Source organism: Denticeps clupeoides, chromosome 9 (assembly GCF_900700375.1).
Source record: "Denticeps clupeoides chromosome 9, fDenClu1.1, whole genome shotgun sequence".
Classification (NCBI taxonomy): Eukaryota; Metazoa; Chordata; class Actinopteri; order Clupeiformes; family Denticipitidae; genus Denticeps; species Denticeps clupeoides.
In genome coordinates, this window is record NC_041715.1 from 15,766,749 (window position 1) to 16,055,106 (window position 288,358).

A 288,358-nucleotide genomic window follows, 5' to 3' on the forward strand; every position below is an offset into this window, starting at 1 on the left:
TGCCTCTCAGACATATCGGCATGGATGTCTGAGCGACACCTCCAACTCAACCTATCCAAAACCGAGATTCTGATCTTTCCGGGCAACAATTCTCCTCAGCAAAACCTTTCAATTCAAATTGGATCGCTATTGTTAACACCCACGGCATCTGCAAAAAGCCTTGGGGTTTGGATAGATAACAAACTGAGTTTGAACCATCATGTTGCTGCGATCTCCAGATCCTGCAGGTTCACTCTCTACAACATTCGCAAGATTCAGCCTTTTCTCTCACAACAGGTTCCTCGTCTAGGCAATGGTCATCTCCAAACTCGACTACTGTAACTCTCTCCTGGCTGGAGCCTCTGCAGTCACCATAAAACCACTCCAGATGGTCCAAAATATGGCAGCCCGCCTCATCTTCAATCAGCCAAAATACACCCATGTTACACCTCTTCTTACCTCCCTCCACTGGCTCCCGGTAGCTGCTCGCATTGAGTTCAAATCCTTGATGCTCGCCTACAGGGCTGTAAATGGAACTGCGCCCTCCTACATCAACACAATACTACCTAGATACACTCCTGCACGCTCTCTCAGATCGGCAAACGAAAGGAGACTAAAAATTCCTTCTTCACGGGGTCTCCGATTCCAATCATGTCTGTTCTCCGTTGTTGTCCCTGGCTGGTGGAACAACCTGCCCTCCTCCACACGACTAGCCGAGACTATCACCACTTTTAAGAAGAAGGTGAAAACCCTCTTATTCCAAAAATATTACAGACAAATTTAACACATACACATGCATACACATTTAACAAACAAATACAAAATGTATAAATACATTATAATTTTTCTTAGTCTAGCACCCAACAATCTCCGAGCATGCTCTTCAATGACAAGTCTAAGCCTTATCAGGGCTCTTAGTTTGTATACTTGATATTCTATAGAAATCGAACGAGAATTGCTGGTGTCTTCCCATTGTAAGTCGCTTTGGATAAAAGCGTCTGCCAAATAAAGTAAAGTAAAGTAAAGTAAAGTAAAGTAAAGTAAGTATAAAATCCTTGTCACGGCATTCACTGGAGACATCAGTTCGACAGCGCTGGTAACTGTGCCACAGACGGCCCCTGCAGGACCAGTCCACGATGTTCGCTAGCGCCAGGGGCCGGTAAACTGAAGCGAAGAGAGCCGTGGAGGACCAGAACATCGGCCCCCTAGCGGGGTACTCGCTGTGTCCAGTACAGCGATCTGAGCTGCTACAGGGAAGTATTCTTGCTTTGTGGAACCTACTCCACGTTCCCCTGTTCACGGAAATAGGAACCTACGTCTGGAAATGTCATTGGCATAGGCCCCGTGGGGGCACTGACGTCCAGGCCCGTGGGAGACCAGGTATGTGGGACATGTTTAATAGGGGCGGCGACATGTATTGTACTGGGATTCTGGGATAGTTTAACCTGTGCGGCTGAGAAACGGCGTTCTACCACTCATACCACTTCCACATATTAAACAATAATGAGGAATAGTACTTTTTTTATTCTTTCTTTATACATATAGAATTATTGTGCTCAGATATATTGCTGGCTCAACATTATTTTGATCAATACATGGATATTTTTACCGTGTGGTGGAATTTTATGCGATTGGCAGCCTTCTATTTAATTAGGGGTCTAGGAAAGGTCTCTGTCCTGCGCAAATGCATTAGTGACTGGTAATAATCTAAAAACACATTCAAATGTCCATTATTGGGACGTAATTTCTTCAGCTTTGGTGCAAAGGTGAACTGACTAGAATTTGGTGGTCAAAAGGTCAAAGGTCTCTGCGACCTCACATTCTAGTGAACAGAATATATCAGGGATTCCTTGAGGTGATTGAATGTAATATGCCACACTGGGACTCATTGTTGCACTGAGATTTTGGTGGTCAGTGTTCAGAGGTCAAGGTCACATGCGGTCGTAAGAGGGCCGTTACCTGCAACACAACTGCATTTGTTTCCCATGTTTTCTTTACCCACAGGGACACGGAATCCATTGGCAGCAGCATCGTTCTGAGCACAAGGGGAGGAGAAATTATGAGGATCCTGCCTCGCCTCCATGAGGACTTAAATGAGGAGTGGATCTCTGATAAGACAAGGTGAGAAGACATTTTTTTGCCTACGGTGGCCTGAAACGACAGATACTCTCACAGCCCGTGGTGAAGAATGCATCAGGGCAGCTTGTGGCTACTTATTCTTTTTTTTTTTTTCCTATATTACGAAGGTGGGATAAGGACGTTTGTCTTTACTGCAGTGACAGGGATCATCTGGGAAAGAAATTGCTGCTGTTTGGGGTGGGATGGTTGATGCAAAAGCCCCGGTTGCCCTAAAAGACCTGCTAAATCACCTCAACAGTGACAACCTGTGTATGGAAGAGGGTGCAGCTGTGTGAGCTAAGTTATCCAGAGACCCGCGTACTTCCTGAATGCGGAAAGCAACCTATACTAATATTTCGAAAAATCTTCCTCCAGAACCGATTTGCAGTCAAAATAGCCCACATGTCAACAATGGAATTGGATTCTTCTGAAGGAAAGCCTTCTCACTTATTTTATCCAGGATAGCCAATCAGGTAGCTGCTCTGCATCTCGGTTATGAGCCTGGTGTGAGTTCAATCAGATCAAATCCACCAAAAGTTCTGTTCCTTCTGGGGGCAAACAGTGGATGTATAACAAGAAAAGACCTGCCAGAGGACAGCTTCATCATCTACCAAGGTCAGTAGAAATGATACAGTACAATACTTACAGTCATAATCGTTCATTGTCAACTACTGATCCACAAATCCTTGATTATGTTATTTATCTAATTGGTCACATCCATTTTTGCACCCTAAACAGGGCATCATACACAGGAGCAGCATACACAGAGAAATGTGGCACCTACGTCAACATCGAGGGTTAGGCTCTGCAGACCAAGGTGGCAGTCAATACCCCCCCCCCTCCAAAAAAAAAAAAAAACGTTGCTGTTGCCAAGGTGAGGTTCGAGTAGGAAACAGAGACTTCCAAGAATTGTGCTCTCGTTTCCCCAACAAACAGTTGTCTGGTGTGATGCTTCCTCATGATGACTTGATGGGGCGCGTCAGATTAGCTGAGATCTCCCCAAATCTGGTACGATATGATGGTATGGGAGAAGTAAGTAAACTATTTCAAGCAAGCAAATTAACTTTTATATTCTTAATTCACAGAATATTTTTCTGAACATAGTTTTCTATTTAGGGCCCTATTTTGATGTATCTGGCATGTGTAGCAGAAAGGGGGAAGCGGAAACTATGGGCGTGTCCATTTTGCTATTTTGACGGGTAAAAAAGTCAGACATAGCAGCAGTGCTATGGCTGAGATTACTGTTATGATGGCACATTTAACCTGGGAAATGACAATCTGTGAACAACAATGAATCGTATACAGTATCCAGTATAAATTATGGAATTAAATAAAATGATATATAAACCAGGCAGGCATCTTTTAATAATTCATTTTAAATAAAAATATTGAAGAAAAACTCGGACCAAGGAGGGAATCCTATTTTAAAGCATGGTTCGTAAAAACAATAGTAAAATTAAAGCCCTTGCCATTCTATGCTAGTAGTATTTAGATTATGTGATGGAGTTTTATGGCCTCCTTCTCTTTCAGCATATTTCTCAGACTGTAAAAAAAGACCCCGACTCTGCTCACAGACCCCCGCCCCTCGTCCCTCCACTACTTACAGTGAAGGATTTCTATATGACAGGTTGGGTTTTTTTTGTAAAGCCCTGGAGGTCTTTGATCCAAAGCGATTTATTACCCCTGCAGCATCAGATGCCACTGCTGGGTGGCTGATTGACTGAAACAGCTCGAGCCACTAAAAGAACTCTGCTGCGGCGGCGGTGATCCCATCAGCAGGGCCAAGTGTGTAAAGTTTGCATTTCAGTCCGCCTGCTGCATCAACATCCTTTATGGGCACATTGTTCCGTACTGCCGTCAACACCAGAAAACCTGTACTTGAGAAAAAATAAGTGTAACGTATGTTGCATATGATTATGTTACATGATAATGATATTTTGAACTAAGGTAATTCAGTTTTCTGGCTGAACTATTTTACAAGTTACAGTGTCAGTGCAGCACCGTGAATAATGTTGCTTTTCTCTGAACGAGGTTAGTTAGAATTTTTACACCTCACACCAGGACTGTTTATACCCCCCCTTCTTACACCGGATCGGACGGAGTGTCGTGCGTGGTGCGCGGTCAAGGAGGAGCAGAGTAAACCGCCGAAAATGCCGCGGACGCCATGGACGCGCCGGGCCGCCAGACCGCGAACTGTTCACGCAGAACAGCTGTACAAGTCACACTGCTCCCGGCGGAGAGAATCCCAGCCCGGGGTTTCCAACATGGTCGACGTGCTGTTGTCATGTCCCCGCAGTGCCGATAGTGGTGCTGTGAGGAGACTCCGCCGTGCGGCGAGCTAAAAAAAAAAAAAAAAAAAAAAAGGAGCCCCGGCAGCCTTTAAACTGCTAATGTTTCCGCGCTGTGGACAAACGTACGTTTAAATGCGCGGTTCTGCCGAGCCGCACGGTTCTGCCGACGGGGGAACGGACCCATTTCCGAAGCGCGACGAGCCGAGCCGAGGCGCGGCGGAGCGGGTTACATCGGGGATTTTTCCACGGGCGCTTCGGAGCGAGTAGCCTGCCCAGCCTGTACCAGTTGACGGTAAGCGGCGCCGCTACGCTGCAGCCCCGGCCTCGCGTACGGAGGAGGCCGCGCTCCCAGGCGCCCTGCGCGGTGCGCTGCGCAAATCGAGGCCCCGAAACACCAAGGCTCAACGGGCCTTTATTTACGATGTAAACTAATTTACATTCGCATGGCCGCGTTAATGCGCTACTGGAAATGGCCTGTTATAAAGAAATTGTGCTGAGGCGATCTGTGACGCTGGGACGTTTTTGCCCGATGTCATTTTTCTCCAGTTTCAGGGTCGACGGGCTTACTTTTGAAGGGCCTGTTCACACGGGCCTCTTCGCCTTTTGTTTGCGACGCTATTAACACCACACCGCAATAAACATTCAGCACACATTACACCAGAAACGGCAGACATTCCACAAATAAAACGCGACGTTCGGTGTACGGGTGGAAGAAGAAATTTATTCACGAAGGCCAATATTTCCGTTTCCTGGCTACCGCAGCTTTGTGTTTTTAGCATTTTCGCGGCTAACCGGCTAACACGGGCTCTAATTTGACAGATTCGGTACATTATTCCGACTGGACCGCGGAACGATCTCGCAAGACCCCGTCGCTTTTTCAAAAAACGATTACAAAATTATTTATTTGTACAAATTAAACACTCGGCTAACACGCTCCGTTCCTGTATCGCCGACTGGGATATTTTAGTACATTTAGACACCGGTGCGTTTGTGAACTCCACTTCCAAATCACACATTCGTCTCTGTTGATGTCTCATAATGCAGCTATAGCGCATCTTTTTTTTTTTTTTTTATCTACTTAACAACACTGCTGACACTAAATCTAGACAACTGGTCTACAGGGTTTCTCAAAAGTACATTTAACTCGTCTGTCTTACCGATTAAAGATTGGGATTCGGACAAAAATCAGCAATTATTTTGCTATGTAGGGCAGTGTTCAGTTTTATTATACAGGCTGCTTTTTCAGAAGACTGCGGTCCTTCCGTCTATCTTTTCATATGAGTAATTATAATATGATGTGATCACCCTGAACCCACAAAATGCGTGTATTTTTTGAAGCAGATTATCATCATTGTGACCACTTTTCTGAAGTAAACTGGCCAGTTGGACCCACATTTAGATAAAAAAAATCCTGATAATTTGCTGCTTTTTCAAATGGTATCTATTTTCTATTCATCTTAAAAAGCTGCATATTATTATTATTATTTTTTTTTTAACTCTAGATCAGTATATCGGTCAGTATTTTGTTACTCTGAGAAGTTGAACTGCTGATGCAAACTTTATTATTTATTCGTTTTTATGCCAACTGTAACATTCTGTTAAACTGTGACCAGATGAAGGATGTCTGGCCAACTTCAGCTCGTGAATGTTGTTCAAACGTTGATCCGCCCCATAAAAGAGGCTATTTGCACATCCCGGTTGCGGGAACCAAACTACGGCCTGTTGACATGATGTAATAAGAGATGAAACGTTTCCGTTGTGGAAATGATCATATTTTCGGGTTTTGTTCTTTTGTCGTGTTGTTCATGCCGATGTTGGATTTTGAAAGTGACCTAAAAGTGTGGTTTGTGATTGTCACTGTCTTCCTCAGCTGATGTTCTCAAGGACACGAGTCACGTGATGTATGAGGGCAAACACATACACTTCTCGGAGGTGGACAATAAGCCATTGTGCTCGTACAGCCCCAAGCTCTGTAAGCAGCGCAGACTCAATGGCTATGCCTTCTGTATCCGTCACGTTCTAGAGGATAAGACCGCTCCCTTCAAGCAATGTGAATATGTGGCCAAGTACAACAGCCAGCGATGCACCAACCCCATCCCCAAATCTGAGGACCGCAGGTGAGTGGCAGCCACTGCATCATGTTTTTATATTTTTATTTGATATCACTGGCCCAGCGGCCGCGTGAATAACGTGGTCTTCTCGCGCAGATACTGTAACAGCCACCTGCAAGTGCTTGGCTTTATACCCAAGAAGGAGCGCAAGAAAAAGCATGAGGCGCTGGAGGAGCTGCGCTCGCGGCCACACTTGGAGTCGGTGGCTCTCAACATCACCGTGCCCACCCTGGCTCTGAAGGCTTCCAATGGGCTCGACGAGCTCCCGCCCTGTGCGCGCTTGCTACCCCTCCCGGACGGGGAGCTCCTGGACCCCTTCGCCTTCTGTGAAGAGGACACGGACGGGGAAGAGGCCGCGCAGAGGAAGGCGTTTCCCGTCAAGAAGAAGCCACCCAGCCAGCTGGTGTTCAGCCAGAGACAGCCGCTACAGGACACTGAACAGCCACCAGAGCACTTTAGCCCCTCCGCGCAACCCTGTCCTCAGTCCTCCTCGCCCATGCAGTCCAGCCTCCCTTCCCAGCAGCCCCTGCTCCTTCAGCTCCCCCAGCACTCCAGCCTGCCCTCCTACGTCCTTGCAGGACCGCAGCAGGGTTTATTATGCAAACCAGCACCACCTCAGACCGGCCCTCTGCTGCCTTCTGGGCTGGCATGTCACCCAGCCCCCAGTCCGGCGCTGTCCTCCGGTCCCCCGCTCAGCAGGAAAGGCCAGCTCACTGCCACGCCCCTGCCAACTGGCAGTCTGGACGGCGCGCAGCGCCACTCGGTGGCCATGCGCCCAGCTGCCTTCTCACCTCCACCCGCCTGCCTGCAGAGGCTCAAGCACCTGGTGCAGCTGTGCTCCAAGAGACAGCAGGAAGACGGGGACCTGTTCCCTCACCTAGGTGCCATTCTCATCTTACATATATATTACTTTTAGAAGTCGTATTTGATAACTGGTCTTATGTAGTCGTGCAGGTGTTTATTTCTAGTGAATAGATGCTGGATTCTCAGACTACTTATATTTTTTCAGTTGAGCTCTACAGTCTGTTTTCAGAAAAATAATACGGTCTTGAATACATTTTGGTCTTCAGAGTGATTTTATTAGAGAGAACGCGTAAAAAAATAAATGCTTCAGTTTAATTGTGAACCTTTTTATTTGTGTGTGTGCAGGCTTGGACTGGTCAGAAGACAGCGCAGACGACGATTATGAAGAGGATGAAGATGTAGAGAGAATTCCAACATATGGAGGAACATCACAAGAATGCCGCTTCGGCGACCAGTAAGACACTCGTCAGACTCCACCTTTTTTTTTTTTTTTTTTTTTTTTTTTTAATGAAACGGAAGGTTGAGAGGTGTCCCGGTTTCCTCCGCCAGGTCGTGTGAAGGTGGTGTCTCACGGAGGACACGTCTGGCTCAGCTCTGCAGCCTTCTGCAGGAGAAGTACAGGCACCTCTGCAGGCAGGAACGGGCGGCCATGCGTCAGAGGAGACACCGCTACGCCTTCCGCAAAGCCCTGCTGCACGCTGCCAACAAGGACCCGGACTGCGCCGGCCAGCTCATTCAGAAGCTCTGTAAGATCTCCACGGCCTCCTGCAGGTACTGCCAAAAACCGGCCCGACACCCACAACTGTTACCGTTATAATCAGGGGTGAAGTTGAGCTGGAACGTGACGGACCTGCCTTCAGCAGTTCCAGCTGAGAACAACATCTGCTAATGTTATGTTCTCTGAAGCTTCTGGACCATCTGTGCTGGGTGGAGCTAAGCTGCCTTTCATTGCTTTTAGCTTTCATGCAGGTAATATATGATACGTTTTTCCCCCTCTCTTCAAAGGTTGTGGTCGTAGCAGATTATCACCCCTCTCCTAGGAACCTCCTGCATATGGATAATTCTTCCTAGTTTAAAGTTGTATTGTTAGTATGTATTTTTTGGCCGGGGCGTTGGCGAGTAGGATTTCACCCCTGATTATAATGGTGCTGAATAGAGCATTCGAGTTCGTGTCGTTATCATTTGCTCCTGTTTGTCTCCCCAGCGGGAGAATTCTAGCGCCGGCGGCTCCGGAGACGCTGGTCTGCACGGGAAGCACTAAGGGGCAGGGCTGCAGCAACAGAGCGCTGCCCTTCACCCGGCACTGCTTCCAACGTATCCTTCTCACAGAAGCTCGCAATGTCTGTTCGGTGGACTTAGTAACATGCGAACGGGACGCCTTTTCGGCTTTTATCCTTCACACCGCATTGGCAGACGTTCTCATGAACCGCTCCCAGCAGCTCTTCTCCAGCTGCACGGCCAAGTTCGCGGACGGACAGCAGTGCTCCATCCCCGTCTTCGACATCACGCACCAGACGCCTCTCTGCGACGAGCACGCCAAGAAAATGGTGAGTCAGATGCGCGTCCGGAAACCTCTGTCGTCCTCAAGGATGTTTGTGCAGCATTCCTCTCATTCCTGAGCCTGTTACTTAAGTCCCTCCTGGATTTCACAAGCTTTTCTTGGGGGACTTTTGCAGCTTAAAATGCCTGATTATTCTTATGAGAAATTTTTTACAGTTTTTGCTGTGAAACATCACCGAAGTTTAGACATCGTTTCTTCTATTAACTTGAAATTACTTTAGGTATCACTTTTTTTTTTATTGTGCTCCTAAAGTTCCTAGTAATTATTCATCCGGAATATGGACTGTAACGGTACATGCACCAGCGTAGCTGTCGTATTGATTGAGTTGCTGTGTGGCAGGATAACTTCTTGCGTGGCGATGGCAACAGGAGACTGCAACACCATCAGCACCACCAGCAGCTGCAGCAGCGCAAGCCACGGAAAAAGACCAAGTCGCCGGCACTCAGCAAGAAACACAAGAAGAAGAAGAAGAGGAGAGGACCTCGGCGGCCACAGAAGCCCATCCCCCCAGCGCTGCCTCAGGGGAACCTGGGCATGCCTTCCAGCCTGGCACTGCCCACGCACAGCATCAGGTATAGACTGTGTGTGTGTGTGTGTGTGTGTGTGTGTGTGTGTGTGTGTGTGTGTTTGTTTGTTACGATACTGAAATCTCAAACTCTATACCGATACTAAGGATGGTACTCAGTACAATATTTTCAGTACTACAGGGGCAGAAAAAACAAACACAGGAACTTTTAAAATAATTAAAATAAATCAAGGTCATTTTAAATAAAGTTTGAAAACACACACACACACACATACATATATATATATGTGTGTGTGTGTGTGTGTATGTAACACTACAAAAAGAAATAAAAAAATTAACAAATAAATGAATGAATAAGCGAGGAAACTGCCATTCTTATACTTAAATAACTTCAACCGCATTGACAGAGGCTTTGCTAAACCTGACCAGCTGCTTACTTTGATAGCGACAAATAGGCGTGTCCACATCTTTGGTTATCCCCGTTCAGAGAGCACTGCTGCTTTTTAGATCTTCTAGCAAGCTTGGTGCTTGAGAATTAATGTTGGAGTTGCTTTCGCCTGCTGCCATTTTTAAAGTGTGGTTCTCATGAAAAACTTTGGGTCCTCCAGGCAGCTGGGGGAGGGGCTTCCCGCTGCAATGCATGTTGAGAATTTGAGTATCGATACCAGTGCAAATTGATATCCAAATCGATACTAACTTTTAGTAGTGTGTGTGTGTGTGTGTGTGTGTGTGAGAGGTAATGTTATGCCTGTCATTCATCATGTATGTTTTTCTGTAGTTGAATGGTTCCCAATGTGGAGAAATATATAATGAAAGCAATGACTGCTGTTCACTCCAATTGATACCGAGCCCATTTTCCATGGAGATGGTGAGACGTTTTCATGGTGCACGGTGTCACATGAGTAACACAGCCAACCAGTCAGTCAGCAAAATAAAATAAAAAATAATGATGGACCCACTTGGGGCAAGTTTTTCTTTATTCCTATCAAATTTTTAAAACATTTTATTTACATTGTTCAAAAAGTTGCAATTTGGAATAACAATGTTTCCAGTAAATTCCAGTGACATACGTGCATGGGTGGTGAGAATATTCTTATCTCCAAAAACCCTGGCCAAAAAGAATGCCAAGGCTGCTGTGGTTTGTCTCTGGAGGAAACGGCTAATTTCTTTTCTGTATATCAGGAGTCCCTCAACGCCTGAGCTGAGCACAGATGAGCTTCCTGATGACATAACCAATGACATAGCGGACATTCCAAACGACCTTGAGTTGAACCAGGAAGATTTCTCTGACGTGTTGCCAAGGCTCCCGGATGACCTGCAGGACTTTGACCTGTTTGAAGGTGAGAGGTTGTGGGATTACGCTCGTGGTTCTTTCTTGGGTTGGATACTGGAATTCGGCTGATCTGAATATAAGACTTTGCTTTATTCCCAGATGTACTTTTAAGAGGAGGTTTTTAGTCAACAGAGTAACAAGATACAGTGTGTGTGTGTGTGTGTGTGTGTGTGTGTGTGTGTGTCTGTCTTCAGGCAAAAATGGGGAGCTGCTGCCCACCACGGAAGAGGCGGAGGAACTTGTGCGAGCGCTTCAGGCCATGGGCTCCTATCCCGACTCTCTAGTCTGCCTCAGCTCCATGGGGGAGCTGGCACCGGCCGATGCCGTGGACCACCGCTCCCTCGCCGTCTTTGCTGGTCCAGGGGTCCAAACGGGTGGGATGGGAGACCTGCTGAACGGCCGCCTCCCCGCCGAGAACTTCACAAGCCTGGAGCTGGAGGACAACCTGCTGCACTCAGCCGGCCCCCATTTCAGCCCGTCACCGTCCCCGCAACCCCCCGCTGTCCCAGCAGCTGCAGCCCCGGTGCCCAGCCTACCCTCGGCCGGCCAGACCCCCAGTGACGCTCAGCGGACGTTCCCCCGGACACACCCCCAACCCCACGGCTTGCTCAAGCCCGACGCACCCCACTCGCTCCCGCAAGCTGGCCCCTTCAGCAGCGAACACGTTCCCTCCCCCTACAGCGAACACATAGCAATGCCCCACGCAGCCTCCTTCCAGACCGAGCCTGCTCTCCTGCTGGAGGTGCCACTGAGTGGGGTGCCGGGCCCGCCACGGCCCTCCTGGAACAACCTGCCCCTCTCCCTCACGGACCCCACGCAGTTCGGCAACCTCATCGGCCCGGAAGGACACCTTCTGTCCACGTCCCTGTCCACCCCTCCCTCCACCACGCACTCGATCACGCTGCAGCCCACGGTGGCCCTGTCAGCGCTGCCCCAGAGCGGCCTGACGGGGCTGAGCTTGCCCCCTGCACCTTCGTCCTCACCGTCCCCATCCTCCTCACCGCGGGACCTTCTGAGCGCCCTTCCACCCAAACAGCAGCTCCCTCAGTTCAGCGCCGTCTTCGGCCACCAACTGGCCTCCCACAGCGGCATCCCCAAAGACCTGCAGCCCAGCCACAGCTCCACAGCGCCCCCAACTGGCTTCTCCATCACCAGTGCCACTGCTGCCAGTGCCAACAGTGCAGCTCCACTGTTCCCACAGTAACTTGAGAATGGTGCGAGTTTGTCAGTGAGAGAGAGAGAGAGAAAGAGAGAGAGAGAGAGTTTGGTAGTGGAACATTGGATTCTGCCGTTTTCTAAAAGTACCAGTGTTTTAAGAACATGAAACCTGACTTGCCCTAAAAAGGGTCAAAAATTTCCAAAAAAAGTTTCATTCATTTTGGAAACAAGAAAATGCAAATCATACTTCTCATGAATTGGACTCTTGCATTTTCAGAGTTCCCACCGTCCCTGCACATGTCTGTGGATAATAACCACGTTTGGAGAGAAACCGAAGAATCCACTGGTCTGTTGGAAGTGCAGTGTGTGTGTGTGTGTGTGTGTGTGTGTGTGTGTGTGTGTGTGTGTGTGTGTGTGTGTGTGTGTGTGTGTGTGTGTGTGTCACCATAATAATATCATGAACAGTGCTACAGAGTTCAGTGAGAGCCTTGAACATCAGCTCAGTGTGGATGCAGGATGCAGTGTGGACCCCTGTACCCGGTCTCGTTCACACAGCGGTGTTGCTTCTCTCTCCCCCGCACGTCATTTTGATCAGCACTGGGACCTCCCAGGATGAATTTTAGGTGTCTGTGGCCCGCTCTGACCTAAAGAGAATCTCACCATCCGATCATGATAAAGGGGTTCCTGTGCTCTGACAAGCAGCCAAACCACTTTTAAAACATGTTTTTATATTTTAGATATTTAGCCTTTTATCAATTTATAAACTAATTCAGTTGAGTTTCTGCATAGAAACTCAGTAGGGTTCTAGTAGGCACTCAATGCAAGCCTGGTATTAATAATCTAAGCAATAAACACACTGGCGCACTCTCATCACAGTACTTTGGTGTGTGGTTTTTATCTGTTTCCACTGCATACCTCTTTATACCCATTCTGACTACCCGCCCCCCAAAATGTCAAATTCCAATCACGGCTGGACTGTTCCTTGGCCGACAGAGAGGAGAATTAAAAAAATTCAAAATGGTGCTCTCTGGCTTCTGTACAGTCTGACCCCTGAGCTAACATATTTATGAATACATTTTTTGTGGTCCCTTCAGCATACAAAACTTCAGGAATCACCTTGCTTTGATAGAAGCAGTGTTGGGCAAAGTAGTTGAGTGTAGAGACGGCTCCAGCGCGACCTCCCCTCCCTGTGTTTTTAGCCTCTGAACTGTCTGTGTGTGTTGGTGGTGGTTGTGGTCTTTAAAAAGAAATTTGGTGCAATTTTTAGATGGAACGGCCCTCACTGTGACGTAGGGGCCCGTTTTTAATATTTCAGGTCAATGCTGAAGGGTTTCCTGGGTATTAATGTGAGCCCTTAACTACCTGAACCTTTCTTCTTGTGACCTGCTCTGTGTTAGAGAAGGAGGGAGTAAAAAAAAAACTAAAAAAATTAACTCGTACCCCTAAAGTTATTCTTGTGTGATGACGGTTAATCATGGTTCTTTCGGTAGACTTTTAGAAATTGGATTTTCACATTATTGTTAAGTATTAAATATATTTATAGCATAGCACTCTCTATATTGGGCTTTTCTGGTGAATTCAGCAGAGTGACACTGACCTGAGGTTTTTTTTTTTTTTTTTTTTTTAATAATTAGAAGAGAAGAAAAAAAAACAGAGCCAGTGTGTCGTGGAATACCTTTCACAATATTGTGGGTTAATTTTTTTTTTTTTTTTTACACAATGATGTTCTTGCGTCTGTTGTTTAGATTGATCACAGTGACTGATAACATATGGCAGTCCTTTTTTTTCGGGCTTCTTAACTGTGACTTGACTGGATCTCTAGATAGCCATTGCCCAAAGAGACGCATCTAAAGTCATTTTGATGAACATTGGAAGCTGGAGGAGATAAAAAAAAATAATAATCACAGGAATGCAATTTTTTTTTTTTTTTTTTTTAAACTTCAGAGCTGACCGCTGACCTTTAACCCACCCCTTCTAGTATGGCCCTAAAAGACTTCCATCACTTCCAAAGAGGTTACACACGAGCACAAGCACATCAAGATAAAAAAATTTTGTTTGTTTTTAATTATTATGATTAATATATACATTTCTTCTTTTTTGGGGGGTCGTTATCACCTGTAAGTGCACCTGACCCAGGAGTCACACGGACCTGAATGTCTCGAAATTTTAGCGCAAGCAACAGAATACTGCTGTAGTCACTTAGCACGACGTGAAGAGAAATTGCACACGGAAATCCCGACCAATCCTCAAAACGAAATGCTCTTCAGGGCTCTGTAGGCTTCAGATCTGAGAGATGGCTGACAAATTCCTATACTCATTGAATGTACTGTATTACTGTTATTAAAAAAGCATAGGATGATCTAATTTAAAAAAAAAAAAAAAAAAAAAAGTCACCTTTTGTTATTGGTCCTTGTTTAATTTGTCTAAGGTATTTTTTTGTATACAAAGGTTTACATTTTTATGTATATTTTTCTTGTGTACAAATGATGTAATATGTGTATAAACACTGTATGTAATATCTGTATATAGTGTGAAAAAAAAACTGATCTTTGTTTTTGGACGTACAAAATAAAAAAAAATTGCTGTGGAGGTTTGATTTTTATTTCAACACAATTACCCAATGAAATTTGCACCATTATTTTATTTTTAAAATGTACAAGGTGTTCAGTACCTTGATGAAATAAGCAAGGATTATATACAGGACTAGAAACTGAGCAATGTTACAGAAAAAAGTTTTTACATCACATTGAAGTATCCCATCATTAATAACAAACCTCAAGAAAAGCCAATTTTACTTGTCCTATTCTGTAATACTGTACATTTTACAAAAATACGATTTTCTTCGTCTATTGATTACATATAATATCTGTACTGTAAAACACTCATCACCTCAGTGATTTATTGCCTTACAGTTCTCAAGGTTCAGCAGCAAATTCATGACAAACCCAAACGCCTCACAGAGCACTTGCCTTACATCCTCGGGAAATACGAACAAAGTGCAACTCGCTAAGAATCAGATTGGACAGTCCAACATGGTGCAAATAACAAAAGTAATTTGAGGGGGGAAGACATGGCACTTTCTAGTACAGGCCTTGTACACGCAATTACAACTGGGCATGGCCACTGCCCCCCCCAAAAAAATATTTTGAAATAAGGGTATGGTGCCCACATGATGACCTGATCACCCTGGAATAAACCCAGCAACGCCAGGGTGGGTTCACAGGGCGATCAGATCAGAATAAACATATTTATACACAAACGAAGAAATTACTAATTTGGCCTATGAGTGACTGCCTACTTCTGATTAACCATTAAGCATTTTTTTTGTTCATTTTGGTTCTGTATTGGTCTACACCTTCTCTGAAAGATTATTGCTGCATAAAAGTCCTGACAGCTGTAGGTTGTAAATTCTCTAGTGGATAAGCCTGGCACTCAAACACACCACCACAACTCTCCATAGGGATCCGTGCGAAAAGTCGACCGCTGGTGCTGTAGTAGCCCGAACTGAGGTCCACTGAGGTCTTTCAGTGCTGCACCAGCGTCCTCACCACCTTAAAACGCACAAACCCCTGCAGTTGTCAGCCCAACGTGTGTTTTGTAAGCTGGACATATATTTAGTCTTGCATGATGCATTATATCCATTTATGGCTAATTCGCATATTAGAGAAAGGCAATTGTTGATAAGTGCAATTTAAGCTGCTGGTTCGCAAACCAAACCTGTGCTGCGCCACTTCCCAGGAAGACTCGAAGTAACTGCAATATGGAGATGTCGAAGTGTTGAAATAAACGTGCAATCACTTAATAATTCCGATGATTTGTTCATTGAGGCTTACTGTTTGAGCTCCATGCCATTTGTTTGTACATAACGTGAACTAGTTGAACAAGCTGGTGAAAATGATGAAAAGCTGTCAGTTCAAAGAATTTATTTAAAAATAATGTATGGATATATAAAATAAAGTCAAGGTGAATCTCAGCTATGGCCATTTTCACTTTAAATATCTTCTTCAGTGGGATCAGAGTTTGGCCATTTATACACGGTGTTTCCTCAAAATGTGCCTCTGTAATATTGTCAGTATGTAAAAAGGAGCCGATAAACTGTATCTGTCTAGACCAAATAAAAAGCACATTTGCTTCAAGCAGAGTACCTGAGTTTGGAAAATGCTTGATCCATGTTAGTATGGCTATCTGCCACACGAGTGTCATGACAGGGAATAAAAGGAGTTTAAAGTTGACATAACTAAATGGAGACCAACTGGGTGGAAACACTATTGAAATCATTAGGGCTCCCTTAAAAAAATGCAATACAAGTGAAGAAAATCTTCTTACAGCAGGTGGATTGTTCTTTTACAACTCAGCAGCAGGTTACCCACAGTCCAAGCGTCTTGGCGTTCAGCTATGGGAGACTAATTTAATAGCTAAACAGCTATGAGTTTGACTTCAATGAATTTAACAATGAAAAACCTTCCTGGGAAACAGCCGATGACCGAAGCTGTGACCAGATAGTAGATGCATGCGGGCTGCCGGCTGGAGGAAGCCTCACGGACCAGAGGATGAAGCTCTGGGTAGGGAGAACCTGCAGGAAACCATAACCAAAATTCCGGATTACAGGACATTACTACATGATAACTACATTTAATTTATGATTCACATTCAAACAGTACAAAACCAGTGAAATGCTAACAGCGCCACCAATAAAACTAAATATAGAAGTCAATTCACTATGACTGATGTAATGCATGGGGAGGGCCTGGTATGGTTAGGTATGGGTGGTAGTAGCCTAGTGGGTAACACACTCGCCTATGAACCAGAAGACCCAGGTTCAAATCCCACATACCATGGTATCCTTGAGCAAGACACTTAACCCTGAGTGTCTCCTGGGGGGGGGGACTGTCCCTGTAACTATTGATTGTAAGTCGCAATGGATAAGGGTCCCTGATGAAATGCTGTAAATGTAAAGTGTATCGCAAGGTCCCTTCCTTTTCCTTTTCCTTCAGTTTTATTTGCTTGTAATAAACCCACAGTCATCAGATGACAGATGACACCATTACAGATGTGACATCTGCTGTAATCATCTTCTGACCCAGAACGCAACTAAACGTTTAGATTCAGCAACTTAATTCAAGAATTCAGATTGTTGAATAAGACATACCCCAACACCAAAGGTAATAATTCAACAATAATGATAAAAACCATATCTTTTAACAGTTATATAAAAGCAGAAAAATGTGGTTGAGTCATATGTAGGTCACCACGAAAGGTTAAAATTCTCACAATCAAGCAATATTTGTATCTGGAGTAAGGCTGGACAAAACAATTTTTTGTTTGTTTTTAACGATTAATCTAGTGATTATTGACCTAACCTAACGATTCATTTTTCCAAATCGGTTAGATTCATTTAGATTCTTTTTTACATTTGCACATGAATAGACTAAAATAGCAATTTATACATTCTAATTTAGATATCAGAACGAAAATAAATAATTGATTAACATTCCAATACGTTAAACTCAAAATTACACTCAATAAAAAACTGAATTGGTCCTCATTGAAGAAATACGATAACCAATGTAAACTTGGGGGCTTGAATACAGAAAGTGCTTTATTGCTTTTATTAAAATTAACCAAAGAAATTGAAGCCGGCATCCCACCATGGTGTCCTTCCTGAACTAACAGAATTTATCAATCAGGTTCAAAACATAATTCACAAAGCCATGCGATTTCATTAATCAACTGATCTGAATAGATGTAGGTGAGAGTGTAGGTGATTTGGTGGCCAGAATCACAAAAACATAATTTAAGCAAAAAAAAAAAAAAAAAAAAAGTGACAAATTAAATGGGCAAACTTTATGATTTTTTTTTTTTCTTTGCATGCATGGTATTCCATTGGCCATTTGCAAGGTGCGCCTGCTGCTTGCCACAGAGCAACATTTGGACATTCGTCACATCATTGGCATCTTACACCTCGTCCACTCGCGACCACTCCCAGCTAAGGAGTCCTCTTATAACCTGCTCCAAACATAGAATACAAAGTATAAATCACGGAATAACTTCTTTCTACATTGATGTACGCCCACATCTCTGACGAACGATCGAGTTTCTTGCACTGTTGAAACCCAGTCATGTGCATTGCTGCTACTTCCCGCCACTGCCGTCTTGGGTTTGGACCCAATGCATTGGTGTGCATACTTTGCATATTTTTTGCGGCAAAGCAAACAACGATGTTAAAGTGTCACCACAGCCCTAATCTGGAGTAGTGAAAAATGCAGATTATGACAATAATGGAGACAAGGTACAATCCATTTCGATACCTTCTACTGCTTTTCACCGACTACCCTACAGCAAACGTGAGAATATCTGCTCTCTAGGATGAGCCAAGCCATTTGGCTATGATTGCGAGCCTCTGTGATTATCTGCAACTGGGAAGTACATCAGACGTGCCAAATGTTCCCATTAGCGAGCGCAAATGGTGTGTACATTATTTATTTCAGTGCCAGGAACACACCCCACCTCTGCAGTCTCTGCACCAGTTCAGACACCATGCTGTCTGAGATGCCGGGACAGACCTCCTCCGCCAGGTAAATGGCTTCCCTCAGCTCCTCCACCGCCTCGGGTCTGCCGTTACCTGCCTGGCCTCGCTCTTTTAACTGTAACACAATATCAAGAAAGCCAGAGGACCCCACGTTAAAAAAAACATCAGGACCAAAACCAAAAAGTAAACAAACATATTTGGAATTTCTAAAGGACATTTTTAATAAACTTGAATGGTTCTTACCTCTGCAAACAGTGGGTATATAATAGTGGACAAGCTTTCAGATAATAGCCTCGCTGGATTGCCCTGTTAAAAACAAGGAGGGAAAGAAATGAGAACTTGATATCAGGATGCAGTTTTAAGTAACGCCCGGGACAATTAAATCCAGGGCTGCTGAACTGAACCCTCATGGATATTTCACATCTTTCTATACATCTGGAGGGCTCAAGCATAAAGGCCGATGAACTCCTCCTTACGCCTGACGTCACGGCCACTGACTAGAGGATACGATTTCACCAAAGAACTTGGAAAGTCGAACTCCTCTAATTCCCTTCAATAAAACAACATTATAACAATAAATAAATAAATAATATATAACCAGAACAATAAGCCAATACAATTAAAACCTCAATTACGCATAGATTAGAAAAATGTTAAAATGTTAAAAATGCTGCACATGGATCATAGTGAACATTTACTGTGTTCAGGCTCAGATTTTGTTTGTGTGTCATAATTAAATTGAATCAAGAACCAGGTAAAATGTAATAAAACCTACATTATTTATCTCCGGTTCCTCCGGTGGGGGGAGCCCATTGTGAATCTTTTTGGGGTCTTTTTCTCGGATCGTGTTGAATATCCATTCATCGTTCCCCGAGTCGTTCCCCCCAGATGCTTGGCCATCTTGCTCCCTGAGGAGAAATAAACATGTTAAAAACTCTTAAATCAGCAACGCCTTTATCATTAAGTGCTGTGGGAAACTGTACAAAATAAACATGTGTACTGGAAGGGGAGGAAAGGACAGTGAACATGTGCAAGTGCAAGAATGATGAACAAGCGCTGCTAGACAGTAGAGTGTGAAGCGCTAGCAGGCAGGCAAATTTCACACGAAATGAACAAATTTGGTTGCGGGCTGCCACAGGACGGCATCTATTTTTACAGCAGGACAGTCACAGAGCAGCACGCTGTTCTAAGAACCGAGAAGTAAGTTGGGCTGGCGAGTAGGACCTACAAATGATACTACATGTTTTATTGTGTTCTATTTAATTTGAAAGATTTAAAGAAGATAAACTATTCTGAATATAATCTACCCACTGCAGTTTTTTAAACGTTTTTTAACGTGATTGCACTTACGAATCGGACTCTTCAGAGCTGGAGTCGTCTTGCGCTCGCTGAGCTTTCCACCTCTTGTACTTGTCGATCAGCTCTATTAAGTATGACGTTTTTTTGGAGTGTCGTACAATTAGCTTATGCTTCAAAAGCTCTTTGGCAGTTGGTCTCTGTGGAAGTGGAATGGAAAACGTATTACAATCTGGAGGTGATCATTTAAGTACAGCACACACACAATATAATTATGAATTTATTATGTGCATGTTAATGATTCCGACTTACAAAGCTGGGCTCTTTGTTCAGACAGGCTTCTACAAACTCTTTTAGAGGCTTGCTGTAGTTTCCTTCCAGCGTGGGGGGGTTGTTCTTGGGGATTAAGAATAAGACCTTCATGGGATGCAGCTCTGAGTGAGGTGGCTCACCTTTAGCCAGCTCTATGGCTGTTATGCCAAGTGACCAAATATCTGCCTGTAAAATACATAGCAATCTCTTAACAAAGTACAAAATACGAAAAATTTACCAATTTGGTACATTTCCATCATAAATTATCGCTAAATACTTAATAACTTGGTTCAGACAAACTGTGTGGGGGTGTGTTTGGTCATGGATATTTCATCATCATTCAAATTGCATTTTTATCTTAAATTCATTCCGTAAAATCAAATACTGGAATGTCAGATGCTGTACAGAGCTTCAGTCCACCAGCAAAAGAAGAACATTTAGCTCTAATGGACCACAGCGCTGGAGAACATGCGGTGCCCTGCTCCATTCGCGTAATCAATCTCAATAAGAGGGCCACTGCAGATCAAGGGCCTCTCACAACACAGGTCGAAGGGTGATGGGCCTCATTCATTCATTACACACAAACAGCCTGTCCACCGGTGAGGCTCAGGTCACAGGAAACCAGTCTGTCTGTGCGTCCCGGCTTCCGAAAATTCATCACAATTATTTGTAGTGCTGCACGATTAATCTAATCGCAATCGTAATCGCGATGTCAGTCTGTGCGATTACATGAACGCAAAAAGCTGCGATTTAAATGATTAGTACATGGATTGGATCGGCTACATATCCGATCCATTCTCTCAAAGTTTGCGAGCTAACTGAAGTCTCACTTCAGTCGGATGTGACGTGTTTGGTCACATGACTTGATTCGGAGACATATGGTTAGACGCCGCATGACGCGCTGCATCGTACGTCAACGTCGCCGCCATATTGCGACAGGGTCTGCTGTGGCGTGAAGCATACAGGGAGTGCAGAATTATTAGGCAAATGAGTATTTTGTCCACATCATCCTCTTCATGCATGTTGTCTTACTCCAAGCTGTATAGGCTCGAAAGCCTACTACCAATTAAGAATATTAGGTGATGTACATCTCTGTAATGAGAAGGGGTGTGGTCTAATGACATCAACACCCTATATCAGGTGTGCATAATTATTAGGCAACTTCCTCTCCTTTGGCAAAATGGGTCAAAAGAATGACTTGACAGGCTCAGAAAAGTCAAAAATAGGCTCAGAAAAGTCTTAAAATTGCAAAGCTTCTGAAGCGTGATCATCGAACAATCAAGCGTTTCATTCAAAATAGTCAACAGGGTCGCAAGAAGCGTGTGGAAAAACCAAGGCGCAAAATAACTGCCCATGAACTGAGAAAAGTCAAGCGTGCAGCTGCCAAGATGCCACTTGCCACCAGTTTGGCCATATTTCACAGCTGCAACATCACTGGAGTGCCCAAAAGCACAAGGTGTGCAATACTCAGAGACATGGCCAAGGTAAGAAAGGCTGAAAGACGACCACCACTGAAACGTCAAGCTGAAACGTCAAGACTGGGCCAAGAAATATCTCAAGACTGATTTTTCTAAGGTTTTATGGACTGATGAAATGAGAGTGAGTCTTGATGGGCCAGATGGATGGGCCCGTGGCTGGATTGGTAAAGGGCAGAGAGCTCCAGTCCGACAAGGTGGAGGTGGAGTACTGGTTTGGGCTGGTATCATGTAGGGCCTTTTTTGGGTTGAGGATGGAGTCAAGCTCAACTCCCAGTCCTACTGCCAGTTTCTGGAAGACACCTTCTTCAAGCAGTGGTACAGGAAGAAGTCTGCATCCTTCAAGAAAAACATGATTTCATGCAGGACAATGCTCCATCACACGCGTCCAAGTACTCCACAGCGTGGCTGGCAAGAAAGGGTATAAAAGAAGAAAAACTAATGACATGGCCTCCTTGTTCACCTGATCTGAACCCCATTGAGAACCTGTGGTCCATCATCAAATGTGAGATTTACAAGGAGGGAAAACAGTACACCTCTCTGAACAGTGTCTGGGAGGCTGTGGTTGCTGCTGAACGCAATGTTGATGGTGAGCAGATCAAAACACTGACAGAATCCATGGATGGCAGGCTTTTGAGTGGCCTTGCAAAGAAAGGTGGCTATATTGGTCGCTGATTTGTTTTTGTTTTGTTTTTGAATGTCAGAAATGTATATTTGTGAATGTGGAGATTTTTGGTTGGTTTCACTGGTAAAAATAAATAATTGAAATGGGTACATATATTTGTTTTTTGTTAAGTTGCCTAATAATTATGCACAGTAATAGTCACCTGCACACACAGATATCCCCCTAAAATAGCTATAAATAAAAACAAACTCCAAAAAGTATGATATCAATGAGTTTTTTTGGGTTCATTGAGAACATGGTTGTTGTTCAATAATAAAATTATTCCTCAAAAATACAACTTGCCTAATAATTCTGCACTTCCTGAACACATATCTATGGAGAAAAGTGCAAAGAAATGCCTCACTCTTGTGCTGCTTGGGGCTGTACAAACCGCTGTACGCTCCAAACCAGATTCCGGGGGATTACATTTCATAGGTAAGGCTGGACAATTGTTTTGAATATATTTGGCCATTATAAAATCCCGTTTTATAAGTCTTAACCTTAGCTAAGCTAGGCAAAGATAGCGAAGCTATGCATTCCTGTGGTGAAGTCAGCCTCCAAACAACATTTTGGATAAACATAGGCATTAACTATTTAGACTGTTCTTAGCTGTTTAGTTAACGTTTCTCAAACTTTGAAGGTTTCCTAAAGAAATTCACCTCAGTTTACAAATCTTAACCTTAGCTAAGCTAGCAAAGCTATGCATCCCTGAGTTCAAGTCAGCCTCCAAACAACGTTTTGGTTAAACGTAATAACTATAATACAGGATTTTATAATGGCCAAATATAATCAAAACAGTTGTTTAGCCTTAGCAGGGTTTGTCGTTCAACAGTAATGTAAAGAGTTTTTTGTGATTATTTAATTTTGTAGAATATTGTATTTTGAAAGCACTGGGCATTTCAAGTTGTTATAAGTAGTTTGTATGTTTCACTTTGAAATTAAACATTTCACTATTAGTATGCGACTTTTCATTGATGTACAAGCAAGTGTCCTCTATCATATCGCATCGCATATCGCAATATTGATCTCAATTATCGCAATATGTCTTTTCCCCCAAATTGTGCAGCCCTAACTACATACAAAACTGCTACAAATCAATAAAAAAATTCAACGGTAACTATTCCAATAATATTATTCCAAGGTTAAAAATTGCAACCAAAGCATTATTTTTGGAATATAACAGCGTGCATTAATGAGCAGTCACAGGCTAAACATCTGATTGGCAGTTCAGCACCCGCCTTTGAATCGTACGCAGACTGCTTTATAACTTCGGGTGCCATCCAGAACGGCGTGCCTACGAACGTGTTCCTCTTGATCTGGGTGTCCGTCAGCTGGCCGGCCACGCCGAAGTCTGCCAGCTTCACGTCCCCTTGTTCCGACAGTAACACATTTGCGGCTGTGTAACACGAGATATGAGGTAAATGTTAAAAATACAGGAATTAAGATGCCGCAGCATATCTTCTTGTGCACCAGACCTTTGATGTCTCTGTGGATTTTCTTTTCAGAGTGCAGGTATTCCAGCCCCTTCAGGATTTCTCTGAGGATGGTGGCAATCTGGGTTTCGTCCAGAGCCCCAGGCTCCAACTGCGAAAGAGAGGAGAAGCCAATCTACGCAACGTCCAGATGAAGCGCAGGTTAAACAGGTCTGAACTTACCAGGTCCAAAGCTGATCCACCGCCTAAATACTCCATAATGATCCATAACTTTGTGTCCTAAAGCACAGAACAACAGTCAAATCATGTCAGCCTGCTAATCAATACTAAGAATCATCTTTGATATGGGATACGAGGACATTGGCCCAATGATGCTTGGTTTTAAAAAACGCTTTGGGATTATGGGTGTGGGGCTGCAGAAATGGTAATTCTGGGGAAAAAAAAAAAAATCCCACTGCAGACGGTTTCACTTCCCCAAAACATGTCCAGTGGACTGATGAATAATAACGGCAGCAAAAATAATCTTGTGCAATATCTAAAAATAGCCTCATAATTCTGCTTAGAACCACTCATGTGATTCAGAGTAATTGAACAAACAAGTTCTGAGCTGAAAGTCGGACACAACAATAATGGCCCTTCTGTGCTTGATTTCTCCTAAAAATCTAAAATCTCTTCCAACACAGGGGCTGATTATTTATTTACACTTAAGAACCAGTAATTGACAATGGCTTAAGTGCATAATTATAAGAACTAAGAATGAACAAACACAAAAAAAAAAGATAAAGTATTGCTTAAAGGAACATTTTGCACATAAACTGCATTCTTTGTTTACACCGCAGATAGCAGCCCTAACCCAAGGTAGGAATGAAGCTTTTATAGACAACCCACTAACTAAACAGCAGCATGTGGGCCAGAACCACAGAGCACTTCAACACCTTCCACATTCAGCACAAAGGACGCGGTTTTCACGGCGCTATAACATCGAGTCGCGTCAACAGGAAAGGACCACTTGATAAATATCTGTATCTAACATTATTTATGACTTTATAAGCAGATTTTAGACCGTACAGGGTACCATCTCTCGGTTTTCACCCCTTCCGTACAAATCCATCATGCAACCTCCACCGCAGAAGAGCCGTATTCAAGTATTGCGATTGGTGGACTAGTGTATGTGACATTACCAAAGACTCCCAACGTTTTTTACAAAGCACCATGATCAGGTACTCCAGTTGGCCCACCCAGACATAAAGGGACAAGGAATCTAAATAAGCAATGGTGACTAATACTGAAATTTCTATTAATAAAAAGTAGAAGAAACCAAAACTTTTCATGTGCAGTTTGTGATTGGCTGTGAAGCCCTGCTGAACAAATTAAAGGTGCGCTTAAAACCTCTCCCCCACTGGAGGTTGAGGACACCCGTGGTGGATGTTGTACATGACTGGTGTTGGAAGCGGTTTCATTCCGACCCACGGGTACTGCGAGAAGCCACCCAATCGAAATTTCATAATCCAAACTCACAGCAGAGTACATGCAGCCAAAATGCCATGGTGGCAGTCATGCTGAGATAGCTGGAACCATATCTGAGTTTCATTATCACAAAAAAATTCCACAGGGGCCTCATGCGGCGCTCCGCAAAAACACACATAAACTGCCCCCAGGCCGCCACAGGGCCCTCAGAGCAGATGCCGGAGGTTGGAGCAGGACACTCCATCAGCACCTGCTACCCAGCAGGCAGGCAGGCAGGCAGGCAGCCGTGCGAAGCTCCGCCCACTGGCACGGTCCCCGCAGTCTACACTCGAACAGCGAGATGCCCACGTGTGTGCTTACATCAGGGCTTTCCAGGCCGGCGTTGTGAAACTGCAATGCGACGTTAATTGTCAGCAGATCTCAGGAACGCCAAATGTTTTGTTGCTTAATCTGGAAGATCTGATCTGATTCTTGGTCCGGGCATGATGCAACTCGGTGCAGAACAGGAAAGCATGGCCGGCGCAGACGTGCACGCTTCCGTGTTTGTTCGTCAATGTCAAATTAAAGAGCCGCCCCACATGCCTCAGACAGATATGAATCATTCATTGACCCACATACTGCTGCCTCCCAACAGGAAGTATAAATCTGCAATGCAAGCCAAACTAAATTGAAATCTACAACGTGCAAAGCATATATTAATTCAGATATACGAATGAACAAATTAAATTGCAAGTAATAGTGCACCAATAACAAATTTAATAAATAAATAAAATACAAAAAAGATGACCCAAATGCTTCATGCATGTAATATTAATGTAGAGGTAGTCACAGCACCTTTAATGCACCTTTAATGGTGAATGGCTGACAGCAAGCATGTGAGTGCGCAAGAATTCACAGCATCAATCTACTTACTTTCAGGTAGGATCCATAATACTTTGTCACAAAAGGACTGTCACACTGACTCAGCACCGTAATCTCCTGCTGAATGTCTTCGATTTCATCCTCAGCCTCCTCGAGGTCGATGATCTTAATTGCCACCACTTTCTGAGTCCGATTGTCAATGCCTTTGAAAACCTCCCCAAACGAGCCCTTCCCAATCCTCTCCAGCTTGGTGAACAGCTCTTCTGGATTCGCTTTGAAGTTTTGCTAGAGCGAGAGAGAGAGAGAGAGAGAGAGAAAATATATTTAGCCAAACATAAATCTGTGTGAAATGCAGTGAAAACAAATCCGGTCACAGGGCAGACAAGGTCAACTCAAGGTGACGGGAAATTTTGGATTGGGCTGGAGTAGGATCATCTCGACTGACAGAGCCCACGCGCAGTGGACATTATGACATCACATGACCTTCTGCACATTTACCGCCCGGCAATGAACGCGTATCTAATCTTCTACACCATTTTGCACCATGGCCTACAGCCGAGAATAAACCTCGGGGTGGCTGGTAGTCAAGGGGTTAATGAACTCTAATAAACCTTCAGCTCACTCTTACGAGTCCCTGCTACGGTCACCGTGTCCCCTGTGCTGCTCGATACCGACGGTAAGCCAGAGGATAAGAGTTTAAAACCAGGCATTTTAAAAATGAACGCGCGGTTTGTACATCCCGTTTCTGTTCAAAACAGCTACGTTGCGAAAAATCCCACATTCTCGTGGCAAACGGGGAGCTGCGTCATGACTCAGAACGTCCAGACAACAAGCACTGCAGCCAAAACGCCCCAGAGGCACGTACCGTCAGACCTCAGCACGCACGTTCTTATTGCACCAGTTACCAGGACCATGTCAGGTTGCAATGCATTAATCTGGTTTTTCCCCATAATCGCTGGAAAGCGCTTTCATCTCAGCCGCTCTGATGACATTAGGCAGCAGCCACAACGGGTGTCACGTGCAGCGCATATACGAATTAGAAGAAGCAACAAAACGGCCAGCCGGGTGAAAAAGGTGGTGTTGACCCAGGCCTTCTCTGTTTTAACAGGAAAGACAACAAGGGGACCGCGGCCATGGATTCCAAATGCTGGGAAAGCAGGGGCTGTTACCGCAGTCAGCAGGTTTGCCATGGCTGTGAAAAGCCTGCGTTTGATCTGCTCCCGGCTGCGCCAGGCACCAGTTTTGGTTGGTGAAGGTTACGTTCAGATATGTTCTTAATTACGGATTAATATTAAATAACATGAACAATGTGCTGTAATACAATACAATACTTCTGCAGGCCAAAAGGCAGGATTATAAAATCTATAGGCCTTGTCTCCCACGATGCATTGCTCACCTTCGTAAGGTTTGACGGACCTAACTTTTAATGCTGTTAACTAACGTCCAGCGCCGCTGAGGTGCTGCCATATTGAGTTTGTTGGTGGTCTGATCAAAAAACTGATCAAAAGCGTTCAGATTTGCCTGATGCACATCACCCAGAAAAATAAATAAATAAATAGATAGATAGTCTCTTTATCTGTAATCATGTAGATATGGTGGCCGAGAGTTAAAGGAAGCGGCCCTGTAATCAGAAGGTTGCCGGTTCGAATCCCGACTCGCCGAGGTGCCACTGAGCAAGTCCCTGTCCCCACACACTGCTCCCCAGGCGCCTGTCATGGCCCACTGCTCATCAAGGGTGATGGTTAAAAGCAGAGGACATGTTTCGTTGTGTCACCGTGTGCTGTGCTGCAGCGTCTCACAATGAATACAGGACCACGCCTCAATTTTAACACTAAAACCCTTGTTGCAAAGCAAATTCATATCATAGCAAAGCATCTTATCATATTTCAGTATTTTATCTACAAAAATGTAAGACAAAACATTTACAGACATACTGAAAAATTATATTTGGGACAATTCAGGCAAAAATAATACAAAAAAATTGCACAAAATATCGCGATACGCTGCAATTATTTAAGCAATGCTGGATATATATTCAAGGATTCAAGGTAGCAGTCAAACAAATCTACAGTCCCATCATAAGATCTGATATAGAACTTAAAAAAAATATATATATATATAAAAAAAAAGATTCGGCCTTTTAGCACCCGCTTTAATATTCTCCTACACAAAAAGCGATTCCTGACCAGGTGGAAAGCGAGATGTTGGCGCTCGACCTGGACGAGGAGATTCTCTTCTGCATTTACAGAAGCTCCGGGGACCGGAACTCGCGCCCCGCCATCGCGGCGAAGACGACCACCGACCGACCGGGCAATAAAACGTGTTGTTTTTCATCTTTTACCCACCAAGCCTGCTCTCGCCCGCTTATCGTCCAGTCTTATCGTCGGGACGTTTATGGAGCAGAACTATCTCGTGGCACCGATAAATAAAAAACGAACCTTTACAGTAAGAGGAAAGTTGTTGTTGTTTTGTTTTGTTTTTTGTTCCTTAGTCGACGCGAATGATGAGGAAATACAGGGTACCATTAGTCAGACATGGAACTTCCGCAGGCCAGGACGCGGCATCACCTTACCCGCATCCCGGCCAGGCCGGCGTGGCCCGGAGAGTGAGCCATGTCCGGCCCCGTCCGCTCGGCCGTCGGGGATCTCGCGTCGGAGCTGCCGGGAAGTCGGAGTCCGTAGAGCTCGGGGGTTCAGGACCGCCGGTGAAGCTGGCCGCGGGGAGGGCGTCAGCACGAACGTCGGTGGCCGCGGGATGGAGGTTTCGGTGAAGCCATCGCCGCGCCGCCGGCCGATGGTAAAACCAGCACTTTATTACAAAGTGGCAACAAGACACCAGCGCCGCAGCCGACTTTCCTCGAAATAACCGAGTTAAAGGGACATGTCCGCCAACCGCAGCGACCCGCAAAACTTTCGCAGAGTAAAAGTCTGAGAGATTTTCGAAGCGATAGCCGCCCGAAGACGAGCTGTGGCCGGTTTAGGTGCAGTTATCCTCCCCGCATCATCACTTTCCGCTAGACCCTTCCGCCATGTTGAAAACTGTCACTTTGACATCAAGGCGGGACCATTAGGGACGGATGGCCAATCGGAATAGGGATAAGGCTCAAGGACACGCCCCTCGTGTAAAAGTGCGCATGCAAACACGCCTGGACCTTAGTACTGCAATCTAGAACCAGGCGAAGGCATTTAGTAGAAGATCTCCGCGTGAATGTTTCAAATGTAATTTAAACATAGTAACGCCATACAGTGTTGATTGGGGACTTAACCCTACGTGCACATTAATGACTATTTCTGAGTAAGTATATTTAAATGTACGTTCTTTAATAAGGGGGCTTCTGGACTGGGTCAGTGCTTTTGACTGGTCTTATGCATGTTTTATGAAACGAACAGCATGTTCATTAGTGCATCATCAATCCAATCCCTGAATTTTTGTGAATTTAGAATGAACCCCTTAACTGGCCACTGGTCGTCTTCCATGTTGACCGTCATACATCAGGCATTGCAGAGTCTGATACCCACTTGTATAGGAAGGGGCCTAGCTCATCTGTATTCAACGTATAGGGTTGAGCAAGTTGTACAGAACAGAGCTCGGGTAGCTATCTGGAATCAGTGACAGCGTAGGTTACAGTGCATGTACGCAGGTCAGAGACAAATAGCTGGTTTGAAGCTGTAAATAATAAAAAGTGAAATGACAAGTTCCCCCTGTACATTAGATTGTACCCTGTACTCCTTGTACAGTTAGGTCTGCATTTATTTTTATCTGTGGCTTGGAACCCTGTCTATGTTTGAAGGGATTTGTAATTTTAAAAAATGATTAAACATTAATATTTATTTAATAAAAAAAAAACTTGAAATGTCCCTCATTTGACAAACAATGATAAATTTCTGTTTATTCAGTGACTGTCATTTAGCACAATAAATGGTGCTGTGGTGTAACTGAGATGTTGCTTTGTACAGACAAAAAACATGAAAAAAAAAAAAAACGCAATGATAAATTATGCGTGCTACCATTTTGCTGCCTAGATAAACAACGACCTTGACCTCTGCAGTGAATTGGTATTATTTGCTACAAATATCATTTTATTATTTGGCAGTTAATTTAATGAAATGTGGCTATTTTTAAATGATTTTTAAATGTATTGGTAAAACCGTGCGGACCATTTTTCAGCTAAAAACTTTATTTCACTAATATGAACTAGTTTATGATTGAAATGGACACTGTAACTGTTTTTATGTATTGAAATATTGTTTTTTATTTAATGCATAGAAAATCAAGAATATGAAAAAAATCACATCTTGCTAAACACACATAACATAATAATGTACTCTTTATCGTGCCCTTTTATTCAAACAGAAACACTCACTGACACTTCTGTTTAAAAGACATTTCACACTATGTAAATTAAAATATTACAAAACTGGGCCTGGAGAGGTTGTCCTTTAAATCAGTACATAGTACATAATAAATAATACATTATAGAGCTTCCATCAACCCCCATTTTGCATACGCCATATGGGTATGTTTAAGTGTATTATCACAAAGTTAGTTGTCTGCATGCCTCATGTGGGTTACATCTTGGTCCGTCTGGAAAACACATCAACATCTTCAGTCGTATTAACGACTTGATCTTTAGTCATTTCTAATTGTTCTTTTTCCTCAGGCTCCAGTTCCTTCTCCTCCCTGTACTGAGCCTCGATGGCAGCCGGATCCATGTAGGTGTAAAAATAGGCCATGATGGAGAAGATCACACACACTGCCACCAGGAGACATGCAAAGAGCAGATACTCTGCCCACTGAGGTGAAAGAACAAAGGCTGTAGGTTATGAAAGCGTGATCACATGACATGTTCTTGTACAGTCAGAGATGGATGAATGTTAGAGTTGAGAGAATGATAGAAAAAGAAGACAGGGTTACTGTATCAATAGATGGCAAATACCTTCTGTGGGATCTTTGCCAGCTCGGCCACAATCAGAACAATGAAGTTGCCCACGGCAACAGTAAAGAGCCAGCCTGCCTGAAGCACTGCCTTCATGTTGCTTGGTGCCTAAGACGTAGAGAGGAGAAGAAATATGCACAGGCTGCATTAAAAGCTGTAAAAACCTCTGCAGTTCACGATAGGAGTTGTTATTATATAGAAGATTTAATGGAACACTCATGTAGAAAAACGTCTATATATTTTTCTTTAGCTAAAAATGATTTCTGTGATATACTAAGCTGCAATCCTAGATAAGAACTACATAGGACTGTAGATCCTTATTAACTACAGTAAAAATGTGTTAAAATGTTAAGCCTTAACATTATATTAAGTCTTTAAATCATGACATTTCTCAGAATTTATCACTGAGGTCTCAATGTGATAAGACAGTCTCGCCTCTGGACGATTTCCCATTTCCAGCGGTCACTACTGTGACGCATTAAAATCATCAAATGAAGCATCCCTTATGTGGCCCAGGGTGGTAGTAGCCTAGTCAACCAGAAGATGACTAAGTCACAGGTTCAAACCCCACTTACTACCATTGTGTCCCTGAGCAAGTCACCTGACCCTGAATGTCTCCAGGTGGAGTAACTACTGATTGTAAGTCACTCTGGATAAGGTTGTCTGATAAATGCCGTAACTGTAAATATAATTGCCTGGGGAGCAGTGTGTGGGGACGGTACCTTTGTACGGTACAAGGCTATCTCAGTTGGTGGATTTGAACCTGTGGCCTTCCGGTCACAAGTCCACTTCCTTAACCACATCTCTAGATCTGAAGTACTAACAGGAATCTAAAATCACATCTAATTTTATCCAGTAGGTATTCAGTTTTGAGCTACACCAAAAGTTATACATATATTTTTCCAATATTGTCCTATTTTAAACATGTTTTTAATCAATAATTACCTGTGAATAAGAAAACTCCAACCCAGTGACGGAGAAGACGACCTCTCCAGCAGTTATCAGGAAGTATTGAGGGATCTGCAAGGCAATGCTCACGGAGTTTGGCTGGATTTCCTCAATATCTCCAATGTTCCCACACTGGATCAAATAAATACAAATAAGTAAATTTGTTATAAAATCAGCACAGGGGGTGATGGTGTGAGGATGGCAACAGCCTCAGTCAATGCTTCTTACGTCATCCCATATGAGGTTACTGGGAAGCAGGATAGTGTAGGCAGCTCCATATCCCAGGATTTTGGTATATTCACATTTCTGTACCCCGTTGGTGATGTTGAAGGTGTGCCTTGCAATGTAGTAGTACATGTTGTTTTTGCAAGACATAGAGTGAGAAAGTATGTTTTTTTACAGCATTTTGTGGGATGATGCACAGAAACTCACTTTCCTTGTGGTATAAGAGAGTAGTTTGAAAAAAGCAAGGGGCTGATTGTCTCATAGTTTGCTGCTTTGGTTGATACATTCACTGGTGTGCTGAGGGCATTGACAAATCTGGACAGATATGAAATATGAACAGTGAATAAAACAATACCACACATAAAAGCAATGTACAGTACAGGCCAAAGGTTTGGACACCTTCTCATTCAATGTGTTTTCTTTGTTTTCATGACCATTTACATTAGATTCTAACTGAAGGCATCTAAACTATGAATGAACACATGTGGAGTTATGTACTTAATAAAAAGTGGAGACCTGACCTCCACAGTCACCAGACCTGAACCCAATCCAGATGGTTTGGGGTGATCTGGACCGCAGAGTGAAGGTAAAGGGGCCAACAAGTGCTAAACACCTCTGGGAACTCCTTCAAGACTGTTGGAGAACCATTTCAGGTGACGACCTCTTGAAGCTCATTGAGAGAATTCCAAGAGTGTGCAAAGCAGTAACCAGAGCAAAGAAACTAGAATATAAAACATGTTTTCAGATATTTCACCTTTTTTTGTTAAGTACATAACTCCACATGTTCATTCATAGTTTTGATGCCTTCAGTGAGAATCTACCAAATGTAAAAGAAAACACACTGAATGAGAAGGTGTGTCCAAACCTTTGGCCTGTACTGTACATGTAGCACAGTAGGCATAATTACATTTTGGAATTTCAGTTGATATTATGATATTATGGGTTTGCATGATATTATGGGTTTTATTTAGGCTTGCCATTATATTCTAGGTCGGGTGTGAGTAAGTACTCAGCCTGGTAAATGCGCCTCTAGCAGCCCCTAATGCTTTGAATTTGTTTACCTTATTTCATTGCCTCCTTTCTCTGGTTTGGCAGTTTTATCCTCAACCTGTGGAAGGTGAACATGAATAGTTTGTATACAAGTTATGTCAGTTATGAATATTATTTGTATCACCGCTACTCACCAGGTTCAAGAAGTTTCCTGGGGCAATTAGCAGTGTCTGTCTCATTTCTTTTGTTAACGTGAATCTTCGGGCTTCAGATGTTGTGTTTAGTGACACCTCTATGGTGTCAGTCTCAAACATTATATAATCCTCACTGGCCTGTAAACAATGAAAAGAATCAAGGGACAGTGGCAAGAAAATGTCATGGTTTTCATGCATTCATTTGTTACATAATCTAAGCAGATCTTCATCCTTCATGTCTTTATTGAGAACATCCCTAAACAACTCAAACTTCTAGTGGAAAACGTAAGTGAACCCTTGGCATTAATAACAGGATGAACCCCCCATTGGCAGCTATAACCTCAACAAGGAACTTCCTGTGGCTCTGGATCAGACCTGCACATGGTTCAGGAGGAATCCTAGCCCCTTCTTCCTGGCAGAACTCCTTTAGCTCGGTCATATCCTCGTATGCATGACTCTCTTCAAGACATTCAATAGCATCTCTATTGGGCTGACTTCTGGGATTTTCTTTTTCTGAAGCCATTCTGTTCTTCCTTTGACGTATCATCTGAGATTCAGACTCTCTCACATAATTCTACAGAACGCTCAATGATTGCAAGCTGGCCAGGTCCTGATGAAGAAAAGAACCCCCAAAACATGATGACATGATGTACCATATGTAGTGCTGCCTGTTCTACCCAACTTGTCAAATCTTAGTCTCATCTTGCCAAGAGTGTCAGTTTGCCCTTTCACCAACTTCAGGCATGCAGGAATGTTCTTTTCAGTAAGTAGCAGGTTCCCTCGTGGTGTCCCTGCTTGTTCAATGTATTTTAGCAGTTCCAGTCATGCCTTCAAATCTTTGTCTGTCACTCTGGGTTGTTTCTTTACCTCAGTGCTGAGTGTTTGTTGTGCTCCTGGGATCATTGTGACTGAGTGCCCACTTCTTGGTAGAGTAGCCACAGTCCTGAAACGTTTTTCCCCATTTGCAGACTATAGACTGGTAATTTCTTTGAAAGGAATCCTTTTCCAGCTTTGTGTAAACCAGCAATTATTGATCACATTGAGCAATATGAGTTGATTATGGTTGTTCTCAATAAAAATATGAAAGATCATAATTTGTTTGTGTTTTTTTTTATTTTAGGCGCATTGTATTTAGCAATTCCATTGACTTAAATCAGATCACATTTTATGGCAACTTTTTTTTTTTTAATCAAATTTACCTGGCCTGCTCCAAGTACAACCGGCTCATTTGGGGGAATGGTCACAGTCACACCGCTCTCTGCAATGTTCAGCAGGTTCAGTTGGGCCTGGGAGGATGAGGGGAACACCGGCAGGGTTTTCTGACAAGAAAAGGGATTTCAGTTAGTCTCCGTACACGAGACAAAGTCTCTGGCTATGAGCAAACCAAAAGGCTGAACAAACTCACATCAATCTGAAGTTGAACCAGGGCTGCGGCTACAAAGGCCATGGCAGCCAGGAACATTCCCACTGTCATCCGTTTCAAGGGTCTGTTAGAAGATGTGTTTGCTTTAATGAAATTAAATAGCTTGAGACTAAATATTTATAGACAATAGTGATATGAAATACTGATAAAGAGATCAAAGTGTCCAGAACTTACGAGAAATTGAAGCCACATTTTTTAATGAGTGGATAGACAATCCTGTCCATTATTGGAACCAGTGTGAGAATAAGAATGGGATTTACAGTCTGTGAAACAGCATGGTGTCTGGTTAACGGTGCAATTCCAGAAAACAGTATTAACCATTCCCTTTCCTCAAAAGCATTGCATCCTACTCAATGTTCCTCAATTACCTGCATCTGATCAGGCTGCAGGACGATCAATCCCTGGAACAAAAGGAAAGGCACATTACATTAAAGCAGATTTCACACATTAAGAACAATTCATGCATGTAATGGGTCAAATGGTTAAAACTTACAATGTCCCCGTCCATAGTGGTGGCCTGGAGAGTCCACCGAGAACCCTGTACAAATGACATAATATGTTTTAGCTTGCTTACTTCAGGTTCTTTGTAGAAAATGCATAAAGGTGATGGAAATGACCTTTTGGTCAAATAGAGTCCAGAACATCGGAAGGGGGATGTACAAGAACAGCACCTTGAGGACCATTTTGATCTGAACAATCAGAAGTTTCTGGAACAGAAAGACGTAGAGATTTAATAGAGTATGTGCAGGGCATCTGCCATGACTACGTTGCCCGAGATGAAGATGCAGATTCTCACATCATATTTTTCAGAGGCCCAGTCCATCCAGTGCTCTCGTTTTGGATATTTGCTACTCCTGTGCTTGAAACGATTTTTTATGGCAAACTGCAACATGGCAGAAGTTGCAGGTTACGTGAAGCATACAAGCATTCAAACAAAAAAAAAGAACAAGCTTGACCTTTTGAAACTCACCCCTATGCACTTGCACACCTGAAGTATGATATTACCCTGAGGTGCAGCCTTAACATACATGCCGCTTCCTGCGATGAACACAACTGCAGAAGACAACCACAAATCGCAGATGTCAGCACGGCAGACCTCTCTGCGGAAGCAGGTGGCAAAAAGGGGCAGTGGTGGCCTAGTGGTTAAGGAAGCGGCCCCGTAATCAGAAGGTTGCCGGTTCGAATCCCGATCTGCCAAGGTGCCACTGAGGTGCCACTGAGCAAAGCACCGTACACTCCTCCCCGGGCGCCTGTCATGGCTGCCCATTGCTCACTCAGGGTGATGGGTTAAATGCAGAGGACAAATTTCACTGTGTGCACTGTGTGCTGTGCTGCAGTGTATCACGTGTGACGATCACTTCACTTATTTTATTATACTTATTTAAAAGTGCACACTCACCCAAGGAGATGACCATGAGGACAGCGGGCACACCAAAGGCCAGGGGGTAGCACTGCTCCTGGCTGTGGATGCCACACTCCTTAGCTGTGGAGACAATCGTAGCACTGAAGCAACTAGTGCAGGTTCATCGAGCTGTACCACATGACATTAGGATAAAGAAATCAACCATACATCTAAGGATTGGGGTGATGATGGTGGATAAGAGGCTGCCAGCATTGATGCAGAGGTAGAAGACTGAGAAGAAGGTGCTCCTTTGTGTTGTCTAGAAAAAAGAGAGAGAGAGAGACGAGCATTCACACTCTGCTTAATGAAATGTGGGCAACGGTGTATTGAACACATTTGTACCTGGTGCTCCTCAAACTGGTCTCCTCCAAAAGCGGAGACACATGGTTTGATACCACCAGTGCCGAGAGCAATGAGGACAAGACCCAGCATGGACAGAGCCCTGCAAAAAGAGCGTTATATACATCCCACAATGCACTGTATATACTACAGATGTACTGTATGACAAAGAGTGCAAACATACCATAATTCTTTCTTAATTATTAGGCCTTATGTGGCACAGATCTAGTGTTTCAGTATAAAGGGACTCACTGACCGCTTATATTGCATATATTTATACATGTGTCTGCATATAATGGGCTGAAAGTATGTTGTCACAGCATGACCTCTTGCATTGGTAAACCCTTTCTAGCCAACAATGGCACTAACTGTCACTGCACTGATGAGAATGGCTGCACAAATGCAAAGTGGTCACAAATACTTACAAACTGAGTAAGAAGCAACTACTTGCAAACTTGACACCTTGGCAGATATAATGGCATGAAGTACTTAATAAAGTGTTAGTTGTTGCACTATAGTTGCAACAGATTTTTTTTAGTGCACTAATCTTATCAGGACTGCCAGCATGTGCATTTTAAATATTAACTGGTGATCTTCGGCTCCAAATGGGGATTCATTAACACAGAGCTAACAGCAAGATAACTCACACATGGAAGGTCATGTTGTCTGGTGTCCCGTTTCTGTCTGTGTCAGTGATGTCATGAATGGCACTCACAGCCATTACAATCTGTCCAATAGCATAGACAATGGACAAGTATATGATTGTCCTAAAAAGGGAAACACTGTTAAAAGACAACAGTGGTCTACTGTAAAGTCTGGTAGCACAGAAATGAGCAGTCATGCTCACCGGAACTTCCCCAGCCAGGAATCAGCCACAATGGCCCCCAGAATGGGTGTCAGGTAGCATAGTGCCACAAAAGCATGGTAGATGGAGGTGGCCAGGTCTTCATCCCAGAGCAAAAAGTACTTGAAGTACAACACCAGCACAGCTGCAGAGGTACAAGGGAGGTAGAGGGCGGCTGTCAGGGGTCTGCGCCAGTTTGTGTGTTCTAGTTGTAAAACAACTGGCTGTGCTCTGACAGTCCTTCATTTTGCTCACCGCGCATGCCATAGTAGGAGAACCTCTCGCAGAACTCATTCACCACAATGAAGAAAATGCTGACAGGGTAGCCACAGCATTCCACCCTCTAGAGTTACAACATGCATGTTAAATTAGCTTGTGTTTAAATATATTTATTACTCTGTATTTATTATACAGCAGGGCCAAAACAAGAATTGTTTAAGAATAACGATAAATTGAGAAAAAAATATTACAAACAAACCATCTTTTGAAGACATCCTCAGCACATAAAGGAATTTAGATATTACTACAGTGAGGAAATGTTTCAGAAGTGAGGTGAAAAATTCTCTGAATATTTTGGTTATGGATAGCATAAGATATGTATATGTGTAGCAGATGAAAAAAATCACTGTCTACAAAAACTTGCGTAAATTGTCATAATACAACATATTAATACAATATGGTAATTAATGAAAGAAAGAAAGCTGCCTTAGGTTTATCCAAAGTAAACTGGAAGAAATACAGATTTATTTTTATTATTTTTATTATTACATACAGCACACCTACCTTTGATTTGGATTTCTTGCCATCAGCCTTTTCTTTGCTGTCTACTTCTGTAAGATGAATAAGGAGTCAGGGGACACAGTTTTCTCCTCCGAAAAGGAAATGAAAAAAACAGAAACACTTATTCACACACCGCTGCTTTCTCCTTTCTTTCCAGCCATGGCTGTCAGATCCCACGCGGCTGTGGCACAACCTTCTGTTAAAAGACAGATGCTGAGAACGACGAGACAGCAGGATTGACTCGTGCAGACATTATCGCCGCATCATTATAGGACGGAATTCAGTCAGGAAGGCGGACTATGTCCTGTTTTATGATGTTTTGCTCAACGCGCCCGATTCACTAATTACTCCTGGAAAATAGTCACCAATTTTTCATGTTGTTTCTTTACTTATTTACTTATTCACAGCGCATCACTTTTTCCACATTCCACGAAAACTGACAAATCACATCTACATATGTATTCACAGCCTTTCTGAATCTGATGCTTGGAACATCTATCCTTGGTCAATTTGGCCCATTCCTCTTTACAGCACCACTCATGCTCCATCAGGTTGGATGGGAAGCGTCGGTGCAGCCATTTTAAGATCTCTCCAGAGAGAGATCTGGCTGGGCCACTCAAGGACATTTACAGAGTCGTCCTGAAGACACTCCTTTGATATCTTGGCTGTGTGCCTAGGGTTGTTGTCCTGCTGAAAGATGAACCGGCGTCCCAGTTCAAGAGCACTTTCATCCAGGATGTCTCTGTACATTGCAGCAGTCATCTTTCCTTCTATCCCGACTCGTCTCCCAGTTCCTGCAGCTAGAAAACATCCCCACAGCATGATGCTGCCACCACCATGCTTCACTGTAGGGATGGTATTGGCCTGGACATGATCAGTGCTTCGTTTCCTCCAAACGAGATGCCTGTCACTCACACCAAAGAGTTCAATCTTAGTCTCATCAGACCAGAGAATTTTGTTTTTACATGGTCCGAGAGTCCTTCAGGTGCCTTTTGGCAAATATGCCAAATATGTCAGGCCGCTCTGCCAAACAGGCCTGACTGGTGTATGGCTGCATAGATGGCTGTTGTCATTTTAGAATGGGTCTACAGGGGACCCTTGGAGTGATCATAAGGTTCTTGATCACCTCCATTTATCCCCGGTCGCCCAGTTTGGGTGTCTGGACAGTTCTAGTCCTGGTGGTTTTGAACTTCTTCCACTTACAGATGATGGAGGTCACTGTGCTCATTGGGACCGTCAAAGGAGCTGACATTTTTTTTGTAACCTTCCCCAGATTTGTGCTTCAAGACAATCGTGTCTCTGAGGTCTAAAGACAATTTCTTTGTACTCTGACATGAACTGAGGGACCTTTTAATAAAAAAAAAACTCAAGTAAACTTTTTTCATGTTATAATTATGGGGTGTTGTGTGTGTAGAGTTCTGAAGAAAAATCTAAATGTGGAAAGAGTGATGCTCTGTGAATACTTTCCGGATATAATTTAAACAATATGGAAACGAGGCTTTGCACTTTGGGCTGGTTCTTAAAGAAGCAAAAATAAATAATCATGGACCACATGATGCAGAGAAAGAAATTTTAAAGTTTATTTAAAAGAAGAGTATCAACATTTAAATACAGCAGAACAGAGACATTCTGTTAAATAATAATAAAAAAAACCCATTCATTCCCAATATAAAATGATTCTTTAACACTTAAAAGGAACACTAAAATGGTAAAAGCTTCATATTAACTTCCACAGTAGGCTCTGTCATGGGTTCCATACTTCACCACTTTGGCAAAAAAGGACAAACATCATCTATACAGTGTATGAAACAGACACAGCAAGATTTCTTGCAAATATTGCACTCCTTTGATATATATATATATATGTACAAGAATAAACATGTAGGATTATATGTATACCATGGCTTTTAATATTGTCAAATTCTGAGTCTAAGACACTGAAGTGAATATGTCAAATGCTAAGATGTTTTTTTATTACGATCTCTCAGAATGTAGTGCTGGTTTGTAAAAATATAATGTTTCTATGTTTACTTATGTTTCAACACAAGGTTGTGTGCAACACAGGAGAGTCGTTCAACATATATCAAGAATAGACTTCAAACTAAAACATTAAAAGAACTATATTAATACAAAGAAAAATACTTTTAAAATAAATCTACGTAAAACGATTACCAAATTGAGATTGGCCAAATTGAGTTTTGATGAGTACTGGGACGTCTCCACAGGAAACACAACTGAAGAACCCCCATCATGCAGAGGATGAATCCACCAAACACACACTGTCTACAGCCCAGGCCATCCGTTCTGGGACTCGTGAATCAGCATGGTGGACGACATGCTGGCTCCTCTCACATCCAGACTGATACCAGCATGGCGGTGGGTGAGAAGAGAAGGCTGTAGGGAAACACTGGCGCGTTCCAGCCTCAGACCACGGACGAGGAGCTCGGGATGCCCTGGATGGTGGTGCTGTTGGGCGTGCCGCTAATGGCGTTGAAGATATGCAGCGAGTTGGGAAGGACGCTCTTCATCACATCCTCAACAGGAGAGATCTGAAGAGCAGTGAGAAACAGAACCGTAAAAACCAGAAATGTCAGCCACCAGATTACAAAAAACCCATAACAAGATATGTGTGAAATGAATGTGCATTACCAGCCAATCTGCTCACAGCAGCACAAAAAACAGCAAAAAAACAAAAACAAATAAGGAACAATAATTCTATCAAAATAAATGTTTTAATTAGGGGCAGGTTCATTTGAATAATGTAAGATTAGATTTTGGTTGTGATACTGAATTACTTACTTGTTCCCGCATGATGGTGGACAGCTCTCTGGTCAGGTCTTTGTAGTTGGCCTTCATCTCATCATGATACTCCTGCTGGTCCTCTTTAATCAAACGCTCATTGATGCCCAAACCGTGACCACAGGCCTCAACAAATTGCCTGAGAACAAGAAAACACAGATGAGGAAAATGGGCTGACAAAGATCAAATTCTACAATGGCACCCCAAAGATGTCTCACCTGAAGACTTCTTTGAGCTGTTTCACCTTGTTGTCAGGATACTTTTTATTACTGGTGTCATCTAAGAAAGCCCTGGCGTAGGCGAGTGGACCAGCATTCACCTGCCAATTATACGAAAGATGAATTAACAGGGAATGTTACCGTACACTACTGCACAAATGCATAGGGACATTTTTCCATTCAAAATTAATAGAAAATAATCTCAAATGAATAAGCAAGTTAGTAAGTTGATAAAGTTAATGTTTTTTATTATCAAATTAATATAAAACTTTACTTTTGACAAAGCGAAGTGAAGTGAAAGTGAAGTGATTGTCATGGTGATACACTGCAGCACAGCACATGGTGACACAAGGAAATGTGCTTTTAACCATCACCCTTGGTGAGCAGTGGGCAGCCATGACAGGCACCCGGGGAGCAGTGTGTGGGGGCGGGGCTTTACTCAGTGGCACCTCAGTGGCATCTTGGGATTCGAACCACCAATCTTGTGATTACGGGACCACTTCCTGAACTGCTAGGCCACCACTGGCCCAAGAGACTGCTACGCTAATGAGTAGTCACCATGGAGACACCAGGGACTGAACCTGGGACCTCATACATGCAAAGCATGTGCTCTACCACTGAGCTACATCCACAAATGCACACATGCAAAGAACATGCAGTTTGCAGGAATTATGAACATTGTCTTTCTGACAATGTCCCTCTCTACATTTATGCAAATATTCCCTTCGTTAAAAGATGTTTTCAGCTACCATAGACATTTGAATAAATAGATAAGCAGTGTAGATAAGTGCCTGTTAGTGTGTGTGTGTGTGTGTGTTTGCACCTGGACACTGATGCTGCCCTGCAGTTTGAGCTGCAGCCGGATCATGTCCACCTCACTGGAGGAGCAGAGCTGCCTCAGCTCAGCAACTTTTTTACTCATCTCATCAATGGCCACCTCAATAGGGTTCAGGTCTGTGTGGTGCTGGTACATCACTGCAATGCGCTTCTTCACATACGGGAAACAGTGGGTGGCTGAAAAGCATGCGGGGACATTCATAGCCGTGCTTCATCACAGACTTCTCATTTATTATCAAGTAACACAGATAGCAGTTGTACTTTGGGATCCTTTTGTAATAAAACTATATAATTATAACATCATATAACAATAAATTTTGTTCAGTGGGCTTTATGAAGGTCGCTGGATAAATAGCTGACACCTTCAGTACCTAATCGGCTCTTTGCAGGGGAAAGAATCTGAACAGCCATCCATTATCATGACTCTGGAGATGGTTAATCACCCCTAGTTAATGAAACGGTCCTATATGACCAAACACTATGTGTTCAATCTAAATTCTTTAAAAGGGTATGTTGAAGGAACATGAAATGTCCACTTGGTCATACTAGACACCCCCCAATTACAACATGCCTTAGCAGAACAATCAGTGGAGGCTTTGATCAGCAGACTTTGGTCTGCAGAGTCATTGTTGAGGTTTAGCATTCGATCCACCATGAGGATCAGAGTCTCTTACTCGTCAGGATTGTCCGGCGTTTACACTGTTCCTCGACTCCCCCCTGTTTCTTTCCAGACACGGTGAAGGGCATCTCGAACACAAAACGGCGAATGTTGTGGCTCCTCTCGAAGTCGGTCTTCCTGTCCACCAGCTCCTTCTCCTCCAGGAACGGAGTGACGTGGGTGACCTGGATGTATGCGTACTTGGAGTCCAGGTCTTTGGGGTTTATCTGAAATGAATCATTAGGCAGTGTGATTATTTAGTTAAAGATATACTTCTCTGTCTAGGCTCCTAGGTGGTGGAATGAACTAGATGTTAGAAGAGCTGATCTTCAAAGCAAGCTAAAAACCTGCCTTTTTAGGAAATAATTAGATTAAAAAGGCCTCTTACTTACATTTATTTAAAAAAATGTAACAACTAGTGTTGTTAAATATAGTTATTATACTAATGGTAATTACAGATAATTTCAGAGTGAACCAAATGACAATGATAGAAATCTTAAAGCACTTATGCGAAATGCTGTGCCTGTAAGATGTTAATATACAACAATAAAGGCAAACAGAGCAGTTGTACACAGTTCAGTGTACTACAGTGTGTGACGTGCCCTAGGAGCTATTGCTATTGCATGAAAACAAGCTGACGGCAAAAGATTAAATAATAATCCATATTATACATTATACATTATTAAATGCATGGTAATAACCATTAAGGGCATTTATCAGATATAATGTTAAATGCAAACATTTTGTTTTGTGCACTGTGAGCTGTGTATCACAATGACAAAACCAAGTACAGACAGGAAATACCCACCCTTCCTGAGTCCTGAATCATCTTCACATTTTCTGCACTGAACTTGTCTGAGTAAAGCTTGAGAAGCCTCTGGGAGATCTCAGACAAAGGGGTGAATTTGGGCTCCTTGTAGATGTACTCTTTACCATCCTCATCCTCAAAGAACCCCTGCAAAAGAGAGCCTTGTTGAGGGACCATTTAATGACATGACTTCAGTAAAAACCCTTCAGGGTGAACTACAACACTCTCAGCATCTATTCAACTGGCACAGGATGTCAGAAATGCTGCACTGCATCCAAGTACATCCGTATACCCGCCATCTGCCTCAAATTAATAATTAAACATAAATAAGTTCTATCATCTACCATATTATACAATGTCCTCCAACTTAGTTCCATGTTTAACATGTTTTTGTGCATTCTTAATAATATTTTCATGTCCATTCAAACGTCCCTATGCTTCTTTTAGTGCTAACCTTATCTGAGGATGATTTATTTTTATCTTATTGTGCCCACTGCAGAACAACATTTCATTTCTTTTTGAACAAGAGTGAGTCGTGAGACATATTTAGCGTTTCTTCATTACGTTTAGTAAATGCACATACATTTTCACTGCTAGCCAATGGTGGACAAACCGCTAAGAGGACATCACAATCCTACAGTCATTTCTGCTCCATTTACCTCAGTCCCAGTGTCAGTAAACTGGTACTGCTAAAGGGAGGGTTGTAGAACGATAGAAAACAGATCACAGTTATTACATCTCCCCCGTGGCTACAACAGCATCACTGCACATCAACACATTGTTATTGTGCATGGCTAATGAGAAGCAATTTATCAAAACCAATACACACTCACACACAAAACACACAGAGCACATATAGGAGCCTTGTGTGAGAGACGAATGGCTTCCTAAAGCATGACAGCAGCAACACACACAACCTATTAATTCATTTCACTCTAGAATGTGCACAAAACAGCAGGCGAGTCAATGCAGCAGCAACCAGTGTTAGAGTCAATGGTAGAGTTTAGTAGCTTTATGCAGGACGACTAGTAAGTTCATATCAGGGGACACAATTAGTTAACCCGCTTCCAGGTTTAATTTATGCACTGTGTCCCTGCTGCATGATGAATGGACATGTGATGTTCTTGTTGTGTGCCGATTGGTCAATCTGCAATGTTCACACGAATCTTTCAGAGATGGAAACCAGTCAAAACACAACAAGAACATTTCAAACATTCACAGGAGCACGTTAGTTCTTATTAGTAGTCCTTAAAGCAAATGTTAGCGTCCCACTTGACATGGAGTCGGCGGTCGCTATAGCAAGTCATGGATTAGAGAGAATGTAGCACACCACACCCACTCAAGCCTTTTACCAAACTTACCGCTGCCTTTAAAGAGGACAAAAGATGGAAATAATAATTTTTAAAAATTATTAAAATGAAGGAAAGGAAAAAGGCATGCATCATACTGAAGAAATACAGAGCAGCTCTCAAGATTGAAAAGGACTAGCAGTAACTTGTTCAGAGCGCAAAAAAAGAACACACTTTCAAAGACCATTTTCTTCTTGTACTCAAGTCATAAATCTCACGATCAAATCATTATCACTTGACATCTGCCCCATGACAACAAACCTGCTCACCTGGCCAAAGAAAGCCACTCTGAAGTAGGTCCCCAGCAGCCGCTTCCCAGTGTGCATGACCTCGGTCACTTTGCTGTAGGCCCGGTGGAGTGTGTTATACAAGTGAGCCAGTTTCTGAGACAGAAGTACACATGCACAGGTTGATTAATCGGAAAATATTGAAGTATTCGATAGAGGACTGTGGAAATACTTCATCAATGATGCGGCTGTTGGTGTTGTTGCTAAGCAACAAGCAATCAGTTGGTAGGAAGCAGGTGCTTATAACTTTACACATTGACCAGGACAACAAGGTTTATCAGAGACATTAATTATTGTCTCTGATTACCATCGATGTCTCTCAGTCATTTGCGATGCATTTAGTTTACGTTTTACAGTTACATTTTTTTTTTTTTTAGCAGACTCCTTTATCCAGAGCGACTTACAATCTGAAGTCTTGTGGTCTTCTGGTTCATAGGTGAGTGTGTTACCCAGTAACCCCCCCCCCATTCAAAAGCAAAACTGAACAAAAACCAAATATCTTCTCACTTATTCTATACCTTTTTTAAACAAAGGTAAAGATTGCCACCAACGTTTGCAATTGCTGAGGGTGTTAACCACTAGGCTACTACCACCCAATACTATAAAAAGAGCACTAGAAGAGCTGCAGAGTGATTTGGTCTCCTGGATGTGTTGTGAAGTGTTGGTGAGAGGTACCTCAAAGTCACGCCGCTTCTCATAGATTGGAATGATGAGTTTATAGATGTCAGAGATCAGCTCATAGCGCTCGGCCTTCCACAGTCCATCAGCACACTCCTCCAGGAGCTCCATCAGAACATCCTACAGCAGCCCAACATATTCACAAATGTGGGTTAGACACACAAACCCCTTTCGATACTGCAATTGTATTGAGTTGTCAGTAAATTAGCACCTATACAATCGACTATTGCTTATAAAACAAATAATAAAAAAAGTCTAAGAGGAACACGGTCAACAAAAATAAGCATGTTAATTCTATTACTATTGCAGTGTTAATATGAGATAATATCTGTAATCTCATTAAAAGTGTGACTTCAGCACTAAACCAGACTCTACCTCATTGAAATGGACATCTTGCATGCCCACATCTTCCATCATGGACGCCTCCTCATCAATGTTTGGAGTGATTATTTTGAAGGCTGAACAGCCCTGTTTGAACATGCCTACATGAGAAGAGAATTTCATGATTCTACTTTCAGTTCTACCACTAATTAGTAATGGTTACCAGCATGTTCACTTTTAAGAGATCTAATCAGTGATTTGTAGAGATAATCAATATGAAAGGACACACTGTCAACATCTGAACTGCATCCACGAGCACGGCACCAGTGTAGAGCTTTTTCATAAAACATACAAAACTGATAAGAGGTTTAAATATTTATTTCGCCTGCAGGATTTCATTGCTTAATGCTTTATTAAGCATGTGATAATAAACGTAATAATCATTAATTAACATATTTATTTTATTTGAAGAGAGCCTTCAGCACCACCATGTGGTGTCAAGAAGGGAACTCACCTTTTCTTCTGAGGTACTCTGCCACCAGAGCGGCTACATGCACGTAGCACATGGCTGCCTGCAAAACATGCAGATCAGGAAAGGATTAGATTCATTGCCATCACTGTTTGACACATTTTATGTAATATTATGTAATGGTGTTAGATCAGACTGTTACTATACTAATGGAATATTTCAAATTATTACAAGTGCATGAGGCATCAACTAAAAGCAAGTGTAGAAGTGTCTGATCTGAAGGAGCTGATCTGATGATCTGATTGGAAGCTACTTCCACCATCTGGAAGCTGCAGAGGAGAACAGCATAGACATTCTAGGACATTCTATGGAGGAATGCAGTGGTCTGGATGGAGTATTGGCCTTCATAGATTCAGGTAGTTGGGTGCAGAGCTATAGTACGTTTCCATAGTACACAGATACACTAGGCTAACATGGCTAATATGCACTAAAGCCTTGGCCATGTCTGAAGCAGCGCTATGTTCCCACCTCTGACAAGTCCCCATTCTTCACATGGATGCGTGCCATGCTGTCCAGCCAGGTCTTGCGCAGTTCTGGGGTGCTGGCGTAGGACTTGGCCAGGCTGTACTGCAGGTCTACCAGCATCTCAGGGTCCCGCTCATGTTCCTTCATCTGAGCTGTAGCCATTAGCACAGTGCGGATCCTCTTGGTCAGATCCTTCACGTCTGATGGGAAGGCTGTGTTCTAAAGATCATGATCATGACAAGCAGGAATAGTCAGAACAAATGTATCTTCACAAATTCTCAAAGCTTTTTGTACTCACTTTGATGGTCTTGTCACTGTTGGCACAGTTATTGATTATGGAGAGGGACTGCTGGAAGCGTGTCCCTCCAATTCCAATGACATCAGCAATCAGCTGACTTACAGCAATGACCACCTAAACATATTAAAAACAGTCAGAGCTGGCTGTGCTAAAGCACAGTTTTCAACAAATGATAAATGCTCACCTGGAGGTGAGTGCGGACAAAGGACTTGCGTCCTGTGTAGTCGAAGTTGCTTTTCATGAGGAAGTAGAGTAGGTGCGCTGCGTCGCTGCGGATGGAGCTCAGCTTGGAGTTGCAGCACTTCAGGATCTCGTAGCAAAAGGAAGCGCACATGTCTGCACGTCCCTCAAAAAACGTGCATGGAAACTACATGGAGAATGGCAAACAGTTACATATACAATGTGAAGCATGAAACATTTACCCTGCAAGTACTAGTGTTTAGTTATATATATATATCAATATCATTCTCACAGATCATATGAAGCAACTTCATTTATTTAGAAATGTAGCATTCTGTTGTACCATGTTCCATGTTCACTAGTAATGATGATGAATAATTAACTGGAAATGAAAATATATTGACCAAGCATAACATAAAAATTGTAAATCCATTCTTACTTTGTAGATAAAGGTTCTGAGAGATGTGAAGACCTGCTTCAGAGCAGACTCTGACTGATTGATCTGCAGAAAGCAGAGGTGGACCTCAAACACCTTCTTCATTAGGGGGTTGTGTCCATGGTCTAGGCAGAGTTGCGTCTGTAAAGGTAATTTTTTTAAAGAATCAATTAAGCAACTCAAATAACACATAACATTCAACTGAAATGTTCAGGTGACCCTTGTCCATTGGTACATGTGCTACGAAAAAGAAGGCTGCTGTCAGACAACAATAGCTCATGTTTACCTTGAAGCCAGTGATGAAGATGCTCAGCGTGTCCAGTACGGTAAGGCAGACCTCAGTGGCGATATTCGCCTCCAGGAGGGACTGGTTCAGCACGTCGGCATCAGAGTGGCTGTAGGCTGCAGAGAAGATGACACACTGCTGTAGCTTCCTCCCAACACCTCTACCTTCATCTACAGCTCTTACAGTGTAGAGTTTCAAGATAACATGATTCAGGGCATGATGTCACTATTGTTAAAGCCCAACTAAGACAAATGAAGACACTACAGACCAGATGTTTGGTCCATTACAAGAAAACATTAGAAATGCATAAAACAAATGTTAAACAAAGGCTGTTGAAATGCAATGTAACAACATACACCGTGTACTGAATAGATGTGAAAGTTCAGGTATGAGTTTGATTGCAAAAACCACCCCTTGCCTTTTTGACAGCGGCACAAATTCACTGCATGCATTCCAGCAATTTTTGGAAATGCCAATGTGCTAAACACACACATATGTCTTGTTCAACAACCAATAGTCTGAGCTGTTATGGGTAAATAATGTGTTACTACAGGCTAAAGACAAATACAGACAATAAAAATATGAGAGTGAGCCAAAATATCTGAACTATAACTGTAACAAAGTAGGACAAATGAATGAGATGGTAGGGACAGTAGGAAACAGCAGTTAATTGTTGGTATGTGGATAGAGGTGTATGTAGAAAACCGGTAAGATGACATCATGAAAAGATGGCAATAACTGCATGCATATGGACTAAAATTAAAATGAGTGTCTGAAGAGCTCTGTACGACTGACTGTCGCCCTGCCCACCTAACATATCTTACCATGGTCTACAGAAATTCCAAGTATACTTGAAATCTTTCTTACACTGAAAACACAAAAGAAATGTGATGTTACTGAGTTTGGAAGGTGGCAGGACATCCTTATCCAAAGCTTGGGAAGCTTTAAAAACAAAATTATGAGGCTCTGCTCTGAGACCGAAACCAAGCTGACAAGGAAGAGAACCGCAGATATGGTCACATGAGTAGAGAGAGATTTGACCATGTAAGTGATGAAGATTGATGAAGATGAAGATTATGATGGGAATGAATGTGACTGTTATAAATATTCCTTCCCTCTGTGAGGTGGGCACTTACTGTGGTTAAAAGTGTATGAGTTATCCAAGCTGCTCAGCTGCTGTAAGCGGGCATGCATCATTCCCGCCCTGTTACGGGACACAGGCAGAGTCTGAGACTTCCGCTCATGTGCTATGGGTCCCGCCCCATCCTGGTGCCTAATGAGGAAACGGGACACCGTTAAAAGGGTGGCCGAGTAGCGACAGGCCTGGGCCTGAGGGCCTTTCTCTGCTAGACTATACAAATAATGGGTTATTTGGACTTTCCTGGCGAGATAGAGCAAATTGGGAGTTGATTTCCTAAACAGAACAATGTTCGATAACCTTAAACATGCTTTCATCTCAGACCTGTTCATTTATACAACGTTGATGTAACATCTACCATAAATACGAAGCATTACAAACAGACAAATTTGTTATTGTGCATGCAATCATGCAATTACTGTGCATGCAATTATGCTGATGCATGTTAAATCCAGGCATGCATGTGAAAGTGACTGTAGATGCTTCACTATGTAGGAAGCATCAAATGGTCGTGGTGCTGGAAAGATGGAAAGCATTGCACACTGTTAGTAAGATTAAATACATAGCCAGTCTTACCCAAGCCGGAGAGGGCAGGAGCCACATATATATTCTTTTTTTTAACAATATTAAACTTGCCAGCATTTCAGTGAACAGAAGAAGAGAGCAATGATGGGTTAGAGACAGAACAGTCCCCTGAGCCAGCTGAGCTTGCATCTTTCTCAAATGTTGCTAAACTCATTTTTGATCAATTTTATTTCAATCAAACAAAAACACATATTTGCAAATCATCTTAAAAAGTGAAACGAGACAATGTTGAGTTCAATGGACATGCAAATTCAGTACATTTAAGGTCATACATTTTTTTTTCAAATGTGCACAACTAATTTATAGGACATAACGTGACACGTTGAAGACAAATATAAGACAAATGAAAGAGGTGAGAGAACAGGGTAGTCCTTTCCCTCCTTTACACCATCTTTCAAATTTGTAATACTGCAAAGTGAACACCCAACAAACCTAATGTATAACAGATGGCAAAAACAGAGCATATGAGACTAGAACCCTGAAAAAGGCCTGTGCCTTTCATTTGAAGACGATAAGCAGGATCCTGCTGCAACATTTCACTACTAACAGCACACAGCCTTGGAAAAGCTACAAAATGCTTACCTTAACTGAGGCAGCACTCAACACTGAGACGGTTAAGATAATAAGATGAGATAAAAGTCTATCCTCGGCTAACTGAGATTAACAATGCAGTGACTGTATGCAAGCCAGTTTGTGAACTTTTGTCTGAATAATGTCTTCAAATCATGTTAAATTAATTTGATTTACATGAACCATAACATGTGGAGTTAACAAGAAAAGAACTGACTGAAAGGAGACATGAGCACACACACATTACCTGGCAATGTATCTCTTGCCCATATATCTGAACTGATGGAGACACACTCTGAAAGTATATGAAAATGTGATTATATATACATGTATTATCCATTTATAAAACACTGACACATTGCATTGAAATAACCACAATATAGGAATACTTACTCCACAAGAGTGAAGAAATCCATCAGGTCACCAGATGAAGCCTTGTTCCAGTATGTAAACAAAGCATCTGCAGAACAAAAAGCTTCATAAGAAAAATGATGTGGCTGAAACATACATGTAAATGCATAAAGGACCAGAACATGAGCATTCGTACCCTCAGACATGCTCTTCAGCACATGCAGAAAACACATGAGGAGGCTCTTGATCTCGGCCTGGTCCAGTTTGTCACAACGCAACAGGGAGCTCCCCAGGGCTGAGGCTGGCTGGTGCTGTGGAGAAGTGTAAGTATTTTTTTTTCCAGATTTACATACAACTGGAGGAAATTGCTTCACAAAACATCAGCAACAGTATAATATGAGTTATCAATACTACAAACCACACCTTTTTTGGTGTATAGTACTTGGTAGAGTCCCCCAGTGCACAGCACAGGAATTTATCATCATGGCAATGATTGTCTTTACCTGGGCCAAGACTCTCCAAGCCACTACACAAAGCAGGTAGGAGAAACCACTGAGGCAGTGAACTAATGCCACTACAAAAGAAATCGGGTGGCGCGGGCCACAGCATCTTCCTTTGCCAGCAGAGAGAAACGCACACAGGCTGAGCTGTGACTTTGTGGAAAGGATCCTGGGAGATTACCGCCGTCAGACTAGACAGTAAAAGAATCATAACCAAGCCGTGAAAGGTATGAGCAGGAGTTATGACTACTCTTCACTTTGTGCTTTAATATTCGACATTGCGAATCAGTGAAGAAAAATACAGATGCATATTCTGAGAACTTAATCATTAGTGTTATACAATTATATAATTACCTACAACTGTAACAATGTATTCATAAATTCTATTTTTTACTTTTTACCATAAGCGTCATCAAAAATCCAAATGCCTGGCTAATTCGTATCAAATGATTTATTTATTTACTAGATCTCTACAAATTTGATTATGTGAAGTCCAGGTCTATTCCAAATCTGCACAGTAAAATATTAAGGATGGAACATATCTAAATAGCCAAGGAGGCTGTGAAAAAAGAAGAGGTGAAATCTTTGAACTGAATGCCCATGACGTGATATAGCCTGAAATGAAGCCTAGTCATTCACGCAAAGGCAGTCAGGTCATTTTTGTGGCAAAGAAAGGAGCAAAACCAAAACACACACACACACTCCCAGATGGGACACTTAGCGGGAAGAATCCACAGCGGCGGTGAAACTGGATAGCGTGAAACATTATAGGGAGAGGTTGGGGAACGGGCCGAAGGTCACTCTGTACTTGAATCAGGCTGTTCTCGTGCAAGACACTGTCAGTCTGACTGGGCACGGAAAGCAGAGAAAAGTCCATGGTGGCGCGCTTGGGCCGGGTGGCGAGCAAGCCTTCCTCTGGCTCAGCAAAGAGCCGCAGCACGTAGGCAGAGTGGCGTCGTGCAAATTTGTCCCTCTGCCGGTGGAAGCCCGGGGTGGGGGAGAGGATTCAATGACACAGGGACAGGTCAGAAGGATCAGATGAAACTCCCTTACCTGTCCCACACAACTAACTGACACACTAGAACTATAATAATGAAATAAACTTTCATTAGACATGATTTCCTATTAATTTGTGCTACAACATTCATGTTGAGATTGAAAAATTAAGCTTGAAATACCCTGGTAATGAATTGTACCTGACTATACTGAAATAGCTTTACTGCAATTAATTTAATGGCTTTGTTAGAACAGACTGCTGCAGTTTGAGCCCCTGGCATTTAATATGACTGAACTCTACACATTACCTGCAGAATTTAACATAAAAAAAGGTTTGCAAAGTAGTGGTGTATTCTGTATTCACCAGTGTTCAGCACAATATGAGCAGAAAGGTGCACAAAGCATGCAATATGGTCCATGATTAGTCCATGATTCTAACTTTTTCAGCGGGGAGACAGTTTTTTCTTTCACATGAACCTTCTGAGCCTGATATGACAATCAGTCATTAATAAGTAAAGATCAAATGGCAACATAATTAGCTTAGCATTACGCAGCTGTGATCGCTCAACACAAAAGGCTCGAAACCACAAAGAGGAGCGATCTGCCTCTGAGAAACCTTCCTGGCACTCAACAGGCCCTCAATAAGTAATGAGCTTCTTGGTAACCAGATGGCCATGTCTAATTGCTTCCCCGAAATAAACCGTTGTCAATGAGGCAGGAGCAAACCTGAACCTGCACACTGTGTCCCTGAGCACACCGCCGGGCCTCTCGGAAAACAGCGATGACGGCGGGAGTCTACCTTTTCCAGGGAGTTGGCCTTCTCAATGCTCTTCTCAGGAAGGCTGTTGGCCGAGTCTATGCTGATGAGGGACCCGCGAGAGTCGGCGTGGCGGACAGCATTGATGTTGGGAGTAGAAGAGGCGTGAGGGGTGGCTGCAGGACAGAGGCGCACAGGTTCAAACCGCAGTCATTCTAATCCTGCCACTGTCCCAACTACTCAATTGATCCAGAGACTGTATATACTGGTTTAAGATGAAGATAAAAATTATTCAGTGTAATAACCTGTGCCAGAAATGACACCAAACACATCCTTGTGAAGGCTGTTCTCTATGGCACTCGATCTTGGAGGCGTCATTGAAGAGTTGGAGAGCAGACTGTCATCTCTTCCATTCTGAAAAATTCACAGATATTTTACATTCAGACTCCGAACAAATTTGGGGGCAAAAAGATAATTGTCTTGCAGCCACTAGATGGCAGCCTTACATTGTTGTGGTTGACTGGGAAAGGGGAGACCTCCTTCACATTGAGCCTGTGGACGTTCTCCTGCAAAAGACCAAAGAGGGGCAGGTAGAGGGTAGCCAGCCTGGCCTGCTGACTCTGAAACACAGAAAATCAAATGAGAGTGCATAAAAATAAAGAAATAAATAATATTATCAAGCCCGGGAGACAGACGAGCATACCTTGGATGTGTAGCGTTCGTCGAAAGTGTGCTTGATCATGAGGTTCTTCAGCACCTGTATAGAGATCTGGCGGATGTCTTTGAACTCCTGCAGGGCTCCGCCTACCTCCCTCAGTAAAAGCCCGACCAGGAAGTGATTCTTACAGAAATCATCTGTCAAGGAGTAATCCAGCTGCAGGTCTGTGGGTGTGGAGGGACAGATGATGAGAGGGAGGAATTATGTGTTTTATACAACACTCCACAATCTCCCAGCGGATAAACACAGCAACCATAGACCAAGGCCAAATTCCACCAAGATCAAAGTCTGGCCTTCCGAATACGTTCCTTCCATGACAGCTTTACTGAGCTGAGATGCAACATTTGTCATTACTGACAAAAAAGCAAAATCCTACAATTATGTACAACCATATTACATCAGTAATGCTGATTAAGATCATGGAAAGTTATGAGTATGATTATAACAAGCACAAATTATAAAACCTGTCTTCTCATCATGTTATTAAATCATAGAGCTCCTTCAATTGTTAAGGATGATAGGATTTCCTGAGATGGTTCTTATGTCTGCTAGTGAACAGATGGCCCTGGAGTTGGTTTCCAGAGCAACTGTTTGTGTAGTAATAAATCATTTATATTACCAATAAATTCAGATCACTGCTACAGCAGCAGTTTGCTTATGTTCTTCTGGGGGGTTGCCGAGCTATCCAGGGATTAAACCAAGTCATTTATATGATGTTAACACAATAATTTAGTAAAGATCAAAAACGTTGTAATACTTATTCATGTGCAACAGCCACTTTATTAGAATCACCTGTCTTGAACTGACACACTTTTTCACTTTTTTGTCAGGCACAATCATGCCATTTACACAGTTTGTGAACCATCCACCAGCCATTTAATCAATGGTTAGTTTCTGAACATATAATGGTAAAACCACAAACTTACGCAGTCATTAGAAATGCTGACCACCGATGACGGGCAAAAAGATGCTGACTCAAATAAAGTGGCAGATGCTCATGCACCCCTTTCCAATAATGAAATTCAATCAATTTACATTTCAATGGTGAGTATGGAATAATGTTTGTGAGATTAAATGTTATCTTGACATGAATCATCTCTGACAAGTCAGAAAAAACTTCATTCAGCCCACGTGGAGATCATTACTGATTTCTGGTTCTGAGGGAAAGGATAGGCAAGCAGCACTCCTTTCACCTACCTACAGGAGTATCATGTGACTCCATGTGGGAAGAAAGTAATGCTAAACGGCAAAGAGAGAAGAGATCGAACCGAATGCAAGTAGGAAAAAATATAAACAGTTTAATAAGTTTAATGTAAATCACAAAATGTTTAATCACCTTGAAATCTCAGGATCCTCCCTTTCCCAAATGGCATGGGTAAGTTCAAAGGTACATAGTGCTCATGGTTACAAACCACGCGAAGGAACTCAAACTTAAACTCAAATAACGTCTGGAAAAAACAAGACACAGAACATCTTAATGCAACACATTCACCATTTCAAATCCATCTTTTGTTACAACTACAGAATGAAGACGCTACCTTAGAATCGCCAGGCATGAAGCAATTGATGTAGTTGTTAATCTGCTTGAACACGAAGCCTCTGTCCATGAACGTGAAACAGCGCTGTGGACAGAGAGGTACAACAAGTAATGAAAATGTGCGCAGCGCTGCTTGACAAGCAATCTGTACAGTACATTTACATTTCCAGAGAGACTTACAAAAACACTTTAATATGTGTATCGCTTTAACCCCTTTTTTCTTCACTAAGTCCACTAAGCTATTTGAATTGAATAGTTCAATTATATGTTGAGGGACCAACAATCAAATAACCAAATCGATAGGAGAACCAGAACTGTAGTGCAATAAATTGAAAATAATAATAAAAATATCTATAATTTAGAAAAGGAATATACAGTACATCATTTTGGATACATAGCCTAGACAGAATCGTGCATCGAGGCCAACATTCAAGGCCGATAGTACACCTTGATGAAGACAGCCAGGCTGTGATTGGCGTTGCGTGCGGCATCCAGGTTGTCCTTGTACTTCTGCGTTATATGGGGCATCATCATGTTGACCAGGGTCTCCACGGTGTGGTGGAAGGGAGCGGAGAAACGCTGGTTTCTGGACAGCTGGGGAGCAGGGAGAGAGTGTCGGCTACAGTTTACAGCAATGGGCTTCTACTGCAGCCACATCCCTACAGGGTTTAGTCTCTGATAGTCTTGATGAGACTAACCGGTTCAAATCCCGAACCGCAAAGGTGCCACTGAGGTGACAAAGTAAAGTACCACCCTTTCTCCCCGGGTTAAATGCAGAGGACACATTTCGTTGTGTCACAGTGATGCTCTGCATCATGATGACAATCACTTCACTTTGACTTAGAAACTCCTGAGAGATTTGGTAGAATTCTTTTGGATGCAGACACTGACACGAGCCATCAGAGTGTTAGAATCTGCTTGCGTAAAGCCGAAGGATACTGCTGGGTTTCTGCTATGGTCTCTTAATTGCATAGCGGTGTGCCAAATCGGAAAGCAGTGATAAACAGAGGGTTTCAGGATGTCGGGCAGGGGGGGTGCGTTTGGTGAACATCACTGCCCAGCTCGTCTTTAATTCTGCGGGACGTCTGAGGTTATAAAGACCGTAAGCTTAGCTAAGCACATAAATACCTGTGGCTCTCCCATACCACAGAGCCACGACTATAAATGAAACTGCCACACACAAGTCTGGTACCATTAAAGTTGACTTACCTTCACACGGCCACTTTCTATTAAGTACTGGGCCATGGATTTCACTAAGGCTTCGAAGAAATACCAGGAGTACTAGACAAAAATAAGAATAAAAAATCTGATGAGAATGAAAGATGATGAATAGAAATTCGACTAAATCAACAGACCAAGCTCACGGTACCTTGAGCAGTTTGTTACTGGTGAGGAAGTCAGTGGAAGGCTTGAGGATTGCAGTCATGGCTTTAGCCAGCTCTTCATGGATGGTTTTCGCGCTGTTGGCTGTGTATGGCTCAGTCTTAAACACATACTAAACACATAAAGCAAATTTAAAAATAAAAACACGTGTGCATTTTTTAATGTTTATTTGAGGAAATATTATATGATATATGATTGTTGTGATCTACGTTGCTTCTCCGCATTTCTGAATAATGGAATTTAAATTAATAAAACAATAGCAACATAGAATCTCTGATGCATTTTGTACAATGCTACAATAATTGTATGCAATAAGGTACAAACCTTAACATATGACCGTAAATAGTGTTCCAATCCCTCTTCGTGGCACTGGGAAACAATGTGAATCATGACCCTGAAAGATGAAATAATTTTGGATGTTCTCAACAGTACACAGCTCCACCTCCTTTCTATTTAAAAATCACAGAAAAATGTGAAACAATGACACAATGCTTTCTTGTGGGGAAAGTACGAGGCAGACTTGCCTGGTGACGTTGACGGCCACCTCCTCGTGAGTGGTGCTAGTCAGCACTCTGAAGAGCTGGTTCAGAACCGTGGGCAGGAACTTAATCATCACATGACTTTCCATGGCATGCAGGCTCTATAAACGCAGGAATGGAGTTTCACTGAACCGATAGCAGGACATTTCACTTTCACTCAGCTGTTGTCCCAACGCTTCTTTACGGTTACTATGCTCAGTTGTGGTCCTTTTTTATGTGTCCTGCGTCTAATACATCTGTGTTAAGCAGTGGTGGCCTGGCAGGTAAGGCCCGTAATCAGAATCCTGATCCGCCAAGGTGCCGCTGAGCAAAGCACCGTCCCCACACACTGCTCCCCTGGGCACCTGTCATTGCTCACCAAGGGTGCTGTGCTAAAGTGTTTCACAATGACAATCACTTCACTTTCACACAAAGAATTTCCATTCTTAGTAGCCCCCTAGAGCAAGTCATTTTAAGGTTTGAAACCTGCTTTTTTCAGCTTGGTAATTGGTAGCAATTTATGGTAGGTGTGAATACTTTCGTTGGCATGAGAATATACAGCACAGTGGCCTGCACCCACACAACCCAAACAGATGTAGAGATTTGCGTGGCTGTTCATGCCTGAGCCGCGCGATAAACCATATGAAGAGGAAATTAGCAATGCAGCAATAACAGGACACACCTGAACATGAATGAGCAATGATTACAAGGAATGTTCCAGTATCCGAAAACAGTGGCGGGAGACTGGTGCATCTGTGTTGCTCAGTGTAACAACAAAGGGCTGGTCCAGTTTTTTGGGCTCCTGCCAGTAAAAATCTTCCCTGACCTTGAGTGTAATCCCGCACTCATTATGTGTGGAGAAGAATGTTTACGCTAAAACCCCACAGATGCATCTCAACAGGCCTGGCCTGTCCTGCTGGACAGTTTTGTGCAAAGTGCCTTAAAGTCCGAATAAAGCAAGAATACACTGCGGCAGACTAACCGATAAGCGATAATACGCTGTGGGATAATGCGGTGGCGGAGTGGTCTCACCTTCAGGAACTTGACCAGCTCTCCACCTGACCCCTGCGCAGCTGACTCTGTGCTCTGACAGTGGTGGAAGAAGTTGTGCAAATGTTGGTCCTAAAACAAAAGATCATCATGAATAAAAAAGAAAGATGTGGTAGTAACCTAGTGGTTAAGACACTTGTCTATGAACCTGAATACCACAAAGTCACAGGTTCAAACCCAACTTACTACCATTGTGTCCCTGAACAAGACACTTAACCCTGAGTTGCAGCAGGGGGAGCAGGGACTGTCCCTGTCACAATTCTTTGGGCATTTCACAAGGGCGTTTCATAAATAAAACGTGGATGTTCTCTTTGCATTACGATCAACAATATGGTCCTAGTCAAACTAAATCAGATGAACATTTTACTGAATTGGGAATACAGCATTTGCATTCACCTGAGTATAGACTGTGGACACAAGATGTGTGGAGACTTTAAACAAAGGTTTGCCTCCATCCACCCATTTGAGCTCAGGTCCTGAATGTTGCTGTAAGACAGTTGCACAACGCATTTAATTTCCACACATTTCCTATATATGAACATATGTAGTCTGAATTAATAACAGAGAGCAGAGAGACATTTGCAAAACCTACCTTACTGACCCCCTCCTGACAGCTGAGGTAGCCAGGAGGTAAGCTGGCAGCCACCGGGATCTGCTGCTCATTCATGACCACCCTGCCGTCCTTCAGCAACGGGAGCCAGGCGTAGCCAACTGTGTTTGAAATAAAACAAGACTTTCCACTCAGACAAAGCAGAGATTTGGGCGGCAACAGTCAGAAAAAGAAATATGGACATTCTCTGGCTAACCTTGGGCCTCCACCGTGTCTCTCTTCTTGGTGCTGGCTTTGCTGTTGCTGTCACAGCTGATGTGGTAGAACGTGAAGAGTAAGTGGTGCTTCTCATTGAGCTGGGCTGGAAGTTCAATCTTAAACTGTAACAGAAATTGTATTCTGTGTTCATATTCCAGGAATGCCAATTATAACTATAACTGTATTCATAGTTGAGGGTCCTAGTGAACCAGAATTCATCTCTTCATAGATGGTAACATGAAAAAACATTATAAGTCGCTCTGGATAAGGGCGTCTGCCAAATGCCTTAAATGTAAATGTAAATGTAACTCCTGAGTTTGATTAAACTGTGGCCATTAAATTATGGTTGGCATACTAGTATTGTGGAAATTGAGAAAAAATGAATATGCTTTCTGTTCTCTCTCCAATATCAAACTAGGCTGCTAGAAGGTTTGCATTTTCCACTTCTATGATGTCTCATGAACTGATAAAAGGCCTCACCTCATCATAGAACTCAGGGTTCTGCTGGTGGTGTAACACTGTAGTAAAGACATTTTTTGTAAACAACGGTCCTCCTGGACGTCCATAGATGCACTGAGGACATGCAAGAGCAAAAGCACATTTTTTGTTACCCAAAACTGTTTCTAAATGGATCAAAACAGGAGGGAGGCAGACAAAAGATGGATTACCCTGAGAGGAACGGCCTCCTCATCATCCGAGTCCTTGAACTCGATGCAAACAGCGATGTTCCTCGCCTACAGAGAGAGACACAGAGCATTTAGCTGGCCTACTTACCTCTTTTCACTGTTCTTCAGGGAACATTTAGATCTTTTAATGTTAGTATCACCACTTGTTCATTATCAGAATTAGCACATCATCTAAAATTAATTATAAGTGTGATGCAGAAGTGGTGCAGTATGAACTGGATAAAAACGGAAGAAAGGTTGTTGGTTAGGAGAAAAACTTGGGTTGGAAAAAACTTCCACAGCTGGAACCCAAAGTTATTACCTGCTTGCAATGTGCATTAAAATAACTGTACCTTAGCAAAAGCCTTCTGGCTGTCGTACTTCAGCTGTTTAGGGTAGACATACAGATGGTTGTTGTAGATGGTGAATGGCTGAGAGCACTTGGCTATGGACGGCACAAACTCCTCCACTTCAAACAGGACACCTCCCTTCTCGCCGCAGTCAAACTGCTTCACGGGAATATAGGACGAGGTAACGCAATCTACAGAGCACAGGGAGAAACCAAACAAGCTCAGTGTAGCAACCCAGAGCAGTCCTGTGCTCTGAAAAAGACCCTTTCGCTCCCCCATTGCATGTTGAAGCTGGAGATGACGTACTGGTCAAGTCAGGGGCAACGTTGTCAATGGTAACATCTAGGTTTCCTAAGATCACAGGGAGCTTGGCCATCTTTTCTGGCCTGATGAGCAGAGTGGAAAAATAAGCAGAAGTTAATGCCTTTGTTATTTTCTACCTGGGACTAAATGTGAAACAGACCATCAACCCGTAAGCGAGAAAATATTTAGAAAGGTGCAGCAGCGGCTAATAATGCCTGAGAAAAGGGATATAGGGTTTCCCAGAGAAACTTGTCCTTGAGCTGATCTGCATTGTTCTCTGGATAAATCCACTGACATCTCGACAATTCAGACAGTGCATGAAAACTTGCACTAGACAAATGAAAAGGCATAATGAAAAGGACGAGAGATTTATGGCCGGGGGGCTGTTGCTCACTTCCTGAAATCAGCCAGAAGTTTGAACATGTCCTCGCTGGACAGCTTACTGCTGTCCTGCCTGTAGAGTGCAGAGAAGCGGGAAGATTTGTCCAGCGTCCCTGAAGCATCTTTGAAAAGCGGTCTGGGAGGAAATGGAGAATGAGAGGGATTTAAGAACACAATAAAAATACTGCTGAATACAGCAAGAAAACTGAATATGGCGAGGGTAAAAAGCTAGACAAATATGAACATCACAAACTATTGCTATAACGAATCAAAAGACTGGCCAATTCTCAGACTAGGTGACTTGCTAAAACAAGTATTGAATTTTCTACCAATTAAAATTTCCAACTGAAGTAAAAGCAACCTTGTCATGACATCATCATGACAATCATAAATCATTCTAAGGATTTAAATCTGTTTCTTATGAAGTTCTTTATACTTTATACTTAATCGTGCAAATATGTAAAAAGTAGGCCTGCATCCTTTTTATTGTACTCCAATGGTCAATATAGGTTGTTTGATCTGGAATATGCTATTGTCCAGGTGTTTCTGAAGTATGTGGAACACTAGATCTTCTAAGGTATTATGTTAAGAGGAAAACAATAGAAAAAAAAATACAGGGACACCATAAGATGGCACCATTTGCAGATACGTGAAAATATGTGTATACAGAGGTCACATAAATGGGCAAGTGTACAGGAAAAAATCGCTCTGCAGTCTGAGAAACAAAGGCTTTCAGATGCTGTTCCACGCTGTGTTTTTCCCACTGAGCTGAGGGCGCGATATCGGCTCACATTTCCTGTGGAGGCACTCCTGAAATCCCTACCACAGGCATGAGTGCCCCACTGGAAACACAAACAGCCCCATGCCAGAGTCCTGGGAGCATCCAGCTTTGTCCATTTGAAGGCAAATATAGGGTGGGACAAGTACCAGGATTGCAATTATTACTTATTAAAACATCTAGACCATTCATTATATAAAATATTAAATACATTTTTGGTTGTTTTGAGTTATTGAGTTCTTTGAGTAAGAACATATATTGTGTGACCAAGTGAGTCCAAGAATATTTGACAAAAAAAGAACACATTCTTCCTCTTATCTGAAGTAAAGCACTAAATCTTCCTTGTGATTAAAAACCGTGGCAATTGATCAAGGCTTCATTCGGCTCAGTGGTCCTACCTGGCCGCCCATGCGAAAGGCATTCTGTACTGGCCCAGTCTGCTGCAGGCCAATTTGGCATTCTTCAGAACCTTCTGTGCCGCCTGGAGGAGGAAAGAGCGCATGCTCAGAGGCTGACCTCAGCGCAGCGGCGAGGGATGCATTCAGGCATCTGGCCTGTGAAACTCAGTTAGCGCAAGCTTTCGCCAATGTTTCCACAAAGAGCCTTCGAGAAGGCTCCCTAATGCATTTCACATACCCTAGTCCGACTTTATAAATCTCATTACTGCACACGTTGCTCAGAACCAGGGTTCTGAGGCCAAAGCCAACAAACCATGGGTTAAGAATTCATAAGGATAAGATTTTGAGGTTAAAAAGACAGAGACCTGGACATTCTTGATTATGGATTATAACAAATAGCTATAAATTGTTTGCGGAATCAAATGAAAAGTAGTGTCGGTGCTCAAAGACATTTCTGACCTTTGTGGAGTCGGAGTTCTTCATGTAGGGCTCAGCACAGTGGGCTATTCCTCCCTGCAGTACTTTGTCGATCCGAGCCACCAGGAAAATGTCTGGGTGTGGGCAGGTAACTGAAAACACTCCCTAAAAGAAGAACTCCTTTTGAGTACAGTGTATCCAAAAAAGGGCAACAGGAAGTAAAAGTGTATTATTCACCTGTCTAGGATACTGCATGGAAGCCTCTGGCAGACCATTGGCCAACTTCTGGCCAGGCAGTATGCTGTCCCCGCCCCCATTTATGAGTTGGGAGCCAGGATTGGAGACCATCAGTCTGACATATGGGTGGTTCAGGTCCACACTGAAGTCAGCAGAGATCTTCCTACAGTTCTGGATGTCGAAGAGGGACATGGTAACATAAAATGGTTCCACCTGAAAAGACACAAGATAACCAGAAGGTGAAGAAGATAAGCAGCTCAGACGGTGAAAGAGGGCAAATCCTCCTTCATTATCCACTATCCTCAAAGTTAATGTGCAGGAACAGGTGGAAAGGCTAATGTCTGTCTCCACATAGCACAATTCAACTGATATTAACACTGTAATCAAGACAAATTGTAATTTGTTGAAGGACGAGGCTAAAACAACACAGACTATGATTTCAAGTGTGGTCTTTCAGCCCCTGCCTTTAAAAGTCTGATTGGTTCATACACTTGAAAAGTTTGTTTTACTCATTTCTTTTAGAATATAGTATTGTGTTGCAGGACAGAGAACAGCAAAAATTTAATTACAGCAAATGTGATTCTTTGAATTATGTTGATTATAGTCCACCTGCTCCTTCTAACTCTTTTATCATGGGAAAAAAAATATTTAACAATGTTTTTACATACTGCCAGGAAAGGATTTTGGCCCTATGTTGCATGTTCCAGTCTGGTTGGGCGAAGTTTTGTGGATGCCATTTAAGAATCAGATTGAAAAGCTGGAGTGCAGGTTTATCATTTCACTCTGTTACTGGAAGGTGTACTTTAGACCCAAGCATAACATATAAAATAGTGATTTGGAATAAAATATAAACTGCATGATTTCTTGGAATTATCAGATATGATTTAAATAAAGAAAATGTCATCACAGTGTGGTAAAGCCGTAAAAAGCAGCTGTTTCTCAAGCAAGGTAACCCACTGGCTGAACAAATAATCCCCCCCCAAAAAAAAATCTCCCAACAACTTGATCCCAATAGATAGTTTTTTTTTTTAAACACATTTTGCCTCTGCTGCATTGCATTGGCTGTTTCTGTACTGTGCCACTGCCACAAGCACGGCGGCAGAATCAGATGAGTGGAAATGGGCTCTAATGGACACACTGCTATGAACGACAAAAGGATATTGGGATCAGACCCTGTCCCTGCTCAGGCGTCCGTAGCCCAAGCGTCACCGTCTGGGGCTACATTTTTTGTGTGCTTGCAATATTTACCATCCAGACTACGGGTAAAATAACTAGACAAATTGAAATACGAATCAATTACATTTGTTGTTGGTCCCTCTTCATTTTCAGCGACACAGCTCTGCAGGTTGAAGGACAAGTCATTGCACTTCACCAAGATGCGCTTGCCAAACTTCTCCTCGAACTGTTTAACGTCTGGCTCGATTCCTGAGAAGTCAAGTTTCTGGATCGGCAGAAGAGGAAAACACATGCCATCAGTAAACTCGGCGCTTCTGTACAGTATTCAGGAGTGTAGAGCTGATAGGGTATCAGTGAGGAAAAGGAGGGTACCTGGGAATCAGGGTCTAGTGTGAACAGCTTCAGTCTGGTCTCATTCCTCATTCTTGACTCAATATCTCTGGCACTCTGGACAGAAAAAATGTAAATGTATATTATACTTTATATAAAAATGCCTGAGTGTAAACAGTGTATTATTAATGAAAAACAATGCCCATCCCATTTGCCCATTTTAGTCTCACCACTGAAATTTATTGAATTTTTCTTGCTTCAAGGTTTGTCTTGACTGGCCAGCATTGCTACTATAAAAAGCTAATCTGTGAAAATCTCTGAGAAACTATCTGTGCAGTACCCACCACAGTTCAGTCATTTTTGTGGCATTGTTTTGTGTGCTGTGTCTCGCATGAGTATGCACTGCAGCGCGTTCACATAACCAGGACCTACCTGAAAGCTGTCCATACTTCCAGAGGAACTGTCAGCTTTCCCCAGTTCATCATCTGCAAAACAGAAACCACCCAAACCCTCAGACAGAAAGCGTGTGATAAATCACACATAAACACACAACTCCCGTTAATCCTTCATTAATGAAACACCCCGTAACATAACCGGATTCTAACTATTCACCACAACAGGACACTGGGAAAACAGTGAAGATGGGCTGTAGTGTTTTGTATGAAAACCACATAACTCTGCAAAAGTCATGCTTTCTACAGAGGGAAATTGCTCTGCACTATGAGTAGCTCCTGAGATTAAGGTATGCTCTCCACACAGACAATCTCCAGCCCACGTAGGGAAGGAGTAGTCCAAGGAAGTTTGGGTGGTCTGATATACTGCCAGGGCAAGAGGGCAGTGGCTGTGGGATCTGTGGATGATCCGTCTCAATTTAGGGTAGACAGCACGAGACAGGGGAATTTGGCTGCGAAATATCTGATACAAGTGGACCTTTCCTTTGATAAAGGGTTTCATCCACAGTACTTGCGCAATTATTATGTGCAGGGGAGCCCATTTTTAGCTGTTTTGGTTTTCTGCTAATTTCTATTTCGACCATAATTATATTCATAAATATCATGCAATCTACACTCAGGCTGTAGATCTGAAAAAATAGCTGGTTCATTTGTGGCCCCGGAAAATTTTCTGTAGGGCCATTTTTGGGGTTCTTTTTCTCAAATATCTTTTAGAGCCACTAGGACCTAATCACTGCACTGTACTGTACTGAACTACATGAAGGTGAAATATGAACTAAATTTTCCCCATACAGTTGTGCTTGTGACTGTGTCATATGTCAAAACCCACCGTCATGGAGGTCACCGTTCCTCTTTTCCTGCATGGCGATCTCGAAGCTGGAGTGCAGGATCTTGTTGAGGGTGCTGATCCAGTCCTCCATCTCCCCCTCACTGTCGGCAGCCAAAAGGTATGTGCTCTTATCCTGCATCTTCAGCTCAAAAGCAAACCGCCGCACTTTGTTGTTCTGTGGGCAAAAGAAAAAGTCCAACAGATTTTATATATCAGTGATTCTTTTTTATTTTAAGAAAACATGCTTAGCTTTTCAAATGCTTGGTGACTGTGTAAGGGTTTTTCCTGCCGATGAATTCATTTGCATATTTTGCTGAGGCTTTTTTCACCATCTGCAAACAAAAATCTAGCTGTGAATAAAGTGGCTCCAGACACAATGTTCCCGTCCACCATCCAAAGTTAACATCAAGAAAGCGCCAAGTCGCCAAAAGGGAGCCGCTGAAAAAGTTTTATGATGCATTTCATGCCACTCAGAATAAGGGATTCAAGGAAATAATACCAGACTTTTTTTACGTTTGCTTTAACTAGGGATTTTATGAAAATTACATCAGCAGACTAGGACAAAGGAGCAGGAGAAACAAACTTTACACAAATAGAAGCAAAGATGACAAAGGTAGGACCAGTGGATGCCATAGATATTCAAATTTACCTGTGTTGTCAAAAAAACCCCCAAAAAAACAATACTGTACAGAAAATCTGAATGTCTTGAAAACGGTCATATGATATATTCATTGTATATCCCCATCCTGCAAAAATCTGACCCTATGGAGGCTATGGTGACTATGTAAAATCTGTATCACACCACAAAGAAATGTTATTACTGTCAGGTGAACTCTGAACCCTTATTCAAGACCATAGCCATGGTGAAGTGGCTGCTCCCAAAACTGACTACTGTACGGTATAGCCAACCCATGCAACACACCACCACGGTTCCTGAAGCAGGTCCCCGAGCTCAGATTTGCAGTGATTTGTTAATCTCTCTTGTGACCAAATGAGCAGGGTCCCTGTGGAAAGGGGGAGGCTAATTGCGCTGCTGTATAAACCATCCCCCCACCACGAGACTTGGGTTTTTTGGCAAATCACTGCGTCTCTGAGGCATGAGTGGGAGGCCTTTAAAACACCATGCAGCGTAAAATGCATGCGCTCTCAGCATGTGGCTAAATAAAGATCTGTTTTACTTTCATCCTCGAGGGAGCAGTGACTAATATGCTTCGGAGGTAAAGGTCCTTAGGGCAGGAATCAGGACGTGATCACAGATCAGCTACATCTTCCATAGCTGCATCATTTCTGAACGTTTTCAGTTATTGCTCCCAGTGTGTAAATGTATAAAATATGTTGAGCAGTTTAGCTCATGAAGTCATTGTTGCTCAGTTATATACGTTATACTGGTGGGTACTGGAGGAAATGATGCTGCTACTCTCATCATGGAAGGAATCAGTACTGTGAAGTGATGTATGAGCTGGATGTATAATAGCTGAATTACATCCTGTGGAAAAAAAAGACCAGCATTCATATGGAAAGACTTAGATATGATAAGTGGACGCACAGAATGCATTTTTCCACTCTGCAATGTCGGTTGGGTGTGGTGGGATTTCGATTCTTGATAAACGGAGGTGTGTTTCAGCTGAGCCCGACTCATGACGTTCCTCCGCACACTAATAATCTAAAAGTTAAACGAACAGCGGATTCTCTCGATGCCAGTTTGTTGTGGTTTCTAGTTGGATTCATATTATCTGGCTTAGCAAATTACAGACTTCAGCAGAATGGGCACAATTTGAAACACAGAAACAAGTGAAAATGAGTTTTCAGTGTTGGGGTCCTGCAGAACAGTTCAGATGAGATCATGGTACATTTCATAGACAGTTCTGCAAATAATCTTCCAATAATTTCCCCCACAATGACAGAGAAGTGATCAAAATGCAGCAAATCACATCATTCCACAGATGACCTGCCAGCATTTTAATAATTTTCCTTCTTCATTCTCTGAAATATGTCGTGTGAAAAAAATTAAATCTTTTCTAAAATCCTGCTGAGGTTTTTAATACATTTTAAAAAGAGAGTTACAGTATTGACTGCTTACCATGACCGTAAAGGCATTTGTTTCTTTTATTCTTTCATTGTTTGAACATTTAAGGGAGTGGGATTTGGTTATTTTTCCCAGATGGCCTGTCAGGGTGAAAAGGCTGATTATTTTAACTCGCCTGCCCCACCGCTCAAGCACATGTCTGGGGTTGGAGAGGAAGCTCAGGGGAGGGCAGGGACTGTACAGCTGCCCCAGAGTGACCCAGCAGATGGAGCAAATCCAGACCTCCACTCCCACAGCCACAGACCCACTATCTCCAGCAGGAAAAGCGTATCTGCTGGCTCAGGCCGGGACTCTCAGAATGACTTGCAGGAATGATCGTTTAATTTTTTTTCTTCCTGCCTGCAACAATCCATCTATTGATTAAATTTTCATTCTCTAGGAGACATGTTGATGGGAGCAGAAACCATTGATTTAACCTTTGCATCAGCAAAAAAAAAAAAGGCCTGGGTTGAGCATGGGGTGGAATATGAAAGATCCCAGTTCGGACCCGATCATTATCATCATTACTTACTACTCAACACTGGACCAAAGCAGAAAACTATGGCATTAATAAAGAAACTGATAAATATGAAATTACCTGAACTACTCCCATACAGGAGTCCAAGAAAATTGTTCCTTTGGGCTCTTTAGAAATCTTCTCGTCCTTGTAGAAGTTCAAGTTATATGATCCATCACCCAGCTGAGTGAGGTGGAAATACCTTCTTTTGAAAGACTATAAGGGAGAAATACATTTTTGGTGTCACTTTCATTATCTTTCTTCAAGAGTTATTGGAACGTCATCATAAACATCTTTATTGGAAATGTAAATTTCACTCACCCTCATGGTGACACTAATTGCACTATTCATGTTGCCCCTGTACAGCCAGCCATGTTTAGTGATGCCGCCTTTGTGGGAGCCAAGGGAGGCCGTATCCTGGATGAACGGGAGACAAGAAGCTCAGAAATCACAGAGAACCATTAATGTCCAACTGTCCAATTGCCATTGCTTCCCTCTTTGATCCTGGTGACCAAAAAAAGCTTTGAAGTGTAAACCCAGGCCTTCTGAGAGGAGCATAAACATGGAGCAAACAGTTTTACTGCTATGAGAAAGACAGGAACAGAGCATTAGAACATGCAAAGTTATAGAAGTGTAGAAATGGCAATGTAAATATTTTTTTTTGTTGAATTGATTGTCATTGTGATACATTGCAGCACTGCACATGGTGTTCTCTGCTTTTAACCATCACCCTTGGTGAGCAGTGGGCAGCCATGACAGGCACCCTGGGAGCAGTGTGTGGGGACAGTGCGTTGCTCAGTGGCACCAATGGTGGTTTAGAATTCAAACTCACAACCTTCTGCATAAGGGTCCACTTCCTTACCCGCTAGGCCATCTGTCATGCAGCTCAATAGGAACCTTGAGTAAAAATTATTTTAATATTAGCAAAGGTGAAAAAACAGTGCCTGGCTGAGCATGGATCCGGAACATCTCAGTTACTGAAGGCCAAAAGTTGAAAAATCTTTAGAATTTCCTCACTACGTTCCACCGCAAGCGACTTGATATTTACAGCATATGAGAGACCTAGACGAACGTCTGGAAAGGTTCAGTTCCTGATCTTCTAGCAGGGACTGGGTGTCCCCCCATAGTATCGGACAAAATTCTATGTGTATACTTCCTTGCTACGTGATTTAACCAAGCAACCAATCAATCAACAGGCGTCCCCAAACCCCGCCTAGGTTTTGTTGTAATCAAGCGGCTTCAGGTCAAGCCTAATGTCACATGTAGCACACATTTGATCTAAAAATACAGCTCATGAATATATTAGAAGTTGGTTTGGACCAATTCTGTCCAGAACCTAAGAGAAGGCTGTTTTGGTTGTTGGCCGGTTTATATGTTAAGTGTTGGGGGAAGAAGTCTCCTGCTCTGAGCCATCTTGGCTACTCCTTCACATTCTTACTGAAACAGGGTGGGAGAGAAGGTGTTGGGTGATGGAGAAAGATTTGTTAACAGTCGTCTCCGAGCAGCCGTGACCTCCGGGCGACCAGAGAGCGCTCCTGCGTAAAACCAGCTGCTCTGCGAGGGTCTCAGCACTCTTCCCCAGCGACCCTGAATGGAGTAAGTGAATGTGACCATGCTGATGGGGGGGGGGGCATGTCAACAAAGGCACAGCGAACAATAAATAAGGGATTTCTTTTCCGCCCAGGAAACTCCTTGGGGTGCGAGTTTACTGCAGGTGACCCTTTTTCTTTTTCTAAAACGAACGTACTCTTTCCAAGGCCAGTTAAATACATTTACAAGCAGTTACGTAATCTGGAATCACTCATTTAAATGATTTGCCTTGAAATAAGTCCAACAAAGATCAGACCTTTATGAAGTCTGGCAGTTCAAATTATTCTGGGGTCTGGAAAATGAGCAGTGGAGTAAATAAACAGTCCTTCACAACGTCATTAATAGCATTACAAGTGAAAGGTGGGACGCAAATTTAGAATCATTTCATGTTATAAAAATGTAGATCTTGGGGATTTCCTGAGACAGTTTTGTCTAGATGTGAGTATTCCAGGCCAGAAGATCTGTGACCAATCATTAATTCAGTGGTTGGTTAGTTTTTAATGGGTCAGAGTAAACGTGTGCATTTTACGTTTGCTTTGGCAGAGCAGGAAGTGTTAACAGGTCACATCTGTCCTGAGGAGAAGCAATGGCAACCAACAACCACCAAAACTCAGGTCTGAAATTGTACGTGCAGCTGGCTCACATCCTTCAGATCTTCTGTACCAGTCTCACAGCCCAAGCACAATTTTCCCCTTGCTGAAGGTGCGAGAAACACGGCTGGACGGTCTGATTTTAGGCCCAGAGTGAAAGTGAAGTGATTGTCATTGTGCATGCACAGCACAGTACACAGTGACAATGAAATGGGTGATTTTAACCATCACCCTTGGTGAGCAGTGGGCAGCCATGACAGTGTGTGGGGACGGTACTTTGCTCAGTGGCACCTCAGTGGAACCTTGGGAGCTCGGGATTTGAACCGGCAACCTTCTGATTACGGGGCCACCACTGAGGGCCAAAAGGACCAAAGTCTCTCACCTCGTCTTTGTCCACATCTTCATCCACTTCATAGACATGGACGGGCAGCTTCTCAGGTCGAGACACTTTGCTAAATGGACAAAACAGGATTGCAGTTGTAAAATACCTCTCAGTCAATTTAAATTCAAGATTTAGCTTCAGCATAACTTGATCTACATCAGGAGGTAAAAATACTGTCTTATATTATGGGCATTGCAGCTTGAAATCAACTTGTTCTCTCATCAATTCACGCCATATTTACGGATTCTGGTCCTGTTGAATGCAACAAAACTAAAGTATTTCCTTTGAATGACCTCATAACAAGATCCTCCCAGCAGCCAGCATATTTCAGCAGTTACCCAGGCAGCACGATAACATGAACAACAATCAAGGTGTTTTCAGCTAAGAGTGACATACGTGGTTTAAATCCATAGTTATTCCGAGAAAAGCTTGTTCTGACATGTAGACAATAAAAGCCCAGACTTAGTCCCAAAAGAAGAGTCCTAACCGCCGTGTGAACAAAGGACTTACTTTGGGAGCTGACGGAAGTCTCCAGAGTAATCCTCATACTTGTAATTAACGACGTGCCAGTCAGAATTGTAGGTCTTGATGCACTGTGGAACGGTAACAATGGTCGTTATTAGCAACTAGTCAAGACGCAAAAAATGTCAACTCACAAAGGAGGCGGAAGCAAACACCAGGTCCGTCAAGATTTCTTTAATCAGGGCTGGGTGTTGGAGATTCAGACGTTCTAAAGCATCCTCCCTCGCCTCTGAATGCTCTTCCCCTCATCCAATCAGATTAGAGTGTCTATCGGAAGTGGAAGATTGATCAAAGGAGAAAGTGGCTCTCCAAATTAGAACTGGCTGGACTTATGAATGGTCCTGACCACTCTCATCAGGAAACTGAATACGAAATAATATTATTGACATTAAAACACAGTGAAAGGACATTAATGCTGAAAGAAAACTAAGAAAAAAAACAAAAAATCTGTCGAGTCATTAATTCCCCTTTATTAAAAGACAAGAGTAGTTTGCATTTGGGAGTATTGTCTGGCCTGATACTGTAGCTTCTGTATGTGTTGGGTCAGGAGACAAAACCCCAACTTTGAGGATCTTACACAGACATCTGCTTACTGTCAAAAATTCCAGCGATATGAGAAGCAGCGCAGCCTTTACAGAAAGAGGCGTACGTCTTTTTTTACGAGAAATGGGCCGATGTGGGAATCGCCCTGCTCACAGTTGGATGAGTTAGACACTGGAAAACAGAAAGTTTGTAGGTGGCCTGCAGCTGTCTGCATGACCTCACGGTGCACCGGATCATCAGGACACGTCCTGTGGCTTTTGCAGCAGAAAATCTGGCCCTGAACTCCAAACCCATGACTTCCTATAGGATTTCATGAGATAACAGGGGCAACGAGGAGTTCAGATTGAGGCTCAATTATCCTCCTTATGAGAACACATCCCTCCAGAACCACAAATAAACCCCATACAATGATTTCCTAAAGTACAAAGTAGATGCTTCTACTGACATACTTCAATTAACCCCATAAATATTATACTTACTGACCCGGAAGGAAGTGTGGGTCTTTCTCAAGTTACCCATCATCATTCCTTGCACTAGTATAAACACCTGAATCATGGACTGAGTTCAACTTGACTGGGCAAAATTTGTGTGATGTCTACTTCCATGCCGTTTTCCATCTTATCTCCAGGTGCCAGTTCAAAGGTTCTACTGTATCGAGCATTGATTTAGGATTGTGTGCTAACATTATGCCAATTAAGCTCCCTATTATAAGAGAAAACATGTATAAATGGTCAATGGCTGGAATTTCTCACCAACAAAAACAAGGTTGCAGCGCCCCAGGGAATTATCTTACCTCTTGAACGAAGAGACTATGCGCCTCCCTCTCTGCATTTTCAGGCACTGAAGGGTAGATTGTCCTTATTTGGCGTTTCAGTGTTGATATCTGTTCAGTGGGAAGGCAGAAAAGGTTAAGATGACTGCCAGCAGAATACGCAGGAATGTTATGCTTCAGTGAAAAAAAAGTTAGCAGGCTTGTAGGAGCCTGGTGTTCAATGAGCCATCAATCAGACATTTACATTTACAGCATTTATCAGACACCCTTATCCAGAGCGACTTACAATCAGTAGTTACAGGGACAGTCACCCTGGAGCAATTTTATGGTTAAGTGTCTTGCTCAGGGACACAATGGTAGTAAGTGGGATTTGAACCAGGGTCTTCTGGTTCATAGGACAGACCCTGGCCAAGCCTACTGTTACCCCTTTTCCAGTTCACGCTCTGGTGCCGGTTCCCCTATTTAGCACAGGTGCCATGTTTTTCAACAGCAAGCAATAGCTGGGGTGTCTTTTGACATGGTCACATGGTTTCTGTCAACTTTTCTGTCATCAAAGCCTTTCAGTTGAAAAGAACCCATTTCGTCCTGAAATATTCAAAGTAAAGTAAAACTGACCTATTTTTTAACATCGATTAAACCTGATTAAGCAGATTTTTTAAGCATATGACATCATGCACAGGGTCTATTTTAAGTGTACGTGGCAATGGACCAGTAACACAGACAATTCAGTAAAAAAAAAATTTAACCAGTCCCCAGTATAAAGCCACATCTAAGACTAAGGTATTTAGTGCATGTGGTTTGCCCTCTTGGAGCCGAAATGAAGCAGAGGAAAACCCACCTGGTTCACATCCTGTTGAGGAGAAAGCGCTCAACGTTTTAACGTAGAAGCTCTTTGACACAAAGGAAAGAAATGACACAAGGGTGACATCGCGGTTTAAGAGGGTTTTGGAACAATTGCTCGGCTCTGAGGTCAGCTTTTCAAAGCTGCAGTAATTCTCTCCTTTTGCTGTCCTGCCAAACCAACAGACCTGCTCTTGTAATTAGCTTGGCTCCACACATCTTCTGCTCTGATTTATCCTGCCTTTCCAATGAGCTTCTAAAGGGGTTAATGTCAGTATCAACTTTATCAGACAAGTTTAAACTTAGTTCCAAAGAACTGGCAAGTGCAATACTGTGACTCTGACACACAAAAAAAAAAGTCACAGAAAGTACAAAGCATTACCTAGAATGCACCTCACTAAATTTCCAGTCGTGCTGACTGACGTGCCCAGGGACAGAAAAAAGATTTTCTGCATGACTTCTGGATTTCACCACCCTACTGCAATTGCAATTAACGCCCCTGTCCTGTCATCGAGTCGTGGGCTGGGGTTCTCTTTGTCTAGAGTTTTCACATTTTCCCAGCATTCACATGGACTTCCTGCCACAGTCCACAGACATGCAGATTAGGTGAATTTGGCCATGGTGTTTGTGTTTTCACTGGCATGGACAGGTACCAAGCCTGTAAGTTCTAAGGTGGTACTGCTGAAAGAAGGCAGTACAACAAAACAAAAGGTGCACTTGTTCAACAGCATTTTACACATTTAATACATTTACATTTACAGCATTTATCAGACGCCCTTACAATAAGTAGTTACAGGGACACACAGAAGAGCTACTTAATGGTTATGTGTATCTTGAAGTGTGTAATTATTTAAACACTTATTCTATTTATTTATGTAAATCCTGAGGGTGTCTTTGACCTTACACCAGCAAACAAGCCCCACGCTTAGTGTTGTGTATAGTGCCAGTTTGAAAATAGTGCCCATATTGTTACACCTTGCACAACATTAATTCAAAGATTATTTAAGTCTTTCAGCTGCAGCACATTTGGCAGAGGTTTTCACAGCCTTGCTCATCGAAACCCGCCGCCTTAATTTTTTTGTATTGTCTTCCATAAAGCCCGGGTGATCATTGCGTGATCTCAGGCTGCCCTCAGCGGCACTTTGAGGTCTTCCTGTGCAATGCCAAAAGCCAGAGCCTCTCCAGCACTAAACACAATGAGGAGGTTTCTATTTGTGAACTCTGAGGTGTTGCCTTCCTCCCCACAGAGCCAGTTTCCTGCGGGGAGATGGTAATCTCCATAATGTAAGCAGCAGAGACTCCTATGTGTGTAGTCCAAAGGGAGCCAGGAAGTGTGTGAGGGGAAGCCTGAGGGAAATGAGCCGCCATGGGGCAGTTTGGGGTGAAAAGTTCTAGGGAAAATCTATGAATATCACTAGAGTAAAATTGCACTCAACAGCTCTCCTGTTTATGGCACCGTAGCAAGAAAAACACTATTTTCCTCTTTTGAGGTTTTTTTGGACTGTTCGCATGGCAATATTGTGAGATAAGATGCATTGCATTTACTTTCATTAAATACTGAATAGAAAAAACATCAAACACAATCACACACAATATATTCATACACTACTCTGCAAAGGTTTGGGGTCATTTAGAAATTTCTTTGTTTTCACTTTTTCTATCCATTATATAAGACAAAGTTCCAAATAAATGTCCAAGCCATCACTAGGGAGAAGAAAGAGGACAGGACAGGCAGGGAGCGTTTGAAAACGTGTAGAGCTGATGGTCAACCAGAAGCTGCTTGCAGCCAGCGGCATGATCAAATGCGATCAGGAGGGTCTGGATTTACTGTAGGGAACCAGCACTCAGCTATTAGCGTATGTGAGGGGACGCAGCTCCACCTTCAGCTGAAAGAAAGTGCCCTGCCGTGTGTGTGGAGCGATATTTTGATGCTTCTTCTATTTTGCGACTTTGTGGCTTGTGTCTAAGAGTCAAGTGTAAGAGAGCACGGCACCATGGAGAGCCATGAAAGTACCGGAGACACGGTCAAGGCCGCCTCCCTGTCAGCGAGTGAACCAGATGTCTGGCCTTTGACGTCCAACAAGACGCCCTCACCGCTCTCTGAGCTATGCACAACCTGTCCGACCCAACAAAGGTATTTCGGCTACAAATGAATAAAAGACAGATAGACGGAGAGAAATTAGATACTCCACGAAGCGCCCTCAGGCACTTTTGCTCCCAAAACTAGAGAGCAGAGGAAACGGACATGCGATACTTTGCATTGTGTGATCTACACAGCCAGAGAGCAGTAGCCAGTTGGGAGATTTTGTTCCCCTGATTTATCCGAGGGACCAAACTGTACTTGAACAGACCAGTGAGGAGAAATGTGAAAGTCATTACGAGCATCACGGACAAAGGAAACAGTTAACAAATGAAACTCCGGATCATATGAAACAGGGCCGTGAGACTGCAAGCAAGGGTCAAGACATTTAGCTGTTCTCACTTCCCGTGGCTGGAAGACCCAGGCGGGATTTTCATTTCACAGTTTCCATCACAGGACATGCGTGCATGGCACAGACGGAAAAAGTGTGATGGCGCGCAATCTCTGCGGCAGGCATGGAGAGATAACCCACACTGCCTCATACAACATGGCTAATACGTCAGAGTCAGCCAGGCAGCCCTTCCTCTTTACAACAGAGTTAAAAAAAACAACAAAAAAACAGAGACCTTTCCAGGCCACAGAGAGGAAAAGGCCCTTTACTATTTACCCAGTCCTCGTTCTGCCTTCCCGTTGGTCTGTGTCAGTTGGTATCTTGCCCTCAAATCACCAGTTTTGACTTTTTTGCACTTAGTTGGCTCCATTATGGCACATCCACTCGAGTGCTGCTGAATAAAATTTTATGCTTATCTTTCTTACATATTTTCATTTGCTCATTCAATAAAATAACATTTTTTTGGGCCGAATAGGTCCTAAAAGTTTTATTTTACAATGGTGTGACCCAGCAAAAGCGCAATTCTTCTTTTACTAATATTTAGATTTTATCAGTATACAGATCATACTGAAAGTAGCCCTGCTGTACTGGAGACACTGATCCTGTTGCTGTAGCTCAGGGCAGTTAAAGTCCCAATGTGATCACAAAGCACAACAAGACTTCTGTCCCAAAACCATAAAAAGTGCAGCCATGTGAGGGTACCCTTCAGTGCCCTCCACTGCCCTTCAGTGATGGTTCTAAATACAGCTCATCTCTACCTCTTGACCAGCCCTTCTTGTGAGCATGTGGTGTGCTGGCATCTGCAGGAGCAGTGAGATACCTGGAAGTCCTCCAGAGGGAACTGCAGCATGTCCCTGAGCACATCGCTGAGGATCTGGGTCTTCCTCTGCACAAGGATGTTCTCATAATCCAGAGGCTCAATCACCTTGGGCTTTACCTTCAGACAGACAAAAAAAGAAACAAGAATACACAGGTATGAATCAGCGAGACGGATGGAAAGGCATATTTCCAGAACATCACCTCTGATACTGTTAAGAAGGGTATAGTTTAAGACTGTATGGTTTATTTGGTATAAATGACATTTATTTGTGTCTCAGTCGGAGTGAAAACTCTTGGGTACATGCTCTCCATAGGCCCATGTTATTATGAGGGTAGGTTGGGTTTAGCCTGTGCTAAGTGATCCTCTTTCCGGGCTCTCTGGGGCTCAGCTGACAGAGCCCAGCATCTCAATGCACTGCAGATGTGATAACAACTCATGGCCGCACGGCGCAACCCAGAACGAGCCCTCTGGGCAAACTTTACAGCACCCCGCCCAGAGTCAGCCTTCACGGGGGGAAATGGTTTGTTGTCCTGGGGAAGGACTGGGACTTTTAAAGCTGAACGGCCAGTTCGAGGCTGATCCACGCACACATGCTATCTGTTAGTCACGTAATGGACAGCGCATGGAGACTGCCCCCGCCCACAGAAATTAAAACCCGTTCAGGAATAACGGGCGGCGTGTGATGACTTCATCGCGTGTGTGTTGACATCCTACACATCTCTGTAGGTCAGTGGGGAGGCAAGTGCCTGGAAATTATACTGTGACCGGACCAAACATACAGTACATATCATATTCAGATAAGAGGGATATGCACAATTTTCCCAAATCAACAACCAGTGAATATTTCAAAAATCAAATGTTTCGGAATGATTTCTCAATTACTTAAGTCAATGTCAATGCACAATATCAATGCACAAACACACTGGAATTATATTGGGATCAATGTTTAAACACTGACCAGGTTTATTAATTGGAATAAAAATATATAATATGATCATAAATACACCATATTGGATAAAGACACATGCGCTCTCCTAGTTCTGTGATGAACAAAAAAGTGTTTTAATGTAAGTAAACAATTTGTAAGAAAAGAAATATTAAGAAATAAAATCTCAATTCATTCTTTACACAGCTAAAACAAGAAAAAAAACTCTTCAATCTAGCAAGCTGGCAATCCAGTAATTAATATTGTTGGTTGGCCTCCAACTGCACATCACTTAATTATTTATCAATGCACCTTAATTAAGAGCTGCTTTTATGTTATTTAACGCCGATAGGGCAACCACATGAAGCACATTACTCGGCTGTTACTCCTTTGTGCTGCGCTTAACAACAATGAACTCTCTGTAACTAACGGCCTCTTGTGTCTTATTACTTACTATATTATATTACAATAATATAGTTAGGTAGCCCTTTCCATACATCAACACCCCTTCCTGTTCAAAATTTATACACCTACCCTGATAAATCGTATACGTTTCAAACCCTGCGGGGAGCATGGAGGCTATGACAGGTGCTGTTTTGAAGAATGCATTACACCTGTGTGCGCTTCATAGAACCAACTGAGGAGTGTAAATATGGGATGAGCAGAGAGACGTTCGATCGTATTCCATGTAAGGCTTCCACCAACGCTCATGATTTCAGGTGCCCAGATGTGCGCATTGTCTCTGCCAACAAGGGGCAGACAGCAGAACAAATCGCCCTGGAGAAACATTAAATGTATTTACTGTAGGAGTGCACTGCAGGCTCGTGGCTGCACGTAGCCTCCACATCTGGCCTTGATAAAGCAACAATGACCTCAGAGGCAGATTCTTGGAAAAATTAAAATGAGGTGCAAAACAGGCTAATAAGAAAAATAAAATAAAAGAGCTTGGTGCTGACGACAGCAGAGACCAGGTCAGCAAGGCGCTCCTAATCTCCAGCCAGTCATCAGACTGTCATCATTTCCAGGTGAGGGAGCTTCAGCTCGCATGAAGCTCTGTGTCATCCCTCTCGCACTCTCAGACAAAGATGAGGTGTTCTGCTCCAACCAGGAGTCAGGTGAGTCATGAAGATAACAGGCCGCTTGCTGATAACAGGCCAGCGATGGCGGCCTGTGGCAGACAAGATCACAGAGCCAGGTGTCTGGCACCAAGCCCTGCCACAACCCTGTACAAGTACCATAAACACACACACACACACACACACACACACTCCATTTACTCTGAATGTGGATGTGAGAGGATATCCGCACTGTAGCTATCAACATAACTTTCTTTTTTTTTTTAAATGTAATGAATTTCCACCCACCCTGTTACAGAGTCATTATAACATTTACCTCTGCGCTAATTACTGTGTCTTCTGATCCCGACAGTCACTAGACTGGAATGTCTTGAGGCTCCACTCCCCTCTCTATACAAACTCTTCCTTCACCTACTCCCTTCGAACCTCCACATCAGCCCTGATGCTTTCCACATGACAAAAAGCAAACGACCAGACCAGGTCAACCTACGTCCTGCTGCGCACCTTCAAATTTACAGTAAATACTGAAATTGTGCAACCTTCTTGCTCACCAACTCTATTTCCCTTTGCTTATCGTTTATTAAGCTCTCCTCAAACAAACCAGTCGAACGAATCCAGCTTGGACAAAGCAGTGCACTTGTTGTTCACCAGATGGTGTTGCCTTTGTTTGTTGCTTCTCCCATGAGTGGTGCCATTAGGTGATCTGACAGAGGAGCCAAGCACCTTAGCAAGGCAAATTATTATTCACCCAGAGTAAACTCAGGGTTAGTTCCAGCATCAAACTTAAAAACCATCATCAATCATCAAACCCAAATCATGAAATTGCCAAAAGTGCATATATATAAAGTGCAGTATCAAGTGCATATTTAACACTAATAGTTTAGTGTCTTTATAAAACCAGGAAAGGTCATGTTCCGGGTGACAGAAATAATTACACACCAACAAAAAGGGTATTGTTCAAGAAACAGCGGTTGTGCATGTAAATCTTGAGGACGCCTTTGACTTTACAATTGCGAACAAGCCCCACCTTTAGTGTGTAGCGCTGCTTAATGCCAGTTGGTAACAGTGTCCTGTATTTCAGTGCATTCATTTAGACATTTAGACTTTTTAACAGTCGATTTCTTTTGATACTAAAGGCATTTAGTGACGTGCAAAGCCCAGCAGAGTCCGTCATTCGTTTCATGTCACATTGTGCTTCAATTTTCCAATTATTATTTTTTTTCAAGCGTTGTCCTCTGTAATTAACTTCAGTTGCTGGGCTTATCCCATACTTGGCTACTTCTAAAATCCATAGATGCAAAAAATAAATTGCTTGTGACATCTGAGCCCAACGCATTGTGTGGAACACATCAGATCGAATAAAAGCAAGGTCTGGACTTTCAAATAAACCTTCCAACTGAACAGAGAGAATAGCTGAAAACACCTCAAATGGCTCAAAGAACAGCTTGCATCAGTACTTCCTCGAATTACAAAATTGACCTACTAACTTTCGAGGTTTGAAAGCTCAGACTGGACATTTTGATCAGCAAAGGTTCTCAATCCCCCTTTAACTCGAGCGGACAACGACCACAGACAAAGACTGGCATTGACTGGCGATTTTAGCTGTGGTAGAGCCACTTACCACCACCTGTGGGACCGCATCCACCTCTGCCTCCGCTGCTGGCAGACTCCTGTACTGCTGCGGAGACTCAATCACCAGCTCCTTCTTATGAGCTTTGCCTGCTCTTCCCTGCATGGTTAACGTCCGCGGACAGAAAAGCAGCGGTCTGCCAGCATGTCCAGCGCGGAGACGCAGATGTCTGCTACTCCACCACTGCAGATTCCCCGTCTGGAGCAGACTGCTCAGTCACGGCGACCCAGCCCCAAACACACACCCACACACACACACACCAAAGTCAGCCCCTCCGGTACTCGGCTGTGCAGCATGGGGGAGTAAAACACACACACACACACACACACACACACAGACACACTCCTCCTACCCCTGTCATCTGACCCCATGTCGTTTACCTGCAGTCTAATGACAAAGTCCTCTCAAAAGCAGACAATGGAGGGACATTCCGCTGCCTACATAGTCCATGAAACTTCACACAAAACAAACGGGAAAGGTTTCTCCATTTGTGAAACACGAGTGGATTCGAGAGAAGAAAAGAGAAACAATCACTGAAACAGAGCACTGCAGTGATTATTGTGGCAAGAATAATTGCCAGACCAGCAAAGAAAGACTCAATCTGTGGGGAAGTTACAGTAAGTGCAGACTAAGATGACCCTGAATTCTGCTTTGCACCAAGCAATTGTGAGCAGTGATATATAAATGCACTACAATTAGTGGATTTTAGGTGCCAAACGAGAGCAATTTGATCCATTTAATTGGCCTTCCCTTCAATGTAGTTTGGAATAAAAGCATTTGGAAACCGCATGGGGGGAGGTTACCCGGCTCACCTGGCAACGTGATGCCACCACAGGGCAGTGGTGGCCTAGCGGTTAAGGAAGCGGCCCCGTAATCAGAAGGTTGCCGGTTCGAATCCCGATCCGCCAAGGTGCCACTGAGGTGCCACTGAGCAAAGCACCGTCCCCACACACTGCTCCCCGGGCGCCTGTCATGGCTGCCCACTGCTCACTCAGGTGATGGGTTAAATGCAGAGGACAAATTTCACTGTGTGCACTGTGTGCTGTGCTGCTGTGTATCACATGTGACAATCACTTCACTTTAACTTTAACTCGATGGCACCACTAGACGGCAATTTCATCAAGAGGTGACCCCTTATATGACGCTCGGTAAATTTTTACTTTTAATGACTGTCGTTATACACACACACACACACACACACACACACACACACACACACACATTACTGTGCAAAAGTCTTAAGCATTAATACAAACCAGTGAAAACCAAACTACTGTTTATCTGAGCAATAAGCAATTTTATAACAAAAAAAACACATTTTGGACATTGTTAAAATATAGAATTTCCATTTTCTGCAATAAATATAGACTATCTTCCCTGCGCTCTTATCCATTTGTTCCCTGAGCAACAATACAATATTGTTTTCCAGACTTCTGCTTGCAGGACATCATTCATTTGTTTACACAGTTGGAAGAGTCCAAGAGTCAAGTTGTATTAACAGCACAATACAGTATTCACCATGCTCCTGCACTGGCACAGGAATCCTAATAATCATCTGTTCCAAGGATGTCTGGAGTTTGGAATGGGTGGATTACACTTGTCTGCTGTTTGTGTGACTGGGTTTTGTTGACCCATCTGCTAGAGGGACATTCCTCAGAGGCCCATCCCAATTCTGCACTCACCTCAGAGTGGCCAGGGTGTGTGGGGCTGTGGGGGTCCCAGTGGGGGGAGGGTGTGTCTCTTTCTACAGTATACACAAGAGGGTCCTATTTAAAACCGAGGGGGGGGAGTGGGCAGGGTCTACAGCTGTTCCTCTTCTTCAGTCACCTGCCCCTGACCTTATGACAACTGCACACACACACACACACACACACACACTTACACAGACCTCAAACCACCTCAGTGGAGGGAACATGTCAAGACGACGTGCTACGGACAATCCTCACAGGAAGAGTTACAGTCCCCAGTCTTCCTGAAGGCCACAAAGAGGGAGTGACAGCTCTCATGGGGCAGGAGGCCGGGAGTGAAAGAAAAACAGAACATAATTTCATAACTAAATCCAACCATCCACACTCAGAAACTCTATGTATGGTAATTCTTTTGTATTGTTCAAAAGGCTTACCGAAAGTAAGGTTACAAATATATAACAAACCTATTGCCTTCAACGAACTCTTACAAGGAAACCAATCATTTCCTCTTGCTTTCTGTTTCATTCCTACGCATTCCTAAACGTATAAATTATGTGCACAGTGAATTAAATTCTTCACTGCTTTTTATGTTGAGCATACGTCAGTTTTCTACAAATTCGCTTCTTCTGCAACTTCGCTTACTTATTTTTGTCTATCCAAACTCAAAGTTTACAACTTAATTTTATGTAACTATATAAAAATACACAGCATGCATTTGCTTTGATACAAAGTACATTTCATGTCATGTTTACGGACACTTGCATGGGAGCCCTCATTCATGCTGACAAGCCATCGCTCTGGTCTTGTGGTAACATTCAAGCTCATAAATTATCACCGGACTGTTGGCGGAAACCTAAAACCAAAATGACCAACAGTCAAAACACATTCCTCCATATTATCATCAAGCAACATCTGGAGCAACACTCCGATGCCGAGCGGCCGCCTCCTGCCACTGTTTGTATAATGCGATGCCACGCCCACTTCACCAACTGGCGCTAAGTGCTACAAGCACCCGGCCAGAGGCTGATCAAACAAGCTCGAGTGGCCGCGTTAAAGACCAGCAAAGAAAGAGTCCCTGCTGCCTCCCCCGTGCACTCGCTTCCAGCAAGAGATGATAATAAAGCAAAACTTCAAAGACGGATCCCACATGGGCAGCAGCGCAGCTAAAGAAAAGGCCTTGTGTGCCATTAGGGCGTGTTAGCTCTGGGAATCCTGCAGTCCCACGGAGCTTCAGAGAACCACACTGTAATATGGATTAAGTAGTTATGGATATAAAGTGCTTTGTCTGAGCGCTTTGTATGGAATCAGCTATGGATAGCGTTTGGTACTGTGCAAGTAGACTTTCTTCTCTGAGAGCGTTAAGAACTAATCAGGATCAAGCACACAGGTACAAATGCGATCACAACATTTTGCCAGTTTATCAGCATGCATTTTGCTTCCAGCATCACATTACAGATGTGATCACATAGTATCTAGTCCGAGACAAGCATTTTTTTATGAGCTTTATTTTTATTTATTTATTTATTTTTCCCAGAAATCATCAATACATGTGTACCACATAGGTTGAATCCAAGTTACATGCCCAGCATAACAATGAATAGTAACAGCTATGCATTGATTTATAGTGAAAAGTCAAATATTAGCAAATATTTCTTTGTCAAGATAAGATATGGCCCATTTGTGGATCTCTCAAATCACTGTATTTTTATTTCTCGTTTTAAAACTGGCCCACTCAGACTTGTTATTACTAGCCGTTGTCCCTAATTACCACACATTTCCACCCAGGAAAGGCAGGGCCCGTACAGGCGAGAGCCAAGAGATTTCTTCCTTCATAATTCCAGGATGTCCACGTGAAATCCGACTCCAGGAATGCAGATGCCAGTCCAGCCAGTCCAGCGAATTAAATCAGAAACCAGTGCCCAGCCCAGGTTAAGATGGACAGGACACACCCACTTGCCTGCTAAAGCACCCGAGATTACGTAACAAAGGCTTGATGAAATAGTTTGGTCATCCTCCGTTACGGAGGAGGGCTCCTTGGGTAGTTTCTGTCCTCAGTCCGCTAACAGCCCATTGTTTTCTCCTGGAAGCGCGGCGGAACGCCCAGCCTGTGCAACACGCTCTCTATCACCGAGGGCCGTCAGAGTTTCCACTGGTAGAGGGGTAGCGTGCAGGGGAGAAAGAGAGGGAGAAACTGCTGTTAAAAGCACCGGCCGGCTGTGGCACCGGTCCAAGCGAACGCAGCTATTTTCAACCTGAGCGTGGCGTCGACGTGCAAAAGCACCTCATGCCGCCGGCATCAAAATTAACAGTACATTACTACTTCAAACGGGCAAAACCTGTTTAAAAAGGCCATTTAGTCAATTAGGCAGGGATATAGAAAAATACATATTAAAACACGTATAGCCAAAAAAACTTAAAACCTGTCAAATGAACTGATGGCTAAGCACAGTACACAATCAACTGAGGAAAGCTGCCACTTGTGGTATTTAAGACATTTTGTCAGAAGTCACCTATTACATGGATACCCTTTTAAACAAAGGGGCTAACCGACCACTGGACCGCTGGAGTCAGGGGCCGCCTACCAATATATAATGTGAAGTGACTGTCATTGTGATACTCTGCAGCACAGCACACAGTGCACACAGTGAAATGTGTCCACTGCTTTTAACCATCACCCTTGGTGAGCAGTGGGCAGCCATGACAGGCGCCCGGGGAGCAGTGTGTGGGGACGGTGCAGTGGCACCTCAGTGGCACCTTGGCAGATCGGGATTCGAACCGGCAACCTTCTGATTACAGGGCTGTTTCTTTAGCCGCTAGGCCACCGCTGCCCCAGTAAGCATGAAATTCCTGGTGAAAGGAAACGGGTTTGATGATAATCACAGGCGGAGTGAAACAACAGAGCCAGCGCCTTTCCAAACAAAGCGCCCGTAAATGAAGCACTCTACAATGCAATCTGGCCAGTGACCCCTGACCCCTCAGCAGCTATAGCACCCTGAAACACCAAGTATTCCCAACACAACAGCTGGACAGTTAACGTATGAGCTGCATAAGTGATATGGTTCACATTTTATGGCATTTATCACATTACGCCATTTATCTGATGACCTAGAATCAGTCGTTATCAGTAGAGTAGACACCCTGGAGACACTCAGGGTTCAGTGTCTTGCTCAGGGACACGATGGTAGTATTGAAAGGATCTGAACGAGTTTTGCATTGTTTTGGAGTGTAAGTAATGTAATTTTTCTTTTAAATGTGCAATTTTGATAAAAATAAATTAATTCAAAAGATTGAAAAAGAGTCAAACTGTTAACCCTGGGACACATTTTGGAAATATCAGAGAGTAAGAAAATTATAGTTCATTGAAAATTACTAAATAACCATACTTTTTCAAGGTTTTTGTGTGATTTGCCAGATTTCAATTTAATTATATTAAATTCCTTAGCACATATTGCAATGAACTGTTTATTATTTTCAGAGGTCAGTGCTTGAGAAGTAATAAGACACATTTCCTCACTTCATCCTTGTGGCAGTCTGATTGGTGCTTTCTACCCAACTCTTAAGCTATTGGTGTCAGAAGTGGTAGTCAGACAATGCCTTGTAATCAAGTTCTGAATTTATATAAAAAAAACACAGGAAATAAGTTAAATATTACACAACAAATAAATAAGAACAAATAAGAAGTAGTCATTGACAAAGTTAGAAATAATCATGAAGTCAAACCCAGATTTGCTGATGTACCAGATTCTCAGCAGGTCTGAATTTGGCCAGATTTAATGTTCCTTTCATCAATGCTAAGATCATTGTTTTTCTAATAATCAATAAAGCTTTTAAAGTGACAGTCTTGCATCAGATCTCAAGACTTATTGTTGCTGCCATACAGTTTTCACCTGTATGATGTCATTTGGTGTTATTGATGGACATACACAAAGACATTAACCTTTCGAACGGTAGTTTACATGCAAATGAATACATGTAAATGATACAGCAAATGTCTCCTGACTAAGCCATAAGGAACAATGGCGTCTATTTATGGGGAGGAGACCGTCGGACGCGCCGCGAGCTGCGAGCTGAGCTCCACTACAGCCAAGGAAAACACAAAACACTGACTGGTCAAAAATTCCTCAGCGCTGAGCCAGTCCTTTAGGACGCCAATGATTTCAAACACATTTGCATCACACTGAGTCTCCAGATGTAGGTTAAATCTGGCAGACATACAAAAGAGGCTGAACTCAGATAAGGATCATTTAAAGACATGTTTGCATGTTCTGCTGCAAAAGACAGGTGGTATCCGCATCGTAAATAAATCTGTAAGAAAAGGCTCCACACACACCTTTGCAGCTCTGCAGGTCGGCCACAGGCGAGACTCCCTGTGACTGGCGGATGTCTCGGGCTCCGCCTGCGTGGACTGGCCATGTTCCGTAGCCGGGTTCTTGCAGACGTTGCCACAGTTCCTCCCCAGAACGGCGCGGAGACCCTCAAACAGAACCACACTGGTGGTGCAGCCCATGTTTCCATCACCTCCCCGCCCGACTTCAACCTGGACCCCCCATCATCCCTCGCCTGCACTCAACATGCCCACATCAGGCCAACAAGGAGGACCGCAGGCAGCGGGGCGAGGTCGCTGACTGCTCCAGACCATCAGAATGAATGTGTGTGTGTGAGTGAGAGAGAGAGAGAGAGTGTGTGTGCTGATAGGGCGAGTCTCTGCAGGACTAACTGACTCCGATGGATGCTGAGTGCTGCAGCAGCTTCAGCCAATGCTGAGCCTCCACACCGCAGCCTGGCGATCCTCTCACCCCACCCTGTTACGCTTGCTTCGTCCCGACATCGTCCTCAAGCTCTGCCCTACTATCCCTTTCAAAGTACCGGAGCGATGGAAATCTCCGCCATTCTGCACAATACAGAACAACGTGGCGCTAATCTAGGAGGGATTAAAGCTTTTCTGCCCAAGGCGAACTGGATTCACAAAAATGTGCAATTTAACTACGCCATCACATTCACCCAGGCGCAAACACTCAACATAAAATGTCTTTCCTACAGGTCCGTGCTTTCACTTACGGAAATCTCATATTTACACAACATGCTGAGGACGTGCAACAGATTTTGAAGTCTTCTGCACACAGAGACGGTTCCCAAATAAAAGATTAACGCCCGTGGTCGGATCACAAAAAGCCGCCCTCCCTGCCCTGCCAAGAGCGCGCTACATGTTGGAGGCAAAGCCTTCAAACCAGCGTTGATAAAATGCCTAGCTGCACCTCTGAACTGTTTTTTTGTAACAATGTGTATTATAATGTTATTGTTTATCCTAGTTATTGAAAGCAGAAATTAAGAAACATGACAGTTTGTGCATTGATTAGAGAAGTATGGTCAACAAGGCTGTTGAAATATTATTTATTAAGAATAATATTCAGTAATATAACCCCCTGACTAATGCATTCATAGAACTTGGGGAAAACAACTAATAGATATTTATTCATTTATATTCCTTTCACGGCCAATAGAGAACAAATCTTTTTAAAGAAACTGACCAACTGTTCCTGATAATCCATAATCTCAATATTTTCTAATATAAAGGGTTTATTGACCAGTCCTACCTGAACTGTGCTTTTGTTGGAAAATGCCGTCCAAGATGACTCAAAGACATTTAATGTTTTAGTGTCACCTGACCCACTCACCTACATCTTATTCAGAGATGAATCAGAGACGGAGCGTGAAAGAACAGAAGAACCAGAAGGGGAGGGGAGAACGACTGATTTCCTTACTGATCAGTCAGTGGCTCATCTTCAACTCTCTGTGTTGCGCTTGTCTGCAGTAGCCCACCCTTAATTCTCCTGAGGCTCATAAATGGCACGAGACTAGTCCATGATCGCAATTTAGCTTCATTAGTCAACAAAATCAAGGACATAACATCTGAAAAATCCCATTCTAAATGTGTGGTATGGGGATTTATTGTTGTTTTCCCAAACCACAAAAATAGTTTCTTCAGAGTACAACTACATGATGGACAGACAGTCTTTTGTCTCTTTAAAAGCACATTAAGAATGAATAAATCTTCTGAAAAATGATGAGTTGCACAGAAAAGCAAAGTAAACAGAACAGCACCCTGAATATGTTTTTTTTTCCTTACAGGAGAATGAATAAAATTCCGGCTTCTTCCCACAGGGCAAAAATCCCAGCAATTCATGTTGAAGCTTGTACAGGTGACAGATGACACTGAATAAATACATCAAAGATAGGAGCTTGTAAGTGGGTGCCATCATCAACAGGCATTTGGCAGCTTGGAATTTCTGTCCCACTTCATACTTTTGACACATCCACCCTCCTCGATGGTTGTCTTCAGCAGATCTAGACAGCTGGAACAGCAGCTTCTGACAACTGCCTGTAAAATCTAAACAGCTGTTGGGAGAGGGGGGATAAAGACAGCTTTGTGTTTACAGGGTACAGTCAGAGTTTATTATTTGATGTGCATATGAACACATATCTATACATATTGCACATAGACTGAATTACTTGGGGTGAGAATGCGCAATCGGAATTATATATACACTGATCAGTCATTAACATCACCAAACCGCCTCGACCACTGGGGTATGGACTCCGCAGGGCCTCTGAAGGTATGCTCTGGTATCCTGCACTAAGTCCTGTAAATTGTGAGGGGGTGCCTCCATGGATCAGACCAGCACTGATGCTCAACTGGATAGAGATTTGAAGACCAAGTCAACATCGTTCTTGGGCCAATTTTTGCCATGTGGCAGGTCGCACTATTCTGAAAAGGGGCACTGCAACCAGGGAAAACTGTTTCCCTGGAAGGGGTGTACTTGGCCAGCCAACAATGTTTAGGTTGGTTCGTCTACACTGAATGGCAGTGCAATTACCCGCTTTACCTGTCATAGTGGTGTATACACATTACACACAGAGTGAATAATATACATATTGCAAGATGGGGAAATCCCAGATCCATGGCATTTTGTCTTGGGTATAGGTCCCCCACCAGTATCTTTGTCAAGCTGCGACACCCCCAAACAAGACACGTCAAAAGTGTCACGACCACATAGACCAGGCAGATACATCAAAGGACAAATCTGAATGGTCTGTGGCAACTTTTTGGGAGTCAAATGTGGCGGCTGAAGTGTTTCTCTTTCCCCCCTCCACTGGGAGCTGGGGGGTTTCCCCCACCCCCAGATTTCTTGGCCTTTCTCTCCTGGTTTCTCCTGGGCCAGGCTGCTGAAGCCCCGTTCATGGCTTTTATTTCTCTCTCTTCCTCTATCTTCCTAGTGGTTAACACACTCGCCTATGAACCAGAAGACCCAGGTTCAAATCCCACTTACTACCATTGTGTCCCTGAGCAAGACATTTAACCCTGAATTGTTCCAGGGGGACTGTCCCTGTAACTACTGATTGTAAGTTGCTCTGGATAAGGGCGTCTGATAAATGCTGTAAATGTAGTATTCTAATTCTTAATTAGAAACTGTTGATTCTTCCTCTTATTTTGTAATGCCTCTTTCATGTCAGGTAACATCAGATTGAGTGTTTTAATATACAGTGCTTTCTTTACAATATTTCTTTATTTCTTTAAAATATCAGTATTTCTTTACAATATCAGAGGTTTGAGGTGTTGGAAGGCGGGGTCTGCTGAAAGATAAATATGTTAAGATAAGTCTTTATCATCATCATCATCACCAGTAGCTGAAAGCAAGGTCAGTGCTATGTTACTGATATAGGACTTAGTTTCTGGCTCAGTTGACCCAATGCTGCGGCATCAGCAATCCCACTACACAGCAAGAGGGGATTTAAAGTATCCTGGAAAAGTGAACCACATCTGTTACTGAACAGAGCAAGATATTCTGTGATTTCAACATAAGAATACATTTCAATTGATTACACAAAGTATATTTTCTTAACTGGGTCACTCATAGTATCTCAAAAAGTCCTTTCACATCAAAAGAAATGCTGTGGAGAACAGGAGAATTATGACTTTAGGGGTTCGCTGCTGCACATACTCGACTGACATACAGCAGTGTGTGCCGTGGCATTGAAGAGCAAATTATTATCTTAACCCAGACATTCTAAGTTCAGTTTATATTTGTTATATTGAACCCACTATAGTATAGTATAGTGGAATGTAGGATCGTATAGCATAGCATAGCATAGCATACATGTCACACTTGTTCATAGTTCTGACCACTAGTTATGGGGATAAAGTGTTATCAAAATGTTCCGTGCATCACGTAGAGAATCGTCCTTTTTTAACCCCAGAGAAAAACAATAATATCAATTAAAAGACTTCAGGTAGCATGGTAAGACCGTATGACCCTCTAGGTATTTTCAAACATACTCCCCAAAACTACACTCAACGATCCGCCCTAAGCCGGATGAGGTGCGCCTCTATGTTAAAGCGGCACTGTAATGCAACGTAATACAATTGTATCACCACATATCACATTTTTATCCTACATGAATCTTTATATTATATATATAAAATATTATATTATATTAACTTTTTTTTACAGCGTATTACCACTTAATACAATAACAAGGATCTTATAATACTGTTGATTCTTCAGTACTCAAAACATTGACAGTCTATCATTTTCAAGGCTCTGCCCCCCACGACATGCTCCCCTCCCCTGAGTATTAGGGTCTGTGTCAGTGTCTGTGTCTGCATGTCATGTCGCTGGTCGCCCTGGCAATTCCCAGTCCCGTAGTGTGCACTCGACGTTACCTCTTTCACACTTCCGAGTTGTGGGTTCAACAATCCGGCTTTCCATATATTATAACTCACGCATGAGGAGATGGGGTATTTCTCTCACTTCAGATAAGTATTATACAAAACGAAAGCTCCCCAAGACAAACAGGCCTAAACTGTGAGTAAAAGGAATTATTATGACTATACTATATAAAAAACGTGAAAGGTCACCAACATGAAACACATGTCTGGGAACAGAGCTGGAGAGACCTTCTCATCACACCACCATATGGAATATATAACTTCAACAAGAGATGGCTAAAGTCTCTCTCCCCCTCTCTCTCCTTGTCACATCAGATACAGAAACGTGTAATTACAATAAGCTTATAATAGCCGATTGAGCAGCACTGACAGATATGTGAGAATTAAGACCATCCTGGAGCCACTCAAGATTTATTTCTGAGCCTATGGTGCCCTAAATCATCAACACAGGGATCAGAAGTCAGCCCATGGCTGTTGTCCCACCAGAGCCGACGAAACACCCACTGCTCTGTGCCAGCTGGTGACCCAAAGCTGAACATCTGGACAGTGTGAACAGTAACAATGACCTGCAAAAAGGTCTAATTCCATTATCTGGCAGCATGACGTTCAGAGACTAATTAAAAACATCAAAACCAGAACATGTGGCCCTAGAGGGTCATTCTGAGTTTTCCACAAACAAGGTCATAAAGTGCCAGGTCCACCGTGACATCGAGTGGAGGAGAGGGTATCAGGAGGAGGAAGCAGGAGGACCTGGCAGCATATCTGACGAGAGTCCATATTGGTGGTCATGCATTTAAAGGCCCAGCAGGAGGGGGGTCACGTGTGGATCTCTGCACAGCGGCTGCAGCCGAACATCTGAGGTCATCCCTCCTTCCAGTGAATGGGGGCACAGGGTCACAGCTGAGCCCACCCCCACTCCAGGGGATGTGGAGATGAGGACGGGGAAGTGGCTGCTTCCTGGTGTTGTATAAACCAAGCGACAACAATGGACGATTGGCCAGGCTTAAACCCCACGAACCCACATAATCAAGGATCAGCCGTTGATCTGCAGTCACGCACTCCTCACTTGAAGTTACATTAAAGTGGAATTTGGAAGTTGAATCACGTCAATAGAAGATCTGAGAGATTTTGGGATTTATCCTGATTACACTTGTTATTTGTGCTGTGTCCTCATATCGGGAGGCAGAGGAAGATCTTTGCAGGACGGAAAAACGAAACTGCCCATATGCTGCCTCAGATAGGACAGGCGCCCAGTGTCAGATAATTACACACCCTTGAATTCCCATTTACACGTACACTTGTACATATTGAAGGCCCTACACAGCGACGACCCTACGTGGCTTTCAGGAGTTGGTTTGGACTGGTGGACTCTGGAGGAGGCAACCGTGGTTCATAGTGATGTCCATAGCAATACCTATAGGTGGCTTTATTCACTCTAAATGTGAAAGGTGACCGGTGTAGTTCCTAAGGGTTTTAGTCCACTGTAGGAAACACTGTAGAAATGATTGTAATAGAAAAAAAAACTGCAGTGACATTCTGTCCATCCCAATAGTGAGATTGCTGACTGTAAGGATACTAACCATATATCACAGTGCTTCACTGGTGGCCATGCACAACAGGTTTGTACAGACAATGCCCCCCTCAGAACAGTAGCTGGCTTCAAGGTTACTTGGGCTTTTAAAAAAAACGGCATTTCACAAATAAAACGGGCCACATCCGTTCCGCCTGCTCTGGGTATTCTGGGGATGTTTTATTTATCCAAAGGGAAGAAACGGACCCATTATCCTAAGGGGCACTCTTTCCTTTACTTTGAAGTACTGCCACCATGAGTGGCAAAAAATAACTTGAACATACACAATTGTGAGACGAGCACACAAACACAGACACACACACACCCACACACAAAGAAAGATCAAATTTTGCCACTGTCCTTGTTTTCCTGTTGGATCCAGTTCTGCATGGCAATGAGAAACAGGACACAGCGCAGAGCTTGGTGCCAGTGTCAACAGATCCACACGGCATCCTCTCTTCCCTTATCCTGCACTCCCTTTATCTTGTGCTCTACCTCAGTTACGCTCCTTTTCGATATATAATCCTCATCTGAATGAATATGTTTACTGTAATGTTTAATCAGTTTTAGTCTTCTCCTACACTTATTTAGGGAAATTACTGTCAAGGGGGTGTGGATAACCTCCCTGTCAGTTCGATCCTGCTGACACTGCCAGCAGTGAGCTCATGTGTGGGATGTATGTAATGCAAATGCTGCCACCTATAGGCTGGTTATCATACTGCAGGCACAGACTGGCTCAAAAGTAAGATGGATTTATTAAAGGTGTGCTATTAAATGTATACAGAGGGAAGGAGAAACCTAATAAAACTCTTTAAAGCACACAAAACTGCAAAAGATGCCAAGTATAAGAATTCATTGATCGTCAGATATTTAAACAAAACAGTCAGAATTCTGGAATGAACACTGCAGCAGACCTGAAGACACCACATAATCTTTACAATCCCAGCAAGTCACTCTGCTAAACAACATAAATTGACCACAATCCCATCTTTATCTGTCTCAATCCCCAATGTTCAAATAAACATTCCCATCTGTAATTTAACAGCAAACACGCACCTCACTTAAATAAAATGTGCCCTGGGAAACTAATTCATCCAAACAAGGAAAGACTGGTTTACTACTAATCTCTATCTAGAAGGGGGGGAAGGTTAAGTTACAACTTGCATTTCTTTAAAATAACAATGCAGAGGATGAACGGCATGGACTAGATGTGAACCTTTGAAGAAGAGTACTATATGGCATTAAAGCGGGTTGGTAGTAGCCTAGTTGGTAACACACTCGCTGATGAACCAAAAGACTCAGGTTCAAATCCCACTTACTACCATTGTGTCCCTGAGCAAGACACTTAACCCTGAGTTGCTCCAGGGGGGGACTGTCCCTGTAACTACTGATTGTAAGTTGCTCTGGTTAAGGGCGTCTGATAAATGCTGTAAATGTAAAATGTAAATGTAAAGCAATTACCAGAGTGATTAATGTTCAGTAATAACAGGTTGGCTTTGGACGCCCTGGAGTAAGGTGATCGCCTACCGCATTTACTGTTGCTTGGGGACACAATGTTAGCAAGTGTCAGGTTCACACACACTGATTTGTGGGTTAGCTGGTCGATGTTTGGTTTTGTCCACTACAACCCCTAAAGATAATGGCACATTTTGGTAGCAGTGACTGTGCTGACCAGCAGAGGATCATTGGTCCAGCAACACTGAGACCATTGTTCATGGTCCAGAACCCGGGCGTCACAGTGGGTCATGGAGAAAAACAGAGGCGGACGATGTGTTCCCACACGTCCAAAGCCAATGACCACAGAGCGGTCAAATTCTTTTCTGAGCATCACAGGACCAAATACTGAACGGCTGAAGGCCCATTGATAACACCGTGCCGCTTGCAACGTGTGAACGTTTCAGAACGTCATCACACATTCGACCATCTGACAGCATCTGCATCACAAATCAGGCTTTGACAGAGGACGCCTGGTGACCGGAAAACAAAGTGGCTCCAGGACCCCGATGCCTGGACTGTGCCGGAGGAAAGGAGAAGAGCATTATCAATGCTGCCAAAACAAGATCAAATGAAAACATTGGACAGTTCAACCCCTGTCTATGAATGAGCTGTAAAATTACCAATGAACACTTCAGGTTATATGAAGAGCCTGTTTCAGCTCAAAACATATTTAGAGAATTAATCATTTAATAATTATATGCTGTAACTTATTGACATAAAAGTTAAAGTAAAGAATGAACACTACCTCTGAGTATTTCAGTTCAAGCAAACTGGACTCTCAGCCGGACATTCTGCTTCCAGACTTTTGTGACACTTTGAAGTCTGTTTGGCATCATTACACAAAACCATCAGGCTCAATGAGTGGAAAAACACACCACACAGAGCATGGGGTCCTGGAGCATGATGGGCCACAACTTGCTGCCACCCACAAAACCACTAAGATGACGTTCATATATGGTTCATACACAAAAGCTCATATTTAGCAGGGAGCACATCGAATGTAGATCAGGGTGCACTAGATTGGCAGTGAAAATGAATGATAAAAGCATAGCTAAGCCAACTGCATGTTGGGTTTATAGGCCGTACAACATAGATCACGTCTGCTGACGCTGCTGCAAACAAGTTTTAATTATCAGCATAGAAACTGGAGGTGAACAGAGGAGGTAACACTCAGTGTTGCCAGATTGCATGGTTTTACTGCATTTTCTGAAAGTTGTGCGCGGATTAAACTTCGCAACACAGATTGCGGTGTTTTGTAAAATGAATGTTTTACTGCACACGCATTCACAGATTTACCCAAAATACCATTGGTCAGTTCTCCTACTATGCATGTGGGCAGTGGAAGGACACTGGATCACGAGAACGAGGTAACGCAGGTTATCCATCCCATGACATGTTAAAGTCAAAGTGAAGTGATTGTCACATACACAGCAGCACAGCACACGGTGCACACAGTGAAATTTGTCCTCTGCATTTAACCCATCACCCTGAGTGAACACCTCAGTGGCACCTTGGCGGATCGGGATTCGAACCGGCAACCTTCTGATTACGGACCCGCTTCCTTAACCACTAGGCCACCACTGCCCCTGAACATGTACTGAGTGTACATGTTACTGAGTGTCTGAAAGGTGTTTGAACGTGTTTAGATGTTCTACTGACCAGTATTTCATTATTTCAGCTTCATCATAACTAAACAAGAAAAAAAAAATCAAAGTAATCCTCAGTGAGTTTGACTCCAACAAATAAAACCGTATCAGAGAATAATATCTACTTTTATGAGTTTTATTTTATGACTCATAAATGATTCACTCAACACACAGCCACTGAGATGCGAGGGGGTGATCTCTCCAATCATTCACCTCGCTCACACATGACTCCACAGCGTGGAAAAAAAAAAGGAGGCATTTGCACCAAGGGGTGCGAGAGAGAGGAAGGAGAAAAGAATGACAGGAAGCTATCAAGGCCAGGTGGGGCATGCTGGGAGGAAGCAGTGGAGAGTGGCTCACTCACAGCAGGGGGAAACTTAAGCTCCTTTGCTGCCCACTCTTAGGCCGGGGTGGCCGGACCTTTGTGTCCCTGTGAAAGTAGCCCTTGAACAGTAAGGTTCATGTTACACATGACATAATCGAGACAGCCACACAGAAGGTGGGGTCTCGGGTTGCCTTGTCTGTCTCCTGTCAACTTGAGGCACCTTGTGGTACAACAAGGTAGAAAATAGAAACACACGACCTGTCAGATATTTCAGTCCATGGGCTTCAGATCTCAAAGCTTCTGGTTGTTAAAAACTGTGATTTTTTTTCTTCTTAAATTTAAAGAGGTTTGGCAGATTAGCAATCCTATAAGGATCAGACAATCTTCCCAGGCCTTTTCCTTGTAACTGGTGGAAATCCTGCTTAAGAGTGTGTGCTTTACCCCCAATTCAGGGGAAGTGGCTGGTGGATAAATTCACAAATCCCCCCTCCTCCACCTGCGCTGTGAATGGACAGTCTTGTAGAATGACCCTTAACACCGTAAAGCGCCTGCACTACCACTCTCAGCCACTAAGCCACAGGCTTATTTTGGTGAGCACAACAACAGGACAAATGAAGTGCAAATTCAAACGCTTGCAGACAGGTGACGCGACAGAACAATATTTTCACAAAACATTGCAAAACGAACGGTCACTTAGTGCAATTTGTATATTGTGAATTGTGCAACATATCCAAAAACATCTAGATGTACAATTCAGCAACATTCAGCAACCTTTGGACACAGGGGTACACAATGGGTCCATAATTACTATAGGAAAAAAATAGCTTGTTTTAAATTGCGTGGATCCACTGAAATAAAGAGCAAATATTGAGATGAATGCAGTAAATTGGACAGCCCTTGTATTTACTGTGGATTAACAGTGGAGGCAGTGGACCCTCAGTTCTTCTGCAACATGTGACCAGCTGCAGTGTTGCTCTTCACTCTACACTCTGATGCACCGCATCACACCCATCCTGTCTGGAGAACTGCTGGGACTGTCCCTATTTTTATAGAGGACCTGCCATGGGGTTCTTGTCTTTACTATGGCAAAAGGACAAAGTATGACTCAACATTCAGACATTGAGTCCATATGCTGTCCATAACTACTATCACTGCTTTCACCGATCACAGTGGCATTAGGAAGGGGCAGGAAGCAGAAAATCGCGAGACAATCTTATTTTTATTACAAAAGTGAAGATCAAAAGCAAGCCACAGGGTCAGGACAAAGCTACACCTTGTGGAAACACGTGTGGGCAAGATCAAAAGTTCATAACCAGGTCCTGGCCTGGCCAGCTCCCCAGTAAACTGGATGGAAATCATGCGCAATTAAACACACACTACTGTAATAACTGTGTTATAAAAAGTAAACCTTAAATTGCATGTACCTAAAATTAGAATTTTTTCATTATTAAATCTCGTAATTTATTTCTCCCAAATTCCGGGTAAGGAAAATTTGTGTGTTGCTAACTTTGTAAGGACATTTGCTCCTGTTCAGTTTGTTCATGACTTCATCCCACAAACGAGCAATGATCATCTGTGGGTTTCCGTGAAAGGGCGGGTCATTGCTCTTTGCCGGAGCTGGGCAGACACAGGATCTTAGCACTTGGAAACGACAAGGCTCGAATCCAGGAAACCTTTCATTCCCTGGGTACGAGGACATACCAAACCTGCACTTCAATACTCTGCCAATGACACGAGTGGGGGGGACACTGACGCCTCAGCAACATTATAGTTGAAGAGGGACGCTAAAAATATCTCCCGTGCGGACGCTCTAATGAGAGATTAATGAGCGGTTTGAGATGCTGAGCTCTTTATCTCCGCAAAGTACGGCACAAGTACGTCTCCTCACACACTTCCCCAAGCTCACCCGCGAGAGTGTAACCAGCGCTCACCTCCGAGAGCTCAGCAGTGCGCTGCAAGCATGTAAACATGGGGTGCCATATTTACCACTGGGGTCTGGACACACAACTCTCGGGGATTCCGATGGCCGCCCCGGCTAAAATAAACCCATTGTGCAAACAGACATGGCGGGGTACGCGCTCCAGCGGAGCGCCAGGTCTCACGGACGACAAGAGCTAAATATTAACCCAGCAGAAAGGTCTCCTGTAATGCATGCCTCCATAGGCTGGGTTTGTTCTCTGGGTTTTACCCTGGGAGTAAACAAAAACAACCCAAGGGAATACAAGTAATGTTAGAAAACCAACAGCCCTGATAAATCTATAATGTAGCAATAGCCCTAGCTGGCAAGGTTACCTATCTAGGAAATGCAGAACGAATGTTTATAATGTTTATAATGTTAATAATGTTAATAATGAATAAGGTTTGAATAATGTTGGTCAAACGAGGCACCACAAACATCACAGGATTCCAGCAGCTCCAGTAATGACCTAATAAGAACAGGATGTCGTTTCCTACATCAAAGGGCTTTTGGCTGGGTGGGCTTTTGTCCGCAGCACCCCCACCCCCTCACGCCTATGGATCAAGCTGAGGAATGCTGAGTATGTGGCGGGCAAGATGAGAAATGATTATCGCTGAATCTCCGTTAGCAGCTGTTACAGGTCTAATGCACCGGGGGGTTCATGGGCAGGACTGGGGGGGGATTAAAGTGAGTAAACAGGCCCCGACAGGACCAGAGCTCTGCGTCACAGGCTGTGGTACAGCGAGCCTACAGGAAATAAAACAGAAGTACTTCAAAGCTGGAGCCAATTCCAGCACCCTTCGGGATCAAGCCGGGAACATGAGGTCATAATAGGGTGAAAACACACAGACACAGACACACACACACACACACACACACACACACACACACACACACCAGGGTCAAAAAGGTATCAGTCCATGTAGTGCATGGACTCTTGGAGGAAAGAGGAGCACCTACAGGAAACCAACATGAACACAAGGACTACATCCAAACACATCGATGTTCATCTTGAACCCAGGTACAGCATTAGCATGAGACAAAAATTCACGGAGGAGAGAAAGGGCAGAAATGCGACACTGGGTTGTTTGCTAGTGTATACTAGCAATACATTGTTACATTTACATCTACACACCAGAAGGAAACGCAACCTTGAAAGATATCTGTGACTGTGGCGTATTGGTGTTGGTTTAAATGAAGAACGGGGACGTAATTAGTTGTCGCACAGCACTGAAATGTGCCCTCTGCGTTTACCAATCACCCTTGGTGAGCAGTGTGTGGCCATGACAGGCGCCCAGGGAGCAGTGTGTTGGGGACTTTGCTCAGTGGCTCCTCAGTGGCACTTTGGTGGGTAGGGATATCGAAACAGAAACCTTCCAATTACGGGACCACTGCCCACAACCACTGCCCAACCAGTAGCGTGCGCAAGAGATGACAACCATCAGGCGATTTATGTAAGTCTTGAGGACACCTTACCTGACACTAGCGTGCTTTGCTTAGTACCAGCTAGAAAATAGTCCACTAAATTGCAGGTTATGAGAACTATTTGGAAAATAGACCATTATGAGCCATGGGCCCTGGATCCTATTGGTCCTGACTGACAGACCAGGAATCAAATATTTATTTCTTTAAGGAAATTTTTTGAATACCATTCTTTTTTTTTCAAAATAAACCGACAATTGAAATTATAGACAGATCATTTCTTTGTTAGTTTTGTGAGCAAACTTACGAAATCAGCAGGGGATCAAATAGTTATTACATATAGATATAGTGCATTGCTAGCATAAATACGTGCCACACTTTGACTTATAAACAACATTAATATCACGTAGTTTAACATTATGCTACAACAATGTTTCAGAGTACAGCCATCAGAATGATGCAAGGTGTTTGGCTAGATCCAAACAAATGACTCCGCTTAATGTTTTTGCCAAAAACTTCTCCTGTTATCTGACAAAAAAGTTTTCCATCTGGTCTCAGAGTCTCTTGCTTGATTTCTGGGAAACCTTTGCCGAGATTCAATGTTAGTTCTGTTATGCCCAGACCTGTAAAGCCTGTTGCCTAAGTTGGATTTTCAGACCATTTGGCAAGTGGCCATTTGAGACAGAAATTCCCCGTTTTTTGGGAGGGAAACTTACTAAACAGTCATCAACAGAATCTCAGACTCTGGGTGCTGCAGTGTTGGGGGATAAAAACCTGCAGTATGGGGGTGAGGAATTTAAAGCCCTCACACGCCCCTCGGCGCCTTTCCAGCACCACCACTGAGTTACGGCCTGTGAAAAGACTGCAGGCTGAACAAGACGCACACAAGCCATAAAAAAAAAAGTGCTGGACCAGGATTCATCACGGAACTGCAAGAGTGGACCTGCATAAAACATCTTGGGCTTTACATATATTTTGTTAAGAAAACTGCATAAGGTTCAATCTGTTGAAGGCCTAATTTTAGATGGAAACCCTATACAGAAGTGTCGATTTATCTTAAGGAACCCCCCCACGAGGGCAGTTTTTAAGGAGCACTTGAGAAAATTGAAATTACACAGCCCAGCACAGCCTTTTCACACACTTCCATCTCACAATCTATCCATCTATCTATCTATCTCTTAAAGGTACAGTAGGTTATTTAGTTGGATCTTTTAGAAGGAAGAGAATTTCTCACTAACATACGGCTACTGTTTTCCTGTTAATTACAACATGTAAATACGTATTGTTGCGTTATCATCGACATAGAGAGGTGAGCCACTGTATGTGTTGCATTGCCATCTTTCTGAAGTAGCCAAGAACAAGTTGGAGTGGCATCTTCAACCCAGCACTGGCACCTGAAGACATTTGTATGCTCTAATGCATACGGTTGCAATCTGTTAACCTCAAGCCTGCTGTAAGTATGTTTAACATAAAAGAATAATCCATAATAAACCTATGAAAACATGACCAGGAAAAAAAAATGGGCCAAGAGAAAGAAATGCAAACAAAGGTAAGCCAATAAACTCTAAACCTCAATGGTATGTGTAGACAAACGGACAAACCAAGTACCCATAATAGCTTGTTGATATATCAGGTCTGAGGGGAACTACCTACACTTTCCTCTCCTGTCTCCGCCTCCTGATTCAGGCACAGGCCGAGGTGGCGCTTTTGAGGACGTAATCCGATGGATTTAATCTGAGCGCCGGAGCACGTGTGTGGACCGGCGGTTACGTCACCGCAGCTTTCGGGCCTGACCGACTTCGCCCCGTGCCTGATAGGTGCCACGCCACTCCCCGGAACAACTGCTGCGATCCCCCGCCGGTGCGCCCGCCCATGATTCACTTCCTGTTTAATGTCATGCGCATGTCAGAGCCTGCTCCTAATGGAGCCATTAATCAGGCTCCTGTGGGCAGCTTGGGGGTTTAATGAAGATTCAGCAGCCCCAGGCTACCTCCTTTTCCTCTGAGGTGGAGGATGGGAGCTTTATCGCTTAGGAGTGACAGACTAATCAATAAGCTTGGACATCAGGGGTTTAAAACGTATTATTGTAACATGGGGACAAAGCATCATTCCTTTTTTTTTTTTTGAAGTAAGAAGAACGTTTTGGTCATTTTTACATTATTCAAAACCAAGTAAAAATCACAATTGTTAGTTCATTTGATTATATTAACTGAATAAAAAAATATGTGGTCAGAGTTATAATGGAAACACCACACTCTTTGGCCAGATCTAGGAAACCATTCAACAACACAGCGCAGAGAAAACAAAGCGCATTGGATTTCAAACAGTCATTTAAATCGCATGGGGAGATGCGCCGCAGCCGCTGGGCCCGGATCCGCAATGATCCTGTGTGAGGACGGCTGCTCTCTGGTCAAACACGGCAGACAGCCAGCCCCTGGGAAAACAAACCCGACTCTAGCCAATCGCTCAGCAACGGGCCCTGACTCGACCACCGACCTGACCCCGGTCATGCAATGCTGCGCTCGCTGCTGTCGCAAACATTTCTGTTGTACTTCCTTTTAGCTAAGACAGGATATCTGGTAATAAGTGAGGACATTCGCAGGGCGTATTTGTTCACGCAGGCAAAGAAAATTTTGTTTATCCTTGATTATGTGATCGCCTAAAGTACCTCCTTTAGCATGAGCCTGGTTTGCACTAATGATAAAATCACAATCAAAATATGCTTCTTCCCAGACCCGAAATTCACCTCGAACCGCAAACTGTTTCTTTATACTGACCCGTCATGATCCGACTCCGAGGGGGGCACTCCGGCTCCATGGTTCAGTGAAGTGATAAAATGAAGTGATTGTCACTTGTGATACACAGCAGCACAGCACACGGTGCACACAGTGAAAATTGTCCTCTGCATTTAACCCATCACCCTGAGTGAGCAGTGGGCAGCCATGACAGGCGCCCGGGGAGCAGTGTGTGGGGACGGTGCTTTGCTCAGTGGCACCTCAGTGGCACCTTGGCGGATCGGCAACCTTCTGATTGTATACATAATTTTTTTGCTTTTATATCAGTCTTGTTGGTCCCCTAATACTGTATCTGAAGTCTCTTTCTGAAATCCAGCCGTGGTGCAAAATTACAGCCACTTTGAAGCAGTCACATAATGAGATTTTCCCAGGACTCATCATTTCAGTGTCTGTTGTTTTAAATGCTAATGATGACGACATAAGGGGACAAATTCCAGATCTGACCCTCTGAGCTGCTGCTCTCTGAAAAGTGAAGCTGAATGACCAAATGCACTCTTTATCGCCATTTCTAGCCATTGCAGGACCACAGGCAGGCTAAGGGAACTCGTATTAATCTTAAATAATCTCACAAAGTCACATTTTCATGACAGGTGACCTTTAAACCCTCTTTTGTTGAGAGATGTGGATATGCGTCCATCCACGCACAGTGTCCCCTCTGACATAATCAAATAAATGTTCGGAGGCTTGTATATTTTGACCCTTTCTTGCTCCATTTCAGCAGACCAATGTGCCCTAAAAAAAACACACACACACACACACACACACCCACACACACTAGTGCCCCGCACTTGGGAACAGGAAAGCACACAATCAGGCCAGACTCTTCCAACTCTGCCACTTTTGTTATGGTAACCTCCCTTGTGCTCCATAACAGTAGGGCCCTGCCGGCTTCTGCACAGTCCGCAGGCCCAGATCAGACAGGGAGCTCCATGCTGTCTCGCTCTCAGGCTGCTTTTTTGGAATACGGGCGGCAGGACGGGCTCTTCCTGTTTTGGTGCGTTTGTATTTCGGTGCCAGGGCAGGTTTGAAGGGAAAGATCAAAGATCTCCCTCATTAGACAAGTTGTCTATGTTTGGTCTGCAAGGGTTGAGCAAATGTTGTGCCCTTCTATTCCCAGATTGAAATGGATTCATAGCGACAAACCCTGTACATATCATTTTTAATATCATTTGCACAAAATAAACATGTCAACAAATAATATTAACCGCTAGAAGAGCTAGATAAACCAAAAAATCTAGAAGAACCTAACTTGGGACTCATAGCGTTAACATTAGCTGGATTGTTTGGATCCTTGGCTGGGAAAAACGTTCCCCTCACACGTTTAGGCACGGGCGCAGCGGAGGCTCCGCTGACATCCACAGTCTCTACCGATGATCTTGACCACAGTTTAACCACAGCCGCAGTGCCCAGATCGAGACAGACGTTATTCCTCGTCAGCCTCATGGGCGTGTTTCACATAGTAAACTTCATATTTCATCACATCCCTCGGCAGAGAAACGATAAATCGTCATGGCTGGAAAAATTTCTGTCACTCTGCGGTGTTAAAAAAAAAAAAAATAAAAAATCCGAACGTCCCAGTGTTGTTAATTCCGAACATATGCTTTAGCTTCCCTCACATTATAACCAGTTGCCTGCAATACCTACAACAGACATTACAGAGAACGTCCCTGCATCGGAAGGAACTGGCCATGCGTTGTTTGCCGACAGTCGCGGTCGTTCTGTCCAATTAGAGAATGAGAACGGTCATCCTAGAAGATGGGGACAGGAAGGGAGCTAATGAGCAGATCTTTGTTGCTGCAGGATTCTGGCTACTGAGGACAAATTCGGTCGCAGGTCAACGTGGAGTTTTACGGACAGGCATTCAATTTGCTCAGTGGCTGCGGCTGACCCACTGTGATGATATTCTCCGGCATGACGCCCCGCCCCTACCAGTCAGTCGGATCCTCATTCATTATTAACCCCACCAGGGAGCTCATCAGCTGGCTACTCCAATTCCCACAGGCCAACTTCTGACAACGCACGAGACACTGCAGATGATCCTCACGTAGCTCGGAGGCTCGTCTGACTACGGAGGTGCGTCCTGGGCGCTTGGGAAAGGTGTTCCGGCTCGGCTCTGCGCTGGAGAATCAGGGAGCATGAGCGGCAAAGCTGCTTAACGGCCCGATCTGTAATCCCCTGTATTCAACACAGGCACGGTCAACCAACACCAGCGGGACAGGGGAGAAACCCAGCAACCGGCACGCTGGAGACGGCCTAGACCGAGGCTATATATCAGGACACTCTTGGTAATTAACATGGGAGAAAACATCCAAAACACAATGCGACCGTAAATCCACTGGTACCCACCATGACAGTCCACACGACACGAGACCTTTACTGTAAAGGAGTGACTTTTCCAACAAGGCTTCCTCTGCCCTGTCCTGGAACTCAGGCCAACGCGCGCGAAACAAAGCGCCCTGCGACCGTGGAACACAGAACACGCCGACCGAAAACGAAAATGCGAGACCTGTCAACATCAAGTCTCATGACAGCTTAGAAAAAAAGAAAAGTTTATTACCATCAAACCATCTCTCTGGAAAGGACCGGCTTTTAATGACCGTCTGGTCATCTCACCAGGGCACGAGCTGAATTTGGCGTCTCCCCTCGTCCACCAGAGCAGATTCAGCCTCAGGACCAAAGAGGGCCGGGACGCGGCGCCATTAGCAGCAGGGATCGTATTGATTGCTGTTACGCAACTGTCCCTGCGTTTCCACGCATAAAACGTAACAGCCTTGGTGGCCATTAAGTAAATGATATTCGCGCTGAGCCGCCTTTTAATGTAAAAAAGTACGAGGTTCATGATTTTCATTGTGCTGGGAGGCTCGGCCCGGTGCTGCTTCCTACCGGCCGCTCCGGCCAGCAGCGGGCGTGGACGCTGCTTTAAATTCGCGGGAGAAGACGGCAGAGTCTCCGTTTTATAGAAAAATCCATGAAACAGAAAGTAAACAATGCACTTGTGTTTCCACAATGGCCGACGCAAGTGAGCTCTGCCCAGGTCCCCCTCACAATCTGCCCATTATGTTTCTGAATGAGATCCTTCTTGTCCTTGCGGAGATTTACATGCATCATGGGGGAATTCATTACCAGCCGAGTGGTGGTCTCGGTCACACGAACATTCCTGTCCCACTGGCGGACGTTGCACGCTGCTCACTAGACGTTGCGGTTCCACACGAGGAGCCGTAACATCTATAGAAGAACAGAAGAACGAGCACCGGAGAAGGCGTGGTGTTCTAAACCGTAGATCGGACACGGCCGGGGCGCTTCTTCGTGGTGGTGCAGGTGCCCGGCGATGGCTCCAGTCCAGGGCCCTTCACCTTCACAGCCGGCTCCGCTGGTCTCCAGGATCTCGACTCAGGATACCGTTCCCCTGACCGAGCCTTGGCGGTGTCAGGTTCCGTAACCTAGCGACTTCCGCAGAACAGTTGGCTGCGGTCACCTTTCCCCCGGCAACAAGTAGAGACGCGCTTGGTTTGCCAAGGTGAGGTGCCAGTGGGAAGATGGCAACGTATCATGCATCAGTTTTAGAACGTTTTAAACGGATGGGCCCGGGTCCTTCAACACCGACTCATTTCATGACAACAAGCGTTATTCCTTAATTACAATTTAATTAGTGAAAGGTGAAAGTGATTGTCAATGTGAGACACTGCGGCACAGCACACGGTGACACAACAAAATGTGTCCTCTGCATTTAACCATCACCCTTGTTGAGAGGTGGGCAGCCATGACAGGCGCCCGAGGAGCAGCGTGTGGGGACGATGGCACCTTGACAACTCAGTGGCACCTTGGTGGATCAGGATTCGAACCAGCAACCTTCTGATCATGGGATTATTACCCGCTAGGCCACCACCGCCCCATTTTTATAAATTGCCCCCTCCCTCCGTTATTAGAATTATATTCCTCACCAGTGTTGACCCTTCTGCAACAGCCACTATCGCATAATTGTGAATTCTGCTTTATCTATTATCACAAATCACCAAGACGTCTTCACACAAGTATGTAAAAATATGTAAAATTTTAGTAATGTTACTGCAATGTTACCAGCAGCTACATGAAAGCAGTAATAAGTTGTAACGCGTCTCACCACCAGCACCGACGTCCTGACCACCTCGGAAACGCTCTGCCGGAGCTCCGCCGCGGTCCCGGGTTTACTGAGTCCCCGGGTAAATTTCCTGGTTTCCGGGTGCGTCGGGAGGGACATGGTGCCTCAGACACACTCATCAACTCTGCCCAGCAGGAGAGGCCGCCGCCGCCGCCGCTTCTTCTTCTTCTTCTTCCTCCTCCTCCTCTCTCTTTCCGTCCCGTCCCGACTAGCAGCGCGTTCCAGGTCCGCGGAGCGCAAGTTTAAAGTCCCGGCGGCCGAGCTTCCCTCCGTCCATTCCTGCCCGCGCCGAGCAGCGCTGTCACCCCGTCAGTCACCCCGTCAGTCCCGCCGCGCGCCGCACCGGCCCGTCTGATGCGCGCGCCCGTTAACCCCGCCCCCCTCTCGGCCGCGCGCGGCGGACTCCCGTGTCAATTGAGCAGGAAAGTTACGTTCTCAGGTGCGTTACTGCGTCGGACGTGTTGTTGCGCGCTGTTTTAATCCGGGAAGACGTCACGGGAATGAAAACTGGGTTACTGTGCCGTCGAAAATCCGCTCGCAGGACCAGCTGTCTACGTCTTAAAAAACCACGTTAAAGCCCCGGTTATTTATCCGGCCCACATATACAGGAAAGGGGGACTTTCCCCCCTTCTTTTTACTATTAATTGTGTGATGCTGCCACCTACAGGGATTACAGCCCGACAGACAATTTTTTATTATTAACAGGTTAGATCAGGCCCATTCTATAACCAGACCTTCTGATCCCAGGGAGCGACATGGAAAACATGGTTGATAGCTGGAGACCATCCAGATCATCGATATTATTGATGGTCGTGATTTTATTATTATTATCAGGTTAGATCAGGCCCATTCTATAACCAGACCTTCTGATCCCAGGGAGCGACATGGAAAACATTTTTTGATAGCTGGAGACCATCCAGATCATCGATATCATTGATGGTCGGGATTTTTTTTTATTATTATCAGGTTAGATCAGGCCCATACTATAACCAGACCTTCTGATCCCAGGGAGCAACATGGAAAACATTTTTTGATAGCTGGAGACCACCCAGATCATCAATATCATTGATGGTCGGGATTTTTTTTTTATTATTATCAGGTTAGATCAGGCCCATTCTATAACCAGACCTTCTGACCCCAGGGAGCAACATGGAAAACATTTTTTGATAGCTGGAGACCATCCATATCATCAATATTATTGATGGTTGAGATGTTTTTTTTAAATGTAAACTTATTCATCAGTGATGTAATGTACACAAGGTCAGGCTCATAATAGAATAAGGATCAGAGAAAGACACAATACCGTGCAAGAACATCTTACAAAACAAATTAGAAAACGCATGGAAATAATATTTTTTTATTGGGAAATCCAATATTATTCCAACCCCTAAACCCCAATCCATCCAACCATTTTCACCAAAAACAATTCAACGGGACTCATGAGATCATGTTCACGTGAGGTTTTATTGCTTTCATCGCCATAGAGCTTTCTCATCTGTTTGAAAAGAGAATTTCATCTGCCACAATATCTCAACACACAAACCCGATCATTTCTCCCATTTAATTCTCGACAAGGTCAAGACTTAAGACATGAGGCAGTTTCATCTGATTGAGGGCAATACGATTTGCCCAAAATAAACATATAGAGTTTCCTATACATTTTAAAGCTTTTTTTTCTATTTAATAAATGACATTTCAGTCGTTAACGTGAAATAGTGCCTCTGGCGAAAAATTCTCTGATGAAACATATACGCAATCTAAACACTACTACATTAGACTGGCCAGTATAGGGGTAGCTGGTAATTCAAAAGATAAAAGACTTTCATAACTGAGAATTAAAAAGTATTTCCATAAAAATCATCAAAGGTAAGAAAGCTATGTGATATAATTCTCAGTCTTGCAATACATTTTTGACACTTTAAATGGCACTGTGAGAGTTTTATACTATTTAAATGTATTTTTAACAGACATAGTCTTAACTACAAAAAAAAAGAAGACCCTTTTATATGAATTTCAAATATTCCCTATTAAGCTCAACATCATTGTGTCAGATTCTCTCCCAAATCTTCGGAATGAATTTTAAAGACCTCAAATGTTTGGCACTCAAGCTGTTGGATTTCAAAGCAGCAGTCATTATTAGACATGAAAGTAAAAATGACTCAATGGTAAAAGAGTAAAACCAGACGAAACAGAAGTGGCTGAGATCATTAAAAATATTATAAAAATGGGTTCCTATAAAAGAGGCTCGTTGGCCAGTAAAAATGTTCAAAACACAGAGCCTGATGCAGTCTAAAACAGTGGACGTGTCACCAACAAAACCTTAACAAAACAAGCACCAGTGTTCAATTCTGAATGAAATGTAAGAAAATATAACAAGAATAAAAAAAAACTGTTGCAGAATGTTCATAAAGAAACAACAAGTCTCATTCAGTACATCAAATTGTACTGAATGCTATAAAATGTGATCTGCGTCGATGTGGCAGGACTGAGGGATAACTAAGGGGAAGTGGCTGAACTGGGGTTTGATGCAGAAGAGGGCTCTTTGGATCAAAAAGCATGGGGGTCTTTGCGCCTCGGGTTGCGGCAGCTGGAGACTGTGGCACTTCGTATCACCTCCAACCACCTGAGAGTGAAGATTCAAGGCATCAGATCATATCCCGCACTTGTCTCTGTAATAATAAGTACTCAGTAATAATACGTTTTTAATTAGTCTTAAGAAGAAATGTGAGTAATTGCAAAACGTGTGATTGCTTAGGTACACATTTTGAATGGGCTGACAGCTCTATATATTATACTATACCTAAATTTATATCACTGTATTGTCCTGAATATTTATTTAGTAAAAAAAAAAGGCTATCCCTAGATATGCGCAAAATATTATATTTTGCAACAAGTGAGCTCACCACCAGTGTTGCCAGATTAGAGGAAATTACACAGCTGGCACATTTATTTGCATAAATAAAACAAACATTAATTAATACGTCACTTAGGCAAAATTATATTACATTATATTATGTTATTTTAAAATAAGTAACTGACAAAATCTGATACGATTTTACTCTTATTGACTGAAATGAAAAATAACATGAGAAGGATACATACCTCTCAAAACTGTATTCACTCTCGGATCTGAAGTAATAGACGTGGGACTTGAAGTGCAGCTTGAACACATAGTCTTTGTGGATGTTTTCAGACTCTGTGGGTATGGTGGCCGAGTAGCCCAGCAGTGGGAGGCTGGCCAGGGGGTAGTCATCCTGAAGACAGGACATAATTATGACAACGAACAAACAACACAGGAGTGCGAAGGTATATTTAGACAGGAACAGTCAGATTTGAAACACAAGCATTTCATAAATTCTGTGAGGAGGTGTGACATTCAGCTGAGAAAAGTGGGGTGAGCGAGTGTTTGGATGAACATGCCCACGGAATTACAAAATGCTACTAAAGTGCAATGTATAAAATCTACCTGACAGGTTTTGTAGAAGAACAGGCTAAAATTTGTGAAGACCACCCACAGCTTCTGCCATCCGTTACTGTTCTTGAACTTCCTTAGCAGGTTTCCAGACAACTGATTCTAAGGGGAGAATTAACATAAATTAATGCTGATACTAAACGATACATCGTCAGCACTCTTTATGATGTGAAATGAATGACTGAGAAACTCCACATTCTGAACGACAGTGAATATCTTTCGCCATCTAGTGGAGAAAATGAATACAACACTAAAAATGCAATTCTGTGGAGAACAGCTGGCTTTTTCTTGGCAGGGCTGGTGGAAGATCATCTAGAATCCTTGGGAAAATAGAAACATGTCCCCTAGGCTCATATTTTTAAGGGGAAAAAAGAATTTTCAGCTCCATGTTTTTTTTTTTTTTTTTTACATATTCCAGGTGTAAAAGACCATTTAAAAGATTCAAAATCCACTCATTTTGTGTGGTCGCCCACTTCTTGTGGTCACTGGCAGAGTTTAACTTGTGTTAACTTAATTTATTATTACCATTAAGTTCAGTGATCTTCAATTCTGTATAGCAAATCCAAATCCAGACCTTATTTTCTGTTTCCCAGGTATTTCATTTAATTAATGACTGACTGGCCATGTATTTTTTCATTGAGTGTTGTGTATCGAGCACAGTATCACCAACGGCATTTGCCCCCAGTATCACTGCTCATCAGAGATATCCACTATGCCAACATATGCAATGAAGCACCGATGAAGGGCTTGGAGATGGCAAATAAAAACGGCACATTATTCTACATGTTTATAGAAAGCGTGTCCCTAATGACTTAGCTGGTGAGAGTATGAGGGGAAAAATGAGCAGGCAATATTTTGGTGAAACCAGTGACTAGGGTTGGGCCAATATTGTATGTACTGGAGTGAATTACTTCCATATTCAATATATTGATTAGAAATTATATCTAATTAGATAAGAGGTACTTTAGGAAAGCATGATCATGACTGCCTCTTGGGTCAAAATTAAATATCTAACACTGAGTGGCCAAATGAAAAATGTTGCACATTTGTGAAAAAAGATTATTATAGACAAAATGTCAACATATGGACATATTTCAGTGACATTGATTATGTGCCCAACCCTACCAGTGATCTTTAGTGCGATTTAAAGTGTAACTTATCCAATCCTATCTGTCCCTGGCAGCTTTACCTCCAGACCTCTGCAGGTATCACTAAAGGACAGGCTGTGCAGCCTGTACCAGCAGATTAGAGAGAGAGGTACTGGTCCCTGGTCTCTGCTGGGGCCACTCAGAGGGGCCATAGAGTCACTGATCGGACTAGGGTCCTCTATCACAGAGGACAGACAGAGAGACAGGAAGAAAGAAAGCGAAAGAGAGAGAGACACAAAGACAGATAGAGAGAGTGAATGAAGAGGACAGGGAAAAAAGGAGAGGACACAAACACAAACACTGAGAAGTCACAACGCAAGCATGCCGAACCGAACAGAACACAGGGAACTGCCGCCGTGTCTCTGGAAGAGAAGAGATGTGGACGTGGGAGGATGGGAGGAGTTAGGCAGGTGCGTGGGACCAGGATCCTGACGGCTCCCCATGCTTGGACAGCAAACTTCGAATTCAAATTGCGGGACTGAAAGAGTTAAATAACGTTGTGTTCACATGCCCTAATAGTTATGAATCAAAGCACTGATATATAATATTGCTCCTGCATCATTATAACTATCTAAACATATTATGCAAGAAAATCAGATTTCTGGTGACATTATAAGAGATGCAGAACGTTTATTTCACAATGAGGATATTTTTATTTTCAACAAGAGAAGTAAACTACATGAACTTGTGAAACCAAGAGAATTAAACATTATTATGAAATAATAAGGAATAAGAATATCCACAGCACAGACCAAGCAGGATCAACGGGCAAGTCCCGAGGATACTGTTCCCACGGAAACAGAAGATAAGACAAACACACGAGGAGTGAGGGGTACGAGACGTCAGGAGCTTGAGAGGCTGGTACCTCCACTGCTATGCTAAAATCCAGCATGGACACGCTGGTGTTCCTGTGCCAGCACACATGCACCGTGGTGTTACCACGGGGAGGTGCCTGGCGCTCCAGGGACGTTCGCGAGGCACTCAGGTCATCCTCAGACTCCGGCTCCAGGGCGGAGTCCTCAAGGGTTTCTGGGAAATTCAGGAAGTTGTTACTAACAAATATTCACCATTCAGCAAATGGGCACTTCCTGTCGTGTGGCCATCACAAAAATCACAATTCCACGAAAAATTCATTCAAAATTCAGTCACACAGTTTTATGGAGAAGAAGTGAATTGGTACTGGTGTGCATGTGACATGAGGCATATCTTTGTTTTACTAGTAACCCTCTAGGCATCAAAGGTGTCACATCAGGATGACCCCTGGGGGGTCACACAAATGACACATGGAACAATGCAGCAATAATGTAGCAGAATTATGTGTCCTGCCAGCCTTCCACAGGGTGGATTGTTCTTCATTTGATGACGAGAGAGTGGGGTGGGACGTGGGCAGCGAGCGGTCAAGTGTTTTAACTTACTGATATCACTCAGACTGCTGGCCAGCAGCTCAGACGATGGCCCGTTCGTCTTGTCGGCGAGGCTAGCGGCCATCTTTAAATCTTCCATCCACTTTTCCATTTCAGACAAAGAACTGAAACGAGAAAGGAGCCCAGTGAAGCGTGTAGCGTGGTTAAAAACCGGAGAAACAGGATTTGCCAACCGCTGCTATTTATAAAAGAATTGCTCATGCAATATTTAAACCCGGGTTTCAACAAGAAAGACCCTTTAAAGACCAATAAGAGTCCAAACTATTAAAAAGTACATTGCTTACAAAATCAATTAATTTTGTCACTTTCATCAAATCTGAGTGGTTCGCCTGTTTGACTCCAGTGGCTTTACAAGTACAGTGGACTTCATATTTGTAGATTTAATTGGTTTTGCATCATTAAACCATTAGATGCTTGATATTCATGACAGGGACCACTGCACTTACCCATACAGCCTAAAATAAAACTACAGTACATTTATTATCAGCTATCAGTTCCACCTTGGTCTCGTTTGGTGTTTTTATTACTGCATCTGGACCATTGAAAAAAATTATTCACAGAACCAGGACACGCTGTGCCATCAGAGACAGAAACGAAACTCAAGAAACCTTAATGTTTTTCAGATTTTTACATTTTAATGCAGAAACCCACTTTTCAGAATGATAAATCCACTTCTACGTTCCCCAATCGCCCTGGGCTCACCTCGCTGCAACCACCACCGACTGTCGCTGTCCTACCAGGGTGAACGCGTGAGGCACACCCCACTCGTCCGAACTCTCTCTGATCTGAAAACAGAGCCGAGCACAACGTCTGAATTACCGAGGTAGGTATATTTATATACATCTGTGTACATGGCCATGTCTGCTGAATCCTGAACACACATACTGTCATTCCACGCAGCGGCAGCTTCCCGTGCACTTTGAACTGGTTTGTAGACGTCATCCCTCGGCTGGTGTACAGAAGCACGTCATTAAACTGTGGAAGACAGAGGGGCACGAAATGGGTGTGATTTGGCAGAAAAGTATACAATGGTGGCAATTTGCAAGAAGACCAAAAACGAGTTTTACCAGGAAAAACATTCGTTGTTGAAGGCCCTTTCCAGACAGCTTGCTGAGGCAGCCTAACCTAATAAACTCCTGCAGAAAAACAACCATTTTCATCATCGTTTCCACTTGAGGAATGACAATTAAAATGCTGTCTTTAACTCACCCGTCCTGGAACAGCCAGATTGTCGACACCAATCAAGTCCTTCTTGAGCTCTAAAAGCTTCTGAAAGTTCTCCATCTTTATCATGCTGCCCTGCAGCTGTGAAACCACCTCAGACATGTCGGCCAAGGCCGCTGGAGAAAAGTGGGGACCATGGGTTAAAAAGCAGCAGAAATGTTCACGATTAAGATATGTGTGGAAAAAGCTCATCAGGCGGGCAATATAATAGTCTTCAGCAAGGCTAAAGTGGGTTCCTAAAGGCCTTCAGACTACGCCTGTTCTACGGTGTCTGCCTAGTCATCAAACAGCCATTTAATTATGAGATCCAGTGAAAGTCGCTCTGGATAAGGGCGTCTGATAAATGCCATAAATGTAAATGTAAATGAAAGCCTACACATGTGTATTCAAAGCTGTAGTGATGCCTACAGGTAAAATCTGACTAGTCCTCCCCAGCAGCCCCACGTGGAATGAAAGAACCATATTCATGCATGTCAAAAGAAAAGGCTGTTCTGTCTGCACTGCTTCAAGAATATAACCCTTCGTGCGCTCCACATCGCGCCCGGGTGTGAAAGTGGAGCCATTACCCCTGCAGTCTCTGAAGTCTCCGTGTGTGGGAGGATAGTGTTTGCACAGGCGCTCCAGGATCTGCTTGTAGTGCAGGAGTCGGTGCAGCGGCCGCAGCAGGAAGATGTTGAGGGGGATGTAGCACACCTTCTGCAGCTCGAAGTCGCAGCACAGGCCCTCCAGCTTGCGCGAGGCGCGGCAGGCATTCTCCACCTCCAGCAGGACCTCTGAGTGCTTCTGCAGGGCAGCAGTCATTTGCTGCAGGAGGAGCATCGAGATGCGAAACACTAAGTGGCAACCGGCCAGACCAAAAAACAAGTTATAATTCCAGAAATAAAGTTAATGTACCTTTAAACCCTGAATGTTCTTCTGCATAACATCTCCAATGCGCTGGTAGTCGCCTTTTATATGAGCGTTAGACCTCCCCTCCCTGTCAGAAATTAAATAAATAAACATATAAATTCATATGGAAAAAAAAAAAAGTACTTTTCACTGGGCATTATAATAAGGTGTTAATAATTTCATGTTCGTTAATTTGTAAATCAGCATTCTTTAATAAAAGTTTGTGGTCTTGAAATGATTACTACAGAGACCATGTTTGTGATGTTTTTCAATGTTTACTACAAAGAAATTTTATGAATGAGGACAGAAACCGGAAGTTAACAGAGGACACAGTATTGTGCGCTAAGAATTACCAGAATGGGTAGGATTTGTCTTTGATACTTTCAAAATTGAGGATCTCCAAACAATTTAGTATGTCAAGTAGTTATGACATCTAAATCTTTATCAGATTTTGATTGTTTTGTGTGTCTTCCCCTGCAATTTTACCATTCGGTGCTCAAAACATTGTTATCTGGCAAAAATACTCGCAATACTTTGCGCATGTGACATATTGACAGGAGCAGGATTAAATAGTCAAGAATGTGGAAATAGGGTGTGTGAGACTTTGCTCCCTTTTTAAACTCAGTTTATGAAAACATGATTACATGGGTGAGTAATAATTATACACTCACAAAAACTGTAGTTGGGTGGTAGAAGCCTAGTGGGTAACACACTCGCCTATGAACCAGAAGACCCAGGTTAAAATCCCACTTACTACCATTGTGTCCCTGAGCAAGACAATTAACCCTAAGTTGCTCCAGGGGGGGACTGTCCCTGTAACTACTGATTGTAAGTCGCTCTGGATAAGGGCGTCTGATAAATGCCTTAAATGTATATCTAAACTGTAGTTAGTTTCGCTTCTTCAAGATACAGATTCTTTCGTATTGATTCTTTCTTATTTGTATCTGTTTATTGAGGATGTACATCACTTTACAATAGCAAAGAAGTCCCTGTTATAATGCTCAGAAAAATTCTAATTGGCATCTCTGAGGTGACGCACAAGCTCTGCAGTGCTGGGGTGATAGTTTGCAACCAATTTGTGCTATATAAGTTATAAATATATAAAAGATTAAAAGTTTCACAAATATTAGTATACTATGAAACTAATTTGTGGCTTAAACGTTTTAAAAAGTAAATGGTGTGACGTCTAGGTTTGGTAGTAGCCTAGTGGGTAACACACTCGCCTATGAACCAGAAGACCCAGGTTCGAATCCCCCTTACTACCATTGTGTCCCTGAGCAAGACACTTAACCCTAAGTTGCTCCAGGGAGACTGTCCCTGTAACTACTGGTTGTAAGTCGCTCTGGATAAGGGCGTCTGATAAATGCTGTAAATGTAAATGTAAATGTAAACGTCTGGGAGGACATTTACCAGTTACAGTATTATTTTGCTTCAAACTGCCACAAGGTGTCACCACTGAGCAAGTCAATGTTTTGGCAAAGATTCCCAGATTACAGAATGCTTCTCCTGAATAGAGTCCATACACTGGGATGAACCCCACGTGTTTTAATTTGTGTTATCCGTACAACAGAAGCCTGAAGGCTCTAAGAAAAGCATCCTTACTATTCAGTGGTAGTGCTTGTGATGACACACTTAATTTATAAAAATCAAGAGAACACCTGTCAACAGCATCATGCACCCTGGGGCACAGCGACCCATGCTGTGGCTCGGCTGTTGCCATGGAAACCACTTGACCCTGAGGTCAGGTTGTGAGCCCTCTGAGACTGCATGCCAATAACATAACCGTTGTAACAACAGAGCCCAGAGCTGGAATCAATGAAGGCGAAGAAGATTTCATTTATTGGTGGTTGTTTGGGGCTTATCTGGTAGGAACTGCTGAAAGAATTATGGATTTTTGACTGTACAGCTGCGCCAGCAGGAGTGTAGACTCACCACAGGGCCAGCCTCTGCTCCACCTCCCTGAGAAAGCCAGAGTGGAACTTGTAGAGGGGGTCGAAGTTGGACAGAATCACAGTCTTCAGAGAGTCCGGTGTGGCCTCTTCTTTCTCCAGCATACCCTGAAAAGACTGACATAAAAATACATGTGTGAGCACACACAACATAAACATGCAAAAACATGCTAATATACATGCAGCATGAATTATAATAACTACATTAGTATGTAAATGTATGTGCGTTATAAATGTGTAGCTACTAAGATAAAAAACACACAACAATGCCCATACACGCCTGTATACATATGCATGAACTAACCCACACAGGCATTCTCAAACGTACGCATAAAATGCACACACAACCACACATACAGTTATTTATTTACTGATCAGACATTTAATTACAGTGGGGGATTAGAACACCACCTGCTGTGAGTACATGTAAATTGACATGTTGTCTGGCAAGAGTATAGCAATGTGGCTCCAAAATCACATGTTTATCCCATGACTAATGTCAAGTCCTGTAACTACTGGCGAATCAATTTCGAAATCAATACAGTCACCATTCCTCTCCCTGTGTCAGACAACCGTTTCTAATTAAAGGTCAAAAAGAGTGCGGTCTGTTCTGCTGGAGGAACACAAATTGAACTGTACAGGGTGCAAGTGGCGAGCCAACCAGCAACAGCTGTCCCAGTACAGGACAGGTCACATTTAATAGGGAGCAATACTGTACAAATAAGAGGCAGATTGGATCAAGACTTCCACAAATATTTTTGCACTACTGTAAAGGGTATTGGTTCCTGTTTTTGGCATTATTCCATCTAGATAAGTTTATACCATTACATGGTTCTTAAACATTTTCTTGTTTGGAAAGATTCCGTTCAGATGATCATCTAATCATCAGCACATCATGTTGAAGAAGGTGTTGGTGTTGAAATTCAACAAATTATGCATATGAAATGGCTGCCATAGAAACAGAAAGGAACTTTTTTTCTCAGTGATGTATTTTTTTAGAGCTGTCCAGACCTTTGTTCTTAAATTCTGGTACTCAAGCTCCCTCTATTGTTAATATTCATAGTTGACGTATGTTTAAATGCAGTTTAGTCAATATCCTCAATGTAAAGTATACAACAATAGTGTATAGTACAGCGGTGTGCCGCAGTATTAACGGTGGGTTATGGTCAATAATGATGTTCTAATTCCAAATAAATTCAAAAAGTCTTACCACAGTTATGACCTCTAGATCTTTGACATAAGTTCGTTCTGTGGTTAGTAGCTCCTTGGCGATGAAGTAGGCCTTGTCAGTTGGAAAGCGCTAATAATAACGAGAGCAGGATTTTCATTCTTAAGACACCGAATTTTAAATTACAAAACAAAAAGTTAAAAAGATACTTGATTTGACATACCTTCCTCCTGGCCTCATCCTCATCGTCAGTTCGCACAGCACCCATGTCATTGAGCAGGGGGCTGGTGAGGGGCGATGGCTGTCGCCCATTGGGACTCTGACCACACCCATCGCCTTGACTCTGCCCGTTGACCAGGCCATGAGACATAACTGAGTGGCACAGAAGCGGGCTGTTGGATTTTGGTGCTGTGGGAGTGGAAAAACAGAGAAACTTCAGGTTGCATTGTTCCAAAGTCCTGATTCTGAGTCTCATCTTACCTACCAACCATCTATGTACTCTGAAGGGCCAGCGTGGAAAGGGATGTCACTTTACTCTTAGGACTATAATTTCGGACTAACCAAAAAAAAAAAAAAAAAAACTACTCTGCCACTACACACACTAAGGCACAGGGTTTGATACTTGCCCAGAACTGACTGCTGTCTTCTGATTGCACCATGTCCACATGGATAAAACAGACATTAGACCATCCACAACACATTATAATGGGATGGGCGGGACAACAGACAAAGACGAATGCATATATACTGCACCATGTTCACACACAAAAACGGGACATAAATCGACGCTACAACACAAGAAAAATAACACTGGGGAGGGTGGAAGGGGGGTCTCTAACCTCTAAGGATGATTGTGACAGGCATCTTCAAATAAGATAACTGGAGTCCCACTTCACAAAGGTCAACTTTATTGACACTAGTGCACAACCGTATACATGTTAAAAGGGTAGAAAGTGTTCGTTTAGAAGAGAGTAGTTAACAAGTTAAAAAGTCCAGTGCGGCCCAGGAAAGAGCATCGACGCGAGACGGCAGTACATTAAGTGTGTTACTGGAGTGTGTGAGTGAGAGGCTGGAAGAGAAATGTGAACAGAGAAACAGTGGGTTGATAAGGGCCCACAGAGGGGCCACAACAATCGGTATGTCTTCTTTGTCTGTGATGGTTAAACCCTCAATGACAACATGTGGTAACATGGATTCAGGGCTGATAATTGTGTAACATCTAAAGCTTTGTAACAAAGTCTAGAAAACGTGATGAACTGATTATAGTTACATTCGGTAAAACTATGAACATCTATATTAAACCCATACAACACAGTTGAACTTCATTATTAGAATTATTTGACATTTCCCCCCAAAGGAGATATGTTCACTGATTCTACCTTACTGACGGTCAGATGAGAAGTTTAAGACTCAGATTAGGGAGGGCACATAGTGAACAGCCAGGGTAGGAGGAAACAGAAAACACAGCATAACAGTGCCCAAGACAGCGCTAGCCACACTGGGCCCATGCCCTGTCTAGAGGATACTGCCAGTGTTGCTGAGACCACAAGCTTGCCTCACTGGTCAGAATGTTGGGAACTGGCACAGAGGTTTTGTGCATTAAAAGTGCAGAGCTTCAAGTGTAAATCCTATTAAATATAAAATATTATGTAAATTATGCAGGTTAATATAATCACTGATTGGATCTGCTGCAAGTGTTCCCAACACAAAACCAGAAGACAGTGCTTGGTACATGTGTGAGAATTGTCTTTGAAAATGCAATGGTGCTGTTATCTCACAATGCAGAGATGCATCCTATGTGTGTCTTGTACATGTAGTGTATGCATAAAAATTATAAGAAATAGTTGAAGCATTAAAGGCAAATTCCGCACCCTCACGTCCCTTCATAACACTGCATTCAGTTAACAGGACCACTGCATTTATTACTTATTTTCTGCTCAGACACAGAGTGACAGAACAGTCAAGGTAAAGACAGGTCAGGATCAGGAATACATGACAGTGTAGAACCATGGTAAAGGGAAAACGTGCGGCTTCCAAAAGGTGCATGCTGACAAAACAGTGCTTACAAAGGGATTCTTAAAATAAATTAAGCTGTAAAGAATTCAGATTTATTCCATCATAAAACCAGAAGAAATGCAAAAGAACATACAGCATGGCAATGATGAGAATGAAAAGCCCAAGCCACTTTTGTTTGCAAAGAAAAGATATCTGGGAGCAGAAAAGGACAAAGGGAATAAAACAAATTTTAAAAAAAGGGTACACAGAGTGCAAAGCCATTCTGTTAGATGTATTTGTGCTCTTGCAGTGAATGTTTCGTGAGCAGTTAAACCTGTGTGTTGTACATAGTAGACATTGGAGCAGACAGAGCGTGTTGCGGAGTGCCCCATATTGAATGACAATGCAGTGCGTCACGCTAACTAACCTGCACTTGCCTGCACTTGCCTCTCGATAACTGAGCCATTACGAATGCTAAAGGAAAATATCGCCTTGCCAGACTGAGAACAACATGAAAATCGCGTTGATGTGCGTATGAACAATATGGTCCCGGACTAAAGATTACTTAAGACTACTTAAAAAAATGGAGCTGCATATAGATACAACAGAGGACGTAAACAACTGACCACTGATCTGTCGAAAGTACAGAAGGTTACTGTAAACACTGGATATATTGAATATGTTGAATATCAATCAACCAAAAGTAAACCTGGGCTACATTGGACATCCTAACTCAGCCCAACACGACCACAGAAATACTTTTATTGCCAAAAATGGCTCGCTTGAGTAGCAGCTACATCGATGTAAAAATCTATGTAAATAAATACGTACAAACACTGAGCTGAGCTACCATTACATAGGCACCGTCTAAGTCAATTGACAATCTATGTGTCATGCGTCTAAAGTACAACAACCATTACAAAAACTAAAGAGCACAAAAATGTAATTATCGAATCACTAAAAGTTGCTAAAAAAAGAGACCCTCCATCATGTTTTTACAAAGGCAACTTCTGCGGACATCATTGTTAGAAGAATGCAATTCTAGAACTGCTCAGTTTTCATTCCGAAACAGAACATCTGGAGTCCCCCAGCTCTCCCATGATATAAGCAGTGATGCTTCAGAGGTTATGGCACTACTCTCAAAGGCCCTCTTGTAAAAGAAAAAGCCATGGATACATAAGAAATATGGTGAATAAACATGCAATCTCCACAAAGGTATTTCACACATTGAAAAGAAGTGCTCTCCTCAGTTCAACACTCTTGGGCAGATTCCAGGAAAAGATGCCTTCCCACTAACCCACAAAGAGTACACTCTGACTGGGCTGACCATTCCCATGTACAGAGCCAAAGCAGTCCAGTCCTCAGGTCAAAACCGCACATCTGTCCTTCCACCACAGGGGTGACAATTATACATTCCTCCCGATCTAAAAAGCCTCAAACATGTCATGCCAACACTCTGGTGGTCAAGAAAACCCTACAGTCATTTGCTCAGCTGTTGCTACTGGGCAGCCAACTTCACTGGTCTCCTAGCAGCTGAACACCTGCGCCCCGTCCTCATCACTCAAATTAAGGCAACCATCGTCCTCCGTCTCCTCATCTAGCTGAAGACTCCCGAAGGAGAACTTGCTTCTGGGAATGGGCGAAGCATTCATCGCCAAAGGGTTGCCGAAGCCCAACGGTTGGCCGCATGAGCTGACCGACTCCCCTTCTGAGTCACTAGACTCTGTGCCGCTGCTGGTAGAGCCATCAATCATCTGAACAGCTCCTATAAGCCCAGATCGACCACAGCCTCTGTGAACAGGGCTCGCTTTAGCCTGGCCAGGGGGTGTTAGGCCGTTGGCAATCATGCGACGCTCCAGAGCCGCCATTCGTTCGGCACGGGAGAGAACCGGCCTTGGCTCACGAGCCGGGGTGGACATGGCCTGGCTCAGGATTAAGGGGTCGGTGTCGGACCTGTTCCGAGCGTTATGCAGCTTCTGTAAGTGCTGCGCTCGGCTCACGATCGGGGAGTAACTCCCGTAGTGCTGGCCACTCACTCGCGAGTTAAAAATACCCAACTGGGAGCTGTGACCATTGTGCTCAGCGTAGCTGAGGGAGCCGGTTCGGTGGAAGGTGCTCAGGGCCGGGCTGGAGTTCAGGCTCCTGGTCCCTGCCACATGACGGAGGTTTGAGGGGCTGACTAGATCCCCAGCACTAAACATTTCCTCCACCCTGGTGCTGCTGAAGGGCCCTTGGGGGACATGCCTGTCACTGTAAAAGGACACACTGGTCAGCTCATCAGAGTCACGGCTCACATTTGCCAGATTGCGGGAGAAGGGAGGTGACTCCTTGTGTCTGGTCCTCCTTGGACTGTGCTCCCGCTCTGGGCGGAGGGAACAATTGAAGCTACGGATTGGAGGGTCATCCCCGTAAACGTCATGATTCTTAGAGTGAGACCGGGTGACGCGACCTTTGGCTACATCGTACTCGCTATCTATATCACTGCAGTCTATGTAAGGGATGGAGGAGCTGCTACCCTTAGCAGCCCGTGATGCTGGACCTGTGCTCAGGAGCTCGGTCGGCTGCCGGCCAGCAGGGCGTGTCCCCCTCCCCTCCTCTGCCCCGAGGCCTGGTCTCTCTTCCTGACCATTTTGCAGAGCTGTTGGGTTGCCCTGGATCCTCAGGGCAGCAGAGTCTTCGGCCGAGATCAGCGCCAACTCTTTCCAGTTGCGTTTTGATGGGGAGTCGGTCCTTTCCCCAGACATACAACTTGCAATCTGTTGGGTATAGAACACATTATGAAGAGCGTGAACTTTCCAATTTTTAGCTGGGGAGGATTTATTCACTAAACGAATAATGAGGAACAAACTGTGTAACACTGACTTCTTTTGGCAATTCAGAGCATCGTAGTGAAGGCAGTGGAGACAAGTTATTTGTGTGCTGCACCTTACTGTGTTTCCTGGCAGAGACAAAGTGCCATAAATTAATTATGTCTGAAATATGACTAACAAATTATTGATTGAATTATCAAAATATTCTCTCACCTTAAAAAGGGGATCTTTTTAAATTCGGTTTCCTTCACATAATCAATCACTTGCTTCTGTGTCCGACCACTAGAAATGAATAGAGGTATAGAGGTAAGGGGTGGTCTACTGCTGGGACGGGGAACCTGATCCATGAAGGTCTGGCATTGGTTCACGTTTTTGAGACCTTTCAATCAGGACAGGGCTCTGAACCAGCATCCCTGCATGGTGTTTCTCAAAGTCAAGGGTCCTTCCTTGGTGGGTTGGATCCTTCAGAGACTAGGCTTGACTCCTGTCATTTCTGAGATTGGCCTTTAGTACACCCACCTTTTGTGTGAGATTTGTGAATTCTGAGGATATGCACTTGCATCCTTTAAATATTTTGGAAGAAGTGGTCCCTCATTTAAAGGATCCTAGACATTAGAATAGGCCTTTATTGGGATTTGATGACATGGAATCAGTGAAGTTCTTCCTTGTAAGGATCTTCTCTTTCAGAAACAATAGGAGGCGTTCTTTCCCAGAAAAAAAGGGATCAGGTTCCCCAACCCTGAACTAAAGCCATTCACACAAAAGCACCATTTGATTTATAAGCAGAAGTCTACCTGAATCTGAAGGAGGACCCTCTGCTTAAAATGATGGGTTTAGGTTTCGGCTTGGGCTCCTCAAAAAGCCGGAAAAAGGCATGATATTCCACACAGATTTTCCAAAAGACTTTACAGCAATCCCTACTGCCCATCAGGAACTCCAGGGTGTCCTGATACGTACTTTGCTGAAAGAGCAAGACAAGACTCATTTTTACATACCTCCAAATGAAGTGCATCACTTAAAGCATAGAGCAATACTGTCCCCAAAGCTTACACTGAGGTCCGGTCTGAGTTTGATAAGAAATCTTTTTCTCTTGAAGCTCAGCTTACGCACTTTAGACCAGTTGAAGGCATTGATCTTTGTGTGACCCTGCAGAAAACAGAATTTTAGCTTAGGACTACACTAAATAGAAAAAACACAAGGAATAATTTAATTGAGACATAGGGCTAGAAAGACCAAAAGCACGTCCCAAGAGAAAAGATAACTCCAGCCACCTGAAAGACCAGAATGCCAGTGTGCGCCACTGCCAGGCTGAGCTTGGTTCCCTCCCTGTCCTTTGCAGGGTGAAGGCGGATTCCATACATCTCCAGCCTGCGGGCGATCTCAAGCAGCTGGAAGTCTGACTCTGCAGGTGTGTGCCCCCTTAAAAGGTAGAAACTGGTCATGACTATAATGGGAACTGTACAGCATTTTCAATCAATTTAAAACACAAGGTCTTAGGGGTTATTATAATGTTTTTATGATGATATGTTCTATGTATGTTATAAAATCCTAATATGCATATGATAATACAATAGACTGCCTGTAAAGTACAGCTGAATACAACATCATGGTACCCAGGTATTCTTATTACTATATCTGTGGTAACATATGCAAATAACTGTTAAATAGTTTAAAATAGTTTTGCACAATGGCATTAAGATTATTGTAATTACAAATATTTCATATAATGAGACTTTAGATCAATGTTATACCATTTAGTTTCAGCTCTCTGTCTAACAGACAGAAAACCAAGCAACAGAGATTTGATTATGGTTACATGCGCCTTCCTGTTTCCTGCTTGGGGTACTTAATCAGAGATTAAATTCTCAGCATGGCCCGCGCCCAAAATAACAGCAGACTGTGTTATCAGCTGAAAGGAAGCCCAAAGTCAAATGAGCACGAGAGCAAATCCAGCTCGGGATCTTCAACTGTCAGCTACCTGGTGAGCTAAACCACACCGAGCAGACGAAGCTGCTGTTGCTCTGGCACATGTTCAAAGCCGGGCCGCCTCTAAAGGGATCACTGGAAATTTTGGGAGGGAAACAGAACTACAACAGCTGGATACAACACCAACAGCTGGGTGTAATACCATACTGACCCCTATTAAAAGACGTGCATGACTTTATGCTACGGCATATTTTTGGTAAAGGATTTGCATTGATATAAAACACTGTGTTTTCTTGGTTGACTGCTTAAATATGAATTTTGGAGAGAACAACCAAAGATGAACTGATTTTCAAATACGGTTTAAAATGAGAGTAAGCCATAGCAACGACTATACTAGACCATACTTCCTTTTTTCTGGACTTCCTCATTCCCCCTCCTGCCACTAATTGTAGCTCAGCGTCCATCTCCACCCTTACTTCCCTTTGTTTCCTTTACTGAATCTGACATTTGCCAACACTCGCCAAAGCACTACGTCTTATGTAGCAACTTGAAAATATCCTTTTGAAAGTATAATGATGATGAAATGGATTGGTTGACTAATGATGAGAATTGTTTTAACAGGCTTGAATATAAGACCAAATTCATTAAAATTTGGGCCAATCAATAAGACACTGAATACACATAGCAGTAAAATTATTCATATTAAGCAGAAAGTAGAGCTCATGGAAAATGTGTCTGGCCCTAAAACACCTCCTCATAAGTCTGATCCAGGTGGCCTCCAGTCCTTCAGCACATGCACGTGTGTAATCTGTGTCTCACTGTTAACAGCAGCAACAAATACATCCCAGCTGCTCAATTCTGGGCGATCCGCTACCTCTGAACACGGGGATGAACTTAGAGCCTGAGGCCGTGTCTGACTCCCCCTCATCCTCCCGCTCTGACGTTACTCAACGGTAACCATAAGGCCCCCTCAAAGAGATGATGTTTCCACTGCAGGGACCAAGATAAGCGAGGAGGACTCACATGTGCTTGTGGTGGAACTCCATGATCTTATCTATAAGGGCCATTTGGTCAGGAATGTAACTGTGGTTCAGAAGGTGTTGCCGACACTGGGTCTCCTCAAAATCTCCAATTTCAGCTGTGTACAGACATAAAGGAAGAGTTTAAGAGCTAAATGCAACATGATGGCACGAGGATATTTGAAAAGAAATAAAAAACAGCAGCCGTTCAGGCAGAAGTCCATTTGCAAATATGGTGGAGCTCCATTCTACAGCTACAAAGGTTTTTCTACAGCTGCTTCCAAAGGTCCCCTCAAGCATTAAAAGTTCCATGTGAAATAATCCAATCCGCTATCAGAAATGTAGACAATGTTGGGAAACTCTGAACTGATAATGAAGCAATGAGGGGGAGTGCTGTACCGAGAGATACTGGCACTAGAGGCACACAAAGCCGATATCTTGTGGTATAGCATAAACTCCAGTAAATTATTTATATTTATTTTTTGCAACAACAAAGACTTATACAATACACCTTACTTAAAAGAGCGGTTTCAGGCATTGTTAAGGAACAGTACTTACACTGAATGATGTGTGAGACCAGAAGCGCAGCACTAGCATCATTACAGGGCAGACGGCCGGTGGCTAGGTCATATTTTATCTGCAGTGCAAACAGGTACCTGAAAGATAAAGGTCAGAACAACAGTACAGTCTTTGTAATAAATCAAAATCATGCCACTGTGGGTGTAGAACTTTTTCTTTGACACTGACCAGCCAACTCCCCTTTTGACACGGTGTCAGATCAGTGACTTTGACCCATATGGTCCCGATAGGAAGTGTAGCACTATATCAAACTGTAATGAGTGACCAAAAAATGAAACTCACCTGGTTAGCTCCTCGATTAGCTGGGCGTGATCTGGGGGGAAAAACTTCACCACAAACCGCAATACTGTGTGCTTGGGTCCTGCACATAATGGCCATTATTAAAAAAAATTCCTCATTAAAAATACCTTAATGATCAGAAAATAAATTGCAGTATGAAAATAAAAATGTATATCTCGAGCTGTATGATATGGTTTTGCTACATTTACTTCGCTTGGCTTCACTGCCACAGCTGAAACACAACTGATTTTACACTTAGTGACGAGCCATCACTTGTGTCTCTAAATGATACTCGTTCTGCCAGTCAGAATATTTTCGAAACCAAACTTAATTAGCATCAGATTTTAATGAATCGCTGAGTGTGATGCGGGACATAATGACACTGTTTGGGCTTCACCAGGATATAAGGGATTATGATAATACAGCAGGTTTCCATGGGGCTTTCAGACAGCTTGTTTTCAAATCAGTTCAATATAAACAGTAAAAGAGACTCACGTCGAATCTGTTTCCCAATGGGCTTCAAGAGATCCAGCCAAACCTGAAGCACAATTTCATGAGGTCAAACCAATCATGTTAACTCCACTTAACAGCTATGAATGAAGGCTTAATGTGTGATCCCCTATATCGCATTCAAGAATAAAAATGCATTTCATTATGAAAATCCCTAATTGCTATATTGTACAGCAAGCACAGCACATGGTGACACAACAAAATGTGTCCTCTGCATTTAACAGAAGTTGTCTTTATTCATAACACTTAACTGGCATGAATGAGCTCTTATTAGACCTCCACCCTTAGTCAGCAGCGGGCAGCCATGACAGGCGTCCGGGGAGCAGTGCGTGGGGACAGTGCTTTGCTCAGTGGCACCTCAGTGGTTCGGGATTTGAACCGGCAACCTAGCGATTACGGGTTCATTTCCTTACCCGGTAGGCCAACCACTGCCCTTGCGAAGGCTATCTGGACATAGGCAACATACAAGGAAGCACCACTAGACAGAGCTGCCTGATTTTGAGGCTCAAATATGTTCTCTGCTTAGTATTAAAAAGCCTAGAATGATTTATGCCTTTATGGCCCTTCTTCAAAAGCTTCAAGGTCTCAAAAATATGATAAAAAATGTTTTTGATAATCATACAATTACGTGTTTTTGTTCATCATAATTATCTTCTGCGTTCAATCAAGACTGTGAGATCATCACTCACCGACATCTTTCGCCGGTGCTGGAACTCCAGGCCAAAGTAGTCTCCTTCAATGAGGTTCAGGTGGGAACACACCATGTCAAAAAGCACTTTTCCCGATGCCCGTTGCTACAAATACAAACAGAAAGAAATTAGGGCCACAAAATATTGCACAGGTTTTATTTCTCAAAATACATGAAAAAAAGGATGGAATTTTCACAAAAAACAACAATAGAAGATGACACTGAATTATATATATGTATATATCTCTCTCTCTCGCAAAACAACACTTTTAATTAGTCTTGAAAAAGGTGTGGCACCCAGTGAAACACAAAAGGCATCTTTTCGATGGGGGTGGCATATTACGCAGTAAATTACGCAGTGGCATATTACACAGTAAATATGCCACAGATTTTCACAAATTAGTCAGCTGAAAGGTCAAACCTTTAAACTTTAAAAAAGTGGCTACTGATAGGGATGAAATGCTCGAGGATGTCTAAAATTACAGACTGCCACAAGATATAAAAACCATTCAACATCACCCTCATCCAAAAAAAAAATAAAACTCAATGAAAGCATTCAGAACATCTCTGACTGCTGAGTCCACATTCCCTTCCTTCTCAGTCTGGATGTGAGACACGAAGCTGCTGTGAGGAGCTATGGGGATGAGACTCATGCTGAGGGGTGATTCCCACCCCAGACAGTCAAACTGACAGGGCTGCTCTCTTTCAAGCTTACATCTCAGCACCATTTACATCTTATGACGGATGTGGGTGGCTTTTTGAAGATTCCTGAAAAAAAATCTGATCAAAGCTTATCGCTGGTCATAAGTGGATTTTTATACATTCAGAACAAGGTCGCTTTTAAGACTCAAGTGACACAGAAAATCTAAAATCGCGGTAGTTCCATGCATGATTTTTTTCTAGCCCTATGTGTGCGGATAATGACCTCCAATCCCCTCCATCCCTCGGGTCACCACTGCGTAGCAACACTGCACTCTGCCTTGGTGATGGTATGAGGTCAGACTGGCTGGTCAGACCTGAACTACATCTCTTAGTTATTCCAGCCTATGAACTGTGGCAATAGACACGCTCACTAGGTTTACATTTACATTTACAGCATTTATCAGACGCCCTTATCCAGAGCGACTTACAATCAGTAGTTACAGGGACAGTCTCCCTGGAGCAATTTAGGGTTAAGTGTCTTGCTCAGGGACACAATGGTAGTAAGTGGGATTTGAACCTGGGTCTTCTGGTTCATAGGCGAGTGTGTTACCCACTAGGCTACTACCACCCTAAAGACCTGACCCAGAAAATCTCTGCTGCCTATACTTGGCTGGCTAAGCCTACATTTCAGTAAAAGTACACATCAGCAAAATGCTAGTAGCAGCAGGATATGAGAATTCCTGAATTCTGTCCTCAGTAAGGCGATCCTGTGTCCTTTTGGCTCGGCTGCTGGGTTTTTCCCCCCTTCGGCTGCACTCAGCCTGAATAGTTCTTACCATGAGCACAGAGGACCAGCTGTTTCCATTTGGTGGAGGGGGCTGGTGAAAAGGGAAAAGCCCAAGAGAGCAGCACGAAGTGGGCCTGTAGCCAGCACCCAACAGCCAGCTGCCAGGGATGGGCCACAGACCAGCGCTATCACCCCAGCCCCACTCAACCTGTTCAGCAAACCCCCAACATGCCGCAGCAGACAGGAGGAGAAACAAAAATGGCTAGGTGTTGAAGAGTAACATTAATGCTGCAATGTAAAGTGAAAATGACTTTTGTCATCATGGTGCAGCCCAGGCAGAGAACAGGAAGAGCCCGGGAAGAATCCTGGCTGAATGTAAAACTACTTGTGTGCAGTGTGCCCCATGCACTCTGCACAGTCGCATTTTCTGTTACTACACAAAACAGAGGAGAGGAGAGGGGATGAAGTCGGCGTGATTAAGAGCCACAGGGCAACGCGCCGACTGTCCCACCATCTGTGGCCGCGCTCGACACAATGAGAGCACAGGCCACAACCGAATCCTCCTCTATTCAGTGTGATTGGGCACGGCTCACACAGACAGATATACACACAGACAGATAGACACTAACCAGCCAACTAACCACACAATTACTGCCACTACAGCCCATTAGATTTATCAAACACCCACATTTCTTCAGTCCTGGGGAATATATTTTTCTGAAAAATGTTTCTTAACTGCCAGGCCACCATTGCCCCTTAAAATATGAAATTAAAATATTAAAATGGGGTCCTAAACACTAATACTCTTGCCTTATTACATTTGTTTTATTTTCAAGGTTGGCTGTGCTCTATATACGGACGTATCATTATTAAATGTGAAGAATCTGAAAATGTGAATGTCCTTATTAAATGTGAAGTCTGAAAGTCTGAATCAATATTTAATTATACTAGGATGTTCCAGATGTTCCTTCGCTAATGGCTTTTATGATTTGTTGTTACCAATTTGTAGGTTATATTATGACAGATGTTGTATAAGGATGTATCAGATCTGACTTCCTTAAAAGTGATGGTTGGACTGAATATGTCACCATCAAGCTAAAATGAGCCAGATCAGCTCCGTGGAGGGGAAATCCACCCAAAAGTTAAACGTGTGTGTGCCTGAGCCGAGTATTACTCAGACGTCTATGATTCCAGTAGCCAATCATCTGCATGACCTCAGTTCGCACCCACAACATGGCTGATGAGATGGAGTTCAACGTTGTCTGGCAGCATGTCTGGAGACACGTCTACTTGTCACTTTTAAAACTGGTAGTTTCCCATCCTTCCCCCCTCCCAGACGTATGAACTCCTGTCAACAGAATTTTATATCTGGGCCTCACAGGCATGTTCATGACCCAGATCCACTCTGGAGAGTCAGCATGGTCACCTTCCTAACAAAGGCTTGTATTGCTGCTTCTGTTTTTCCTCCCTGTCTTATTATGTCTGGTTCTAAATGAGTAAACCTCTGTCTCACAGGCTTTTACAACCAGTCTGAAACTGTAAGCATAACAGTAGGATTCAGTCAGTCAGTGTTTGCATTAATGACCAATGTCAATGGTTTGTACAAAATCTGATTCAATTCCTGGTTCCAGAAGAGTGGCAAAATCAGTAAAAATGTCTGTGCAATTGTCTACAAATGTCTGTGCAATTCATGCTTTTTAGGCAGGCTATCCAGCTCCTTTTTGGGAAAGACACAGAGGGCTGGAATCCACACAAAGCATTAGGTCTGTCTGGTATACAGCACTGACTGCACCAGAACATTGTTTTCTATTATTCCACAGCATGATGATCCACTCAGATATGTCAAAATGCATCCATACATTATCACAGCATTGCAAAATCCAAAACTGGTGTGTAACCATAACCGGAATATGTGAATATGTGATTCTGGTTCTAGTACACAATAACATTTTAAACTGATTTCTTTCAAATAATTCTTATGATATAATCCTAATAAGAATGTTTTTTTTTATTATATATGAATTTGCATATATAATAAAAAAATATATGGATTCTTTCTTTTCTGTTTCACATGCTTTCTTGTCCTGGCTTTGACTGTGCTGAGATCACTGGCTGGCTGCAGCCGCAGATTCATTCCCATCCTGAAACATCAATGCGTGTGCTGATGGAACACAGCTGCTCGGTTCTCAGTTCTCCTGCCAATACACTCAGATTTTTTATGCCAGCAGCAGGAAAACGGTTTTCCTCCTGAGCACGGGAAATATAAATAAATAAAAAAAACATATTCATATTGCAATTTAAAAAATTGCAAGCCAGTAATGATAGATACCATACCATAGCAATTTCTGATTATATTATAAAGTAAAAATCATATTATGGAAAATGTTATTAGGTTCATTCAGTTGATATTACATTAGACATCAGGATATATAAATAGAACAACCATATATAACCAATTCATAACCGTGCACTGCAATATATTTTTCACATATGCTACTTATGCTACTGGGGGCTAGCGGTTAAGGAAGCGGCACAATAATCAGAAGGTTGCCCGATCCACCAAGGTGCCACTGAGCAAAATACCATGGTGGGGTGATGGTTAAATGTAGAGGAAACATTTTTCTTGCGCACCGTTGTGCACCGTGTGCTATGCTGCAGTGTTTCACAATGACAATTACTTCATTTCACTTAACTTACTTCATCTCTGAATCAGTCTCCATTATAGATCTTTGTAGTGAAAAATCTGTCTTGTAAAAGATTTATGAAGTGTATAGATAGGGGAGAAAAGTCTAGATGGACATTCATTGAAAAAGAGATGTTGACATGGAAACCAGTAGAACTCTGAAGTGCCAAAGGGCTTTCAGGCACCTCTTCCTTCAGATTCAGGCCACATCTCTGTGCCCAGGGTGACTCTTCTGCAGTGCATGCCTGACAATGGGAGAAGACAGGAGGGTGCCCTGAACATAATCCCTTCCTCCATTTCACCAGCACTGCCTTTTGGTTTCCAGCACTATAAACGGCCCTGTTTATTTCCACTGAGATAGGCCGTAAATATCATCTATTGTCACACTGGTGAATCACATGAAATGGCGCAGCTGCATAAAATTACGCACATAATATGATGACTGCCTCAACCACAGACAGTCGCCATCAAAAACCAGCAGAGACTGAACAGCCACACGCACGCAACACTTCTGTTAACGTCATTAACGACACCACGTCTCTAACTCCAGGCAGCCATGAAAAGCAGAGGGAGAGGAGAGGAGAGAGGAAGGTGCTGGTTTCAGATAAGCAGAAGCTCCTCTCAGCCTGCCTCTACATATTGTAGGGGTTTAATATTCAATACAGACTAAAGGTTTGGACACACCTTCTCATTCAATGTGTTCTTTATTTTCATGTCCATTTACATTGGTAGATTCTAAATGAAGGGATCAAAACTATGAATGAACACATGTGGAGTGTTCATTCATTCACTTTCCACAACTGCTTAGTCCAACTCAGGGTCCTGGCTGCAGGAGCCTGTCACAGGACACTGGGCGCAGGGCAACTGCAGGGCACCAGCGAACTGTAAGGCACACACACACACACACACACACACACACACACACACACACACACCTGGTGTGGTTCAATGATAAAATTGAACCTGTCTATTATGTATTTTTATGCTCAATAAAGTGTTATGAAATTTGCATAAAACAATGCACTAAATACAGTATGCACTCAGGAACACTGCATTCTCTTGACAGTGTTAATAACAGTGCCTTGATTGGCTAATTAAGTTGTGATGCAGGCAAAACAGATCCAAGGAATGTTTTATTATTAAAATTATAATTATAATTGCATGTAAACAATAATCATCAGATGCAACCAAGGTGAGATTTTAACTCGAAGTAGATATCGTAGTAGATAGATAGATGCCTTTATTGGTCACTATACAAATACAGTAAGATAACGTTTGGAGCAAACCATCAGATGCATGTTTAAACAAAGATTTTTTTCCCAACGAAAGAAATATGAAATATAAGTAGAATTAAATAAAAGATACAGGTCCAGAATAGCACAACTTTAGCAAAAAAAGCATTAGACCATTTCAGTCTACCCGGACCTACTGAGATAAATGAACAGTAAATGTGATTTGCGGTAATAATAATCGCCACAACATCGCTCTTGCTGAGATGTTATCTGGCACAACCCTGTGAGAGATATTGGCAGATATGGGCAGTACCAATACTAGGGTAGTGCTCCCTTTCATGTGTTAATGTTAAACTGTTTGAATTATTGACATTTGGGGGTGGAAGCCAACGTTGTTGAATGAAACAGGAACGCGGGTTGAATACATACCAGGGCTCCGCTAGGGTCTGAACAAGAGCACGGGTTTGATTTCGGTCTTTGAGAGAGAAACGGTGCGTGTGGTGTTCGTGTGAGAGGGACTGAGCAGCACGACGGGGGAATTGAGAACAGAAGAGAAATCAACCATATGCGGAGTGTTTACACCAACTCCTACAAGCAGCCGGCACATTCTGCTCGGCGTAAACAGGCAGGGAGCGGTGCTGCGGGGAGCGGGTGCAGCAGGAAGTATGGATCTGCAAGGTGGGGAAGGCCAGCTGAGCTCCACGGGTGGGGTAAAAGCCGCGATAAATGTTAAGGGAGACGGGCCAAACACTTCTCCCTGGACAGGCTCAAAACATAATCAACATGGCTCTCCTGTCCAGACAAAGCGAACACACACACGCACACACAACTATGAAAACAGTGGAGATTGCTTAAAAAAAATAAAAATCCTTTCACGCATACTAAATAAACATAGTGACAAATACAGATTATACAGCGAATTTCTAAAACTCAATGTCATTTTGTAAGAACAGATTGAATAGAAAAAATCAGCGACAGGAAACAACCCCGGCTCGATTATGGGTGATTGTACGATCTCGATTGATGATTGCAATAAAATTCTGCTTGATCTCGGACATCAGCTTTGGGAATTTTCGCAATCACTATAAAAATGGCATAAATTGGCATATTGCGTTTGTGTTTGCATTACTTACTCTACTTGTAAATAATACATAGCACGCAACCAACAGTATGCACGTGAGACAGTACCATGTACATTGTGCACTTTAGAAAAGTGTGCAGACAAAGGACTGATAGAGAGAGAGAGAGAGAGAGAGAGAGAGAGAATGTGTGTATGTGTAGATCGCAGCATACGTTGCCTTTTTATATGACCCATGCTAGACAAAGAGCATCCCGACTGCTTTTCAATAAACAAACAAAATTTCAGTGCTAATCGCCCAGTATCCGGAACAAGCAAAACCTGACTAGGAACCTGCTTTCTGCTGCAAAATCCCAATCACCTTTATCAGGGTCTCGAGTCCTCCTTCCAGGCCCATGCCTTGATAGATTTGGGAGAAGCCTTCAACCTTATGGACCAGGGCATGGTATGATAGCCCACAGAACATCCAGGGTCTGGACGGCCGACCACTGGGCACCAATCATCTTGACTTCCGCATCCCCCATCCGGCAAGGATACTCATGAAGAGACATGCATTTGTTTTCCTCATGGACGCTCCCCACAATACGGTAATATTGGGGTGCCCATGGCTTGTGGCCCCCCAACCAATGTTCTACTGGGTCAAATTGCCCTGAACCAGGCCTTTTTCTGCCATTCGTAGAATCAGGTGAGCGCGGACTGAACGCCAACAGCTTTTTACTCTTGTATTTCAAAATGTGAAGTAATGTAGAAAAATGCATCAATAATCAAGGCACTGATAATCATAATCGAATCGAACTGTGAGACCAGTGAGGGTTCACACCTCTAGTACTGACTACCCTTGTCATTGCTCAACACTGCCTTTGATTGCCTTGTGGGGGCGTCTGTATTTACCAAGCTGGATCCTTGAGACAAGATTAATCACTCCATAGTGATTGCCACTACTGAAGACCAACGTCTGCACGGATTTAGTTATATGTTCAGTTTGTGCCGCCCACAACACAGACATTCACTGTCCACAGGGGCCGCTATGTGGGGCTTAACACCAATTGTTCATTCCTCGTACCAAAAGAACCTGGTCTTCCTGCGACACAAAGCCGCCAGTCCGCCATCAACTCAGCTCGCCTGGGTTGTGTGTGTGTTTTGGGAGTCTAGTACTCTCAATGCACCACCCAGCAGAGGGGGCGCGAACGCCCCTGAAAAAGAAGGGAGCACCCAACTGAACCATAAAAACAGCCTAGACCTTATGTAGATGTTCATAGTCATGCTTCCAGTCTGTTTGCTACTGGAAATTTCCATGTCTGATACCACATTCCTGAATTCCGTTGGCCCTGACACTAGACTCTCAGACAACTTCCTGGACCTTGACTGATTGCCTGACAATGCACCCTGCTCTGCCCCATGACTCTGAAGGACTGATTTTCGGTAAATGACTGCTCTCGTCTGGCATTGTTCGCTGCTCTGCTCCACGGCTTTATATGCCTGCTTTCATTATATTGCCTCACTTCTCTACTCGCTCTGCCCCTCGGATCAAGTCCACTGCAGCACTTCAGACTCTCCCGATACACTGCCTCAACCTCCACAGACGTGTGTCCCACTCCCCCCTTCACGGCTTCCTCCCAATAAGCCCGCACTCCAAAGTGTCTGCAACTGCACACTCCCCAACAGTCCCTGACAATGTAAGGCTAAATGAACTTACTGAGAAGTGCATGTACAATGTTTAATAGGGTTTTTATTGTCAGTTTATAAAGAAGAATTGAGGACCGACTGATTCCTAACATTCCAGAGCTCTAACTAAAAGTATCTGCTTTCAGCCGAGGTATTATTGTACATATCAGTATTTGCAGAGAACGTCCGATTGATGCTCCCATTAGGCAACATCTGTGTTCATAAGAAGTCCACAGTACAACAAGAAAAACAGAGACTCAGTAACAGAGATGTTAAGAAATAATCAGGTAAAGTCAGCTAAATGAAATCCCAAATCTAAGTAGACCTCTGTTGCTCTAATGGCAAAAGACAAAGGCATAATGTTCTAAGGCATCCAAGTCTTGTATATCATCAGCTAAGGAACAGACTCTGCATGATGAATGGCCAACAAACAGTCATTAAGGGAAGTAAATGAGAATCCAGGCCTATCACAGCAGGGCACTGAAAAGAACTGGTAAAATGTAAATGGCTCTTATCTCTAAACAGCCAGCATGTGGTGTGTGTGTGTCTTTTAATTAGATTTAGAAAATGAAGCCTCTGCCACCACACATCTTGGGCACTTATGAGATAATAACAATTAATCAAACAACAAATTACATTAATCATCTGCTGATATTTAAAGGTCATTCGGATAATAATAGTTTTTCTATAAAATCAAGAGCAAAGGGAACGGGCTATAGGCTACATATGCACTTCTCAAAATAAGACACAAAAATAAGACATCCTAAATCTGAAAGAAATAAAATATAAATACTTTGTTCTTTACATTGTTGAATGCGCTGATAAAAAATAAAAAATCACACAAAAATTATAAATGGAAATCAAATTTATCAACCCATGGAGGTCTGGATTTGGAGTTGAACTAAAGTGTAAAAACACACTACATGCTGATCCAACTTGTCCAAGTATCCAAATGTCCTTAAAACAAGTCAAAATGAGGCTCAGTAGTGTGTGGCCTCCATGTTCCTGTTTGACCTCCACACAATGCCTGGACATGCTCCTGATGAGGTGGCGGATGGTCTTCTCAGGGATCTCCTCCCAAATCTCAACTAAAGCATCCTGGACAGACTCCAGGTGGATGGTGGATGGAGTGAGGCATGACGTCCCAGATGTGCTCAATAGGATTCAGGTCTGGGGAACAGGCGAGCCAGTCAATGCCTTCTTCTTGCAGGAACTGCTGACACACTCCAGCCACATAAGATCTAGAATTGTCTTGCATTAGGAGGAACCCAGGACTGACCGCACCAGTATATGGTCTCACAAGGGGTCTGAGGATCTAATTTCGGTTGCTAGGGCCCTATGATTTTCGCAAAGCAGAAAACATGGACAGAATCACGGAATCCACTACAAAACGTGGAATTGTGTATAATGCACGTTTCTGGCCGCTGCACCCCACTACACATGTTTCCGGTTGAGGTGGGACTTTCACACACCAACGCAATGTAAATGCACGGTCAGCGATGGCGAAGAGGTTGTCAGTGCCGAATCCAGACCACTTGCCCGATCCGTTCCGCGTGTGTGCGCGCATACACAACATATGCAAATATTACGAAATTCGCCTGTTAGTGCTAAGTTTAGAGCGGAACAATACCAAAGTATTTTTTTAAGAATTGGAAGAACAACTCTATTGTGAGAACATATGTGACGACCACTTACAGTCAATAACTATAAAGAAGCAAACTATCGCGTGCAAGTCAGCCAGCCAATCAGCTGATTCAAAAACGTGATTTTATTATCATGGTTCCAGTTCATTATGCAAGTGGGCACAACTTTTTTGTATTCCAGGTCTCCCCAATGTTTATTTATTTTTAACATTTTTTATACGTGAAACACTTTTATTTTACAGAAGGAAGAACGTGTAAAATTGTGAAATAGTTCTTTGCATGAAATGAACATATTATTTACATGTAGAGAGTATACGTCCATGCACTTTGTTGAACAGTGATTAAATGTGATTTGTCATATTGCAGGTTATTTTTTCCCCACCCACTCCATAATCACATAGTTTTTAGGTTAATAAATATTTTTATAATGATATATGGAACTCAGAAGAATTAAAACAGAAAAAACGGAATTGAAAAAAAAAATGGATAGGGCCCTAGGTCTCTAATGACAGACGGGCTTCCTCTGACGAGCACATGGAAAGCTGTGCGGCTCCACAAAGAAATGCCACCCTACTGCCAAACCAGTCATGATGGAGGATGTTGCAGGCAGTAGAACATTCTCCACGGCGTCTCCAGACTCTGTAACGTCTGTCATGTGCTCAGTGTGAACCTGCTTTCATCTGTGTAGAGCACAGGGCGCCAGTGGCAAATTTGCCAATCCTGGTGTTCTCTGGCAAATTCCAAACATGCTGCACGGAGTTGGGCTGTAAGCACAACCCCCACCTGTGAACGTATGGACCTCATGGAGTCTGTTTCTGACCGTTTGAGCAGACACATGCACATTTGTGGCCTGCTGGAGGTCATTTCGCAGGGCTCAGGCAGTGCTCCTCCTGTTCCTCCTTGCAAAAGGTGGAGGTAGCGGTCCTGTCTCCTGATGTACTGGCCTGTCTCCTGGTAGAGCCTCCATGCTCTGGACACTACACTGTCAGACACAGCAAACCTTCTTGCCACAGCTCGCATTGATGTGCCATCCTGGATGAGCTGCACTACCTGAGCCACTTGTGTGGGTTGTAGACTCCATCTCAGGCTACCACTAGAGTGAAAGAACCGCCAGCATTCAAAAGTGACCAAAACATCTGGTCTGTGGTCACCACCTGCAGAACCACACCTTTATTGGGGACGTCTTGCTAATTGCCTATAATTTCCACCTGTTTATATCACAGAAGTGTGATTGACTTGGTGTTACATTGTGTTGTTTAAGTCTTCCCTTTATTCTTTTGAGCGGTCACTGCTATTGATTTACATTTAGAGCATTTATCAGACAGTCAGGGGGGGGGGGGGCAGTCCCCCCCTGGAGCAACTTAGGCTTAAGTTTCTTGCTCTGGACACAATGGTAGTATGTGGGATTTGGACCTGGGTCTTCTGTTTCATAGGCAAGTGTGTTACCCACTAGAATACTACCACCTATTCACTGCTGTAAACTAAAATCAGATGTACACATTAAAAATACAGAAAATATACTCTTAAAAATTAATGACATGTTACATTATGAACTCTGTATCGTTTGTTTAATGATTTTGTGCTGACAGTGTATAGTCTCATGCCTGCCTCTGCTTGGAACTGAAATTTACAGTCATTTATTCATGCAGTCACACATGCACCTCCGGCACAGTCTGTGTTTGAAGCCTTTGTCTTCACTGGAACTACGGCACTAATGACATTCAGCAATGGCCCCAGGGCCTCCACTTTACATCTCTTCTGGTAGCAAATGCTTTTATCCAAAGTATTTCACTTTCACAGATTACTGGGACTGGAGTCAGACCAAGCCAGCGTGAAGATCATAAGAGGTAGATATTGGTTAACCCATACTAGCAGTATTCAACAATCAACCAAAATAGAGATGTTTAGAAGCCCACAGTTTTACTTACTGTTGATGTGCTGAACCCCTGTAGCACGGTGCGAGTGAGTGGGCAGGCAGAGCAGTGTGGTACGCTGGCTCGCCTCTAATCCCCCTGGGTAATAAACGGTGACAGCCACAGATGTTCCTCGCCCAGTGAGACCAATCAATTCGCCTTCTCCAGATTAGCATAAATGACTCTGCCCTAAATGCTACAAATCCAACCACATTCTCCTCTCCTGAGCAGACAACTGAAAGTGCACAGCGGACAGCGATGGGTGATATCATGAGCAGTCAGCTATTCACTCTAAAATATACCTCAAGAGCGATGGGCATTAATGATTATGCTAATTAGAATATCAAATTATGTGACACCCAATTGTCTTACACCCAATTTTTCATCAATATGTGAACCATATGTGAGAATAACTGATCATTACACCTAACACTTGCTCTACACAATGAAATACATTTTTCACAGAGGATGATGATACATCATCATCTATTATGAATAAATTATACAATATTTTTAGTCACAACATTCTAGCTGATCTTTGAATAATCAATTCTCTTTTTGTTTTCCCTTTATTTTCCCATGAAGATACACTGAGACCAAATTATTATTATTAAAAGATGACAATGAACACCAACTAAACCCTCTTGAAATACTGATATGGGTGTTAAAACTAGATGATTATGATTAATTATGATATCATTGCCAAAATGTCATATAGTATCGCTATATCTCCTTTAGCTAATATTCCCTCAGGCCTGCACATAATACTGCATTATAAATGTTGTGTGCAAAAGACAAACAAACAATCTTAATATATATATATTGCAGATATTCAAATTTAGGACATATGTGGCCTAATTTACTTCCTCGAGGTGAAAAGGTAGTCCAAAGCTCCTGTGCTTAATTTCAAGAAAGCATATTCATTTCAAGCACTTTGTTCAGACTAAACCATAAAATATCAAAAGCAGTCAACAACCTGCCAGAATCTGCCACATGTTTAAAGCCTTAGAAATGTAAGGAGGGACAACATGTCAGCTCCCGTCTCAAACAAGCACAGTCCCGATGCCTGTGGGTCCAAATCACATCTTCTGGACAAATGTCAATTTAAAGTCTGCTAAGAGCTGGCAAGTCACTTCTTCCACATGGTTTACATCAAACATTATAGACTGTGTAGTGTAGACAAATAAGAACAAGCACTGCACACAATACCCACTACTCATAATATCTCTAAAAGTGGGAAACAAATCCTCCCACATAACAGGTTACAGAATTTGCTGCTTTTGCTGTACCCTGTGATTTGTGATTAGGACCCACTGCTCATTTGCAAGCTTTTATCGAAGCCGCAGCGCCTGAGGGAAAAACTTCAGCTTCAGACATGGCATTTTCACCAATTAGCACACAGACCAGCCTCAGGTAAGATGGGGCTGGCGCGTCTCCCACGGCTACAAGTCCTCAGCCCTGCAGGAATGCAGGCCTTTGTGACAACAGAATACAAATTTTGCCCTCAGAAAGAGCTGACCTCTGTAACCATGGCAACCTTTAAAAAGAAAGAGTGGGTGGTTTAATGTAACCCTTAATATCACTGTGGGAACCTATACCATATTGAGCCACAGTAATATTACATAAGGGGGTTAAAATAAAAGCAAAGTATGCAATTGTCTTTCACTATCATCTCTGAATAATAATAATAATTCATTATTGTCTTCGGTGCAACATGCAGAGAGAACATGCAATTTGGTTAAATGTCATTACATATACATTTACAGCATTTACCAGACGCCCTTATCCAGAGCGACTTACAATCAGTAGTTACAGGGACAGTCCCCCCTGGAGCAACATAGGGTTAAGTGTCTTGCTCAGGGACACAATGGTAGTAAGTGGGATTTGAACCTGGGTCTTCTGGTTCATAGGCAAGTGTGTTACCCACTAGGCTACTACCACCCACATGTATATCACTACAGAGAGTTATGGTTATGGTACACTATTATAATAAAATCAAGACAGCTCTTTCTCAAGTTCTCCTCCCATTCAAGTTTCTCCTCAGAGGTGGAAACATGCATGGTGCTTTTCATCCAGAGGTTACCACAGTTAATGTCATGAAAATACACAGTTGTCTGTTGTCTACCCTCAATTAGCCGCTGGAGAAACTCGTTGGAAATTATAACAAGAAACCCAATGAGGCCAGATGAAGAGGAACTGCCAGGGCGTTTGGTTCTTTACTTTACTTTACTTTATTTAGCAGACGCTTTTATCCAAAGCGACTTACAAGAGGAAGACACCAGCAATTCTCGTTTGATTTCTATAGAATATTGAGTTTACAAACTAAGAGCCCTGATAAGGCTCAACTTGTCAGTGAAGAGCATGCTCAGAGATTGTTAAGTGCTAGACGAAGAAAAAATTATAATGTATTTATACATTTTTGTATTGTTTTGTGCAATGTGTACGCATGTGCGTGTGTAAGTGTTAGATTTGTCTGTAATATTTTTTGAACAAGAGGGTTTTCACCAGCTTCTTAAAAGTGGTGATAGTCTCGGCTAGTCGTGTGGAGGAGGGCAGGTTGTTCCACCAGCCAGGGACAACAACGGAGAACAGAGATGATTGGAATCGGAGACCCCGTGAAGAAGGAATTTTTAGTCTCCTTTCGTTTGCAGATCTGAGAGAGCGTGCAGGAGTGTAGCTAGGTAGTATTGTGTTGATGTAGGAGGGCGCAGTTCCATTTACAGCCCTGTAGGCGAGCATCAAGGATCAAGGGAGCCAGTGGAGGGAGGTAAGAAGAGGTGTAACATGGGTGTATTTTGGCTGATTGAAGATGAGACGGGCTGCCATCTTTTGGATCATCTGGAGTGGTTTTATGGTGACTGCAGAGGCTCCAGCCAGGAGAGAGTTACAGTAGTCGAGTTTGGAGATGACCATTGCCTAGACGAGGAGCTGCGTAGCCTGTTGCGAGAGAAAAGGCCGAATCTTGCAAATGTTGTAGAGAGTGAACCTGCAGGATCTGGAGATCATAACAACGTGATGGTTCAAACTCAGTTTGTCATCTATCCAAATTCCAAGGCTTTTTGCAGATGCCGTGGGTGTTAACAGTAGCGAGCCAATTTGAATTGAAAGGTTTTGCTGAGGGGAATTGTTGCCCGGAAAGATCAGAATTTCGGTTTTGGATAGGTTCAGTTGGAGGTGTCGCTCAGACATCCATGCCGATATGTCTGAGAGGCAGGCCGAAATTTTTGTTGCTATAGTAGCATCTTCTGGTGGGAATGACAAATAGAGCTGGGCGTCATCAGCATAAGAGTGATAGGAGAAGCCATGTGATTGGATGATGTAACCAAGTGAGCGTAACATCAGCTAAGATCCTGTGTTACCTAACTTTATTTAAAAACAGGCTTCATTTTATAGTGCAGGATTTTCCCACCAGGAATCTTCAGAAGAACTGAACTCCTCTACCTGATGCCAAATTAAATCTCCTCATTCATCATCCATGGTCTGATGTGATTAGTTCCGTTTTGCTGGTTTAGGTAACCCGTTGCAGCTACCAGACAGAGAGAAAGACAGAAAAAACGTCTTTTGATATCAACAGTTTTTCTGTAATCAAAATAAATTATTGCCAGTTTCACTTTGTTGCAATTATTATTTGTATTCTTTACACTTTTATAGTCCCAGTTTCAGAGTTACTTTAGTTTCATTATAGTCTAAAACTGTTGTATTTTACAGTAGTATGTAGTATATTACTGTACATATTTTTCAGAGGGCACAGACTAGTCATCTATGGTTACATCATGGTTTCTATAGAAAGACGTTGCAGCAAAATAAAATACATTCATATACTTATACATTAATATATTTCATACACTGCAGTGAATATTACGCTATATAGTAGACAGGCTAGGAATCCCTCTCTTCATCTGAGCCTGGAATTGAGTGATTGAGACAGATAGAACAGATGGAGGGTACAACAAGGAACAGGAAATTGACAATGATTTCACAGGTTTTCTTCACGCTGTGCATGGTGCCTGGGAATATGCCACTATTTCAGAGTGTGAATGACAGCTGTGCACTGCTGTGAGTACTTATAGAAACATACACACACACACACACACACACACACACACACACACACACACACACACACACAGAGAGAGACCACTTGAAGTGTAGGTAAGAAAAACTACACAGATTGCGCCATAAATGAACATGCTGGAATCTATGCTAAAATAAGTGCATAAATAAGGGCGCATTCACACAGTCCTTTGGCTTTGGTCCGAATAAGATGGTGAATTTTGAACATTTTCCTTTTGGTTCATATCCCTTCAACGCAGGGAAAAAAATTCAAGCAAACCAAAATGCGTTGCTTCAAATAACGGAGAACTTGACAAAACAGGAGGTGGCGTGCATTAATCAAATGGAAGTATGAAAAAACTGAAAACGACACTGAAATTTACCCATAATTCACTGTTCTCAAACCATGGGATAGCATTTGGTCTTGTTTTGGTTCAGTACACGTTCTCACCAGAAGGGCCGCATCACAGTTCGCGATTTGATTTGAATCGAATCGAGACCATCTCTTTTTGTGGGTCTTGGTGCGATTTTTTTGGTGAGTGCAATTACTCTGTTTACACCAGATGAAACCATACCATGGGGAAATGAAGTTTGAACGGACCTAAAGCCTGTAGATTTGAAAGCGCCCTAATAATGTCTATGGGAATGGATTATATTAATGGATTATATTACTGTTATATGTTTTTTTGCGATCAATATCTATTGCATTTACTGGAATAAACTATGTATCTATATGGCTTTGGAAAAAAGCAAGATTAAATAAAGTAATACATATAAAGTCTACAATTTTGATCTTTTGATGCAACGTTTTCATACAATACCATACTTTATTACCAGTATTGGAAATTAATGAGTGTAATGCTGTAGTAAAATTAAATAAAAATTATTCATTGAAAATTTTGTAATTACAACCTTAATATTGTATACCAAACCTTGCATATAACTTTAATAGCGGTGAATTGTGAATCATGGGACTGGTATTTGTAAGCCAATGAGCGCTCAGTGGCTATAAAAATCCCTGTGAAGTGGACATTGTTAGTTGAATTTGATTGAGTTGCCGGTCCTGACATCAAACCTGTCTGTTTAGATGTTGAAGCTGGACTGTCTGCGCAATATACTCAGCCACTAAAAGCAATAACTAAAGGGTTAAATTGAGCAAACCTACATGTTGGGAGCTTTCTTTTCCCACCCCACGCAGAGCCACATTGCTACGCCCATTACATTCATCTTAGGTTGGCTGAAGGAGTGTGCAACTGCAGACCGGTGTGAAGAGCTGAGGCTCGGTCTCCTTGTGGCCGTGGAGTAGTGCAAGAAGGAAGGATGCAATCGCATGACTTACAAAAGACACGGGTTTTACTTACAACAAAATCACAAAATAAAGGACCAGGGAAACAAAGCCATATAAGACAAAGACATTCAAGGACACAATGTGGTCATTTGTACGCTAAACATCGGGTGAACACAATCAGGAATTTAGACTGACAAAAGTAAGTCAAGCAGGCAGAGTCAGTTCCAGGAAATCAGTCATTGCTAATGTTTCTTTAGTCAACAAAATTTATGACAAAATATCTTTTTGACAAGATGAAGACAAGACTTAAATGCTGATGATTTTACTAGAACTATAATGAAATATATCATGTAATATTAGACTAATAAAAACGAGACTTAATAAGGTTTACAAGATTTTATATTATATACTTCATTTTCCTTGACGAAAACAAAACGATGCATTTAATCGCATTGTTACATTGTAGTTTCGGTTTCGTGTATCTTCCATCTGGTCAAACAGATTATGTCACTTCCGCAAAATGCAATCATGGAATTAATTAGATTTCAGGATGCTTCCGATTAATGAGCATATGGCTGAAAAAAAATATGAAGCAATCTTGGATGTGCTTTCTTTACAATGAAGTGAAAAAGAAACAAAATGTGTGGTAGAAAAAAAAAATTTTTTTGACTAAAAGAAAATAATGTTTTTGTCTTTTCTACTAGGCACTTGTACTATACTGTTAAATAGAATTGCATACAAAAAAAAGATTCAAATACAATTTTTTAAAAAGGTCATCAGTTCTCATTGACTAAAACTATACTAAAATGTTCATGGATTTAGACGACTAAAACTTGACTAGACTAAAATGAGTATGGACTTGACAGACTAATAAATACTAAAATCACAACTACATGCAGACTAGAGTAAAAAAATAATTAAAACAGGCAGAGATAATGCAAATACAGATATTGTGATTCGTGTATTTTCAGTTCAGTTTCACGCGTTATATAATTACACCTCTTCATTTCCGTTAACAAACAGAAAAGTAGGTCTATCGTTAACGCGTTATTTCTATTTTATATTATATGCGCACACACACACACACACACACACACACACACACACACACACACAGCCAACAACAAGCAATGTTCACTGTCAAAACACACCTGGCACGCCTGTGACATTCCGCCTTTAGTTAATCTAAATGCTCATGCACACTATACTCGGAGATGTTTGTGGTTCTGTGATTCGTGCAGAATACGTCCTGCCTTCAGACACCAGGTAAGTAAAAAGAAGTCTGCAAAACAGCTCTCATGGGAATTAATCTCAATACAGCTCCCCTGTTCTAAAACTAGGCTACAGGACAGGGGCTTTCTTTTTCAACTGGTGTCTGGTAATATGATACTAGAGAACACTGGAGAAGCCTTCCAGGCTTTTTCCAAAACGAGACATAAGATCCCCACCCACTGCATTCTATTAGACTTCAATATAAAGAATCGGTTTAAGGTTAAAATGTATGTGTTGTTAGTGCTTCAGTAGCAAAACCAGTATTCATGATAGTAATAAATGACAAGAATGAACTGTCCTTTGCCACCAGGAAGGGTGAACGAACCAAAATTTGCTTTCCAGTGGACGACAGATGAAGTGAGAGAGTAAACTTTTCAAATATATCAATTCCGATGTGGCAATTCATTCCAGATGCGCCAGGCAACAGGTAAGATTCACATAAAATTTCTGAGGTTAACCAAAGGATTTGGTTCACCAGAGGTCAATATGTGTTTTCTTTATTTTCAGTCCCATTTACATTGGTAGATTCTCACTGAAGGCATCAAAACAATGAACGAACACATGTGGAGTTAATAATAAAATAAATATCACCACGCAACGTCATTATGATATTATCGATTATGTTCTGCACTTCATTGATGCTAAAAAGTCCACATCTGAATCATGATGCATCGATTAAGAAATTAATTTCAAAACCACTACTGAAAATGAACGAAAGCTACAGTTTGTGTCTTTATTGTCAAATGTTTCTATTGATATCTAGGTGGATATTTTCACAGTGCTATAAAGACATATCCCATTTCACATACATCGATCCGCTAATTGCTATGGTGAATAAAAGAGCTTATAAATGCTGCATTGAAGGTGCTAGCAGCACTCACAGATACGTCGAAGATCTCCTCGGTGTCGTCCAGCATTCGGACTCGTATGGAGATGTGTCGTCCTGGAGGCATAGCAGGAGGTTTGTGCCCTGGATCAAGAGTGCTGATCCCCAGTGTCTCCGGGGCTCCGAGACGCTGACCAGCTGAAGATCGAAGTTTGGGGTCCACCATGGTCTCCCTAATTCAGGTCAGTGGTCCTGTAGAATAATAATATTAAAAAAAAACATTTGTTACCAAAAGATCGAGCTAAAAACAGTGATGAATCCAACCCCTCAAGACAACACTTAAGTCAAATTCAGCAAACCTCTATGAATTCTACAACACCTTGCAATTTTGTCCAATCAGCAAATTAGACCAATACACATTTACAACCCCAACGTCTCTAGTGAGTTTCAGAGCGAACAGCTAATTGGTCATTCTGATGAGAGCACTCCTGAGAAATAAAATATCATTATGCCTTGTTACAAGTTGCAACACCACATGACAACGTTGCTGCTTGACTAACGCTGCTCAGCAGTGGTGTGGTCAAAGATGGAAGTACTTAATTGCTAAAGCTTAATATAAATTTTAGAGCATATTTGGATAGTCACAAGTCATAAATTAATCTGAAACGTAAACTGCGATATGACTGTAACAATGATGATAAAAATTAGGATATGTTGTGCCAAATTGGCAAAGCCGAAAGCAATAAAACTCCCCCTCTTGGCTTATTGCTTAGTTAGCTTCATGTACAGATTTGCTTATAAAGGAAAAAATCCTTCTTGATAATTAGTGAAAACTGCTTCTTTATGACTCATGTAAGTTCAACTGACACAAAGTGAATTATTAAACCACTGAGAAGGCAACCCTGGCCATGTTGTGGGGAATGCAGCATTTTAAGATCTATACTGGTTCTAGTTCTCTACCAACGGTAGTATTAACATTTGCTAAATGTCAAAATAATGTGTGAGAGAATTTTTTATGTATGCACCTAGTGTTGGTGTGTGTAAATTTTTGGCTTTAACTATAAGAGAGGTTCTCCTTATATTGTTTTTTTTGGTGGGAGTAGTTCTTTTGTGTAAACTGTGGGGGTGTTATGTATTATGTTATCTTTTTTTTAAATAAATAAAGTGAACGTGCAGTTGCTAGTTTATGGGAAGGGGGATTTCACGCCTGCTAGAGGTGATACGTGGGGTGTTTGTTGTTGTTTTTGTTTACTTCTAGGCTCCTCCCCTGGCTTCCTGAGAATAATTATTAACTTTGATGTTGAGTTGGCCGTATTAAAATATTTATTGCAGCGGCGCCTGTCATCGTTTGTGTCCTTGAAGTTTGTGTGCATTCTGCGTTTTCGGGTACAAGCTGTATTTCTCTGTTCTCTGCACATTTGGTTTTCACAGATAGTCAGACAGTGAATCTACACAAAAGCGGATCAGTGGACCCACTGCGTGTTGGGAAAGGCGGAACGTGCGCACACCTACATACCACCCATAGGTCTTGGTTTTGTTATACACCCCAGGAGTAGCGGTGGGCGCCACCAAATGTAAGTTTTATAGGGATAGTAGTAAGCTAGGGTGTTAAGAGTTGGGGTCATGTAGGGATCATGTAGGGGTCATGTAGGGATAGAACTGTTATGCTGCCCTTTAAATGCCACCCTTGATCCAGGCTGCGGTGGTCTGTCCTCGATTTCGTTTATTTTGTATTTACGGGGCAGTAGTGGCCTAGCAGTTAAAGAAGACGCCCCGTAATCAGACGTTTGCTAGTTCGAATCCCGATCCGCCAAGGTGCCACTGAGGTGCCACAGAGCAAAGCACCATCCCCACACCCTGCTCCCCGGCGCCTGTTCACCAAGGGTGATGGTTAAAAGCAGAGGACACATTTTGTTGTGTCACCGTGTGCTGTGCTGCAGTGTTTCGCAATGACAATTACGTCACTTTATTTTAAATAAAATGTCGTTTATCACTGAATAATTTGTCACCTGGTTCACTGCCATTCTCCCACTGCAATACACCACAACACCCTTGTTCTCCCTATGAACCTAGACCAAGGGGCAATAGAAGTGGCCAAAAAAACAAAAAATTCACAAAGCTTACTCACAGAAACTCACAAAAACTTACAAAGAAAAATAAAATCAAAATAATACTCAGGCATACAGTAGAAGGCTAATATGATGTCAGCAGCATAAGAGAGAGATCTGGTACAGGAACAGTAGATCAGCTCCAGTCACAGCCGCTAAGATGACTGAGGTCCACTGGCCTGTAGATTTTCCAAAACTAAAGCTGCTTTTCAGTGGCCTTCAGAGTTCAGCAAGTGTGCTGGTAACACATCCCTGTGAAGTTGACCCTTCCATCCCCTCCCTACCCCAAGGCACCAAGCCATCTTAGAGGGCTGGACAGTTCCACTCTGTTTATCACACATTCCAAAGCAGTCATGTAGTCTTAAGATCCAATCAACGGGGTCATTTGAGTGTGAGGGTTCAGTTTCGGAGAGATCAAAGGAAATTGCAAGAGGACCTCTGCCCACACCTTCTGCGAAATCTGTTTAGACATTCACACCACCCCACTGCAACTTAATTTCCACTAAATAAGTATGAGCATTTATCACACCATAAGGTTATAAAACGACAGACACCAGTTTTTTTTTCCCTCTCAAATGAGTTAATTGTCCTTAACTTACTCACATCAGCAACCTATCATGCTTTGTGAAGAGCATGGAGAGAGTACAGTCATGGCCAAAGGTTTTGAGAATGACACAAATGCTGATTTTCACACTGTTTGCTGCTTCCGTTTTATTATGGCAATTTGCATTTACTCCACACTGTTATTAAAAGTGATCAGCAAAGTCCCCAATTTCCACTGCACTGCAACCCTGCCACAAAAGGACCTGCTGAGATCATTTCAGTGATCCTCTCAGTAACACAAGTGAGAGTGTTGAGGAGCACAAGGCTGGAGACCATTCTGTCATGCTGGTTGAGTCAGAATAGCAGACTGGATGCTTACATTTACGGCATTTGGCTAGACGCCCTTATCCAGAGTGACTTACCACGTGCTTTTATGTTACCATCGATGAAGAGATCAATTCCGGTTCACTAGGACCCCAACTATGAATACAATCTTTTTATTCACTCTGTTGTAGATTCTGTATACAAGTTCGACAATAAGAAAATTACAATTTAATCTAAATATTCTCTAAAGAGGAAGGTCTTGATCTGTCGTTTGAAGGTGCTCAGTGACTGAGCTGTTCTGACCTCGAGGGGAAGTTCATTCCACCACCGAGGGGCCAAGACGGAGAAGAGTCTAGATGAATGTTTTCCTTTTACCTTCAGAGATGGAGGGACCAGGTGAGCAGTACTGGAGGCTCGGAGTACACGAGGTGCAGTGCGAGGTGTAATAAGGGCTGTGAGGTAGGATGGTGCTGCTCCATGTTTGGCTTTGTAGGCCAGCATCAGTATTTTGAACCTGATGCGTGCAGCTACTGGGAGCCAGTGGAGGGAACGTAGTAGAGGGGTGGTGTGGGAGAATTCGTGAAGGTTAAAGATCAGTCATGCTGCATTTTGTATGAGTTGTAGAGGTTAGATGGTACATAGTGGTAGACCAGCTAGAAGGAAGCTAGAAGGGATGCTTTAAAAGGAGGGTGATGCTTGAAATCATCGCTCATCCTCTGTTAACCATGGTTCTCTGCAAGGAAAATTGCATTAAAAAGGCTTTGTGAAGAAGGCTTTGGGACATCCAAGAAAGTCCAACAAGCGTCAGGACCGTCTCCTAAAGAAGATTCAGCTGCGGGATCAGAGTGCTACTAGTGCAGACCTTACTCTGTGAGCTACATCCCAATCCGCAATACTGGACAAAGGCCAAAAGCAACCTGGGACTAGACATGGGACATATCATACAGTTTTAAATTAATACCTGTAAATTATTTTTGCCCCTGAAAGAGTAAAAGTAATTAATGAAATGCTAATTACGTCCCACATCACACCATTACACAGCAATTACACTCATGAGATGCTGTCGGTTTTGTCTCTGAAGTCGCTGTGTTAAAAGCCCCAGGCAAACACCTAACCCTAAACCGTAACACTTCAATACATCGCAACCAGCTGCACTGAAATATTTTACAATGTAATTATGTGTCGGGAACAGTACCAGATGATAAAAGCTGACCAAAATATTTCTACGTTTTCTGAGCGGAGGGTTTAATAACGAACCAACGTATGCAGTTATTCGTCATCGACATGCTAACACGCTGAATGCAGCTGATAGTAGCCTATAGTAGATAGTAGGTAACTCACTCGCCTGTTAACCAGAAGACCCAGGTTCAAACCCCACTTACTACCATCGTGTCCCTGAGCAAGACACATAACCCTGAGTGTCTCCAGGGGGGGACTGTCCCTGTAACTACTGATTGGAAGTCGCTCTGGATAAGGGTAAACGAATCTAAAAGGACGCTTGGGCCAAGAAACGTGAGTATCTGAAGGCAACTTTCTCCTTTCTCCATATTCACCCGGCGTCACCATACGCGCCAGTGTTTACATTCGCAAGGGCGTGGCTCCGAACGCCGCGGAAGGGCATGACGGGAAGCCAGGGGGCGGGGTTTACGGCCGATACAAACGTCCTCTCGGACAACATGCCCGGCGATGCGTGCCGGCTACACGGCGACCCGCGTCCACCCGGGTCGACGTAAAAAATGAAAACATTAAAAAAAAAAACCGTACAATCCAACTAGCATTAATTATCACCACCTACGTCACATGCCGTTAGACATGCAGTCCTCGCGGATTACCGAGATTACCCTGATCGCCGGGGACAGGTCGCTGCCACCCCGGCTGGTATAAAAAGCCACATTCGTCCGAGCGGCTCTGCTATTTAAAGGCGAAACCTGGATCCGAGATGTAGGTTAGCGGAGTAAATCCCCGGCGGTCTCCTGTGTTGCGGATGTGCTCGCTTTTCACAGCTCGCTGGTGCAATAATAACCCGGTCCCGGAGCGTTAACGACGGCGGCGAAAATGCTCATGAAAAGGATGCAAAATCGGGACCACTTGCAACACACACACACACACACACACACACACGCACACGCTGAATGCAAGCCGTGGGGATCGGGATTCGGGATTCGGTTCTGTTAAGATCGCCGTAACCTTCATTACCTGAAAAAATGCAACGGCACCAGGCGACGGGACTGACGATAAAAATTATAATCCGACCGATTACCTTCAGATAGAAAACGACATCGCGAACGTAACTTTTGTAAATAAAATAAAATAAAATGTCGATGTCAAGAAAAAAAAAAAGAAGAGGTGTGCTTTCCTGCTTTCCCCCGCTAATCCACTCCTGTGAGAAAATAAGTTGCGGGGCAGTCGTCCACTGCGGCACCAGTGCCTTACCCTGTCTGAAGATCTGCTAAATCCACGCGTGAGACGTGGCGGGAGGCGCGGGATTCACACGCACAGCGGCTCCCCCGCGGTCGCCATGTCGGGCGGCTGTCTGCGGAGACGGGATTACGGCGAGGCGAGCGGCGGATCCGCGTTCGGCTACTGGCTCGAACAATAAAAGACGCGCAGTGCCTCCAGCCATTCGAACTGGCACTGCATCCGCCGGGAAAAGCGCGGACGCGTAGACAGCGCCCCCTGGCGGCCGAACCTGCGAAGCGTCGGTCGCAGGAGACCAGAGCGAGCGGCCGTGGAGAATCATTTACATTTACAGCATTTATCCAGAGCGACTTACAGTCAGTAGTGACAGGGACAGTCGCCCCCTGGAGCAATTTAGGGTTAAGTGTCTTGCTCAGGGACACGATGGTAGTAAGTGGGATTTGAACCTGGGTCTTTTGGTTCATAGGCGAGTGTGTTACCCACTAGGCTACTACCACCCACATCGTGCAGGCCAGGGTTCACCGTCCCTGGTCCTGGTGGGCACCAGTCGTGCACATTTTACCTTCATTTACCACGCCTGATTCAACTTCTGTACCCATTATCACCCAGTTCTTGAGATGAATCTGGTGCGCTAAATGAAGGTAAAATGTGCAGGACTGGTGCCCTCCAGGACCAGTGAGAAGTGTCAAATTAATCCAGTCCCTGAATAAAAAATAAATGCACATGTAATTGGGTGAAAGAAGTGTTAAATCTCTTTTTTTGTGGAACTCCACATGAAATCCTCCCCATTTCGTTTTAATTGGACATATATTGATTATTACCTATTGAAATCTGTTGCGACTTTTCTTTTGAGAACGCCGTCTTCATGTTGATGATGCAATTTGGCCGTCCGAGCACGCTCCATCTTGAGTTTGCAGGCTGCGTGCTGGGGACCGGCTTAGTCCTTCACTAAATAACTCAATGCAGAGTGAGGCAGTGGAGCACGACCTGTCCGGTTACAGTGGTGCCATGACCTGAATCCACGCTGCTTCAGGACGGTTCTTCATCTCGACGTGAGTCGTGGATCGACCTCAGTTTGGTCATCAGAGGCTGCTACACAGTTTTTGTTAACGGACTCGGGCTTTATATTTTCTGAATGTGATTGTGAAATCGACATATTTCAGTGTATTATCCCATATTTGGAGTTATACTGTTAGTAACTGTCACGGCCGCCGTGCCACCAGCCGACCGGGAAGAAGATTGAACCAAGCACACCAGAACCAAGGGCCACTAAACACGCCATAACACTGCAAACTCTTCGCCGATTCTTATCACATAGCTGTAAGCCATTCCAGTCCTAGATTATTTCATTGCCAACCCTTTTTGACTTTAACCGTGCTTCTTGGATGGCTTTGCCAAATTCGCCCTCATTTTGGACACAATCAGGCTCACCCGTCAATTTTTCGCAACTGGAATGAGCTCTTGCAGCCGGTTACAAGCTTGGCTCAGTTACAGTTGGGCACATTGTCAGTTAAGTGTCCCAAGCAATATGCGTATTGTTAAAAAACGAGTTTGTTGCATACCTGGATCAAGCAAAATGGCAAAGCATTAAGGAGGATTATTTTTCTGTATGGAATTATCCCAATTGTTTAGGATCGTTTGATGGAAAATACAGTTTTACAATCATTCTTCGAGGTATTTCAGTTTTATTTTGATGCCAGAGTGTGACGCAGGACACCATTTCTCTGTTGCGGACATCTAAGTTTACACCCGGTCAAAATTGCCAGGGAGTGAAGTGCTGTGCCGCCGGGTCTTTGTCGCCGATTAAGCTTTCCCACTGAAAGTGAACCTCATGCGCCCATATCCAGGTCAGTGTGCATCATTCTTTCACCATCATTATTTCACTATCAACATTTTGTGTTATCATATTTTTTCGCCCTTTTTTTTAGGGACTCTCACTCCAGACCAGCTAGTGTTCAATTATCGCCATTCAAGAGCTAGGCGTGTAGTTGAAAATGCCTTTGGCCTATGGAGTGTTCCATTGACAGTGCTCAGGATATCACCAAAGCCTGTGTTGCTCATCACAATTTTCTCTGTGTGAGTGACCACTTTGAAGGACCAGGGTACATATCACGCTCTTTGGTAGATGAGGGGGGATGTCGATAGGGAATGGAGACAGGTGGTCCTAGGAGACTCAATCCAATATGCTGTACTCCACTGTGGCAAGCTGCAGTAATTTGGTTTATGTCTGCGGAATTATTTGCATTATGCTAGGTAAAACACTTTTGCAAGTTTAATGTAAGCATTATAGTGTGAAAGAGAATATGAATTTTAAAAAATGATGGAAGAATTGATGGAAAAAAAGCATTGATAGACATGTTTTTCAAACATATACTTTTATTCAAATATCATTGTCTGGATTGGCTCCATATGAGGTTTCCAGCTGGGGCCAATCCGGACAGCTATTAAAAGCCTGTGGCTCCGCCCCTCTGCAGCGGCGACATTTTTGTGAACTTGTGTGAACTTGACCTTGCAACGGCTGTTTGTTTTTGAGTTCCGGCAATCGCCACACGCCTGCGGGCTCGTTTTTGTTCTCCCCGTTATTCCCCCTGTTTTCGGCCACCGTGCCGAGTTTATTTGCATTTATTAATAAAATCATTGTTTCCCTTATGTCACGCCTCTGTGCTTCCTTCCCCCGTCAGCTTGCCGTCGTGACAATCATTTTATATAATGCTTTATTATCAATTAACAAACACAATAAAATGTGCTGAATAATACACACAATAGACTAGATAACAAAACGGTTAAACACCAGTGTGGGTTTATTTTTGGGATTTTTTTTACATAAAACTGCATTAAAACAACTGATCTAGTTGAACGTAGACCTAGATAGGGTTGTCAAAAATACCAAGTGCTAGGTAATAAAGTATTTATATCAGGTCGAGCCCACTAACTCAGACAGATGCCGCAAAGAGAGGGTTGGCGCTCAGTAAGGTTTTATTCCGCGAATAATAACTATGTACAGTGAACAATAATTAACGTAAAGAGGAACTACAGGGCAGCACAAAACATAACAGGAGGATAATGGGAGCAACACCACCAATTGTTTCCCCCTCCTCTCTCTCTCTGCTGGTATGCCGGCTTCTCCTTTGAACATTTGCGCTGATCACGCCGCCAACCACGCAAACCTGAGCACTCTGGAGAAGGTTTTAGTCCAGGATATCCCTATATTTGGCTGCATTCATCTTTCCCTTGATTGCAAAAAGTAGTCCTGTCCCTGTATCTGCAAAACATCTCCATAGCTTGATGCTTCACTGTTGGGACTGTATTTGACAGGTACACATACCGCTTAGCGGTAAATCTAAATCTATCTTAGCGGTAAAAAAAAAATCTATCTTGGTCTCATCAGACCAGAGAATCTTATTTATCACCATCTTGGAGTCCTTCAGGTGTTTTTTTGGCAAACTTTTTATGTGTCTTGCACTGAGTAGAGGCTTCTGTTGGGCAACTCTACCATAAAGCCTGGACTGGTGGAGGGCTGCAGTGATGGTTGACTTACTACAACTTTCTCCTATCTCCCGACTGCATGTCTGGAGCTCAGCCACAGTGATCTTTGGGTTCTTCCTTACCTCTCTCACCAAGGCTCTTCTCCTCGGAAAGCTCAGTTTGGCCGGACGGCCAACTGTAGAAAAAGTTCTGGTTGTCCCAAATGTCTTACATTTAAGGATTATGGGGGCCACTGTACTCTTAAGAACCTCATGTAAATGACTTTGAAACGTTTTTGGGTTATTGTGTAACATGTTTTAAGTCTTGCTATCATAACTTTACTTATGTGCCTTTATTTTGTAAGTTCCTGTGAGACGGATACTTTTATTTTGAAAGGACGGAAAACCGGAAGTTGACTGTATTAGCGCGGAGAGCGAAAGTTAACCGGGAAAGTACATAAAACGACGGAAAACACGGTGATAAAGTGAAATAGCGTTGCAGAAAGTGTATAGTTTTCTTTGTTTAGCTCCTGTCGATAGTGGACACAAGGTTTGTTGGCATTTTCTGTACATTTATTTAAACTCTTTATGTTTAAGAGAGTCAAAGCTATGGCTATACTTAGCTTTATTTAATGACGGTTTATTTTATTTTAGATTGTTAATTTGTATTTATTGTTTTCTTTTAGCTCTTACGTTGGTTTGAGTTGGTTTTGATAACGCAATGTGAATGAGAAAGAAATAAAGAGCATCAGACCATCAGTAAAGCTGTTTTAATTCGACGGGACGCTACAGTAAGAGCTTGTACCTCATCGATTCCATCTCACAAGTTCGATGTTCCGAAGAGGGATCCGATGATGGTCGAAAGCCGTGACACTCACTCATGATATGGAAGCATCAGCAAGCAGTAGTAAAGGTCAGATGATGGACGCCGGTCAGGACAGCGGAGAGGAGGAACTTCGCCGTTCTAGTCGTTTACGGAGCACCACAGAGAAGATGCTTGCATATCAGAGAGAGGAGGCTCACAGAAAGGAGAAAAGGCTCATTCACCTGTACGAACAATGGAAAATCCAGGCACGCAAGGCCAGAGAGCTACTAAAGGTAGATATCCCTGAAAATCAAATTGCAGCTCTCATAGACACACTAGAGAAAGCAAATAATGATGTTACGGACCTCTATATGGAAATCAGAGACTATATTGCACCCTCTGATGAAACACGACGTCACGTTGATGCATGTGAGGCAGTGACAAAGGACATTGTTAAAATTGCTTATGAAAGGATAGCAGGCATAGATGGAGAATTTGACGGTGAAACTGTGAAACAACGTCTCCGTGAGCTGCTTAACAGAGACTATGCTCGCTCCATCTATGGATCTACAGTATCACTTTCCAGCCAACATTCCATAGCCTCCATGGTAGCGGTCAAAATAGCGGATGCTGCTGCAGAGTTAGCTGCAAGGAAAGTAGAGTATGAGATGTTACTGGAGGAGGAAAAACAATGTGAACGAATTCAACAGCTGGAAGAACAACAGAAAAGGGATCTAGCAGCCCAGAAAAATGAGCTGGCAAGACTGAAAGCTGAGAAGGACATAAGAGCTGCGCAAGCTAAATTGAATATCTACAATCAGGAAGGGATTCAGAAGCCTTTGGGTTCAGCCCCTATTCACCAGTCCTTCCACGGTCCAGTAACATCATCACGGTCACAATCTGATGCATCCCACCTAGCTCAAGTAGTTCAAGACAGCATAGCTCTGAATAGGCTTCCAATGCCAGAACCATCCATGTTCACTGGTGACCCCATCCAGTTCATTGAGTGGAAGGCCTCATTCATATCACTCATAGACAGAAAGAACATCTCTTCAGCAGACAAACTGTATTATTTAAAAAGGTATGTGGGAGGTCCAGCCAGGAAAACGCTTGATGGCATCTTTTACAGGAATGATGATAAAGCCTATAACGATGCTTGGGTTCGCCTCAACCACAGGTATGGTCAACCATTCATTGTACAGAGAGCCTTTAGAGAGAGGCTGGCAAATTGGCAAAAGATCCAGTCAAGGGACGCTGAAGGATTGAGAACGTTTGCAGATTTCCTGCATGCATGTCAGGAAGCCATGCCTCATGTTAAGGGTCTTGAGATTTTGAATGACTGTGAAGAAAATCAGAAACTGGTTCTAAAGTTACCTGAATGGGCAGCATCACGGTGGAACCGGCAGGTCACTCAAGTTATGAACGACAAGCAGGAATTTCCGGACTTCAGAGACTTTGTTAATTTCATGCTAAATGAGGCAGAAATCGCCTGCAACCCCATAACCTCATTTCATGCTCTCCATTCATCAGGGCCACACACAGAGAAACACCATCTTAAAGAAAGAAACACTAAATCCAGTGTAGTCCACACACAGACAGTAACAGAGACTGGGAATCAAGGGCAGTTGAGGTCTGGTTTAAAGGCTCCATGCATTCTATGCCAAGACAGTAAACATCGTCTGCACTGCTGTCCCATGTTCAAGGAGAAGTCTCTGGATGGAAGAAGGAAATATGTGAAAGAAAGGAAACTGTGCTATGGATGTCTGAAGCCGGGCCATAGTGCAAGGGACTGCCGGCACAGACACTCATGCGACATCTGCAAGGGAAAACATCCAACGTATCTCCATGATGACAACTATACCAAATTCAAAACACCTACAGTCTCAAACCAGAGCCACGCAGATGAATCAGCTACCACATTGTCTCTCAGTGTGAACACTGAAGAGCCGTTCTCCAACACCTCCATGATTGTACCAGTATGGCTGTCTTCAGTTAGTGATCCAGGTATGGAAAAACTTGTTTATGCCCTGCTCGACACACAAAGTGATACAGTTTTTGTTGACCAAGAAATTAGTCATAGCTTACAAACCAAGACCCATCCTGTGAGACTGAAACTCACCACCATGATTGGAAGAAATGCATTAGTGAACAGCGAAAGGATCTCAGGTCACCGAGTGAGAGGCTATAACTCCACGATCCTCATTGATTTGCCACCTGCTTACACCAAGGATTGCATTCCAATAAATCGAACACACATTCCTACCTGTGAAACGGCAAGACACTGGAATCATCTTAGTAAAATAGCTGATGAAATTCCACCACAGCTAGATTGTGAGGTTGGCCTGTTAATAGGCTATAACTGTTCAAGGGCACTGGCACCACAGCAAGTAATCTTGGGAAAGGATAATGAACCTTATGCAGTGCGCACAGATCTGGGGTGGAGCATTGTGGGTTGTTCACCATCTAACCACGACACGCTAAGCAACATGTGTCACAGAGTTGCAGTCAAGGAGCTTCCTCCAGTGACTCCATCGGATGTTATTAAGGTACTCGAGTCTGACTTCAAGGATACTAGTAAGGATGACAAGACGGTGTCTCAAGATGACATCACGTTTCTGAACATGTTAAAGGAGGGCATTAAGGAAAACATTCACGGCCATTATGAGATGCCACTACCCTTTAAGCAGAGGCCGCATCTCCCTAACAATAAACAACTAGCCATTATCCGGCTCAGTCATCTTAAAAGAAAACTGTTAAAGGATGACAACTACAGGAACCATTATGTGAAGTTCATAAATGAGGTCATTGAGAAAGGTCATGCAGAAGAAGTCTGTGGTGAAGGAAAGGAAGGAGAGAAATGGTATATACCCCATCACGGTGTGTATCACTCCAAAAAACCAGGCAAGCTCCGGGTTGTCTTCGACTGCTCTGCTAGGTACAAGGGAACTAGCCTCAATGATCACCTACTATCTGGTCCGGATCTGACAAACAGTCTAACTGGTGTCCTCATCAGGTTCAGACAACACCGTATTGCACTCATGTGTGATATAGAGAAGATGTTCCATCAGTTCCACGTGTATGAAGCTGACAGAGACTATCTGCGTTTCCTTTGGTGGAAGGAAGGAGACCTGAAGGCAGAGCCTAAGGAATTCCACATGAAAGTTCATCTCTTTGGTGCCACATCATCACCTGGATGTGCCAACTATGGATTAAAACACCTTGCAAAGGAGAATGAGAGCCTGTTTCCCCTTGGCTCACAGTTCATTATGAAAGATTTCTATGTTGATGATTGTGTTGCTAGTGTAGCCAGTGTTCAGGAGGCTGTGCAGCTTGCAAAGGAAGCTCAGAAACTTTGTGCTATTGGTGGTCTGAGACTTCACAAGTTTGTGTGTAATGACAAATCGGTGTTAGAGAGCATTCCACGCTCTGAGCGTGCTGCAGAAGTGAAGACTCTCGACCTTGGCCTTAATCACTCAAGGATGGAAAGAGCCTTAGGAGTCCTTTGGCACATTGAATCGGATACTCTCAGATTTTGTATCTGCCTGAAAGATCAGCCAGCAACACGACGTACCATATTATCTACAGTTGCCTCGCTTTACGACCCACTGGAGTTTGTTGCTCCTTTCCTGCTAACTGGAAAAGGGGTTCTTCAGGAAATGTGCAGGAATGGAACAGGCTGGGATGACCCTCTCATTGCTGAACTGCAGCCAGTATGGGAACGCTGGAAGTGTGACCTTGCAAATCTGGAAAAAATCATTATACCTCGTTGCTATGTGCCAGCTGAATTTGGCCGTGTCTTGAAACAAGAGATCCACCACTTCTCTGATGCAAGTACACGTGGTTACGGACAGTGTTCATATCTGAGACAAGTGAATGAAGAAGGAAGTGTTCATTGTGCTCTCATCACAGGAAGGTCCAGAGTTGCCCCTATAAAGGTCATGTCCATCCCAAGGCTAGAGTTGACAGCTGCTGTTGTTTCAGTTGCAGTAAGCAGCATTTTAAGGGAGGAACTTAGTTTCACGAACATTGATGAATACTTCTGGACTGACTCCAAAGTAGTTTTGGGGTACATCAGCAATGAAGCACGTCGTTTTCACACATTTGTATCCAACAGGATTCAAAGGATACATCTCACAACAACAGCTCAGCAGTGGCGATATGTTCCCACAGATAGGAACCCTGCTGATATTGCATCAAGAGGATCAAGTGTAAGTGAGCTTCTTACTTCAAACTGGTTTACAGGGCCTCAGTTCTTGTGGGAGAAGGAGATACCTCCACCTGAAGAGGTTGTCATAGAGATTACAGTTGGCGACCCTGAAGTCAAACAGGTTCAATCCCTAAATGTACAAACAATCGAGGAAGTAGGTCTCTCAGACCGCTTATCAAGATTTTCCTCTTGGTATAAAGTCACCCAAGTTGTCGCGCGCCTCCTCCGTCGCACGAAGAATGACAAGTCCACAGGACACAGCACTGTACAGGAGCGAGAGGAAGCAAGGTGTATAATTGTTAGAGACTTACAGAGACAACAATATACAGAGGAGATTAAGTTGCTCAGAAAGGGAGCTAAAATTCCATCTAAGAGTAAGCTGTACCATTTGGATGTCTTTCTTGATGAAGATGGAATCCTCAAGGTGGGAGGAAGACTGAAAAATGCATGTCTCCCTACTTCACAGAAACATCCTATGATTATTCCAAGGGATCATCACATCACCAAGATGATTATTTCTCATCATCATGAACAAGTCAGACATCAAGGAAAGGGCCTGACGATCAATCAGATCAGATCGAATGGATATTGGATTCCAGGAATCAATAGGACTGTTGCAACACTTATTCATCAGTGTGTCAAATGCCGGAAGCTCAGAAGATTTACAGAGGAGCAGCGAATGGCAGATCTGCCATCAGAGCGTGTGGATCCATCACCGCCATTCACCTACTGCGGAATGGACTGCTTTGGTCCGTTTTTCACTAAGGAAGGACGTGAGAGCAATTCTGGAGTCGATGGAAAAGAGAATATCTCTCCAATATTGCTACCAGACAACGCTGGCATACTCCAAGAAGGAACTTGAAGGTCAACGACATAGTCATGGAGAAGACCGATGACTTGCCACGGAGTGAGTGGAGGCTGGCTAGAGTTATAGAGACAATGACTTCTAAGGATGGACTTGTAAGAAAGGTAAAGATACGTTTTGGAGACAAGAAGATGGGACAGGAAGATCAGCGTTCCAGCAGGCCTTCTGTTGTTGAACGTCCAGTTCAGAAATTGGTTCTGTTACTAGAGACTGTTTAATCATTCTTTCATTCTAGTTATATCCTTTACACCAAATGGGTTTATGTATGGACGTTCTTTGAATATATAGCTACATGATCATACTGTTTAGTAAATCTTGAAGAAGAGTAAGGTCATTTTTGAGTTTTGAAATCATTCGTGTTTTAGTTTAACTTGTATGTAAAACACTCATAATTTGGTGGGAGTGTAAATGACTTTGAAACGTTTTTGGGTTATTGTGTAACATGTTTTAAGTCTTGCTATCATAACTTTACTTATGTGCCTTTATTTTGTAAGTTCCTGTGAGACGGATACTTTTATTTTGAAAGGACGGAAAACCGGAAGTTGACTGTATTAGCGCGGAGAGCGAAAGTTAACCGGGAAAGTACATAAAACGACGGAAAACACGGTGATAAAGTGAAATAGCGTTACAGAAAGTGTATAGTTTTCTTTGTTTAGCTCCTGTCGATAGTGGACACAAGGTTTGTTGGCATTTTCTGTACATTTATTTAAACTCTTTATGTTTAAGAGAGTCAAAGCTATGGCTATACTTAGCTTTATTTAATGACGGTTTATTTTATTTTAGATTGTTAATTTGTATTTATTGTTTTCTTTTAGCTCTTACGTTGGTTTGAGTTGGTTTTGATAACGCAATGTGAATGAGAAAGAAATAAAGAGCATCAGACCATCAGTAAAGCTGTTTTAATTCGACGGGACGCTACACCTCAAATGCAGCAGATTTTTTTGTAACCATGGCCAGATCTGTGCTTTGTTTACGGTATACGGAAAATAGCAACAGACCTAAAACTGAACCTTGTGGAACAACAAACTCCACTTTAATTTGTGAAGACGAATCACTATTATTGCGCACAAACTGATAGTCAAATATGACCTGAACCAGGAGAGGGCTATTCCCTTAATCCCAAACAACATTCTCTAAACTGTTGAGGAGAATCGCATGATGAATAATGTCAAACACTACACTAAGGTCAAGCAGGACCAGAGGCCAAAAGCAGGTCATTAACCACTTTAGCCAGCGGTGTCTCAGCACTATGATTAGGTCTAAATCCTGATTGATATTCTTCATGAATGTTGTTGCTGTGAGAAAAAAATAACATATTTTCTATATAAACGGGAGGTTTGATATTGGTCTATAATTAAAATCCTGACTGCAAACAAGATCAGGTTTTTTTTATCAGGGATCTGATGACTGATATCTTGAACGAACTTCTGGCTGGTGCTAAGCAGTGAATTAATAATTTTGAGGATAGAATTTATAACATTGGGTGTTACTTGTGGAAAGGTATAGTGAGCAGATCTAATTTACAAGTGAATTGATTTGATTTACATTTACAGCATCTATCAGACGCCCTTATCCAGAGCGACTTACAGTAGGTAGTGACAGGGACAGTCCACCCCCCCTGGAGCAACTCAGGGACAGAATGGTAGTAAGTGGGATTTGAATATTTTATCTATGACTATTTTCCCTCCTCTTTGAACCATCATCTTATCATGGTGGAGAACTTTGATAGCCCTAATGATCCTAGGAGCTGTGTTGTCTGGGGCACTTGATGCCCCTGGTAGGGTCTCCCATGACAAATTGGTCCTAGGTAAAGGGTGAGACAAAGAATGGTTCAGAAGACCTTTCATGGCAGAAAAAAAACAAAGTGCAATTGTACCCGGCTCAGAGGGTTACCAGGGTTCCACCCTGGAGCCAGGCCTGGAGTTGGGGCCCGTGAGCAAGCACCTGGTGGCTGGGCTTTCGCCCATTGGGCCCGGCCAGGCCCAGCCCAGACCGGATACATGGGCTTATCCAACTGTGGACCCACCACCCGCAGGAGAAACATGAAGGGTCCAGTGCAATGTGGATCGGGTGGCTACTGAGGCGCGAGCTTTGGCTGTCCTATCCCCGGACAAGGAAACTGACTACTGGGACATGGAACGTCACCTCTCTGGCGGGGAAGGAGCTGGAGATTGTGAAAAAGGTTGAACAGTACCGGCTAGATATAGTCGGACTCACCTCGACACATAGCATTGACTGTGGAACCCAAGTCCTTGAAAGGGGTTGGACATTCTCCTTTGCTGGAGTTGCTTCAGGTGAGAGGCGGAGGGCTGGGGTTGGTTTTTGTTAGCCCCAAGACTCTCAGCTTGATTGTTGGACTTTACCCCAGGGGACGAGAGGGTAGCCTTTGGGTCGGGGAACAGGTCGTGACTGTTGTTTGCGCTTATGCGCCAAATAACAGTTCTGAGTACCCACCCTTTTGGAGTCCCTGGGACGAGTGCTAGATAGTGTTCCGACCAGGGACTCCATTGTCCTTATGGGGGACTTCAACACTTATGTGGGCAATGACAGCTTGACCTGGAAGGGCGTGATTGGGAGGAACGGCCCACCAGATCTGAACTCGAGTGGTGTTTCGTTATTGGACTTCTGTGCAAGTCGCAGTTTGGCCATAACAAACACCATGTTCGACCATAAGTCGGTGGTACCAGGGCAGCCTAGGTCGCAGGTCAATGATTGACTTTATAGTCGTATCATCTGACCTGCAACCATATGTTTTGGACACTCGGGTGAAGAGAGGAGCGGAGGTTCAGATGGCAGGGGAAAATGCCACGTAGACCTGGCAGACCCAAACGTATAGTGAGGGTCTGCTGGGAAAGACTGGCAGAAGAACCTGTCAAGATGGTCTACAATTCCCACCTCCGGCAGAGCTTTGACCACGTCCCGAGAGCAGAGGGGGACATTGAGTCCAAATGGACCTTGTTCCACTCTGCAATTGTTGAGGTGGCTGGTAACCCCCGTACCCGCTGGTGGGCAACCGAGGTTAGGAGAGCCGTCAGGCTGAAGAAGGAGGCCTACAGGGCATGGCTAGTCCGTGGGTCTCCAGAAGCAGCAGACATGTACCGGGGCCAATCGGGGTGCAGCAGTGGCAGTCAGCGAGGCAAAATCTCGGGCGTGGGAGGAGTTTGGTGAGGCCATGGAGAAAGACAACCGATCGGCTCCAAAGAGGTTCTGGAAAACCATCCAACAACGAGAGGAAGGCAGCAACTCGCTCACACTGTTTACAAATAGGGAGCTGCTGACGTCAACTGGGGCTATAGTTGGGCGGTGGAAGGAATACTTTGAGGAACTCCTCAATCCCACCAACGTGCATTCCAAGGAGGAACCAGAGCTGGGATACCTGTGTATGGACTGTCCAATCTCAGGGGCATAAGTTGCAGAGGTAGTCAAACAGCTACATAGTGGCAGAGCCCCGGGGCTCCGTCCTGGGTATCTCATAACTATGGATGTTGTAGGGCTGGTTGACATGTGGTGGTCCCTGTTTTTTAAGAAAGTGGACCAGACAGTGTGTTCCAACTATAGGGGATCACACTACTCAACCTTCCTGGAAAGGTCTACTCCAAGGTACTGGAGAGGAGGGTCCGGTCGATAGTTGAATCTTAGATTGAGGAGGAGCAATGTGGTTTTTGTCCTGGCTGTGGAACTTTGGACCAATTCTTTACCCTTGCTGGGGTGATGGAGGGGGCATGGGAGTTTGCCCAACCAATCCACATGTGTTCTATGGATTTGGAGAAGGCTTGACCATGTCCCCAAGGGCACCCTATGGGGGAGCTCCAGGTTTATGGGGTGGATGGCCTTTTGTTAAGGGCCATTCATTCCCTGTATCAGAGGTTGGACTCCGCCAGGGCTGCCCTTTGTCACCGAATTTCAAGGCATGAAGGGTGTCGAATTTGGTGGCGGGAGAATCTCGTCTATGCTTTTTGCAGATGATGCGGTCCTCCTTGCTTCATCAGGCTCTGACCTTCAGCTCTTGCTGGGTAGGTTCGGAGCCGAGTGTGAAGCAGCTGGGATGAGGATCAGCACCTCCAAATCTGAGACCATGGTTCTCGACTGGCAAAATGGCTTGCCATCTCCGGGTTGGGAGAGAGGTCCTGCCTCAAGTGGAGGAGTTTAAGTATCCCAGGGTCTTGTTCACGAGTGAGGGAAGAAGGGAGCAGGAGATGTTGATCGTGGTGAAGAGGGAGCTGAGCCAGAAAGCAAGGCTCTCGATTTACCGGTCGATCTACGCCCCAATCCTCACCTATGGTCATGAGCTTTGGCCGGGCGCAGCCTTAGAGATAGGGTGAGGAGCTTGGACATTCGGGAGGGACTCAGAGTAGAACCGCTGCTCCTCCACATCAAGAGGATCCAGTTGAGGTGGTCCGGGCATCTGGTCTCCTCGACACCTCCTTGGGAAGGTGTTTCGGGCATGTCCTGCCGGCAGGAGACCCCCAGGTCGACCTAGGACACGCTGGAGAAATTATATCTCTGGTCTGGGAACGCCTTGGTGTCCTGCCAGAGGAGCTGGTGGAGGTGGCTGGGGAGAGGGCTGTCTGGGATTCCGTACTTGGGATGCTGCCCCCGCGACCCGGATAAGCGGAGGAAGGCGCTTTTTAGGGGAGCATTATGTAATGTAGTTCACAGTGTAAATGACAAGTATTTAGTTGCTTGGTCAAGTTCATTGGGGTCTGAGGGTGAGTTGATCAGCAGTGATAAATCTGGCAGGGTGTTAACAAACCTCTGAGCTTATTTTTTGTTTCTAAGACATATTTTAAAAGCAATAAGGAAATTATCTGAGATTATCTAAGATTGTGGAAGAGTGACTGTATTCTATATTTAAGACGAAGGTCAGTACAAGATTGAGCGTACTGAAGGTCTGAATGTAGTATAGACAGGAAGGCCGTTCTCAGCGAGTCTTCTAGTTAATCACAGTGGATGTCTAAATCACCAAAGTCTAAAATCACAAAGAAACTCAGATTAACTTAGTCTATAAATAATAATTAGTGAAATAATCACAAAAGAATTAAATCAATGTCCAGATGTGTCTGCGATATCGCGGTTATCATTATAAAACACTGTGATGCCACCTCCTCTTTCAGTTTAGCGAAGTTGGTGTACATAGCTGTTTCCAAGAGACCTAGACTTGTTTAATGCTACAAGTTCATTTTGTTTTAATCAAGTTTAGGGCAGGACACGCTTTAGATGTGAGAGATCTATCATTTAATAATGCCATTCTTACATCAGAGATGCTGGTGGTACGTTCAGTAGGAATGACAATAACAGTTAATAATTTGCTGAAACAGACACCCCGCCCAGCCCAGGGAACAGAAACAGCGTCCGTGTATTTATGTGTTACATTATTAATCTTCCTGCTCTTGTTTCATAAGAGCGAGGGACAGACACAATGTACAAGGTGGGTGGAGGCTCTATTTAAATGGATTAAGTTTTTTTTATCCAGTCTGCTGCCTTGTCTTGTCTTTGGCAATTCAGATTACTTTTTTGATTCTAAGACTATGAGACAGATTTTTAGATAACATACTGGCGCCCTCCCATTTGAGGTGGATGCAATCTCGCTCAAAAAGACTGGCTCCAGGAAAATACAACATTTCATTTGCTGGTGCCGCTATCTATGAAGTCGCTAATGACAAGAGACAGTTGTTTGTAGCCATTACAGCACCACCTGCCCCCCCAGAGACAACCAAGGCCCTAATGTCACCCAAGAAATCATTGCTCAACGCTTACGCAACGCCTAACGCCACGACCAACAGGCCTTTAACACCCTCAAGGCATGATTCACCACAGCTTTCATCCTTGTCCAGCCTGACCCGCAATTACCTTTTGTCATAAAGGTGGATGCTTCAGACTTGGGGGTGGGCGCCATCTTGTCCCAGAGGACTACTGCCTTCTTCTCACGGCAACCTCAATGGGACCTTTTCTCACCCATTGATTACAGACTACAGGCCTGGGGAGTCCTGTCATGGCCAACACCATACACCAGGGCCTTAAAAAGGGCTTCACAGTCAAGTATATTGCTGCTACTAAGATTGCACCATTTATTGGATCATCAAAAAAAAGAAAGAGGTTCAAGTGTTGTGAAGAAGGCTTCGGGGTGCCTGTCACGTCCCTGTCTAGGGGTCAGGAAACGCAACAACAAACGAGGGGAATATGTGCAGTGGGAAGACACAGATACCAAACCCAAGTGAAATATTGTGCTTTTATTTACAGTGAGTAGTGAACAACAAACCAAACCAAAAGTGCTATATACAACAACAATTCACAACAAGTCACAGGAGGACAACACACCATGAAAGGAGAGACAAAACAACTACACAACAAAGCCACAACTGACCACACTAATCACTAACGCACAACAACTCTTATCCAACTCTAACACAATCCAAACTCCAACTCCAAAACTCTCCACTCGCTTCCTCCTCCTCCGGCTCCACAACAATGAGCCCTGAATGGTGGCTGGAATGGTCCTTATGTAGTTCTCTGTCCTGTGCGTTGATTGGCTGCCAGTTGACGAGGGAATTGGTGGGTGGAGCTGTAAATCCAAATCTCCTCCCCCAGCAGACAGCCTAAAAGAGAACACGCACAAAACAGAGCACCCCAAGCCATTCTATGGCCTGAAGGACGTAACAGTGCCCAAGAAAGACCATTCATATGTGGAACTGCTTCTCATTCAAGGGAGTTGGCTCACTCACAATTTTGCCTAAGAACACACCCATGAATAAAAAAATGGTACCAAGACATCCTCCAACTGCAACTTCTCTAAACCATCCAAGAACAATTTGGTAAAGAACAATGCCTTTTCCAGCATGATGGAGCACTCAGTGGCTTGGGGAACAAAATTATGGACTCAACCTACAAATTCTGACAAACTCACAAATTCTGACAAACTCCAAGCACCGATTATGATGAAATGGGTAGCCGTCAGTCAGGATTTGGCACAGAAGTTAATTGACAGCATACCAGGGCGAATTTCAGAGGTCTTGAAAAAAAAGGACTAACACTAAAAATATGGACTCTTTGCATAAACTTGATGTAATTGTCAATAAAACCATTTGAAACTTCTAAACTTCAATACACCACAAAAACAACTGCCAAAAAGATCTAAAAACAGTGAAGCTGCAAACTTTGTGTCATTTTGTGTAATTCTCAAAACCTCTTGCCATGACTGTATCCTTGTAAATATTTTGTGCTGTGAGTAGATATTATTGAATAAGAGTAGACCCAGGAAGAGGGGCTACAAGTGGTGTTAACCTGAAGGCTCATTCAACAGCCTCATTCAACTATACTAAAACGTATCTTCATTTTCGTTGACAAGAAGAGATGTTATTTCCTTTTGTTTAATCGTATTATTATCCAGCGGATTCTGTTTCCTGTATATTTCATCCAGAGGCACAGAAGCGCTTTAGTATGAAACAAGTGCATCTCTGCTGGTCCTACAGTCTGTCTCTTAACAACCTAGACAATAACCAATTAGAAAATGGCAGTATTGTATCTGGATAAAATGCAAAACAGCCACCATTAAACAGGCATCCTGGAATTTGTTGCGTTATTCTGCTACTTTAGCGAAATCTTCCGAACCAGTTTCGCACCAACTTTGTTATGCGTTCATGACAGCAATTTTGTAGACCCCTACTAACATAAAGCGAAAGCGCAAAAACAAAAATATGTTTCAGGAGCTTGGAGCAGGAGCGCACCCGTGGAGGATGAGGGAACAGTGTCTGAGGCGCAACAAGTGGGACTAAAGCACTTGGCTGGTTGTGTGGCGACAGCAGAGGAGAGAGAGCGGAGGTGAGGCAGGAAAATGGTCGGGGACGTAACGAGGGTCAGAGTGTCCTGGTTCCTGACAACTGCTAAACAAGGACATACCATGAAACAAACCAGAGGGTCACCACAGCCACCACCACCGTTACAACTACAGCTTCAGGGATCTTCAAATGGACCAGTAACGTCATTGTGGACACATAATCTAGACCATGACACTGACTACATCCTGGACTCCTCCAACCCTACAACTGTAGGACTTATTATTATATCATCCCAAACCCTGCACTGACACCATTTGCAGGCTCACTCTACCCTGGAAGGGAGCCCCTCTCTGTATCACTCCTTCCCAAAGTTTTTCCTTGTGTGCAGAAGGGTCAAGTGTGGGGGGTGTCAACTGTAGGGCCTGTCAAAGCCCATTGAAACATACTGTATGTGATTTTGGGCTATATAAGAAATAAATGTTGTTGTTGTTGTTGTTGAGTTCACTGGGGCAAACAAGAGCAGACAAGGACAATTCAGGAATCATGGTCGAGAGAGCAAATTGATTGTGAAAGTGAAGTGATTGTCATTGTGATGCACAGAGAGCACAGCACACAGTACACACAACGAAATGTGACTTCTGCATTTAACCCCTCACCCTTAGTGAGCAGTGGGCAAGCCATGATATCAGTCAGTAACAAAACAAGAAAAGATCAGGAATGGTAATGTGAGGGTGAATTGAAGATGAGTTTGTAGTGTACTGTTTGTCTGCTGCATCTTTATGCTGGCTGCCGGCGGCGTCGGGGGAAAGTGTGCTCCCCGTGGGGCTGGGGTTGTGACAGCAGCTGTGACATTACATTTTACCTTTACAGCATTTATTAGACGCCCTTATCCAGAGCGACTTACAATCAGTAGTGAATTTACAATCTGTAGCGATTTTGACACAATTTAACTAAAGAACTATATAGTTCTTCATGGGGTTTAGCTAAAAATAATCAGTTCTTTAACATTCAAGATTAACAGATTAACTTTTAAAAAAGCATTTATATAATAAGTTTGAAATTTAAATACTAGACAACAATGACTTCAACAAAATAAAAGAAGGCACCCCAGATCCAGAAGGAGAAAAGTGAGGATCTTTCAAACACCGTATCCAGTGAAATGGAAGCGTTACAGCAAGAGTACGAGACAATTACGACAGAAATGAATGATCTGCTGAGACAAGTACAAAAAGTGCGTGAAGAGAACTGGATTCTCGTTGAACAGGTAGACTAGCAGCGCATGGAGAACGAAGACTATGTTTACCACATGTCAGGAAAGTAAGAAAAGCGAGAAAAAGCCTAAATTACCCTTAATAGTTAGCATCAGAAAAACATTTGGGGCTTACAGGTCGAGACAGATTAGATCCTTAAAAACAGTACATAACAGGAAAATATACTAAAGGAGTAAATCAAGTGCCTGAACGAAAAAATTGAAATCCTAGATAATGAATTGAAATGCCTAAAAAACATTGAATGCTTGTAGGAGAAACAACAAGGTGAAATAGCAGAACTGGAGACGGAACTTTTATCCACACGCTCCCTTAACCGGAAGACCTTGAGTGAATTAAAGGTTGAAGCCACCAAATAATTAAATGATTATCAGCTCAAATCCAAACAGCAGTTCATGGATTTTTAACAGGAAATCGACATTGAGTCCACGCGTTGTCTTAAAGAATACTTTATAGAGGTGTCTGAGGAGAACGAGAAGTTATCTGAGGAATTTCGTCAGCTATTCCAGAGGGTTACAGAGTTAATCGATCAACATGGAAAAAAATAAACTCAAGAACCTAAATGAAAGGTTAATCCAGGAGGTTATAGGAGGAGAACTAAAGACACACTGTTGTCCTAATGTTAATGTCAACATGTAAAATGTATTATTGGTTATTGTGAGTGCCACATTTTTGCTGCAATAATTTGTATCGATGAGAAAGAGAGATGCAAGAGAAACAAAACAAGGTAATTTTGGGTAGGTGCGTTGGCCGCATCTGCAGCCCGAACTGCTGTATGAAACTTCTTTTTATCAGCGCTGGAACCTGCGTTGATGTCGCTGTAAACAGCTGCCTGCCATGGCGTCTTAAGCGGCTGGACCCCCGGCACTGCTTGACCATCCAACTATCTTCTCCTCATCATTAATGACCACACAAGGCCGCCTCAATGCCATGGCGAATCATGGTGGCCGTCGAGTTCCCAATAGGATTGTGAATCTGCAGGAGCGTTCAATATCTGATTGTGACATTATTAATGTCATAATATCTGAACTGGTGCAAATATAAATGGTTCAGAAATCGGTGCCAAAGATTATTGGACAAATCAGCTGCAGATGCATCTCATAGATGGATACTGGACACTCTTGCTGTATCTGGCATCAGTTGTGCATAATTGATGCATCAAAATTAAATTTGGTGTTAAAGTCAGAGAACGTGCCAATGTATTTTGGGGGGGATGGGGCTTGTATGAATAAAACAGTGCTGACAAGTGCTACATTTTTGAATGCGAATTTATCTTGCAAAAAAAATCACAATGCCCACACTCACCGCGACTGGAAGCGCTCTTCTTCATCGTCTTCTTCCTCTGCCATCTCTTTCTGTGCTTCTTGTTTGGACTGCTGCATTCTTTCACGACCACGCGCTGACGGGAGAAAGAAGCGCAGAGGCACTATAATAAACAAGGATTTATTAAAGAATAACAAAAGAAACGGCATGAGGGCCAAAACAAAGGAAACAAACCAAAAGAAATCGGCAGGCGTGTGGCATACGGTCAGGAACATAAACACATTTAGGTAAACTTCTTACTTGTCCTCTTTAATGCAGTAGCCCTGTCTGCATGCGGCATTCCGGTATTATGGAATCTCGATCCATTAAGCCCAATTGGTGCACGCTGGGAATGATCAGGACTCCATAATCACGTGCATGGGCACCTGTTGTGACAGCCCCATGGCCCTGGGGCATCACAGGAAAAAAACATTGGAACGAAGGGAGTCAGAGAAGGACCCCTTTCAGGGTAGAGTGAGGCTGCAATTGGTGTCAGTGCAGGGTTGGTGATGATTTGTCCAAGAACTCTGGAGGTGGCCTGGGCACTTGATTCAGTGCCTCAAAGAGAACAAACAGAAGCAGCGACAGACAGTGGCATTGTACAACTGGTACATAAAAACGTGGTTATCTTGGTACATTTGTGCAATGTGGCCCAGTAAGACCCTAACTAAGGTAAATTGAACACTGTCTATGCTTGACTAGGTGACTGTGTAATAAAGTGCACTTAGTAATTGACACTGTGTTTGGGATTTTAACAGAAGGCCAGAGTGAACATTCGTGTTTCATTTAAACACTGAGACTGAGTCTTGAGTCCCAAACACTGACCGGCTCTATAAGTGAAGGATCTGCTCCCAGCTGTGACCTTCTGTACTTAGGGTACCAGTAATGATCCCACACTCTTCAAACGCAGGGGTGTGGTGGATGGTAAATAACTAAAAGTTTACTCAAGTACTGCGGGGCGAGACCATTAAAAGATTAATAGGTCAAAAGTAAGATGGAACCTTGTGGAACTCCAAACACCACTTAACTATGTGAAGACGAATCACGAATTAATGTCCACAAACTGATACAGATCCGTCAAATATGATCTGAACCATGAGGGCTATTCCCTTAATTCCAACAATATTCTCTAACCCGTCAAGGAGAATGATCAATATTGTCAAACACTGCAAGGTCAAGCAGGAGTTACAACACTGACTATGGTTGTGAGGTCCGTGAAGACCCACATGACTTCCAGGGGTGCGCTGAAGGCGAAGGAAACATGGACAACAACGAGAGCGACGATGACGCAAATTGGGCGGTCGGTACCGGGATGGCTCCGCCCATCGCGCCCATCCACAATCGTGGGGACCCACATCACATCTGGTGGTGTGAGGACAGTGAGGAGGAAGACGGGTAAGCTGGTGGAAGAGGGCGACAGGAAGTCGCCAGCCAGCAACTGCGCTGACGAGACTGCCTTGCAGGGAATATGCTTATCAAACTCCGGTTGCGGACACGCCTTCCCTCTGCCCAGACGTTTCCCAGGTGAACGACAGCGCAGCACCAGCACCCTCGACTGCGGTAGAGGACGTCCACCACCCTCCATGCTACACACCCACCACCATCTCCAGCCACGCTCCCAGCCACGTGTGGGACATACCCATGGTCCCAGAACCCTTCTCTGGAGCAGCAGGTACATGACAGTTTTTTATAACATTCTGTGGTGTGTACTTTGCTGCTCTTCCCTCCCTTTCAGATGCAGACAAGATAACCACCATCCTCACATGTCTGACTGGGTCAGAATGAGGCTGGGGCGCAGACCCTTGTCTGGTGCCTTCTGGGCACATGTAGCCGTTCCGCTGCACATCCCTGCTGGCAGTGAGACCAGTTTCTCTACCTGCACCACACAGGGAGGCGGTCCCGGACCCTCAGGTGACCGTTCACTGCACCCCAGGCTGAAGCCTTCTGGGCACATTCAACCCCTCTCGCTGCACGTCCCTGGTGCAAGTGTGGGGGCTTTGCCAGACCATCCGGCTAGTCCCTTCTTTATGTTGGGTTTTACCAGAGGTCATTTGATTGACTTCAGTTGATCCAAAATGTAGCTGTGCAGCTTTTACTGGTACAAAAAAACACAAGCACATTGGATTGGATTGATTTAAAAAAGATATTGTTTGCTTTTAATTGTCTTCATGGCTTCACAGTATCTTTCTGATCTGCTTCAATTGTATGCTCCTCCACGTGCTCTCAGGTCAGCAAAACATTAATTGTTAGTTGAACATTCATTGTTCTCTAAGACAAGGAGGAAACTTTGGGGTGACCATGCTTTTTCAGTCGCTGCTCCAACACTTTTAAAGTTAAGTGATTGTCAACTTTGTCAAGTGATTGTCAACTTTGTCAAGTGATTGTCAACTTTGGAATGCAATGCGTGTCAAGGTCTTATTATATTCTGTTGAACTCCACTAAGAAACTCTTGAGTAAGGTCCAGGGGGGTCCACTTATTCCACTTATAATAATTATGGAAAAAATTTATGGCTTTTATTTGTGAGACTACATTGGTTATGTTCGTACAGAAAATGTCAAAGAATTAAATATATGTCCGGGTTTATGTGTAATACCAGGGTTATCTTTATAAATTATTTTGACATAGCTGTAATTGACATAGCTGTAATTTATAACGTAGACTTTTGTTACACATATGCATGCATATATACTAATGAAAACACAAACACACACATATGAAACACAAACAGATACAGGTGAAATCATAACAAATGTAAGAAACAAAAGGCTTCTGCATTAAACTTAAACGGGCTTATATCGCTACTTTGCGGTGGCAGCCATAGAATGGATCGAGGTCATGCCACAGCTAGAGCTCAGCAAGAGATCTCACAGACACCACTTGCCGAGTCGGCCCGTTACACTACCAGGCTCAATTATAGCTGGGGATATAAAAGCCATGGCAAAGATAAGTCTCGCAAATGAAAAGTAAATGATATTATATATACTTTTATATACCGCTAACAACAAGGACAGCACATAGGGTGGTAGTAGCCTAGTGGGTAGCACACACGCCTATGAACCAGAAGACCCAGGTTCAAATCCCACTTACTACCATTGTGTCCCTGAGCAAGACACTTAACCCTAAGTTGCTTCAGGGGGTCTGTCCCCTGTAACTACTGATTGTAAGTTGCTCTGGATAAGGGTGTCTGATAAATGCCATAAATGTAAATGTAAATACATATGCAAGATATTCGGTGCTCTATTTTCACTGTTCATGATCACTAAAAACATAACACAAAGCTAGCTACTAAAATATATGTATTATTCATATTGATTAAAGAGTGCTTTTTTGTGTGTCTTTGCTAGCTAGCACAATTGAAATGCATTTGCTTTAGTTTTTTTGCTGAAAATGACAGACATTTCTTCTCATGTTTGTTTTAGGTTTAAAAAAAACTCACAAAGATGTCATCGTACATCCTAGCCCAAATGACAATCTGGTTGTAAAACAGAACAGGGAGCAGATACTTCATGCAAAGGGTCACATTTTGAATGCTTTTGAATTTGACAAAACATGGGATAGTAGATTGGTGAAGGAGAGAATTATGTCAGCGCAAAACAGATTTGGTTATTGTACATGACTCGGTCACTGCACGTTCTTACATTAGACACATCATAAAACCCATCATCATCCCCCAATTCCACCAGCACACCCTCTACTTTATGTTCATGGATGATAATGCTCATGTCATGTCAACATTATGAGGCTAGTGAGGAGCATGAGACGCCACTGTCAAGTTGTCATTGTGGCAAATGGTGGAAATACCCACTACTGACATTGTCAATTTTTGTTATTTTGGGCTATTCCTGTTTGTCCTAAATTTTTGGGGTAATAAAATAGTAAACTAATGAAAATAGTGTTTCTTCTTATACATTATTAGTAATATCAAAGGGAACTTTTACTTATTTCATTAAAATTCAAAGCAAATAGGAAAAACTTTTTTTCCCACGCCCAGCTGACTAGAATGGACGAGTGGACGAGTACATCACGAGTACATCACGAGTACATGGACGAGTACATCACGGCATCCCTGGCTAGCGGCATAATCCGTCCTTCCACCTCTCCAGCTGCTGCCCCGTTCTTTTTTGTGGGTAAGAAGGACGGGGGACTGCGGCCGTGCATTGATTATAGGAAGCTGAACGCGATAACCAAAAAGAACTGGTACCCCCTCCCACTTCTGAACTCCTGGCAGGCCTTTGAACTCCTGGCAGGGGCCACAGTCTTTACCAAGCTGGACCTCCGAAACACATACCACCTCGTTCGGCTTCGGTGGCCTGTAACCACCACCATTCGTCAGCTACAGCAGTTCCTCGGATTCTCCAACTTTATTGTCACTTCATCCCCAACTTCAGCAAGGTGGCACAACCCATGACCTCCCTCCTTAAAGACCAACCAACCCGACTCCACTGGAACCCCCAAGCTCAACAGGCATTCAGCAAACTCAAACAGCTATTCACCACGGCCCCCATCTTATTCCACCCAGACCCCCAACTCCCATTCGCCGTTGAAGTCAAGACGTCTAGTCTAGGCGTGGAGGCGGTACTATCGCAACGCAACCCCCTGGACCACAAATTGCACCCATGTGCCTTCTTCTCCCGAAGACTAAACCCGGCGGAGCGGAACTATGATGTCGGGAACAGGGAACTCCTGGCCATGAAATTGGCCCTGGAGGAGTGGCGCCATTGGCTGGAGGGGGCAGTCCACCCATTTTTGATACTGACAGACCACAAGAATCTGGCGTAACCTCCAAAACGCCCAACGCCTTAACCCACGGCAAGGCCATTATGGTACTCGTGGACCGTTTTTCCAAGATGGCCCGGTTCATTGCCCTTCCAGGACTCCCAACAGCTGCGCGAACCGCCGACGTCGTCCTCCAAGAAGTGGTGCGGCAGTTTGGACCCCCAGTAGACCTCCTCTCTGACCGCGCAGATTCTGGCGTCACTTCTGGGGACAACTGGGGGTATCGGTCAGTCTGTCATCAGGGTACCACCCCCAGTCCAATGGCCAGACCGAGAGGGTCAACCAGGAGGTGGAGACCTACCTTCGCTGCTACTGCTCGGCCCGACCAACCTCCTGGTCCCAACACCTCGCGGGAACTCGCACGGAACCAGCACAGTTCCTCGGCCACAGAGCGCTCCCCCTTCGAGGTGGTCACTGGCCTCCGACCCACATGGTTCCCCCACGCCCATGGTTGAGGGACCGGTGCTGGCGGTCAACAACCGACTCCGCCAGCTCCACACGGTCTGGTCCCAAGTTCAACAGGTCCTCAACCGCAAAGCGGAGCGCATGAAATGACAGGTGGATCGACGCCTTCGGCCGGCCATTGTGTACCATCCCGGAGACAGAGTTTGGGTCTCTACCCGAGGCCTGCCTATGCCATCCAGTCCCCGAAAAGTAGGACCCCACTTCATTGGACCCTTCAGAGTGACTCGGCGCATCAACCCGGTTGCATATCAGGTTCCACATCATCCTCTTCATGCATGTTGTCTCACTCCAAGCTGTATAGGCTCAAAAGCCTACTACCAATTAAGCATATTAGGTGATGAGTAATGAGAAGGGGTGTGGTCTAATGACATCAACACCCTATATCAGGTGTGCATAATTATTAGGCAACTTCCTTTCCTTTGGCAAAATGGGTCAAAAGAAGGACTTGACAGGCTCAGAAAAGTCAAAAATAGCGAGATATCTTGCAGAGGGATGCAGCACTCTTAAAATTGCAAAGCTTCTGAAGCGTGATCATCGAACAATCAAGCGTTTCATTCAAAATAGTCATCAGGGTCGCAAGAAGCGTGTGGAAAAACCAAGGCGCAAAATAACTGCCCATGAACTGAGAAAAGTCAAGTGTGCAGCTGCCAAGATGCCACTTGCCACCAGTATGGCCATATTTCAGAGCTGCAACATCACTGGAGTGCCCAAAAGCACAAGGTGTGCAATACTCAGAGACATGGCCAAGGTAAGAAAGGCTGAAAGACGACCACCACTGAACAAGACACACAAGCTGAAACGTCAAGACTGGGCCAAGAAATATCTCAAGACTGATTTTTCTAAGGTTTTATGGACTGATGAAATGAGAGTGAGTCTTGATGGGCCAGATGGATGGGCCCGTGTCTGCCAATACACCTCTGCCCTTTACCTTTGCCAAAGGAAAGGTAAAGGGCAGAGAGCTCCAGTCCGACTCAGACACCAGCAAGGTGGAGGTGGAGTACTGGTTTGGGCTGGTATCATCAAAGATGAGCTTGTGGGGCATTTTCGGGTTGAGGATGGAGTCAAGCTCAACTCCCAGTCCTACTGCCAGTTTCTGGAAGACACCTTCTTCAAGCAGTGGTACAGGAAGAAGTCTGCATCCTTCAAGAAAAAAATGATTTTCATGCAGGACAATGCTCCATCACACACGTCCAAGTACTCCACAGCTTGGCTGGCAAGAAAGGTGTCACTGCTGGAGTTCGGGAACGCATTTGCAGGCATGCTGGGAGCAAGGGGACAAGTCGTCGCACGGGGAGCAGACATAGGACGCGCTGGGGAGGAGGACCGGAAGCGTTTGGTCGGGGAGAGGGAGGCCGGAGGTAAGTTGGGACGGGAGTGGAATCGTGGACGCGCCGCAGCGTGGCGTGGAGGGAACTAGGGCTTCGTGGGGGGTAGCGGGGAGATCGTCTTCTTACAAGGGTCAGGCAAACTCAGTGTCAGTGGCAGGCGAAGGTCGTGGTGTCGAGTTGGAATCCGTCAGGAGATCTTCGTAATAAAGGGGGCAGGCAAGGCTCGTGGTCAGGGACAGGCAAAGGTCGTGGTCGTGGATTCTAGTCAGCTGGGCGTGGGAAAACAAGGCTAGCGTCTCTGGGGAATAGATTCAACTCAAAGAGCGGGCAGCGTCTCCTCAGGGTTACCTGACTTTTATACTCTACGCTGCCCGCTCTCGTTTCCGCTTCCGAGTCGCCGTCTCTCTGTCTGGTCTGGTGCTCTCTGGTGGGCTGGAGGTGTATTGGTTGTGACAAAAGGGTATAAAAGAAGAAAAACTAATGACATGGCCTCCTTGTTCACCTGATCTGAACCCAATTGAGAACCTGTGGTCCATCATCAAATGTGAGATTGTAGCGTCTGCGTAGGATCACAGATGGTTGATCTTCAAAGAACCTTTTAACCTTTGACATTTACATACCAATTACAAACCTGGACCCTCAGCCTGATCGTCCCGTCTTCCCCCACTGTCACAAACATGATGCTAAATAGACTGGGTCTGCAAACTGCTCATGGGGGTTCCAAGCTTCAAAGCATTCCATAAAGACCTCCTGCCTGGCCCCACCTTTGCAATACACAATCACGCACACACTTAAACGCATTGTCTGTATCTTGTGCTAGGAATATGTGATTATAAGTGGATCCCGTATATGCAAGCGTTGTGTGTACGTTCCCTTGTATGAATTATACTAGTTACAACTTTCTATTTTGCATTAGGTAAACTAAGTGTATAAGTGTATTTCCACTTTCCTACTTCCTAAAGGTCCATTTCTTGGTATCAGAAGGAACATCTCTTTACTACTGAAACAGTGATGCATACCATGTGATCACAAAATACATCATACAATTTCTATAAGGTAGAAATTGTAACTGCAATGAACTACAGTTTCTCTCTGGGCCAGCCATAAAAATTCCGGTCAGTCGTAAACCCAGACAAAGGGAACTTCTCCCGCCAAAATGTCACACTTGTGATTGGCCATTCAGGCCACATGATGGGCGTGCCAGAAAGCATCAAAAACACTTCGCACAGACCACGCATTGCTCAGAACTTCTCTTCTTCCTCCCGAGACACTTTTTCTTCAACACTTTGTTAAGCTCACCTCTTGGGCTGACTCTTTTGGCAAGTTTACCTTCAAGGAGGACTTCCAGCTCAAGATCGAAAGGTTGAGGATCGCGACCCTACCACATCAGGACTCCTTTGCATGAAACAAGGACCGATGCAAGTAACTATTTAGATACACGTTTAAACCCCTTTTTAAGGTGAACTTAAGAATTCTCTGACGATTCTCATTAGGCTGTGCTTAATTGATGTGTAATACTGCCATTCTCTTTTCATCACTTTCCTTTACCCTGTATGTATATGTTTGTCTAATTGTTGTATGTTAGCTATAGCCGTGTTTATTAAATTCTTTAAATTCACAATCGTTTGTTTCTGTGTGCTGCGCACATCTGGAGTCACTGAACGTTTGACCCTTTAAGCTACATGCTAAATTACTGCTAGCACGCAGAGTGGGAAAGCTACCTTTCCTGGCAAAAGGGGGGATAATCGTTCCCAGAATTGATAAATAATTATATTATCTGCTCCGTGGACGGACAGATCAAGTAATTGTAACATTAATTCTGCTACAGTTTATCCCAAAATCTAATCTAAATGTTTATTATTAATTATAACCAGTTATAATTAATTATAGATATTTCCTCTTGAGCTAATTCGTTACATAATGGTGGAGAATGCAGGCACGTTCAAACTTATTTTGTGAGCAAACCCAGTAACAATCTTTTGTTTTTTATACATGCTTAAAGTGAGGCAAGTCGCAACGTGAACTCACTCTCGTGATTGGTTGGTTCAAGACCACCTCTATTACTGTACTTCAACAGCCATTGTCAGTTAAGGTACACAGCCATTAGTTCATAATATTAAAATTGTGCTGTAAAGACGAAGAAATCTCTTTGCTGTACATTTTAATATTATCAGATCGCCTGTTGGAACGAAGAAATCTTCCTTCATTGCGATAAAGGTTGATTTGAGCGACGTTCCTCTTGTCATCTTTTTATAGGCCTTATTCGTAAATGAGAGCCCTAAATGCATCTGTGCAAAAACAGCGAAGAAACTCTGTTTTTAATTGTTAATGTGTAATGGCAGCGAAGAAATCCTGCCCACACATTGTTGCGCAGCTAATTGCATTTGTGTAAAAACAGCGAAGAAACCCTGTTTTTAATTGTTAATGTGTAATAGACAGCGAAGAAATCCTGCCCACACATTGTTGTGCAGCTAGTTGCATTTGTGTAAAAACAGCGAAGAAACCCTGTTTTTAATTGTTAATGTGTAATAGGCAGCGAAGAAATCCTGCCCACACATTGTTGTGCAGCTAGTTGCATATGTGTAAAAACAGCAAAGAAACCCTGTTTTTAATTGTTAGTGTGTAACAGGCAGCGAAGAAATCCTGCCCACACATTGCTGTGCAGCTAACTGCATTTGTGTAAAAACAGCGAAGAAACCCTGTTTTTAATTTTTAGAGTGTAACAGGCAGCGAAGAAATCCTGTCACACACCCCTTTTGGTGCAGCTAAATTGCATTTGTTTTAAAGCAGCGAAGAAATCCTGTTTTTAATTGTTAGTGTGTGAAAGGCAGCGAAGAAATCCTGCCACACCCTGTCTAACACTCCTAAATTCCAACTCCACCCCCTCTGTTCTAACCCTTGGGGCTCACCCACTCCACCTTGTGGCCAGTCTCAGTAGGTGGGTTTTCTTGGTTGGTTGGCCTAAGCCTGCCAGTTTATCTGAAAGGCTTAGTCTGACTTTTTGCCTCTTAACTTGATTCTTGTTATTACTGAGTCAAGCCTCTCTCCTGTTTAGATTTATTTAAATTTAGTCTAAACAGTGTTTGAATTTAAATTTAGAATCGATTTCTATATTCTACACCTGTGTGTGTACTTATAGGTAGTGCTCCCCCTCCATCCTATACCTCTCCTCTGTGTTTGGCGTATTTGTTTGCTTGTCTTCACCTGGTTTCTGTTTGTTTACCAAACCTTTGAGAATCATCAGGGAAGGCTGAGTAATGGATTGACGCCCCAAGCTGCCAAAGTCTTAAGACTGTCACGCGGTCAAATCTAAGTACTATAGGCACAGTCGCTAAAACTGGTAGGACTTGCTTTTGTTTTGTGCTGCCCCCCCCCCCTTTCTCTCCCTCTCTCGCCTAACCAGCAAGCCAACATGTCTCGATCATCCAGCCCTGAGGCCCACTGGGATCGTCTAGAAGTCTGGCTGAATGCACTGACTAGCAATCTTCTTCCTGAACCCACCGGGGACCTGCAGAACCTGAGCCAAGAGCAGCTTGATGACAACCTGAGCATCTTGATGGCCCGCGATCCGACGCAGGACTACAGCCACAAGGAGCTGGCCAAGATCACCGCGTCACTGGCTCACAACCTCCTCGGCCAGGCAAAGCTGAGTGAAGCAACAATCTACCACCAGGAACGGCAGACTGCAGCACTAAAGCTTCAGGATGAGAGAGCACAGAGGAATCTGACGCTCGTTCGAAGACAACTGGAGCAACTAACGCTGGAGACTCAGGACAGGACAGCACACAAAAAGAACCCAGAGCTACAGGAGGAATTGGAGAGACTCCAGAACGCCTTGACTGATCTCCGTGCAGATACAGCACACCGAGAAGAGCAGGAAAAGGATGCCAGAGAAGAGCTGAGGGAAAATCTCAATGAGGCTAAGACACTCCTGATGAGAGCAGAGAATGAACTGAAAGAAAGAGAAGCCAGGGCCAGGGCCTGTGAGGGCCACCTGCAAACTGTCCGGGCCGAGGTCAGTACTCTGTCCCAACAAAGAGACTATCTGAAAGATGAACTTAACACAGTTCGCAGAGAGCTCAAACACTCATATAGACTGCAAGGTGACCCTGAAAGAGAGATGCACCCCACAGAGTTTCGCCTAACCAGCAGCAAAAGGGGAGAGAGCCCAGTGCTCAGGACATCACCTGCCAGCATCCCAAACCCCCCGCCAGCAGCAAGGGGGTGGGAACCCTCTCAAAGACCATATTCCGGGCATGGCATGCCAACCAAAGAACTGGATAAGCTGGCGAGGAACATTCCTATCTTCACTCCCAACCCTGCAGGAGGCCATGATGTCCACTCATATCTCGATGATGTGGACTTCCACTTGCAAACTGTGGCTAACGTTACCACACGCGACAAACTTTATCTGCTCAGAATCACTGCTAGCCGTGAGGTGCGCAGTTTCCTGGACCGACAGCCAGAGAGCATCAAAATGGATTATCAGCAACTGCAGCAAGCGCTAATCAGGGAATTCTCTGACCCAGAGTCAGAGCATGGACTGATCACTGCCATGGATCTTAAACAGGGTAGACAGGAAACCACGCAAGCTTACTACAACAGACTCCGACAGGCCTACTTTGGAGCACGCAACGAGCCAGGAATGGAAGACGACTTCAACTTTAGATCCCTGTTCCTCCGGAACCTGCACCCCACAGTAAGCCACTATCTGGGGGTTCTGGCATGCCCACGGACGATGTCCACCCAACAGCTGAGAGACTTGGCCCACAAGGCCTACGCCAAACAAAGAGCTGTTTCTGAAAAGACAGCGAAAACCCACACCATCTATCCTGTCTCCACTCAGAGTGCAGAACTCACTCTAGAGGGCGCCGAGCAAAGCCACCATGACAACAGATGGTCACGAACCTTTCCAACCAACAGGGGGCAGCGTGGACATGACGGAGCCCGACACAAGCACCAAACTGGTCACCCCGAAAGATCCTGGGACAAATCACCACCACCTCCCAACCCAAGGAGTGAAATCACATGGGAAGCAAAGAGACGACCCAGAAGGAGCCAATTTTCAGCAACACAAGCCTCAAGATCAGATTGGCAGCAGCCGAACCCTTCTCAACACTCTCTGGATCAGTCCAGGTTTAAATCACCAGCAGGGCCAAACTGGGAAGCCACATCTGAAGCAGCAGAGATTATGAGAGTTTTGAAGGAACTCCTCCAGGAAAGGCACCACATGGGGGACAAAAAGGATGAGTCAGATCAGGCATGACTAAGTGTGCAGTCTGACCCTAACACCCAATCAAAGTCCCCTCAACATAATCCTCCCAACCAACTCAATAATAATCCTCTGCTGACCACAGAACGAGAGGCCCCACCACCAGGTGATGACATCACGCGACCACCGCAGATGATTACAGAACCACCAGAGCCAGCCAATTTCCAGCATCACGCCTCAACCCAGGACCTTGATGTACCTGGGAGTGCTGTCTTGGTGGTCTGCCTTCCGGAAGAGTCACGTGAGACCGGTCCTGACTGCTTGCCGATCACCACGCAAGCCCCAATGCCAAGACTGTTGGGGAACCTAATTGAAAGGGGGGTGGCCAAGAAACTGTACCTGACCATCACATTGGAGAATGAGGTGAGGCTAGAGGCCCTGGTGGACACGGGAGCAGACCTGACTCTGATGTCAGCCCAGCTTTTCGACAGACTTCAGATTGCTGCCAAGAGACAGAATCGAACTCTCGAATATAAGAACTGTGTGCTGAACGTACAATCATACAGCCAAAATGATGTACAACTAGAACAACTAGCTCCCATTCACCTAACCATCGGCCCTATGACCTTAGTACACCCTGTGTACATCTCTACATTTGACACATACCCTCTCCTTATTGGAAAAGACCTGCTAGACCGCTTTGAGCCCCTATTGGACTTCAAACAGCTACAAATTTGGGCTCAAGTGCGAGAACCTCTGCCTCCTCAGTCACCAAGATCACGCCAGACAGACTGCCAGGTCACAAAGGCCACAGAAGGTCTCGCCAACAACTGCGGGAACACACCAACCCAAGAGCAAAGTTCAAGGTCATCACTATGCACTTTCCAGCTAGCTAAAGCAGCTGCACTACACTGCGAGTTATGGTCTCCACCTGACCACCCACCCACCCTTAACGTGGCAGCCATAACCTGCAGCAAACAGACTCAGCCCACTTCAATGACCACCTCACAGCCGCTTACGCTGGCTCCTCAAATCACCACTATGGGCATTGCTGACATGCAGGCCTCTGACCCAGCTATACACACTATCCCTCACCACCTCTCTGACCCCTCTAACCACCCTATCACAGCTGCACAAATGGCCAATACGCCAACCCTCAAAGCACTACTCAACGTGAAACCTATGCTGTGTATGACGCACAATATTCTTGGGTACTGCCCTGATGACGTCACTGCGCCAAGGCTTGTGGTGCCACAGTGCCTAAGGGGGGTTATGCTAATATATGCTCACGACACACCAAGTACGAGACACCACGGCACAAGTACCACGTATGAGACACTAGAACAAGTGGCATACTGGCCCAGCATGCAGCAAGATTTGGCAGAGTATGTGAAAGGATTCTTTCCTTGTTACCAATTCCAACCAACAAAATAAAACCACAGAGCCTCACTGCAGCGCAGAGGAGTCACATCTCCTTGGTCAGACCTCCAAAGTGACTGGGTTGGACCCCTGCCTAGGTCAACTAGAGGCTACAAGTACTTCCTCACAGTCGTATTCCAGTTCACAAAGTTCGGGCTGCCACTGAGAGTCAACTCAGACAAGGGCACCAACTTCACAGCTGAGATTATGCAGCAAACCTGGAAACTTCTGGGAATACAAGTACACCTGCTATACCAGCCAGGAGACACCAACTACACCACTCACCAGTAACTTGAGGAACCGCACCGGCATTTGAGAACCGCATTTGCTTTTGCCCAACAACGACTCCAAAAGAGTGCAGACGGCCAGAAAGCATATTACAACTGGAAGGCATCACACCAAGAACTGGACGTGGGTGACAAGGTCTGTTATTACTGCAACATACAACCGCCTCAGACATCCTCTCATCGGCTGTCAAAGAAGTTTCCTCCACACTGGACTGGACCGCATGAGATCATGGACAAACTCTTTCCTGTCGCATACCAGATCAAGCAAAGCCATGGACAGAAAGAACCAGCTTTCAAATGGTTCCATCATAACCAGATCAAGAGACATGTGGCTTCTGGCAGGGAAAGACAAGGGGGGGTGCTGCTGTGGCTGTCCTTGCTATGCCTCCAGCTAACCAGAGGACAACCACAACCTGAGATCACATCCCCAGGTCCAGCATCCGGCATTGCACAAGATTTACAAGGAGGGAAAACAGTACACCTCTCTGAACAGTGTCTGGGAGGCTGTGGTTGCTGCTGCACGCAATGGTGATGGTGAACAGATCAAAACACTGACAGAATCCATGGATGGCAGGCTTTTGAGTGTCCTTGCAAAGAAAGGTGTCTATATTGGTCACTGATTTGTTTTTGTTTTGTTTTTGAATGTCAGAAATGTATATTTGTGAATGTGGAGATTTTTGGTTGGTTTCACTGGTAAAAATAAATAATTGAAATGGGTATATATTTGTTTTTTGTTAAGTTGCCTAATAATTATGCACAGTAATAGTCACCTGCACACACAGATATCCCCCTAAAATAGCTAAAAATAAAAATATTAATGAGTTTTTTGGGTTCATTGAGAACATGGTTGTTGTTCAATAATGAAATTATTCCTCAGAAATACAACTTGCCTAATAATTCTGCACTCCCTGTAGTGTATATAGTTGCATAGTGTAGCATTGATGTCTTCCTATTTTTTTGTAATGTGATTTTAAATGTTACAGTCACTAAAACAGATTTAACTTCTGAAAGGTACTGTTGGTGCATCTAGTGGTTTTGTTCCTTTGTGTTTTTAAAATGAAAAAACTATTTATTTTGTGCTTCTACCTAGTGGCCCATTTCATACCCAGTGCTCCATCAGCAGAACATCCTAAAGCCTGTTGACATAATTAAACATGAGTGTTTTTTTTTTCCACATTAACAAAAAGGATTCAGTGTTCAGTACTACAAATTCACTCAATTATTTTGTAAGCAAATTAAAAACAAACAAACTCAAAATGTTATTGTCACTGTGTGAATTCGGTGACGCACTTGCAGACATGCTTAGAGCAGGGGGACAAGTCGTACAGGAAGAGGACACTAGACGAGCTGGGGAGGAGGACCGGAGACGCATGGTCTGTGAGAGGGAGGCAGGAAGTGAGTGGGAACAGGAGTGGAGCAGTGGACGCACCACAGCGCGCCGGGGAGGGAGCTCTGGCTCCGTGGGGAGCAGTGGGAAAGAAGGTTAGGGGATGAGGCTGGGGTGGACCGGAGAGAGGAGAACAAGAAGACGGCTGGTTCGGGAGAGTGGGCTGGATGGGAGGACGTCTTGGGTGTCAGTAAGGTGGGGTAACATTTAATATGTATTATTTAACTGCCTTAAAAGGAAATTATGAAGGGCTACAAACAAATTAATACCATAATACCCTCTTCAAATTGGTTAAATAGTTGTTCAATAGTTATTGAATAGTTATTATTTAATAGTAGTTTTTCAATAATAGTTGTTATCCTAGAGGTTAAAATCAAAATTCTGTACCCTTTCTTGGAAAAGAACACTTGCTGCCCTGTTGTTGTCCAAACACCTAACACCTACTGTATGCATTCGCCATTTCACTAATTTATGGTTTCCATCCAAATGCCTGTGAATAAAAAAAATTGTGCTTAGCTCAAACACTTGACTATAATAACAACAGACATGGGTTTGATACATACTCCTTGTGTCCCTGAACAAGACACTTATGTATCCCCATAATCACTGAATGTGAAGACGTCACCTAAATGTAAAGGTGAGGCTGTTACCATCACTTTTACAAACCAAACAGCTGCTACACAAGAGGAGCAGCTACACTCCTCCAGCACAGAAGGAGCAACACCTCAGGGCCAGAATCAGCGGTGTACCTTCACCTTAAGGACAAAGGACACTCAGTTTTGTACAAGAATGTTCTAATATTGAAGAGAGACGATAAGAGAGAGGAGTGGGGGAAGCTTAGCATGTGCAAATCAACAAACCCTCACTCAACAGAGGTGGAGGCCTCAGACGCAACTTATCTCCAACCTATTCATGTGTTCACCAGGTTGGCGACATTTAACGACCTGCTTAATGGGGGCAGGAGGAGCTGCCAGGGCGGGGCTGTCACATCTACCCACACCCTCCCCCTGCCCTTGTTTCGCTTAACAAGCCTATTCAAGGGAGGAATGAGGTGAAACCACCCTGTAGGATACTTTGTGGCCACAAGCCAACTTCCCTCAGATTGACAAAGTTCTGTGGATGCAGAATGTAACGTCTCTACATTAAAGAAAGAAATCCAGTTGCCATGACTCAACTTTCAGACAAATTCACCTGGATGACTGACAATCTTCACATACATGCTCTTACCATAAGGGTGTGAAACAAAAACAGTAAAACAAAAAAGGGGAACAACATAAAGCGATTGCCAGAACTCAAAACTACTAAACAGTTGCAGGGTCCATTACAGAGTGGGGGAAAACGGGGGAAGTGGTGGTGCAGAGGTACTTGTGGCCTTCTTTGCGAAGGATGTTCAGGCTAGCATCTCCTCTTGTTCCATCTGCACCACTACCAAGAGTTCATGTAATCTGCCATCCGGGAAATTACTGCCCCTACCGGTACCAGAAAGACCATGGTCACACATAGCTTTAGTCACGGATCTGCTGGTGTTGAAAGTGTACACTACAGTTTTGGTGGTGGTCGATAGGTTCTTGAAGGGCTGTCAGTTCTTGCCATTTCGCTCCATTCCTATCTCCATACAGTTAGCAGAGGCCCTGTTTCATCACATCTTCCGGGTCTACGGAATCCCAGAAGACATCTTATCAGAACAGACCATGCAGGAACTGGGACTGCGTGCTTACTGCCACAGTCGGCAGCATGACTGGGCAGATTGTCTGGTGTGGGCTGAGTACGCCCAAAACTTTTCTCCACAGAGTTAACACCGTTCCAATGTGTGGGATGCCAGCCCCCTTTTTTATCTGTGGGCTTGGAACTCATCGCGGTTGGTCAAGGTGGATGATTGGTATCAGCATGCAAAGGGGGTGTGGCTATTCCTTGGGGCATACTCTGCCTTGCAGACAGCAATTCGCCGGTTTTAAGTCTAAGCTGACTGTCGACACAAAGTGCCTTCCATCAGAGAAGGGGACCAGGTCTGGCTCTCCACGGGGGACCTGCACCTCAAACTCCCCTACTTAAGCTCACCCTTTGGTTTATTGGTGCCTTTCTGGTTGTGTCCCAGGTTAATCCCAAGTCTTTTAAACTGAAACTGCCCCACATTTACGTACGCATGTTTCACTGCTTAGGCCAGTCTGTCCTGGAACCTTTGCACTCAAGACAACACAGATGTAACACCCCCTGAGGCCGTTAAGGTGGACGGTGCACCTGCCAACTAGGTCCATCGGCTCCTCGATTGTTGAAGACGAGGGGTGTTTTACAGTTTCCAAGTTATACAGTATTTGCATCCTAGGGCCCTTCGGCAAGGTTAGAGATCCTCACAAGTGTAACAAGCATCAGGTGTGGCGTGTTGTGTCCAATCCGCTCCCCTACAAAAGCCCTGCATGATCTGGAGTCTACAGAGCTTCCACACGTATCCTGAAGTGTTGCTCATTTTTCATGTGTTGTCATTAGGGGTGTTGAAATTAATCGTATAATTGATGCATCGCGATGCTGACATGGACGATATTGCATCGATGCAGTGCAGAGCATAATCGATTATCATAATGATGTTGCTTGGTGATTTTCTGTTGGTGAATCTCGTTAAAAAGTAGTGCAGGTAGTGACTGTGGCGGCCTGTTCTACAGAATACAGTGCCGTTCCATGTCAGAGTTTTATGCTGCGTGGCATGGCGATCATGACGTATTTTTGCGGGCGACCAATGGAATCCAAGCGGGGGTGTCTTCTTTACGCCACTTCGAAACAGACACACGAAGCGGGAATGGAGGAAAAGCTGATCTTTCTCTGAGTGTTCAGAGATCTACAAGACAACAATATTATCTTACCGGGATTTACAAAAACACGCATATTTTTTGTCCGGTCAGCATTCAGTTGAATTAAAAAAATATATATTCTGTAATGAATACAATTTGGAACTAAGGTGTCAGAATAATTTGGACATTACACGTACCAAATATTACTGCTTTTATGTAATTCAAAATGATATAATCCTGTGTAATGTTCCCTAATCGTTTTCACTTGTATTAATTGTATAAAGCTGCCCTGTTCGTTTCTGTTCGCCGTCAGGTCTTTAAAGTTATGTTCCGTGTTCACCAGTGTCTACGTCTCGGATGTCTCCCCTGTCCTGTGATTCACCATTAAACCCCTGTTCCGTGATGTCAGGTGAAAGCGTCCTTCATTCTTCGTTCCTCGTCACTCCTCGTCCTCCTCTCCGTACACCCGCCGCGTCATGCCCGCATGGACGTGACATTGGTGGAGATGTCGATCTGCATCAGGACCGGGGAAGACGATTAACTCCGCCCACAACATAGTGCCGTGTGCATTTAAAGGAGAACTACCAGTATATCCAACTGTTACAAGGTGAGTGCGGACGTAACAAGTTTTTCTGCTCTGGAGCAAATCATAGCGTCCACACAGGCGAACGAGACCTTAACATCGTGTGACCATGTAGAAAATGTCTGGGATGCATCGCGATGCATCGATATCGAGGCACTGATAATTGTAATTGAATCGAATCGTGAGACCAGTGGAGGTTCACACCTCTAGTCATCATATTGGTTTGTTGTCTCTGATTTTTACCATACAGGATCACTTCATAACCAAGAGGAAGTGTTCTGGGGACTGATCGGTTGCCAATGATCTGGGACGTTTCTGCTCATTCTCCACTACGTTGGACAGGGGAGAGGGTATTGAGCAGACTGCTGCATGCAAATCCCTTCAGAACACTGCAGCTCCCAGGGGAATGCATGGTGTGGTAGATTATTTCCTTTAATTGATTGATTTGCTTTGTTTTTTTCCCTGTAAATATACACTATTCATTTGTTCCTGCATCCCTTCTGTGTCCATCGTTCTTCCCCTCACACCTCAGACGGAACAGATTTTAGTTCATATTTTCTCTTTTTTTTATGTTTTAAGTTGGACTATACAATTCAGACCATACAATTTGCCACTTTTGTGGCCAACTGTGCTTAATTTTTTTTTTTTTGGAGGGGGGGTTGTCTGAACATAGTTTGTACATTATTTTGCCTAAAAGTTGGAAAATAAAACTAGTGCTGGATTTGATTTATGAGTAGTTTGTTTTCACTTCAAGTTATATTAAGTAACTTTAAAATTTATTAAGTAACTTCAAATTTAAATTAAGCACTTTTTTTTTACTTTTACTCAAGTAGATTTTTAGATGGGTACTTTTACTTGAGTAGAATTTAAGTAAAGTAAAATACTTACTAACATATAAAAAAAATCTGTACTTTTCCAACTCTACCTTCAGAAGATCTGATTTAGCACTGTAGCTGAACGCTCTCTGAAGGCTGCTGTCGCAGGCCTGCAGGATGCTGGGTTGTTTGTTCAGGTTTCACTGAGATGCATGACAATAGTGGAGCCCAAACAGGATATCAGCCGCTACAGGGGAGTGACTTTTATTCTTTGAGCAAACTTGTGGTTATATAAAAGGTGTACAAAAAGGCCCTTTGATTGTTTGCTAAAACAAATAGTGACGATATATGGAATATATGGTGGTCTTCAAACCTTACAGCCAATTCCAGTCCGACAAATTATCTTTATTGTTCTGCCTCTGTCTCTCACTGCACCACACAAAGCACCACAACAACACAGACTTTCCTGAAATATTGCTGGGAGGGGTGTTCAGCTGATCACACCGGCAGGATATAATTTTATTTTTTCAGAAAACCCATAAAATGCATTAGGGCTGATATAGTCTCTTTGTTTCTCTCTTGCTCACTCATTCTCCCTGTCAAGCCAGTTATTACCCCCTGCTGAAATATTCAGAATCTTCTCAGTCATTCAAGCAGAGCAGCAGTCTTGCACTCCCTGTTAAAGGAAACCAGGCTTTGTCAACAACATCAGAACAAAAAAATATATATCAGTCAATGACATCACATACGCTTTGAGACACATAAAGGTTGGCAATAATCTAGTTGAAGGAAATTGAACTTCCACATTTGGCCTGCAGAGGGTCCCATTAGAGCACAATATTTCGTGACCACAGCACAGCACAATTACTAAGAAATGTTGAGGGACAGGAAATGTTATTCTTTCAAACATATAGGAGCAACGACTAGTTTAAAGATCCAAAGAATTAATGGACAATCCATCATCATTGTCAAAAAGTGTGGTAGTAGCCTAGTGGGTAACACACTCACATATAAACCAGAAGACCCAGGTTCAAATCCCATCTACTACCATTGTGGGGAAGTACATTTATTACATGAATGTAAATGTAATAAGTGTATGAAAAACACTCATCCATGATGCTCATACCGGTCATTCCCTGCATGCTCCATCCATTGCAACATCTGCAAATTAGACTGTGAAATTGACAACTCATGTGTTGCCATCTGGTTGCCATGACACCTACTCATGAGGCCTCATGATAGACCCACACAGTGTTTTCCATGACTTGCCCCATACCACACAACACTCTTCTGAGAGGGGAAGGCAGGGATGGAGGGAGGGAGACAGGGTGGGTAGGTTCTAAAAGTGCAGCAGAATTCCTCCTGGAAAACAAGAGGGAGCATTTTTATGTTGTGTTCTAGTAAGCGTATGTGTGTGTTTGTGTGTAATCCCTTTCTTAAGGAAAAAATCATATTAAATGTGGAATTCAGGATTATAACTTTCACATCTGGTCATTTCATTATCCATTTCGTCCAACCCAAAAGACAACTGTAAGCTTTGAGCACTGAACCCATTTTTACAGAAAGTTATCAAAGACGTCCTCTTTATGTTTGCTTTTCCATGATCTTACAGAACAAAAATAACAAATTCACAGCTGCAGCACTCTGCACCGTGATCAGTGACAGCCCTGTCCCTTCCTTTCATTGTGGAAATATTTTTAGGGGACAGGGAAACTGTCCCTACCGGCAGTGGTTGCACACACGGCGGTTACCTCAGCGAGTCAGGAGCAGGAAGGGGATGTCGTGACTGACCCCCGCCCCCTCCACACACACTCTCCTTTAACAGAGATGGGTTTTTCAGCTGGAACAAGTACTCCACTGTGTGTCACAAAAGTCCTGCAAACCCATTCTCCTGTCAGTAGCATGCAGGCAAACCATGAGTCAGCTCATCACTAATACATGAATTGGGCATTTAGAGCTCAGTGGTCTGGCTCTTCTGGAGCTCTTTGATGAACCTCCTGCATGCATTCGCTATGTAGTGTCTTCTTTGAAAGTCCTCTGTCCACTCATTTCTTTGCAGTGTATCACACGCTGATTCTTTTTTAAACAGGGTGGGCATTAGCTGTTGACAGGGGCCTCATAGGGGACGCCCAGGACAATTCACAGCGTGACTGTAGGGTCTATTAACAAGTATTTCTCCTGAGGAGCAGTTTCCAATCTTTCAGTCCACGTGTGAATGGGGACGATCCATGAAAAAATCTCAACTGTGAGGAGCTAGAGAAGGCCCATCCACAGGGGATCTTTCAATCCAATACGTCAGAACTGAAACTCTTCGGGAGCGATTTGTTTTAAATTGGAGCAACCCTGAAATAGATGAACTCCAATGACAGGAAAGATTTTAAGCATTGTCTCAGCTCACCAAAGGGAGCTCATCCTACAAACCCCTACAGCCCCTACAAACTGGAATTACCCTACCAACAACACACCTCTGTTCCCTAAAAATACTCATGTACTCTGACGTGTTTATTGGCCTAATTTGGTTATTTCCAGGGACCTGAGGAAAGCCTTGTGACTACAACGTTTGAGTGGGCAGAGGGTCTTGGAGCGGCTCCACCAGGAACACCACAGATTGAACTCAGCATGGAAATGGGCACAAGCGTAGACTGGATTCACCGAGGATCACGCAAATTTCAGAATGAGGACATTTGCTAAGAATAGATTAGCTTGTGGAGACAAGTAAGACTTTTTACAATCTGGATGTTGCTAGCATATTATGAACACACTGGCTAAATTATACCATAATAAAAAAAACATTAGCAGGAATTAATCAACACTGAGAAATGATTTATTTGTCATTTACTTTAGTTTTACCACATTTCTGAGTCCATTCACTTTATCCTGGGCTACCTGAATGCTAATATGCTAATAAACACCCTCAAATGTACAATTTGAGACAACTGTGAACCAATAAAGCTGAACATCTGATGCAATCTTATATCTAAACACAATGGTGTATATATTTGATTCATCATTTAACCCTAACCCTAACCCTAGACTTCTGATAATCTGTCTTTGGTCTGGTGGTGGACGTAGTCCTGAGATGACTGCAACAGAGAATGTGTTTTATGAGGTGAAGTTTTATTATGAGGACGGAAGTTGGCAGTAAACAGTGCGGGAGGGAGCCCAGTGTTGCCAGATTGGGCGGTTTCGTATTTGGTGTTTTGAGAGAAATTGCTTGTCACAAATAGTTGTGGCATTTAAATACTTATCAGATTTTTGTGTGTGATTTGGTGTATTTTTGGACTGAAAGAATCTCATATGATGGTCAAATCCTACAAAATTATGTGGAAGGATGCATAGTGATAGAAATAATTATACAGCAACATTGTTTTTCTACAGTAAGATACAGATAACTTATTTCTTTTATGCAATTTATTTATGGAGTTTATGTAAATCCTGATGATGTAACTGACCTTACACTAACAAACAAGCCCATCTGCTATGTCAAGTATAAAGATTCAAAAATAGGCCTCAATGTGTCAGTTGTTCCAAACTACATGATTTAGTGAATATTAGATTATACAAGGTGACCAATCACAAGACTGCAATATATTCCTTTTGACATTCCTTTAGTGGGCTTTTTGGTGTCTGAACCCTAAATGGACAAGCTTTGCTTGTGCAGTGGTTTATTGCCAAAGAAAATATGCTCCAGGCATATATACAAAAACTACTGAGTTGACAGGAGCACATCACAGGTCTGGCACATTTCTAGTGATTTTGTGACAGCGAAATTCTTTGAATAGTTCCCTGTTGTTTGGCGCCCTGCAGCGTTAGGTCAGATGTTTTATTATTTGCTCCGCTGTCAGCAGTGAGAGTAACAACGCGGTTGAGTCGCATTCAGCACCATCCCCCCCGGCCGTTGGAGGCTGGGATACTAATTGGCAATATCACTATCCGTGACTGGAGTCATCTACAGCTGCACTGGTGCCATTACTCCAGTTTCACAGGCCTCTGAGCATAAATCCGGCCATGTTCTTCTCTCCAATCATACATCTCGGTTTTCCAAGCAGCGAGGCATGCAACGGCCTTAGTCGTATACAGAAGGAATTTCTGCAGCTGCCTTTAGTTTGCTATGCAAAATTAAGCAGCACTGAAAAATTCACAGTGCCAGGCATCGAATCGAACGCTTGAAGAAACAAAGCCGCAGAAAAGTAGGTCAAACTCGTCTACGAAGCAGTGGCACAAGAGAACCCTCATTAACACCTGCAGAGTTGTGTCCAATGCACTTTATTGTATTTAGGTGCCAAATGAAACAGCGTCACCGTTCATTCAGGAAGGAATTGAGAGAGAGAGAAAGTAGACAGTCTAATAAAAAAACTGAAATGAAAATGGTTACAGGGATCCACGCTCTCCGTTTGGTGACGTCGATGCACGTTGCAAACTCGGTACTGTTCCAGATGTGTGAGTGTCCGTGAGTGTTTTGACTTGCATGTTTCCGCTGCCTACGAATTCATATTATCAAGTCCCCCTTTGTTTCTTGTTCACTCACCATGCATTTGACACAAGTGTCGGGTCCGTGTTTCTGGTTTCCATACAAAATATGTACATTACTGTTAATTAGCATTTTTATTACTGTCATCATGACTATTTTTACTATCAATATGAATACTCTGAATACATAAGGATGAGTGAGGGTTCTTAGCACCTCAAAGTATCTTGGATACCCAGTTAAGAGAAAAATGACTCATGGCACCTTATACAAAAAATCCCTTGATTCTGAAATCAGCCTCAAAGAGAAATCTGTTGGAAAATGGGTACTTGTTCCACTAACAGCAGGTGCAGTAGAACATCAAGCATTGTGGTTTGAGAGATTCCAAACGCTTAAAGTGAACATGAAAGAAACCTGTATGCTTTTAATATCTCCAAACAAGAGAAAATAGCAGTGAAGCCAAAATATGGCTATGAAAAAAAACAGACTTCTATTTGTTGCTGTTTTTTTTTTTTTTTTTACCTATTTCTCAGAACAAAATGAAAAGGAAGGAAAATACGAGGTGTTTTCAAGACGCCTCTTTGGTTCCATCAATGATGAATACAAATGTCCTCTAAGCTAGAGGTATGCACAGAGAACCTGGTAGACAAATCAATTACTCATCAGTGAGTAGAAGAATTGGATGGTGGCAGGGGGCAAGCTCTTCTACTGGGCCTGTGCAGTAAATATCTGATGAAATATGTAAGTGACGTAAAGAAGGCTTGAGTGAAATCTGCAGAAAAAAAAAACGGATGTCATGAAAAAAGACAAGAACGTGTGGCTGAATGACATATTGCCAGGTCATATTTATCAATCAAATCAAATAAAATGCATGAAGGCTGTCCACTTATCCTGCCCAGAAGTAGAAAACAGCATGACATAAGGCGATGTCTCCTTCCTGCTGTCTGGCTGGAGTTCTTACAGTGACAAACTGACGTTTCCCCTCAACAGAAACATAACAACCATTTCAATTAATTACTTTATCAGAGGTTTTGTTTTTATGCACCAGAAAGGACAACGTCCACAGCAGTTTGCTGAAGGACTCCTGGAATAACCTAGGCTATTGTATATTGCAAGAAGAGCAACAGGGGTCATCTTTGTCCGGTTGAGCAGCGTAGTCCATCTGCCGTACAATCTCGGCAAACAGTTCGTCCACCATGGTTTTGCTTTTGGCCGAGGTCTCCATGAAAGGACAGCCCCACTCTTCGGCCAGCGACTGACCCTCACTGGACGAAACCTCCCGCTCGCTCTCCAGGTCCACTTTGTTTCCAACTAATATCACTGGCACCTTCTCATACCTGAAAAAGAAGAGAGCAGTCATGATTACAGATCAACCTGAAATATGACAGGCGGTCAATAAATGATATGCTTGTAATGTGATGTCACTACATTTATTATTATTCATTGGCATGCAATTTTATTGGTTTGTTCCATTCAATTTACATTTCATTTAATGTTAATGTAATAATAGCCTTGAGACAACACATAATGGTGATATAAAATCTATATACTAACACCAAATGTATCGCCCAGCCTTAGTTGCTATAGAGAAAAAATGAAAAAATAATAAAAAGGCAACAGATTGTTCAAGTCTTCTCAAATAAAAGGCGCTTTAAAGAGCTGTCATCATGGGCCGGAGATCAGCGTATAACTTCAAAAGGTTGCGTCAACAGGAAGTAGGCAACGGAGAACAGAATCCCCAAGGGGGGAGCAGGGAGGACGTAATCCTGTGTGCTTTCAGCTTGTTGCCATGTTCGTGGAGCGTTGCTGTTAAGGGGGAAATGCTGCTATGTGCATGAATGCTGGAAAATAACGTGTTGCATTCTGCCCTTATCATTCCTTCTTTGGAACTAGTTATATAATGCAGCACGTGAGATAGCACCACAGGTTGTGAACGTCAGCTCTTCATTTGAATATGTGACTGATGGTAGATTTGAAGAATACTTGCTGTTAGCACCTATGGGTCTGGTAGAACTGATGTTTTGATATAATGATTAATATAGAACTGATGTCCAAATAAGTAAAAATCAAGATGCGAATTTTACACGCCAATGATGTATAGCATTTCTCCTGCATTACAGTAGTGTTATTATTCACTCATTTAATGAGGCCTATGTGGTTTCTAATCATAGAAATGTCTGTGAGGATTCATAGATAAGTCAGACTTCAAGGAGTCACCTTGACATAATTACCTACTGACTGGGTTGAAATGGGTTTATAGGGCACTATGCTATTTGTAATGCTTTACTCATGTTATGATGTGTAAGTGATGATTTAATCACCAACTCGAATAAATAATAAATGTAACTTTAATGTAAATAATCATTTGTGATCACAAGGGTTTGTAAAACTGTTTGGTTGTCTGCATAATTGATTTGGAAAAAAATTCACACCGAACGACCTTCCGGACATAACCCTCCCCATTACCCGACCTTGGGACCAGCACGAGGAAGTATACTGGATTGCGCATCCCAAGTGGCTGGATGGAGAAATGGAGATATGATCTAGAGAGGAGAGGAATGAAGGTCAGTAGGGCAGTGTGTGAATGAGAGGGAGCACAGAGGGACGGTCAGTTTTCAATGAGTAGAGGTGGTGAAGGAGCAGATACGTGGCTTCAGCAGTTCAGAGCAATCGGAGGTGTGAAAGAGAGGTGAAGAGGAGTGTGCAGGCAGGGTGGAGTGGGTGGAGAACTGCATTAGAGGAACAGTTAGGGTTGAAGGCTTCTGAGACAAAGTCTGAGAGGCGAGATTGTGTTGGTTTGGACACTAAGGATGCTGAGGATGGAGCTACCAGGCGGGAGGAAAAGTGGAAGGTATAGTAGGATGTGGTAAGAGGGGACATGCAGGTGGTTGGTGTGCAAGAGAAAGATGACATAAATTCCAGTTTTGCATCTGCCGGTTAACAGAATTCGCTGTGAAACTACAGCAATTTTCAACAGGCATTGCAGTGGGCAGCCCCTCTCCCGGCTACCTGGAGGACCCAATGTTTACAAGAGAGACAACAAGCTTGGTAAGAAAATGTTGGGTACCGGTCTATAAAACCATATGATTCCATATGATTCGCTGCTTGCACATTTGTTTAGGTAAAAATAGAGTGTAATAAAGTATTACATAATTTGTATGTAAATTTTCCATAAAATGTTAATTTTCATCAAATGTTTATTTGCAGTTCACAGCCATCGTCGTCAGGTGATTTGTTTTAATTCTCGCGAGAGATGCGGAAACGCTGAGGAGGTGAAACAGAGAAATTTTTTTAGTTCGTTATCAAGTTATCAAATTTATTTATTCATTAATTTCATTGTGTATTATATGGTGTTCTGGCATTTGACATATTTTTAAAATATTGTCTATTTATTTAAATAAATGTATTATTGAAAATATCAAGCACCATCCTTAGTATCAAGGTTGAAATTTCAAGCCTAGAAGGACCTTGTTGGATCTAAAAAATACATGGTTATGGGTTTTTGTGGATGACTGGACTGTACTGGACAGATCTGGATAATGTATATATTGCCTTTTGTCTACTTTAGAATGAAGCATTCTCATACTGGTCAGAGAACAAAACAGGAGCAAACTAATCCTTCTTTTCACATTACTGGCAGAATCACTCAAGCACCTCTTGACATAAAATATAATTTCAATGGTTGGCCCTTTCAGTATTGTTGAAGAGGAAAGCAGAGGTAAATGTCTGATTGACCTAACAGACACTGTGTGGGAGTAACAGAATGTGCTGATAGTGGATGAAAAAAAAAAGTGATTCTTGCTTCAAGGACCTTCTATAAATGTGCCTGAGCTCCTTCAGTTCTCAAAGGACCTTTTTTTTTTATTCTGTTCTCAGTATCCACAAATCTTTGTAGCTGATGCACAAAAAAAGCTGATGCTCAAACATCTAGCTTCAATACAGTGACAGGCTTTAAAACCTCAGGACACTAACTTCAAGAACAGTGACACTTGCGAGTGAAAGGTAACAGACATTCTCAGGATTTGCACAAATAAATAAAACAAGTACTGATTGTAGATATATATATGTCAAAGAAGAAAAACTACTCTTTAGGTTGGATATAATCTTTAATGATGATGTTACAAACAGTTTATAAAAAAGCCTGATGATCGACAGCTCTCATGCACACTACTTCCTCATTCTCAAGTATTTAAACCTGCACCCGTTAGTCAAAGTCAAAGTGTCATCTCACAAGTACACAGAAAGACGAGATCGCAAAGCTTCGGGGATTCACCGTGTGCAAATTTAAAATAGCTCACAACACAAAAACAAGGACGTTGTGCACTGAGCCGCAGGTCCAGACAAACCAGACGAACGAGACAGACCATACATCACACTCACAGACATGAGCTTCATTTTCCTCTTATCTGTTTATTCTTGTAAATCCTGAGGACATCTTTGACCTTAAACATGGGACAAATCCCCATAGCGTCCTATACAGCACTAAAGCTTAACATACACTGTCAGCATAATTGACAGAATCAGTGGGCATGATTTATAAGATCTATAACTTTTTAGTTTAATAATGAGGAGGCCACAAAGTTAATATCAGTGGGGACAGACTTTCACTGAGCTGTTTTCACTGAGGTTCTTGCTATGTAATGATTATTCTTTGTCCTGTAATCACCATGCAGGTATCAAAGTTACTGTGTAAATGATTAGTGCATGAATAATGAAGTATGCTCATAATGCCCATGGGCAATCCAGCCAGTTGACCTGGGTACATGGCAATGCCCTCGTGACCAGCTCTCCCTCCTCGTGAACTTTGAACCCCTGTGATCACTTCCTTGTCTTGGCTTCACTGATTAGCTGAGCGTGTACACCACGATTTCCTGTTTATATAAAGATGCCTCGTGTTGAACCTGCAAGTTCTGTGCTACATAAGGACAACTACCGTCACTCAGCTAGTGTGCTATTACTAGGGATTATTTATTTATTTGTTTGTTTGATTATGGCTTTAATGGTTCTTCACCGCCATCTTGACATGTCCCACTTAAACAGGAATATATCATGGCAATTCTGGATTGATGGACTGGTTTGCACAACCCTACAACTTGACATAAGGAAGTCAGGGACATCCGTTTCTGACCTGAGGGGGGTGGGTTCCCTTGGTCTGGGCTTCTCTGAAGATTTCTACCTGCTATTGCCACTTTTGCCATCTGCTTGTTCACTATAGGCTTTAAACAACGTGGTTGTGTTTGGCACATTTGGCCAATGTACAAAAAGATTCTTAAAAATAATGAGCTAATATAGAAAAATGTTTGCACACATTTACTGAAACAGCAGCTGAAAAATGTCTGTTTTCAGTAAAGTGAACGATTTTTGCAGGAATTTGTGGCTCCAGTAAAGGCACGCACCCAACTGTTACACTCCCTTTATGCTGCTTTAAAAAAAACCCACCCTAATTACAGTGGTGATGTTGAAGAAGGAGGGCCTGCTCCAGCTCGTGTGGCAGTGCCTAGGCTGAGACCTGCTGGGAGCCCTCCTGGGCCACACTGATGTGCGGTGCTGAAGGCTGTCACTAGAATCCCCCGCCCAACCCATGGGGAGGCAAGGTACCATCAAGCTGTTGTGCCTCCACTGATTACAGACTACCTTCAACCAGACCCATACATTCCTGTAAACCTACGTCAGTGCAGCCCGGGGCGTCTTTAGCGGATTAGCTCCGATGAAATGATTTCTGGAGATTAATGAGCTCGACAGCTCCCCACCCTCTGTGGCCACACTGGCACAGGAGCTCAACAGTCACAGGCCGATGCCAGGTGCTTCAGGAGAGAGCTGCATGAACTAGCAACGCATTATCTGGCACCAAACAGAGGACAGCCTCTAAAAATAGCTGTGATAACAGAGGGGGGAAACCTGCAATCCCAGGAGGTGGATGATGATGGCTGCCACAGACATGCGTGTTCCCGGGGAATTTTACATTGGCCACACATTCTCTACACATACCCTTGATTTAAATGAAAATACATAGCATTTTGTGTATTTACACAACTCTCAAATGGAGACACGTGGATGCACATGTAGCAGCGGATCACCACAGCCACCAATACCATAATAGCTAAAGCTTCAGGGATCTTTAAATGAACTAATAACATCAGCTCCCTGACACTAGACGCACACACACACACACACACACACACACACACATATATATATATATATATATATATATTTCTCTCCCAGTTTTTCTTTTAGTTTTTCCTTGTGCGCAGAAAGATGTCCTTGTGTGTGGGGTGTCAACTGTAGGGCCTGTCAAAGCCCATTGAGACATACTGTATGTGATTTTGGGCTATACACTGCAGCACAGCACACAAAATGTGTCCTCTGCTTTTAACAATAACCCTTGGTGAGCAGTGGCCAGCCATGACAGTCGCCCAGGGAGCAGTGTGTGGGGACGGTGCTTTGCTCAGTGGCACCTCAGTAACCCATTGGTGGATCTGGATTCGAACCGGCAACCTTCTAATTATAGGGCCGCTTTCTTAACCACTAGGCCAAAGCTCAAGCTGTCAAAATTGTTGGTTATCAATAAAGTCAACAAAAGAAACAATATCTCACAGTCCATGAACCTGTTCCTGCATTGCTGGAAAGTGTGTGCAGTCTCCCTTCAAGTCTTCTTGAACAACTTCCCTCTGAAAGGAGCGGACAGCTGTCATCAGGTAACAAATTGAATTGTCCTTGCCCTGTAGCCTCAAGTTCAGTTCATTCAGATGTGAAGTGAATTCAACCAAAAAGGCCACATTGTCCATCTGTTTGTCATTCCGGACCCCCAGATCACCCGTCCAACACCAAGACCAAGTACAGAAAGCACTGAGGAGGGTCAACCCCTGCAAGGCTGACCCTGGACAAACTGGCTGACATTCTCACCTCCAACTTTAACCAGAGCACCGTTCCCACGTGCTTCAAGACCACAGCCATTGTCCCCCTCCCCAAGAAAAGCCCAGGCACCTGCATGAACGACTACAGACCAGTAGCACTCACTCCAACCATTGCAAAGTATTTTGAGAGAGTGGTACCGGCCTACATCAAGAGCAACATCCCAGACACTCTGGATGCCCTGCAGTATGTCCATCGGCCCAACAGGCTCCCATCAGAAGCTATCGCTTCTGACCTTCACTGTTCCCTCTTCCACTTGGAAAACAAAGACTCTTTCATCAGGATACTCTTTGTTGATTAAACACAGTCATCCCCCACAAACTGAATGCCCTCAGCCTGCACCTCACTCTCTGAGATCGGCTCCTGGACTTTTTGACTGGCAGGTCTCAGTCTCTCATCATCGGTAACAGGACTTCAGCCAGCATCACCACAAATACTGGCGTTCCACAGGGTTGTGTCCTCAGCCCCTTCCTCTACACCGTGTTCACCATCGACTGTGGCGCCTCCCACAAAGACAACATCATCCTAAAGTTTGCGAATGACATGGCAATGATCGGTCGCATCACTGGAAGGGACAAACCGGCTTACGGGAGAGACCTGGTATCATGGTGTGATGACACGTCTCCCTCAACACGAATAAGACAAAGGATAGTGGACATGAGGAAGAAGAGGAGGTCTCATCAGCCACTGTATATCCATAACCTGGAAGTGGAGAGGGTGAGCAGGTTTAAATATTTGGGGTCCACGTCAGCTGGTCAAGAAGGCTCAACAGCGGCTGTACTTCCTGAGGATCCTCAGCAGCTTCTACAGCTGCATTGTGGAGACCAACTGCATCACCGCTTGGTATGGCAACACTACTGCTGCAGACTGAAAACACCTGCAGAGAGTGATGATAACTGCGGAGAAGATCATCAGGACTCTACTGCCCACTAAGCTCATTTGCACACTTGGCATTTGTGTGTGGACAGCAAAGAAAGAATTTAATTGTAGAGAAATGTAATTTCTTCTGTAGACATGACAATAAACACTGAATCCTTGAATCCTACTTCCCTCCTGATGACAAAAACTGTGCTAACATCCTTAGCTTGGCCATTAAGGGGTAAGGAAGTGGACCCATAATCAGAAGGCCTGTCATGGCTGCCCACTACTCAGTAAGATGATGAGTTAACCAGTGGTGCAGTGGTGGCCTAGCGATTAAGGAAGTGGCCCCGTAATCAGAAGGTTGCCGGTTCGAATCCCGATCCGTAAAGCACCGTCCCCACACACTGCTCCCCGGGCGCCTGTCATTGCTGCCCACTGCTCACTCAGGGTGATGGGATGAATGCAGAGGACGAATTTCACTGTGTGCACCGTGTGCTGAGCTGCTGTGTATCACATGTGACAATCACTTCACTTTAAAGTTCAAAACAAAGGCCCCCACTTTCACAGTGCGCACAATTTTAACACCCATAAACAAGGACCAATTCATACATCTCGCATATCATCTTAACGTGGAGAATACTGGCTAAAGGTAGGGATGCACCGTTACCACTTTTTTGGAGAACGAGTACGAGTACTTGCATTTCAGTACTCGCCGATACCGAGTACTTAATAGAAACATTATTTAAATTAACAGGTAACAGCTTCAGTCAAATAATTTAACAACAAAACAAGGGACTAGTTTGGAATTAAGAACATTTATTTAAAATGAAAAGCATGTCTGGAGAATTTGCTCAAACACATGCACTATAGCCTGGCTGGTGTGCGAGCCGCGGAATTGTTTTCGGCGTGAAACTCTCGTCTCTCCACTGGGAGTTTAGGCTAATTAGCGACACGGGACTAACGCTGCTGGTCCAAATAACTACAAGGCTTGCAGCAGGCTGTGGAGTCGTATAGTTGGGACATCATATCTGGACTCCAGAACATGGAGGAGACGCAGGAATCCCACATGTTCTACCTCCGAGAGTGGCTGGTCACTCAATGCAATGCACTCGTGTTATTTGCCAGTGCTATTTTCACAGCACGCAAATTGTTTTGTCATCTTCATTCACTTTGAAATAGTTCCACGTGGCTGACATGTCTCGCCTTGACCATCTCCCCGCTCTGAGCTGGGGGCGGGGCCAGGGGGCGGGCACTCGGCGCCTGTGATTAACCCCTTACACGCCTCTCAAACAGACATTTCTCAGACCGTGGTATCGGTCACCGGTATCACCCAAGGGCTTTCTTCCACATCGCACTCTGAGACATGACAACTTGAAACCTTTTCAATTATCAAAGTTCAATAATCTTCATGATTTTAACACTATAAAAGTCAGGTTAATCATTTGAATGACTGATTATTAATAACAATATTAATTGTTTTCCACATAATAAATAGTAGGGGAGAATCTTTTGTCAGTAACAAAATTGATTTGACTGCATTACTATTTTTTATGTACTGACAGATTTTTTTCTCATCCTTTCATTCCCTTTGTGTACAAAAATGTACAAACACAAAATGTGCCATAAAATTCTCACGCATCTATATTTTTTCATGAATCACTTAATAAACTTGGGCCCTTTTCAAAATAATCAAACATTAAACCATTTTCAGGATTTTAATCCTTTATGTGCTAGTTTAATTATTTGAATTACTGATTATTATTTAAAAACAATTAAAAACTAATTATTTTCCATGTAAAAGAAGGGGGATGAGGCATTGGTGGCAATTAGTGTCTTGGAAATGTCAAAGGTCGAAAACTACATTAATTTGATTTCATTAGTTTTTTTGTGTAGTGTCAAATACTCCCTTGGCCATTTGTGGCCAAAAATGTACACACACAAAATCTGCAATAAAATCCTCATACAATATTTTTTCCAGAATATACATGCAAGTTGATTTAATAAATACACAGAGTATGGATCATATAAGAGTAAAAAACACTGGATTTGAAACATTTGGCTATTCATGCCACAAGCTCCAATATGATATATTAATGTACATCTCAGCGGGGTGGGCAGAAATCTGTTTTTATTTCCTGGTTGCAGTTTCCTCATCAACTACAGTGCATACTGCCACATCAGGGAACTCTTAGTGGCCCCATCTTTCCTCTGGTTTGGTTCTGCTGGGCAGGGTGTGTATATATTTCCAATATTTCTCGCGTTGTACCGAGTGAATTGGAACGGAATATTATTATCATGTCATCTTCCTGTCACTACTCATCTGAACCTCTTTCCCACACTGGTCTCTGTCATAGTTTTAAATATGCATTATAGCAAGCTTTAGTCTTAAAAACTAATATATATTTTTTTATCAATTGAGAACACTAAAATAAATAATGAATAAATAAAACAAGCCCACCCGAATTCATCAAAGAGCTTTCACCCCTCCTTCACTTTTTTACAGTGCTGAACAGGACCTGTCAGCGCAAACACATCCAACCACCCACCCATACAAGCGCTTTCAGACACAGACACAGACACACACACACACACACTCATACTGCCTGCAGCAGGGCTGGTTGCCTGCACTGAAGTGCTCTCACGGCAAAAAAAGCAGCTCTCTCAGACACAGCTTATATATTATGTATGATACATCAACTGATATAGGTAAGGGGAGGCTGGAGACAGTATCTCTAGCTAGTCACGCCGTAACACTAGTACAGCCTGCAGCATTTCCAGTTATTCTGTTTATCATATTCAATATTAATAAAAATATAATGTTGCATATACATTTTTTGTTTCACCATTCGTGGAATGTCTTCTTTAAATAAAAGACAATTACGTTTTTCTAAAAATTTAATAAACTTTTGCAGTGCATAATTTGACAATGGAAAATCATCCCCCTTTCGAAAAAATACCCTAAGGAGGCTCACTGCTGTCATGGCTGCCTTGTTGTCCAGTGAAAAAGTATGTCCAGTGGTAAAAGCGACCCCACTGTCTGATGCTGAAAACAGACAACAGCTGATATACGACATGAATCTCCATAACTGGTCCTCCCTCCACAATATCCAGGGTAGCCAGCGAAACACACACACCCTTCTCTGTTCCGCTTCCTGTGGAGGCTTTGATATTCGCAGCATACCTAAATCTCCCTAGACCCAAAAGGCCTCATAAATAAACTCCCTGCTTAGAATAGCCTCAACAGTCCTGCTTATTTCAATGAAAGGCATCTTTCAGAATCGAATACAAGCACAAATTATGCAAAAAGGATGGAATGTGGATGTAGCTTGGGCATTCAATGACAACTAGAAGACACTAATATTCCTCTCTCACATTATTCTAATAGCATGTCTTTGTATGACTGTCGCTTTGGCAAAGAAAGTATCTCTTCAAATATTAAGAAGCTTTGTCAAGCATCGCGTTAAATCATTCAGATTACCACTCTCTGTACTGCTGCAGCCGAACCGCATGACACCCCAGACTTGCCTGGGTAATTATTTGACAGAGCCTCGCCCAGATCTGCTCCACAGATACTCGGCTGATCTACAGTTTTCATTACCAGTGCCGCGGTTCAGGTTAGACATACACTCTCATTTCACACAAAACCTCATAGTTTACCCAGCATAAATTTCTACTTCGGGCGGTTCTGAGGCCTTAGATTTTCTTTTGTCAGGTCCGTGGATTCAAGAGCTCTCAGGACGCGTGTGTGAAGATAGAATAAATGTAAAGTGCATTATCTGGCTCTTTCTATAACACCACCATGGTTGTGTCTTCTCTCCTTCACAATGCATATAATTTTAAAAAAGTGAAGTGATTGTCACTTGTGATACACAGCAACAGCACAGCACACGATGCACACAGTGAAATTTGTCCTCTGCATTTAACCCATCACCCTGAGTGAGCAGTGGGCAGCCATGACAGGCGCCCGGGGAGCAGTGTGTGGGGACAGTGCTTTGCTCATTGGCACTTCAGTGGCACCTTGACGGATCGGGATTCGAACCGGTAACCTTCTGATTACGGGGCCGCCTACTTAACCGCTAGGCCACCACTGCCCCTAATTAGCAAGCAGTTCGTTCCAGTTTGAAAATAGTGACCTCAAAATCTTAAGAATTGTACGTAGATCCATTATATACACTGACATGGATTGACACGGTGGCGACTTTTGGGGGTTTCAGGTATTCACCTGTTGCTGTCTGAATTTAAGCGATTCCCTTTTCCGCCCATGACATGGATCCATGGATCAGAGTTGAAGTGTCACTGCTGTGGTGAGGCTCATTTATGCCCCCAAAATGTACAAAATTAAGGACACCTGTCACCACCCATGGACACAGTAATACTGTATTTATTAACTGACAAAATGGAGTGAGAATTCTTCTCAAACTCACACATACAGAGGACTTGCTAATTAGCAAGCGGAAATCTATTACCATATATATACATATATATATTTTATATATATATATACAGGGAGTGCAGAATTATTAGGCAAATGAGTATTTTGTCCACATCATCCTCTTCATGCATGTTGTCTTACACCAAGCTGTATAGGCTCGAAAGCCTACTACCAATTAAGCATATTAGGTGATGTGCATCTCTGTAATGAGAAGGGGTGTGGTCAAATGACATCAACACCCTATATCTGGTGTGCATAATTAGGCAACTTCCTTTCCTTTGGCAAAATGGGTCAAAAGAAGGACTTGACAGGCTCAGAAAAGTCAAAAATAGTGAGATATCTTGCAGAGGGATGCAGCACTCTTAAACTTGCCAAGCTTCTGAAGCGTGATCATCGAACAATCAAGCGTTTCATTCAAAATAGTCAACAGGGTCGCAAGAAGTGTGTGGAAAAACCAAGGTGCAAAATAACTGCCCATGAACTGAGAAAAGTCAAGCGTGCAGCTGCCAAGATGCCAATTGCCACCAGTTTGGCCATATTTCAGAGCTGCAACATCACTGGAGTGCCCAAAAGCACAAGATGTGCAATACTCAGAGACATGGCCATGGTAAGAAAGGCTGAAAGACGACCACCACTGAACGAGACACACAAGCTGAAACGTCAAGACTGGGCCAAGAAATATCTCAAGACTGATTTTTCTAAGGTTTTATGGACTGATGAAATGAGAGTGAGGATGGGCCCGTGGCTGGATTGGTAAAGGGCAGAGAGCTCCAGTCCGACTCAGACGCCAGCAAGGTGGAGGTGGAGTACTGGTTTGGGCTGGTATCATCAAAGATGAGCTTGTGGGGCCTTTTCGGGTTGAGGATGGAGTCAAGCTCAACTCCCAGTCCTACTGCCAGTTTCTGGAAAACACCTTCAAGCAGTGGTACAGGAAGAAGTCTGCATCCTTCAAGAAAAATATGATTTTCATGCAGGACAATGCTCCATCACACACGTCCAAGTACTCCACAGCGTGGCTGGCAAGAAAGGGTATAAAAGAAGAAAAACTAATGACATGGCCTCCTTGTTCACCTGATCTGAACCCCATTGAGAACCTGTGGTCCATCATCAAATGTGAGATTTACAAGGAGGGAAAACAGTACACCTCTCTGAACAGTGTCTGGGAGGCTGTGGTTGCTGCTGCACGCAATGTTGATGGTGAACAGATCAAAACACTGACAGAATCCATGGATGGCAGGCTTTTGAGTGTCCTTGCAAAGAAAGGTGGCTATATTGGTCGCTGATTTGTTTTTGTTTTGTTTTTAAATGTCAGAAATTTAATTGTGAATGTGGAGATGTTTTATTGGTTTCACTGGTAAAAATAAATAATTGAAATGGGTATATATTTGTTTTTTGTTAAATTGCCTAATAATTATGCACAGTAATAGTCACCTGCACACACAGATATCCCCCTAAAATAGCTAAAAATAAAAACAAACTAAAAACTACTTCCAAAAACATTCAGCTTTGATATTAATGAGTTTTTTTGGGTTCATTAAGAACATGGTTGTTGTTCAATAATAAAATTATTCCTCAAAAATACAACTTGCCTAATAATTCTGCACTCCCTGTGTGTGTGTGTGTGTGTGTGTGTGTGTATATATATATATATATAGAGAGAGAGAGAGAGAGAGAGAGAGTGTTGAGCAGAAATACACCATGAATGTACCAGAACTGGCAAATCCATGGGGTGGGGTGGAAGGGGTGGTAGTAGCCTAGTGGGCAACACCAGGTTCAAATATCACTTACTCCCATGAGTGTCTCCAGGGGGATTGTCCCTGTAACTACTGATTGTAAGTCGCTTTGGATAAGGGCGCCTGATAAATGCCTTGAATGTAAATTTAATTGTGGGTAATGCACAGGAAGATACATACACAAAGAGCGGAAACTCAATTCCAGCTTCCATTACAGAAATTGATGGCAGAAGCAGGTTGAGGTTACATACAGAAAAGAAAAACGTGAAAAACATGGCAGCTTTCAGTGGTGTTTCATGGCTACTCATGTGACAGTATTTTTATGTGTGTCCTGCATCCTGCTGTCGGAGGCAGATAAGCACAGATGAGCGCTGGCAGGCAGAGAGGCAGTGGTGACGTGAATTAATCATCTGCGGCCACCACCTCTGTTAATAACAGCCAGCGATGCCAACATCAGACTCTAACATGCCATGACAGGGCCACCGAAGTGAGCGTGACGTGCTGGTAACCCTGACCTGGGCGTTCGGCCATTCTGGTGGGCGTAAGGCGACCAGAAGCTGAATCCACAGGCCGCAGGGCAGAACACAGGATACCACAGATGTGCAGATGTAGGTGGCATATGAAAGAAATGAGAGTGGAGTTGATATATCAGGCTATATACAGTGATGAAACCTGATCTACATTGAGTGGCACATGGTAACTGCAGCCAAACCGTCTCTGTTAGAATTGCATGTGACTTTCAATAAATAATATAGCACATATAGCAAAATGTGTCTTGAACGTTTTTCACCTCTTTCTGGTAGGTGAAAACAGATGGAGGTAGGAAGGTGGAGGGAGGTTCATGTAAATGAGTTCGTCTCAGGGGGTGGAGTAAATTCTCGGCAGAGCCAGAAACACCAAAATCTTGAAAGCTTGTTATACACATCTTATTTAATTAGAAATAAATTACTACATGCATTTAAAATAAATTAATATTATTTTGGAGCCTGCATTAAGGCACAATTTAATTTAGTTTTGTATCATTTTGTTTCCATTTCATATTAATTAATACACTTTTGTATATAAACCAGGGCTTTACAGAACGGAATTGTGTTTTTTTATGTGCTGCTGTCACCTAAAATATCATTGATATATCATTATGACAATGTACAATGCAACGTGGTCTCACCTACTTATCATAACTGGAACAACACTTTCTAAAGATAAATAAATAGGATACACGTCCCCCATTGGCCGGGAAACAGGGAGGCGTCACCTCGCCGCCGGTACGGAAGCCGGGAGGAGGAGGAGACGGGAGACGTGTCCCGCTGGCCCGCAGACTCCTGGTTAACACTGAGGATTAATTCCGGTTTAATTCAGTTTGAGCTTGGTCTTTACACCACGACAGAAAACGACCAGGAAACGACGGTGTATGCCCAGCTTAGGTCTAGCACTCATAGACAGGATTTCAAAAAGCTCAACTTGTTGGGTCGGGTCAAACTCCGTTGGGTTGGGCCCAACTTTTTAGGCCCGATTACAGCGCTACGTGGGGTCTGTTCGCCATCCTCAGGATTTAAATATATAAACAAATAAAAACAAATTGAAACACTGCAGCACAGCACACGGTGACACAACAAAATGTGTCCTCTGCTTTTAACCATCATCCTTGGCAAGCAGTGGGCAGCCATGACCCGCTGCGTGGATTTGAACCTGCAACCTTACGATTATGGGTCCGCTTCCTTACCCGCTACGCCAACGACTTCCGACCGTTCTTGTTGTGCACTTGAAGTGTAAACATGAAATGTAGCTGTTTTAGTAAATAAAAGTTTAAAATGAGAGAAGCCTGAAGTGTAATAGCTCTCATGCACACTTACCTCCTCATTTCTGTCAAAACCTACGCAAACGTGACCAAACGCCATGACAGCTATTAAATCTATGAAATATATACAATTTACTCTCCAAATCACTGAATTCCAATCACTTCTATGGTGTAAAGGCTGCTTGTACCGGCATTGTGAATTGTGGTGCTGTTATACCTCCACAGAGAGATTCTTTTCTACACTTAAGGGAGGGTAGAGTCAGGGGTGTAGAGACTAAAGCCGTGCTATATATACTTGTAAACTGCGCTCCGGCAGTGGTGATGGTGTGTGGTTGGGCTCTTTACATAGAAAGCCAGCTGTGACAATACAACCAATGATGAATCTGAAGAGCTGTAGCTGAAAAGTATTAATACTGTAAAACCGTCTGCTTCCCCTTGAGATCTTCTCAGACGCCTCCTGAGATATGAAGTGAAAAACCTGGACCGCTGTAAACTGATCCAACACAGAACACAGCGCCTCCCCTGGCTACAGTGCATACTGTTTCTATAGCCGCTTCTGGGAAATCATGGACCGGCATGGTCACAATGGTTTCCATTGGGTAAGTAATCTTTTTTCCCCTGTTAAGAGTCTACAAAGGCAGCGCAAAACACGCAAAGGGCACCTCAGAGGTGACTGGCCAGTTCTACACGTTCTTCTGTTTTTCAGCGTAAAAACTGAACGGCTCCATTAAAGCAGCGATGGCACGCTGCTGGCAGGCTTGTGCCAACGCTATTTGTATAACCTCTTTCAGTTAGTTGCTAATGCGACGGGCCTGAGGGCCCTTCACATGGAAAAGAGGAATTTGTTGGGCGAGTTAACCGCCTCCGTCCCTTCCTTAGTGCCTCCATTTAACGCCTCTCCAAATAACAAGGGCCAGTTAAACTGCAGTGGGCCCAAGTAAAACAGGCACCCGGGAGCGGAAGCATTCCAGAGGCTAAGCAAATCCAGCGTAGGCGTACACAGACGCCTGAGGTGAGCATGTGTGAGGCCGGCATGCAGACGCCCGAGACAGTAAACAACCGGTAAGAGAACCAGAACTTGAAGTTGAATGGTTAAAAAAAAAAAAAGCTGTCACCTCTGATATATCAACTAGAAAAACTGCAGCGTGCTGCAGCGTTAGTGGGCCAGGCGAGGTATTTGGACTTCATTCATATCTATGTGTTAATATTTGTTAATGTTGTTATTGAGCTTAGCAAAGTACACTGTCTCAAAAACTGTATGGCGAATAAAATGGATGCCGAAATGGGGGAGAAAAGCAGATCCACGCACAACTAACACTTTGACCTTCAGGGATAAATAGTCCCATTAAATCATCCCCTGCATCTTAGCCTGGATTAAAATAATGTCCTAATGTTATGCTCCATATTAAGCTTTGTCCACAGCCCTTATTCATGGGATGGTTGAAGTCGTGAAGAAGCCCCTTGCATCTTTGCAGCACGCATGCACCGCAGCGCCTGTAAAAAAAAACGCTCCGCAGCCCGTCCCTGTTTGTGCTGTCCTACTGTGCTCTTTCCAAGCATGTGCTCTTTTAATTAAAAACTTTGCCTAACCGCCGCAGGAACCGGCCTTACGGCGCGCTCTCCCAAATTTAGACACCCCGAGCCCCTACCGCTTTAGCCCTATTCCGAGGTGAGCCGCCAGAAGTTGCTCCTCCTCTCTCTCTCGGGGCCGCAGCACGGCGAGCAGGTCGGCTACCGAACAAGCGAAAGCCCACGCCCTGCAATGGGCGTGGGAGGGGAGAGCAGCCACCCTCCCATGTTGATGGACAGGTTGGCAGCGGGGTCATCCACCGACGGCGACGTGTGGTGCAGAAGTTAAAAAGCACAGCAGATGACAGTCAGAAAGCCCAGCGAGCGTCCCGCAGGTCTTTCAGGCGCGCAGGGAAGGACCAGCCCTCTGGCCAGAGCACCACCAGCACAGTAGGCGCAAAGCAAACAATCAATGAAATTGCAAAGATGGGTAAATGACAACTCCTGCATTTGTTTACCACGTTTTACCATGAAGTGATTGTCATTGTGAGACACTGCAGCACAGCACATGGTGACACAGTGAAATGTGTCCTTTTAACAATTTAACCATCACAGTGAAATGTGTCCTTTTAACCTTTTAACCATCACCCTTGGTGAACAGTGGGCAGCCATGACAGGCGCCCGGGGAGCAGTGTGTGGGGACGGTGCTTGGCTCAGTGGCACCTCAGTGGGACCATGGCGGCTCAGGATTCGAACCTTCTGATTACGAGTCTGCTTCCTTGCCCGCTACTGTACAATATACACCGAACACAAGTGTGCAGTGGGCAGCCATGAAAGAAGCCCGGGGACCAGTGTGTGGGAACGGTGCCTTGATCAAGGGGACCTCTGTGGCACCTTGGTGGTTCGGGATTTGAACCCGCAACCCTTTGATTATGAGTCTGCTTCCTTGCCTGCTGGGCCACCACTGCCACAAATGAAATGTGGCCTGTACAGGGGTCGAACCCGCGACCTTGGCGTAATTAATCGACCCCATCGAGTTCCAGATCAAGCAGTATGAGAAGCGCCAGCTGCGCTAAACAGTTACTACACAGTTACTACACAGTTACTACACAGCTCAGAACGGAGACGCCGAACCTGCATCACCTGCAGCGTGGTCCTAAATCTGGACAACAGCAGGTTTGAGGATTGTCCAGGTTGGGTTAGGTGCTTCATTACCACCTACCTGCCACGGCTTCACGTTAAGCGTTTCCTGCATGGCCACCTCGGGTGCATTACGCAGGAGACATGCACTGAACTGCAGATCAGATGGTCCATGCATGCCTGGTTGGGCGGACAAGGCATTTTTCCATGCGCACAGACACAGAGAGAGATTGGAAAAGGCCTCACCGTCCCCACCTTTTCACTCTGATGATCTGGTCTCGCATGGGCTTGATGTCCTGGAAGCTCTGCTGGTTGACCAGGCTGTAGACCAGGATGAAGCCCTGGCCGTTCTTGATGTACAGGTCCCGCATGGAGGCGAACTGCTCCGTGCCGGCCGTGTCCAGGATCTCCAGCACGGAGGGCGACGAGTCCACCTCGATCTCCTTGCGGTAGAAGTCCTCGATGGTGGGGTCGTACTTCTCAATAAACGTCCCGGTGACGAACTGCACGGTGAGCGCGGACTTCCCGACCCCGCCGCTACCGAGGACCACCACTTTATACTCGCGCATCGCTCAAAGCGCAGCCCCACATTGGACAATGAAGGAAAAAGATTCAAACGATCTAATCTACTGCTACGGTTCTTTTTAAAATTCCCGTTCCGGTGGCCGCGGCCGGAGCACGAAGGCAGTCATCGCGGCGACCGCCGGACCCCCGGTACCGGCGAGATTCTACAAAAAAGATCTCAACTCAGTGAGGCATCACGAGAAAGCGAGAGTTGCCGCGGCGAGACTCTCCGAATGGAATTTTTATTATAAGAATTATAATTAATTTCCTTCCCTCCCCCCTCCCCCCCACTTTGCTTCCTCCGTGTTAACCAGGAGTCTGCGGACCAGCGGGACACGTCTCCCGTCTCCTCAGCCGCACCGCGACGCGCTCCCGGCCGCCATAGTCTCGGGCGGAGACGACCAGCCGCCCTCCTCCTCCCGGCTTCCGTACCGGCGGCGAGGTGACGCCTCCCTGTTTCCCGGCCAATGGGGGACGTGTATCCAAGAAGAGGGAGATGCGCCGGAGGCTGTTGCTGTGGCAACGTCCACATCTGTCCGCCCCCCCACCAAAGAAAAAAAAAAAACACCACTTACTACTTTGTTGGGCTTTTTTCATTCATTCATCCATGCGATGCGTGAATGAAGTGTTTTTACACCCAATTTTACATTTAAAGTTATTGTCACTACAACAATAACTTTAGCTCTGCTAAAAGCTAGCACTACAGCTCTGCATTTAACCCATCACCTTAGTCAGCCACCCATGAACCGGGGACTTTTAAAACTTGAGTCTAACACTCTCCGAACTGAGCTAATTCAGGTCATATTTAACAGGGAGGCATTGCTGAAATTTTCTTTATCTGTGACTAACGCCATCTGGTAAAGCTGCAGTAATATAAATGCATCTTGGTAGGTTATGCTAGTCGGTACAGAATGGAACTGTGCAAAAGTCTCAGAAACCAGTTTAAACCAGATAACCACTGTTGGTCAAAACTGCAAGCAACGTAACAAAAAAAACATCAAATAACGATTTACCCAACGCGTATATTGCAGAATTTAAATAATTTTTGGTATCATCCTGCTGTTCTCTGAGCAGCAATACAATGTTGTTGTCCATCTGTAGAGTTTTGCTTGTAAGAGATCATCCACCCATTAGACAAACCCAACACAAATAACTGACACTTTTGTGTTTAAATTGTGCATTTCCCACTTTCTGAACCAGTTTACAGTTTACATTTGACCCCCTGATCCAGAGCAACTTACAACATGCTTTCATGTTAAAGAGGAAGGTCATGAGCTGCCGTTTGAAAATACTCAGTGACTGAGCTGTTCTGACCTCAAGTGGAAGTTCATTCCACCACCGAGGGGCCAAGACGGAGAAGAGTCTAGATGAATGTCTTCCTTTTACCTTCAGAGATGGAGGGACCAGGCGAGCAGTACTGGAGGCTCGGAGTATACGAGGTGCAGTGCGAGGTGTAATAAGGGCTGTGAGGTAGGATAGTGCTACTCCATGTTTGGCTTTGTAGGCCAGCATCAGTATTTTGAATCTAATGCGTGCAGATACTGGAAGCCAGTGGAGTTGAAAACTAGACGTGCTGCTGCATTCTGTATTAGTTGTAGAGGTCGGATGGCCGGACTCAGGGGTAGATCTGCTAGAAGGGACTTACAGTAATCCAGTCATGAAGAAGTATCCGGGTGGCCTATGTTGACAGATAAGGGCGTGATATTGTCTGATATTGTAGAGAAGGAATCTGAATGAGCGGGAAAGATTGGTGATGTGAGTGGAGAAGGAGAGTTGGTTGTCTATAGTTACTGTTGGGAAGATGACCTTTCATCACTTTGCACAGCGCTGTTTATTGCTACAATGCTACAAAAGCAAGAGAGGTTTCTGGTGAAGACCAAGAGGATCAAGGCTGATTGCAAGGCAGATTGTTCTTCTCTGGTGCTGAATCAGAGTCTAGTGATGGCAGGCCATCCATCTCTCTGTATTGCTCTCTCAGTTGTAGCTGATACCTTAAGAAAGGGGCATGGCCGCTGGAGGTCAACTACAAGTATGAGCTCTACAACTATTGGAACTCAGAAAGCTACCGATTTACACATCAAAACAGTTTAGTACAATAATTAGCATTACTAGCATTGCAAAAAATTCAATACGTACTTGAATGTTTTGAGTACAGAAAAGTAACAATGTTGGGGTAAAAGTGTCAGTGGTTCTGCAGCCTGATGGCTTGTTTTAAAGTTAAAGTGAAGTGATTGTCACATGTAATACACAGCAGCAGCACAGCACACGGTACACACAGTGAAATTTGTCCTCTGCATTTAACCCATCACCCTGAGTGAGCAGTGGGCAGCCATGACAGGCGCCCGGGGAGCAGTGTGTGGGGACGGTGCTTTGCTCAGTGGCACCTCAATGGCACCTTGGCAGATCGGGATTCGAACCGGCAACCTTCTGATTATGGGGCCACTTCCTTAACCGCTAGGCCACCACTGCCCTAATGTGGGTAGCAATAGACATTTAAAAAGATGTGGATTTAATGGGATTGAAACAGGGCTCTGGAAAGAGGAAGGTAGTCTGTAGGCCCACCCAAGAAATTTGTTATCTCCTACAATTTTGTAGCAAATAGTTTTCTTTCTTGAATCTAATGTGCTTGGGGAATTATAGGGAATCGCTAAAAAAAAGGTCTCAATAGTTTTCAAATTATTTGTTTGTATAAATGTGTGCGAAATTGGGGCAGTGGTGGCCTAGTGGGTAAGGAAGTGGACATGTAGTCGGAAGGTTGCCAGTTCGAATCCCTGAGTAAAGCACCGTCCCCTGCTCCCCGGGCGCCAGTCATAGCTGCCCACTGCTCACCAAGGATGATGTTTAAAAGCAGAGGACACATTTCGTTGTGTCACCGGGTGCTGCGATTCACAATCACTTCACTTTTTTTGTTTTTAATAAGAAGACACAGTAACAAATGAGACTTTGCGTTGATAATGCTTTATTTGTTTTTGTTATAATAGACTTTTTACACATTTCTAAAGAAACCTGAAAGAACCCACTTTATATGACATAAAGAATACATTAAAATATGCACACAAAATAAACCACGTCCAATCAGTCACTCTCGTTTTTCCGGTGAAAAAAAAAAGTTTTGCTTGCTGATGGAATGACGTGGCACCATGTCGGAGAGCAGAGGTTCATTCCGCAGCACTTTACAACCAGCAGAAACAACGTAAAGGCCAGAAGTGTACACCGCTGGGGTTTGCCAGGGAGCCCCTCCTTTTTTGGCCCAACGTTACACGTCCATGGTGAAAAGGTAAAGGGTACGTTACATGGGATTATCCCACCAAAGACTGGTTACAATCCTCTGTATTGTAAGGAGCTCTACAAGAATAACAGTACTCTAAAGGTAAGGCAAAGTTCACACTAAGAAACATGTCCGGTCAGTTCTACTACTGCCCAGGAAGTGCTTAGGAAATATGTCACCATCACCAGACGCACATTGTTAAACATTCAGCGTTTTCCACAATTCTGAAACCAAACACTTGACAGCAGAGTCCAGGTAATGTACATGGCAGTACACAATCTATGCGGCAACAAGAATATTGCTGCCAAAACTGGTTAGTGATTATCTATTGACACGCGATTGTAAACGAATCGGATCGACCAGTGGAACAACTTTCAGCACGAGGAACCCCATGTCTCTGCTCGGAATAAACAGTTACAAACTATAATCTACATTTTAAACTGACCGTTAACGGGAAAGGCGTGATTAAATGACATTGAATTCGCCAATTTGGTGCCAAGTGACACCCAGATCTCCTAGTGTAACATGCATACAGACTAGTGTAATACATTGTTCTAAAAAGGTAACAATTACAAAAAGACCTCAATTTTAGCAATTAAGGTCGCCACTGCAATAAAATTAGTATTGTTATGAGATATGGACAAATTGTTAAGTATGTTTCTTAGTTAATTTAATTGATTTTTGCTTTCCCTCAGTAAAATAGCATCTATACAATAAAATGTCTTTATACAAGAAGTGACTTTAATTGTAATGTGTGCCGTACTGTGATGCTGGCATGGCAGCGGGTACCGGAGGGCTGCACTGCTCCCCCAAATACCCCTCATCACAGACGGTTAACCAAGAGCCCACTCTCTCACAGACCCTTGTCCAACAAAATACACCCCTACCCCATAAATTACATTCAGAAGTACAGAAAGTTACAAAGTTGTTTAAATCCAAACATTCAGTCAAAGAAAAAAAAATCTCAATTGAAGGAAACTGATGATTATGAGAGACACAAGTAAAGTGATTTTTATGAGTTGAGTTGAAAAAGGAAATATCACACAGCGTACACACAGACACACACACACACTGGAAGACTGTGTCTAAAGTGATGATGGACATAGGAATGTGTCAGCATACAATGTATGAAATGCATATAATGATTGAAAACAATCAACATAATTAGTAACAGCCTGTACACAACACAAATTACAGTGTTTAATGTCATTTGACAGATTTTTGACAGAGTAATGGAATTAAATACACATATTGTAAAGTCAGAAGCATAAATCAAACCTTCTATTTTCAAACTCAATAAGCAACCATATCATTAAAATAAAGTAAATCTCCTGGTATTTTAATATTTCTGTTAATTTCTTATTCCCAAATACTGAAGAGAGTGTACTAATGCACTGCACATCAAATTCTGTGTAATAATATGAAATAGACTAAATTAAAGAGCATTTGATCCAAACATTTCCTGTTTTGTTTTTTTTGTTTTAAACAAAAATGACACTTTGGATTAACACACATTCCACTTTGAACGTTACCATCTTCTCAAGATGCATGTTGCAGTAAGTACATAACTTTAGGCACTTCTACAGTTAAGAAAATAATAAAAACTTACAACAACCACTCACTTACAAACTAACAACATCTCCGTGATGCACCCGTCCGCTTGCTCCTCCTGAGTCTCTATTTCCTTGTTACGTGAAGTCTGCCTGCAGACGTCCACACCAGTGACTGAAGCCTCGCTCGGCATCCCTGACCTCTGACCACATGGCACAGTATTTGGGGTAGTTTGCTTCAATAAATAAACCTACAGAGGCTATACACGCTGACTAAAACTCACCTGGAAAAAAAATACAGCTAAAAGTAATTAAAATATGCAATGTTTTTTGTTAAAAAAAATTATTTAAACCTTTCAGTCACTATAGGTTACCCACTCATCTGTGACTCCACAGGGGGGCGCTGCGCTCCTAAAGCAAAGGCAAACTGTAAGAGGGTGCAGTGGTGCTGTAGAAATCTTCTGCAACATTCATGTTAAATATGAGGCCATATTTCAGTCTTGCCAGTAGCTTTGATGGACAGGCCACATGTGGCCACAATAGTAGGACACCTCGGCCACCATTTGTACAAGAATCTGTATTGTACTGTTTTCATATACAGAACAGTAGTAAGTACTGGTTGTGACACTTTCCTCAAGAGTGCAAATTAATTCGTTTCCTTGGTACTTAGTATCTTAACAACAACGTAACATGTTAAAACAAAAAAGCCAGTTGTTAAATGTTTCCGTAAAATCTCAACATTCACAAAGTTTTGTGTATTTACATACAATAATCTGATTGTGTGAAATAAAACAATTCTAGCATTAATCCAACGGGTATATTGGTAAATTGAGACATGAGAACTCTTCCTTGTTGCTCTTTAGCATGCAGGTTGCTGTAGGTCTTGTGTGGAGAAAATGTTGTGGTATTTACAGAAGAGCTGTTTGGGGTCTCTTAGCTCTGCATGCTGACACTCCATTCCTTGTTGTTTAGTTATTTCAAGATGATCTGTTAACGGGAGGGGTGGGGGGAGAGGTAGAGACACAGATCACTTGTTACAGTTACCGGTGGTGGGTTCTTTTTTACAATTAATTACCAATAATGATCTTGCTTTACTTAAGCAAGAACAAGATGAGAGGGAAGCTAAACTGCAATATATTTGTACTTAGTGTGAAGTTTAGTTGATCTGCTGAACAGCAAAATCTAAGGTGGATGCTTGTTATAAAACACAATTTACCTGTTAATATTTATAGCTTACAAGATTAGAACCCTTAATGAAAATCGTTGTATTTATCTTCCATGTTGAAATAGTTACATTTCTAGTTACACTCCAGCTGTTCCAAAGCAACACAATTTGAACCACATCTGGTAACTAGTTTGTGAACAAACTTCATGTTGGCTTGGAAATTTGTAAAAGTTATGAGACAATATGAAAACAGGGTGAAGGAAAAAGACATTTTTTGTAAAATTTTGTAAAATTGGGTAAAATTTGAAGATTTTGGGTTTTCTTGCAAGCTAACACTAACGTCAAAAAACTGTCACTGAACGGAGCCAGAATGCTAACGTTAACATAAACAACAGGGGGAGGCCATGATGCATTGGGTGAAATTTGGTATCATTTGGGACATATTAATTAGCATATATTAGCATGTTAATGCTAGTGTGCCAAAAGGTTAAAACTAATGTAAACACCAATCATGGGGTGGGGCCATCCTCTAATTAAGGCTTTTGGGTAGCCTTAATTTTAGTTTTAGTCTAGACTTTGTGTCAAGGTGTCATTTTAGATTTTATTAATCTAGTCAAATTTCATTCGACTAAAGGTCTGAGCATTTTAGTCCTATTTTAGTCTAGAATTTAGTCTAGTTTTAGTCAATGTATTTTAGTCTATTTTTTCAGTAATGCAATTATGTTTAACCAAGTCAATATAGTACAACTACCTGTATAATAGACAAAAAGAAAATTGTCTTTTAGTCAAACCCAATTCACAATTAAAACAATGTTACCTTATTATTATATTATTGTTATCCTGTACTCAAGAATACACTACATCCATTCCAGTTGTGGCACGAATCAGGATTAAGGAAGTGACGCCATCTATGCAACTGGATCGAGACACAGGAAACAGAAATACTGCATAATATTAACCTACAATTAAACTAACAAGGAAATAGTTATCGTCACATGACCAGCATTTATGGTGCATCTCGTCTTGTTTCAGTCACGTTTTAAAGGTTTGTTAACAGCAAAAACGAAAACAACACTTCTAGCATGCTAACTGGGCATGTAAAAAACAGGACAGGGCCACAATGGGTTAACTAAAATATGGTGATGTTTAGGATATGTTAGCATATAATAATTCGCAAAATAATAATTACATTTACTGAAAACTGACACGATCCTCAATAATGTTAGGAAATAGTGCGAAATGAAGGGCGAAACAAAACAGCTTAACAGTAAATTAGATGTGTTTTGCCAGATTCTTGTATGCTGTGTATAAAAGTAACTAGGTAAGAATTAATAGTACCCAAAACTGTAAAAATACAGTGATCCCTTAGCCCTCGCACAGCTTGCTAATATTTTACTGTTATAGTGAGAAAGCTATCAGTGAAAATGGATTCAACAAGCAACGTCAAAAAAGAAACTGCAGTGTATCTTAAATTGACACCAGGGGACTTCAATTCGAATTCCATAAAAAACAATCAAATCTGGAATTCATTGAAGATGCATATAGTGATATCCACTGTGTATTGTGCATGACTTTTCCTACCATATTGTCCTGAATGCACTACTTTTTATTCATTGTGAAAATATGCCTGAAAGTGCAGAAATGAGTCTGAAGTGGTGGTGTCTTACGTTTGGGGTCTATGCAAAAAAAAGGCATTGCAGGTAGAAGGTGTAAAATACAAAAACAAGTGTTTAAATAAGGCTTGAAAAAGAGGTTCTGTCTTATATTCAGGTCAGAATGGTACACATTCATGTTGTTCGCATTTTGTTAAAAATTCATGTGTTCTTACTACCTTAAAAAAAACGACCACAGAATCATCTCACTGCTTTACAATTGTTTTGATGTTCACATCAAGAAGTAACGGCCACAACTCTCACCGTACAGTGTCAGTGAGAACAGTGAGAACAAAACACTGATGTGCGAATACACCAACTTGAGCACTGAAGTAGCAGTGCAGCACATTGTTGGTCTAACATGGCACAGACTCTGAATTGACAGCAAGCATAGGCTTCCGCGTTGCTCAAGCCAGGTTAGGGACGGGAAATTTTGACATTTAGTGCAACAGATTTAAGCACACAGATATAACAGCACACTCTGTTTACTGCATTCATGCACATCTGTTCTACGTGAATGTAAGCTGTTCGTTGCAATTGAATTATTTTACAGCGTCACACTGTTCAGTTATATTATCTAAACTTGTACAGAATGGTCAACAGAGGGCAGTAAGAGCACAGCAGAAGAAAAACTACAAAGCAACACACCCAGCTTCGAAATCTAATTATTCCTGCAAAGCATTAAAACCTATAAAACCAGGAAAATAAATGTGAAAAAATTTTGCCCATATAACAGATGATTTTGAACCCCTGTCAGACTATAGCATCAGCATGGTGCTATTTCACTGATACTATTGTCTTTTTAAATCCTGTTAATCAGCTATAGGTTTAAACTAAAGGAGTATAAATGCTTGATAAAAAGGGAAAGTAAACCAAAAGCACAAAGACATGCAAAAAAACACACACACTGAAAGAAATTAAGCCACATAACAGGCCTACTAAATTGCACATGGTGGAACTCTAAATAAGTGCTTTTGTTTCTCATGGCCACTTCAATAGGGAGCATCAATTATCCTGATGCTGTAATATTGGAGAAAATAATTTTTGTTGTCTGTGTAATGAACACAGTAAGCACATACTTAGAGCTCAGGGATCCATGAAAGAAAGCTTCAAAAGGAGCAAACCTGATTGGCTGGTGCTGTTGCTGCGTAGGGGACACTTGTGGCAGGAGTTGTTGCTGCAGAGACAGTAGCAGGCGTAGCACTGTACATCATGGGTACTTTTTCAGGAAGGGGACCATGGAAGCAATGAACAAGTAGGTGGAGCATTATGGTAACCATGGCAACATGTTTTTTCCCCATTGAACATAGCAGCAAGCCATCATTAGGTTAGACCAGCAGATGGCATGCAACAGAGCAAAGCAAATAAGCAATGGGAGAAAAATCAAAGAGGAAGAAAGCAGATTACAAGTTACAACAATTCAGAAAATGAATTTGAACGTCAGCGTTTTTTGGCTAGATGCACACACACACACACACACACACACACACACACACACAAAACAAACAAACAAATAAATAAATAACCCAGAAGGAGGATATAACAATCTTTTTTTTTACGTGACCAAATTTTGGAAATTCAGCTATTCAGATTTCCTGAATCACAGGGCAGAGCAGAGAGGAATGTCTATATACTTTTTTGGGGGGAGATATGTATAATAATACATTATGAAAAAAGACATGTAATAAGGAAATACGAAACACAATGGGGAAAAAAACAGCAAGACTAATTAAAATAACACGATGCTAATAATTAGACTCAGTTAAAACACTAGTGAACCTCTTGCAGTTGTTTTAAAAAGGCCTGGCAGTGACGTACAGAAGACACTGGAATAGTGTGGCATTTTAAATCAACTGTAAGGGTTCTTGAGGCATAACAGTTCATCAGAAGTGATATCAAAAAAAAAAAAGAAGAAGAAGCAAGGGGACCTACCAATGCTGGTAGCAGGAGTCATGCACAAGACTGACCCTGGATGATTGTGCAGTGGAGAGTGAATAGAGGTTAATATGGGGGGAAAAGAGATTAGCAAGCGCTCATTTCTTTCCGCATGCTGCCTAAATTCCTGAGCTGCTACGCTATCACGTTCAGCCAGGTGTCTGACCTTTTGAACATACACAAGTAGGGGGAGATTTAATGAGTGCCCATGTGCAAAATACAGACAAATAAAAACTGACGGGTCCCTATCAAACATGTGCAGTAAAACACAGATGGGAGTGTAAAACACTGGAGCTGGAGGCTAATCAGCGTGTAGGCGCTGGCGTGGCACGTCGAGAGGAAGTGAGCAGCCAAACCATAAATCACATCCCTCTACAGTAAATTGCTGCTTCTAACTTGACTTTGCACTCATTCCTGCTTCTCTAATTGCTCCAGGAAACACTGTTAGTTTTCCTCGTGGGAGAGGGGCAGGCATAGTTGTTTGTACATGAACCAGCATATTAGTCAATCATTAAAATGCAGAATAATAAGAAGCCACTAACAGGTTTGCCCATCATTAAATATTGATATGATGCTAATGTTCTTGCAGTAATGACTAACTAAAAATCATCACTTTGAAGCAACTGGGGACTGAACATAATTCCTCAGTAAAGACACAAAAAGGGAAATTCTGAGCTTCAAAGGCCTGCGGCATCATCATATTACATGTTTAAATCTCATCGGTTGTTTTTGCATAGGACAAGAATACAGTGTGAATGGTAATACGATACGCTTTAGTACTGTCTCCCGCTAGTGGCCTGTGTAAGACATACCGGTGGGGAAGAAGGCAGCAGGCTGCTGGAGCTGAGCGCTGGCCAGGGCCTGCTGATAGTGCAGAACACTGGGGTTGAACAGAGCGCTGGCACCGTTTGAAGACTTCTCAAGGGCTGGTCTCTTTGGTAAGGGCTGCAAGACACTGTGGGGGAAGGCCTGCCGAAACAGCATACATAACATTAGCACATAGCCACAAGCAAATATTTCACATAACAACCTGACCTCTACAGAATGGGATTTATATAGAATCAATGGGTCTTTACATGCATGTATCAATGGGTCTTTACAATGTTCAATTTAAATAAATAACACTTCACAAAATGGTATAAAACTATTTAATGTAGGATAACACAAAATGTACTGATTGCACATACTGAATGAGTTACTGGTTCACACACATACAAAACCAAAATTATATTATGTGAGCAGGTAGAGAGCAATTAAAGCTACATGCAAAGCAAAAAGTCAAAGTACCAGATCTACAGATGCCCCGAGGGGTCGCTTCATTGCTTTGGCAGTCGACTGAGTCTTTTAATAGCAGGCAGCGAGCACATGATGACAGTGGGCCAATGGGATTCAAGCGTATTAACATACAGGTAACAGCAAGCAGAGGTGCATCATGGGGGACAGCATTGCATTGTGGACAGGTGGGAGGAAAAAACAAAAAACAAAAGAACAAAACAAGCTGAATGCAGAATACCACAACAGGCATGCTTAGAAACAAAACTATTACTTCAATGAGACAACAACCTGGAGTAGCAAGTAAACGCCTGTATCTACTACAAGAGAAATTACAAACGTGGTGCATAGCTAAATGTACAGTAATTAGTTTTTCCTATGACAACATGAATATGTTTAATTTGTTCTAAATAACAGCGGAGAATAAATTAAAATTGAATGATAAACATCTGCATCTTTAATAAGCAAAGTGGAATTATGAGCTCACAAAGGGATTAAGATTTTCAACAACGCCTTATGTACAGATCCATGTGTTGTTTATGATGGGAAATGACTCATCAAATGACTAGAGGAAGAAAGGAAAATATAGTGCAGCCCATCAGCATGCATGCCCCAGGCTTCTCAGCTGAGGTTAAAATCTGCGCTTCTGATATTTCATTTTAATTGAAGTATATTTACTACAGAATAATTACACCACTACGAAAACTGAAAAAAATGAAACTAGTAATAATTATTTTGTCAAAATTGCATGCATGATCTGTGTGCAACTACAAATATGTATATATAAAAGTGTTTTATAGTCCTTGCACTTTAATGTAATGTTGATGATGGCAAACATGATTAGAAACATGAGGTGCAATCAACTGCTGTGATTTCGCTGTGTTAAATATGGGTCCAGACGATATAGAGAACACTGAATATTAAATATACAATGCGTGACAATGGTATGGACATGCATCATTATGCTGGAGAAATGCAAAAAAAAAACCACAGGATCCTAAACAAATGGAAACCCTTTTCATTCAGTCTGATTTTAGAACTTTTATAAATATGAATGGTTTAGGAGAAATCTTGCTAAATGTAGAGGCATCCTAGCAGTAAGACTGGGGAATGTAAGACCCTTTCTGATAATGGTGCAGACCTGCCATCTGATTTAAAGCTATTAATAGATGCATAATGTAACATCCATACTTAATCACATACATTAACTGGGACTGCATATCCTGGAGTCATGAGCCAGACTGTCTGCAGCTGGGCTGGCAAATCTTAATTTCCCTACAGTTTTGAGCACTAGAGGTTTTAAAGCAAAAACCAAAATGAAATTATAGGAAAAGCATTAAAGCAGTGCTACACATGAACCAAACATATGTGCTGCAATGATTAATAAGTAAGGGCGACAGACTGATCTTGATATGAAATCACGAGAATGTTGATAAGGATGAGGTGCTTTGGACATTTTCGAATACATCTAAACAGCAGAACCCAATTTAATTCTATTTTTAGTGAATTAGTTTTACTAAATTTTTTAGTTTCTCTGAATCATCTAACCCTAACCCTAAATGATCAATCAGCTGTTAAATAAAATTGTTTTGCGTAATGTAAAACACATCTAAGAGTAGTAATTCCATTTTTTCCAGGGGTTGTAGGTAAATGAAACGGTGGATTATACAGGTGTAAGGCTGGTGTGTGTGTGGTAGGTCGTACCATGGCTGCAGCCGCTGTCTGTGCTGCTACAGTCGTCTGGCTGACCTGCTGCTGGGAGGATTTGATTTTGGCCTGTAAGTGCGATGGTGGGTGGAAGTACTTGCACTTCTCTCTTGAGCAGCGGCTCTTGATGTAGTCCATGCAGACGGTGACGGTGTTGTCGCTCGTGTCAATCACAGGGCTGTCGCCAGGATGGGCGAAGCGGCAGTCCGTCTCGCCTCTGGCACAGTTCCCACGCTGGAACTCGCGGCACACCTAAGACATAAAGAATATGTACGAATGAGTACAGAACCATATTGCAACAAACCCTTGGTTCTCAATCTGTGGTACCACTGAAGGTACAAAGGCTCCCCCAGTGGTACAGGCCAGGAGTCTCGCGTTTATTGGTAATAATCACTGTGTCTTTAAATGCAGTGTATTTATTATTCATAATATCCTCACTTTCTGTGTACACGCTTTCTGTGTAACTGTACTACAGTGAGGATATTATGAATAACAGAACTACAACTAGGGGTGTACAGCAAGGATTTCACGATACAATACATATCACTATTATAGGTGTGAGTGTTTCGAAGTGGCCCGCTTGGGTTCTATTGGTAGCGCAAAAAGTCGTGACTCCGCAGCGGTCAAAGCTCAACAAATGACCGTGGTGCCGGAACAAGGCCGCCGGGTGCAGCGGCGTGCAGCGTGAAACTCCAACCCGGAGCGGTGCTGTCCTCTGTAGATCAGGCTACAAGAATTTGTATAACGCCGCCAGAAAATCACCAAGCAACATCACTATGATGTAATCAATTATGTTCTGCTCTCCATCGATGCAATATCGTCCATGTGTGCGTCGTGCTGCATCAACTATACGATTAATTTCAACACCCCTAATCACTATGCATGGGTCACTATATGATTATATCGCGATATATAGTGATTCCGTACATATTGCGATATTCTACAGTTCACTGAAAATGTAAAAACTGAGCTGAAACACATCATGCTGTGACCGGTCTGTCATGTTTTTTTTCTTTTTGCATCGAGCAGTCCGCACCTCCAGCTTGTCAGGGCGCAGGGTCTTTTGGGATGGTGAAGAACAGGCGCTCTGCAGGGACACAGCGGGGCTGCTTGGCACAATGACTGGGGTGCTGGGGAGCATCTCCGTGGCAACAAGTCCCATTCCGTGAGTCATGGGAGCAATATAAGGACTGTAGCTCAGTGCTGGGCTCGTCCCCAGACCCTGGCTTACAGGAAATGTAGGCTGTGGAGAAAGATATTGTCATTGTGTATGAAAGCTATATACACTTTTTCCTTGCTTCAGCAATCGGACTCTAACCACAGGGCGATTGTTAAGCAGGCCACTTAAACGGAGTAGAAGAATGCCTGACATTGTAAAAACAACTATTGGGAATCTTGGGTAGGTGCGTCCAATAAAGTGATCAAAAAGTTTATGAAGACATTTTTTTTTATTAAAGTTACACAAGTTTCCTTACTACTTGAGGCAGATTTGTGCCTGGGATCATGAACTGCATCTGCTGTGCCAGCATGGCCGCCGCCGTCTTCTGCTGGATGAGGTTGTTGCGTCCGTTTATCTCCAGCTGGGTCTTTAAGTGTGATGGCGGGTGTAGATACTTGCAGTTCTCTCTGGAGCACCGTCCCTGCAGTGGGGAGGGGAGAACAGCAGAGATCTACAGTGTATCTTTAGCAGCATAACAACGTTCTTGCATCAGCTCTGCAATTTCGATGGGCAGATGATGGTGCTGGAGCAGGTCGCGACAGTCAGTCAGTATCACCAGAATGTACAGATAATATCATTCAGTGTCAACATGAACCACCAAATATCCATCTAGATCTCCGCCCACACTCATGAGTAGCAATCCCATTTCCCACAGTGCTATTCTACTCAGTTCCAGTTAGCAGGTGTCATGTTTCACACACATTTTTATGGTGTTAAAATTTAGATTCGCACACTCTCCAGAACTGTAGTAAGATTGATGACGATCAGACTATGTGCCTGAGCTGGGTGGGGCAAGTTTGCCATCAAGTATGTCATCAATATTTACAGAAACAAGCAGATATAAATGAAGAAGAAAAGACAGCTTGGCAGTTGTCAGTATCTTGGAACAAGTGCTAACTGCTCACCTCAAAAGGTTAAAATGGGAGGGGCCAATAGTGATAACTGGCAGCTCTCATGCACACCTACTTCCTCATTGTGGAAGATTTAAAACCCCTCCTGTCATCACAAACTGCCACGCCAGCTACCAAACCAAACGTGCTAAGAGAATATTAAAGCTTTAATTAAACATTTTGGACTGACAAGCTATTAAAACTGACATTTGCGAACACTCCCCACATTTTGGTTAAGGCTGTTAAATGCATTTTCTCTCCTAATATTTGTTTATATATATATACACATTTTGCTCCCCTCTACCTTCTGTAGATTCTTCTGACACAGAGCACAATGTCTGAGGTCACTAGTGACTCCAAATTTTGAGGAGTTTATGCATTTATATGCATGTGAATTCAAGCATTTTGATTTAGACTGAAGCTCATGCTTTTAAAATGAGTTTTCCTCTTGAATTTTGTTGCATTTGCTTGTGACTGTTCACACGTGAACCTTTGGCTGGTGTCCAGTCTAAGTTTAAGATGATCACTTAAGCCTGTTTATGAGAAACCATGTTTTTATAGCAGAAAGGAAGGATGTGAACAGCAGTGGTGTTAAAACACACTGAATTTACATAAACACACACACACACACACACACACACACATTATGTACAGGCCAAAAGTTTGGACACGCCTTCTTATTCAATGTGTTTTCTTTGTTTTCATGACCATTTACGTTGGTAGACTCTCACTGAAGGCATCAAAACTATGAATGAACACATGTGGAGTTATGTACTTAACAAAAAAGGTGAAATAACTGAAAACATGTTTTATATTCTAGTTTCTTTGCTCTGATTACTGCTTTGCACACTCTTGGCATTCTCTCGATGAGCTTCAAGAGGTCGTCACCTGAAATGCTTTTCCAACAGTCTTGAAGGAGTTCCCAGAGGTGTTTAGCACTTGTTGGGGTCCAGCTCACCCCAAACCATCTGGATTGGGTTCAGGTCCGGTGACTGTGGAGACCAGGTCTCCACTTTTTGTTAAGTACATAACTCCACATGTGTTCATTCATAGTTTAGATGCCTTCAGTGAGAATCTACCAATGTAAATGGGAATGAAAATAAAGAAAACACATTGAATGAGAAGGTGTGTCCAAACTTTAGGCCTGTACGATATACATAAAAATAAAGTGATTTATAACAAACTTTAGGTGTTTCTTTGAAATTGTTCTCTGAGTGATTTTTCCTTATTCAGTTATAAATATCAAAAGAACCACCCTGTGTCAACTAGCACAGAATCAACACTGGCAAAACTTTTAATGTGGGCAACGTAATAAATGATCATGTGGCGAATTGTGTAAATCCTAGTACTAATCCCTGTTACACGCCTTGTCAGTTCTTCCAGCTGTTCCTACATGTTCCTACACACCCTTCCTGCAGACTTCTCACTGTGTTTGTGTACCACTGATGTCCTACTTGGTTTCTTAGAACAGCTTTTTTCATTCATATCTCCTTGACCTGCCTTCATCGTCTGTTTCAAGCCTTTGCACGTCCCCACATAAAAACCTTGCAAGTTCAGTTTAGAATAAATTCTCTCCTCTGAAAACTTTATAAAGGTACATTTTGATATAGTAGCACAGGCATTATGGCATACTGGGCCTGTCTGACGGTACATAATAAACAGGCAGGGTTTAAAATACTCCACTGAGAGAGGCTTAAAGGAACAGCTGAATGGCCAAAAAATGTCTGCATGCTTGCTTAATGCAGGGCCCCTCTCCACCGATATCCCAAAAAGTCCCATTGTGGGGAGAGCGCAGAAGCCAGAGTCCTTTCAGCAATGTTGACTGCCAGTGTCCTCTCGACAGACCTCTCCACACTGACCTCATTCTGGCTCCTGTCCCCGTTTGGCCTTTTTGATGTCGCAAAGTAAAGGCCTATAGAGGTCCAGCGCATACATCTGACATTTAATACACACGTCATGTACAAATAATGGCAAAGAAGGGGTCGATTTAACAAGGCACTATAAATTAAGAAAAAGAAATGTACTCCTATAAAAAGAGAAAGCCCTAGATTTCCTCCTGTTGAGATCTTCGTCGCTGCTCCATCTGTCAATCAGTGGTTCTCCTGGGAAATTAATATTTAGTCAATTCTGCCATACGATTAAGTGGTGACCCACATTTTTCATTAATAATGCCTAACTTCCTAATTGTGCGCTGCACCCTAAAAGAGAAAGAGGTGATATTTTTTTGCTTTTTGCCACACCTCGTCATACAGTGACCTGGCCTTCAAGAAAAAGGTTCCTCTTGTGCCCAGCTAATGGCAGTGTCACAAATAAAGCCATTATATTTCAGAAGAGAAAGGCCTTTCAGATGCAGAAATACCATTTGCATTTTATTTCAGTTCCACTCTCTATTCTGGGCTGACAAGAAAGGGGACGGACCGAAGCAAACCGAGGAGCTGGAAACATCAGCAGCCTTTATCACCAGAGGTTGGAAGTCCTTTTGGGAGTAGAGGGTGTGTGTGTTGGTTTGTTTTGGCAGCACATAATTTATGAGGGCCCTCCATTCATGCCACGCGAGTGAGGGGCTGAATTATTGAGTGATGCAAAAAAAAAAAAAAAAACGTGCACACACATACGCAGACACACACACACACACATACACATGCACAGCTGCTGTAAACACAAGCACCCTATTCACCAGCGCGAACAAAACGTAGCACTGTATTTGTACAAGTGAGTAAGAGGGGGAGGGAAAATCTACGAAAACAAATGCCTTCAGCAATCTGTGAGGTTTGAAGCGGGCTTGTTCGATAGTGTAAGATCAGGTATGTCCTCAGGATTTGCACAAATAAAAAGACAGATAAAAAAAAAAGGAAGGAACAACTTGCTGTACCTTAAAGAGAAAAATACTGGTTTCTTAATGTGTAAGTACATGAACCCCAATACATGAACGTTAAAATGTAAAATGAAACTTGCCTATCATAAGGATGGACAACTCTCATGTACCTTGCTTCCACATTTTAAATGTGGATGATTTAAATGTGCTCCAGTCAGTACGTCACATGTGTAAAATAGCACGAGCAGTGTTGCCAGATACCTGTTTCACACCTATAATCATTAAAAATGCCCCAAAATACACACAAAACTGCTGAAATGATCTAATAAGTATTTAACTGTTGCAAGTACTGAACCTAATTGGATGAAACATTGTGTTCCTAAATACCTGTTCCTGACAAGAAATTAATCCCAAAACATTAAAAAAAAAGCGCACAATCTGGCAACACTGAGCCCACAATCTTGTGTCCTTCCTCCTTGTGTTTCTGTTCTCATTATAAAACTTGCTCACAGAACAAACCAAACACAGTGTCATTAGAGAGCACTTGGTGTTTGCGAGACACTATGACTATGACTCTTATGTACACAGATACATGTTTTATGTAAAGCCACATCCACTTCAGGCTATAATAGAGAGGTAGGCTCAGCTGCACTTCCAGAATACAGCAGCTTTGTAGGCCAGGTATTTAATGCATGAAGGTTTGAGCTGATGGTCCCTGTGTAAAATGTTTTTCTGTGTCTAGGTCCTCTGGCATAGCAGCATTTGGCTAATAAAAATGTCAGCCGGAAAAAGCTGTGAAAATCATGGCATGGAATTTGCCACATTAAAGGGTCAGCACATTCAAGGGTATGCATGGGGGGAGAACACTGCTCACAGGGCTTATGAAAATAAATATATGTTAAAGGTCTCATGACAATTTCACTTTGTGAGATTATTTAAAATTAAATAATCCACTGACATGCTTTCCCCAAGCATGTCAGTGGTCCTGCAGTGGCTAGAAATGGCGATGGGGTAAAGAGTGCTTTGGTCATTCTGTTTCACTGTTCAGAGAGCTGCAGCTCAGATGGTCGGATCTGGAATTTGTCCCATTAAGTTGTCAAAGGTTACCTCCCATCTCATGCTTTTCCCACCCCTCAACTAACCCAGAGTCCACCCAGAGTCATGGCTTCCACACGTGCAAAGCATTGCAGTTGCTCTGTGATTGGATGTAAAAATGAGCACAAATGTATTGGTAGTATAGTTCTGTCATGCGAGACTCTGATATGACTAGTTGGTGGTGAATGTTGTTGATTACGTAATTGATAACGTCATTTCCACATGATGGGGCAGTGGTGGCCTAGCGGTTAAGCCACTGAGGTGTCACTGAGCAAAGCACCGTCCCCACACACTGCTCACCGGGTGCCTGTCATGGCTGCCCACTGCTCACTCAGCGTGATGGGTTAAATGCAGAGGACAAATTTCACTGTGCGCACCGTGTTCTGTGCTGCTGTGTATCACAAGTGACGATCACTTCACTTTCACTTTCACAAATGTCTGCTCACTTCTATAGGCTGCTCTCCTCCTCGTCCCTCCTCTCATTACCATTTAAAGCTACAGACACCGAAACGGTGCATCCTGGGAAATCTCATTGTGGGACTGGATCAAAGTGGCTGTAATTCTGCACCGAAACTGAATTTCAGAAAGAGACTTCAGATACAGAATTAGGGGACTAACAAGACCGATATAAGAGTAAAAAAAAAAAAAGCATGTCATGGACCTTTAATGCTGAATAATAAACCATAAATGCACATTTGACAGCCAGAGTGCTGAAACAAGGAGCTGGTGTAGTTGAACACCGCCTGCTGAAAATTGACTGCACTTGAATAAAAAGGTCGTTTTTCAGCAAGTGTTAAATGTCTAATGCAGATGATTAGTGCGGGAGAGAGATGCCATTTGGTTCGTTTGTGAGCCAGAGAGCTGAGGAGTGTGTTTGAATTGGACTGGAAATTACAGTAACAGTAGTTACACAGTAAGATCAATTGACAAATTAAACGCAGCCACGGGTCCACAAGAGATGCACAAACAATGACAAGGAGTCCACCTCCAGCTGCGAGAAGCTACTTGACAAGGTTCAGCTCTGCACAGGCCATCATACCCAGGTACACATCACCGAGAACAATGGCCCACAGGCAGGTAGGTTTGTTCTGTGGTTGTTAATTCTATGAACAGGCTGGAATAACATGTCACATTAACTCCACCCTGGACTCATCTCTGATCAGCACCTGAACTAACACACACAACATAAATAGTTCAGCCCAAGGAACCTGAAAGTTTTTGGTTTTTGCTAGGACAACAGATATTATTATGATATTTTAATATTTCAATTAGTCTTGAAAAGACAGGCAGGGTGTCATGTTATATTCAGGCCAATGCGTTCATTCACTCTTGATTTCACATGTAATAATATTTAATATCTCATAGAATTAGCAGCGAACACACAGGGATGTAACCCGGTGTTAACCAAAGATTGCATCAAATCCCCACTGGGCCAGTAGAGAATTAAATGAGCGCATTAGGTGCTGCCTGTGGATAGATCTTCTGCTTTCTAAAGGTCAGAGCTCTGTATGAGGGACAGAAGAACAGACCTAGACAAATACAAAGGACCTTGTCCAGGCGTTCCCTTTACATTTCAGAAGCTAATTTTTCTTTCCTTGCTAAAGCAGCCTAAAAGCCACTGATCCTACAGGAAATACTATACAGTGGTCTCAGACACAGAAACACGTAACTTTGTGTCAGGATACGGAGATACTCTGGGTCCGGTGTTAGGACGGAAGTTGACTTTGTGAGATTATTTAACATTAATATGAGTTCCTCTAGCGTGTTTATGGTCCTGCAGTGGCGAGAAATGGCGATAGGTGTAAAGAGTGTTTTGGTCATTCTGCCTTGTCATTTAGAGAGCGGCAGCTCAGCCCTGGATCTGGAATTTGTCCCCTTATGATGGCACTCTTTATACATTTTCGCCATTTCTAGCCACTGTAGGACCATAGACAGGCTAGGGAAATAATATTAATATTAAATAATCTCACTAAGGGAAATTTTCAGAATAGGGATACTGGATTAAAGTGGCTGTAATTCCGCACTACTAAGATTTATATAAAGCAAAATAAAACAAACAAATCCTAATGGGGGACCTTTTAAGATGCCCTCTTTTACTTTTTCATATTGTCCAGTTGTTCATACATATATATAATCATTAGACTGCTCCATCTTTTAATTACAAAATTTGGTCACTAAGTACACAAGATGATATCACCAGACAGAGATGTTACAAACTGACAAAATATCAAAATAATCTCATTACAACTGCATAGAAACAAAAAGTATAAAACACCCATGAAAGAGATTAAAGCCATTTCTGTGTGAACCTCAGAAATTGTTCGTGGTTTTTCAACTGCTGCACTCACTCAGCAAATAAATTAGTCTAATCCTGCGAGAACAGCATGTGGTATGCTGGTCACCCCACCCACACACTGAATGTTAAACACCATGCAATAAACAGGATAGCCAAGGAGGCAAATTAGCAGGGAAGATACATTTTCCATCCACTCTTGCCACATAATAATGGGATAAATGGTAGAAAACTGAAACTGAGATCAGTGTTAACGTTTATTAAATGATAAGCAACAGAATCCGATGTGCTTTGAAAACGCATGTGATAATAAACGTAATAATATTTCCTTGTGTTAAAGCCGAAGGCCAGTAATACATAACCCATGTCATTTACAGCCTAGATTACTAGACTGTCTGCAGACCTCTTCCAAAAAGAACCTTGTAAAAGTTTCCACAACAAGTCACCAGTTGCCAGAACCACCTCCCATCAGATGGGAACAAAACCCACCCCTCAAATGTCAATTTAGTCTTTATTATTTGCAGGCTGTGAGGCTAGAATAAATTGAGCCTGTTCATAAAGGGCAACCCTACCTCAAAAAGAAATCTAATCCATACTCTTCAGCAATAAAAAGCATCGTAATCGACATCTCAGAAGAAAACTTGCCAGGGAACTCAACTCTTCGGCAACCAGACTCAAATGGGGAACAAAGGTGATGACTTGTATGAAGGATGACTGTAGGCCAGTAAATCATAAATCTGTCCAGGTTATGCTGTGTGATGTGTGTGTTTATGAACTGGGAAAAGAACAGCTCAGCTGTTAACTTCTGCTAAACACCACCATCTTAATGAAAGAGCTGTTGTTTGCACCTCCCGAGTGTAAATGCAGATGCTGGGCACAGTGTTTATGATGAAGGTGAGTGGTGAGAGGTGATGTTTGCACATGAACGCTGATTTTAGTAATGGGAGAAACCTTGTTCCATCATTTTTTATAAAAAAAGCACAGCCAACGGCCACCAGAACGCATTCACCGGCCGCACACGAAATGACACTCAAGTTCGGAGCATTAAATGTGTGATATGGCATAAAGTCTATATTGCAACAAATTTAGCCATAGATGGTATATATTGCAGTATATAATTGGATTAGCAAATTTAAATATAACTGTTTATAAACAGCATAAAGCATAAAATGGGTCCATAGCAAAGGCACCTCAGCAAGAAGTTTTTCACAGATACATCATCATCATATAGCATAACCGTATACCAGATAAAACAATATCTGGCCAATTCTACAGAAAGTGGACTTTCTGTCAGACCCATAGTGCCAGTGAAATACCAAGTATTTCTATGATGCGAGTGATTATGTAAAACTTGGTGGTTTACATTACATTAAATATAGTTTACATTAAATATATTGTCAGAAAGTTTATTTAAATAACACAATGCTTGTTTACATTTAATTATGCAGTCCCTCTAGGTTTCTACCATTTTTGCTCCTAAAACTTGTTTTAATAAGGTATCTGAAATGTACCCTAATTGCATTCTTTGCATTTTGAGGCTCAGTACCCTTCAAAGTACAGCTGTACATATTTTACCACAAATAAACTAATATTCTTGACAACAAAAATTATAAATGCAATATATTACTCTTCACTATGAAGGAATATTGGGGGAAAAGACCATTCCAGGAACTTGCCAGGAACAGCAGACTGTGCTGAGAACCCCAGGGAACACATTATGGAGCTTGGAAAGGTGAGTGGAGCCCTGCTCTGACAAGGGTGGGACTGTGATGTAGAAATAATGGCTGAGAGTCAGTCATCTTAAAATTCCCTTTTGATGGTGTTCAGAGTGTGCACGTCCTCTGTCTTATTCCTTATTTCCCCAAGGAAAGGTCCCGTCATGAAAATTTCACTGTGTGATATTATTTAACATTAATACGAGTTCTGGAATCTGGAATTTCTCCCCTTATGTCATCATAATGGGAAAGGTTACCTCCCTTTTTTCATTTCTGCGAATGCCTGCTCACTTCTATAGGCTGCTCTTCTCCACATCCCGCCTCTCATCTCCTCATTAGCATTTAAAGCTACAGACACCGTCCTGGGGAAATCTTGTTGTAAGACTGGATAAAAGTGGCTGGAATTCTGAACCGAGGCTGAATTTGAGACAGAGACTTCAGATACAGAATCAGGGGACAACTAAGGCTGATAGTAAACGAAAGAAAAAAATTCATGCCAGGGGACCTTTAAAACAGAGCACATTTAATAATATGCTGTATAGGATCAATGATTTTTACACGGTACGCTCCTTTATCAGATATTCAACTTCCAATTAAAATCTGTCACACCCTAATTATGTCCCCCTACTACTCTCTATTTAAGATCAAACAAGCAGAATTAGAACCAGGCTAGAAAATGTCAATGGACCTGGAGCAGTCATTTGTCAGGGTAGTAAAGATCCTGAAGCAAGTGATGTCCCAGCGAGAGTCACGATCTGGATTAAAGGACTGCTGAGGTGAGTGTGAGACTGCCAGTAATAATCCCATGGGAAGTCATGTGACGGTATTAACACATTAATACAAGTCAGTGGACAACTGCTAGTGCTGGACAGCACTGTCCATCTTAAAGGTCCACTATCATGACAATTTCCCTGTGTGAGATTATTTAACATTAATATGAGTTCCCCTAGCCTGTCTATGGTCCTGCAGTGGATAGAAATGGTGATAGGTGTAAAGAGTGCTTTGGCCATTCTGCTACACCGTTCAAAGAGTGGCAGCTCAGACGGTCAGATCTCTTAATTTGTCCCCTTATGATGTCAGAAGATCGTGACTCTCGCTGGGACATCACTTGCTTCTTCACTGCTTTGTCTGCCTCGCCCAACCAAATGACAGCTCCAGGTCCACTGACATTTTCTAGCCTAGTTCTAATTCTGCAAATTTGATCTTAAATGGAGAGTATTAGGGTGACATAATTAGGGCGTGACAGATTTGAATTGGAATGTTTCACTATTTGATGAAGGAGTGAATCAATCAAAAATAATTGATCCTATACAGCATATTATTAAATGTGTCCTGTTTTAAAGGTCCCCTGACATTTTTTTTTTCTTTTACTATCAGCCTTAGTTGTCCCCTAATTCTGTATGTGAATGGCCAAAGCACTCTTTACACCTATCACCAAAGGTTACCTCCCCTTTCTCATGCTTTGTCCCACCCCTCCCCATAAAAAGCAACTCCACTGACCGTCATGACTTCCAAATATATATATTTTAACTGTTCTGTCGTGCGAGCCGCTGAAGAATTAGTGGGTTAATTTTTTCTTTAAAAGCGCCAACATGACTTCCTGTTCGCGCCAAACGTTGTTGGTGAATGGTGATGATGACGTAACTTCCGTTCACTTCTATAGGCTGCTCTCATCCCACCTCTCTCCTACAGACACCGAAACGGCGCATCCTGGGGAAATCCCGTTGTGGAACTGGATAAAAGTGGCTGTAATTCTGAACCGAGGCTGAATTTCAGACAGAGACTTCAGGTACAGCATTAGGGGACCAATAAGACTGATATAAAAGCAAAAAATTCACGTCAGGGAACCTTCAGTGTTCTATTGTAAAATTTGTTGAATGCATTTGTTCATTTGTTACATGAATTAATTGTTTTGTTGTGTGAGCTTTTAAAGGACACTGAGGGTTGTCCCCTCTGAAAGAGAGGAATTCTTGGAAAATTTTGAACATAGCACAGCATTCCTTACCTTCAGTGAATCGAAGCAGGCGATAACTCTTCCATTTTCCACCTGGCAGCTCTTTGGTGGGTGTGCAAATTTGCATTCCTCATCACTGCGTGAACAAGTGCCCCTCTGAAACTGCCGACAGACTTCCAGAGTCAGCCATTTTGTGTCACGTATTGAGGATAGGTTGAAAGCCATATCAATATTAGCTGTGCTTTCAGGGAAAAAAAGTATGTATTCGTGTTTCTAACCACGATCAGTGAAAGTGTCTTTAAGAAAATCTGAAAATCTGACGTAGGCTGATGGCTTCTTGGTAGTTTCTATGTGAAACTACTATTTCCTAGTCGATACAGTTCTTCTGATAGCTCTTATAGGAATAAGAAACATGCTCACAGCAAAAATACATTAGTGTCTTTCAGCCGTCAGTGGAACAATCAACGACACAGGAAGTAAGAAGGTGGCTCTGAAAAACACAGTTTGATACTGGGTTGACGTCTACTACGCCAGTCCTTCCCCCTCCTCAGTAAATCCTTTCACTTGAATTCCTTAAATGATGGACTCAGGCAGAACAGATGAACATTTGAGATTTAAGAAACTGCTTCTCTTTAAGGAAAAACAGTATTGGCTGTAGATCCAGTGTCCGCAAAGCAGCTTCAGGTTGATGTCCACATCTCAAAGGCACTTTCTGAACATCTGTAAAAAAAAAAAAAAGCAAGAAAGAAATGTTTAAAATCCATTTTGGCTCATTACAACAGTGGAGGCTCAGGAGTACCAGCTGAGAACATTCGTAATCCTATTAAAAGAAAGTGGTCTTCACTATAATGGGATTTCCGGAGGGAGTCTCTGTCTGAGACTGTAGGATCTTCCGAATGCGGCAAACCCATTAACAGAAGCACCAATCACTGCCCTAATATGCTTCTTCTCTGATAACCAAATGTCATGAATCCTCAGGGACATGACCTATTATCCTACACTGAGAACATGGCTGCAGATTTAATCTACACTCGTACAAGACCTACATGGTGATATGGAACTAATGAAACTGGTTCTCAGCGCAAAATAAGCCACAAGATGGAAAGGAACGTACAAGAAAGACTCTGAAAGCCACAACCCATTGATAGTGGCAGGCAGGAAGAAATAGATGTGGAGCTACAAAGCTTGAGTCCAAACTTCAGAATAAAAGAAAGAAAAAAATATTGAAGTTTAAATAGTGAAAACTAGGCTAAACTTGACCTATAAGAAGGCCTCCTTAATCGATTATTAAGATGATAATTGCGGTCAGGGAATTTTAGAAATGAAAACCTCTAATGGTCAGTCGGTTGTGAGGGTCTGCGATTACTGTCTGTCAGCTCAGACTTTTACGGCCATTTTCCTCTTCTCCGTCTGGAGTTTGAGGATGCTCTGCAGCTCAAACAAACCACAGATGGAAGATTCCTCCTATTTGTAATCTATCTGCCTGACCACTGTTTTTGTAAGCTTTTTCGTTCGTCGGAGGGGGATTAACGTTCATCCAGCCTCACCCCCCCTAATGATGATATACCGTATAGAATCAAGCCATATTTACTTTGGCATAGAGGTAATGTTGCGATTTGCGACGAAATTTGACAACCAAAGACAATCGATGCTCTAACGGACATGCCAGGAGCCTCCAAAATTCATTTCAAGTTCCATTATGCATAATACTTCAGCCTAGTTTCTATTTATGGGTGCAGTCTGGACACATTTCACATTCAGTTTTCCCCCCAACCACAACTAATTCATGGATTTTATTATAAGGTCTCTCAATCTCCAGCATCAACTAGCCGCTTCGTCTTTCCCCTGAGTTTCGTGTTTCATGGTGAGACAGCATTACTTCGTTATTTTCCCAAAAAACTAAGATCATCAACAGAATGTAAAGAAATAAAAAGTCCAATCCGAGTATTTATTGCATTGCCGAAACATACTGTAGTACCACGTAATAGCCCCAAGTTACCACTCAGTTATTAATAGGTAATACAGTAAGAATGAAATGAAAATGAAGTTCCGGTAATACGAAGTGAGTCTGCAGACAGGGGAAGGGGCCGCACTGGTGACATACTGCCCTGTTTCGACTGGAGTATGAGCTCTGCACACCGCACCTTTAATAGAACGGACATATTGAGTTGCTCATTTCCGTGCTAGTAAATAATTCAATGCGCAACGTTTGAAGCAGGCCTTTATATGATATGTTCATCTTCGATGTTCACGCCCTTGCTTCAAATGAAGGGGCTAGAAGGCCTAAGCTATTCTGAGGCCGCAGACTATTTTTCTGCCCCCACCAGAGCATCTCAAATCTGAACGGTCTCACGTGTGAACTGAACAACGGTGACCTTAATTATCTCCAGTGCTATTAAGGCCGCATTTCTACAAACGCGCTACTCTGTCTTTTACGGCCTGTTTTTACACATATTCTTCTCATTCGTTCACTTCAGACCCGTCTTAATGCATCTGAGATCAGGGGTTTGCAGGGGTTTCAAAATGCCACATACACCCATCTGAATGATGTAAAACCGAAATACTCTGTCCTCATCATCTGCATTAGAATCCGATAAAATAATGCTAAGTCCACCGAGACATCAGACAAATGTTAACACCATCAGGTCCCAGTTACCGCTGGGGAGAAAAAGCAGTAAGGCGGAGCTTCATCTTCCTCCACGATGCAGTGAGAACGGTAACGCACCAGCAGCCGAATGCAAATCAGCACATCCTGTTGGCCTGTACCTTGCACGGACACTTTTGGCACAAAAGGCCACGCAGCAAGAAGCCTCTTCTTCAAGAGCAGAGAGGGCGGTCCCTCCGAACTTCGCCAAAAGTCTCCTTCGCCTCCCTCAGATTCCGACCGCATGAGCGTCCGAGCTGTCATTCACCTCCAAGCGCCCCCACACAGGCTGGCCTTTCACCCCCCCCGCCTCACCAACACTGCAAAGGGCTGCCTGCTTAACGCACATATTCCTGGCCACCCCCCCATCCTGGCAGCCCGCACCACTTCCTGCAGGAAGGCCCGCCCCGAGGGTTCTGTCCAATGGAAGAGCAGGCCCTCCGCTGCTGGATGACAGCAGCGTTTAACCACAAGCAACAACCACCTGGGCCACCACGCACACGCGCACACACATACACACACACACACACACACACACTCACACTCACACACACACACACACGTTTTCAGGGATCAGGGCCGACAAAACGTTTACAGTCAAATGGAGGAATTGCGTTTGTAACAAATGGATTCTAATCTCCACAAACCTGCCAATCTCAACCAAATGGAAAAAAAGAGTTGATTTTCCGTGTTTTTTCCACGCAAAACTTAAACGGGAAACAAATCAATCACACTTATTCCCAAAACACGCAGGGCAGGTTAGATAACCACCTGATCGATACAGTGATTAAAAGTCTTAATGCAGGGGGACGTCTGAATTTTCCATTATAAACCACCACGACATGTGTAAACGACTAACTTGATGCAAAGTTGTCAAGTGGCCCCCGAGTGCCGAGGATCATTTTAAATCCCATCAAATCTCAGCACACTGCTCGGCTAAACACTTTTTCAGCTAGCAGGGCTGCTAGCCGACTAGCACCATATGCTAACGTTTCATCAAATCCCTACTCAAATGGTCTCAAATGACGTTTGTCACGTCCCGCTTCGATGATGACTGGAAGCATAAACTTCATCCCACTACCGTGGATGGAAGAGATTTAACAAATTACAGTTTGTTAAACTAGTGCGAAACCCACCTGCTCACCTTCCCGTCACGACCAAGCTGCGCTGACTGGAGTGTCGGTCGCTACCGAACAGCTCTCTGGTGTGGCTCTTCAAAGTGAACGAATAGAATCGGCTCGTTTCAGTGAACGAGTTGTTTATTTAATTAAATTCGCTTTTAACTACTTTATATAAGTAGTTTAGGCTTTCAGCATACCCCCGTGTCAATAGAAAATCGTCCTATATATTATGTAATCTAATATAATATATTATGATGTAATACAACATTCTATTCTCGGCACCCCACACAAAAAAATCTTTTGGAATATTTCATTTCTATTTGTAGTCATAACATTTTCTATTACATGTCATACACGTTGTATTACAGATTATGTCGCTCAGTGGCTGCACTGCACACGATTTGAACTTGCCAAAGAGACTTTTGTGATCTGGATCACAAAAAGATCCGAATCAGTGAAGCCGACGTGTCCAACACTAGCACGTAGGAGGGGGGAGAAAAGAAGGCTATCAGAGGGTTTATGAAATAAATGTCTAATGTTTTGGCAGCTGAATGGATGGATTCAAAAGCAAGAACCAGAAAGAGCAAATGTGTTTTCCCTCTTGAACCGTCGCCAAATTTACGGATGAGACGGTCAACATGCGTCTGACCGCAACGTTGCCAGATCTAGGAAAAACTCCCCCTAAAGATAAAACTCGCAAAAGTGACTTAACTACGTCATAATGTGTTGGCGTTAATTTTTGAGTGTAGAAACGATAGGAGTTTAGGTCCACATAAGCAAGTCTTTGTAATTCTTTCAAAAATTGACAAGAGTTACGTCCATTCCTGCTACAGGCTACATGTTTGTGCTTGATGACTGGTTTTCATTTTGAACATTTGAAACGGGGTTCGATTCCACGACACCCATTCTTGTTTTTAGAACTGCCAAAATTGGCGTGAAGAAGACCACCTTGGCAACCCGATCTGACAGCTTTATGGAAAATCACGATTTGAGCTGAGACTGAACATAAGCAGGTCATTTATATATGCTTGGAAGCAATTGAATTTTGTAAGTGGCACGATAACTGCGTAATTATTTTGGGCATATTTCAGCACTCATCACAGTGAGAGGTTATGTGAATCACCCTCCGAACAGATGGTACGGTCCTGCCAAATAGGTCTGCTTGTTTCCAGGCGAACTGCACTGAATTTCAGGCATTTCTAATTCTTCTGTATTTTCCACATAATTTATATAGGCTTGGTTTCACACGTTTCATGTGTTAAAATGTAATTACCCAAACACACAAAGTAAATATGCATGGTAAGCATATCATGTGGATTGATTAATTTATTTGTACACATTACAGTATTGCAAGGATAATTTGATTCTGTTAAAGGAAACTGAGTGAGACAACATTTTCTCTCTGTGGCATCCACTGAACATGTTGTCCTGTGTTTGGCACTGTAGTCATGTTGGTCACTTACCTTGATGTGAAGAATAATTACCTTTTTCTCCAGCTGAAGCACATATTGATTGTTAATAAAGGCATTCACATCAAGTCAAATAGACCTAATGATTGATTGATTGGTATGGATCTGGATCTGAGTAGATTTATTATATTGTTAAATATGCTTTAGCATTAGATTTAACATTAGACATTTCAATAAACCAGCGTTTCACTAGCATGTTCTAGCGTTTCACCAGCGTTTCACTAGCATTTATTCAGTCACTACTTTGTAGTCTTGACAAAAGCTTTTTTTATGCTACCATTTTAGCTTTGGCACTTGGAATTGTGCTAACTTTATGTGGGGCTATTAGGGTCTAATAAAAGGAGGTGAATGAGAGAGCAGAAAGCACTCACAGGATATAAAAGGTAGGGTGGTAGTAGCCTAGTGGGTAACACACTCGCCTATGAACCAGAAGACCCAGGTTCAAAACCCACTTACTACCATTGTGTCCCTGAGCAAGACACGTAATCCTAAATCGCTCCAGGGGGGGACTGCCCCTGTAACCACTGGTTGTAAGTCGCTCTGGATAAGGGCGTCTGATAATTGCTGTAAATGTAAATGTAAAGGTTTTGAATTAGAGGCCCATACAGACCAAAAGGACCTAAACACATACGTGGCTATAACTTGGCCTAAATCTAAGTACCAGTATGAAACTCAAAATGTCTCGAATTGATCACATTTGTAATTGTAATTGTATTTGCAAAACATTTAAACTTAGCCTTTAAACTGTCCCCAATTCAGTATGAATTGAGTTATTTGATAGTTAACAAAACGGACAACATTGAGATTTTCTGCCATCTACTGGACAAGATGATCAGATAATACATTTCACCAAACCCCATTTTCAGATTGAATCATTATCACAGCTTTGGAAATCATTCATGAGAAACAGCATATGATAATATGAGTTAGAATTGTTTAACTGCAATTTAATATACCATACGGTATAAAAATATTTGCACATTTGGCCGAAAGTTTGCACAACGTGCCTCTAGATGTCCCTCTCCACCCTTCTGAGCCCATCTTCATCACTGGTTGGGCAAAATCTTATTTAGAAAATTGCAAATGTCAACCTGTAGAGGGCGCAGTCAGCTCATGGTTCCCCCCATTCCATCCCATTTCACCAGTCAGTGAATTGTTTTTAATGTCTGATAAGAGTTCACTGCAAAATATGACAATGAAAATATGCGCACTCAACCCACAAACAATATTCTGCACAATATCTATATTTTTGCGCTGAATACAATTCAAAAAATTGTATCCAAATTATCCTCGAATGAATATTATCATTTTAATCTCTTGTCCCAGGTTGATTAATGTGGTAGACCTGTGTTCCTGTCTCTGAATATAGAAGACCCAGGAAAACGTGACCCTGCATGTCCTCCTGGGGTGGGTTTCCATCTGGTCCTCTGGTTTGCGTCCACAGTCAGTGCCAATATGGGATCAGGTGTTCATGTGACCCTGACATACATTAGCTCATTTGTAATGTGTGATAGTACATTTATCAGACGCCTTTATCCATAGCGACTTACAATGGTTCTTCTGGTTCATAGGCGAGTGTGTTACCACTAGGATACTACCACCCTAGTAAAATATCAGTTCAAACATGCTGGAGTTCCAACAACAACAACATTTATTTCTTAAATAGCCCAAAATCACATACAGTATGTCTCAATGGGCTTTGAGAGGCCCTACAGTTGACACCCCCCACACTTGACCCTTCTGCACACAAGGAAAAACTTCACACAAAAAAAGAGGAGAGAGAGAGAAAAAAAAGGAGAGAGAAAAAAAGAATGGAAGAAACCTTGGGAAGGAGTAATACAGAGAGGGACTCCCTTTCAGGGTAGAGTGAGCCTGCAAATGGTGTCAGCGCAGGGTTGGGGATGATATAATAATAAGTCCTACAGTTGTAGGGTTGGAGGAGTCCAGGATGTAGTCAGTGTCATGGTCTAGATTACGTGTCCATAATGATGTTAATGGTCCATTTGAAGATCCCTGAAGCTGTAGTTGTAACGCTTGAGACTCCACCTTCGGGAAGTGTGACAAGGTGGCCCTAAGATCAGCTAGGACTAAGCTGTCTCGAACCATTAGAACAGCAAAGCATGTACACAGGCAGAAAATCCAAAGCTAATTTCAGGACAGCTGTGACACGCGACGCATGTAGCGGGGCATCCAGGCCGTCACAAACTTCAGGACTAAAACCTCTACCTGTGACAGTGACCAGATTCACTGAATGACTTCTACGCAAGATTTGACTGTGAGGAAATCCAACCCTCCTTCCAGTGATCAGGTGCTGGGTCTAACCATGGCGGACGTGAGGAAAACTCTCTCTAACTCATGAAAGGCTGCTGGACCAGACAAAATCCCTGGAAGATGCTCAGAGAATTTGCAGACCAACTTGCAGATGTTCTCACAGACATCTTCAACATCACACTGAGCACCGCTGTTGTTCATACGTGTCTCAAGGCCACCACCATCTTGCCCGTGCCGAAAAAGTCTTCAGTGTCATGTCTCAATGACTACCGTCCTGTTGCACTTACACACATCATGATGAAGTTCTTTGAGAGGCTGGTCATGAAACATATGAAGACCCTGCTGCCCTCCACCCTGGACCCACTGCAAATCGCCTAGTGTCTGAACCGCTACACGGACGATGTCATCCCACAACTCTGCATCTGACCCTCACCCACTTGGACAATAAGGACACATACACATGAATGCTGTTCATAGACTTCAGCTCAGCATTCAACACTATCATTCCTCAAAACCTGGTCGAGAAGCTGAGCCTGCTGGGTTTGAACACCTCCCTCTACAACTGGATTTTAGACTTCCTGACTGAGAGACCTCAGTCTGTCCAGATTGGGAACAGCTTTCCAGAACCTAACCCTACAGCGGATAGTGAGGATGGCTGAGAAGATGGCTGAGTCTTTCTTCTGTCCATAGCACACACGCCGCATCAGGAAAGCCACCAGCATTGTGAAGGACTCTACACACCCCTCACATGCAGTCTTCACTCTCCTACCATCCGGAAAAAGTTACAGACGCATTCAGGCCCTCACTGCCAGACTCTGCAATAGCCATCAGACACATGAACACTTAGGGACTCACCCCTCTGGACTGACACCCTCACACACACATACTACCTCTGTTATATTGTATGATTATCTGTAATATCATCAACTAATACAATGTTCCATTTTGCACAGAAATATTTGCACTATTTTACTCACATTTATTATTCATTTCACCATTTTAGAGCTGTCTGTCTCATTGTTGTCTACATGTTTTTTTTTTGGTAATTGCCCCAATTACCTAGTGTGCACTTGACATGTCTGCTGTCACACTTCCAGTTGCTCTCTCCCACAATGGACGGCTCTGTCACGACTACGGACGTACGGGGGAAGGAAGAATTTAATCAGAATATGCCACTATAACCACATATTTCAATATCAGTCGTACAATGCCACCGTCTGCCACTGCTTCTGCTTGTTCTCTCCGAGACACTGACTAAAGTGGACAGACTACTGGCAGACTTCAGTGAAGAGACCAGCAGATACATCCTGGTTCCTGGCAACTGCTAAACAAGGACTTAGCATTAAACGAACCAGAGGGTTCCCATAGCCACCAACAGGGTAACAACTAAAGCTTCAGGGATTTTCAAATGGAACAGTAGCATCATAATGGACACGTAATGTACACAATGACATTTTGAACTTCTCCACCTCTACAACTTTTTCTCTTATTGGACAAACAATCACAAACCCTGGACTGACACCACTTGCAGGCTCACTCTACCCTGGAAGGGCGTGCCTCTCTGTATCACTCCTTTTCAAGGTTCCTTCCTTTCTTTTTTTTCTCTCTCCTAGAATTTTTTTTGTGTTAAGTTTTTCCTTGTGTGCAGAAGTGTGGGGGGTGTCAACAGTTGGGCCTGTCAAAGCCCATTGAGACATACTGTGTGTGGTTTTGGGCTATATATATAAAAAAAAAAAAGTTGTTGAATAGTTTTGCAGCGAGAGTTGGCAACGTTGAGGGCTGATAGGTCCGAGGGGACATTACAAGAATGGTCGTGAGGCAAGTGGTCTGTTGGTAACATCGAGGTTAGAACGAGAAACAGGCGGGGCAATTCGAAAGTAGTTAAAGCAAGGCAGTCGATACATGGCAGGGTCAACCAGGTACAAAGGCAACGAAGATAAAACTACAATGAGCGGCCCCAGAGCAAGATGGCCGCCAGATGTTTCTAGTCGACACCGACCCCGACCTCGTCTGCTTGTGGGTGATCGTCTCCGTGGATGCTGTGACAACTGTATATACTGTAATTATACTGTATAATTGCTTCAAGCAAAGCATAAATTAGTCTGCATGTCATTCAACATTATATAAGAGCCAGATAGTTAAGTGCAAACGTTTCTGGTATAGAATTTGTAACATTAACAAGAAATAATTATCATAATCACAACACAACTGGTCTGACAATAGTGATGTGAATTTATTTAATTTAATGTGTAATGAAATAGTCAGTGACAGTGGGGGTTAAAAACTGACTACACATGGTGTTGTGGTGATTGTTTTTGTCACTGTAACATGGGAACAGAAATAGAATTAAAGAATAATTTCAGCGATATAAACAGAAAAACATCAAAAATGGTTTTAAAACAATATTTTATTTTCAGTTGTTTGTTTAACCCCAGACCAAACTGTTGGTCACACCACCACCCCCCTCTCTGGGGACAAACGGACTTTCTTCTCTTTCAAGATGGCCTGGCCCTTAAATATGAAAATGAAAGATATTAGACCAACATAAGTCTCAACAGTAGAAAATTATTTAAACCGAATAATGACATTTTAATATTATAACAACATGAAGATTAGAATGTAGTGGGGCTGAGGAAATGTCACTTACACATTGATGAATGTGATAGCATCATTTTTGATGTGCTGAGCTTGATGAAGGTCGCCCAGGATGAGAGTCTCAGCATCGCTGTCCACGGTCCTCACACATGGACTTCAGGCGATCCAGGAAGGGCTGAAAGACAGAAGGAGACAGACAGTTAGATGTAAAGAGATGCATCTGAAAACATCCACAGTACTGTGTGAGTTTGTGTGTGGAGTGAAAGTGTGTGTGTGAGCTACCATGTCTGCTGCAGCAAGCAGCTCGGTGGCCATCTGACGAATGTTGGGAGCCTTTCCTGAGTAGATATAGATCAGGATCTCCTTGAGGACGTCGGGCTTCATTTCCTGAATCTCCACGCGGTTCTAGAGGAAAAGCAGAGCTGAAATCAGTATGGCTCTAGACTGCATGAAAAAAAGGTGGGAACATGGCTCCAGCAGAGAGCAGATAAGACTCCTGTAGCAAATCTCTTGTAGTCACATGATGACAAAAAGGGGTTTTAAAGATGAGCATTAAATTCCTTTGTAATAATTTAACTGCATAATAAAGCACAACAAAGAGAGGTAAACAGTGTCAGATGGATAAAGACTTTTTAAATGGCTGACGTATCCCTAACTCACACACACCTGGGTGTAGTTGTAGCTGCTGGCCATTCTGGAACTCTGAAGATCTGCAGGAACCTCTGATGAAGGAATCGTCTCGCTGGAAACACTGTGGCTGGTGGCTTTCTCACAGGAATCTCTTGCAGGGGTTGTTCTTCTTGTAGGAATCTCAGTCCAAAACAAGGCTGGTCCTGGGATGGTGTCCTGGGATGGACTCTGGTAGGATAATGAGAGAGTAAAAAATGAATTATTTACATTTAGAAACAGTTGTAATCTTGTTGTTTCATGTATTCAAAAGACTAAATACCTACCAAAAATAGTAAGCAAGCACCTAAAATAAGCATAACCTACATAGACAAAAAGAAGAAAAAAAGGTTAAAACATTAACCCTGAACATTTAATATTATACCACATTATATTAAAGTATATTAAGGTGTGAAATAGACTAAAAACGTCTCTGGCGTTTGGCTGGTGGCTCTCCAGCTGAAACCAGTGACTGGTACAAATCTGTGATGAGGTGTGGGTGGTCATCAGTAAGGGTCGTCCAGCCGTCAGTCTTCGTGACTTCTTCTGCATTCCTAAAAATCACACAGAGAGAAAAAAGTGAGCAGCTGCATCCAAATACTTGCCTTTGCAGGCCGTGCAAGGTAAGGATGGAAACCATGGAAACTTCCGCCCTGACATAACCGCTACCCTGAACTGTACTGGAGTTTACATAGTGGCCTGGTCCTGAGATTAGGATGTAGTTGGCTGAGTCAATGTCACTTACACATTGATGAATGTGACAGCGTCGTTTTTGGTGTGCTGAGCTTGATGAAGGTCACCCAGGATGAGGGTCTCAGCAGCGTTGTCCACGGTGAGGCTGCTGCACAGTGTGTCCTCACACATGGACTTGAGGCGATCCAGGAGGTACTAAAAGATAGAAGGAGACAGACAGTTCGAGGTGAAGAGATGAATCTAAAAAAAAAAAAAACATCAGTAATGTGTGAGTGTGGGAGCTACCATGTCTGCTGCAGCAAGCAGCTTGGCGGCCATCTGACGAATGTTGGGAGCCTTTCCCGAGTAGATATAGGTCAGGATCTCCTTGAGGACGTCGGGCTCCATTTCCTTAATCTCCACGCGGTTCTAGAAAGAGAGCAGAGCTGAAATCAGTCTGGTTCTAGACTGCATGAGAAGAAGGTGGGCACACGGCTCCAGCAGAGAGCAGATAGTGGTGGCAGTGGTGGCCTAGCGGGTAAGGGAGCTGAGCCGTAATCAGAAGGTTGTCACTGAGGTGCCACTGAGCAAAGTATCGTCCCCACACACTGCTCCCCAGGCACCTGTCATGGGTGCCCACTGCTCCCTCAGGGGATGGGTTGAATGTAGAGACCACATTTCACGATGTGCACAGGGTGCTGTGCTGTGGTGTGTCATGTGTGAAAACTAATCACTTTTTTTATAAGACTCCTGTAGCAAATCTCATGTAGTCACATGATGACAAAAAGGAAGAAAATTAGGTTTTAAAGACTCACAGTTTGCTGCTCTTTCGTGTCTTGTAGGAACATGGCACGGAAGACAGGACAGCGGACTGCAGAGAGACAGAAGAGTGTAAAGATGAGCATTAAATTCCTTTATTTCTTCTCTACAGTAGCTATTTAAATACCTGGAACCAAATCATCTTACGTCTGTCTGTAAATTCTCAAGTGTGTGCATGTGTGTGTTTATTAGAGGATGTGGTAGAGGAAGTGTTACCTGCTAGGATGGATTTGTGGGCCTTGAACTCCTGCCCAGCTACACACAGGGTGCAGTCAGTGAGCAGGGATTCTTCCCACAGCTCCCCAAGCTCAAACGCCAGGCTGCTATCTGGCTCCTTCACCTGCGCTGTGGAGATCTCTGGATCCTTCTCCATAGTGATCTGTAACATCCCAACATGGTAGTTAGTACAACACAGCTACGCCATCACACAAAAGCTACCAACATGGAAGGACATTAAAGGGACGAACATCACAGAATCCCTCTGCAGTGAGATGGTCAAGTGCGACCAGGCAGCCAGTGATACTTACCTTACAGGTGAGGGTGAGCTTGTCATCCTGTAAAAGTCCAGAGGCATCGTCCAACACGTCATTTCTGCTGAATAACTCAGAGCCGATCTGATCGCCCTCGTACACCCGGGTGTAGTAGTTATTCTCTGCAACACAAAAGCACACAGACAGGACAGCACTGAAGCTCATCAATAAAATCAATACAGATCAAAGCAGAGAGATGCAGGAAAACACGCCTTTATCTCCTCTCACAGGGACATCTGAACTCACCAATGACCTTGGCCTCCTGTCCCTCGGCGTTGAGGAGGACGAGTCTTGCACAGGCCCGCACACCTGCCTCTGGAGCACTGACCAGGACGGCAAAGCATGACACGTAGCCCTCCTGGACAGAATCAACGCCGTTAGGGTACAACTGCAGAGCCCTGAGAACACACAGACCAGAGGAAGGAAGAGTTACAAACACATGAGCTGGAAGGACATCACTCCCTGGCTCAAGCGAGTCTCCAGACCCACCAAACCTACCATTTCAGCCGTCCGCTGGCATCCGAAAAGGTGGAGCTGGTGAGAGAGGCGCCATTCTCATCATCTGCGAAGCTGAAGTTGCTGATCGTCCAGCTGCAGGAGAATTCTTCCACTTGGTGCTGAGAAGAGAGCAAGAAACATATTTCATGAGTCGTCAACGTATTAATTTAGGTAAACAGCGGCCAGATCTTCAGCACCGTAGACTGCTCTTCTTTATTATTCAGTAGCTAAACTTTATTAATGCTCTTACTTTATAATAAAGCCCAACAAAGAGAGATAAACATTGTTAGATGGATAAAGACTTTTTAAAATGGCTGATGTATCCCTCACTCACACACACCTGGGTGTAGTTGTAGCTGCTGGCCATTCTGGAACTCTGAAGATCCTCTGATGAATGAATCTTCTCGCTGGAAGCGCTGTGGGGTCGTTCTTCTAGCAGGAATCTTCGTCCAATGCTGGTCTCTCACGAATGCTCTTTAAACATTAATGATCTGATTAGACAAAAATAAAAAATGTGTAGAAATAAAAGTATTATATGGCTAATGCTAACTCTGTCCTAAATTAACTCAGTGATGTTTTGGTAGCTACTCACCAAAAGTGCTGCTGCTCTGTGCTGTGTCGTAATGAAACTGAGTAAAAATAGGAATTATTGTTTACATATCTTGGCTACCATGGTAACGTGACTCTACACTAACCACGTGTGCAGGGGCACCTTATATTGCATCATTTAAATTAAACGGTTTTTTTTTCAAGCCATGCAGTTCACATTATGAAATCAGCAATAAAATATGAACGGAGTGTAGTTCGTGTGATTTGTTATTAACACGATTTTTTGGGTATTTTTCTTTTCTCTGGTTATGTTGGTAATGGGGAAGGGGCGGGGCTTCCGCAGGTGGGTTAAACCTGTTTACTTCACATATTTCAGAAACAACATGTCTACATCTTATATACTGCAATGGTGAAAAAATTAAACATGTCTCCAGACAACATTTTCATATCTGGTTTTTGGGGTCCATGTGTCCCCATTTTCCACTTGCGATCATTAATTTCAGGACTAAGTGACTCCACGCCACCTGGCTTTTATGGCGTCATTCCTGTCCAAACTTGCAATATCAACGTTGACCGCTAGAGTGCGTAATGTGACGCTTTGATAACAAGAAGACTAATTTTTCGTGTGCTTTTATATTCATTATTTTTGTCACATTTTAGTAATTACAATTTTTTTAAAGCATGATAACTAAAATATCTGTAATGTCAAACCTATCATGCCCTTTATCACTTATTTCAATCTCAACGACACAGACATGGGCCTGGATTTATAATAATTATTATTTTTATTATTGTTGTTATGTGCTCTTGAATTCATGTAGTTTTTATATTTGCTTTTATGTTTTTATGGTCGCTTGGACTTCCATCCATTAAATAACTTATATTAATCAACTAGTCTAATAATATCACTGTTAAAATTTGTTGAGATGTAAATGGAACAGTGAGATGGAGTTTATTTTTTTCACCCATGCCATAAAAATGCTGTTGATGGATGTTTTTATCATGAATGCTTGTGTAACAAGCTTCACAAGCACGTGGATTTTCTGACTCGGTGCTTCCAGCTTTACAAGCATGCACTCAGTCCTGGTGATCGGCGATGGCTGATCAGCTGCACAGATTCACACCAGCATTGGTGTCAAAAAGGGAGGTTTTATTTCTGTGGGAAAACAGCAGGGTACAGTCAATGGCTAACGTTCCTCCTCTCATCCCGTCTCTGCTCCCACAGCACACCGAGGCAACTGCCTAGCAATACAACTCGAGAAAAAAATGAAATAAAATACATCAAATAACTCACCACATGGATTCCAACAGTAATTCAGTCATAAATAGTACAACTATTTACAGGTGAGCATAACAGTGACATTAAATGACAGAGAAAGTGAAAATACAATTATAAAAAAGAAAATGACGATTGTATAGTGGCTACATTACATACATTTCACATTTAACATAATTGTGGGAACACAGCAGGTACAGTCATGTTAATGTGCGTCTCAGCCCTCCTCTCATCCTACAAGACACGGGCTTCTGCTAACACGTGGCAGCGAATTACGTTTTTTTAAAAATTTTTCAGAGCAAAATAACAATAATTACAACCATCTATAACTTTAATACACCTATATACAACGGATAATATTGAAAACACCGCACACAGCACACTGAGGCAACTGCATGTAAACACACGTAAAGCTATAGGATGCGCCATCAATACAACCCTGACCACACAAGCACTACAGAACCAAAGTTTTCATTCCCACCCACAATTACACAGAAAACACAGGAACCCCGTAGCTTAAAATGACAACAGTTTTGTTGGAGTTCACATAACATACATACTGTCAGGATTTGTGCCAAATCAGGACGGCATTTGATAAGGTGCTGTGTTTCTGCCCTCCGGCGGCTCCGACAGTTTTGTGAACTCTCTCATGAACTTGACTTTCCTTTTTTGGACCTGGCAACCACTTGTGTTTTGAGTTCTGCCATTCGGCAACTTTTTTTCAGTCATTGAGCCTGGTTTTGTTTCAGTCATTAATAAATCCTTGTTTCTAGTATGTCCCGCCTCTGCACTTCCTTCCCCTGTCAGCTCGCCGACGTGACACATACAATCTCTTTTCTCATAACATCCCGGCCAAATACTCCCCCCGGAACTTTACAAAACTTATTCAGTAAGGTAAACCTGGTGAACCTGGTCATCCATACAACCATCATCTACTATGTGATATATATGTCTCCCTCTCACAGGGAAAGTGATAGAGTATAACTGGCCAGGCTCTCCACCACCACTCACTAAAGAGGTGCCCCATGCACCACTCACTACTAGGAACACGATAACAGAACACATTAACTCTGTGTCTTACTGGCTCTACAATGAGTGCCAATCACATGGAATGTTGATTATGACGACAAGAGATTCCCAATCCCACTAACTTATCTTTCCATAGGTACACTTTTATGTGTCATGTTATGAATCAATCGATTTACTGGCTTCACCATTCTCCCTACTCTTGTCCTAATCTGGTATATGTGGTGGTTGCTTGGGATGTAACCTTAGCAGACAAAAGGGTTATGGAGGGTACTACCCTAGCTAGCAGGAACACTGGTGCTTTCAGTCTCAATGTCATGGTTGTTATTTGAGGCACCTTCATAACAAGGTGAGTTGTTCACAGATAGGGAAACAGGTTCTGACACTTCCAATCCTGAAGGCACTTGTGGGTCTTCTGCACAACCAACTGTGTTGGTAACTTCAGCCACCCAATTAACGGTACGCACAGCACTGTCTATGACTGAATCTAGAACAGATTGAGTTCCTCCAGAGTTCTCGCAATGTATCTATGATGAAAGAACACTCATCTCCAACTTTGAACAGGAGGAAATTTGCTTGCAAGAGTAAGTTGGGGTGAACAACTTTCTCATGTCCCAAGCTGGTGTTCCTGACATGAAGATATGGCACCTGGGGTCTTTAGATTCCACAATGTAAGTGGCATATTTCCACTTGTCTGCCAGTTTTCTGCATCCGCGTTCTCCCTTATTTGCCAAAAGGACCTGGTCTCCTACCTCAATGTCACAGCATTTGGTTCTTTGATTATACAATTCTGCTTTACGACGCTGACTATCTGTTACATTCCCGTTTGTGTAACCAACAAAGCTTCCTTTAAGTCATCTCTCATCCTCTTGACAAAGCTGTTGTAATCTACATGATGACTGTCCCTTTTAACGTTAGGAAAAATAACGTCATCCGGTAGACGTGGAATGCTTCCAAAAATGAGGTAGATTAAAGGTCTTGATGCCACTTCTGCTTAGCTCTGAGTGATAAAGCTCTGATCAACTATCGTTCTGTTAAAGCGCTCAGCTTGACCGTTTCCCATTGGATGATATGCAGTGGTTCTTGACTTCATTACTCCAACTACCTGCATGAGCTCTTGGATCAGCTTAATATCAAAGTTAGCACCTTGATCCGAGTGTATTCTTTCTGGAAATCCATATATACAGAAGTACCGGTCCCACAGCTGTTGTGCTACTTGCTTAGCTGACTGGTTTCTACACAGGAAGGCATGCACCATTTTGGTTAAGTGATCCGTTACTACCAAAACATCCACGCTTCTTCCATTCGAATCCTCTGCTGACCAGAAGTCCATGCAGACAAGTTCCAACCAGCTTGTAGTTCTGATACTGTATAAGGGCACTCTACCCTCAGGCTCAGGTGTCTTGCTGACCACACATTGTTTACAACACTTGACATGCTCACTAACATCCTGTTCCATTCCAATGTAAAAGAACCGCTGTCTTGGTGACCTTGGTGTCCAGAATAGTCATGAACTCCTTCCAGAACATCCTTAAATCAGCAATGACGGAACAATGAATTGGTGTCTTCTCTTCCCTGTCAGAAAATCTTTACTGACTCTATACAATACGGCATCCAACATTTTCAGTCTCTCCCACTGCTTCAACGCTTTAAGTACCTTGTATGTCTCTTTCGCACGCTCCTTACGTGAAGGTCTTCTGCCACAGGCCATGTAGACAAGAATACAAGAAAGGGTAGCATCCTTGGCTTGCTTCTCCTGCAATTCCCGGAGGGAGAATGAATGCGATTGTAGCAACCGTGCCTTCAGGTTCAGCTCTATAGGCCTTTGACTTCCTGATGATCTCCTTTTCCTCCATCACAGTCAACACCTGTCGGAGTTTCTGGTAATGTGCTGAGGGTACACTATGGTAGGGTACCCGGACAGACAGGTGGATACGATGGACAATGTCCCTGGCCTTCCCACAATCAAGCTTGTCCTTGGAGAACACACTCTCATGCTTCTCAATCAATTGCAGCAATTTGTTTGAGAGTTATGGGTGAGTGGCCTTAACTCAAGACCTTAACTGGCACCCACCTGTCCCCTGTCATGGTAGCTATGACTGCCAATAATTACCTCCTTCTTGTGGGTCTGCGCTTTTGGTGGTTCAAAGACGATGGTACTTCCTTCAGACACTGGGGAGGTCACCGGTAGCTTAGCCCACACCAGATGTTCATGCTCTGGAAGTAACGTGACAGCACGGGCTAGTTTAGCAGTTCCTATGACATCAGGTATTTAATTTCCCTTACAACGATTGAGGCCGGACAACATGTTCATAAAATAGGAGACCTCTGGGCTCCCTGGAGCCTCAGGCTGTGCGACACAGTGCCAGTAAGATGACATCTGCTTCATTTGACTCTGTCGGTACTTAATGACATTCGTGACCAAAATCAGCTCATCCTGCTGTCCGGGTACTACTAATGTGGGCACGTAAACTGTGTGACCATACACTTCCATATTTACATGATGCACATGCTTAGGACAGACTTGGACACCTCCACAGCCTACAAGGACAACATCAGTAGGAACTGTACTTTGGGCTGTGGTTAAACCTGCATCTAGCAGTCTCTGTTCAGCCTCTTCACTCATAGTGCATGCCATGGATTCACTGGCCAGCAGAGCATGCAATGAGACTTTATTTTCCACAACAACATGCACATAAAACAGACTGTCTACTTTGTCCAATTTCAGCAACATCGTGAAGTTGGAAGTAGCCGCAACAATTTGTTCAAACTCATACATGGCATCACTAGTTCTGAGGGTTCCTCTTTCTGTACTCACATGGTCGCCTCCCGAATGTGAGTGATTCAGTTTTCCTGGCTCGATTGACAGACTGGACGGTGCGGTTAGCTGTCCCAGGGCAATCCCTTCATTGATGTCCAGTTTCAAAGCAGACAAGGCATCACTTTCATACAGTCTGTACAAGTGGAATGTGACTCATCACCACACACATTGAAGGTGGTACGCTGCTCCCACAAGAAGGACGAGGGCCTGGCTGGAGCAACAGTGGGGAACTGGCTGGTTCTTTCGAGCACCTTCTCTAGTAGGGCTGCACGATTTGGGGAAAAAGACATATTGCAATTATTGAGATCAATATTGCGGTATGCGATTGCGAAATGATAAAGGGCACTTGCTTGTAAATCAATGAAAAGTCGCATACAAATTACTAATAGTGATATGTTTAATTTCAACAACTTCTTTAGGAAACCTTCAAAGTTTGAAAAAAGTTAACTAAACAGCTAAGAACAGTCTAAATAGTTAATGCCTACGTTTAGCCAAAACGTTGTTTGGAGGCTGACTTGAACACAGGAATGCATAGCTTCGCTAGCTTAGCTAAGGTTAAGACTTATAAAACGGGATTTTATAATGGCCAAATATATTCAAGTCCAGCCTTACCTATGAAATGTAATCCCCCGGGATCTGGTTTGGAGCGTACAGCGGTTTGTACAGCCCCAAGCAGCACAAGAGTGAGGCATTTTTATTCACGTCTCTCCATAGACATGTATATGCTTCACTGCACAGCACGTCGCAATATGCCGGCGACGTTGACATACGTGTACCCATATGTCTATGCGAATCACGAATCTGAGGTCTCCATTGAACCGAATCAAAGTCATGTGACCAAACACGTCACATTTAAATCGCAGCTTTTTGCGTTCATGTAATCGCACAGACTGACATCGCGATTACGATTGCGATTAGATTAATCGTGCAGCACTATTCACTAGCATGTCGAGAACATGCTCCAGTGTACCTGATTCTGTACCTTGTCTTGGCATCACTTGACATGACTGGGACACACTGCGTTACATTAGCATGATCACACCCACCAACGCTGGAGGCCGCGGGGTCCGTGACGGAATGGAATGTGTGAGGCTTGTGCACGCCTGGAAGATGCTTCTTTGCTTGCATCTCTCTCTGATTCTCGTCGATGGCTTCCTGCACCTCGATCATGGGCCATTTACCTATGGTTTTGCACTTTAACACACTACGAAGTGTAATTCTAGTCAATTTGGGTAGTTTCTGATGAACGCTGTTTCAGCATCCATATTCTACATTCTGCTACCTTGTTGGTCCGAGTGTTTGCTGGCTACTTCAGCTGATGTGTTGAGCCTCACCCAGTAGTCAACAGGTGTCTCTTGAGCAGTGGGCAGTGTGGAATACAAGTTGGCCAATGGTAGGCATGACGCTGGAGTTTCGCTGAAGTAGCGTCTCAAGGTGCAGTAAATTGCTTCTGGTTTGACAGCAGCATTATGTAAATTACTTTTAAGAGTTAGCTTGACAATGTTCTTTGCTCTGCCCATTAGGTGTTCCAGAATCTCATCAAATGTTTCAGGCTGTGCACACTGGTTAGCCAACTTCCCTCAACCAAGTGCTTCTCATTGAACCTGTAAAAGACAAAGAGGTACGTCCAGAAATAAAAGTGTTGAAAACTACAACATCAGAGCCACAGCTAGGCTCTGAGTGTTTCGAAAGATACTCAAACTGGACCACACTGTGCAGAGTCATAGCCAGACTCATTCATGTCGTACCTGCAGGAGAGATGATGTGTTTAGATGTTCAACCCCACTCTCGCATCTCACATGGGAGGCTCGTGGGAGCGCCTCATAGGGGTCGCCAGGCGCATTCTAGATGCAATGATGTCACAAACTGAACAAACACATCTCAGTCACAAAGTGTTAAGGACCTTTATGGCCGAGGTGATGGCCATTATTAATGCGAGGCCTCTTGTTCCCATATCCACTGACCCTGACAGTCCTGCAGTACTTACACCAGCAATGCTACTAACACACAAGATGAGTGCTGTTTCTGCTCCGTCTGGGAACTTTTCGTCAGGGAGGTTGTTTGGTAACAGTGGAAACATGTTCAACACCTTGCTGATACCTTTTGGAAAAGGTGGAAAGGGGAATATTTGTCCACCTTACAAAACCGTGCAGAATGGACTGAAACTAGGCCTAATGTCAAAGAAGGAGATGTAGTCCTGCTAAAGGACTCCCAAGTCAACAAGAATGAATGGCCAATGGGATTAGTAGTAAAAACATTCCCCAGCAGCGACAGGAAGGTCCGCAAAGTGGAAGTGCAGACTGTACAAGATGGAACTGTTAAAATGTTTCTCATACCAATTTCCGAGATTATCATTTTGCTTGCAGAGACTGAGTGAATATACTGCAAAATGACCTAATATTTTTGTGTATTGATCCTTGTAGTGATATAATGCAATTATATCAAGCGGGGAGTGTGATGCCTTTTGGTCAAAGGCAGTAATTAGTTCATGATGTGATAAGTTACATAAATAAGTGATTAATAAGTTCATAGTTAAAAATTAGTATAAGTAAATTCATGCTAAAAACCTTTTTGGGTTTGAAATCTGATCCGAGTGGGACATCTGTACCACAAATGATCTTGTCGTATTGTACGCGCAGAAACATGAGCGAGTGGGCGCTCTCACAATGGAGTTGTCTTTGACGTATTTTTTCCGGAAATGTGAACGAGTGCTTCGGCAGATTTAGGAGAGAAAACAACGCATGTAAACGCTAAATGTGCCCTACACGCTTGTGCCTTGGGAAACTTTCGTCATTGTCAGTATTGATGTGTTCATAAGCACTCAGATATGTATTGGAATCACTTTTAGTTGATAAAATATGACGCTAATGTAATGCAATGTGCACGTGTTCAAGCTAGGCTAATAATTATGTGTGGCATTGAAACGTGTATTAGCTAGTAATTCATTTTTCCCTTTTTGTATGTTTCAGTTACAATATAAGAAAAGAGTTTATAAAAGATCTTCAGTAAAATCAAGCAAGCCTTGTGTGGAGATCTCTTTTATTTGTTCGCTGGCTGTCTAGCTTCACATGGTCACGTGTTGTGAGGACAGCACACTGAATGTCACTCAACATAATATAAGAGCCAGCGAGTTAAGTGCAGACGTTTCTAACATAGAATTTCTAACATTAATGAGAAACAATTATCATAATCACAACACAACTGGTCTGACAATAGTGATGTCAATTTATTTAATTTAATGTGTAATGAAATAGTCAGTGACAGTGGGGGTTAAAAACTGACTATACATGGTGTTGTGGTGATTGTTTTTGTCACTGTAACATGGGAACAGAAAGAGAATTAAAGAATAATTTCAGCGATATAAGCCGAAAAACATCAAAAATGGTTTTAAAACAACATTTTATTTTCAGTTGTTTGTTTAACCCCGGACCAAACTGTTGGTCACACCACCACCTCCCTCTCTGGGGACAAACGGACTTTCTTCTCTTTCAAGATGGCCCTAAAATGTGAAAAAGAAAGATATTAGACCAACATTAGTTTCAACAGTAGAATTTTTTTTTAAACTGAATAATGACATTTTAATATTATAACAAAATGAAAATTAGGATGTTGTTGGCTGAGGAAGTGTCACTTACACATTGATGAATGTGACAGCATCGTTTTTGATGTGCTGAACTTGATGAAGGTCACCCAGGATGAGAGTCACAGCAGCGTTGTCCACGGTGAGGCAGCTGCAAAGTGTGTCCTCACACATGGACTTCAGACGATCCAGCAAGTACTGAAAGACAGAAGGAAACAGACAGACGTAAAGAGATGCATCTGAAAACATCCACAGTACTGTGTGAGTTTGTGTGTGGAGTGAAAGTGTGTGTGTGTGAGCTACCATGTCTGCTGCAGCAAGCAGCTTGATGGCCATCTGACGAATGTTGGGAGCCTTTCCCCAGTAGATATAGATCAGGATCTCCTTGAGGACGTCGGGCTTCATTTCCTGAATCTCCACGTGGTTCTAGAGGAAAAGCAGAGCTGAAATCAGAACTGTTCTAGACTGCATGAGAAAAAGGTGGGAACATGGCTCCAGCAGAGAGCAGATAAGACTCCTGTAGCAAATCTCTTGTAGTCACATGATGACAAAAAAGAGTTTTAAAGATGAGCATTAAATTCCTTTTTTAATAATTTAACTGCATAATAAAGCCCAAAAAAGAGAGGTAAACAGTGTCAGATGGATAAAGACTTTTTAAATGGCTGACGTATCCCTCACTCACACACACCTGGGTGTAGTTGTAGCTGCTGGCCATTCTGGAACTCTGAAGATCTGCAGGAACCTCTGATGAAGGAATCTTCTCGCTGGAAACGCTGTGGCTGGTGGCTTTCTCACAGGAATCTCTTGCAGGGGTTGTTCTTCTTGTAGGAATCTCAGTCCAAAACAATGCTGGTCCTGGGATGGTGTCCTGGGATGGACTCTGGTAGGATAATGAGAGAGTAAAAAATGAATTATTTACATTTAGAAACAGTTGTAATCTTGCATGTTTCATGTATTTCAAAAGACTAAATACCTACATAAAAATAGTAAGCATGCACCTAAAATAAGCATAACCTAGATAGAAAAAAATGGAGAAAAAAAGGTTAAAACATTAACCCTGAACATTTAATATTATACCACATTATATTAAAGTATATTAAGGTGTGAAATAGACTAAAAACGTCTCTGGCGTTTGGCTGGTGGCTCTCCAGCTGAAACCAGAGACTGGTACAAATCTGTGATGAGGTGTGGGTGGTCATCAGTAAGGGTCGTCCAGCCGTCAGTCTTCGTGACTTCTTCTGCATTCCTAAAAATCACACAGAGAGAAAAAAGTGAGCAGCTGCATCCAAATACTTGCCTTTGCAGGCCGTGCAAGGTAAGGATGGAAACCATGGAAACTTCCGCCCTGACATAACCGCTACCCTGAACTGTACTGGAGTTTACATAGTGGCCTGGTCCTGAGATTAGGATGTAGTTGGCTGAGGAAGTGTCACTTACACATTGATGAATGTGACAGCGTCGTTTTTGGTGTGCTGAGCTTGATGAAGGTCACCCAGGATGAGGGTCTCAGCAGCGTTGTCCACGGTGAGGCTGCTGCACAGTGTGTCCTCACACATGGACTTGAGGCGATCCAGGAGGTACTAAAAGACAGAAGGAGACAGACAGTTCGAGGTGAAGAGATGAATCTGAAAAAAAACAAAAACATCAGTAATGTGTGAGTGTGGGAGCTACCATGTCTGCTGAGAGCAAGAGAAGAGAGCAAGAAACATATTTCATGAGTCGTCAACGTATTAATTTAGGTAAACAGCGGCCAGATCTTCAGCACCGTAGACTGCTCTTCTGTATTATTCTGTAACTAAACTTTATTAATGCTCTAACTGTATAATAAAGCCCAACAAAGAGAGATAAACAGTGTCAGGTGGATAAAGACTTTTTAAAATGGCTGACGTATCCCTCACTCACACACACCTGGGTGTAGTTGTAGCTGCTGGCCATTCTAGAACTCTGAAGATCCTCTGATGAATGAATCTTCTCGCTGGAAATGCTGTGGGGTCATTCTTCTCATAGGAATCTTTGTCCAAAACAATTCTGGTCTCTCAAAGTGTAAATGCAAACTATAAAAAGACTATAAATGATTAACTTTTTGCAAAAAATGTTTTGTTGTTTACCCCAGGATCTGACCTATTCATAGATACCAAACATTCATGAATTCATGCAAATTCATGCAAAATAAATTATTTCTGCACTGGCTGTTGCAAGATGATATATGTGAAAGATTAGAAGAGACATTGATTTATATTACTTCTTTATTGTTTTAGATTTTTTTTGTGAAAAAAAAAACATGAAACAAAAAAAAAAAAAGTTAACAATTACAACAACAACACTAAGTTCAGGGGAGACAGGATGTGCAAACTGCACTGAAATGTGCCTTACAAACTCCTACTCCACATTTCTAGCAGTTGAATGTGCAGGCTTTGCGTGTTGGGCAGAGCGCACACTGCCTCCTGCATGAGAAAGTGTCTGTGTTGCTGGCTGTTGGTGGGGGGTTGGGCGGATCCATGGTGAGGAGGTCTAACCTTCTGCGGGCTCGTACGATGAGGCTGATGGCTTCTGGAGTCTGTGGGAGGGGCTGTCTGTGGGTCATCTCTGGCATGACCAGCATTTTCCCAAGGTGATCCAGGAACAGCCTTCGTCTGTAGGATTTTCCAGCATTCCATCTAGGGCCAATGGCCGTCCAGACAATGTAGGCGTTGAGGGCACTGATGTCCAACATATTAAAAAACATCGCTAGTGGCCAACGTCTGTTCTTTCTTTTCTGCTTATTGAAATATGTTGTATATAAAAGATATGCTGAATAGTAAACACCTTAGCCTGGATTGTGTACATTAACCTGGTCCATTGTATCCACAGCTCCTTTGCAGCGGTTGTAGTCAAGGATGACCTGGGGCTTCATCTTCCCCCCACTGCTGATCAACGTCTCCCGGTGCTTTGTGCTGAGGAGAAGCTCATTCTTACCCCGCTTTGGTACGTAAGACACCAGGGTGTGTGTTGCCGTAAAAGCGAACACTGATGAGAGAGACTCTCTCCCCCGGACCTTCAGGAGCTCAGGTGGAAGTTCTGGCTTGTTCTTCCTTATGGTGCCGACCATGGCGATCTTCCTTTTGAGCAACTGCTCTGCCAGCCCGTAGGAGGAGAAAAGTGACACCTGTCAGCCCCTCCGTCATCTCCAGCACAACTCTTTGTCCCTGCTGTTTTTCAGGAGGCGCACTGGCTGATCGGCCGGTGTAGAACGAAAGTCTCCAAACATAGGAAGTCATCACATCGCAGGTTGCCCATATTTTGAAGCCATACCTCCCTGGCTTCTTCAGCATGTACTTCCTGAAGCTGAATCGCCCACGATAGGGCACCAGTTGCTCGTCGACGCATATGTCTGCTCCGGGGTTAAAGATCTGTTGGAGCTGTTCAGTCCACTGGTCCCATATTTCCCGGATTGCGGCCAGTTTATCATCCCGACGCCGTGGTCTGGAGAAACGGTCGTCAAAGCGCAGCGATCTGGAAATGGTTTCAAAAGTTTTTCTGGGCATGGTCGCCCGAAAGATGTGGCGGCCTGTCTTGCCGTCCCAGAGGCTGCGCGTTGCTTCTCCCCGGGACCGATAGACGGCGGCCAGGAGGAGGAGTCCAAAGTAGGTCGCCTACTCTCCAGGAAGGTCGCCTACTCTCGCCACTGTAAACCGGGTGGGTCCTGGTCTCAGTCCGGTTCCTGGAGGGTCATATCTGAGGGTCGCGGAAATTGTGGGTGCCCAGAAAATCTCTCCGTTTTTGGACCTCTATAAGATGTCCGCTTTCTCACCTTCTTCGGTATCCGCTGACTCAGTGGAGCTGGTGGAGGATGAGACAGGTCCGGGCACAAACTCCTCATCCATCGTGGACTCGTCTGTCTCTGTGTCAGATTCTGATCTTGCGCTCTCCGGCCCGGTGGGATCGGAATCGGGTTCCATCACCATTGCAACCGCCTCCTCTGCACTGTACAATCTCTCCATCTCGCACTTGAGATGACTGAAATGAGGAGATCTCCTTCTTTATTATCCCGTACGAAGCGCTGTAATCAGCAACCCAAACGTTTGTTTGGATTCTGGAAAAAATGTTTAGTCTGCCTAAAACTGATCAGCCTGTGTGTAGATATGTATTTTATAATAAAAATCTTGCGAAGCTTTGAACGTGTTTGACCCTGCAGCCGCGTAAAACAAAATGTGGGTCGGTTTTGATTAAGATTTTGGGGGTGTTGGTTCTGTGCTGGAAAATGTCTAGTCTGTCGTTTACTTCAAAGTTGTGCATGTGCCCAGGTATATTTCATGCATTTTAGATAAAAAAAAATTTAATATTTGCATATAAAGTAAAAATATGGAAAATGTGCCACTTTTACGCATTCTGTGTTTTTACGCATTTGCGTTTATTATCTAATTTGTGGACATGTCCGTATCTCAAGATATGCAAAACCACTGATATATTCTGCTGACATACTGTCTGTTAGAATATCAACATTAATAATTTGGCTGGAGGGGGGTAGATGGATGGCTAGTGATGGATAGTGTTCGCCATATGGTGGAAAAAAGCAGGTATTTTCTCCACTTGCCATATATGGTTCAGGCCAGCAGCGGCAAGGCAGAAGGGTGAAATGAGTCGAAGAACCTGAAAAAAGCATGTTTTGTTCGTGTTTTTTTATCAGGAAAAAAAGAGTGACTATAATGGGTTTCTATGTGGAGGACAAACGCTTATATTTATGTTTACTTTGTAAAAAAAAAACAACAACAATTTTTTAAAATGAAAACTGAGCCCAAAATGATCACCTGGAGCTTCATCCCCAACAATTTGTATGAAAAATTATCAAATAAATCAATAAAGTAAAAATTTACATATCACGGCTACCATGGTAACGTGTCTCTCACAATAACCACGTGTGTAGGGGCACCTTATATTGCAGCATTTTAATTTGTATAATTTTAAGTGTTAAGGAACGTTTTTTTTTCCAAGCCATGCAGTTCACATCATGAAATCAGCAATAAAATATGAATGGAGTGTAACTCAAAATAGTCAGCACGATGATTGCAATGTGCAGCCATCCATTCAAAAAATCATAATAAAACATTTAGCTTTCCCAGAATCCCTTGCTGTATCTCAGTAGAAACAAATATACTCTGACATGACAGTTTGGCGACAATGAAAGATGATAACTTTATTTAGCTGTTTTTATTTGATGGTTGGATTTTAATGCTGAGTTTTTTTTTTGTTTTTGTTTTTTTTAAGGAGGCGGGTCTGAGGTAGTGACGGGCCCTCAGAGATCACGGGCCCCGGTGCGACCGCACCTGCTGAAACGGCTGTAGTTATGCCACTGGTTCTTCGCCTACCAATTTCCTACCAATCAGGCTTTATTAGCTCCAATGATGGCAGAGCGTGCGTCAGTTAGCAGCACGTGCTGGTAGACCGGCTTGATTTGAAGAAGACTGTTACGACTACGGACTTACGGGGGAAGGAAGTACAGAAGCAGAACATGCTGGGAACGGGTTTTTATTATAAAATAAACAATAAACAAATAAACAACGGCTCGATGGCCACGAACGGGAAATAACGGGGAATCAACATAAACTAGCCCGCAGCCGTGTGGCGATTGCCAGAACTCAAAAAAACACACATTCACATACTTGCACTAAGGTCCACTAAAATGTCGTCCCTCCCGAAGGGGCGGAAATATCCGGCTTTTATGCACCGTCAGGATTGGCCACCGGTGATGAGCCCAGCTGCAGTCAATCCTGACAAAGACGAGACATTCAACATGGACCCAGAGCTGCATCAACTGAGCGTGAACACGAGCCCTGCAGCTCTGAATCACAAAGAAATCCTTGGCTGTATTTAAGAAATGTATTTGAGTACAAAGGAGTAAAGAATGAGTCCTTGCGATTTCTTTGCATCCCATGCCTGCCTCAACATAAAGAATTGTTGGCATTTAAAAACTCCCCTTCAGATTTGAAAAAACATATAGAGGTAAGCTATGCTATGGTATGCTATGCTTTTGGGTATGTTATGACATGTTATGATACTATTATCTCGCGAAATGTATGTTGACATACAGAAATAGTATAAAAATCACACCAGTGTAGCTTCATTATTTTTTTAACACGGTGAGGATAATTAGAGAAAGTGGGGAAGGAGCTGTCAGAGCAGTGACCATTGCACTTAAAGTCCCCATGTAAGTTTGACTTGGAGCAGATGCACAGTTATGATATGGTTGGCTATGGATTGTGTGCCATAATATTGTAGTTCACTAATCTTTTACACCTCGTTTAATTGAACTGCAGTAGTATAGCCTATAATTATTTAGATAATTTAGAACACAATAAGCATATCAGTCATGTCTGTTTCATACCTATGCTGACAGGCCACAAATTCATATTTTAACAACTTTTTGCAGACACAATCTGAAATAATTAAAAATAGTTTGTTGAATGAGGTGTGTAATAACATTATGTATATCTAGGTGTGTGACAAAGTCCTTATCACTTGTTGACATTCTGCATATTCCAATACTGTGTATTACAGGTTCAGCCCTGCAGAACTTGCTTTCCTGACACAATATGCCTCAACCATGAACCCAGTATCCAAGGCAGTCAACATGTTGCAGGCAGAGGTGGATGTCCACATGGGATGGCTGTTAATTAATAAACTTGTCTAATAATATCACTGTTTAAATTTGTTGAGATGTACAGTGGAGGAAATAATTATTTGACCCCTCGCTGATTTTGTAAGTTTGTCCAATGACAAAGAAATGAAAAGTCTCAGAACAGTATCATTTTAATGGTAGGTTTATTTTAACAGTGACAGATAGTACATCAAAAGGAAAAATACTTTAAATAAAAGATAGAGACTGATTTGCATTTCATTGAGTGAAAGTATGTGAACCCCTACCAACCATTAAGAGTTCTGGCTCCCACAGAGTGGTTAGACACGCCTACTCAATTAGTCACCCTCATTAATGACACCTGTATAAAAGACACCTGTCCACAGAATCAATCAATCAGGCAGACTCCAAACTCTCCAACATGGGAAAGACCAAAGAGCTGTCCAAGGATGTCAGAGACAAAATTGTAGACCTGCACAAGGCTGGAATGGGATACAAAACCATTAGCAAGAAGCTGGGAGAGAAGGTGACGACTGTTGCTGCAATTGTTCGAAAATGGAAGGAGCACAAAATGACCATCAATCGACCTCGGTCTGGGGCTCCACGCAAGATCTCGACTCATGAGGTCTCAATGATTCTGAGAAAGGTGAGAAATCATCCTAGATCTACACGGGAGGTGTAAGTTAATGACCTCAAAGTAGCTGGACCACAGTCACCAAGAAAACCATTGGAAACACATTACACCACAATGGATTAAAATCCTGCAGTGCTCGCAAGGTCCCCCTGCTCAAGAAGGCACATGTGCAGGCCCATCTGAAGTTTGCCAATGGACACCTGGATGATTCAGAGAGTGACTGGGAGAAGGTGCTGTGGTCAGATGAGACAAAAATTGAGCTCTTTGGCATTAACTCAACTCGCCGTGTTTGGAGGAAGAAAAATGCTGCCTATGACCCCCAAAACACCGTCCGCACTGTCAAGCATGGAGGTGGAAACATTTTGCTTTGGGGGTGTTTTTCTGCTAAGGGCACAGGAAAAATGGATGGAGCCACGTAAAATCCTGAGTGACAACCTCCTTCCCTCTGCCAGGAAATTGAAAATGGGTCATGGATGGGTGTTCCAGCACAACAATGACCAAAAACATATAGCAAAGGCAACAAAGGAGTGTCTCAAGAAGAAGCACATTAAGGTCATGGAGTGACCTTAATCCAATAGAAAACCTATGGAGGGAGCTGAAGCTCAAAGTTTTACAGAGACAGCCTCGAAACCTTAGTGATTTAGAGATGATCTGCAAAGAGGAGTGGACCAAAATTCCTCCTAAAATGTGTGCAAACTTGGTCATCAACTACAAGAAACATTTGCCCTCTGTGCTTGCAAACAAGGGTTTTGCCACTAAGTATTAAGTCTTTTTTTGTAAGAGGGTTCAAATACTTATTTCACTCAATGAAATGCAAATCAGTCTCTATCTTTTATTTAAAGTTATTTTTCAAATTTTCCTTTTGATGTGCTATCTGTCACTGTTAAAATAAACCTACCATTAAAATAATACTGTTCTAAGACTTTTCATTTCTTTGTCATTGGACAAACTTACAAAATCAGCGAGGGGTCAAATAATTATTTCCTCCACTGTAGATGGAACAGTGAGATGGAGATAATTTTTTTCGCCCATGACATAAAAATGCTGTTGAGGGATGTTTTTATCATGAATGCTTGTGTAACAAGCGTCACAAGCATGTGGATCTTCTGACTCGGTGCTTCCAGCTTTACAAGCATGCACTCGGTCCTGGTGATCGGTGATGGCTGATCAGGTGCACAGATTCACACCAGCAATCACCCATGCACATCAGTTGGTGTCAAAAAGGGAGGTTTTATTTCAGTGGGAACACAGCAGGGAACAGTCAGTGGCTAACGTTCCTCCTCTCATCCCGTCTCTGCTCCCGCAGCACACTGAGGCAACTGCCTAACAATACAGCTTGTGAAATAAAATGAAATAAAATACATAAAAAAACGCACCACATGGATTCCAACAGTAATTCAGTCATTAATAGTACAACTATTTACAGGTGAGCACAACAGTGACATTAAATGACAGGGAAAGTGAAAAAACATTTTAAAAAAGAAAATGACGATCGTATAGTAGCTACATTACATACATTTCACATTTAACATACCTGTGGGAACACAGCAGGCACAGTCAGTGGCAAATGTTCACGCGTGTCTCGGCCCTCCTCTCATCCTACAAGACACAGACTTCTGCTAACTTAACCTCCTGAGTCCTGGAAGAAAAAATGTTTTGGTATTTAGATTTTTTTTAGACAAGTTAAGTGCTGTGAACAAAAGAAACATTTTGCAACACTTTTTTTTTGCAAAAAAAAACTTTATTTAGTTTTTACCATATGTCCTCTGCAGTGGACAGCGGGACTTTTTAAATCACAGTTCATCATAGATTCATATAATGGTGTCATATGGACAATTCATATAATTAAAACATTAAAAACTGCTAAATTCAGGAATCTTATTTAAACATGGAAAAAGCTTGTACAATGTAGCAATTGAACTTTTGTTTACTAATGCAGATCATATAAAATGTGAAATGGCAATTCATGCCTCCAGAAAGCATAACAAGGTAACAGTAAGGCAACTTGGCAAACGATTTTTAAAAACTTGAAATAATTATTTAAAATCATTAGGGGTTCTGAGTTAGGAGTTATATGCCAGAAAAAATGTTTTCCTTTGGTAATGCACAGAAACACATTGCATTTCATGCATTGCACATAGGTTTTGCCATTACAGCCACCTCTCCGGCACCGTGATGCATGGGCTGCCTCCACCATCTTGGGCATATGGAGAGCCCCATTTTTTTTTCAGGCTGTCACTGGGCTCTGGCTCCACACTTCGCCTCCTCTTAGGGATTAGTGCTGACATCACTGACCACCTCATCAAACTCTTGACCTTGTCGCCACTGGGCTTGGGCAATAAGATCTTCAGCCAGGAGCAATCTGAAACCCTGTACTCAATCCAGCTGTTAGTGGCAGCCAGATCAAAGAAATGCAGAATGTTACGGACGGTCCATTTTCTTGTACGGCTAGACATTGTATAGAAGCTGATCATTCGGTCACACAGATCAACTCCGCCCATGTAAGTGTTGTACTCAGTCACAACAGCAGGTCGAGATACATTAAGATGCCGCTTCTCTTTGGAAGACCATCTTATGCAGTTGTCCTGGGGCTCTATTCCATGGACAGTGGAGGACAAGAGGACTGCATTATTGTCCTGCCACTTAATCACTGCAATCTCTGATGGCTTTCTGACAACCATCTCAGATGCACCTCTTATCATTTGACATCTTTGACTTGCACTGTTTTGAGATTCTGTTTTTCGTGATGGTCCCTGTTCCCTGGAGACCACTAGCTTTCAGGGCATCTAGCAGTTTGACAGAAGTGAAAAATCTGTCAAAGTATAGGTGTGTTCCTCGTGGAAGAGTCTGTGCCATCCGAATGACAGCATTCCCTCCGATTCCCAGGTGATGGTCAGTGAACGTGTTCTTGCCCTTATAAACCTCAAAGTCCAGCACCAGACCACTTGGACTGGCAAGCACAAAGGCTTGCACAATCCTTTCAACCTTACTCATCCCCTGGCTTTCTGTTTTGTGAACAATGGTCATAATGAGTAAGTCCTGCTGTCCTCTCCAGAGGACACTGAATACAAGTTGTGTTTTCGAAGGGTTAAATTCACTTCATGTTTGAAATCTTATTAAAGTTAAGACTATCATAATAAAGAAATAATTAGATTTTTGACAGCACAGACATATTTTCTATGAAACAATTAGCACTTACCTCTCCTAGTGCTGTGAAATGTGGCTGATGCAATGCCGGCAAATTTGAAAAGGCAGTACTCAGTGTGCTCAGTGTGCTCAGTAAGGCCCTCACCCTTTCTAGTGACATCATTAGAAAGCCCAGGATCTCTCCTAGGCAGTACAGTAGGACTGAATTAGGTTAGTCAAATGCCATTTAAAATAAAACAACCAAAATCATGTCCTCTACAGAGGACAAAAATGAAGTTTTTTCCTATTTTTTCAGAGCAAAATAACAATAATTACAACCATCTATAACTTTAATACACCTTTATACAACAGATAATATTAGGAACACTGTGCACGCAGCACACGTAAAGTGATAGGATGCGCCATCAATACAACCCTGACCACACAAGCAATACGGAACCAAAATTTTCGTTCCATCCACAATTACACAGAAAACACAGGAACCCTGTAGATTAAAATGACAACAGTAAGTTTTGTTGGGGTTCACATAACATACATCCAATCTTTTTTCCCATAACATCCCGGCCACACTTGAATGAGATAATGGATTCTGAGTGAAATAGGATGGCTGGAGAATAGTTTTGTGGCGAAAGTTGGCAACGTTGAGAGCTGATAGTTTCCGAAGGGAACAGTAGAAGAATGGTCGTGAGGCAAGCGGTCTGTTGGTAACATCGAGGTTCGAACGAGAAACAGGCGGGGCAATTCGATGGAGTAGTTAAAGCAAGGCAGTCGATACGTGGCAGGGTCAACTAGGTACGAAGGTAACAAAGGTATGAAGGTGGCCTAGCGGGGGCAGTGGTGGCCTAGTGGTTAAGGAAGCGGCCCCGTAATCAGAAGGTTGCCGGTTGAATCCCGATCCGCCAAGGTGCCACTGAGGTGCCACTGAGCAAAGCACCGTCCCCACACACTGCTCCCCGGGCACCTGTCATGGCTGCCCACTGCTCACTCAGGGTGATGGGTTAAATGCAGAGGACAAATTTCACTGTGTGCACCGTGTGCTGTGCTGCTGTGTATCACATGTGACAATCACTTCACTTTAAACTTTAAAAAAAAAAAGCAGACCTCGTCTGCTTGTGGGTGATCGTCTCCGTGGATGCTGTGACAACTGTATATACTGTAATTATACTGTAGAATTGCTTCAAGCAAAACATAAATTATACTGCATGTCACTCAACATTATGTCACTCAAAGAGCCAGCGAGTTAAGTGCAGACGTTTCTAACATAGAATTTCTAACATTAACAAGAAACAATTAACACAATTGGTCTGACAATAGTGATGTGAATTTATTTAATTTAATGTGTAATGAAATAGTCAGTGACAGTGGGGGTTAAAAACTGACTATACATGGTGTTGTGGTGATTGTTTTTGTCACTGTAACATGGGAACAGAAATAGAATTAAAGAATAACTTCAGCGATATAAACAGAAAAACATCAAAAATGGTTTTAAAACAATATTTTATTTTTTAGTTGTTTGTTTAACCCCGGACCAATCTGTTGGTCACACCACCACCCCCCTCTCTGGGGACAAACGGACTTTCTTCTCTTTCAAGATGGCCCTAAAATGTGAAAAAGATAGATATTAGACCAACATTAGTTTCAACAGTAGAATTTTTTTTTTAACTGAATAATGACATTTTAATATTATAACAAAATGAAAATTAGGATGTTGTTGGCTGAGGAAGTGTCACTTACACATTGATGAATGTGACAGCATCGTTTTTGATGTGCTGAACTTGATGAAGGTCACCCAGGATGAGGGTCTCAGCAGCGTTGTCCACGGTGAGGCAGCTGCAAAGTGTGTCCTCACACATGGACTTCAGACGATCCAGCAAGTACTGAAAGACAGAAGGAAACAGACAGACGTAAAGAGATGCATCTGAAAACATCCACAGTAACGTGTGAGTTTGTGTGTGGAGTGAAAGTGTGTGTGTGAGCTACCATGTCTGCTGCAGCAAGCAGCTCGGTGGCCGTCTGATGAATGTTGGGAGCCTTTCCCCAGTAGATATAGATCAGGATCTCCTTGAGGACGTCGGGCTTCATTTCCTGAATCTCCACGTGGTTCTAGAGGAAAAGCAGAGCTGAAATCAGTACTGTTCTAGACTGCATGAGAAAAAGGTGGGAACATGGCTCCAGCAGAGAGCAGATAAGACTCCTGTAGCAAATCTCTTGTAGTCACATGATGACAAAAAGGAGTTTTAAAGACTCACAGTTTGCTGCTCTTTCTTAAAGACTTTTTAAATGGCTGACGTATCCCTCACTCACACATACCTGGGTGTAGTTGTAGCTGCTGGCCATTCTGGAACTCTGAAGATCTGCAGGAACCGCTGATGAAGGAATCTTCTCGCTGGAAATACTCTGGGGTCGTTCTTCTCGTCGGAATCTCAGTCCAAAACAATGCTGGTCCTGGGATGGTGTCCTGGGATGGACTCTGGTAGGATAATGAGAGAGTAAAAAATGAATTATTTACATTTAGAAACAGTTGTAATCTTGCATGTTTCATGTAGTTCAAAAAGACTAAATACCTACCAAAAAAAGTAAGCAAGCACCTAAAATAAGCATAACCTAGATAGACAAAAGTAGAAAAAAAGATTAAAACATTAACCCTGAACATTTAATATTACACCACATTATATTAACGTATATTAAGGTGTGAAAGAGACTAAAAACGTCTCTGGCGTTTGGCTGGTGGCTCTCCAGCTGAAACCAGTGACTGGTACAAATCTGTGATGAGGTGTGGGTGGTCATCAGTAAGGGTCGTCCAGCCGTCAGTCTTCGTGACTTCTTCTGCATTCCTAAAAATCACACAGAGAGAAAAAAGTGAGCAGCTGCATCCAAATACTTGCCTTTGCAGGCCGTGCAAGGTAAGGATGGAAACCATGGAAACTTCCGCCCTGACATAACCGCTACCCTGAACTGTACTGGAGTTTACATAGTGGCCTGGTCCTGAGATTAGGATGTAGTTGGCTGAGGAAGTGTCACTTACACATTGATGAATGTGACAGCGTCGTTTTTGGTGTGCTGAGCTTGATGAAGGTCACCCAGGATGAGGGTCTCAGCGGCGTTGTCCACGGTGAGGCTGCTGCACAGTGTGTCCTCACACATGGACTTGAGGCGATCCAGGAGGTACTAAAAGACAGAAGGAGACAGACAGTTCGAGGTGAAGAGATGAATCTAAAAAAAAAAAAAACATCAGTAATGTGTGAGTGTGTGAGCTACCATGTCTGCTGCAGCAAGCAGCTTGGCGGCCATCTGACGAATGTTGGGAGCCTTTCCCGAGTAGATATAGGTCAGGATCTCCTTGAGGACGTCGGGCTCCATTTCCTTAATCTCCACGCGGTTCTAGAAAGAGAGCAGAGCTGAAATCAGTCTGGTTCTAGACTGCATGAGAAGAAGGTGGGCACACGACTCCAGCAGAGAGCAGATAGTGGTGGCAGTGGTGGCCTAGCGGGTAAGGGAGCTGAGCCGTAATCAGAAGGTTGTCACTGAGGTGCCACTGAGCAAAGTACCGTCCCCACACACTGCTCCCCAGGCACCTGTCATGGGTGCCCACTGCTCCCTCAGGGGATGGGATGAATGTAGAGACCACATTTCACGATGTGCACAGGGTGCTGTGCTGTGGTGTGTCATGTGTGAAAACTAATCACTTTTTTTATAAGACTCCTGTAGCAAATCTCATGTAGTCACATGATGACAAAAAGGAAGAAAATGAGGTTTTAAAGACTCACAGTTTGCTGCTCTTTCGTGTCTTGTAGGAACATGGCACGGAAGACAGGACAGCGGACTGCAGAGAGACAGAAGAGTGTAAAGATGAGCATTAAATTCCTTTATTTCTTCTCTACAGTAGCTATTTAAATACCTGGAACCAAATCATCTTACGTCTGTCTGTAAATTCTCAAGTGTGTGCATGTGTGTGTGTATATTAGAGGATGTGGTAGAGGAAGTGTTACCTGCTAGGATGGATTTGTGGGCCTTGAACTCCTGCCCAGCTACACACAGGGTGCAGTCAGTGAGCAGGGATTCTTCCCACAGCTCCCCAAGCTCAAACGCCAGGCTGCTATCTGGCTCCTTCACCTGCGCTGTGGAGATCTCTGGATCCTTCTCCATAGTGATCTGTAACATCCCAACATGGTAGTTAGTACAACACAGCTACGCCATCACACAAAAGCTACCAACATGGAAGGACATTAAAGGGACGAACATCACAGAATCCCTCTGCAGTGAGATGGTCAAGTGCGACCAGGCAGCCAGTGATACTTACCTTACAGGTGAGGGTGAGCTTGTCATCCTGTAAAAGTCCAGAGGCATCGTCCAACACGTCATTTCTGCTGAATAACTCAGAGCCGATCTGATCGCCCTCGTACACCCGGGTGTAGTAGTTATTCTCTGCAACACAAAAGCACACAGACAGGACAGCACTGAAGCTCATCAATAAAATCAATACAGATCAAAGCAGAGAGATGCAGGAAAACACGCCTTTATCTCCTCTCACAGGGACATCTGAACTCACCAATGACCTTGGCCTCCTGTCCCTCGGCGTTGAGGAGGACGAGTCTTGCACAGGCCCGCACACCTGCCTCTGGAGCACTGACCAGGACGGCAAAGCATGACACGTAGCCCTCCTGGACAGAATCAACGCCGTTAGGGTACAACTGCAGAGCCCTGAGAACACACAGACCAGAGGAAGGAAGAGTTACAAACACATGAGCTGGAAGGACATCACTCCCTGGCTCAAGCGAGTCTCCAGACCCACCAGACCTACCATTTCAGCCGTCCGCTGGCATCCGAAAAGGTGGAGCTGGTGAGAGAGGCGCCATTCTCATCATCTGCGAAGCTGAAGTTGCTGATCGTCCAGCTGCAGGAGAATTCTTCCACTTGGTGCTGAGAAGAGAGCAAGAAACATATTTCATGAGTCGTCAACGTATTAATTTAGGTAAACAGCGGCCAGATCTTCAGCACCGTAGACTGCTCTTCTTTATTATTCAGTAACTAAACTTTATTAATGCTCTAACTGTATAATAAAGCCCAACAAAGAGAGATAAACACTGTTAGATGGATAAAGACTTTTTAAATGGCTGATGTATCCCTCACTCACACACACCTGGGTGTAGTTGTAGCTGCTGGCCATTCTGGAACTCTGAAGATCCTCTGATGAATGAATCTTCTCGCTGGAAGTGCTGTGGGGTCGTTCTTCTAGCAGGAATCTTCGTCCAATGCTGGTCTCTTACGAATGCTCTTTAAACATGAATGATCTGATTAGACAAAAATAAAAAATGTGTAGAAATAAAAGTATTATATGCCTAATGCTAACTCTGTCCTAAATTAACTCAGTGATGTTTTGGTAGCTACTCACCAAAAGTGCTGCTGCTCTGTGCTGTGTTGTAATGAAACTGAGTAAAAATAGGAATTATTGTTTACATATCTTGGCTACCATGGTAACGTGACTCTACACTAACCACGTGTGCAGGGGCACCTTATATTGCATCATTTAAATTAAACGGTTTTTTTTCAAGCCATGCAGTTCACATTATGAAATCAGCAATAAAATATGAACGGAGTGTAGTTCGTGTGATTTGTTATTAACACGATTTTTGGGGTATTTTTCTTTTCTCTGGTTATGTTGGTAATGGGGAAGGGGCGGGGCTTCCGCAGGTGGGTTAAACCTGTTTACTTCACATCTTTCAGAAACAACATGTCTACATCTTATATACTGCAATGGTGAAAAAATTAAACATGTCTCCAGACAACATTTTCGTATCTGGTTTTTGGGGTCCATGTGTCCCCATTTTCCATTTGCGATCATTAATTTCAGGACTAAATGACTCCACGCCACCTGGCTTTTATGGCGTCATTCCTGTCCAAACTTGCAATATCAACGTTGACCGCTAGAGTGCGTAATGTGACGCTTTGATAACAAGAAGACTAATTTTTCGTGTGCTTTTATATTCATTATTTTTGTCACATTTTAGTAATTACAATTTTTTTAAAGCATGATAACTAAAATAACTGTAATGTCAAACCTATCATGCCCTTTATTACTTATTTCAATCTCAACGACACAGACATGGGCCTGGATTTATAATAATTATTATTTTTATTATTGTTGTTATGTGCTCTTGAACTCATGTAGTTTTTATTTTTGCTTTTATGTTTTTATGGTCGCTTGGACTTCCATCCATTAAATAACTTATATTAATCAACTTGTCTAATAATATCACTGTTTAAATTTGTTAAGATGTAAATGGAACAGTGAGATGGAGTTTATTTTTTTCACCCATGCCATAAAAATGCTGTTGATGGATGTTTTTATCATGAATGCTTGTGTAACAAGCTTCACAAGCACGTGGATTTTCTGACTCGGTGCTTCCAGCTTTACAAGCATGCACTCAGTCCTGGTGATCGCCGATGGCTGATCAGCTGCACAGATTCACACCAGCATTGGTGTCAAAAAGGGAGGTTTTATTTCTGTGGGAAAACAGCAGGGTACAGTCAATGGCTAACGTTCCTCCTCTCATCCCGTCTCTGCTCCCACAGCACTCCGAGGCAACTGCCTAGCAATACAACTCGAGAAAAAAAATGAAATAAAATACATCAAATATCTCACCACATGGATTCCAACAGTAGTTCAGTCATAAATAGTACAATTATTTACAGGTGAGCATAACAGTGACATTAAATGACAGAGAAAGTGAAAATACAATTATAAAAAAGAAAATGATGATTGTATAGTGGCTACATTACATACATTTCACATTTAACATACCTGTGGGAACACAGCAGGTACAGTCATGTTCATGTGCGTCTCAGCCCTCCTCTCATCCTACAAGACACAGGCTTCTGCTAACACGTGGCAGCGAATTACGTTTTTTTTCAAAATTTTTCAGAGCAAAATAACAATAATTACAACCATCTATAACTTTAATACACCTATATACAACGGATAATATTGAAAACACCGCACACAGCACACTGAGGCAACTGCATGTAAACACACGTAAAGCTATAGGATGCGCCATCAATACAACCCTGACCACACAAGCACTACAGAACCAAAGTTTTCATTCCCACCCACAATTACACAGAAAACACAGGAACCCCATAGCTTAAAATGACAACAGTTTTGTTACATACTGTCAGGATTTGTGCCCAATCAGGACGGCATTTGATAAGGTGCTGTGTTTCTGCCCTCCGGCGGCTCAGACAGTTTTGTGAACTCTCTCATGAACTTGACTTTCCTTTTTTGGACCTGGCAACCACTTGTGTTTTGAGTTCTGGCATTCGGCAACTTTTTTTTCAGTCATTAAGCCTGGTTTTGTTTCAGTCATTAATAAATCCTTGTTTCTAGTCTGTCCCGCCTCTGCGTTTCCTTTCCCCGTCAGCTCGCCGACGTGACACATACAATCTCTTTTCTCATAACATCCCGGCCAAATACATCCAAATACATCCCGGCCAAATCCCCCCGGAACTTTACAAAACTTATTCAGTAAGGTAAACCTGGTGAACCTGGTCATCCATACAACCATCATCTACTATGTGTGTCATGATTCGGACCGGCAGGGGTTACTCCGGATCCGGACCGGAGTTTCGTGTTAGTCTTGTGTAATGTTCCCTGATTGTGTTCACCTGTTGTCTATTTATATAATTGTATAAAGCTATCCTGTTCGTGTCTGTTCACCGTCGGGTCATTGTGCATGTAGATGTTCCCCTGTCTTGTGTAGTTCGTATTAAACCCCTGTCCTGTGATCGTGCGAATGCGTCCTCCTTCATGCCATGTCCAGCCCACCCGTGACAGAATGACCCGACCACGTGGACGCAGCTGATCTGCGCCCCGCTGGGATCCAGGGAGCCGTGGATGGTCGGGAGGACGTCTGCTCCATAGTTCCATGTTCAAGGTTCCATGTATGGACGTCCCCCGACGCCGCCGTCTCGTCCGGATTCCAGCGACGCACCTCCGGTAATCACCAGTTCCCCGCCATGATCCATGTCAGGTTTTTAATCAGTTCCCCAAGCGTGGCAGACTCTCAGCGGCCTACGAAAGCTACCGTGGGGTCGAGTGGATCTGTCACGCGGTCCATGTTCCCCCTGGCGATTCCGGAGGCGGGGGAGTACCGGCGAATCCGTGCAACCGGACCTCGATGGCCTACGAAAGCTACCGTGGGGTCGAGGAGACCGGTCGCACAGTTCAGGTGCTCCCGGCGTTAACCGAGACGAGGGAGGCGGCGAACTTCCCAGCGGGGCATACCGGAGACTGACCGGAGTGACGGTGCCTGCGGATGGCGAACAGGATGCCGGTCCCCCACGGACGAGCCGTGCTTTGGCCCGGGCCTGACGCCGCCGGTGCAGGACAACCGCCACTCGTCCTTATGGACTTCTCCCCCCTTTCATGGACCGTTTGGTGGGCACTCCCAGGTGGTAGTGCTTTTAGTGGGGAGTACTGTCATGAATCGGACCGGCAGGGGTTACTCCGGATCCGGGGTCCGGACCGGAGTTTCGTGTTAGTCTTGTGTAATGTTCCCTGATTGTGTTCACCTGTTGTCTATTTATATAATTGTATAAAGCTATCCTGTTCGTGTCTGTTCACCGTCGGGTCATTGTGCGTGTAGATGTTCCCCTGTCTTGTGTAGTTCGTATTAAACCCCTGTCCTGTGATCGTGCGAATGCGTCCTCCTTCATGCCATGTCCAGCCCACCCGTGACAATGTGATATATATGTCTCCCTCTCACAGGGAAAGTGATAACTGGCCAGGCTCTCCACCACCACTCACTAAAGAGGTGCCCCATGCACCACTCACTACTAGGAACACGATAACAGAACACATTAACTCTGTGTCTTACTGGCTCTACAATGAATGCCAATCACATGGAATGTTGATTATGACGACAAGAGATTCCCAATCCCACTAACTTATCTTTCCATAGGTACACTTTTATGTGTCATGTTATGAATCAATCGATTTACTGGCTTCACCATTCTCCCTACTTTTGTCCTAATCTGGTATATAGTGGTTGCTTGGGATGTAACCTTAGCAGACAAAAGGGTTATGGAGGGTACTACCCTAGCTAGCAGGAACACTGGTGCTTTCAGTCTCAATGTCATGGTTGTTATTTGAGGCACTGTCATAACAAGGTGAGTTGTTCACAGATAGGGAAACAGGTTCTGACACTTCCAATCCTGAAGGCACTTGTGGGTCTTCTGCACAACCAACTGTGTTGGTAACTTCAGCCACCCAATTAACGGTACGCACAGCACTGTCTATGACTGAATCTAGAACAGATTGAGTTCCTCCAGAGTTCTCGCAATGTATCTATGATGAAAGAACACTCATCTCCAACTTTGAGCAGGAGGACATTTGCTTGCAAGAGTAAGTTGGGGTGAACAACTTTCTCATGTCCCAAGCTGGTGTTCCTGACATGAAGATATGGCACCTGGGGTCTTTAGATTCCACAATGTAAGTGGCATATTTCCACTTGTCTGCCAGTTTTCTGCATCCACGTTCTCCCTTATTTGCCAAAAGGACCTGGTCTCCTACCTCAATGTCGCAGCCTTTGGTTCTTTGATTATACAATTCTGCTTTACGACGCTGACTATCTGTTACATTCCCGTTTGTGCAACCAACAAAGCTTCCTTTAAGTCATCTCTCATCCTCTTGACAAAGCTGTTGTAATCTACATGATGACTGTCTCTTTTAACGTTAGGAAAAATAACGTCATCCGGTAGATGTGGAATTCTTCCAAAAATGAGGTAGATTAAAGGTCTTGATGCCACTTCTGCTTAGCTCTGAGTGATAAAGCTCTGATCAACTATCGTTCTGTTAAAGCGCTCAGCTTGACCGTTTCCCATTGGATGATATGCAGTGGTTCTTGACTTCATTACTCCAACTACCTGCATGAGCTCTTGGATCAGCTTAATCTCAAAGTTAGCACCTTGATCCGAGTGTATTCTTTCTGGAAATCCATATATACAGAAGTACCGGTCCCACAGCTGTCGTGCTACTTGCTTAGCTGACTGGTTTCTACACAGGAAGGCATGCACCATTTTGGTTAAGTGATCCGTTACTACCAAAACATCCACGCTTCTTCCATTCGAATCCTCTGCTGACCAGAAGTCCATGCAGACAAGTTCCAACCAGCTTGTAGTTCTGATACTGTATAAGGGCACTCTACCCTCTGGCTCAGGTGTCTTGCTGACCACACATTGTTTACAACACTTGACATGCTCACTAACATCCTGTTCCATTCCAATGTAAAAGAACCGCTGTCTTGGTGACCTTGGTGTCCAGAATAGTCATGAACTCCTTCCAGAACATCCTTAAATCAGCAATGACGGAACAATGAATTGGTGTCTTCTCTTCCCTGTCAGAAAATCTTTACTGACTCTATACAATACGGCATCCAACATTTTCAGTCTCTCCCACTGCTTCAACGCTTTAAGTACCTTGTATGTCTCTTTCGCACGCTCCTTACGTGAAGGTCTCCTGCCACAGGCCATGTAGACAAGAACACAAGAAAGGGTAGCATCCTTGGCTTGCTTCTCCTGCAATTCCCGGAGGGAGAATGAATGCGATTGTAGGAACCGTGCCTTCAGGTTCAGCTCTGTTCAGCTCTATAGGCCTTTGACTTCCTGATGATCTCCTTTTCCTCCATCTCAGTCAACACCTGTCGGAGTTTCTGGTAATGTGCTGAGGGTACACTATGGTAGGGTACCCGGACAGACAGGTGGATACGATGGACAATGTCCCTGGCCTTCCCACAATCAAGCGTGTCCTTGGAGAACACACTCTCATGCTTCTCAATCAATTGCAGCAATTTGTTTGAGAGTTATGGGTGAGTGGCCTTAACTCAAGACCTTAACTGGCACCCACCTGTCCCCTGTCATGGTAGCTATGACTGGCAATAATTACCTCCTTCTTGTGGGTCTGCGCTCTTGGTGGTTCAAAGACGATGGTACTTCCTTCAGACACTGGGGAGGTCACCGGTAGCTTAGCCCACACCAGATGTTCATGCTCTGGAAGTAACGTGACAGCACGGGCTAGTTTAGCAGTTCCTATGACATCAGGTATTTAATTTCCCTTCCAACGATTGAAGCCGGACAACATGTTCATAAAATAGGAGACCTCTGGGCTCCCTGGGGCCTCAGGCTGTGCGACACAGTGCCAGTAAGATGACATCTGCTTCATTTGACTCTGTCGGTACTTAATGACATTCGTGACCAAAATCAGCTCATCCTGCTGTCCGGGTACTACTAATGTGGGCACGTAAACTGTGTGACCATACACTTCCATATTTACATCATGCACATGCTTAGGACAGACTTGGACACCTCCACAGCCTACAAGGACAACATCAGTAGGAACTGTACTTTGGGCTGTGGTTAAACCTGCATCTAGCAGTCTCTGTTCAGCCTCTTCACTCATAGTGCATGCCATGGATTCACTGGCCAGCAGAGCATGCAATGAGACTTTATTTTCCACAACAACATGCACATAAAACAGACTGTCTACTTTGTCCAATTTCAGCAACATCGTGAAGTTGGAAGTAGCCGCAACAATTTGTTCAAATTCATACATGGCATCACTAGTTCTGAGGGTTCCTCTTTCTGTACTCACATGGTCGCCTCCCGAATGTGAGTGATTCAGTTTTCCTGGTTCGATTGACAGACTGGACGGTGCGGTTAGCTGTCCCAGGGCAATCCCTTCATTGATGTCCAGTTTCAAAGCAGACAAGGCATCACTTTCAAACAGTGTGTACAAGTGGAATGTGACTCATCACCACACACATTGAAGGTGGTACGCTGCTCCCACAAGAAGGATGAGGGCCTGGCTGGAGCAACAGTGGGGAACTGGCTGGTTCTTTCGAGCACCTTCTCTAGTAGGGCTTCACGATTTGGGGAAAAAGACATATTGCAATTATTGAGATCAATATTGCGGTATGCGATTGCGAAATGATAAAGGGCACTTGCTTGTAAATCAATGAAAAGTCGCATACAAATTACTAATAGTGAAATGTTTAATTTCAAAGTGAAACATACAAACTACTTATAACAACTTGAAATGCCCAGTGCTTTCATACAATATTCTACTAAATTAAATAATCACAAAAAAACTCTTTACATTACTGTCGAACGACAAACCCTGGTAAGGCTAAACAACTGTTTTGATTATATTTGGCAATTATAAAATCCCGTATTGTAGTTCTTACGTTTAACCAAAACGTTGTTTGGAGGATGACTTGAACACAGGGATGCATAGCTTTGCTAGCTTAGCCTAGCGTAGCTAGTTAAACTGAGGTGAATTTCTTTAGGAAACCTTCAAAGTTTGAAAAAAGTTAACTAAACAGCTAAGAACAGTCTAAATAGTTAATGCCTACGTTTAGCCAAAACGTTATTTGGAGGCTGACTTGAACACAGGAATGCATAGCTTCGCTAGCTTAACTAAGATTAAGACTTATAAAACGGGATTTTATAATTGCCAAATATATTCAAAACAATTGTCCAGCCTTACCTATGAAATGTAATCCCCCGGGATCTGGTTTGGAGCGTACAGCGGTTTGTACAGCCCCAAGCAGCACAAGAGTGAGGCATTTTTATTCACGTCTCTCCATAGACATGTATATGCTTCACTGCACAGCACGTCGCAATATGGCGGCGACGTTGACATACGTGTACCCATATGTCTATATGAATCACGAATCTGAGGTCTCCATTGAACCGAATCAAAGTCATGTGACCAAACACGTCACATTTAAATCGCAGCTTTTTGTGTTCATGTAATCGCACAGACTGACATCGCGATTACGATTAGATTAATCGTGCAGCACTATTCTCTAGCATGTCGAGAACATGCTCCAGTGTACCTGATTCTGTACCTTGCCTTGGCATCACTTGACATGACTGGGACACACTGCGTTACATTAGCATGATCACACCCACCAACGCTGGTGGCCGCGGGGTCCGTGACGGAATGGAATGTGTGAGGCTTGTGCACGCCTGGAAGATGCTTCTTTGCTTGCATCTCTCTCTGATTCTCGTCGATGGCTTCCTGCACCTCGATCATGGGCCATTTACCTATGGTTTTGCACTTTAACACACTAGAAAGTGTTATTCTAGTGTATTTGGGCAGTTTCTGATGAACGCTGATGGATGCTATTTCAGCATCCTTATTCTACATTCTGCTACCTTGTTGGTCCAAGTGTTTGCTGGCTACTTCAGCTGATGTGTTGAACCTCACCCAGTAGTCAACAGGTGTCTCTTGAGCAGTGGGCAGTGTGGAATACAAGTCGGCCAATGGTAGGCATGACGCTGGAGTTTCGCTGAAGTAGCGTCTCAAGGTGCAGTAAATTGCTTCTGGTTTGACAGCAGCATTATGTAAATTACTTTTAAGAGTTAGCTTGACAATGTTCTTTGCTCTGCCCATTAGGTGTTCCAGAATCTCATCAAATGTTTCAGGCTGTGCACACTGGTTAGCCAACTTCCCTCAACCAAGTGCTTCTCATTGAACCTGAAAAAGACAAAGAGGTACGTCCAGAAATAAAAGAGTTGAAAACTACAACATCAGAGCCACAGCTAGGCTCTGAGTGTTTCGAGAGATACTCAAACTGGACCAAACTGTGCAGAGTCATAGCCAGACTCATTCATGTCGTACCTGCAGGAGAGATGATGTGTTTGGATGTTCAACCCCACTCTCGCATTTCACATGGGAGGCTCGTGGGAGCGCCTCATAGGGGTCGCCAGGCGTTTTCTAGACGCAATGATGTCACAAACTGGTCAAAGGCAGTAATTAGTTCATGATGTGATAAGTTACATAAATAAGGTGATTAATAAGTTCATAGTTAAAAATTAGTATAAGTAAATTGGAGTTGAAATCTGATCCAAGTGGGACATCTGTATCACAAATGATCTTGTCGTATTGTACGCGCAGAAACATGAGCGAGTGGGCGCTCTCACAATGGAGTTGTCTTTGACGTATTTTTTCCGGAAATGTGAACGAGTGCTTCGGCAGATTTAGGAGAGAAAACAACGCATGTAAACGCTAAATGTGCCCTACACGCTTGTGCCTTGGGAAACTTTCGTCATTGTCAGTATTGATGTGTTCATAAGCACTCAGATATGTATTGGAATCACTTTTAGTTGATAAAATATGACGCTAATGTAATGCAATGTGCACGTGTTCAAGCTAGGCTAATAATTATGTGTGGCATTGAAACGTGTATTAGCTAGTAATTCATTTTCCATCAAAAATGGTTTTAAAACAACATTTTATTTTCAGTTGTTTGTTTAACCCCGGACCAAACTGTTGGTCACACCACCACCTCCCTCTCTGGGTACAAACGGACTTTCTTCTCTTTCAAGATGGCCCTAAAATGTGAAAAAGAAAGATATTAGACCAACATTAGTTTCAACAGTAGAATTTTTTTTTAAACTGAATAATGACATTTTAATATTATAACAAAATGAAAATTAGGATGTTGTTGGCTGAGGAAGTGTCACTTACACATTGATGAATGTGACAGCATCGTTTTTGATGTGCTGAACTTGATGAAGGTCACCCAGGATGAGAGTCACAGCAGCGTTGTCCACGGTGAGGCAGCTGCAAAGTATGTCCTCACACATGGACTTCAGACGATCCAGCAAGTACTGAAAGACAGAAGGAAACAGACAGACGTAAAGAGATGCATCTGAAAACATCCACAGTACTGTGTGAGTTTGTGTGTGGAGTGAAAGTGTGTGTGAGCTACCATGTCTGCTGCAGCAAGCAGCTTGATGGCCATCTGACGAATGTTGGGAGCCTTTCCCCAGTAGATATAGATCAGGATCTCCTTGAGGACGTCGGGCTTCATTTCCTGAATCTCCACGTGGTTCTAGAGGAAAAGCAGAGCTGAAATCAGAACTGTTCTAGACTGCATGAGAAAAAGGTGGGAACATGGCTCCAGCAGAGAGCAGATAAGACTCCTGTAGCAAATCTCTTGTAGTCACATGATGACAAAAAGGAGTTTTAACGATGAGCATTAAATTCCTTTTTTAATAATTTAACTGCATAATAAAGCCCAACAAAGAGAGGTAAACAGTGTCAGATGGATAAAGACTTTTTAAATGGCTGACGTATCCCTCACTCACACACACCTGGGTGTAGTTGTAGCTGCTGGCCATTCTGGAACTCTGAAGATCTGCAGGAACCTCTGATGAAGGAATCTTCTAGCTGGAAACGCTGTGGCTGGTGGCTTTCTAACAGGAATCTCTTGCAGGGGTTGTTCTTCTTGTAGGAATCTCAGTCCAAAACAATGCTGGTCCTGGGATGGTGTCCTGGGATGGACTCTGGTAGGATAATGAGAGAGTAAAAAATGAATTATTTACATTTAGAAACAGTTGTAATCTTGCATGTTTCATGTATTTCAAAAGACTAAATACCTACATAAAAATAGTAAGCATGCACCTAAAATAAGCATAACCTAGATAGAAAAAAATGGAGAAAAAAAGGTTAAAACATTAACCCTGAACATTTAATATTATACCACATTATATTAAAGTATATTAAGGTGTGAAATAGACTAAAAACGTCTCTGGCGTTTGGCTGGTGGCTCTCCAGCTGAAACCAGAGACTGGTACAAATCTGTGATGAGGTGTGGGTGGTCATCAGTAAGGGTCGTCCAGCCGTCAGTCTTCGTGACTTCTTCTGCATTCCTAAAAATCACACAGAGAGAAAAAAGTGAGCAGCTGCATCCAAATACTTGCCTTTGCAGGCCGTGCAAGGTAAGGATGGAAACCATGGAAACTTCCGCCCTGACATAACCGCTACCCTGAACTGTACTGGAGTTTACATAGTGGCCTGGTCCTGAGATTAGGATGTAGTTGGCTGAGTCAATGTCACTTACACGTTGATGAATGTGACAGCGTCGTTTTTGGTGTGCTGAGCTTGATGAAGGTCACCCAGGATGAGGGTCTCAGCAGCGTTGTCCACGGTGAGGCTGCTGCACAGTGTGTCCTCACACATGGACTTGAGGCGATCCAGGAGGTACTAAAAGACAGAAGGAGACAGACAGTTCGAGGTGAAGAGATGAATCTGAAAAAAAACAAAAACATCAGTAATGTGTGAGTGTGGGAGCTACCATGTCTGCTGAGAGCAAGAGAAGAGAGCAAGAAACATATTTCATGAGTCGTCAACGTATTAATTTAGGTAAACAGCGGCCAGATCTTCAGCACCGTAGACTGCTCTTCTGTATTATTCTGTAACTAAACTTTATTAATGCTCTAACTGTATAATAAAGCCCAACAAAGAGAGATAAACAGTGTCAGGTGGATAAAGACTTTTTAAAATGGTTGACGTATCCCTCACTCACACACACCTGGGTGTAGTTGTAGCTGCTGGCCATTCTAGAACTCTGAAGATCCTCTGATGAATGAATATTCTCGCTGGAAATGCTGTGGGGTCATTCTTCTCACAGGAATCTTTGTCCAAAACAATTCTGGTCTCTCAAAGTGTAAATGCAAACTATAAAAAGACTATAAATGATTAACTTTTTGCAAAAAATGTTTTGTTGTTTACCCCAGGATCTGACCTATTCATAGATACCAAACATTCATGAATTCATGCAAATTCATGCAAAATAAATTATTTCTGCACTGGCTGTTGCAAGATGATATATGTGAAAGATTAGAAGAGACATTGATTTATATTACTTCTTTATTGTTTTAGATTTTTTTTGTGAAAAAAAAAACATGAAACAAAAAAAAAAAAAATTGTTAACATGAAAGTTAACAATTACAACAAGAACACTAAGTTCAGGGGAGGCAGGATGTGTAAACTGCACTGAAATGTGCCTTACAAACTCCTACTCCACATTTCTAGCAGTTGAATGTGCAGGCTTTGCGTGTTGGGCAGAGCGCACACTGCCTCCTGCGTGAGAAAGTGTCTGTGTTGCTGGCTGTTGGTGGGGGGTTGGGCGGATCCATGGTGAGGAGGTCTGACCTTCTGCGGGCTCGTACGATGAGGCTGATGGCTTCTGGAGTCTGTGGGAGGTGCTGTCTGCGGGTCATCTCTGGCATGACCAGAATTTTCCCAAGGTGATCCAGGAACAGCCTTCGTCTGTAGGATTTTCCAGCATTCCATCTAGGGTCAATGGCCGTCCAGACAATGTAGGCGTTGAGGGCACTGATGTCCAACATATTAAAAAACATCGCTAGTGGCCAACGTCTGTTCTTTCTTTTCTGCTTATTGAAATATGTTTTATATAAAAGATATGCTGAATAGTAAACACCTTAGCCTG

At 43.3% G+C, this 288,358-nt stretch overlaps 11 protein-coding genes and 1 non-coding gene across 31 annotated transcripts in view; 2 read left to right on the forward strand and 10 right to left on the reverse strand.

Moving 5' to 3' along the window:
- Positions 1-4,444: 4,444 nt before the first annotated feature.
- Positions 4,445-14,468, forward strand: ino80da (INO80 complex subunit Da). 2 transcript variants are annotated; one of them, XM_028990411.1, is made up of 11 exons: positions 4,445-4,680; positions 6,259-6,505; positions 6,596-7,380; positions 7,649-7,757; positions 7,853-8,074; positions 8,508-8,617; positions 8,717-8,850; positions 9,204-9,436; positions 10,573-10,730; positions 10,918-11,937; positions 13,826-14,468. In XM_028990411.1, the coding sequence occupies exons 2-10, from the start codon at positions 6,288-6,290 to the stop codon at positions 11,925-11,927; spliced, it is 2,979 nt and encodes a 992-aa protein (XP_028846244.1). In that variant the 5' UTR covers positions 4,445-4,680; positions 6,259-6,287; the 3' UTR covers positions 11,928-11,937; positions 13,826-14,468. The 2 variants fall into 2 exon arrangements, with proteins under 2 accessions (XP_028846244.1, XP_028846243.1); XM_028990410.1 differs by having other exon boundaries at positions 10,918-11,923.
- A 36-nt stretch (positions 14,469-14,504) lies between these two features.
- stk24a (serine/threonine kinase 24a (STE20 homolog, yeast)) lies at positions 14,505-28,951 on the reverse strand. Its single transcript, XM_028990412.1, has 11 exons — positions 28,491-28,951; positions 25,970-26,203; positions 23,813-23,869; positions 23,633-23,741; positions 23,396-23,553; positions 20,019-20,204; positions 19,761-19,906; positions 19,186-19,318; positions 18,654-18,716; positions 18,389-18,525; positions 14,505-16,454 (listed from the first exon to the last, which is right to left on the reverse strand). The coding sequence occupies exons 1-11, from the start codon at positions 28,530-28,532 to the stop codon at positions 16,418-16,420; spliced, it is 1,302 nt and encodes a 433-aa protein (XP_028846245.1). The 5' UTR covers positions 28,533-28,951; the 3' UTR covers positions 14,505-16,417.
- A 1,521-nt stretch (positions 28,952-30,472) lies between these two features.
- slc15a1a (solute carrier family 15 member 1a) lies at positions 30,473-37,558 on the reverse strand. The gene is made up of 21 exons (XM_028990413.1): positions 37,475-37,558; positions 37,223-37,364; positions 37,023-37,142; positions 36,379-36,478; positions 36,205-36,295; positions 36,034-36,117; positions 35,605-35,687; positions 35,431-35,517; positions 35,252-35,341; positions 35,128-35,172; positions 35,003-35,035; positions 34,809-34,897; positions 34,617-34,698; positions 34,411-34,530; positions 33,212-33,349; positions 33,089-33,135; positions 32,235-32,342; positions 32,031-32,139; positions 31,800-31,934; positions 30,855-30,962; positions 30,473-30,711 (listed from the first exon to the last, which is right to left on the reverse strand). The coding sequence occupies exons 1-21, from the start codon at positions 37,479-37,481 to the stop codon at positions 30,487-30,489; spliced, it is 2,043 nt and encodes a 680-aa protein (XP_028846246.1). The 5' UTR covers positions 37,482-37,558; the 3' UTR covers positions 30,473-30,486.
- A 1,997-nt stretch (positions 37,559-39,555) lies between these two features.
- zmp:0000001200 (dedicator of cytokinesis protein 9) lies at positions 39,556-106,244 on the reverse strand. Of its 7 annotated transcripts, XM_028990400.1 has the most exons (56): positions 86,137-86,423; positions 76,488-76,604; positions 72,378-72,467; positions 71,030-71,112; positions 70,520-70,589; positions 68,279-68,374; positions 68,039-68,173; positions 65,376-65,550; positions 64,527-64,579; positions 64,137-64,211; positions 63,889-64,029; positions 62,589-62,801; positions 62,394-62,516; positions 61,935-62,017; positions 60,772-60,894; positions 60,381-60,460; positions 60,078-60,265; positions 59,728-59,793; positions 59,540-59,632; positions 59,058-59,181; positions 58,844-58,962; positions 58,648-58,737; positions 58,234-58,323; positions 57,208-57,323; positions 57,008-57,077; positions 56,670-56,795; positions 56,510-56,581; positions 55,748-55,894; positions 55,302-55,385; positions 55,100-55,211; positions 54,961-55,002; positions 53,749-53,927; positions 53,552-53,665; positions 53,351-53,459; positions 53,088-53,221; positions 50,989-51,103; positions 50,835-50,901; positions 50,689-50,736; positions 49,285-49,421; positions 48,149-48,264; positions 47,866-48,003; positions 47,431-47,613; positions 47,247-47,360; positions 46,952-47,167; positions 46,469-46,526; positions 46,009-46,115; positions 45,631-45,753; positions 44,938-45,051; positions 44,681-44,686; positions 43,979-44,008; positions 43,320-43,466; positions 42,528-42,738; positions 41,840-42,030; positions 41,017-41,117; positions 40,799-40,937; positions 39,556-40,548 (listed from the first exon to the last, which is right to left on the reverse strand). In XM_028990400.1, the coding sequence occupies exons 1-56, from the start codon at positions 86,311-86,313 to the stop codon at positions 40,423-40,425; spliced, it is 6,396 nt and encodes a 2,131-aa protein (XP_028846233.1). In that variant the 5' UTR covers positions 86,314-86,423; the 3' UTR covers positions 39,556-40,422. The 7 variants fall into 7 exon arrangements, with proteins under 7 accessions (XP_028846233.1, XP_028846239.1, XP_028846238.1 ...); XM_028990406.1 differs by lacking the exons at positions 54,961-55,002; positions 86,137-86,423 and adding an exon at positions 105,867-106,244 and having other exon boundaries at positions 49,285-49,352; XM_028990405.1 differs by lacking the exon at positions 54,961-55,002.
- Positions 41,577-41,648, reverse strand: trnaa-ugc (transfer RNA alanine (anticodon UGC)). Its single transcript has one exon. It is a non-coding gene; the product is annotated as a tRNA-Ala (tRNA).
- Positions 106,245-107,329: 1,085 nt separating the features above from the next.
- LOC114796424 (FERM, ARHGEF and pleckstrin domain-containing protein 1) lies at positions 107,330-151,647 on the reverse strand. 3 transcript variants are annotated; one of them, XM_028990408.1, is made up of 27 exons: positions 151,454-151,647; positions 146,101-146,297; positions 126,965-127,069; positions 126,261-126,303; positions 125,769-125,847; positions 125,466-125,563; positions 124,912-125,026; positions 123,234-123,381; positions 123,013-123,108; positions 122,757-122,923; positions 122,176-122,244; positions 122,015-122,090; positions 121,692-121,908; positions 117,381-117,565; positions 117,200-117,289; positions 115,973-116,106; positions 114,047-114,128; positions 113,719-113,956; positions 113,138-113,268; positions 112,996-113,064; positions 112,814-112,903; positions 112,631-112,713; positions 111,920-112,032; positions 111,370-111,533; positions 109,351-109,458; positions 108,987-109,138; positions 107,330-108,507 (listed from the first exon to the last, which is right to left on the reverse strand). In XM_028990408.1, the coding sequence occupies exons 2-27, from the start codon at positions 146,269-146,271 to the stop codon at positions 108,432-108,434; spliced, it is 3,099 nt and encodes a 1,032-aa protein (XP_028846241.1). In that variant the 5' UTR covers positions 146,272-146,297; positions 151,454-151,647; the 3' UTR covers positions 107,330-108,431. The 3 variants fall into 3 exon arrangements, 2 of the variants coding, with proteins under 2 accessions (XP_028846241.1, XP_028846242.1); XR_003750727.1 differs by lacking the exons at positions 107,330-108,507; positions 111,370-111,533 and having other exon boundaries at positions 109,000-109,138; XM_028990409.1 differs by lacking the exons at positions 107,330-108,507; positions 108,987-109,138; positions 109,351-109,458; positions 111,370-111,533 and having other exon boundaries at positions 111,941-112,032; positions 112,580-112,713.
- A 29,427-nt stretch (positions 151,648-181,074) lies between these two features.
- Positions 181,075-187,795, forward strand: LOC114796870 (uncharacterized). Its single transcript, XM_028991381.1, has 6 exons — positions 181,075-181,797; positions 181,867-182,564; positions 183,099-183,376; positions 183,473-183,650; positions 185,909-186,094; positions 187,619-187,795. The coding sequence occupies exons 1-6, from the start codon at positions 181,107-181,109 to the stop codon at positions 187,793-187,795; spliced, it is 2,208 nt and encodes a 735-aa protein (XP_028847214.1). The 5' UTR covers positions 181,075-181,106.
- A 6,636-nt stretch (positions 187,796-194,431) lies between these two features.
- rap2aa (RAP2A, member of RAS oncogene family a) lies at positions 194,432-213,936 on the reverse strand. Of its 2 annotated transcripts, none has more exons than XM_028991305.1 (2): positions 213,292-213,936; positions 194,432-195,985 (listed from the first exon to the last, which is right to left on the reverse strand). In XM_028991305.1, exons 1-2 carry the CDS (start codon positions 213,603-213,605, stop codon positions 195,748-195,750), a joined length of 552 nt encoding a protein of 183 aa, XP_028847138.1. In that variant the 5' UTR covers positions 213,606-213,936; the 3' UTR covers positions 194,432-195,747. The 2 variants fall into 2 exon arrangements, with proteins under 2 accessions (XP_028847138.1, XP_028847137.1); XM_028991304.1 differs by having other exon boundaries at positions 213,283-213,936.
- Positions 213,937-216,542: 2,606 nt separating this feature from the next.
- LOC114796523 (muscleblind-like protein 2a) lies at positions 216,543-241,965 on the reverse strand. Of its 9 annotated transcripts, XM_028990749.1 has the most exons (10): positions 241,911-241,965; positions 238,182-238,850; positions 227,625-227,789; positions 227,186-227,392; positions 226,147-226,401; positions 224,458-224,511; positions 223,983-224,139; positions 223,168-223,203; positions 222,360-222,454; positions 216,543-219,405 (listed from the first exon to the last, which is right to left on the reverse strand). In XM_028990749.1, the coding sequence occupies exons 2-10, from the start codon at positions 238,353-238,355 to the stop codon at positions 219,391-219,393; spliced, it is 1,158 nt and encodes a 385-aa protein (XP_028846582.1). In that variant the 5' UTR covers positions 238,356-238,850; positions 241,911-241,965; the 3' UTR covers positions 216,543-219,390. The 9 variants fall into 9 exon arrangements, with proteins under 9 accessions (XP_028846582.1, XP_028846586.1, XP_028846584.1 ...); XM_028990753.1 differs by lacking the exon at positions 224,458-224,511; XM_028990751.1 differs by lacking the exon at positions 223,168-223,203.
- Positions 241,966-248,059: 6,094 nt separating this feature from the next.
- LOC114797107 (speckle-type POZ protein-like) lies at positions 248,060-252,047 on the reverse strand. Of its 2 annotated transcripts, none has more exons than XM_028991757.1 (14): positions 252,008-252,047; positions 251,756-251,889; positions 251,416-251,534; positions 251,164-251,315; positions 250,915-251,039; positions 250,604-250,766; positions 250,384-250,439; positions 249,875-249,997; positions 249,642-249,784; positions 249,184-249,450; positions 248,897-249,088; positions 248,513-248,635; positions 248,283-248,405; positions 248,060-248,146 (listed from the first exon to the last, which is right to left on the reverse strand). In XM_028991757.1, exons 2-10 carry the CDS (start codon positions 251,780-251,782, stop codon positions 249,318-249,320), a joined length of 1,041 nt encoding a protein of 346 aa, XP_028847590.1. In that variant the 5' UTR covers positions 251,783-251,889; positions 252,008-252,047; the 3' UTR covers positions 248,060-248,146; positions 248,283-248,405; positions 248,513-248,635; positions 248,897-249,088; positions 249,184-249,317. The 2 variants fall into 2 exon arrangements, with proteins under 2 accessions (XP_028847590.1, XP_028847591.1); XM_028991758.1 differs by having other exon boundaries at positions 251,756-251,906; positions 252,008-252,029.
- A 9,733-nt stretch (positions 252,048-261,780) lies between these two features.
- LOC114796871 (speckle-type POZ protein-like) lies at positions 261,781-276,479 on the reverse strand. Its single transcript, XM_028991382.1, has 10 exons — positions 276,454-276,479; positions 276,202-276,335; positions 275,863-275,981; positions 275,611-275,762; positions 275,362-275,486; positions 275,051-275,213; positions 274,829-274,884; positions 274,320-274,442; positions 262,105-262,247; positions 261,781-261,913 (listed from the first exon to the last, which is right to left on the reverse strand). Exons 2-10 carry the CDS (start codon positions 276,226-276,228, stop codon positions 261,781-261,783), a joined length of 1,041 nt encoding a protein of 346 aa, XP_028847215.1. The 5' UTR covers positions 276,229-276,335; positions 276,454-276,479.
- A 9,877-nt stretch (positions 276,480-286,356) lies between these two features.
- The window catches only part of LOC114796734 (speckle-type POZ protein-like), an 18,391-nt gene continuing 16,389 nt past the window's right edge, over positions 286,357-288,358 (reverse strand). Inside the window, exon 11 of the mRNA XM_028991202.1 lies at positions 286,357-286,409. The gene's annotated coding sequence lies outside the window, so the exon portion shown is untranslated. The remainder of the gene's footprint in view (positions 286,410-288,358) is intronic.

What these genes read in the sequence shown, in the direction of transcription:
- stk24a (XM_028990412.1), bottom strand. Translation starts at nt 28,532, where the DNA reads ATGGCTCACTCTCCGGGCCACGCCGGCCTGGCCGGGATGCGG. An exon ending in AGGAACCGGAGATAAATAAT is followed by an intron (nt 18,717 to 19,185) that starts GTAGGTTTTATT and finishes TGTTTTTAACAG; the next exon opens with GGCAATCCAGCGAGGCTATT. An exon ending in CTGGTGCAGAGACTGCAGAG is followed by an intron (nt 16,455 to 18,388) that starts GTGGGGTGTGTT and finishes GGTTTCCTGCAG; the next exon opens with GTTCTCCCTACCCAGAGCTT.
- LOC114796871 (XM_028991382.1), bottom strand. Translation starts at nt 276,228, where the DNA reads ATGGCCAGCAGCTACAACTACACCCAG. An exon ending in GCAGCTACAACTACACCCAG is followed by an intron (nt 275,982 to 276,201) that starts GTGTGTGTGAGT and finishes CTCTCTTCTCAG; the next exon opens with CACCAAGTGGAAGAATTCTC. An exon ending in GCCAGCGGACGGCTGAAATG is followed by an intron (nt 275,763 to 275,862) that starts GTAGGTCTGGTG and finishes GTGTGTTCTCAG; the next exon opens with GGCTCTGCAGTTGTACCCTA.
- LOC114797107 (XM_028991757.1), bottom strand. Translation starts at nt 251,782, where the DNA reads ATGGCCAGCAGCTACAACTACACCCAG. An exon ending in AGCTCACCCTCACCTGTAAG is followed by an intron (nt 250,767 to 250,914) that starts GTAAGTATCACT and finishes GGGATGTTACAG; the next exon opens with ATCACTATGGAGAAGGATCC. An exon ending in ACACGAAAGAGCAGCAAACT is followed by an intron (nt 249,998 to 250,383) that starts GTGAGTCTTTAA and finishes CTCTCTTTCTAG; the next exon opens with AACCGCGTGGAGATTAAGGA.
- LOC114796523 (XM_028990746.1), bottom strand. Translation starts at nt 238,355, where the DNA reads ATGGCTTTCAACCTATCCTCAATACGTGACACAAAATGGCTGACTCTG. An exon ending in CCTGCTTCGATTCACTGAAG is followed by an intron (nt 227,790 to 238,181) that starts GTAAGGAATGCT and finishes TCCCCACTGCAG; the next exon opens with GGACGGTGCTCCAGAGAGAA. An exon ending in GACTCCTGCTACCAGCATTG is followed by an intron (nt 219,406 to 223,167) that starts GTAGGTCCCCTT and finishes TCCCGTTAACAG; the next exon opens with ATCATCTTGAAATAACTAAA.
- zmp:0000001200 (XM_028990400.1), bottom strand. Translation starts at nt 86,313, where the DNA reads ATGGGCTGCACCACCAGTGTGGTTCTGTTTGAGGGTCTCCGCGCCGTT. An exon ending in CCTGTATGGGAGTAGTTCAG is followed by an intron (nt 65,551 to 68,038) that starts GTAATTTCATAT and finishes TTTTGCCCACAG; the next exon opens with AACAACAAAGTGCGGCGGTT. An exon ending in TTACTGACACTGGGACTGAG is followed by an intron (nt 43,467 to 43,978) that starts GTAAATGGAGCA and finishes TCTCTTTTGCAG; the next exon opens with GGGTTCTTTGAGGATGAGGA.
- LOC114796870 (XM_028991381.1), top strand. Translation starts at nt 181,107, where the DNA reads ATGTCTCGATCATCCAGCCCTGAGGCCCACTGGGATCGTCTAGAAGTC. An exon ending in CAGAACTCACTCTAGAGGGC is followed by an intron (nt 182,565 to 183,098) that starts GCCGAGCAAAGC and finishes CGACCACCGCAG; the next exon opens with ATGATTACAGAACCACCAGA. An exon ending in AGCTACAAATTTGGGCTCAA is followed by an intron (nt 183,651 to 185,908) that starts GTGCGAGAACCT and finishes ACGCACTTGCAG; the next exon opens with ACATGCTTAGAGCAGGGGGA.
- LOC114796424 (XM_028990408.1), bottom strand. Translation starts at nt 146,271, where the DNA reads ATGGTGGACCCCAAACTTCGATCTTCAGCTGGTCAGCGTCTCGGAGCC. An exon ending in GGGTCCTCCTTCAGATTCAG is followed by an intron (nt 122,245 to 122,756) that starts GTAGACTTCTGC and finishes ATTCATTTCTAG; the next exon opens with TGGTCGGACACAGAAGCAAG. An exon ending in TGCCGCTGCGTGGAATGACA is followed by an intron (nt 112,714 to 112,813) that starts GTATGTGTGTTC and finishes CTCTGTTTTCAG; the next exon opens with ATCAGAGAGAGTTCGGACGA.
- rap2aa (XM_028991304.1), bottom strand. Translation starts at nt 213,605, where the DNA reads ATGCGCGAGTATAAAGTGGTGGTCCTCGGTAGCGGCGGGGTCGGGAAG. An exon ending in AGAGTGAAAAGGTGGGGACG is followed by an intron (nt 195,986 to 213,282) that starts GTGAGGCCTTTT and finishes CTTCTTTTTCAG; the next exon opens with GTATGAGAAGGTGCCAGTGA.
- ino80da (XM_028990410.1), top strand. Translation starts at nt 6,288, where the DNA reads ATGTATGAGGGCAAACACATACACTTCTCGGAGGTGGACAATAAGCCA. An exon ending in CTGCCCACGCACAGCATCAG is followed by an intron (nt 9,437 to 10,572) that starts GTATAGACTGTG and finishes TCTGTATATCAG; the next exon opens with GAGTCCCTCAACGCCTGAGC. An exon ending in GGACTTTGACCTGTTTGAAG is followed by an intron (nt 10,731 to 10,917) that starts GTGAGAGGTTGT and finishes GTCTGTCTTCAG; the next exon opens with GCAAAAATGGGGAGCTGCTG.
- slc15a1a (XM_028990413.1), bottom strand. An exon ending in GACAACATGACCTTCCATGT is followed by an intron (nt 36,479 to 37,022) that starts GTGAGTTATCTT and finishes CTCTTTTTGCAG; the next exon opens with GGCTCTGTCCATGCTGGGTC. An exon ending in TGGTTCAACTTCAGATTGAT is followed by an intron (nt 34,531 to 34,616) that starts GTGAGTTTGTTC and finishes TTTTCTTGTCAG; the next exon opens with AAAACCCTGCCGGTGTTCCC.